At 35.6% G+C, this 288,358-nt stretch overlaps 1 protein-coding gene across 13 annotated transcripts, besides 2 other annotated features; it reads left to right on the top strand.

Annotated features, from left to right (window-relative positions):
* Positions 83,325-83,474: a silencer, noted in NCBI's record as "silent region_20911". NCBI's record gives its function as "represses an Ori minimal core promoter by ATAC-STARR-seq in GM12878 lymphoblastoid cells {active_cell/tissue: GM12878}" and the evidence as "EXISTENCE:reporter gene assay evidence [ECO:0000049][PMID:35858748]".
* Positions 83,498-268,073, top strand: HDX (highly divergent homeobox). Of its 13 annotated transcripts, XR_938392.2 has the most exons (13): positions 83,498-83,609; positions 97,819-97,927; positions 110,554-110,700; positions 116,376-117,479; positions 145,366-145,419; positions 224,339-224,485; positions 241,494-241,701; positions 249,071-249,150; positions 252,109-252,192; positions 259,651-259,773; positions 263,937-264,109; positions 264,910-264,939; positions 266,716-268,073. XR_938392.2 is itself a non-coding variant. In XM_011530864.2 (12 exons), the coding sequence occupies exons 3-11, from the start codon at positions 110,554-110,556 to the stop codon at positions 264,060-264,062; spliced, it is 2,073 nt and encodes a 690-aa protein (XP_011529166.1). In that variant the 5' UTR covers positions 83,498-83,609; positions 97,819-97,927; the 3' UTR covers positions 264,063-264,109; positions 264,910-268,073. The 13 variants fall into 13 exon arrangements, 10 of the variants coding, with proteins under 10 accessions (XP_011529166.1, XP_016884763.1, NP_001170950.1 ...); XR_001755652.2 differs by lacking the exon at positions 97,819-97,927; XM_011530864.2 differs by having other exon boundaries at positions 264,910-268,073.
* Positions 196,054-197,253: an enhancer, noted in NCBI's record as "CDK7 strongly-dependent group 2 enhancer chrX:83643706-83644905 (GRCh37/hg19 assembly coordinates)". NCBI's record gives its function as "activates an origin of replication core promoter dependent on BRD2, BRD4, P300/CBP, MED14 and CDK7 cofactors, with strong dependence on CDK7, by STARR-seq in HCT116 cells {active_cell/tissue: HCT116}" and the evidence as "EXISTENCE:reporter gene assay evidence [ECO:0000049][PMID:35650434]".

Genomic DNA, 288,358 nt, shown 5'->3' with positions numbered 1-288,358 from the left:
TCTCTGATGAAAACCAATCAATCAGCCAATACTAGAGCAAATATTTTCTGAGACCTGGAGAAGTCTCTTTTTTTTAAGGCTATATTAAAAGAATGTTCATATATTCATTCTTTTTTGGTATTAACAATGGTAGTTGTTGTGTGCGGCACTGAACACCTGGTGGCATTTAAAAAAGCAGATTTTCGAATACATTATGGAACTTCTCAATCTGCTTCAAGTTGTTCAGAAAGGCACACAAAACATTCTCTTGCAGTCTTTGCAAAAATAGTCCTTTCTTGTGAGAGGCAACCAATAGCAGATGACCACCCTGCAAACATTCAACCAACCAGCCAAACAAACAAAAAGCTATAGTAAAATAAATAAATTATAAAACATTTCGAGAAAGAAATTTAGTTGTTCTGAGATTGCTGTTGACAGGTATTCTAGAATGAGCAATCTTCCCAAGACAGATTATCCACTGGTGTACGTTTAAGACACTGTTGGAAAAGTAGGGATATATTTGCCTGCAAGAGGTAGACATGACATAAACTTTCACACACAACAGTAGCATACAGGCCTACAATAAAGTTAAACATATTTTTCTTTCTGAGCTATAGTAAAAATATAATTGTGTCAGTTGCTCTTTCTACCATACCATTTCTCTAATACCACCAATAAAATAATTTTGAAAACGAATACATGCCATCTAAATTTGTACATGGTTCATATTTCCATTACATGCATTGTTCCTCTGAGTTCCCATGTCACAGTGTGTCTTATTTTTAGCACTTCTTACATGATACTGTAGTTAGACTCTATGCTCCTGTCTGGTAGGGTTGCTGTGAAAATTAAAGGAAATAAAGTACATACAGTAATTGGCACAAAGTAGGCATTCACCAACCAATATCCCTTATATTGATCAAGTAGGCTTCTGTCTGCCTAGATAATTTAAGAGGTCTCAGTAAAGGCCCCTTATTCTCCAAAATATCTCCCCATGATCCCTTCATTTATGCCCAGAATGCCATCATTAATCTTCTTTCTTATCTTTTCTCTTTCCTTTCCTTCCTTCTTCCTTCCTACCTCCCATTTGTTTTCATGTTCTATCAAAATACCTATTGGGGTAGACATTGCTAGTTTTATATCCCCTTTTTTTCTTACTAACGGAAGCCTGTTTTCATTAATCACAGTAATGCGCCAGCTAAAAATAACTTTATTTCCTAATTTTTGTTTAGTGCTGTTAAATAATTAGGAGTAGCCATGAGACACAGTTCTGACCAATGAGACATACGAGAAAGTCTCTGGGCAGTGTATTTCTTTCTGATCTAAAAGGTGAGATCTTTCTAGAAGAAACTCCTTCACCATTTCGTCCCTTCCTACTCACCTCTTTTTCCTTCCAGAACCTCAGTTTTAAAGCCCAGAAGCTCAATAGTTATCTTACAATCATGAAGCAACAAGCATGAGAGCAAAAGTCTATATTGCAAGAATGGAAAAAGAGGATGTTGAAAGGAATCTAAATCTTTGATGGCATCATTGAGCTACAGTAGTAACAACTAGGCTGCCTGCTCCCAAACTTATATGTTTATGGCTTTATAATAATGTTATCTGTTATTTGCAGCATAGTACATTCTTAATTCACACAACAGTCTTCCTAAGTGAGATAACATATCAGTTACCTCTATTCTATCCAATCATTTGCAATATGAAAGTTCCACAGAGGGTTTTTATAATAGAGAGAAAGGACATACCCAGAACATCTTTTAGGTGAAACAGGTCTGGAAGTATGCTAGGAGACAGTATGAAAGTACTGGGTACCTACCAAAGAAAGGAGATGGTTTATTTCAGGTAAAGGGCATAGGACACGTAGCAATTTGTCTAGGGGCCAAATTGCTATGAAACTATTAAATGTTAGCACATTTTGCTATGAGCCTTAGTCTGATTGCCTTGGTCTAGTAGTTTCCCTAGCATATTTGATGGAGAAAAATGAGTGGGATTTGCAATTTTATACAGTAGCCAAAGGGCTTGTTACACATATCTGTCCGGGATTATTCTCAGTACTGATTTTTGTCTTCCTCCATGGGCCAACATCTCCTTCTTCATTTGTTATAGTAAATACTAAAAGCATTTTCCCCCCAGAATTTATAGATCTCTCAAAGTCAGTCATTAAGTGTTTAAGTAATGTGGCCCCGAACTCACCCCAGACTGTTTTGAGTTTTAAAATGCACAGTCACTAGCCATTTAACAATGTGCCCAGTAGAAAAGATATTTTGAAATGGAATAATTCACTAGAAACAAGAACCATAATTCATTCCTAAAATAAAATAACTTTTCTGTTTAGTCAGAAATTATACTAGAAAGAGATATTCTGCACTGATATCATCAACAAATTGTTTTATTTTGCTTGGTGGATTAATCCACTTTCTACTATTTGTTTCAAACTATTAGTGAACTGTAAGTTTATTGTCAGATTAATTTCAAAAATATATGTGGAAATCTTTGAAAAAGTGAGAAGTCCTATACAAATATGAGTGCCATTATTATTTTTAATTACCTATTGTGCAGTACAGCATATTTTCCAGCAGTGTTACACTAATGAAGAAAAATTTTTACATGCACACTGAAAAAAGTTTGATTTTCATATATTTTCTCATAGAGGGAGGAAATTAGAAAAAAATAAAAATCATTAAGTCTTCAGATTCCTGAAAGACAGTGTGTTGTCTTGGAGCCAAACATACCCAGACTCACTACTTATTAGCCAAATGGCCTTGAACAAGTGGGTTAACCTTATCGAGCCTCCATTCTCTCCTCTGTAAAATGGAAATAATATTTCATGTTAGGATTAAATGATTTTCATAATTTATATAAAATAACAAACACAAGGCCTGACACTTAATAATGCTAATGAGATATTTAAGATGTGTGGGTGTTTTGGGTCAAATTATGCCCTCTCCCTAAAAAAAAAAAAAAAATTAAAGTCCTAACCTCCAGTATCTCAGAATGTGATCTTATTTGAAAAGAGGGTCATTGCAGATGTAATCCTTAAGATAAGGTCATACTGGAGTAGAGTGGGACCCTATTTTATTATGACTGGTATCCTCATAAAAAGATTGCCATATGAGAACACAGAGGCACATAGGAAGCATGACATGTGACAATGAAGGCAGAGATTGGAGTTATGTAGCTGCAAGCCAAAAATACCAATAATTACTGGCAAAACACCAGAAGCTAGAAAGGGGCAAAGAAGGGTTCCCCCACAGGTTTGAGAGGGAGTGTGACCCTGTCAACATGTTGATTTCAGACTTCCAGCATTCACGTTGTGAGATAATAAATGTCTGTTGTTTTAAGACACCCAGTTTGTGGTATTTTGTTACAGAAATCCTAGAAAGTGAATCCTGATTTTCGTTAAAAAAAATTATCATTGCCTATTATTAAAAAGTCAAAAAGTAACAGATGCTGGTGAGACTTTAGGGAAAAGGGAACACTTATAGACTACTGGTGGAAATGTATATGAGTTCAGCCCCCATAGAAAGCACTTTGGAGAATTCTCAAAAACCTGAAAATAGAATTAACATTTGACTCCAAAATCCCAATACTAGGTATATATCCAAAGGAAAATAAGTTTTTCTACCAAAAAGACACATGTACTCATATGTTTATCACACTAATTATAATAGCAAAGATGTAGAACCAGCTCAGGTGCCCATCAATAGTAGGTTGTATAAAGAAAATCTATGCAACCATACAAAAGAATGAAAATCATATCCTTTGCAGCAAGAGTGATGCAAGTGGAAGCCATTATTCTAAGTGAATTAATGTAGTAATAGAAAACCAGATATTGCATATTCTCACTTATAAGTGGGAGCTAAACATTGAGACACACAGACACAAAGATGGGGAAAACGGACACTGGGGACTCCAAAAGGAAAAGTCAGACAGGCAGGCAAGGCTTGAAAAACTACCTATAGGGTACTATGTTCACTATTTGGGTGATGGGCTCAATAAAAGCCCAAACCTCAGCATTGCACAATATACCCACGTAACAAATCTGCACATATACCCCCTGAACCTACAATTTAAAAAACAGAAATGAAAAATAGAATTTAAAAATTGATATAAAAACATGACAGACCCAGAAAAGCCAAAGTGATCTTTAGCAAAAGGAGCAAAACTTGAAACATCACACTTTTTGAGTTATAAATGTATTACAAATTTAAAGTAATTAAAACTGTCTGATAACAGCATAAAGACAGACATACAAACCAATGAAACAGAACAGAAAGCCCCCAAGTAAACCCAAGTGTATACAGTCGATTGATCTTCTATGAGGTTGCCAAGAGTGCACAATTGGGAAAGGATGATCTCTTCAACAAATGGGACATGAACAACTGGTTATTCACAAGCAAAATAATGAAATTGGTCCATTATTGTACATTATGCACAAAAATCAACTCAAAATGGATTAAAAACCTAAATATAGCCCTGAAACTGTAAAACTTCTAGGATAAAATGTAGGGAAAAGTCTTCTCAGCATTGATCTTGGCAACAATTTTTGGTTATGACATTAAAAGCATATGCAACAAAAACAAAAACAGACAAGTGGGATTACATCAAACTAAAAAGCTTTCACAGAGCAAAGGCAACATTCAACAGAGTGAAAAGTTAAGCCACAGAATGTGAAAAATGTTTTAAATCTATGTATCTCATAGGCATTTGTATTAGTCCATTTTCACACTGCTATGAAGAAATACCCGACTGGGTCATTTATAGAGAAAAAGATGTTTAATGGACTCACAGCTCCACCTGGCTGGGGAGGCCTCACAATTATGGTGGAAGGTGAAGGAGTAGCAAAAGCAGGTCTTATATCATGGCAGGCAAGAGAGCTTGTGCAGGGGAACTGCTCTTTATAAAACCATCAGATCTCCTGAGACTTATTCATTTTCACAAGAAGAGCACAGGAAAACCTGACCCCATGATTAAATTACCTCCCACCATGTCACTCCTATTACATGTGGGGATTATGGGAGCTAAAATTCAAGACGTGATTTGGGTGGGGACACAGCCAAACCATATCATTCCACCTCTGGCCTCTCTCAACTCTCATGTCCTCACATTTCAAAACCAATCATGCCTTCCCAACAGTCCCACAAACTCTTAACTCATTTCAGCATTAACTAAAACATCCACAGTTCAAAGTCTCATCTGAGACAAGGCAAGAATCTTCTGCCTATGAGGTGTAAAATCAAAAGCAAGTTAAGTACTTCCTATATACAATGAGGGTACAGGGATTGAGTAAATACACCCATTTCAAGTGGGAGAAATTGGTCAAAATAAAGTGGCTACGGGCCCCATGCAAGTCCAAAACCCAATAGGGCAGTCAAATCTTAAAGCTCCAAAATGATCTCCTTTGACTCCATGTCTCATACCCAGGTCATGCTGATGCAAGCAGTGGGTTCCCATGGTCTTGGGCAGCTCCATTCATGTGGCTTCGCAGGGTACAGTCCCCTTCCTGGCTGTTTTTATGGGCTGGCGTTGAATGTCTGTGGCTTTTCCAGGTGCACAGTGCAAGCTGCCAGTGGATTTACCATTCCAGTGTCTGGAGAACGATGGCCCTCTTCTAATGGCTCCACTAGACAGTGCCCCAGTGAAGACCCTGTGTGGGGGCTCTCACCTCATATTTCCCTTCCACACTGCCCTAGCAGTTCTCCATAGGGCTCTGCCCCTGCAGCACACCTCTGCCTGGACATCCAGGCATTTCTATATGTCCCCAAAATCTAGTTGGAGATTCCCAAATTTCATTTCTTGACTTCTGTGCACCCACAGGCCCAACACCATGCATAAGCTACCAAGGCTTAGGACTTGCAGCCTCTGAAGCAACAACCTTAGCTGTATGTTGGCCCTGTTTGGCCATGGCTAGGACACAGGACACCAAGTCCCAGGACTGCATAAAGCAGCAAGGCCCTGGGCCTGGCCCAGAAAACCAATTTTTCCTCATAGGCCTCCAGGTCTGTGATGGGAGAAGCTGCCGTAAAGACTTCTGACATGATATGCCCTGAAGACATTTTCCCCATTGTCTTGATTAACATTTGGCTCCTTGTTGCTGATGCAAATTTCTGTAGCTGACTTGAATTTTTTCTCATAAAATTGGTTTTCCTTTTCTATTACATAATTAGGCTGCAAATTTTCTGAACTTTTATGCCTACTTCCCTTTTAATCATAAGTTCTAATTCCAAACCATATCCCTGTGAATGAATAAAACTGGCTGCTTTTAACAGCAACCAAGTCACATCTTGAATGCTTTGCTGCTTAAAAATTTCTTCTGTCAGATAACCTAAATTATCTCTCTCAAGTTTAAAGTTCCACAGATCTCTATGGCAGGGGAGATATGCCACCAATCTTTTTCCTAAAACATAGCAAGAGTCACCTTTATTCCACTTCCTAACAAGTTCTTCATCTCCATCTGAGACCACCTTAACCTGGATTTCATTGTCCATACCACTATCAGCATTTTGGTCAACACCATTGAACAAGTCTCTAGGAAGTTTCAAACTTTCCCACATCTTCCTGTCTTCTGAGCCCTCCAAACTGTTCCAACCTCTGCCTGTTACCCAGTTCCAAAGTCACCTCCACATTTTCAGGTACCTTAACAGCAGTACCCCACTCTACCAGTACCAATTTACTGTATGAGACCATTTTCACACTGCTATGAAGAAATACCTGAGACTGGGTAATTTATAAGGAAAAAGAGGTTTAATGAACTCACAATTCCACATTGCTGGGGAGGCCTTACAGTCATGGAGGAAGGTGAAGGAGGAGCAAAGGCACGTCTTACATGGTGGAAGGCAAGAGAATATGTGTAGGGGAACTGCCCTTTATAAAACCATCAGATCTTTGGGACTTATTCACTCTCACCAGAAGAGCATGGGATAACCTGCCCCCATGATTCGATTACCTCCCACCAGGTCCTTCCCATTACACGTGGTGATTATGAGAGCTACAATTCAAGATGAGATTTAGGTGGGGACACAGCCAAGCCGTATCAGCATTAATATCCAAAATATATAAGAAACTCCAAGAATTCAGTGTTTTAAAGACCCGAATAACCCAATTTAAAAATGGACAAAGGACTAGAATAGACATTTTTAAAAATAAGACATACAAATGGCCATCAGATATATTAAAAGTTGCTCAACATCATTAACCATCAAGAAAATGCAAATGAAAACCATAATGAGATATAATCCCTTACCTGTTAGGATGGCCATTACAAAAAAAAAAATTACCTTTTAAGTTTTGGGGAGGATGTTGAGAAATTGGAACACTGTACACTGTTGGTGGAAATGTAAGATGATGCAGCCACTGTAAAAAAAACAGTATGTAGACTCTTCAAAAAAGTAAAAAAATAAAACTATTATCCAGCTAACCCTCACGTTTCAGACAGGCGTGTGTATACATGCATACCTTGGAGATATTGTAGGTTAGGTGTGTAGACCACCACACAAAAGAAAATAGCATGAAATAGCAAGTCACACTAGGTTTTTTATTGCCCAGTGCATATATAAGTTATGTTTACACTATATTGCAGTCTGTTTAGTGTACAATAGAATTATGTGTAAAACACTATGCACATACCTTAATTTAAAAATACTTTATTTCTAAAAAACGCTAACAACATCTGAGCCTTCAGCAAGTCATAATCTTTCTACTGGTAGAGGTTCTTGCTTCAGTGTTGGTGGCTGCTGATTTATCATGGTGGTGGTTGCTGAAGGTTGAGGTGGCTGTGGCAATTTCTTAAAATGAGACAGCAATGAAGTTTACCACATCAGTTTACTCTTTCATTTATAAAAGATTTTTCCATAGCATGTGATAATGCTCGGTAGCATAGTACAAACAGCAAAACGTCTTTCAAAATTTGAGCCACTTGTCTCAAATCCTCCTCTGCTTTATCAACTAAGTGTAAGGAGTATTCTAAATTTGTTGTTCTCATTTCAATAATGTTCACACCATCATCACCAGAAGTAGATTCCACCTCAATAAACCACTTTCTTTGTTCATTCATAATAAGCAACTCCTCTTTTATTCAAGTTTTATTGTAAGATTGCAGCAATTCAGCCACATCTACAGCCTCCACTTCTAATTCTATTTCTTTGTTTCCATCACATCTGCAGTGACTTCCTCCACTGAGTCTTTAATCCCTCAATCTTATCTGTGAAGGATGGGATCAACTTATTCAAATTTCTGTTAATGTTGATATGTTTATCTCCTCCTGTTTTTCATAACTGTTCTTTTATAATTAAACTTTAAGTTCTGAGATACGTGTGCAGAACATGAAGGTTTGTTACATAGGTATACACGTGCCATGGTGGTTTGCTGCACCCATCAACTCATCATCTATATTAGGTATTTCTCCTAATGCTATACCTCCCTTACCCCCAAGCCCCTGACAAACCCCGGTGTGTGATGTTCCCCTCTCTGTGTCCATGTGTTCTCATTGTTCAACTCCCACTTATGAGTGAGAACATGTAGTGTTTGGTTTTCTGTTCCTGCGTTAGTTTGCTGAGAATGATGGTTTCCAGCTTCATCCATGTCCCTGAAAAGGACATGAACTCATCTTTTTTATGGCTGCATAATATTCCATGTTGTGTATGTGCCACATTTTCATTATCCAGTCTATCATTGATGGACATTTGGGTTCGTTCCAAGTCTTTGCTATTGTGAATAGTGCTGCAATAAACATATGTGCATGTGCCTTTAGAGTAGAATGATTTATAATCCTTTGGGTATATACCCAGTAATGGGATTGCTGGGTCAAATGGTATTTCTGGTTCTAGATCCCTGAGGAAGTGCCACACTGTCTTCCACAATGTTTGAATTAATTTACACTCCTACGAACAGTGTAAAAGCATTCCTATTTCTACACATCCTCTCCAGCCTCTGCTGTTTCCTGACTTTTTAATGATTGCCATTCTAATTTGCATGAGATGGTATTGCATGATTTGCATTGTAGTTTTGATTTGCATTTCTCTAATGTCAGTGATAATGAGCTTTTTTTCATATGTTTGTTGGCCACATAAGTGTCTTCTTTTGAGAAGTGTCTGTTCATATCCTTCACCCATTTTTTGATGGGGTTGTTTGTTTTTTTCTTGCAAATTTGTTTAAGTTCTTTGTAGATTCTGGATATTAGTCCTTTGTCAGATGGATAGATTCCAAAAATTTTCTCCCATTCTGTAGGTTGCCTATTCACTCTGATGATAGTTTCTTTTGCTGTGCAGAAGCTCTTTAGTTTAATTAGATCCCATTTGTCAATGTTGGCTTTTGTTGTCATGGCTTTTGGGGTTTTAGTCATGAAGACTTTGCCCTTGCCTATGTCCTGAATGGTATTGCCTAGGTTTTGTTCTAGGATTGTTATGGCTTTAGGTCTTACATTTAAGTCTTTAATCCATCTTGAATTAATTTTTTATAAGGTGTGAGGAAAGGGTCCAGTTTCAGTTTTCTGCATGTTTTCCCAACACCATTTATTAAATAGGGAATCCTTTTCCTATTGCTTGTTTTTGTCAGGTTTGTCAAAGATCAGATGGTTGTAGATGTGTGGTGTTATTTCTGAGGCCTCTGTTCTGTTCCATTGGTCTATATATCTGTTTTGGTACCAGTACCATGCTGTTTTGGTTACTGTAGCCTTATAGTATAGTTTGAAGTCAGGTGGCATGATGCTTCTAGCTTTATCCTTTTTGCTTAGGATTGTCCTGGCTATACCACCTCTTTTTTGGTTCCATATGAAATTTAAAGTAGTTTTCTCTAATTCTATGAAGAAAGTCAATGGTAGCTTGATGGAGATAGCATTGAATCTATCAATTACTTTGGGCAGTATGATCATTTTCATGATATTGATTTTTCCTATCCATGAGCAGAGAATGTTCTTCCGTTTGTTTGTGTCCTCTCTTATTTCCTTGAGCAGTGGTTTGTAGTTCTCCTTGAAGAGGTCCTTCACATCCCTTGTAAATTGTATTCTTAGGTATTTTATTATCTTTGCAGCAATTGTGAATGGGAGTTCACTCATGATTTGCTTCTCTGTTTGTCTGTTATTAATGTATAGGAGTGCTTGTGATTTTTGCTCATTGATTTTATACCCTGAGACTTTGCTGAAATTGCTTATCAGCTTAAGGAGATTTTGGGCTGAGACAGTGGGGTTTTCTACGTACACAACAATCATGTCTTTTGCAAATAGAGACAATTTGACTTCCTCTCTTCCTCTTTGAATATACCCTTTATTTCTTTCTCTTACCTGATTACCCTGGCCAGAACTTCCAATACTATGTTGAATAGGAGTGATGAGAGAGGGCATCCTTGTCTCAAGCCAGTTTTCAAAGAAAATGCTTACAGCTTTGGCCCATTCAGTATGATAATGGCTGTGGTTTTGTCATAAATAACTCTTAATATTTTGAGATACCTTCCATTAATATCTAGTTTATTGAGTTTTTAGCATGAAGGGGTGTTGAATTTTATCAAAGGCCTTTTCTGCATCTGTTGAGATAATTATCTGGTTTTTGTAGTCTGTTCTGTTTATGTGATGGATTACATTTGTTGATTTCTTTAAGTTGAACCAGCATTGCATCCCAGGGATGAAGCTGACTTGATCGTGGTGGATAAGCTTTTTAATGTGCTGCTGGATTCGGTTTGCCAGTATTTTACTGAGGATTTTTGCATTGATGTTCATCAAGCATATTGGCCTGAAATTTTCTTTTTTTTTCCTGTCTCTGCCAGGTTTTGGTATCAGGATGATGCTGGCCTCATACAATGAGTTAGGGAGGATCCACTCTTTTTCAATTGTTTGGAATCATTTCAGAAGGAATGGTATCAGCTGCTCTTTGTACCTCTGGTGGAATTCGGCTGTAATTCTGTCTGGTCCTGGACTTTTTTTGGTTGGTAGGCTATTAATTACTGCATTAATTTCAGAACTTGTTATTGTTCTATTCAGGGATTCGACTTCCTCCTGGTTTAGTCTTGGGAGGGTGTATGTGTCCAGGAATTTATCCATTTCTTCCAGATTTTCTAGTTCATTTGCATAGAGGTGTTTATAGTATTCTCTGATGGTAGTTTGTATTTCTGTGGGATCAGTGGTGATATCCTCTTTATCATTTTTTATTGTGTCTATTCGATTCTTCTCTCTTATGTTATCTATTAGTTTGTCTAGCAGTCATTCTATTTTGTTGATCTTTTCAAAAAAAACATCTCCTCGATTCATTGATTTTTTGAAGGGTTTTTTGTGTCTCTATCTCCGTCAGTTCTGCTCTGATCTTAGTTTTTTCTTGTCTTCTACTAGCTTTTGGATTTGTTTACTCTTGCTTGCCTAGTTCTTTTAATTGTGATTTTAAGGTGTTGATTTTAGATCTTTCCCGCTTTCTCCTGTGGGCATTTAGTGCTATAAATTTCCCTCTAAACAGTGCCTTAGGTGTGTCCCAGAGATTCTGGTACATTGTGTCTTTGTTTTCATTGGTTTTGAAGACCTTCTTTATTTCTGCCTTAATTTCATTATTTACCCAGCAGTCATTCAGGAGCAGGCCTTTCAATTTCCATGTAGTTGTGCAGTTTTTAGTGAGTTTCTTAATCCTGAGTTCTAATTTGATTGCACTGTGGTCTGAGAGACTGTTTGTTACCATTTCTGTTCTTTTACACTTGCTGAGGAGTGTTTTACTTCTAATTAAGTGGTCAATTTTAGAATAAGTGTGATGTGGTGCTGAGAAGAATGTATATTCTGATGATTTGGGTTGGAGAGTTCTGTAGATCCAACTTGGTCCAACTTAGGTCCAACTTAGGTCCACTTGGTCCAGAGCTGAGTTCAAGTTCTGAATATCCTTATTAATTTTCTGTCTTGTTGCTCTGTTTAATATTGACAGTGGGGTGTTAAAGTCTCCCACTATTATTGTGTGGGAGTCTAAGTCCCTTTTTAGGTCTCTAAGAACTTGCTTTATGAATCTGGGTGCTCCCGCATTGAGTGCATATATATTTAGGATAGTTAGTTCTTTTTGTTGCCTTGGTCCCTTTCCCATTATGTAATGCCCTTTTTTGTCTTTTTTGATCTTTGTTGGTTTAAAATCTGTTTTATCAGAGACTAGGATTGCAACTCCTCCTTTTTTCTTTTTCTTTTTTCTTTTTTTGTTTTTGCTTTCCATTTGCTTGGTAAATCTTCCTTCATTCCTTTATTTTGAGCCTATGTGTGTCTTTGCATGTGAGATGCGTCTCCTAAATATAGCACACTAATGGGTCTTGGCTCTTTATCCAATTTGCCAGTCTGTGTCTTTTAATTGGGGCATTTCACCTATTTACATTTAAGGTTAATGTTGTTATGTGTGAATTTGATCCTGTTATTATGATTCTAGCTGGTTATTTTGCCCATTAGTTGATGCAGTTTCTTCGTAGTGTTAATGGTCTTTACAATGTGGTATGTTTTTTCAGTGGCTGGTGCCGGTTTTTTCTTTCCATATTTACTTCTTCCTTCAGGAGCTCTTGTAAGGCAGGCCTGGTGGTGACAAAATCTCTTAGCATTTGCTTGTCTGTAAAGGATTTTATTTATCTTTAGCTTATGAAGCTTCGTTTGGCTGGATATTAAATTCTGGGTTGAAAATTCTTTTATTTAAGTATGTCGTATACTGGCCTCCACTGTCTTCTGGCTTGTAGGGTTTCTGCAAGGAGATTCATTGTTAGTCTGATGGGTTTCCCTTTGTGGGTAACCCAACATTTCTCTCTGGCTGCCCTTAACATTTTTTCCTTCATTTCAACCTTGGTGAATCTGACGATTATATGTCTTGAGGTTGCTCTTCTCGAGGAGTATCTTTGTGGTGTTCTTTGTACTTCCTGAATTTGAATGTTGGCCTGTCTTGCTAGGTTGGGGGAAGTTCTCCTGGAGAATATCCTGAAGAGTGTTTACCAACTTGGTTCCATTCTCCCTGTCACTTTCAGGTACACCAATGAAATGTGGATTTGGTCTTTTCACATAACCTCATATTTCCTGGAAGGTTTGTTCATTCCCTTTCATTCTTTTTTTCTCTAATCTTGTCTTCACGCTTTATTTCACTAAGCTGATCTTCAATCTCTAGTATCCTTTCTTCCCCTTGATCGATTCAGCTATTGATACTTGTGTATGCTTCACAAAGTTCTCGTGCTGTGTTTTTCAGCTACATCAGGTCATATATGTTCTTCTCTTAACTGGTTATTCTCATTAGAAATTCCTCTAACCATTTTTTTTTCTAGGTTCTTAGCTTCCTTTCATTGGGTTAGGAAATGCTCCTTTAGCTGGCAGGAGTTTGTTATTACCCACCTTCTGAAGCCTATTTCTGTCACTTCCTCAAATTCATTCTCAGTCTAGTTTTGTTCCCTTGCTGGCAAGGAGTTGTGATCTTTTGGAGAAGAAAAGGCATTCTGGACTTTGGAATTCTCAGCCTTTTTGTGCTTGCTTTTCCTCATCTTTGTGGATTCATCTGCCTTTGGTCTTTGATGTTGGTGACCTTCAGATAGGGTTTCTGTGTGGATGTTCTTTTTGTTGATGTTGATGCTATTCCTTTCTGTTTGTTAGTTTTCCTTCTAACAGTCAGGCCCCTCTTCTGCAGGTCTGTTGGAATTTGCTGGAGGTCCACTCCAGGTCCTTTTTGCCTGGGTATCACCAGCAGAGGCTGCAGAACAGCAGAGATTGCTGCCTGTTCCTTCCTCTGGAAGCTTTGTCCCAGAATGGCACCTGCTAGATGCCAGCCAAAACTCTTCTGTATGAGGTGTTTGTTGAACCCTGCTGTGAGGTGCCTCCCAGTCAGGAGGCACGGGGGTCAGGGACCACTTGAGGAGGCAATCTGTCCCTTACCAGAGTTTGAGCGCTGTGCTGGGAGATCTGCTGGTCTCTTAGGCAGCAGGCAGGAACGTTTAGGTCTGCTGAAGCTGCACCCACAGCCGCCCCTTCCCCCAGGTGCTCTGTCCCAGGGAGATGGCAGTTTGATCTGTAATCCCCTGACTGGGGATGCTGCATTTCTTTCAGAGATTCCCTTCCCAGAGAGGTGGAATCTAGAGAGGCAGTCTGCCTACAGTGGCTTTGACGAGCTGTGGTGGGGTCCACCCAGTTCGAACTTCCCAGCGGCTTTGTTTACACTGTGAGGGGAAAACCGCCTATTCAAGCCTCAGGAATGGCAGATGCCCCTCCTCCCACCAAGCTTGAGCATCCCAGGTGGACTTCAGACTGCTGTGCTGGCTGTGAGAATTTCAAGCCAGTGGATCTTAGCTTGCTGGGCTCTGTCGGGGGTGGGATCTGCTGAGCTAGACCACTCGGCTCCTTGGCTTCAGCCCCCTTTCCAGGGGAGTGAACGATTCTGTCTCGCTGGCATTCCAGGTGCCACTGGGGTATGAAAAAATCCTCCTTCAACTAGCTTGGTGTCTTACCAAATGGCCGCCCAGTTTTGTGCTTGAAACCCAGGGTCTTGATGGTGTAGGCACCCGAGGGAATCTCCTGGTCTGCAGGTTGCAAAGACCATGGAAAAAGTGTAGTATCTGGGCTGGAATGAACCATTCCTCACAGCACAGTTCCCTCACAGCTTCCCTCGGCTAGGGGAGGGAGATTCCCGACCCCTTGTGCTTCCCAGGTGAAGCGACACCCCACCCTGCTTTGGCTTGCCCTCCATGGGCTGCACCCACTGTCTAACCAGTCCCAGTGAGATGAGCCAGTTACTCAGTTGGAAATGCAGAAATCACCCACCTTCTGCATTAATCTCTCTGGGAGCTGTAGACCAGAGCTGTTCCTATTCGGCCATCTTGCCAGCCACCCTCATAATTGTTCTTAAAGGTATATATAATGGTGAATCTCTTTCAGCAGGTATCAGTGGTCTGATCTTTGCCCAGATCCATCAGAGGAATCACGATCTATGGCAACTATAGTCTTACAAAATGTACTTCTTAAATAATAAGACTTGAAAGCCAAAATTATTCCTTGACTGATGCATGGGCTACAGAATGGATGTTATGTTACCAGGCATTAAGCAACATTAGTCTTTGTACACCTCCGTCACCTCCATCAGAGCTCTTGGTGACCTGGAGCATTATCAGTGAACAGTAATATTTTGATGTGTGTGTGTGTGTGTGTGTGTGTAGTATATACATACCAAAGGATATCTAAAGGATTTTCAGAATGATAAACATTGGCTTCAACTTAAGTATACCAAGCTGCATTATTCCCTAACAAGAGAATCAGCCTGTGCTTTGAAGCCAGGCATTGACGTTTCTCTAGCTATAAAAACCCTAGTTGGCATCTTCTTCCAATAAAAGGCTGTTTCTTCTACATTTAAAATATGTTTTTTAGTGTAGCTATCTGCATCAATTATCTTAGGTATATATTTTGGATAACTTGCTGCCATTTTTACATCAGCTCTTCCTGCTTCATCTTGCACCTTTATGTTATAGAGGAGGATTCTTTTCTTAAACCTTATGAGCCAGCCTCTACTAGCTTTCAACTTTTTTTCTGAAGATTCCTCACCTCTCTTGCCCTTCATAGAATTGAAGAGGGTAAAGGCCTTGCTTTGGATTAGGCTTTGGCAATATTGTAACTAATTTCCTTTTCTATGCAGATTGCTCAAACTTTTTCTATATCAGCAATAAGGCTGTTTTACTTTCTTGTTATTCACGTGCTTACTGAAATAGCACTTTTAATGTCTTACAAGAACTTTTCCTTTGCCTTCACAACTTGGCCAACTGTCTGTCTCCAGAGGCCCAGCTTTCAGCCTATCTTGGCTTTAGACATGCCTTCCACAGTAAGCTTAATAATTTCTAGCTTTTGACTTAAAGTGAGAAGCATGTGATTCTTCCTTTGACTTGAACCTGTAGAGACCATTGTAGGGTTACTAATTTTAATATTATTGTGTCTCAAGGAATGTGGAGGTCTCATGAGGGAGAGATGGAAGAGCAGCCAGTTGGCGGAGCAGTCAGAACGCATACAACATTTATCAATTAAGTTCACTATCTTATAGAGCATGGTACATGGAGCCCTAAAACATTGACAATAGTAACATCACAGATCACTGATTACAGATCACCAAACAGATATAATAACAATGTAAAAGTTTGAAACATTGCAAGAATTACCAAAATGTGACACAGAGACACAAAATGAGCATATACTGCTGGAAAAAATGGTGCCTATAGACTTTCTTGACTCATGGTTGCCACAGGTTTGTAAAAAAATCACAATATCTGTGAAGCACGGTAAAGTTAATGAGAAAGAGAAAGAAACACACAGAGAGAGAGAGAAAGAGAGAGCATAAACCCCATTTTAGAAGCAACAGGAGTGATTAATATTTTAAGAGATCAAGGAGAATAGTAAAACTTTTCATCTTGCCAAGTGCATGTTTCCTCACAAATAATTGCCTTAAGGAGCTAAGTAACACATGTACAACCCAAATTTCTAGACCAAAAATTTGGTTGAATCCTGATTGAATTAGGGGAAGCCAAATATCTGTGAATCTTATATACATATAAGGTTTTTCTGTTTCTTGCACCTATCATTTCTTTGAAAATAATTATTTTTTAGGTTAAGTTTTCTTGTCTCCTTTATAGACACATCAAAAACACCAAGGAACCTCAGAATCCATTTCTTTAAACCACTGCCTTCTGGTATTTTTGGCCTTTACAGATTCTGATACATTGCAAAATCGAGACAAGATTTTAATATCATAAAGAGGAATAAGAATTTCCAGAGACTATTTAAAGGCATTGGTTGATGAAGTTTAGAGAAAGCTGTTATGTCATGGGTCTTATCTCCTTTGACCTGAAATGAAGTAGCTAAATAATTGTAATTGATATTACCATCTACTGAATCTAAAGTATAGCTAAGGTGACATTTTTCTACAACTTGCTTTCTTTGTTTTTTGTTAAAAATTATTTAAATTCTAGGGAGTTGTAATGTGCTTTTCTCCTCACCAGACTGGAAGTATTTTGAGGTTAGAGGCAATTTGTTCGTTTTGTTCTTGAACAATCACTCCCCCACATTCCCTTTTTCCACACACACAATGCCAGTAAATTGCTTAATATATTAAAGGTATTTGATACAATTGTATTAATACAATACCTTCAATTCCACAAGATATACAATACAGAAATAACTGTTCTGAGAATAACAATTTTTAGATGGGTGGATCCACAAGAGCAGAATCAGTTTTTCCAAAATAATATAATGTGGTGGACTAAAGCTGCTATGTAAGCAGTTACATCAGTAGTGTATAGAAGACCTGCTCTAAGCTGGTGGAGAGTAAGAAAGCTGGGACTTCATTATTCAAGGTTTATTCAGTTTAGAAGGGAAAATAATTAGCAAGTCAAAAGGGAAAGGAGGGAGGGCAAATGTGGAATCAAGAAGGAGCCTTGTGAAATGAGAAATGCTTGAGGTGATGGATACCTTATTTACCCTGCTGTGATTATTATGCATTTTATGCATGTATCAAAATAACTCATGTACTCCATAAATATATACACCTACTTTGTACCCATATAAATTAAAAAAATATATTTTTAAAAATGAGCTTTGTCTTAGTAAGGGTCCATTTCTAAACTGATTTCATATGTGTCACTTCAGGTAGAGTTTCCTAGCACCCTAGATACTTTATTTTTCTCTATTGGGTGTATCTAGCTCTGAATTTCTTTCTGACTATAGTGAAGAAAGCACTGATGGTCAAGGCAAATTAAAGGCTGTGAACTAATCGCTCCAATTTGCCAAACACATATGGGTCTTGTCAAGCTATGTCTCACCAAGAGATAAGTCTCGTTTGGAGATGTTGCTACGTGTGTGTGGGAGGGGTGGGGGGTAGTGGGCATGTGCATGCACGTCTATGTGTTTGTGTTTGTGAAAGACAGACACAGAGGAGACAGAAAGATACAGTGAGTGATAGAGGCTCCTTTTTCCCCCAAATAAGTCCAGACAATGCATATGCAAATAGACCCACCCTTACTCTGCCATGGGGTAATCAATCATCTTGAGGGAATATGTAGGAAAGGGAACCAGGCAGTTGGTCTGGGTTTTGGCCTTGGATTTGGCAAGGAATAAATCCATAAAGGGCCTTTGACTGTCTTTGTTAAATTTCAAGGTTTTTAAAAATGTGCTATAGTAACCTTCTTCCTGCCAGAGATTACCATTATACTTTTACACCCATGCCCCATGGCAGGAAGGGAATATTTCTTTGAGATTCCCTCTGCATTGCTTCTTCTTTTGATATGGGAGATGCACTGTTTCTGGCAATGCATAAGCTGTACCATAACAACCGTTGCCATTTTTGTTCTCTGGGTAGATTTAGTTAGGTTGACAATGTTTCAAATTCTACCTATATTCTTTTCCCATGTACATTTATTTCTGGCCTTCTAAATAGGGGGAAAATGTTGACACCCAGGTGGGTCTAGTGTGATGTTACAGGCACATATTTATAAAATCCGGCATCTTTTCTCATGTATTTTATAGCTACAGTCCAGAAGTTCCAATGGAACTTTGGGAGTATTATTTGATTGGTGGAGGAGGGTGTGTCAGGTTAAAACTGAGAATATGGAGACAGAGTACTTCACATTTTATGTATAAGTTTCTCATGGGAATAGTACATTATGATTAGTGTAAACAGCAATTGTGACACCACTTGACTATGCTTATGGGAGAGCACCTGCCAGGTTAACAGATCAGGATTTTTTTCAAGGGCAAAGATTGTGATAATCAAGATGATTGGCCAGAGATAAAATTATGCAATGATGTCAGGGGGCAAGATGGTGTAGCAGAAGAGGACGAAGACTGAGAGTCAGAACTCTGGGTTCTGTTTCAGACTCTGACACTGATTTATTAGATAATGCAGATTTAATTACTTAACTTCTCTGAGCTTCAAATTCTTTATTGGCAAAATGAAATAGCGGGACTGGATAATTACCACGGACCTCTTCAGCTTTGATATTATACAATTATCTGAATACTAATGAAAGTTTTCTCTTCCCATGTTTTTACTATACCACAAACCTGTGAGGTAATGCTATGTAAGAGCTTGCTTTGGGATCTCATAACTAAAAAACAGGTTAGGTGGACAAAGGCTCTTTTGTTGGTCTGACATTTAAAGAGAACAAATGTCTTCTTACTAAACAATTTCCAATATATAGGCTAAAAGCCCAAAAGGGATCAATCCTTAAACATGGCCAGTCAGATCATTATATATCTGAAAAAGCCAAGTACCCTAATTGAAGGCACTGTCCTCTAGTCTAAAATCAAAACTCCATGTCTATTAAGAAAGAATAGGAAAGGATGGAAAATAAACACAACAAAAAGCTTCAGTTTTAAAAAATTTGTCATTGACTATTCCTAAACCTTTATTCAATACATGCTTCACAGTCATCATCATAGTTCAGAACCTAATCTCATTATATTTCCATCATTCCACCAGTCTTCTTGCTATCCTTTATTTTGCTATTTATTCTTTTTTCTCTGTCCTGTGTCACACTACCAAACAAATCTTCCCAAAGCTTTATTTGCATGATTCCACCCGCCACTGGTCAAGGATATCCATTAATTGACTTGTAAATCAAATCAAAATTCCTCCATTCAGTAAATATGACCATTCCTTAACATGTTACCATATTTGCATTAACCTCATCATATTCCTTCTGAACATAACTCTCTGTTCTGGCCAGATTTGCTTCATTATTATATTTTGTTTACTAGTGTCTCCATGTTTTTCTTAACAGAATCTGTGCTTCATTTTTGGAATATTTTCTCTGCTGATCCATTGGAACCACATCTTTCAAAACCTAGCTTCTAACTCTTTATGTTTAAGAAGCGTTTCTTATGTTTTTAATTGACAAATGATAATTGTATATATTTATGGGGTGTATAGTAAGTTTCAATACATACAATGTATAGTGATCAAATCAGGTTAGTTAACATGTTTATCACCTCAATCACTTATCATTGGTTTATGTTGTGAACATTCAAAATCCTCTTTTCTAGCTACTTAAAACATATAATAAATGATTTTTATTATAGTCACCCTACAGTGCTATACAACACTAGAACTTATACCTCCTATCCAGATGTAATTTTGTATCCTTTAACTAATCTTTCCCTATCCCATGTACCCTTCCCAGCCTCTAGTAACCATTATTCTAGTCTCTACTTCTATGAGATGAATATTTTTAGCCTCTGCACATCCATTCACACCCAGATTACTCTACTGATATCTGTTGACTTGCCAGAACTGTCTTAAATTATTTTAATAGTTCTTTTCTTAAGTATTACATATTCACTGAAAACACTACAAGAAATACTGATAAGCAAAAATAAGAAAATTTAAGAGTAGTCCACACTCTACAAGAGGAGTCCTCAAACTATAGAGTGCAGAAGAATCACTGGGGTACTTGTTATAACTTGAGAATCCCAGGCTTCATCCTCAGATTTTTTGATTCAGTAATTTTTTGATGGGACCTAGGAATCCAAATTCAAGTGCCTAGGTGGCTCTGATGTGAGTAATCTCCAGACCATACTATGGGAAACACTGCTTATGTCAGGGGTCTCTATTATACTTCTTCAGAGAATTTATTACTGCTGTAAGTTACATAAAAAAGGGCCATATCGTCTTGTTCACCACTATATATTACAGGGTTTTGTAGGTGCTTGAAAATACCTCATGAAGGTATGAGTGAATTTGTTTTTAATAATATTTTTATTTTATCAAATTGCAACAGTGATTCATGCTTGTGTGAATAAATGAAAAATAAAATGAAAAAAATAGAGCACAAAGTTATAAAAATAAGCAAAACCTGTTATCTATTTTACACCTTTCATTTTCCTCCCTGACACTGAAATAATTAGTGAAAACCTGATTTATATACTAGCCCACATTTTCCTAACCGGATGAATTTGCCAACTTATGGAATAATGGAAGTAATTACACAACTGGAAATAATAACTATTCACATCTTCACATATTTCTTTGAATCCTAGAGTGTTAAATATAGCAAGAAATTCAGAGAACCTAAAAATGACTGCCATTATTTAAATAGATTTTAAAAACTTGAGGTTTATAAAGGAAAAATGGTAACTTTGATGTATATGTGAATGAAGACTCATCAGGATTTAGATTAGATATGTCAGACAAGAGCAATGAGGAAGAGGAATGAAAAATAATTTTAAGGCTGTCAATCTAATATAACAGGTGAATGATGGTGTTGATGGTGTCAATGGTGTTAAAAGTCAGAGTGCTGTCTGGGGGGTAAAGCGAATTTCTCTTTTGACAAGTTAAATTTCAACTGTCAGAAATTCATAAGAAAGGGATTTATTAAGAGTTTTACTGAAGTTGTCTTTGTAAATTGGATAACAGGGAGTGGTTGGGATTACAAATCAAACATTTTCGTTCTATTTCTGCCACTAACTGTCCATGAAGTTCTGGAAAGTTATAGTTTCTCTGACTCTCAAGTTTTCTCATCTGCACATACAGACAATAAATCTACATATCATACAAAGTACTGTGGGAACATAGAAAAATGTATGTGAACACATATGGTGATGTAAAAGTTGCTCATAATTGAATTAAGTGCTCAGTTGAGCCTGAATGTACGTGAAAGCATTTTGAATTTAAAAAAAACTGTTATACGGAAATTTTGATGAGTATTATTTTTACTATTACTTTTGAATACCCATATAGTGTTATACTAATAACCATATGAAATGACCTGAAAAGATAATTGTGGCCTTTTGAGATATTTAATGCTATCACCCAACCCTAACTACCTACATCATTGCCAAGAAATGCCTACATTTAACATCTAGGAAGACTTTGTCAATTCCTATTTGTTTATGTGTGTGTGTGTGAGTGTGTGTGTGTGCATGTGTCTGGAGTCTCCAATAATTCTTCAGGAATAAAAATCCAGTCTTTCTCACTTAGTTTTACTTCAGATAACTTCTTTCCCTGGGCCCTGGGCCCTTTGCAAATGTAAGGATATTCTGTGCTACTTCTTAAACTGCTGTTATAAAAAAGGTTTATGTGTTTGACAAAGTTGGAGAGGTATTATTGTATCATGTTTTAATAAGCCATATTCACCTGGGTTTTTTCTACCTAAACAAATAGTAATTCAACACAATGAATCCTTATTGTTCCATATGACAACTTTCCTTTTTTGGTTTTCTTACCCCTCCCAAAACCATCTTGAATGACTTGAGTCTAAGTGGGGCATTGTAACTCAGAGGTGTGTTCTCAGTTTCACCTTTTTTTCAGACTTCTTTCTCCTCCTCTCTTTTAGCAAACATTCTCACAAATATACCCTCTATCACCAGCAGTGGCATAACTAACAATAAGGAAATGACTTGTACTATTCTATGGGTCTCTATGTTCAGTTCAGTCAGAACTTGCTGAGTAACTACTATGTGCAAGGCCATTTGCTAGGCTGTATAAAGTGACACACAGAAAATAAAGTAGCATTGTTAAACATCTATTATGTGCTAGGCACTCTGCTAGAGGATTTTCCTAAAAACTCTGTGATATAAGTACAGTTAACTTCAGTTTTCTGATGAGAAAACTAAGACTCATGGAAGTCCAAAGTTTCTGCCTCTAAGACATGTCCAAGGTCCGTGACATCAAGACATCAGTTGTGGTTGGACAAAGGTCATAAACATAAACAGTTTACAAATATGAAATAATAATATGAGGAGGTGTAAAATTCTGGTTTTAGGAAATCAGAGACATGGAAAACCCTTTTATGAGCTTTAGTAATTGGGAAAGGCTTAAAGGAGAAATTATAGCTGAGTTGAGCATTGAGAAATGTGTAAAATTTGGACAGTTGTAATAGCAAGAGAAGGTGCCCCAAAAAGGAAGAAAAGAGTGGTGAGAGTTGACGTGTGTTCAATGAGAAAACCAACACAACACGACCGGATCAGATTCATCTTCTTGGAGAGAAATAGAAAGGAACCACATTTTGGAGGACTTTAAAATTCTTCTGACAATCGGGAGAGCAATCAACGTAGGTTTTCAATCAGGTTTGAATAGTAATTTATTCGGTAATTACTTCTTGAGAGCCAACTATGTGTAAGGCACTGTGACATGATGAAAGCAGGGAAGATTAAATCTGATGCAGTATGGTGGATATATAGAGCAAAGAGACAGGTGATTAGGAGATAATTTAGAATTATATTGCCATAATTCAATCATGAATTGATTTAAAAATGTTACCTAGGATATAAGTGTCAAGAAAAAAGGAAAGAATGAATTTCAGGTACATTTTGAAAGAAGAATAGATAGGACTCGGTCACTCTGTATGCTGTAGGAGGGATAGTGGCAGGGAAGGAACAGGTAGTGTTAACAGCATCTCCAAGTTTTCAAGTTTGGGTGATGAGAAGATGTCACAGATAAAAACAGACACCTTGGGAATGTATACTAGTTTAGAAGCATGGTATGGGGAGATTAAAAATGGATTCTAGGAATGTATTTTAAGTGTAAGTGGATCTTCTCAATGGATATATCTGGCAAGTAGATGATGCTGGAGTACTAAAAGAGATAGAGGCACTATGCCTAGCTCAGGCCATGGGCTCTTAAAGATCAGAGTTACCAATGTGATTACCACATACTACTATAATGCTTCCAGGTGAGAATGTTGCCAGTTATTATTGAGCATAGGTCTCTTGCCTCAGTGTTAGTCTAATCAGGATTCAACTGCAAACAACTACAGTATCCTTCTGCAGTTCATATGCATATACCCACAATCCTTCTCTCCCTTTACTTTGTGCTCCAGGTCAAGAATTCAAAAAGTAAGAACATTTAACATGAATCTACCCTTTCATATTTTTAAGAGTACAATACAGTATTGTTAACTATAGGCACAATGTTCTATAGCAGTTCTCTAGAATTTACCCATTTTGCATAGCTAAAATGCTATTCCTATTCAATTACAACTCCTCATATACCCTCCTACCCGTCCCTTGAAACCACCACTCTACATTCTGTTTCTGAGATTGATTATTTCAGACACAATGAATAAGTGAAATCAATGTTTTTACAAAAACAAAACAAAGCAAAACAAAAAAAAAAGAAACAGAGAGAGAGAGAGAATACTATGTCAAGTTTGAAAACTTCTTTGAGTCAACTTAAACTCCCTACTGGCCAGATTAAAGGAATTTGAGCAACACTATGAAAAATAACAAGAAGTGAATAGAAATGCATCAAATACGTTAAAATGCATGACTTCATAAGGATACTTAAACAAAACAAAACAAAATAACAAAAAAGCCCATAATCTCATTACATTGACATCTTATGTTTTCTTTTTTTTCTTTTATTATACATTAAATTCTGGGGTGCATGTGCACAACGTGCAGGTTTGTTACATAGGTATACATGCATCATGTTGCGGTGCTGCACCCACTCACTCATCATTTACATTAGGTATATCTCCTAATGCTATCCCTCCCCACTCCCTTCACCCCACAACAGGCCCTGGTGTGTGATGTTCCCCTTCCTGTGTCCAAGTGTTCTCATTGTTCAATTCCCACCTATGAGTGAGAACCTGCGGTGTTTAGTTTTTTGTCCTTGCAATAGTTTGCTGAGAATGATGGTTTCCAACTTCATCCATGTCCCTACAGAGGACATGAACTCATCCTTTTTATGGCTGCATAGTATTCCATGGTGTATATGTGACACATTTTCTTAATCCAGTCTATCATTGATGGACATTTGGGTTGGTTCCAAGTCTTTGCTACTGTGAATAGTGCCGCAGTACACATACGTGTGCATGTATCTTTATAACAGCATGATTTTTAATCCTTTGGGTATATACCCAGTAATGGGATGGCTGGGACAAATGGTATTTCTAGTTCTAGATCCTTGAAGAATTGTCACACTGACTTCCACAATGGTTGAACTAGTTTACAGTCCCACCAACAGTGTAAAAGTGTTCCTATTTCTCCACATCCTCTCCAGCACCTGTTGTTTCCTGACTTTTTAATGATCCCCATTCTAACTGGTGTGAGATAGTATCTCATCGTGGTTTTGATTTGCATTTATCTGATGGCCAGTGATGATGAGCATTTTTTCATGTGTCTGTTGGATGCATAAATGTCTTCTTTTGAGAAGTTTCTCTTCATATCCTTTGCCCACTTTTTGATGGGGTTGTTGGTTTTGTTCCTGTAAATTTGTTTGAGTTCTTTGTAGATTCTGGATACTAGCCCTTTGCCAGATGAGTAGATTGCAAAAATTTTCTCCCATTCTGTAGGTTGCCTGTTCACTCTGATGGTAGTTTCTTTTGCTGTGCAGAAGCTCTTTGGTTTAATTAAATCCCATTTGTCAATTTTGGCTTTTGTTGGCATTGCTTTTGGTGTTTTAGACATGAAGTCCTTGCCCATGCCTATGTCCTGAATGGTATTGCCTAGGTTTTCTTCTAGGGTTTTTATGGTTTTAGTTCTAACATTTAAGTCTTTAATCCATCTTGAATTAATTTTTGTATAAGTTGTAAGGAAGGGATCCAGTTTCAGCTTTCTACATATGGCTAGCCAGTTTTCCCAGCACGATCTATTCAATAGGGAATCCTTTCCCCATTTCCTGTTTTTGTCAGGTGTGTCAAAGATCAGATGGTTGTAGATGTGTGGTATTATTTCTGAGGGCTCTGCTCTGTTCCGTTGGTCTATATCTCTGTTTTGGTACCAGTACCATGCTGTTTTGGTTACTGTAGCCTTGTAGTATAGTTTGAAGTCAGGTAGCATGATGCCTCCAGCTTTGTTCTTTTGGGTTAGGATTGTCTTGGCAATGCTGGCCCTTTTTGGTTCCATGTGAACTTTAAAGTAGTTTTTTCCAATTCTGTGAAGAAAGTGGATAGTAGCTTGATGGGGATGGCACTGAATACATAAATTACCTTGGGCAGTATGGCCATTTTCATGATATTGATTCTTCCTATCCATGAGCATGGAATGTTCTTCCATTTGTTTCTGTCCTTTTTTATTTCATTGAGCAGTGGTCTGTAGTTCTCCTTGAAGAGGTCCTTCACATCCCTTGTAAGTTGGATTCCTAGGTATTTTATTCTCTTTGTAGCAATTGTGAATGGGAGTTCACTCATGATTTGGCTCTCTGCTTGTCTGTTATTGGTGCATAAGAATGCTTGTGATTTTTGCACATTGATTTTGTATCCTGAGACTGCTGAAGTTGCTTATTAGCTTAAGGAAATTTTGGGCTGAGATGATGGGGTTTTCTAAATATACAATCCTGTCATCTGCAAACAGGGACAATTTCACTTCCTCTTTTCCTAATTGAATAACCTTTATTTCTTTCTCCTGCTTGATTGCCCTGGCCAGAACTTCCAACACTATGTTGAATAGGAGTGGTGAGAGAGGGCATCCCTGTCTTGTGCCAGTTTTCAAAGGGAATGCTTCCAGTTTTTGTCCATTCAGTAAGATATTGGCTGTGGGTTTGTCATAAATAGCTCTTATTATTTTGAGATACGTCCCATCAATACCTAATTTATTGAGTTTTTAGCATGAAGGGCTGTTGAATTTTATCAAAGGCCTTTCCTGCATCTATTGAGATAATCATGTGGTTTTGGTCTTTGGTTCTGTTTATATGCTGGATTATGTTTATTGATTTGCGTATGTTGAATCAGCCTTGCATCCCAGGGATGAAGCCCACTTGATCATGGTAGATAAGCTTTTTGATGTGCTGCTGGATTCGGTTTGCCAGTATTTTATTGAGGATTTTTGCATCAATGTTCATTAAGGATATTGGTCTAAAATTTCTTTTTTGGTTGTGTCTCTGCCAGGCTTTGGTATTAGGATGATGCTGGCCTCATAAAATGAGTTAGGGAGGATTCCCTCTTTTTCTATTGATTGGAATAGTTTCAGAAGGAATGGTACCAGCTCCTCCTTGTACCTCTGATAGAATTCGGCTGTAAATCCATCTGGTCCTGGACTTTTTTTGGTTGGTAGGCTATTAATTATTGCCACAATTTCAGAGCCTGTTATTGGTCTATTCAGGGATTCAACTTCTTCCTGGTTTAGTCTTGGGAGGGTGTATGTGTCCAGGAATTTATCCATTTCTTCTAGATTTTCTAGTTTATTTGCGTAGAGGTGTTTATAGTATTCTCTGATGGTAGTTTGTATTTCTGTGGGATCGGTGGTGATATCCCCTTTATCATTTTTTATTGCGTCTATTTGATTCTTCTCTCTTTTCTTCTTTATTAGTCTTGCTAGCAGTCTGTCAATTTGTTGATCTTTGCAAAAAACCAGCTCCTGGATTCATTGATTTTTTGATTGGTTTTTTGTGTCTCTATCTCCTTCAGTTCTGCTCTGATCTTAGCTATTTCTTGCCTTCTGCTAGCTTTTGAATGTGTTTGCTCTTGCTTCTCTAGTTCTTTTAATTGTGATGTTAGGGTGTCAATTTTGGATCTTTCCTGCTTTCTCTTGTATGCATTTAGTGCTCTAAATTTCCCTCTACACAGTGCTTTAAATGTGTCCCAGAGATTCTGGTGTGTTGTGTCTTTGTTCTCATTGGTTTCAAAGAACATCTTTATTTCTGCCTTCATTTCGTTATGTACCCAGTAGTCATTCAGGAGCAGGTTGTTCAGTTTCCATGTAGTTGAACGGTTTTGAGTGAGTTTCTTAATCCTGAGTTCTAGTTTGATTGCACTGTGGTCTGAGAGACAGTTTGTTATAATTTCTGTTCTTTTACATTTGCTGAGGAGTTCTTTACTTCCAACTATATGGTCAATTTTGGAATAAGTGCGATATGGTGCTGAGAAAAATGTATATTCTGTTGATTTGGGGTGGAGATTTCTGTAGATGTCTATTAGGTCCGCTTGGTGCAGAGCTAAATTCAATTCCTGGATATCCTTGTTAATTTTCTGTCTCGTTAATCTGTCTAATGTTGACAGTGGGGTTTTAAAGTCTCCCATTATTATTGTGTGGGAGTCTAAGTCTCTTTGTAGTTCTCCAAGGACTTGCTTTATGAATCTGGTGCTCCTTTATTGGGTGCATATATATTTAGGATAGTTAGCTCTTCTTGTTGAATTGATCCCTTTACCATTACGTAATGGCCTTCTTTGTCTCTTTTGATCTTTGTTGGTTTCAAGTCTGTTTTATCAGAGACTAGGATTGCAACCCCTTCCTTTTTTGGTTTTCCATTTGCTTGGTAGATCTTCCTCCATGCTTTTATTTTGAGCCTATGTGTGTCTCTGCATGTGAGATGGGTCTCCTGAATACAGCACACTGAAGGGTCTTGACTCTTTATCCAATTTGCCAGTCTGTATCTTTTAATTGGGGCATTTAGCCCATTTACATTTAAGGTTAATATTGTAATGTGTGAATTTTATCCTATCATTATGATGTTAGCTGGTTATTTTGCTCGTTAGTTGATGCAGTTTCATCGTAGCATCAGTGGTCTTTACAATTTGCCATGTTTTTGTAGTGGCTGGTACCGGTTGTTCCTTTCCATGTTTACTGTTTCCTTCAAGGTCTCTTGTAGGGCAGGCCTTGTGGTGACACAATCTCTCAGCATTTGCTTGTCTGTAAAGGATTTTATTTCTCCTTCACTTATGAAGCTTAGTTTGGCTGGATATGAAATTCTGGGTTGAAAATTCTTTTCTTTAAGAATGTTGAATATTGGCCCCCACTCTCTTCTGGCTTGTAGAGTTTCTTCTGAGAGATCCGCTGTTAGTCTGATGGGTTTCCCTTTGTGGGTAACCTGACCTTTCTCTCTGGCTGCCCTTAACATTTTTTCCTTCATTTCAACTTTGGTGAATCTGACAATTATGTGTCTTGGAGTTGCTCTTCTCAAGGAGTATCTTTGTGGCATTCTCTGTATTTCCTGAATTTGAAAGTTGGCCTGCCTTGCTAGGTTGGGGAAGTTCTCCTGGATAATACCCTGAATAGTGTTTTCCAACTTGGTTCCATTCTCCCCGTCACTTTCAGTTACAATGATCAGACACAGATTTGATATTTTCACATAGTCCCATATTTCTTGGAGGCTTTGTTCATTACTTTTTACTCTTTTTTCTCTAAACTTCTCTTCTCGCTTCATTTCATTCATTTGATCTTCAATCACTGATACCTTTTCTTCCAGTTGATCAAATCAGCTACTGAAGCTTGTGCATTCGTCATGTAGTTCTCGTGCCATGGTTTTCAGCTCCATCAGGTCATTTAAGGACTTCTCTACACTGTTTACTCTAGTTAGCCATTTGTCTAATCTTTTTTCAAGGCTTTTAGCTTTTTTGCGATGGGTTTGAACTTCCTGCTTTAGCTCAGAGAAGCTTGATCATCTGAAGCCTTCTTCTCTCAACTCGTCAAAGTCATTCTCCGTCCAGCTTTGTTCCATTGCTGGTGAGGAGCTGTGTTCCTTTGGAGGGGGAGATGTGCTCTGATTTTTAGAATTTTCAGCTTTTCTGCTCTGTTTTTTCCCCATCTTTGTGGTTTTATCTACCTTTGATCTTTGATGATGGTGACGTACAGATGAGGTTTTGGTGTGGATGTCCTTTCTGTTTGTTTGTTTTCCTTCTAACAGTCAGGACCCTCAGCTGCAGATCTGTTGGGGTTTTCTGGAGGTCCACTCCAGACCCCATTTGCCTGGGTATCAACAGTGGAGGCTGCAGAACAGTGAATATTGCTGAACAGCAAATGTTGCTGCCTGATTGTTCCTCTAGAAGCTTCATCTCAGAGGAGTACCCGGCCACGTGAGGTGTCAGTCTGCCCCTACTGGATGGTGCCTCCCAGTTAGGCTACTCAGAGGTCAGGGACCCACCTGAGGAGGCAGTCTGTCCATTCTCAGATCTCAAACTCTGTGCTGGGAGAGCCACTACTCTCTTCAAAGCTGTCAGACAGGGACATTTAAGTCTGCAGAGGTTTCTGTTGCCTTTTGTTTGGCTATGCCCTGCCCCCACAGGTGGAGTCTACAGAGGCAGGCAGGCCTCCTTGAGCTGCGGTGGGCTCCACCCAGTTCGAGCTTCCTGGCTGCTTTGTTTACCTACTCAAGTCTCAGCAATGGTGGGCGCCCCTCCCCCAGCCTCACTGCCACCTTGCAGTTCGATCTCAGACTGCTGTGCTAGCAATGAGCAAGGCTCCATGGGCGTGGGACCCTCCAAACCAGGCATGGGATATAATCTCCTGGTATGCCATTTGCTAAGACCGTTGGAAAAGCACAGTATTAGGGTAGGAGTGACCCGATTTTCCAGGTATCATCTGTCACCGCTTCCCTTGGCTAGGAAAGGGAATTTCCTGACCACTTGCCCTTCCCCGGTGAGGTGATGCCTCACCCTGCTTTGGCTCACACTCTGTGGGCTGCACCCACTGTCCTGCACCCACTCTCCTGCCCCCACTGTCTGACACGCCCCAGTGAGATGAACCCGGTACCTCAGTTGGAAATGCAGAAATCCCCCATCTTCTGTGTTGCTCACGCTGGGAGCTGTAGACTGGAGCTGTTCCTATTCGGCTGTCTTCCTTATGTTTTCTTTTTAAACACATCTACATCATGGCTCAAAGCATAATTGACAATTTAGATTATAGCCTACTGTACCATTTACACATTTTAGTAACTAAAGTACATCATATACTCTATGAGGCAGAATGCCATCTGTTGAGCCATTTTTCTAATAAGAATTGTGCACCCATGCATTTGTTGTCTACAATTAAGAAATTAAATTTTCTAATATTTGCAAAAATAGAGTACTGTGAACTCATCACAAACAGCAATTCTTTATTTCTTAGAGAGGAGACAATATAGTGTAGTAGAAAGAGTACTGATACAGGGTCCAGAAGTCTGAACTCTATGCCTTGGTCTGCTATTTTAATAGTATATTGTTTGGGAGAAGACTTTCTCAGCCAGGGGCAAGTTTTATGATCCTTTCCAGTTCTAACATTTTCCAATCTAATGAAAATTATCTCTGAACAATACTTTCAGTTCACTGCAGTGTGTTTGTCTATTTGAGAAAAAAAGCTTTTGTGGGATACCCACAAGTGTGGATTTTAATAATTTCTATTATGGCTTGTTAATTTTTGTTCATACATACACATATAATGTTCTTAGCTTAATTTTACCAAGTTGATCAACTAATCCAATTACTTATTATTCTATTTAATAAGAAAGAAATAATGTGAGAATAGAGCCCATTGGTTTTTGCATACTTGTCTTCTATTTATATATGGGAGTAAAATGTTATGCAACAGCCAGGCAATCTTTATTGACAAAACATTTTTGGCACTTAGGATTGTTTTTTCTTTGATATTATATACTTCAGCTAATGGACTCAACATGGCCACTTCTAAATTGCCTTGATAAAATGTGTCATTGAGAAAGAAAAGAGAAAAAAAGCATTGATATGTGGCAATTTTGTACCTTTATGAAGCCTCCATAATATGGAAAAATGGATGGTAGTGTGAATGGCAATCTGCTTCCACAGTGCAAATGGAGAGTTTACTGCCAATCTTAACATTTAATTTATATTATATGAACCAAATGAGAATGCGTTCATAGATGATAAAGCATTGGGATAATTTTTTAATATGTTCTAAAATTCCTGGTAATTATCAAGCCCTGATCATTAAAATAATGCTGTCGATCCTAGACAAGTCCAGATATCAAGAGAGTGAAACATATGACTGCCTATTTCTATAGCCTTCTATTTTGTGTATTTATATTTCATTCGATAAATGGTTATTGAATGTCTACTGCTATAGTACTTTTGTTTTTGCTGTGTGAATTGGAAATTCCATTGTAGAACATATGCAGCTGTCTCTAAATTCAAAAGAGGTATCTCAGAGTGGAGAAATCAATGGCAATTGGTAGAAAGAATCAGCCCACAACTCAGTGCTTCACTAGGTAAGTCTTACTGAGACAGAATTCGCAGTAGTTATCTGAGCTCAGTAGGCAAAGTTGGGGAAAAATTTGGTGTCAAGATGTCAGTCAGTGGAATTATGAAGCAGATGAGCCAGAATCAAGGAGTATGGAGATCTTGTGAAAAGTAGGGCAGTAACAGCTGTAGTGTTAGAATAAAATAATATCTGATAAACTTCTTCCACCTATACTCTTTCTGGGTAATCTCATATAGTCTTATGGTTTTAAACATCATTTATACTTTGATGACTACCAGATTAATATACCCAGCCGGTATCTCTCCTCTTGTCGTCAAACTGCTGTACCCAATTGTCCACTTGACATTTCCACTTGCTATCAAATTGATATACAAACTTAACATGGCCAGAGGAAGGAGGTGGAGCAAGATGGTGAAATGGAAAGCTCCGCTGATTGTCCCCTGCTGCAAGGACACCAAGTTAACAACTATCTACATGGAAAAAAACTTCGTAAGAGTCAAAAAAACCAGGTGAACACTCATAGTACTTTGTTTTAACTTCATATCCCTGAAAGAGGCACAGAAGAGATAAAGAAAACAATCTTAAATTGCTGATGCCACACCTCTGCCAGCCCCTGTAGCATCAGAATGGTGCTGAGAGCCTCTCTGGACACTGAGGGAGTGAGAAGACAGCAATTGTGAGGCATTGAACTCAATGCTGTCCTGTTAGAGCACACAGGAAAACCAGACCAAACTCAGCTGATGCACAGCCACAGGGAGACCATTTAAACCACCCCAAGCCAGAGAAGAATCATTCCTAGCTGTCTGAAACTTGAGTGCTCTCAAAACTTTCCACCAAGGGCCAAAGTTGTTTCCGTCTGAAAGTAAACTTAAAAAGGTATCTAGGCCATAAGAACTGCAACTCATAGGTGAGTCCTGTGGTTGAAAAAGTCCCAGAGACAGTAGACTTGGAGAACATGAAACATACAGAGACAGCAGCTGGGACAGCCAAGCGAATGCTGGCATCACCCCTCCCCTAAGCCTAGACCATACAGCTTGAGGCTCCAAAAAAAGCCCCTTCCTTCTGCTTGAGGAGAGGTGAGGAAGAGTGGGGAAGACTTTGTTTTGCATTTTGGATACCAGCTCAGCCACAGCAAGATAGGGCAGTGGTCAGGGTCATGAGGTCCATTTTCCAGACCCTAGCTCCCAGATGACATTCCTAGACACCTTGGGCCAGAAGGGAAGCAGCAGCCTTGAAGGAAATAACCCAGTCCTGCCAGCATTCATCATCTGCCTGCTAACTGAAGAGCCCTTGGGCCCTGAATAGCCAGCAGCAATAACTAGGTACTACACCGAGGGCTTTGGTGAGTGTCTGAGGCTTGCTGGCTTTAAGTGAGACTCAGTACATTACCAGCTGTGGTGGCTACGAGACAAAACTGCTTCAGAAAACCAGAGGGAAAAGTAAAGGGAGCTTTGTCTTGTACCTTAGGTATGAACACTGCCACAGAAGGGTAGAGCACCAAGCAGGCACTTGGGGCACCCAATTCCAGGACTAGACTCTTGAAAGGCATTTTGGGACCTGCTCTGAGCCAGAGGGGAGCCCACTACCCTGAACAGTGCATTCCAGACCAGGTAGCATTCACCACAAGCTGACTTAGGAGCCCTTGGATATTAAGGGAACATTGTCAGTAGTCTGGCAGTACTGCTCATGGCCAAGGGTGGTGGTCACTACAGGATGAGGCTCCTCTGCCTTTGGAAAGGGGAGGGAAGAGTGGGAAGGACTGTATCTTATGGCTTGAGTGTTAGCTCAGCTTCAATACAATAGAATACTATGTAGGCTTTTAAGGTTTTTGACTGTAGTCCCTCACTTCCCAAAACCACCTCTGGACCCACCTGGGGCCTGGGGACCTCACCACCCTGAAAGGAAGGACACAGACCTAGCTGGCTTTGCCATCTGCTGATTATAGAGGACTGAGGCCTTGAACAGCCATTGGCAGTAGCCAGGGAGTGGTTACAGTAGGCCTTGGGAAAGACCCTGTGCTGTGCTGGCTTCAAGTATGACCCAGTGCAGTCAGAGTGGTGGTGGCCACAGGGATGCTTGTGTTTTCCACTCCCAGCTTTAGGTGGCTCATAACAGAGACAGAGACTCTGTGTTTAGGAGAAAGTAAGGGAAAATAATGAGCCTCTGATAATCCAGAGAATTCCCCCAGATCTTAACCAAGAGCTTCAAGGTGGTACCTCTACAAGTCTGCAAGAACCACAGTGATAATTCAAAATAGCTGTATTGAGGAAACTCACAGAAATTCAAGGTAACACCAAGAAGGAATTCAGAATTCTATCAGATAAATTTAACAAAGAAATTGAAATAATTAAAAATAATCAAGCAGTTATTCTGAAGCTGAAAAATGCAACTGGTATACTGAAAAATGGATCAGAGTGAGTCCTTTAATAGTAGAATTGATCAAGCAGAAGAATTAGTGAACTTGAAGACAGGCAATCTGAAAATACACAGAGGAGGAAAAATAAGCAAATAATAAAAAACAATGAACCACATCTACAGGATCTAGAAAATAGCCTCAAAAGGGAAAATCTAAGAGTCACTGGCCTTAAAGAGGAAGTAGAGAAAGAGACAGGGGTAAAAAGTTTATTCAAAGAGATAATAACAGAGAACTTCCCAAACCCAGAGAAAGATATCAATATCTGGCCAGGCACGGTGGCTCACGCCTGTAATCCCAGCACTTTGGGAGGCCGAGGTGGGTGGATCACGAGGTCAAGAGATCAAGACCATCCTGGCCAACATGGTGAAACCCCGTCTCTACTAAAAATGCAAAAATTAGCCATGCATGGTGGCATGCGATTCTAGTCCCAGATGCTCGGGAAACTGAGGCAGGAGAATCGCTTGAACCCAGGAAACAGAGATTGCAGTGAGTCGAGATCATGCCACTGCACTCCAGCCTGGCGACAGAGCAAGACTCCGTCTTAAAAAAAAAAAAAAAAAGATATCAATAACTAAGTGACATGGTTTGGCTGTGTCCCCACTCAAATCTCATGTTGAATTGTATTCCACATAATCCCCACGTGTCGAGAGATGCCCAGTGGGAGGTAATTGGATCAGAGAGCCAGTTTTCCCCATGCTGTTCTTGTGATAGTGATTGAGTTCTCACAAGATCTGATGGTTTTATAAGTGTTTGACAGTTTCCCCTTCACATGCTCATATTCTCTCCTGCCACCTTGTGAAGAAGGTGCCTGCTTCTCCTTCTGCCATGATTATAAGTTTCCTGAGGCCTCCCCAACCTTGCAACACAGTGAGTCAGTTAAACCTCTTTCCTTTATAAATTACCCAGTCTTGGGTATTTCTTTATAGCAGTGTGAGAACGGACTAATATACAAAGTACAAGAAGGGTATAGAACACCAAGGAGATTTAAACCAAAGAAAACTGCCACAAAACATGTAGTAATCAAACTCCCAAAGGTCAAGGTTAAAGAAAGGATCCTAAAAGCAGCAAAAGAAGCAAAAGAAAATAAACGAATAACATGTAATGCAGCTCCAATATATCTGGCAGCAGACTCTTCAGTGGAAACCTTACAGGCCAGGAGAGAGTGGCATGACATATTTAAAGTACTAAAGGAAAAAAAAATTACTCTAGAATAGTATATTCAGTGAAAATACACTTTAAACACAAAGGATAAATAAAGACTTTCCCAGACAAACAAATGTTGAGAAATTTCATCAATACCAGACACATCCTAGGAGAAATGCTGAAAGGAGTACTTCAATCAGAAAGAAAATGACATTAATGAACAATAAATAATTATCTGAAGGGGCCAGGCACAGTGGCTCATGCCTGCAATTCCAGCACTTTGGGAGGCCGACGTGGGTGGATCACGAGGTCAGGAGATCGAGACCATCCTGGCCAACATGGTGAAATCTCGTCCTACTAAAATACAAAAAAATTAGCTGGGAGTGGTGGCACGCACTGGGAGTGGTGGCACACACCTGTAGTCCCAGCTACTTGGGAGGCTGAGGCAGGGGAATTGCTTGAACCCAGGAGGCGGAGGTTGCAGTGAGCTAAGATCGCTCCACTGCACTCCAGCCTGGCAACAGAGCAAGACTCCATCTCAAATAATAATAATAATAATAATAATAATAATAATAATAATAATAACAATTATCTGAAGGTACAAAACGTACTGATAATAGTAAGTACACAGAAAAACACAGAATATTATAACACTTTTACTGTGGTGATTAAACTACTCTTATCCTAAGTAGAAAGACTAAATGATGAACCAATGAAAAATAATAACTACAATAACTTTCCAAGACAGAGTCAGTACAGTTAAATATAAATAGAAACAATAAAAAGTTAAAAAGTGGGGGACAAAGTTAAGGTAAGTTTTTATTAGTTTTATTTTTACTTGTGTGTTTGTTTATGCAAGTAGTGCATAAAAGAAAAAGAAAACAACAAGCCAAAGTCTCTGATGAAAATTGATGAAAAAACGTGCAACAAAATACTAGTAATCACAATTCAACAATACATAGAAGGATTATACATCATGACCTAGTGAGATATATCACTGATATTCAAGGATGATTCAACATACACAATCAATCAATCAAACACATCATATTAACAGAATGAAGGATAAAAACTATATGATCATTTCAATTGATGCTGAAAAGGCGTTTAATAAAATAGCTTTAACAAACTGGGAATAGAAGGAACATACTTCAAAATAATAAAAGCCATATATGACAGGCCCACAGCTAGTATCATACTGAATGGCAAAATCTGAAAGCCTTTCCTTTACAATTTGGAACATGACAAAGATGCCCACTGTTAGCACTGTTATTCAACATAATACTGAAAGTCCTAGCTGGAGAAATCAGACAAAAGAAATACAAAGGCATCCAAATTGAAAAGGAAGATGTAAAATTATCTTTGTTTGCAGATGACATAATTTTGTATCTGGAAAAATCTAAGGACTCAACAAAAAAACCATGGGAACTGATAAACAAATTAATAAACTTGCAGGATACAAAATCTACATCCAAAAATAAGTAGCATTTCTATAAGCCAACAGTGAACAATGTGAAAAAGAAATAAAAAAGGAATCCCATTTAAAATAGCCACAGATAAAATTAAATACCTAGGAATTAACTTAACCAAAGAAGTGAAACATCTCTATAATAAAAACTATAGAACACAGATGAAAGAAATTGGAGAGGATACCAAAAAATGGAACACTTTTCCATGTTCATGGATTGAAAGAATCAATATTCCCCAGAGTGTGATGTTCCCCTTCCTGTGTCCATGTGTTCTCATTGTTCAGTTCCCCTCTATGAGTGAGAATATGCAGTGTTTGGTTTTTTGTTCTTGCAATAGTTTACTGAGAATGATGATTTCCAATTTCATCCATGTCCCTACAAAGGTCATGAACTCATCATTTTTTATGGCTGCAGAGTATTCCATGGTGTATATGTGCCACATTTTCTTAATCCAGTCTGTCATTGTTGGACATTTGGGTTGGTTCCAAGTCTTTGCTATTGTGAATAGTGCCACAATAAACATACGTGTGCATATGTCTTTATAGCAGCATGATTTATAGTCCTTTGGGTATATACCCAGTAATGAGATGGCTGGGTCAAATGGTATTTCTAGTTCTAGATCCCTGAGGAATCGCCACACTGACTTCCACAATGGTTGAACTAGTTTAGAGTCCCACCAACAGTGTAAAAGTGTTCCTATTTCTCCACATCCTCTCCAGCACCTTTTGTTTCCTGACTTTTTAATGATTGCCATTCTAACTGGTGTGAGATGGTATCTCATTGTGGTTTTGATTTGCATTTTTCTGATGCCAGTGATGGTGAGCATTTTTTCATGTGTTTTTTGGCTGCATAAATGTCTTCTTTTTTGAAGTGTCTGTTCATATCCTTTGCCCACTTTTTGATGGGGTTGTTTGTTTTTTTCTTGTAAATTTCTTTGAAATTTGTCTGTTGTGGGGTGGTGGGTGGGGAGGGATAGCTTTAGGAGATATACCTAATGCTAAATGATGAGTTAATGGGTGCAGCACACCAGTATGGCACATGTATACATATGTAACTAACCTGCACATTGTACACATGTACCCTAAAACTTAAAGTGTAATAATAATAAAATAAAAAAAAGAAAAAAAAGAAAGAATCAATATTGTTAAAATGTTTATACTACACAAAGCAGTCTGAAGATTCAATTCAATCCTTCTTAAAACACCAATGACATTCTTCACAAAAATATAAAAAGCTATCCCAAAATTTATATGAAACCACAAAATACCCAGAATAGCTAAAACTATCTTAAGAAAAAGAACAAAACTGGAGGAATTACATTAGCTGACTTAAAACTCTACTACAGAGCTATAGTAACTGAAACAGCATGGTACTGTCATAAAAACAGACACATAGACCAATGGATCAGAATACAGAACCCAGAAACGAATTCACACATCTACAGCAAACTCATTTCCATAAAGGTGCCAAAAACATACACTGGGGAAAAGAGAGTCTCTTCAATAAATGGTGCTGGGAAAACTATATATCCATAAGCAGAAAAATAAAAGTAGGCCCTTGTCTCTCACCATACACAAAAATCAACTCAAAATAAATTAACGCATTAAATCTAGAACCTCAAATCATGAAACTACTACAAGAAAACATTGGGAAATATCTTTAGGACATGGTCTGGGCAGAAATTTCTTGAGCAATATCCCACAAGCTCAGTCAATCAAAGCAAAAATGGACAAATAAGACCACAGCAAGTTAAAAAGTCTGCTCAGCAAAGGATACAATCAACAATGTGAAGAAACAACACACAGAATGGGAGAAAATATTTGCAATCTATCCATCTGACAAGAGATTAATCACCAGGATATATTAGGAGCTCAAACAACTCTATAGAAACAAATCTAATAATCCAATCAATAGATGGGCAAAAGATTTAAATAAATATATCTCAAAAGAAGACATACAAATGGTGAACAGGCATATGAAAAGGTGCTCAAAATCATTGATCATCAGAGAAATGCAAATCAAAACAACAGTGAAATATCATCTCGCCCCAGTTAAAATGGCTTGTATCCAAATTTCAGACAATAACAAACTCTGGCAAAGATGTGGAGAAAAGGAAACCCTTTTACACTGTTGGTGGGAATGTAAATTAGTACAAGCACTATGGGGAACGGTTTGGATCTGCCTCAAAAAAACTAAAAATAGAGCTTCCAATTTTTTTTTTTTTTTTTTTTGAGACGGAGTCTTGCTGTCGCCCAGGCTGGAGTGCAATGGTGCAATCTCGGCACACTGCAGGCTCCGCCCCCCAGGGTTCACACTATTCTCCTGCCTCAGCCTCCCGAGTAGCTGGGACTACAGGCGCCCGCCACCTCGCCCGGCTAATTTTTTGTATTTTTAGTAGAGACGGGGTTTCACCGTGTTAGCCAGGATGGTCTCGATCTCCTGACCTCGTGATCCGCCCACCTCGGCCTCCCAAAGTGCTGGGATTACAGGCGTGACCCACCGCTCCTGGCCCTTTCAAATGTTTTAGCAATACCTCTGATGGGTATATACCCAAAAGAAAGACTATCAATATATGGAAGAGATATCTGCACTGTTATGTATTTTGCAGCAGTGTTTACAATAGCTAAAATTTGGAAGCAAACTAAGTGTGCATCAACAGAATAACGGATAAGGAAAATGTGGTACATATACACAATGTAGTACCATTCAGCCCTCAAAAAATGAGATATAGTCATTTTCAACGACGTGGATGGAACTGGAAATCATGTTAAGTAAAATAATCCTGGCACACAAGGGCAAACATCACATGTTCTCATTTTTTTGTGAGATCTAAAAATCAAAACAATTGAACTAATAGAGGTAGAGGGTAGAAGAAAGATTACCATGGGCTTGGAAAGGTAGTCGGAGGCTTGGGGTAAGGTAGGGATGATAAATGGATACAACAAATAGAAAGAATGAATAAGACCTACTACTTGATGGCACAACATGGTGACTATAGTAAATAATAACTGTACATTTTAAAATAAATTGTCTAATTGGATTATTCACAATTCAGTGGATATATGCTTGAGGGGATGGATACCCCATTCTTCATTATGTACTTATTTTATATTGCATGTCTGTATCAAAACATGTTAAGTACCCCATAAATACATATACCTACTATATACCCACAATAAATAAAAATAAAAAAATTGAAAAATAGAAACTAGCATGGTACTCTGAGACATTACAAATGGGTTATTTGACTCTTGAGAATATTGCCTCATTTCTTCTCAGGCAATATTAGCCACTATTTTCTCTGTGTTCCCCTAACCTTCCCATGATCCTGTAGTATTTGGTACACATATGTTATTATATCATTTATCACATTACATTATAAGAACTTCTTCATGTGGCTGTATCTCTTAAAGAACAGTAAGCTCAGGCTTTGAAGTTAGACAGACATGGATTCAAATCTTGTTTCTTCCATTTGGATGTTATAACCTTGGGCAAATTACTTAACCTCTCTGAACTGCAGATTTCTCACCTGTAAAATGGGAATAATGATAAATTCCTTATAGTGTGGGTAAGAATTAAATCATATTATGTAAAGCAGCTACTGCAGCATTGGGAATAAGCTCTCTTCCTTATTGATCAGAGTCCTTTCACATCAATTTTTATTCCTTAAACAATGCTTAATTCATCGTAGCTTCTCAGTAAGTGCAATTTTTAATTAGATACATGCTGAATAAATTTTCAATACAGAATATCCCCACTTTTAGACAGAAAGTATTTCTGAAGATGTATACTAAAACATTATGTAAAAATTTAGACTGTATATGCAGTGCAATTTTATATTTTGTAGCAGCTAACTAACCCTGTTTCTAACAACACTACAAGATATTGTTGAATTCATAGGAAAAAAATTATTGTAAGGGGCTGATATTTTTTGAGAGCCCCAAATGAGAGGAGTGGAAACATTCAAAAGGGAGAAAGCTGCTGGCTGTATTTATTAATCAACAATTATCCAATTGTGTGCCAGGCAAAAGAAATGTAAGACATAATTTCTGCAGTTTGGAGCTTACAATCTATTTCAGAGGACTGACTCATGAAACAATTATAGCAATTAGGTGCAAAATTGTGTGGTGCTGGTTCTCAATGCAGCAGAAGTCCAGGAAAGGGAGGAATCAATGTGAGCCGCAGAATATCAGGAAAGGCTACTAAGTTAAGGCTTCAAATAAAAATGTGATTTTTCAGACTTAGGAAGAGAAATGCAGAAAATGAGAAATAATTTTAAGACCCTGATTGTGCCACTGTTCTTTGCTTTCCAATTCCATACCTGAAAAATGATATTGACTTATACCACACATACTTAAACTAAAATATTTTTTCTCATAGTTGACACAAAATGCTTCTTCACATGAGGCCTGCTATAAAGCATCACTAATTCATGATGCAAAAATAGAAAATAGTATTTTGCAGAATATATCATAAAATTAACCCTCATATAAGTGATTCATTGTTACATTATATTATGAAGTGTGATATTAATTATAAATTTTAAGACCTTACTTGCAGCCATGTAACTGTTTGATTGATTGTGATAGAGACCAAATTCCAATAATAGAACTATTTCAATTAAAAGGAGTGCACATTAAAAATATTAAATTGAACTACCAAGTTGCAAGTTTTATATTATTTATTATTATTTTTTATTATGCTTTAAGTTCTAGGGTACATGTGTAGAACGTGCAGTTTTGTTACATAGGTATACACGTGCCATGGTGGTTTGCTGCACACATCAACCCATTACCTACACTAGGTATTTCTCCTAATGTTATCCTTCCCCTTGCCTCCCACCCCCTGACAAGCCCCGGTGTGTGATGTTCCCCTCAAGTTTTATTTTAAAGACTAATTTTGACTTCTATTTTAAATCAAAGTCTTATTTTATATTTCTGTCGTCTTTGCACTTTTCTGTTTCTTATAAATTTTCTACTTTTACTGTTGTTAACTGTTTTTCACCAGTATAATTTTATGAAAACAGTAAGCATGGGGTGTTTTAATAATATATACATTTTAGAGAACTAGCATTCTTATTGTATGGTGGGTGTGTATTTATGTGTATAAGATTTAGGCAGGCTTAGATTATCATTGCTTCAAACTTTGATTAAAAACTAGTATAATACTACCTGTAAATGTGCCAGACTATGAATATGCAACATCTTTCCCATGTTATATGTCAATAGTCTGTGTTATAGGGTTGTCAATGATATGAAAAGAACAACCCCAAACCCCCAAAATGTACATTATTCTAGCACAGATAAGAAGATTACTGACTTGAAAAAATTATAGAATATAGAAATAAAGGATTATATTTGGGAAATATTCATTAATTATTCTTGAGAAATAGAATATGAGTCCTCCTGTGGATGGACAGATATTTTAGATGCAACTGATGAGGGCTCCAAATCCTTCATTTTATATAAACTGGGTTAATGGAAGGAAATGGATGACTGGGCAATCTAAAGCAATGAGCAATCCAGTGATCATTCCAATTTATCCTGTATTTTGTATGGGTATTTCTTTAGTGAGTAGATGGGTCCCTTGAAAGTTGAATGTGAATATATGCATATGCAAATGTGACAAACCTCATCTGATATAATTAGAGGATAATAATTTTCAAATGAGCTATTTTATAAACTAAATTTTTATTTAATAAATCAAAAAGAAAAATATATTACACATTTCTATATGAAGAGCAATGTGGTACGTGATGAACAATATATAGTCACTGTACAGTAGGAGTTTATAAGCTAGTGAGAAAGAATGTATACATACAAACTATCACAATAGAAATCAGACTGCAAGTGCAATCGCTGAGAATACAAAAACATTCTTCATATGACTTTCTTATATAGACCCCATAACAAAATACTCAAATGTAGCTCTATAAGGACATCTTTGAGGAAATTAACTACTTTGGTCTGGATAGGTAGCTTTCTGGTGCTCTAAATTACAATAAAAAATCCTAAAGGACTGAATCTTTAGTGTGTCCCTTAGACCGTCTCAAATATCAAAGCCTCAAGTAGGATTTGACAGACCATACACTATAACACAGTTCACTGTGGTGACTGCAAAAGGAACTTCTTAAATTACCAAGCACATTATTAAAGGTACAAAGTGCTATGAGAGCCTAATACGAGAGAAACAATAAGAAGGAACTTAGCTCTAGTGAAGGGTTTGGGTAAGATTTCACAAAGGGTTTAGTATTACTGAATTTTGGTGTGGCGTGTGAATATCACTTGACTGTAAGATGTGTGAGAGATCAGAAAGTATAATATAGCCAGGAGAAACTGAAGATATGCTAGTGTATTAGTCCGTTCTCTTCCTGCTACTACAAAATACTGTCCAAGACTGAGTAATTTATAACGGAAATAGGTTTAATTGACTTACAGTTCCACGTTGCTGGAGAGGCCTCAGGAAGCTTACAATCATGGTGGAAGGAAAAGGAGAAGCAGGCACCTTTTAGACAGAGGGGGAAGATAAAGAGAGTGCTGAGTGAAGAGTGAAGCCCCTTATAAAACCATCAGATCTTGTGAGAACTAACTCACTATCACAAGAACAGTACAGGGGAAACCACCCCCATAATTCGATTACCTCCACCTGTTCCTGCCCTTAACCTATGGGAATTATTGGAACTACAATTCATGATGAGATTTGGGTGGAGACACAGCTAAATCATATCATTCTGCTTCTGGCCCCTCCAAAATCTCATGTCTTCACATTTCAAAATACAATCATGCCTTAGTCTTAGCTCACTCCAGTATTAGCCAAAAATTCCAAGTCCAAAGCCTCATCTGAGACAAGGCAAATCTGTAAAATCAAAAGCATGTTAGTTACTTGCTAGATACAATGGGGATGCAGACATTGGGTAAATACACCTGCTCCAAATGGGAGAACTTGGCCAAGAAAAGGGGCTATAGGCCCCATGTAAGTCCAAAATCCAACAGGGGAGTCATTAAACCTTAAAGTTCCAAAATGAACTCTTTTGACTCCATGTCTCACATCCAGATCACACTGATGCAAGAGGTGGGCTCCCAGGGTCTTGGGCAGCTCCACTCCTGTGGCCTTGCAGGGTACAGTCCCCCTCCTGGCTCCTTTCTTGGGCTGGCATTGAGTGTCTGTAGCTTTTCAAGGTGCAGGGTGCAAACTGTTGGTGGATCTACCATCCTGGGGTCTGAAGAACATTGGCGCTTTTCTCACAGCTTCACTGGCAGTGTCCCAGTGGGAACTCTGTGTGGGGGCTCTGACCCCACATTTTCTTTCTGCACTGCCCTAGCAGAGGTTCTCCATGAGGGCTCTGCCTCTGTGGCCTTGCAGGGTACAGTCCCCCTCCTGGCTCCTTTCTTGGGCTGGCATTGAGTGTCTGTAGCTTTTCAAGGTGCAGGGTGCAAGCTGTTGGTGGATCTACCATCCTGGGGTTTGGAGAACATTGGCGCTTTTCTCACAGCTTCACTGGCAGTGTCCCAGTGGGAACTCTGTGTGGGGGCTCTGACCCCACATTTTCTTTCTGCACTGCCCTAGCAGAGGTTCTCCATGAGGGCTCCGCCTCTGTGGCAAACTTCTGCCTGGACATTCAAGTATTTCCATACATCCTTTGAAATCTAGTCAGAGGTTCCTGAACCTCAATTCTTGACTTCTGTGAACCTGCAGGCTCAACACCAGTTGGAAGCTGCTAAGGCTTGGGGCTTACACCCTCTGCCATGGCCTGAGCTGTACCTTGGCCCCTTTAGCCATGGCTGAAGCTGAAAGCAGCTGGGATGCAGGGCACCAAGCCCTCAGGCTGCACACAGCAGGGGTCCCTGGCCAGGAAATCATTTTTACCTCCTAGGCCTCCAGGCCTGTGTTGAGAGGGGCTGTTGCAAAGGCCTCTGACATGCCCTGGAGACATTTTCCCCATTGTCTAAGTCATTAGCACTGGCTACTCATTACTTATGCAAATGCAAATGTCTGCAGCAGGCTTGAATTTCTCCCCAGAAGATGGGTTTTTCTTTTCCACTGCATCATCAGGCTGTAAATTTTCCAGACTTTTATGCTCTGCTTCCCCTTGAATGCTTTGGCATTTAGAAATTTTTTCCACCAGTACCCGAAATTATCTCTCCCAAGTTGAAAGTTCCACAGATCTCTAGGACAAGGGCAAAATGCCACCAGTCTCTGCTAGCAAGAGTGACCTTTACTCCAGTTTCCAACAAGTTCTTCATCTTCATCTGGGACCACCTTGGCCTGGACTTCATTGTCCATATCACTATCAGCATTTTGGTCAAAGCCATTCAACAAGTCTCTAGGAAGTTCTTACCCTTCCCACATCTTCCTGTCTTCTGAGCCCTTCAATTTTCTAGAAAGTTCCAAACTTTCCCATATTTTCCTGTCTTCTTCTGGGCCCTCCAAACTGTTCCAACCTCTGCCTGTTACCCAGTTCCAAATTTGCTTTTACATTTTCAGGTATCCTTATAGCAGCACCCCACTCTCTGTGGTACCAATTTACTGTATTAGTCTGTTCTCATGCTGCTATAAAGAACTGCCCAAGACTGGGTGATTTATAAAGGAAAGAGGTTTAATTGACTCACTGTTCCTCATTGCTGGGGAGGCCTCAGGAAACTTACAATCAAGGCAGAAGGGGAAGGAGAAGCAGGCACCTTCTTCACAGGACAGGAGGATAAGGTGAGTGCTGAGAGAAAGGGGAAACCGCTTACGAAACCATCAGATCTCATGAGAACTAACTCACTATCATGAGAACAGTATGGGGGAAACCACTTACATGATTCAATTATCTCCACCTGGTTTGGCTCTTGACAGGTGGGGATTATTGGAACCACAATTCAAAAAGAGATTTGGGTGTGGCACAGCCAAACAATATCAGCTAGGAACCAGTTATGGAGGGTCTTCAATACTGCTGTAAGAAGATAGTGCTTTATGCTGTAGGGGATAGTCAAATTTGAGTATTAGGGTAACAAAAGTGGAGCCACATTTTTAGATTTTTGTTTTGTTTTGTTTTGTTTTGTTTTGTTTTTCGGCAGGCAATGTGAATACTGTATTGAAGTGGAAAGAAATTAACTGCATGGAAAACCATTTGGGCATTGTCATAGTCCAGGTGAGAAGTAGTGAGGGCCTGGACTATGTGAGTACACTTTTATAGGAGGGGACACATATAAGGATGATTGCAAAGATAAGACTAAAAGTGCTTGACAAGTATTTAGCTGTAGGGAAGAGAATAAAGACTACATAGTGGCTCTGGATTCCTGTGAAGATGGCAATGTCATTAACAGAGTTGGGGATGCAGGAAGATACATAAATGTGAAGAAAATATTCAATAGTTGATGTAAGATCGCAATACCAACAGGCATTCAGAAAGCATTTGGGAATATATATCTGTGTATAAAAATAGAAAGCACAAGGTGATGAGAGAAGAAAAAAACACCTATGGCTATTATTAGCAGAAATAATGGAAAAACACACTTCCCTCATTGGACAGTTTCTTTAGGATATTTTTAGGAGGCCAAAGGAGGGTAGAGGTAATTTTATTTGGCAACATGTTTGTCTTTCTGCTGCCAAAATAAAGTATGCTATTTCTAGAATATCTGTAGAGTTTTATACTTTTCATCTAAAAAATTGATATTTTAAAAAGAAAAGTATTTGTAAAGCTATAGACAGCTATCTTATTCTAGACTCAATCAGGGGTATTCATCATTGAGGTAGAAGAAATAGTAAGGATATATATTTATACCACAATTAATATCCTTTTGGCACGTGAATACTAAGAAACAACCACCACCATCTGTAACAAGTATTTATCAATAATATTTGAACTAGAAAATGACCACAATTTCTTACTTGAGAGAAAGAAATCTAGTGGCTTTAAAATTTAATTTATCAATAATGAACTAGATATTAGATTAAAAGTTTAAAAGCATATCGTAGGTAATGAAAAGTGGGTATGTACATCTTTTATGGTAGATATTTCTATGATCTAGTGTATTGCATTGCCTTTTACTGATCTCACCTGAACCACAGAATTGACACTTAACTCCAAACTGTTGTTATGTGTAAGTTTACCTTTTACTTAAAAGTGACTTTCCTCTAACTTCTGAATCAATCTTCTAAGACAAATTTGTAGAAGTGCACAGGATTGAAATGTAAACCGTTAGAGCTTACGTTGGCCGGACGCGGTGGCTCACACCTGTAATCCCAGCACTTTGGGAGGCCGAGGCGGGCGGATCACGAGGTCAGGAGATCAAGACCATCCTGGCTAACACGGTGAAACCCCGTCTCTACTAAAAATACAAAAAAATTAGCCTGGCGTGGCGGCAGGCGCCTGTAGTCCCAGCTACTCGGGAGGCTGAGGCAGGAGAATGGCGTGAACCCAGGAGGCGGAGCTTGCAGTGAGCCGAAATCGCGCCACTGCACTCCAGCCCGGACGACAGAGCAAGACTCCATCTCAAAAAAAAAAAAAAAAAAAAAAAAAAAAAAAAAAAAAGAGGTTACATTAAATAAAATTGCTGACAGACATGCTGCTGGTGGTGGGTGTATTATAACACATTTCCTTGGCTTTTGCCAGTGTGATTAGGGGGAGAAAATTAGTAAATGAATGTGTTAGTAACTGAGAAAAAACCTCAGGGTTTTTTACAGAGTAAGTGAAGAATTAAGTCTGGATCTGTTGACTTCATGTATAATTGAAAGCATTAAAAAAGGTATCATGCTGCTATGAGGAGAAGGGGGAATTGGAGGTTGAATTTTCTTTTGCAGACCTTTATTCTGCAATGTCGCTTACAATAAGTCTTATTTTGAGCCAGTCCAGACACATCATTACAGCTATATGATTCTCAGACCCCAGTTCTAGGCATCTTAGGCAAATAACAAGTGTTATTCACTGGAATGAAAATATCTTGTTTGAAGACTCAATTTCTTTTTTGTTTTTTTAATTATACGTTAAGTTCTAGGGTACATGTGCACAACGTGCAGGTTTGTTACATATGTATACCTGTGCCATGTTGGTGTGCTGCACCCATTAACTCGTCATTTACGTTAGGTATATCTCCTAATGCTATCCCTCCCCCTTCCCGCCACCCTACCACAGGCCCCGGTGTGTGATGTACCCCTTCCTGTGTCCAAGTGTTCTCATTGTTCAATTCCCACCTATGAGTGAGAACATGCAGTGTTTGGTTTTTTGTCCTTGCGATAGTTTGCTGAGAATGATGGTTTCCAGCTTCATCCATGTCCCTACAAAGGACATGAACTCATCCTTTTTTATGGCTGCATAGTATTCCATGGTGTATATGTGCCACATTTTCTTAATCCAGTCTATCATTGATAGACATTTGGGCTGGTTCCAAGTCTTTGCTATTGTGAATAGTGCCGCAATAAACGTGTGCTGAAGACGCAATTTCTTATAAACTCTGCTTTAGGTATCAAAATCCAGAAGAACAAAATGGCCGAGAGTAATTTCCAGTGGCATCAGACTGCATAACGTAAAACTAAACAACACTTTTTTCTAGCATCATCTTCTCAAAACCAAAGGACTTTCAAATGTGTATATATGAGATATTGGAAAACATGCCAGTAGATGGCATATCATTTTATTATGGATACAGTAAAATATCACTCCTTGACCAGGGCAAAATTGACAAAAAAATTCTAAAGTCAAAATACCTTTAAAATTGAGAGCGCTATGTTAAGATTTATTGTACACTATAAGTCTTGTTAGTGTACAAATGTTTAATGAGTCCTGTAAATTTGAACTAAATGTTATTTTAGTTATTTAAATCATCAAATTAAAATGTGGAAACTGTCTACACTATAAACCTATAAATGATCTGCAACTTGGCCTACTCCAAATACCTGTTCGAAATATCTAGACCTTTCTGGTAGTGATAAGGCAAAAATAATTTGAATTTGAGTCAAACAACTTGGTTTCCAGCCTGGGCTATGCCACTTAGTAAGTATTTGACTTTAGGCAACTCAACTGACATCTTTGAGACTCATGTTTGTCTTATGTAAAAAAGGAATGTAATACACACTTCACATATTATAAGAACAAAAGAAAACTATGAAACAAAAAACATTCTGAGAAGCCCAACACAAAATAGATTTTGTTTGTTTTATTTTGTTTTCTTTGTGGGGGAGGCAGATATCCCTGGTTGGGCTTGAACGCAGTAGATTTTTAAGGAGTGTTGTTTAAATCATGTATGGGAAAAAGACAGACAAAGTTATTCAAGAAATAGTGTTATGATAACTATTTGGACTTTAACAAAGAACTTTAATTACCATCTCATATCATATGCCAAAATAAACTTTAAGTAAATGTAAGAGCTAAGTCTAAAATTGAAAACTGTAAAATATCAAGGAAAATATAAATAAATAATGATCTGGTCTGTAGCAGTGAAGGTATTTCTAAGTGTTAAAGAAAAAAAATGAGGGAAACAATTAATAGATTCAATAACACCATAAACAAAGGCAAATAATAGACTGGAAAATATTTGCAACATATATTATTGGCAAATAATTAATGTCCATAAGGAAGAATTCTTACAAGCCAATTAAATAAGGAAGAGTTCTTACAAGCCAATTAAATAAATATTGGAATTTTTAGAAATGAGCTAAGGTCATGAACAAGCAATTCACAAAAGAAGTAATTTTTAAAAAGTTACAGTAACCTAAGAAATGCAAGTTAAAATGGGACATTTTTCTCTTACAGGTTCAGCAATTTATAATAATAATATTCAAGATCCGAAAAAGTGAGATGAAAAGGCCTTCTGCTGGTGATATTGTAAATTGGTGAAATCTTTCTGAAGAGAAATTTGGAAATATGTATTCTAAGCCTTAAAAATATGTGTAACATTTGATCAAGCTATTAAAATATAATTTATTTTTCTAAATAATCAAAAGTTTGAACAGACATTATGCATAAAGATATTCATTGAAGAATTAAAATATCACAAAATTTAAGACAACTAGCATTCTCAACAATAGGGGATTGTTTAAATTGTAGTAGGCTACATAACTGAATAATACGCAGTCATTAAAAGCCACTTTTTACTTTTTAATTGACACACCATAACTGTACAGATTTATGAGATACAGAGTAGTATTTCAACACATGTATACAATATGTAATTATCAAATCAGGGTAGTTAGCATATTCATCACCTTGAACATTTATCATTTTTTGTGTTGTGAACATTCAAAATTATTTCTTCTAGCAATTTGGAAATATACAATAAACTATTGTTAATTATAGTCACCATTCAGTGCTATAGGACATTAGATTTTATTTCTCCTAGCTAGCTGTAATTTTGTATATATTAACACACCTCTCCCTATCATCTCCTCCCTCCTACCTTCTTACCCTCTAATAACCACTATTCTACTCTCTACGTCTGTGAGCTTACCTTTTTTAGCTCCCACATATAAATGAGAACATGTGCTATTTACCTTTCTGTTCCTGATTCATTTCACTTAGCATAACATTCTCCAGGCCCATCCGTCTTGCCACAAATGACTAGATATCATTTTTTATGGCTGAATAATATTCCATTCTGTATACATACCAAACTTTCTTTATCTGTTCATCTGTTATTGGACACCTTGGTTGATTTCAAATCTTGGCTATTGTGAATAGTGCTGCAATTAACATAGAGGGTACAGATATCTCTTTAATATACTGATTTCCCTTAGGTTATATACAAATACACTTGTATACACACATTCTTGAAAAGTATACACCAAAAATTTACAAATTTTTGTTTTCTAGTGTTCTTTCTTTTGTAAGTTTTGTAAAATGAGCATGTGTTAATAAAAAATATATGTATTATTTTAAAACCTATAATTCTGTATCAAAATATAAATATTTAAAGGAAAACTAGTAAAATATCCCTTAAATAATCCACATGAAACATTTAGCTAATAGAAAGTGCTATATAAATATTAGTTATGACTTATTACTATTATCATCATCACTGATTTTCAGCAGAAATATTTAAAGTTCCTTTTTTGTACTTGAAACATGCCACTTCCTCAATGATTCATACATTGTTTTTACTGAGAGGATACTTAAAGATATTCTAGTTCAACTCTCTCATTTTATCAGCAAGGTTATACAGTGTTGATTTGGCTTGCTTAAGGGATTACAGTAAATTTATGGAAAAACTGGGGTCAAACCCAAACTTCCTCCTAAGATCCATATACACATTGCTATATTGGGATTACATTGTTTTAAACCTCACTGAAGGAGTCATTAAAACAGCACATGTCCCTGATCCCTTATCACGTTCTGGGACTCTGAAAACCCACCATACACCAATGGTATAAAAGTTTTCCAATTTTAAAATTTGTAGAAACTTGGCCTCAGATGACATAATGAAATGTCAATGTCTCAGCCCCACTAGAGCATCAGAATAATGTAGGATGTATCAGATTTTGGGGGCTAGAATTTTTGTCATAATTCTAAATAATGAAGAATGATTGATGAATTATTCAGCATCAGAGAAATATTGATTCATTTACACAATGAACATTTATTAAGGTGCTACTCTATGGTAAGCATTGTATGAGGTACTGGGGAATTAGTTGTGAAAAAGATGTATATGGTCTCTGTTCCCATGTAGCTTTCAGTCCAGGATGGAAAGATTTTAGTTCAATTTAGAACAAAATTTAGGAAACAAACATCTGGTTCTACTAAGCTTTCAGACAATCTTATACTCTGCTATCTTTACCCAACTGTACTAGGTTTGATATCTCTATATATTTGATTTTTATATTAAAATATTTATTTGACAAATAAAACTGTGTATATTCAAGGTATACAATGTGATGATTTGATATAAACATACATTGTGTGCTGATTACCACATTCTAATTAATTAACATATCCATTATCACCCATAGTTATCATTTGTGTGTGTGTGTGTGTGTATGTATGTGTACTGAGGACACCTAAAATCCACTCTTATCAAATTTCAAGTAAACAATACAGTATTATTAACTATAGCCACTATGCAGTACATTATATCGCTAACATTTATTCATCTTATAACTGAGTTTCTACCATTTGACCAACATCTCCCTATTTCCCCTAATCTCTATACATTTGATTATGACTGGAGTTTCCCTCCTGAATTATGTGCTGGTACTTTTCTATCCCTGCTTCTGATTCTAGTATTAGAGGATGTAGTCCATACTCACTATGGTAGGGCATGTAACTATAGGCATGACCTTCTACCTCAGAACAAAAGAGAGCTTTTTATAGGGGGAGTAGTGTTTGTAAATTTGGCACTCCTAATGCCTGATTTGGTATTCAGGTTCTTGGGCTTGCAAAAGCAAACCTTTGAAAATTTTTCAAACTTATTTTCTGCTTAAATATCAGCATATTTAATGTATTTGAAGATTTGGGTGCCTAAATCATTAAAAAGAATTGGTTGAGACAGGATCTTGCTCTGTTGCCAAGGCTGGAATGCAGTGGTGTAATCAGAGCTCACTGGAACCTTGAACACCTGGGCTCAAGTGATCCTCCCACCTCAGCCTTCTAAGTAGCTAGGATTACAGGTGTGAGTCACTGATCTTGGCTAAAAACATTTTGTTTTTAGTTTGGCAAGCTGTTAATTATAAAAAAGGGGAAATTTTAGAACTTATTTGTCTTGATGGCAATGTTAGAGAACAAAATGCCAGCTCTGAGGTCTCATCTCTTATTGCTGAGGTTGAAACTTCATTGGTTTATAGGTGGAAATGAAAGGTCAAGGGCCAGGACGATATGACCAGAATTCAAGATTCAAGAACCTGGAGAGCTCAAAGTAATGCAGGAGTAATAGTTGCTTTGCTAGAAAGTTGAGAATCAATCACACACACACAAATAGTTATTTGGCTAAAATATTTGCATTTGGATGTGGCAAGTGGTTAGTCCATTAAGACCTGAAGAATCTGTGGACAGCAAGTGTTTGCACACCTAATATCAGGTTTGGTATATTCTTAATGATCCAAGTGCTAGGTATAAACTCTCAGGGAAAGAGAAAATCAGTTACCCTGAAAATTTATTATATGCACTTCCAGGATCCAGAAACTGGTTGCTGGCTTCACTTTTAATGACTGAATTTGCTATGAGACCTGTGAGAGTTGCAGTGTTTTTGGAGAATATGTATCTATTATCTTTCACCTCAGATAATGAAATTGCATCAAGCTTTAAGGCTTCTACACAGCATAGGATACAATCAATAAAGTAAAGAGAAAAAACACAGAATGGGAGAAGATATTTTCAATCTACCCATCTGACAAGGGATCAGTTACCAGAATATATAAGGAGCTCAAACAACTCTATAGGAAAAACAATCTGATAATTTGATCAAAAGATGGGCAAGAAATTTGAATAGGTACTTGTCCAAAAAAAGACATACAAATGGCAACCAGGCCTATGAAAAGGTTCTCAACGTCATTGATCAGAGAAATGCAAATTGAAACTACAATGAGATATCATCTCACCCCAGTTAAAATGGCTTATATCAAAAAGACAGGCAATTACACATGCTGACAAAGATGTGGAGAAAAGGGAACCCTTGTACACTGTTGACGGGAATGTAAATTATTACGAGGACTATGGAGAAAAATTTGGAGGTGTCTCAAAAAACTAGAAACCTAGCTACCATATAGTCCAGCAGCCCACTGTTGGGAATATACCCAAAACAAACACTATCAGTATATCAAAGACATATCTGCACTCTTAATGTTTGTTTCAGGACTGTTTACTATAGCTAAGATTTAGGAACAACCTGTGTCCCTCAATAGTTGAATGGATGAAGAAAATGTGGTTCATATACCATATACACAATGTAGTACTATTCAGCCATATAAAAGAATGATATCCAATCATTTGCAGCAACATGGATGGAATTGGTGATCATTATGTTAAGTGAAATTAGCCAGGCATAGAAAAGCAAGCATCACATGTTCTCACTTATTTGTGAGATCTAAAAATCAAAACAATTGAACTCATGGACATAGAGCGTTACCAGAGGCTGGAAAGAGTAGTGGGAGGGAAGGGGAAGGTGGGAATGGTTAATTCTAACAAAAAATTTAGTTAGAATTAATAAGACTTGCTATTTGATGGCACAACATCTTGACTATAGTCGATAATTTCTTAATTGTGTTTTTTCTAAATAAAAATGCAATTGGATTGTCTGCAACTCAAATGATAAATGCTTGAGGGGATGGATACTGCATTCTCCATGATGTGCTTATTACACATTGCATGGCTATATCAAAACATCTTATGTATCCCACAAATATACACACCTACTATGTACCTACCAAAAGAAAAAAAATAATAAAACATACAGTACCAGTAACGCACCCATTTGATTACTGTACCTTTTCAGCCTGTGAATTTTAGAATCAGGAAGTGTGAAATATCTAATCTTGTTCATCTATTTCAAGATGGTTTTGGCTAGAGTTCCTTGAGAATCCATGTTAATTTTAGGGTGAGTTTTTTTATTTCTGCAAAAAATGCTGTTGAAATTTTCAAAGAAATTGCACTGAATCTGTAGAGCAATTAGGGTTATACAGTCATATTAATATTGGCTTCTAATTTATAAACATGGCGTGTCTTTTCATTTATTTATATTTTCTTTAATTTCTTTCAACAATGTTTTGTAATTTTCAGTGCACAAAAGTCTTTTATCTCCTTGCTTAAATTTATTCCTAAGTATTTTATTCTTTTGTATACTGTTGTAAATGAGATTTCTAAATAAATTTTTTCTTATGGATTGATTAGTGTTAGTGCGTAGAGATTCAACAGATTGTGCATTGATGTTGTATCCTGAAATTTTGCAAAATTCATTTATTAGCTCTAACATTTTTGTTTGGAATCTTTAGGGCTTCCTACACATAATGATTACATACAGATGTTATCTGCAAAACATGCATGTATTATGTCACTTCTCTAGGAAATGCCTCCAAATTCTTACCATAATTTGGAGTAAAAGTTAAACAATTTTCTTGTCTCAAGAAATAGAAAGATATGCCATCCTCAAATAGAAATCTCTTTACTTCTGGCTTTCCAATTTGGATATTTTTTCTTGCCTATTTCTTTGGCTAGAACTTTCAATACTATATTGAATATAAATGGCAAAAGCAGGAATCCTTGCCATCCTTGCCCTGTTTCTATTCTTGTAAGAAAAGTTTTTAGTTTCTCACCTTTGAGTATAATATTAGCTGTGGGTTTCTCATATATGGCCTGTATCGTCTTCAGAGCATTTCCTTGTATTTTTAGTTAATTGGGTGTTTTTAATCAAGAAAGAGTGCTGAATTTTGTCAATTTTTTTCCATCAATTGACATGACCATAATTGTTTATTTCATTTTATTAATGTGGTGCATTACATTGAATTTCATATGGTGGACCGTCATTGCATTCCAGGAATGAATCCCATTGGTCATAGTGTATAGTCTTTTTAATAACCTGCTGAATTCAGTTTGCTAGCATTTTGTTGAAGCATTGTGCATCAGTATTTATAAGAAATATTGGTCTGTAGTTTTATTTTCTTATAGAGTCGTCGTCTGGCTTTGTCTGGTTTTATCAAACGACTTAGAAAGTGTTCCTTCCTCTTCAACTTTTTGGAAGTGTTTGAGAAGAATTGATACTAATTCTTTAAATATCTCATAAATTTCACCAATGATACCATCTGGTCCTGGGCTTTGCTTTCTTGGGAGGTTTTTGATTACTGATTCAATGTCCTTACTAATTCTAGGTTAAATTAGATTTTCTATTTTTTTCATAAGTCAGTTTTAGTAGATTCTATGTTTTTTGGGAATGTGTCTGTTTCATCCAATCATCTAATTTGTTGGCATACAAATGTCCATAGTAGTCTCTTGTAATCCGTTTTTGGTTAAGATCAATAGTAATGTCCTCACCCCCATTTCTGATTTTCACTTCTGATTTCTTTTCTGATGGTAATTTGTGTCTGATAATTTGAGTCTCTCTCTCTCTTGCTTGCTCTCACTCTCAATCTCAGTCAATATAGCTAAAGGTTTGTCTATTTTTTTTTAAATCTTTTCAGTTAGTGTTTCCTCTTGCCTGAAGGTACAAAGTTGGGTGTTGATTGGAGATCTTCTTTTTCACTGTACACCTTTATAGCTATACATTTTCCTGCTGAATCTTATAGGCTTCACATCTTGTTTGAGAAGCTCTTCCTTATCTTGACATCAGGAAGATATCCTTACATTGTCTTTGAGAAACTTTGTACTTTTCCCTTTTATAATTAGATTTTTTTAGTACTATGTGAGGTAGAGTTTGGCTTTTTTTCACATTGATACTTCATATCTCAGGATCATTTATTGAAAAGTCATCAATTCCTAACTAATTCATAATGTCATCTCTGCCATGTATGTGATGATCGCATAGCTATGAAACTGTTTCTGTCCTGTTTTCTGTTCTGCCAGTTTATGTGTCTATACCAGCATCATTACCACACTGTGTCAGTTGCTACAGCTCTAACACAAGTCTTGATTACTGGTACACGAATTCCTTCATTTTTTTTTCTTCAAGAGTATCTTGGCTGTTCCTAGGCATTTTTGTTTTCATGTAAATTTTAGAATCAGCTTTTCAAGTTTCCTAAAAATAGGATTTTGTTACTGTAATTACATTGTATCAATAGATCAATTCAAATCCTTAAACATGATACATCTCCTAATTTTTTTAGGTCTTCTTTAATGTACCTAAGTAAAGTATAAAAAGTTACTCCTGTGGAAGAGTCACATATATCACATTAGATTTATTCCTGAATATATAGATATACACATAGATATGGACATTTTAATATAATTTTTAATGATTTGATGTTGATATAAGAAATAACCATTGGTTTTTATATTCAGCAACATACTAAGCTCATTTATTAATTCCAAAATTTATCTGTCAATTATTTTGACTTTCTACATAAATAATTGTATTATTTGTGAAAAATAACAGAACTTCCAGCAAAATGTTGAATAGCAGTTGTGATACTCATCATCCTTTCTTTGTGTCTTAATATCAAAGGAGATGTTCTCAATGTTTCATCATGACATATAAAATCTTATGCAGCTTTTTTTTTGGTAGATACCCAGAATCAAATTAAGAAAATTTACTCCCATTTTCCTTCACTAAAAATTTTGTATGACTTTAGTCATAAATTAATGTTTAATTTTATCAAACTTTTAAATAATAAATTAATATTTAATTTTATTAAACTTTTGAATCTACCAATTTAATTTTATGAATTTTCCCTCAATTTGTTAAACGGTCATTACATTATGCAGTTTCTTAAAACTAGACAAATTTTAATATCCAGGAATAAGCTCCATTGGTCATGATATATTGTTCTTTCTACACATTGCTTCATTCTGTTTATATTTTGTTTAGGAAATTTCAATCTGTGTTCATGAGTGATACTGCCTTTATCTTTTCTTATATGATCCTTGATAGATTTTGGTAACATAAATAATCTATTCTCATAAAATGAGTAGGGTAATATTCCTTCTTTTTCTTATTCTCTTGTAGAGTTTGTGTAACAATAAAATTATTTTTAAATATTTGGTGTAAATCATCTAAGGTAATTAAGCTTGGGGTTTTCTTTGGAAAAAAATAGTGGGACAGCTTATACAATTTTCTTAATAGTTGTAATACACTCAGGTTTTCTATTTGTTTTTGAGTAGATTTTGAAATATTTTACCCCAAGGAAAATTGTCCATTTCTTTTACATTTTCAAAATTATTGGGATAAAATTATTAATGATGGCCTTTTATATCTGTTATAGTTATTACATTGTGTTCGACATAATCCCGAAAAAACATAATCCCAAATGTTGAAATTGCAAAATATCAAAATTGCCAATGATCAAAATCCCTCAAGTCTAAATAAGTTCCTAACATCTAAAACCCCAAAATCACAATTGCAGAATAGGTGCATCATGTTACATTGTGATAATTCTTTTTTCAATTCCTGATATTACTTATCTGTTCTTCCACCAACCCACATTCATTATTACTCACTCTTCCTACCTCTCTCCTCTCCATTCCCCATCCCCTACTCTCTATCTTAATAAGTATTGTCAAAGAACATGCCCTTGTAATTTCAGTCTTTTGAACTTTGTGGACATAACATCATTTGCCTCCCAAGTAACTGCAAGAAACTATTTTAACAAATGCTTTGCCATATAATGTCATAAATCACTATCTTCCCAAGCTCTAGTATCAGTTTTCTTACCATCCAATAGCAACCTCTTAACCAAAGCCATATATTTTATATACATTTTTATGGTATACTTCCACATCGAGTTATAGATTTCTGCATTAGCTAGAATAAGCTTCAAGGTACAGCTCTGGTATTTTATAAATAAATATGTTATGTGTGCAAGAGTATATATTCTGTAGCTGTTTTAGCTTTGAATTTTATTTGTTGGAAACCTTTTGTCAAGTTTATTGATCACCTTATTCAAATCTTCTATATGTTTACTGATTTATTTCTGCTTATTTTATGAATTAATGGGATTGGCTTTCTGTTTCCTCTTGCATTTCTGTCAATATTTGCTTTATAAATTTGAAGGCTATGCTATTAGATGCATGCATACATGTTCTTTTCACATTATTTCTGGTGAATTGAAACTTTATCACCATTAAGTGGTGGGTTTGGATTATAATCCTGAAAGACATAATCCTGAAAAAACATAATCCCAAATGTTGAAATTGCAAAATATCAAAATTCCTAAAGGTCAAAATCCCTAAAGTCTAAATAAGTCCCTAACATCTAAAACCCCCAAAATCACAACTGCAGAATAGGTGCATCATGTTAGAAGGAACTATTACCTTGCTATTGTCTTTATTTCGAAATTAAGTATGGTTTAAGGAAATGTGTATGGGTACCACGTTGACAAGGTGTGGATTTGTGCACTTAATTTTAGGTGTCAATTTGACTGGATTGAGGAATACCTAGAAACCTAGTACAGCAATTCACTATGCTATGTATTTCATTTTCCCTTATTTCCAATACTGGAGGTATAGATTGTGTAAAGACTTTTAGAGAATTCTAATTTTTTTTTTGCATTTTTTTGCAAACTTGACATCACAAATATGAATTATCACAACATTGACTTTATGTGTAAACATTGTGTGTGTGCATTAAAACGTTGAAACCTTCTCAAATGAAGAAAAGTCTTTGTTATACATCTATATTTGTAAAAGATAAAATTTCTTGAGTCCTTGGCATATGTGACAGTGACTCATCATGGTTTTTCATCAATCTTGTCAAGACTTACATTGTTTCTCACAGTATTTCACATGATCGCAGTTATAAAGCTGGGTGCACACAATTACCAACATAGTGATATGCATTTTTATATTTCCCTTTGTGAGCTATTTTTTATGAATGTGGTTCATCTGCTCATAACTATTACATGCATGTGACTGTCATTAGTATACCCAAGTCTTTATGCTTGCAAAATTATATGTAATTATTGCCTATTTTATTGTGTAAAGTGGCCTATGAAGTATTGTCATGACTTTATACATTTCTCAAAAAAATCCCCTTTTAAAAATGTAAACAAATATCTTTTAAAAATTTATTACTTTTTTAAGAATTATATTTTCTGTATTATGGCATTCAAGCTTGTGTTTTTTTGGGATTATGATTGGCTCCTGAAGTGACTTGTTTCATGAATACTGGTGCTTTCCTACATTAAAGTCTGTCTTGTGTGACATCGTTATACCAGTTTTTTATAAATAAATAAATTATTTTTACAAATGATGATAAAAATAATAAATGAAATAGTTAACTGCTATTTCTGTGTGTATTTCCTTTATGGAATGTATGTATGTATCTTAATTGACAAATATAATTGTATATATTTATAGTTCATAACGTTTGTTTAAAATTTATATACATTATGGAATAGCTAAATCAAGCAAATTGACAAATGCGTAACTTCACATACTTACCATTTTTCTGTGGTGAGAACACTTAAATACACTCCGAGCCATTTTCGAGAATACAGTACATTGTTATTAACTGTAGTCACTACGTTGTACAACAGATCTTAAACTTATTCCTCCTGAATAACCAAAATTTTTTATCCTTTGCCAACACCTCCCAGCCCCCAGACCCTGGTAACCACCATTCTACTCTCTATTAGTTCATATTTTTAAAATACCACATGTAAGTGAGATCATGCAGTGTTTGTCTTGCTATACCTGGCTTATTTCACTTAACAATGTCCTTCAGGTTTATCCATGTTGTTGCAAATGACAGGATTTCCTCCTTTTCAAAGTCTGAATATACTCCATTTTGTACATATAAGTGAACCCAAAATAATCTGAGACAGGTCTTAATTAATTTAGAAAGTTTATTTTCCCAAGGTTAAGGACGTGCCCGTGACACAGCCTCAGGACATCCTGACCTGTGCCCAAGGCGGTCAGGGTACAGCTTGGTTTTATACATTTTAGGGAAACATGAAACGTCAATCAATGTGTGAGATGTACATTGGTTCAGTCCAGAAAGGCGGGACAACTTGAAATGGGGAAGTAGTGGGATGTGGGGTTACGGTGGAGCTTCCAGGTCATAGGGAAATAGGAGACAAACAGTTGTATTCTTTTGAGTCTTTGATCACACATTCACGAAATAAAAAATTTACTTGTGAGAAGGGGGTAGAGGAATAGTTACTTACGCCTTAGTCTGGCTCAGTGAATCTGCATATTTACGTAAACAACAGGACACAGGAAGCAATCAGATATGTATTTGTCTCAGGTAATCAGAGGGATAACTGAGTTCTGTCCGTCCTGTGCCCTACACGTGTGAAGATAAGCTATCATTTTACATTGCCAAGGTGAAATTCAACAGAACTGTTTTAGGGTAAAGATCTTGAGGCCCACAAGGAATTTGCTTGTGGGCAAATTGTGAGGGAACTATGTAGCTTTTAAAAATCTTTGTAGCTATCTTATTTAGGAATAAAATGGGAGGCAGGTTTGCCTGACACAGTTCTCAGCTCGACATTTCCGTTTGGCTTACTGATTTTGCGGTTACGACATTTATTTTCCTTTAAAATACATTACATTTTATTATTCATTCATTTGTGGATGGACACTTACGTTGATTCTGTGTCTTGGCTAATTGTGAATAATGCTGTAATGAACATGGGAGTATTTCTTCAAGATATCTTTTACTAGGGGGATTGCGGGCAGTTCTATTTTTAATTTTTTAAGGAACTTCCATACTGTTTTCCATAATGGCTGTACTAATTGGAATTCCCCCCAACAGTGTGCAAGTATTCCTTTTTCTCCACATCCTCTCCAACATTTATGTTTTGTGTTTTTGGTAATAACCATTCTAACAGGTGTGAAGTGATGTTTCATTTTGGTTTTAATTTGCATTTCCCTGATGATTAATAATATTGAGCATTTTTTCATGTAACTGGCTGTTTGCATGTGTTTTTTTGAGAAAAGTCTATTCAAATCATTTGCCCATTTTTAATTGGGCTGTTTATTTTCTTGTTATTGAGTTGTTTGAGTTCCTTATATATTTTGGATATTAATCCCTTATCAGATATATGGTTTGCAAATATTGTCTCTTCACTCTCTTTATTGCTTCCTTTGTTGTGCCAAATCTTTTCAGTTTGATGTAATCTCATTTGTCTATTTTTGCTATTGTTGCCTGTGCTTTTGTGATCATATCCAAAAAATCACTGCCTAGACTAATGTTAAGAAAAATTTCCCCTATGCTTACTTCTAGTCATTTTACTGCTTCAGGATATGTGTTTAAGTCTTTAATCCATTTAGAGTTGATTTTTGTATATGATGTGAGATAAGGGTCTAATTTCCTTCCTCTGCATGTAAGTATACAGCTTTCCCAACACATTTATTGAAAAGACTGTCCTTTCCACACTGTGTGTTCTTTGTCACAAAGGTGTCATTGTGCACCTTTGTCAAAAATCAACTGACCATAAATTCACAGATTTATTTATGAGCTCTCTATTGTGTTCCATTGGTCTAGGTGTCTGTTTTTATGCCAGTACATGCTGTTTTGATTATTGTAGTTCTGAAGTATATTTTGAAGTCTGGTAGCATGATGCCTCCAGCTTGAGTCTTTTATTTTCAAATTTTTTGGCTATCCTGGATCTTTTGTGATTCCATGAAAATTTTACAATTGATAAACTGCGATTTTTAAATTAATATTTATATGGCACACAATTTTCTATTCTTTACTTCTCATCTTTCCTTAGCCTTAGGTTGCATATGGCCCTGTTTTAAAGCTTACAGTTAGATTTTATCCCACAACCTTATAAACTATCTCTGAACTAGAGTATGAATACATTTACATTTAATGTCATCACTGATACATATAGATTTATATTTCCCATGTTACTTCATGTTTTGTATTAGTCCTGATTGTTCTTTTTCATTTTCTCTTTCTTTTTCACTTTTCAACCATTTTTTTAAATTTCAAGTTTCTTCCTGATAATTGTTTGGAAATCATGGAATGTATTTCTTATCCTTTAGTGTTCCTCCATATAGGACAACATCCACAGTTTGAATATTAAAGTTGTAAGTAAGTGAAATTCTTTAGTCACCTCTCAGACAATACAGTAGGTTTCTAGCACTTTAATTCCATTCAACTGCTTTCAACTTATGTTATTGATGTCATATATTTTAATTCATACCTTCTTAAAAACTTAAATTCCAAGATTCAAAAAATTGAGCTCCAAGGGTAAACCCCAATGTAAACTATGGGTTTTGAGTGATAATGACATGTCAATGTGAGTTCATCAGTTGTAACAAATGTACCACCTGAGCAAAGGATGTTGAAAATAGGGGAGGCTATGTGTATGTCTGGGGTGGGGGACCCAGGGAACATATGGGAAATCTCTGTACCTTCTGCTCAATTTCATTTCATGAACCTAAAACTGCTCTAAAAATGACATTTATTTAAAAATTGAATCCCACAGACATCACTTATTGTTTTATACAGTAAATATTCATTTAGATTTATCCACATATTTACCACTATTTTTATCATTTTCTTCTAAGATTACTTTTTTCTTCCTTGAGAACATTCTTTCAAATTCTTCCTTGTGAAGGTTGTCTTGTGATGACTCTTTCAGTTTATTTTTGTCTGATAATATTTTCATCTTATCTTATCCTTGAAAGATATTTCACTTGATACAGAATTGTAAATTGGCAGATTTTATTTTTTTTTCAGAATAATGAATATATTATTCCACTGTCTTTTGACTGCCATTGTTCCACTGAGATACCAGATGTTTATCTGCTTTCCACTTATTTGGATATTTATATTTTTTAGATTGCCATTAAGTGTTTCTCTCTCTCTCTCTAGTGTTTGGCTGTTTTCTTATGTCTCTAGGTGTGAATTTCTTTTATTTTTAAAATTCATGAAGCTTCTTGAATCTTTGGTGTCTTTGATCATTACTAGAAAATTATAATCAGTATATCTTTAAATATTGCTTCCACTTTGTCTTGTTTCTTTCCTCTTTCTGGGACTATAATTAACCACATTTTAAAATTCTATTTTCTTTGCTTCTTACCTCACTTACTTATATTCAATCTTTTATCTCTCTGTGTTTGCATCATGGATAATATATTCTGATCTATGTTACAGTTTACAAATTCTCTCTTCAGTTATATCTAATTTCCTTTTAAAAGCCCCCATTTATGTGTTTTTTAGGTTTTCTTACTGTGTTTACTAAGTGCTACCAAATATGCTTGTATCAAATCTCCTCTACCATTTTTATAGTTTCTTGTTTTCTTTAAAATTGTTAATACTCTCTTCTAGCTCTCTAAACCGATTAAACATAGTTGCTTTAAAATGTATTTCTGATAATTCTATTATCTGACATCTTCTTTGAGGATCTGCTGTTTTTCCCTCCTGGGACCCGGCTTTCTTATATACTTGATTATTTTTGTGTGTCATTCGTTGTCCTTGAACAAATAACATTGTTCTTGAGGATAATCTGAAAGCTAGAATAAAGGCAACTTCATTCAGAAGGAATTCACAGGTACTTATGGGTGTCACTGCATGTCTGTTACCATATTAAATTAATTTCACAGCTTGATGGTTTCTAGATTATACAGGTGATATATATTTAAATTACAAAAAAATAGTTTACTTCTGGTTTACTTTTATGCTGAGAGTCTATACTTTGAGGACTCAGCTTTCAAAGTTTAAAATTTTCCAGATTGCCATATGTTTTCAGAGCCAAAGGAACTTTTTGTTTTTCTTACCTCTGTGGATTTTCACTCCCCCTTCAATTTTTCCTGATAATTCCTAGCTATTGTATCATTTAGCCATTGCTTCTAAAGAGATCTTTAAAACAAATATTTGGTCTACCATTTTAATTTGTTATTCAAGAAGAGTTGATTAGAATAATGTATCCTCTTATTACAGCAACTGAAATCTTTCCCTTATTTTTTTTCAGGCTTAGCTATGCATTTAAAAGGATGTTGTTATGTTTCCCACATTTCTAGGTGTACCTATAGTGAGAGAGTCTTCATGTTTCTGACCATAAAGCCAGAAATAAAAGTCTCCCAAGTTTATATTTAATGAATTTCTCAAATACATATGCAGAAAGAATATTCCAGTGAGCTGGGCCAAACTGTGCATGGCCTTCATGTCCAATGCCTACATTAAAGAGAAGCCTGAGGTGCCCATTCTGTTCCTCCTTTTACCTGAGTTATCGTCTCACAGCAGAAATTTTTAAGGTGCCCACATTAGCTTTACCCTGGCTTTTACCCTGGCCTAATATTTTCCAGTCCTATATTACCACATCAATCACTTGGGAAAGAAGAGAGATATTGTACTAGTCTAGCATTATTTGTATTCCCTTGACCTAATTTGATAAAAGCTCCACCACATGAAACAATTTGTTTGCCTAATTGTATCTTTGAGGACTCCATTTTGTCTTAATCAGTATCATTGTTTCTGTTTTTGGAGAGTATAATACAAGGGGTGAGTGAGTGGTAGTATGGTGGTGGTGGAAATGTTTATGCATTTAATACCTCTAAGATGGGTGTGTAACCAAAATTTGTCCTGTGTTGTAGCTTGGAGAATTTACATTACTAGGCTTAAGTGCTATTAAAATAGTAGCCAACTTTCATGGTCCTTGGAGGCATTTGTAGTATTTCAGCAGTGGCAAGGCTGACAGAAGTTTATATTTTCCCCCTAGTAGTTCTTTCCTTTTTAGTACTTTCCTGGATCTAAGGTTTACCTTCAGATATGACATCAGATAAATTGTTCTTATTTCTAGAAATTCCTTGACTACATGTTTGAAGTGCCAATAATATTCTTGTCTTTCTTCCTTTGTCAAGGTATGACGTTCCTTTTTATAAAGTTGTACTTTAAGGTAGTTAGTATCGCCATCTGATAGATGACTCAATTCAGATGAAAAATGTCTTCATTTATAGAACATAGGCTTTAAAACTGAATAATTTCCATACTTTGACACTTTAGTCACTCCCTAAATTTGTGTATCTAGTTACTTAAAAAGAAGTATGCTTAATTCTAGTTGCACAAGATTTAATAGTTTTTCCACACTTGTAAGAAATTTCACAATTGTGCTAGTATGCTCACTTCATGCTTCTAAAATAATTAACTCTATCTATTCCCCTTCTAGCTCTTCCAATGTAAAGTAATCTTTCTTAAGGTCTTTATCTATTTTTTGTTAACAGTTTAATTATTTCTGCAAATTTAACATTTCACATAGAGATGAAAAGTGTACAATTTTCAAAATGTCCTAAAGAGTACAGTCACTTAGGTTCTGAAATTCTCATGTCTCAAATTGAGAAGGAGGCAAAATTGGTCTTCACTTCAAATATTTCCCTGTAACATCCATTCCTGTCCGTCTTCTTTTCCTTTCATGGTCTCATCGCCTACCTGGTTTCTTCCTCTACTCCTAATCCAATAAAGAGCCTACTCTGCTACTGGTAAAGTACACTTTAGTGTTAACATTTTCCAGAGTATCAAGTAGTAATGCAAGAAATTGTTTCTTTTTCTTCTTCCTTTCTCTACGGCAAGATGAACAAAGCTGAAAGAAGGTGTCAGAGATGGCCCAGACCCAGCTAACAAATGTACAGCAATGAACACTGGGTAAGAATCTCCATTTTCCTGAGGGGCAAGGGACCTGGGACACTCTTTCCATTGACCACAAGTAATTCTGGGGACTTCAAGCTCTGAAATTCAAAAGCTTATAATGGTCTGACTCATTGCCCTTAGGTGCGTTCCATGAAGAACTCCATACAAGATGAAAATGGTAAGGGATCTTCATTACTCTAATGATTTCTCAGAATGGTGGTGAGGAAGGTATTTTTCAAGTCAGCTATGGAACCCTGATATCTGGACAAATCTGCATCACGATCACCAGGCCACTAGAGAAAGACTACTTCTTTCTAAACTCTCAATTTACCTTTTCCTACTTGATCATATAAAATGAATCTTATGTATTAAAATTTACCCTATCCAGTGCCAGAAATCCACAAATTATTGCAGCTACCCTTTTATTCATTTATTCATTTATTCCACAAATATTTATTAAGTGTTTTATTATGTGACAGGTACTGTTTGAGCTTCTTGGAATATAGCTGTCAACAAAACTAACAAGAGGACGAGATTGCAGCTCCCACTCAGATGGACAGAGCAGTCTGTGGAGACTCGCATCATAAACTTTTGCTCCAGGACTACTGCAGGAATAATTCAGGAAAGCCAAGAGAAACCACAGACCCTCTGAAGGAAGCTGATTGCTCCTGCAGGACCTGGGAGACACCCCAAATACTGTGAGTGCCCAAACTGTGGAAGTGGGAAAGAGAGATCGTCTGCCCCCAAACACAAACCCGTAATGGGGAACCTGAAGATCTAGATCACAGAAGAAGACTCTGACCTTACCTAGAGCTGAGTCAATTTAGAGAGTTGAGTGAAATACAAGGGTAGAGTAAGAAGTGGGGAAAGCCCTATGGGTTCTCTGGGTCCCCCAGGGAGCCATTTCTGACTTGCTTCATAGGGGTCCTTGGGGAGGACTGCCAGAGGTACTTGGAAAAGGCCACAGGGAGAAGAAAACCTCCAGCTGAATTTTGTAACAACTCCAATGAAATGAGAAGTCTCCTGGCCGGAACACAGGGGAGGGCATTAATCCAGTGTGCAGACTCCACAGGTGGGGAAGCTTGAAAGCCCTATTTGCTTTCGCAACTGGAAGGCTGGTAACCTGGGGAAAGTTCTAAGCCCTGCTCATCCACTGCTTGGAAACAGACTCTGTGCTGTTGGGATGAGGGGGCAGGGTGGGAGTGAGACCAGCCTTTTGGGTTGTGTGGGAGCTGGGTGAGGGCCGTGACTGCAGGCTTTCCCTGACTTTCCTGATAACCTGCATGACACAGCAGAGGCAGCCATAATCCTCCTAGGAACATAACTCCATTGACCAGAAAACCACATCCTCATCCCCCACAGCAGCCACAGCAAGACACACCCAAGGAGAGTCTGAGCTCAGACACTCCAAGCCTTGGCCCTTCCAGATGGTCCTTCCCTACCCAAGCTGGTAGTGAAGACAAAGGGCCTATATTCTTGTAAGTTTTGGGCCCCCACCCACTGCCTGATCCTCCCTATACTACCACAACAGAGGCTCTCTCGAAAGTGCCACCTCCTGGCAGAAGACCAACCAGAACAAATATAGTACATTAAACAACCAAAACTAAGGACCCTCACAGAATGCATTTCACCCCCCTGCCACCTCCACCAAAACAGGAGCTGGTATCCATGACTGAGAGACCTACAGACAGTTCATATCACAGGACTCTGTGAAGGCAACCTTCAGTACCAGCCCAAAGCCTGGTAGACCTGCTGGGTGGCTAGGTCCAAAAAAGACATAACAATCACTACAGCTAGGCTATCAGGAAGCCACATCCTTAGGAAAAGGGGGAGAGTACTACATCAAGGGAACACACAGTAGGACAAAACAATTTGAACAATAGTCTTGAGCCCTAGACCTTCCCTCTGACAGAGACTATTCAAATGAGAAGAAACCAGAAAACCAACTCTGGTAATAAGACAAAACAAAGTTATTTAACACCCCCCAAAATCACACTAGCTCACCAGCAATGATCCAAACCAAGAAGAAATCCCTGATTTATCTGAGAAAGAATTCATAAAGTAAGTTATTAAGCTAATCAAGGAAGTACCAGAGAAAGGCAAAGTCAAATTTAAGAAAATTTTTAAAAAGATACAAGAATGAGGAGAGAAATCTTCAGTGAAAAACATAGCATAAATAAAAAACAAAACTTCAGGAAACAATGGACACACTTAAAGAAATGCAAAATGCTCGGGAAATTCTCAGCAATAAAATCAAATGCAGAAGAAAGAATTTCAGAGCTTGAAGATAAAGTTTTTGAATTAACCCAATCCAACAAAGACAAAGTAAAAAGAATAAAAAATATGAGCAAAGCCTCCAAAAAGTCTAGAATTACGTTAAATGACCAAACCCGAAAATAATCAGAGTTACTCAGGAAGAAGAGAAATCTAAAAGTTTGGAAAATATATTTGGGGAAATAATTGAGGAAAACTTCCCTGACCTTGCTAGAGACCTAGACATCCAAATACAAGAAGCTCAAAGAACACCTGGGAAATTTGTCGCAAAAATATTATTCCTTAGGCACATTGTCATCACATTATCTAAAATTAAGATGAAAGAAAGTATCTTTCAGCTGTTAGGCAGAAGCATCAGGTAATCTATAAAAGAAAACCTAACAGATTCACAGGAGATTTCACAGGGAACACTTCTACACTGCTGGTGGGAATGTAAACTAGTACCTATCAGATTCACAACAGATTCACAAGGATTTCATGACCAAGAACCCAAAAGCAAATCCAACAAAACAAAGATAAATTACTGGGTCTTAATTAAACTAAAGAGATTTTACAGGGCAAAAAGAAGAGTCAGTGGAGTAAACAGACAACCCACAGAGTTGGAGAAAATCTTCACAATGTATACATCTGACATAGACTGTTATCCAGAATCTACAATGAAATAAAGCAAATTAGCAAGAAAAAAACAAACAATCCCATTAAAAAGTGGCCTAAGGACATGAATAGGCAATTCTCAAAGAAGATATACAGATGGCAAACAAACATATAAATAAATGCCCAACATCACTAATGATCATGGAAATGCAAATCGAAACCACAATGCAGTACCACCTTACTCCCACAAGAACGGCCATAATAAAAAAAATAATAGATGTTGGCATGGATGCGGTGAAGAGGGAACACTTCTACACTGCTGGTGGGAATGTAAACTAGTACAACCACTGTGGAAAATTGTGTGGAGATTTCTTAAAGAACAAAAAATACATCTACCATTTAATCCAGCAATCCCACTACTGGGTACCTACCCAGAGGAAATGAAGTCATTATACAAAAAAAAAAAAAAAAAAAAGAAAGATATTTGCACATGCATGTTTATAGCAGCACAATTAGTAATTGAAAAATATGGAGCCAACCCAAATGCCCATCAGTCAATGAGTAGATAAAGAAACTGTGATATATGTATAAATATATGATTGAATACTACTCATATATATATATATATACATACATATGTGTATATATATGACGGACTACTACTCAGCCATAAAAAGGAATGAATTGATGACATTTGCAGCAACCTGGATGAGATTGGATACTATTATTCGAAGTGAAGTAACTCAGGAATGGAAAACCAAACATCATATGTTCTCACTCATAAGTGGGAGCTAAACTATGAGGGTGCAAAAGCATAAGAATAACAAAATGGACTTCGGGTACTCAAAGGGAAAGGGTGGGAATGGGGTGAGGGATAAAAGACTACAAATTGGGTGCAGTGTATACTGCTCGGGCGATGGGTGCACCAAAATCTCACAAGCCACCGCTAAAGAACTTACTCATGTAACCAAACACCATCTGTTCCCCAGTAACATACAGAAATAAAAAATTAAAAATTAAAAACACAGACAAGATTCCTTCCCTCATGGAACTTACCATCTATGAAGGAAAGAAGAAGACAATTAACAAATAAACAATATATAATATAATGTCATATCATGAAAATTTGTAGAAGAAAAAAAATTAAGGCTGGGTAAGTGTCTCAGAAGACAGTGTGTCTTTTTTTTTTTTTTTATAGGATGGTCAAGGCATAATGACCATACTGTAACTTCCTGTAGCTATGAATTTCTATTACCTTCAAGGCTTTTTGGTATCCAAGATATAAAGCAGTTTATTCATGGTAGGAAATATGGAATATGAACCAGTTGGTTCTGCTGTGCATGGCCCTTTAGATAGAAGGCACAGTGTGGGTAAGAATATGGAAAACAGTCCTCTTGGCCATTGAGGTAGTGTTGCGGGAAGTCAGGGACCCCAAAGAAAGGGACCGGCTGAAGCCATGGCAGAAGAACGTGGATTGTGAAGATTTTATGGACATTTATTAGTTCCCCAAATTAATACTTTTGTAATTTCTTATGCTTGTCTTTACTGCAATCTCTAAACATAAATTGTAAAGATTTCATGCACACTTGTCACTTTCCCAATCAATACCCTTGTGCTTTCCTATGCCTGTCTTTACTTTAATCTCTTAATCCTGTCAGCTGAGGAGGATGTATGTCGCTTCAGGACCATGTGATAATTGCGTTAACTGCACAAATTGTATAGCATGTGTGTTTGAGCAATATGAAATCTGAGCATCTTGAAAAAAGAACAGGATAACAGCAATTGTTCAGGGAATAAGAGAGATAACCTTAAACTCTGACCGCCAGTGAGCCAGGCAGAACAGAGCCATATTTCTCTTCTTTCAAAAGCAAATGGGAGAAATATCGCTGAATTCTTTTTCTCAGCATGGAACATCCCTGAGAAAGAGAATACGCGCCTGGAGGTATCAGCTTATAAACAGCCTCCCTGGGCGTGGCCTGTCTCTTATGGTCGAAACTGCAGAGACGAAATATACTCCAGTCTCCCATAACACTCCCAGGCTTATTAGGAAGAGGAAATTCCCACCTAATAAATTTTGGTCAGACCGGTTGATCTCAAAACCCTGTCTCCTGATAAGATGTTATCAATGACAGTAGTACCCAAAACTTCATTAGCAATTTTAATTTTGCCTGGGTCCTGTGGTCCTGTGATGTTGCCCTGCCTCCACTTGCCTTGTGATATTCTGTTACCCTGTTAAGTAGTTGATGTCTGTCACCCACACCTATTCGCACACTCCCTCCCCTTTTCAAAATCTCTAATAAAAACTTGCTGGTTTTTGTGGCTTGGGAGGCATCACGGATCCTACCAACGTGTGATGTCTCCCCCGGATGCCCAGCTTTAAGATTTCTCTCTTTTGTACTCTGTCCCTTTATTTCTCAAGTCAGCTGACACTTAGGAAAAATAGAAAAGAACCTATGTGATTATTGGGGCAGGTGCCCCAATGAGGTAGAGCTAAGAAAGAGCAGGTCCTCAGAGGGCTTGCTGGATATTAGGCTCATGACGTCTTTAAAAATAATAGTTATATAAACTTTAAATATACACAAAAGTAAAAAGAGAAAAAAAAGCCCCATACATCCATAACTCAGATTGAAAATTTTCAACATTTTGCCACTTTTGCTCTATCTAAACCCCTTATTTTGTTGACTATTTCAAAGCGAAACCTGGATATCACATTTTTTCATCTGTACATATTTTAGTATGTATCTCTATAAAAATGAACATTTTCTTACACAATCATAATGCTAATATTATACTTACCAAAATGAAAATGATTTCTTGGTACCATCTACTACATAGTCCATAATCAAATTTTCCTGATAAGACCTTTTTTTTTTAGAAAAGAATGTAAATACCACAGAAAGCAGTATAGCAAAGTGCTTAAGAATAACGGGCTTTGAAGTTAAGTACAAATAAGTTTGAATCCTGGTTCTTCCACATACAAGCCTCTGTAAGATCTGCCTCCTCCTCTGAAAAAGGGGATGGTAATCTCTCATAGAGTTGTTGTAGAGCTTAAATGAGAAAATATATGTAAATAATTTATTATAGTATCTGGCATAAAGTTATCATTCAATAAAATGGCAAATATTACTATTACTAGGTGTGGTATGAGAAAAAGGGAACAGAATACACCTTAAATCTGGAAAATGTGGGTTTTCCTTTTCATAGTACTAGCTATGGAAAAATTTCTAAAACATTTGTTTGGTTATACAAAACTCATGCCAATTAAGGTCATTTACATGGAATGTTTATAAATTTCTGCTTTATTGTCATGGTTATTCATATTCAGTATTCTTATCTGTATAACAGAATTTATGCTATCTGGGTTGTGAAGATTAAATGAGATGCCATATATAAATATATCCACTACATTGTTCAATATTATGGAAGCTTAGTAAATGTAGATTAGATCTGAGTTTATAAATTTCTGACTTTGTTTTATTTGATTACAGCATTAAATTATTCATGTATGCTGAGACTTCACAGTTTATTGCTCATGATATACACAGATTAAAAATATTACAGAAGATGTTACTTAGGAACAAGTTTATTTAGAAAGAGGAAAGTTGACTAGATGAATTCTTGTGGTCTCTGGCAGCCCTATAACTCTAAGTTATATTGAATACTTTTTCCCTAAGTTTTAGAATGCCATTGCTGACCTTTGTCCAGATAAAATAGAGGTTGCCTTTAATATTTGAGGCTATTGGCCATTGTTTCCAGGTGAATTTGTTCAGAACATCCAGAGTAATTCACTAAAAGAAGGCACTGATGTAAAAATAGATCTAATCCATGAGTCTTTAAAATGAAGTTCCTATGGTCTGTTGCAATCTTTTCTTCATTTTTTAAATTATATTTTATTTCTATTTTTAATTTTAATGGATGCATAAAAGTTGTAAATATTTATGAGGTACACATGATATTTTGATACAAGCATACAATGGATAAAGATCAAAACAGGGTGATTGGGATATCCATTGCCTCAAACATTTATCATTTCTTTGTGTTGGGAACATTCCAAATCTACTCCTCTAGTGATTTTGAGATATAAAATAAAATTGTTAACTATAGTTACCCTTAATTACAGTTGCCCTATTGTGCTACTGAATACTCGATCTTATTCCTACTATCTAACTGTATTTTTGCACCCATTAACCAAACTCTCTTCTTTCCCCCCTCCCTACTACCCTTTTAAGCCTCTGGTAACCATCGCTATACTCTCTATCTCCATGAGGTCAATTTTTTAGCTTCCATATATGAGTAAGAATATGTGACATTTATCTTTCTGTGCCTGGCTCATTTAATTAAACATAATATCCTCTAGTTCCATCTATGTTGTTGCAAATGACAGAATTTTATTTTTCATGGATGAATAATATGCCATTTTGTATATGTAGCCCCCATTTTCTTTTTTATAATTTAAAATATTTTGTGGGTACATAGTAGGTGTATATATTTATGGCATACATGAGGTATTTTGATACAAGCATGCAATGTGAAATAAACACATCATGTAAAACGGGGTATCCATCCTTTTAAGCTTTACACTTTGAGTTACAAACAATCCAATTACATAATTTATTCTAAAATATACTAATAAGTTCTTATTGACTATAGTCACCCTACTGTCCTATCAAATAGTAGATCTTATTCATTCTTTGTAATTTTGTACTCATTAACCATCCCCACCTCCATCTCAACTTCCCTCTACCCTTCTCAGCCTCTGGTACCATCCTTCTGCTCTCTGTGTCCATGAGTTCAATTGTTTTGATTTTTAGATCCCCCAAATAAGTGAGAACATATGATGTTTTGTCTTTCTGTGCCTGGCTTGTTTCACTTAATATAATGATCTCCAGTTCCATCCATATTGATGCAAATGACTGGAACTCATTCTTTTTGATGGCTGAATAGTGCACCATTGTGTATATGTACCACATTTTCTTCATTCTTCTGTTCATGGACACTTAGGTAGATTCCATATCTTGGCTATTGTGAATATGCTGCAGTAAACATGGGAGTGCAGATACCTCTTCAATATACTGACTTCTGTTGCAGTATTAACGCTCATTTTTGCCAAGCGTTACTTTCAGTTGTGCAATATTTCACACATCATTTCAGCACGCACCTTCTTTTTCTTCAGATCCTGCTTCCATAACTGATCACTGAGTTCCAAGTCTTGCTTAAAAATCTCAGTCAGAACACTAACCTATTTGATGTAGTCCTTACCAAGCCTAGCTTATATTTAAAACTCTCTTCACCAACATCCTCCGCCATTACCTATCAAATAAACTTTCTTAAAAGACACACCTGCTAGCCCCGACATATTATTTAAGGGTACTTTTGATTCTTTTTTATAACGTTAAAGGTAAAACTTAGGATAAGGTGAATTACTATTATCACCAAATTGCTTAGCTATCCAATAACAATATTCCAAGAATGAATTGGATTCAATATATTAGCTAAGTAAATTATTCTATTTTAAATTTTAAAAGTGAATTTTTACTGTGCAAACATAGTGAAATCTTTTCACTCCTTTCAAATGAAAACTCATTTTTTCAGCTAGACCTCATCTTTTAGTAGTAAACAAATTAAAGTTAATCATTCCTTCCTAGTTAATTTCAAAGTACTTCTCTATACTCTGTTCTCATATTCTGCTTTCCTATACCCTCAGTAGTGTGCTAGTAAATGTTTAACAATTGGCTCTCTGGTGAAATGGAAGCCCTAATTTGTACCATTTGTTAATTTTCATGTTGTTACTACCCCACCACGGCAGGCTTCAAGCCACTAGTTTTAGGTCAGTGAATGCGGAGTTGGGAGGAGATCTGCACAGTCAGCTCTCCTGAGCAAGTGCTGACGGGCTCTAGCACACCACTATCAATATTCACCTATTTCTCTTTCCCCCATTTATTCCAAGGAAGACTAATATTTGATGTGCTTGCTTTTAAAATTATCAGATATATTTATATATAATGCTTTTGGCAACAGGAAGAAGGGCTGCAGGTAGGGAAGGATATAAAGACTCTATGCTAATACTAAAAACTTAAAGTAATTAAAATGAAAGGTCAATGTAACTTAAAGTAATTAAAATGGAAGGTCAATGTAACAGATTTTCCAGGTATTAAAGCTGCAAAGAACTGTGCTTTTGGTATTGCTACACAAGATCTTAATACTAAATCCTTGGTTATGAAGGACAAAACCAATGTGGGTTGCCATAAGCATCAACTGTGCATAACTATAGGTGATATTGCCAATTGAATATGTTAAGTGTTAAGAAAATGGCTCTTGTCATACTAATTGCTAAATCCTACTTAGAAATCCATATTGCTAACACTGCCAGTTTATATTTTTAGATTTTTAGAACCTGTAGAAGGCTCTAACATATTACACCAATTGGGAAAAAAATGGGTTATACTACCACACAACGCAAATAAGCTCTTTATATTTCCTTCCTATGCACTGTATCACCAACTAGATTTGTGAGCATGAAATGGAACTCAATTATAGTGGTCAACAAAGGCATGTGAATATAGACAATACAATATGGATCAATACTCTGAAGTTCATTGGGGATTTTTATTAAAGGAAAAGTAATAGAATTAAAATAATTTTTATAGGGCAAGCTTAAAAAATTATGATATAACATTTTCACATATTCTGTGTAATGCAAGTCAGTAGTACAATATGGTATAAAGCTCTGAAAAGGAATCATGGAAATTTTACTACCAAATAATTTTGCTATGTCATTTAGAAAATTTTCTCAACTGGAAACCATGATATTCGTTTAAGTTTGAAAGAAAACTGTTGCCTTAAAAACTCTTAAGGTATTCAAAACACTTCATATTTTCCTCTGGGTTTTGTTGTTGGAATCTGACTGCCAGAAAGTACTATTTTACCCACACAAAATTCATGGCAGGGAGTTGTTCTCAATTACTTGCTCTCACCTCCAGGGCCCAGTCTGGCCACATTAGGTTTATTAAAGCTCAAGTCCAAAGCTGAAGGACTCTCTCATTTATCAAGATCCACCTTGGCATTTCTATCTGTCATTTAACTTACCCATGCTCTGTGCTTTAAGCTTCTGTGACTTCCTTATTTCTTGATTTGCCTTGACTCCTTACTACTCACTTACTTGTTTGATAAATCAAATTGACCTGGCCTGAGTTTATTTTGTTTGGTCCTTGGCTACCTCTTCTTTAACTTGACCTTTGTATTTCCATCTGTCCAACATTTTTGGCCTGCCAATTTAGATCCTAATGTTGTTTTCCCAATATTTTTGGTGATTTCTGATACTTATTCTTTTTAACTGGTTCTTGATTTCTGTTACCCAGTTTGAACACCTCTGAATCTAGAATCTTGCCTTCTCTGACTTTTGCTACATGGCTATGTGTTTACATTTTTTTCCAACTACCAATAATTTGGGCATCACTCTCTAGTTTTGACTATTGGCAGTTCTATATACACCTACTTTGGTCTATTCACATAGTTTCAGATTATTTGTTCCACCTTTACTTAGATCTGGTCCTTGAGCCCCTAACTTGCCTTGTCAAATCTTGGCTCTTCAACTTTCTTCCATTAGCTAGGACTGAAAATGACAGGGCTATTGATAGTTACTTTCAAATGATCATCAACTTTATGTGATCAAAAGTATATCATCTAGTAAATTACTGATCTATGGACCTCAGGTAACTCACTTTGCTTCCTTGTACTTTATTTTTCTTATCCATAAAAAGTGAAGGCAGGCTGGGTGCGGTGGCTCACACCAGTAATCTCAGCACTTAGGGAGGCCGAGCCAGGTGGATCACTTGAGGTCAGGCGTTGGGGACCAGCCTAGCCATCATGGAGAAACCCCGTCTCTACTAAAAATACAAAAATTAGCTGGTCATGGTGGTGCGCACCTGTAATTCCAGCTACTCAGGAGACTGAGGCATGGGAATCACTTGAACATGGGAGGCTGAGGTGGCAGTGAGTTGAGATCTCACCAGTGCCACTGCACTCCAGCCTGGGTAACTGAATGAGACTCTGTCTAAAAAAAAAAATAAAATAAAAAATGAAGGCAAAATGGTTTAAAAATGAGATAGGCTTTTTCCTTGTTCAATTTACTTCAAAGATAGCCTTTTCAATCCTTTCTGTTTTTAATGCAGAATGGTTTTTCAAAAGCTTTGCAAATGACTCTAGATTTTTAGGAGCCAATTTTTCCTTTCCTTCCTCAACCCATCCTACACCCCAAGTCATGGTGGAGCATAATAATTAGCTTTTTTGCTGTCTTTTTAATAACCACATGGATGATAAAGCATGTATCTAGGTGCTTCTTCAGAAATATTTTGCTTATTTGGGCGAAGGTATTCTCAATGTATCTCTCTTGATTTGAACTGAAGACTACTGTTCCTCTCAACTCCTCAGACGTTTTAATTCCCCTAGGGGATAAATGAACTTTCAGTTCATATGAGTGCGTGGTTGATATATTTGTATGTATTAAAGAGGATACTGATTTGAAGCATTTGGGGCTGGCCTACACTTCATAGTGCTAAATGGGTAACTCACCACATTCTAGACAAGTTATCTAGACTAGTAACACTCTTATGACCAAATAATTCACTTTGTACATCATCTTAAATCATTTTTCAGGAGCGCTGTTTACCTAGGATCTATCCACTCCAGCAAGTTAACATATAATCTACAGAAAATCCATGGAATTCACCTCCAGTAATAAATATTATGAAATCTATATGTGTGTATGATTCTGGAGAAAGGGTTCATGGCTTTGTCGTATTATCTAAAGTATCTTCAATCTCCCAAATGATTGAGAACCACTTTAAAATGTCAATACAAACAATTTAAACTTTCCAAAAAGTAAACTTCTCTTTTGATACCAATAGGATTCGAGTTGCTTTCAGAAGTCAATCAATATAAATATATAGGTTCCCTATATATTTGATAGCATGCTACAAATAAATTTCAATATGAAATTAGAGAAACATGAGTAAATTTCACCATTCACTCAAGAGAGAAATACATAAGTGGAATTCTTTCTGGATGTATACAAAATGTTTTTTTTTTTTTTTGAGGGAGGAGAGGTTTGTTATAGCAAAATTGCTAAATTAGAATACTTGATTCCCTGGTCTCTCACTTTATCCTGACATCATTAACATGAATAGGGGGAGAAACATTTGGAGCCATATCAGGGATATAACAGTAGACATGTCAGAAATAAAACTCTACTATGCAAAACCAGTCATTCTTATTCATAGCTCTAATTTTCCTAGATCCACTCAACTCAGATTCCCACCCCACGTTTAAGGACTATCACACTATTTTACATTCTTAAGTCTGTGGCTGTTCTACTAGACTGCATATTTTGAACACCAAAATCATGTTTTCATAAATTCTATGTAGCTTGCACATAATGAAAGCTAAATAAATATTTGTAGAATGAAATTGCCTCTATATCCCCTGCTTCCATAGTTATAACTAAATACAGTTGTTCTCAACCTTTACCATACATCAGTATTTCCTGGACAGCTTGTTAAAACACAAATTTCTTGGCCCTCCATTCACAGTTTTTGAATCTGTAGGTAGGGATCAAGATTTTACATTTCCAAAGAGTTCTCAGGTGATTTTGATGTTGCTGGTCCAGGGAAAACATGTTGAGAACTATTGGCTTAGTTAAAGTAGAAAAATAACCCAGAAATATTAGTAATACATCACTTCTGAAAAACCGTAGTGGCACTCAAGAATTGGTTTTATTTCAAAAATTTTCTAGGTGAACAAGTCATGTATACATTGTCTATAAAATGAGGTATCTTAATAAGTGAAATACAAAATAGAAATTTAGTGTTCTGTAGAGGCTATTTATGGAATAATTAGAGAAGGACAGTGTCTACTAATGATTCAGAAGGGTTTTCTATCATAGGGTTTACTTTTACCTGGCCACAGTAAGAGCAGAAAAGTTCCTTCAAATGGCATCTCCACTAAAACACTAATAACATGGCTGCAATGGATAATTGAAATCCACAGAGAAACCATAACTTTAACATGTAATTTAAAATTTATTTTCTTCTGCTCCAAATCAGAAGTATTTAAAAGGACAACACTTAATTTCAGCTTTCTCATCATTTTTTGGTGGACAACTTTGAATGGAGCTGTCAATAAGCTGTAAAAGGCCTAAAAGGTGGGCAAAATAAAAGTAAAAATCTGCCAGGTGCAATGGCTCAGGCCTGTAATCACAATGAATATTTTAGAAGGGCAAGGTGTAAGGATCACTTGAGTCCATGAGTTTGAGGCTGTAGTGAGCTATGATCGCACCACTGCACTCCAGCCTGAGTGACAGAGCAACACCCTGTCTCTAAAAATTAAAAAAAAAGAGAGAAAAGAAAAATAGAAGTGAATAAAAAAGCCTCAATAACCTACAAACAAAGCATAGAGACTCTGATTAATGAAAATCAGCTCTACTAGAAAAATTAATGTAACTTTAAGTAGATTGAAAGTTAGTTTTTTAAACCTAGCAATCCAATGGTTAGAGCTGTGTTCTGGGCTCATTTAGGCAGGTCTCACATATATCAATAAATGATTGTGTTGGTTAAAATGAACTTAAGAATAAATTCCTTATTAATTGGAAAATTAAGAAAAAAATTAAGTTGGGAGAACTTTCTTTGGTGTATGCAGTTTTATGTTCACCCAAAATGCACTGTGAACATGTTTTTTTCCCCCAATGAAGAATGGGAGAGCAGTAAATTGGTTATCTTTTATTAGTGGTACCCCAACCTAGATTCAGCTCCACCAGACTAAACCAAATCTTAAAATACCAAACTCACTTTTTTCTTTAAGGCATTTTCCTGACTAACTTCCTTCTGACATAATCCAAAAATCGGTAAATTTTGTGTTGAAATCAACTTTAGCAGTCACTCAATATAGATAATCCTTCAACGTTGCTGACTGATGGTCACTGAAACATTCCCAGTGATTGAGGCCTTTTGACTTTACAAAACAGTCTCTATCATTTTTGAACACTTGAATTTTAAGCTGAGACTTTTTTTTCCCATCAGTTATCCATTTTGGCCTTGGTAGTGCCCTCTGGAAAACCACAACATAAGTCACATTTGTCTTTGCTCAGCAGTCTTTCAAATATTTGAAGGTAGTTATATATTCTTGAGATCTTCTCCTCTTTAAGCTAAGCATCCTCAGCTCCTGGAGACTTGCCTCAAATCATGTATTTTTTAGATGCCTCATCATCCTGGTTTTTCTTCTCTAAATGCAGCTATTTGTGAATGTTTATTTTAAAATAAGGATAATCAACAGAAGAGACCAAGTGTGGTCTGACTAGGGTAGAGACTAGTAGAACCCTTAACTCTCTTGATTCAGATAATAACTTTTTATTAATGTAGTTTAAGTATGAATTATCTTGTTTAACAGCTTTGTTATACCAGTTCATATTGAATTTACAGAATTTTTAGATGAACTTCCCAACTTAGGTGTTTATTGCCCTTCCTGTACTTATGCAACTGATTTTTGTAAACCTAGAATCAAGACTTACTGTTTATCCATGTCAAACTTCATTTTATTGCATTTGTTTGTTGAGTCTTTTGAGATCTTTGAAATCTTGGTTAATATCCATGGTTTAATTATTCTACTTAGATACTTTTTACTTACAAGTTCAATAAACATGCTTTTAATTGATATATTGTGAACAGGACAGGTACCGGTATCTTAGGCATGTATTGAAAACATCTCTCATCCCTGAATACCTATTACTGCACTACACAATCTATGCTCTCCCCTATCTATTCATTCAACAAAGACCCATTGAGTGCCTACTTAATGCTAGGTACCACTACAACTCTAGGTACTGGAGATATAACAGTAATAAGAGAGGCAACTTCCTACCCCCTTGAACTTTTCATTCTGTTGGGGAAAGGCAAAATAACTAACCAACAAAACTAATAATGTATTTTTCCATAGTGATATGAGAAAAATTAAGCACAGCAAGAAGATACAGGAGACAGATAATTGTGGTGGTGGTGGGGCAATGCTATTTTAAATTGATTGGTCCATGAAGTCCCATCTGAGAAGGTAACATTTTAGCAGACAGCCTGAATTATGTGAAGTATGCTATGTGAAGATCTGGGGAAAGAGTTTCCCAAGAAATAATAGCAAATGCAAAGTCTCTGAAGAGGAAATAGGCATTCCAGAGAGAAAACAGATAACCAAAAAGACCAGAGTAGCTACAGCATAATGAGCCAGGGCAGGAACAAATGGTGGGAAATACACCATAGAAAGGACTTGGGACTTTATTGTTAATGTAATGAGATGCATTTGGAGGGCTTTAAATCAGGTAGTGATATGGTCTGATTCAAACTTTATAAAGAATATTTTGACTGATGTTAAGAGAAACTTTTGAAGAAGGACAAGAGTGGAAGAAAATAAACGATGTAAGATGCTTTTGCAGTATTTCAAACTAGAAGTTACAGTGACTTTAGTGTAACGGTGATAGAGGAGGTACAGAGTATTCAGATTTGGGGCCTAATTTGAAGGTACAGTCTTCAAACATACTAGTGGCTTAGCTACAGAGTGAGAGGGGAAAAGAGGAAGGAAAAATTGGATTAATTTAATTGCCTCTATTTGTACTGTGATTTCATACAAGTCTTCTTGTGTCTTTGCATTATAAACCCTTCAAGGGTAGGGACTCTGATCCTTTTTCTCATATCACTTCAGTTTCAGGTAATTCATAAACGTAATTTATGAATACGTTAATCAATTATCAATAGGCTTTTTCTGAATCCTCCACTTTACCCATATAATTCCTTCTTTGAAAGTCTCATATTTCATCATTTTTAACACCCTAATCTAGGGGTGTGTCACCTAGAAGCTGGGTTAGCATTACAACTGTCTAACTGGTCTCTCTCACTCCAGCCTATCGCAATGTTACTGAAAATGCAAATTAATGACTTGAAAAATGTGCTTTCAGTCATTCATTCAATACGTACTTACTTATTTGTCTACTTTGTATTTAGAGGCTTTCTAGATTTGAGGGATATAATAATAAACAAAACAGACAAAAATCCCTGCCTTCATAGAGCTTACATTTGCAATAACTAAATATATAAAATACATTTAATAATAATAAATACTATGAAGAAAAATGAAACAGAAAAAAGGGTATAGAGAGTGTTAAGGATATCACAATTTTAAATAGGAAAACCTCTTTAAAGAGGTTGCATTTGAGCAAAGATTTCAATCAAGTGATGGAGTAAGTCATATAAAGATCAGACAGTACAACAGTACAGGGTCACTGCTGTGGACATGAGCTTGACTTGTTTGAGAAATAGAAGATTAATATATTTGTGAATTAGTGGCTGAGTGACAGGAGGTGAGGTCAGAAAGATGGCGGAGGCCAGATCATTTAGGGCTTTGAGGACATGGTAAGAAATCTGCATTTTATTGTATATGTGAAAGGAAACCATTGAACAATCTGAAGTTGAGCATAATCTGGCTTTTGTTTTAAAAAATCACCTAAACTCCTCTGTAGATAATTGACTATAGAGGATTGAGGTCACATGCTTTATGGCTTTTGGTGGCTTTTAATCAAATAAAAGTTATCTGCCTATTTTCAAAGGCTTTTATTATTAGCCAATTCCATCTACCACTAGTCCTCAGCATATGCCCTCTATTTGTCAAGCTGATTTCATCATGGGCTTCCTCACATCATATGAATTTATACGTCTCTACCTTTGCCTATCTTTCCCCTTTAAGACGGTGACTTCCATCTGCTCTTATCCACCATTCAAGAACCATCTCAAGTTTTAATTACATAAAATGCTTCCCTGACTTTTCACCTCACTGATGTCTCCAATAATTAAATAATGTAGCTCTTGTCTGTAGTTAATGACTGAGCACATGATCATGTACTTTATTTTATTGTTGTGAATATTTACTGTGTGCTAATCTTGTCTTCCAAACGATGTTGCAAGTTCTATGATAGCAGAGAATCAATGAATTCTATATCTCTCATGGCATCCAGCAAATCTGGGAAGTATATCAAGTGACTGTTAAATGATGTAACATGTGGCTTGACTTCTTTTCTGGAATGGTATAATGGTGATCACCCAAGAAGCTTCTGCCAGAATAGGAATTGAGGTTGGATGAATAAAAACCATAGTTTCTTTCCTCAGTCATCAGAGCCAACCAGTCACGTATAATAGTACACTTGCTTTTACTGTAAAATTCTAAAGGCTCGATGGACACCTTATTGATTTTAGTAAAACTGAATATTTACCTGTCAATCGAACACTGACCACAAAGGACTGTATTTCCTTATGCTATCATTTGATTTTGGCAGCATGTAACAATTTTGTTAAAACCCAATGTCAAGTTGGAAGGCCAGGCAGCACCTGCTCAAATGGCTGGCATGTAACTACTATAGTCACAGGGATGCTCGGTGTTCACAGCTATTCAGGAAGGTATAGAGAGCCCTGGCCGTAGATGTAGCTGATTTGTGTGAGGAAGAGGCAGTCCAGTTGCAGGCAGCCATCTCTCTTCCCCCCTCCCAACTCTTGGGTTCTGGGCTGAGGCCAGGGACTGTCCTGAGCTGATCGCAGGCTCCCATTGGCCGCTGTCTTTTGTGACGTCACGATCATGATGAGAATTGATGATCGGACACGCTGATTTCATTGTCTGAAGCGGCACTGGAGACCCAGGAAAAATCTCGCTGAATCCGCCTGCCCCAGCAGCGGCCTGATCTGGGTTCCGCTGATTCCTTTCGTAACCGCACCACACCCGAGGTAAGCACTCAACACTAAGTGGGTGAGAAGGGCGAAGGAGGGAGGGCAAAGCACCGGGATAATGCTTTTCCTAGTTTGGGGCGAGGTTGGGGGTGGGGGGGTCCATAGGTTCCGTGGCCTAAACAGGCAGACAAAAAACTGGTGCGGATCCTAGGGAGCCAAGTGCCTCTATCCTCCTAGCGAAGGCTGGCGGCTGAGTGAGATTAGAAACGAGCTGCGGATAGGGATACAATGGGGATTGCCAGAGAGCGAAGGACCTTGCTCGGAGAGAGAGCGATGTTTGGGACGCGCTTCTGGACGGGTAGTAGGAGGAAGTGGCGCCTCTGCCTCCGAAGAAAGGAGGGGATTGAATTCTACCACTTCTAGATTTCACTGGACAGTAGATTTCTCACAGCCCTACTCAAAGGCACTGAGAGCGTAGCGCCTGCGCATTAGCACCTTGGTGGGGGCGGGGTGGGTCACTGTGAGGAGAATAGGCGTGGAGTTTGCACAGGCGCTGTTTCGGTTTCACTGGAAGAGGTGGGGCTGAGCCATTTCTGTGCTGAATTTGGAAAGTAGAGACCCAGGGAACATCCCAGGCCTTGTGATGTTTCAAGCACCAGTTGATGGGGAGAGATCTGCCATTTAGTTTAAACTGGCCTACTGAGTAAATCCAGCTTCAAAATGAGCCTTATAAATTTGAGAAGGCACATTCTAAATTTCCAGATATTAGATGTTGAATAACGGAATGAACTCTAGAAGAATTTGTGAAATAGAAGTTTATCAGATAAGAAACTGTTTGGAAAAATAAACACTAATTATTCAAATGAATCTAACTTTTAATCTTAAAGGAGCTCTGATTTGAGGTGACAATGATTTTGAACCTTAAATTCTTTGGAAAGACTCAGAATGAAGTCCATTGTGGAGGCTCAGAGTAAGAAATTTTCCTTTCTTGCCTTTTTCTCTTCTTGGGACAATCTCTTATAAATATTTAGTCTCCATATCAAGTTTGGTGCTGAGTCCATCTTCTTCCTCTGTGTCTCTGCTAGAATCACTGAAGTCAAATATTATTTTGAGAAGCCCTTTCCCGCACCCCTTCATTGGGAAGGCTGTTATATTACTTATATTAAGGCTTTTATTACTCAGCAGTTGTGGGGAACAATGAAGAACAACCTGCCTGTCTATTATTGATGAATAGATTGTACAGTATTGTTATTAATTGCCCTCCACAGTCTGATCATAGACTCCTGACAATTTTACAGAGGAATCTGGATTTTTCTCTATTTCTCATAGTTAAGGGATTATCAAGTACTGGTAAATTTTCCTTTGAAAGCCTTCTCACACGTTCCTCCTTTACAATCTAAATTCTCATCAGCACCCATGTAGTCACTGTAGGAGCTTCCTAGGCAGTCTTCACCTGTGCCCCAAATCCTTAGTGGTCTGTGAACACTTCTTTCAACAAATCACTTTCTTTAACCAACATATTCTTGGCCCCTTATTTTCTATTGTTTCAAGCCTAATTCCACCCGAATTTTAAAGAACTTCATAATCTGGCCTCATTGTAATGCAGGAGCCTTATTTTCCTTTATTCTTCAGGGCACAACTCTCTTTAATGTTCAGTTAGTGAGAACAATCTACCTTTATATCTTTGCTCCTTATACCATTACTGTCCCCTCCACGTAGGATGTCCTCCTTCTACATAATTCACATCTTACCCACTTTGGAAACTCAACTCAAATTCCACCCCTCCACAAGTGCCTTCCAAATTAATCTAATGCAAGTGTTACTGACCTCACTTTTCCTAGAATTCCCACGTCAATTATTGTCTTTGTTAGTTGCTTGTAGGCTGCTTTGTATTGTCTCCTTTGTTATTGTTGTTGTTGTTGTTGTTGTGTGTGTGTGTGTGTGTGTGTGTGTTAGACTGGAATCCTCAAATGGATTTTAAACCCTTCCTTAAGGGTTGGGACCATGACATCCATTTCTTTATTATCTGCCCATAGCACCTAACTGAATAATCAAAATAGCTGTAGCTATATATGTTCTTTTTTTTTCCCCTAGAAAACAATTTCCTGGGAAATGAAGCAGTATTTTTATAGAGAGAACTGTATACATGTGAAAGCTTATTCATCGTTGGTCAGGCAAGAGACCCTCCAATGACTAAATAAACCTGAATTTAAGTCAGAGGAAAGAAATTACACAGATCTCTATTTACTGGGTGGCCTTCAAATATATCATGTCCTCATAAACAAGATCAAGGGAGGGAACACTATCCCAGAAGAGGTTCTGTCTGTAATCTTCTCAGTTTGAAAAATACTAAATAAAGAGGTATTCCACTGTTCTATACTTCTCTTTGGTGACATTGTATCATGTATCTTTAAAAATACACAAATTACTCACTTTTTATTACATTTTATCTACAATTGCTATCTTATATTGATTATTCCTGATAGTTTTCATGTGTACATCTCTTGAATCAGAGATGACCTTTGTGATGGTTGTTACAATTGCTATTATATATTGGTTGTCACTTTCCTATCCTTCAGGCTTCAAATTGCATTCTTCTGCAGAGCTCGTTTTACTTGAATGACAGTGTGATTATGGTTTCATACAGAGGTTTTTCACATATTTCACTTTGGCTCCTGCCTCACTTTGAGGTACCATCCCAATATCACATAAAAGTTTTTGACTTAGAAACATAGATTAAAAGCAGTCTGAAGGGTGTTTTAACCTGTAAATTAGAACATCATTATTGTAGATAATTGTAAGTGAACCATGAATGTTATTCATTGTAAGGGAAAATCCTTTGACCTTTTCTCTGATTACCTATATTATATGAAACTCCTCAAAGCTGTTTTAGCTTATAGCCAGCTTTCATAGTAATTGAGACTTTCCTAGACATTTACACATAGACCAATAGAGAAAACTGATCAAACTTAAGCAACTCTGGATAGAATGTGGTGCTTAGAAATATGCTGTTAAGTTTAGAGAGCCCAAAATAAAATATGAAAAAAACTGAGTGTGACATGCGTTTTTTAAGGCTTGTTTTACAATTTCTATCTGGGAGGATGACATTGGGTTTTCTCATTTAAGTTGTAGAGTTTAAGTTGGGAGAGATTTTATAGTGATAAGCCAATCCCCTTATTTTACAAGTAAAGAATCTGAAGCCCAAAGAAGTGAGGTACTTTACTAGCATTAATAAACACTAATATTTATTAAGCACTTAGTGCCAGGCATTGTGCTAAAAACTTTATATATCTTATTACATTTAAACATCACAAAATCTATATGAAAGAGTGTATAGTATTATTTCCCATTTTACAAATGAGAAAACATATTTCAAAGCAGTTGATTTTCCCAGGACCACACAGCTACTATACGTCACAGTCAAGACCCAATCACGGGTTTGACTTCTAATCACCAAGTTATGCTTGACTAAGGTCAATATAATGAACTTTTGGCAGAGCTTTAGCTAGGATCTAAATCTCTGGAATCTGAGATGTGTGTGTGTGTGTGTGTGTGTGTGTGTGTGTGTGTGTGTGTGCATACATTCCATAAACACCATATTACTTCTACAAAGTTAGAGATTTGTAAGATTACCCAAATAAATGGTGTATACCTACATTTGTTTTAGATATTTTATTAAAACACACTCTCTCAGTCTTGATTGAAAAAATATAGCATGAAAATTTGCATAAAATACATTTTAAAAACATTTATTTCCTTCTGCTTTTAAAATTGTATCATACTTCCAGAGGGAATTATATTTTTATAGTGTAATCTCCAACAGAATAAATAAAATTTGAATTGTTGATTTTTATTTTATTGTGGAGTCAGTGAGCTAAAACTGAAATTGGTGGTTTCTTAATATACTTGTATTGAGTACACTATATCTAGGTACACTAGTTTGGGAGCAAATATCGATAATTCTAGAGATATATTATGCATAAGAAGGGAGCTTGAGACACTGGCATATTCAGAAGCTATCACTGATATCCTAATACCTTTCCATTCTGCATAAAATTTTAAGGAAATAAGTTGAAACCTGTCTGTCCAAATGAGGTCATTCTTGTGCCAACTAGTGGCAAAATTGCCTGGATTAAACCAGAGATCTAGGTATAAGGCAACTGGATACATGAAATTATACTGTTAGTCAATTAAATGCTTCACCTTACATCTTCCATCTGTAAAGAAATCTAGAACAATATCTGTCTTACCTTTTGTTTCACAAAAGGTGTCCTATTATTTAACAACTAGACATATGTGCATTTGGGTTGATCCTTAGAATCTTTGAGGCTATTATTGTCAGGGTGGCAAAATTTAGCAAACTATCTCCTTAGCTTCTTTTCCCTTGGAGTTAGGGACAGTTTCTTTCAAGCTTCTAAAAACAGTCATGCAAACATGTGGCTTATATACTCCCCTAAGCACTTTTGTTATTAGGCAAATATTAGTGTATGGTGCTCATGCAAGGTCATATACTACTAAGTGGCAAAGCCAGGATTTGAGGGCAGGTGTTATTCTAGACACTGTATGCTCAACTGTTAAGCTACCAGGTATAAGTTAAGGAGCTACAGTGAGGCCTATCTTCATTGTTTTTCAAAAAATTTATGTGTATACACACACACACACACACACGTATATGTAAATTCATACACACACACACACACACACACAGTCATATAACATGTATATTTTCCCCTAGTTTCTTTTCTCCTTCTGAACCTCTAATACCTGTAATATTTTCCTTTTTTTTTCCTTAGTGGAGATGACATTTTTTACATAAATAAAGGCTGAAGTTAAGGGGAAAGGGCTCATTGTGCTGACCTCCAATGGCTTCACTGGCAGAAGGCACATAAACCCATATTCTTTCTTACTGTCAAACCAACCAATGTTGAAAGCACTTCATGAGTGGATTTTATTAAAACATAGATTATATTATTATATAACTTTTCTAATACACTAATTTAATGATTCAATATTTTCTTATTTGGCTAGCTTAATGTACCTATTGTATGTTTTATGGATGGAATAGCTGTGCCATTTAAGAAAGTAATTATCTGAGATGCATTTTCAAAATAGCTTTGCCCTTTCATAGACCGAAAATTTGTTGTGTTGAAATCCCCTTGTACTAATTTGTTTCCACACTGCTATAAAGAACTTCTCGAGACTAGGTAATTTATAAAGAAAAGATATTTAACTGACTCACAGTTCCACATGGCTGGGGAGGCCTCAGGAAATTTACAATCATTGTGGAAGTTGAAAGAAATGCAAGGCACGTCTTACATGGCAGCAGGAGAGAGTAAGAGCGAGGTGGGAACTGCCAAACACTTTTACACCATTTCACTCATGATCATGAGAACAGCATGGGGGAAACCGCCCCCATGATCCAGTCATTTTCCATCAGGTTACTCCCTCCACATGTGGGGATTACAATTCCAGATAAGACTTGGGTGGGGACACAGAGTCAAACCATATCACCTCTCAACAAAGCAACAATTGGAAGAGATCCAGGCATTGTAAAATGTGGAAGAAGAAATATATTCTGTAATAGTGGGAAATATTACATTAGGTATTAGAATGCTCAGTCCTGACTCCTCATTATTCTAAGACAAAAGTATAGCCACATGAATTTATTTTTGAATATCTATGTTAGTTAATAAAGTAATGAGTCAGACACTTTATTTAGGCTCACTTCCATCACTAATAAATGGTTAAAAGATGCTGGAAGTCAGTTTGAGATTATTTTTCTTCTCTCAACTAGTAATACTGAATGCAGAGAGAAACATTTTGAATTCAGTATTGTTTGTGATATGGAGCCTCAGGTAGGGATTGTTGAATCCCTCCCTTGCTATTCAAAGTGTGTTCCATAGAGTGGTAGCATGAACACCACCTGGGAGATGCTTAGAAACTGCAAAATCTCCTGGCCCCACACTAGATATACTGAATCAGAATCCGCATTTTAACAAGACCTCCCAGTTACTTACTAATATGTATATTAATGTCTGAGAAGAACTGAAGTAAAGTGAAATCTTACTTCCTGTACAACAGAGACTTTTAAGAGCTGGTGGTCATAGAAACAAAAACTTGAATTTTCTTTTGTCTGTTTTCGCATTTGTAAAGAAATATGCGATCTAAGCATTCTCCATTATACATTGTATGACAAATACAGATCAGCTTTGTTCCATTCTGAAGTATGCATTGTATCATTAAGAGAAAAAAACTACACCAATGTCATAGGTAAAATCGCTAAGCCTCTGAGTATATCCACTCACATTGGTGACAGCAATGGCTTTACCATTGAAATGATATTTATCCTAATTACTTGACTTTTCAACAGAGTGTTACAGAAGAATATAGTTGTATTGGGTTCACTGTCACCAACATCCTCAAGGGGAATGGTATGTTGTCTCTTTGCTGCCATAATATATCACCACAAAATTATTGCCCTAGAACAACCCAAATTTATTATCTTATGGTTCCAGAAGGCACAAGTCTGAATGGGTCTTTTTGGGTTAAAATAAATATGTCAGCAGTACTTTCCTTTTTGGCACCTCTAGAGAAGGTTTTGTTTCCTTGGCTTTTCCAACTTTTAGAGGCTACCCCCAAAAACAAAAGCAAAATTTTTCCTACACTGACAAAATCTATCTTTGGATCTCTGTTTGAGATATTCTGCCTTAAGTATCTTTTGTTTTTGTTTTATTTTTTTCATTTGAAGAATAAAGGAGGAGTTTTACCTGTGGCTATCAGATTTGGGGTTCTACTCTATGAGACTTTTAAGTCATTATGCAATTTCTTTATTTTTATTTTTTTGACAAGAAGTCTGGAGCATGATTACATTATGCATTTTCTTACTCTTTAAAGTATTTGTGGGGATAATCCTTCATTATTTGATTGGCAAAAATATATATGTTTATAGTGTGTAACATGGTGATTGGATATATGTACACATTGTGGAACAGCTAAATCAAGCTAATAACAAATCAGTTACCTCACATACTTATTTTGTGGTGAAAACATGTAAAATCCACTCTCTTAGCAATTTTCAAGCATCCAATACATTGTTATTAACTGTAGTCACCATGTTATACAATAGATCTCTTGAACTTATTCTTCCTGTCTAACTAAAATTTTGTATTCCTTGATCAACATCTACCCAATCCCTCACTGTTCTCCAGCCTTGATAACTACCATTCTACTCTCTGCTTCTATGAATTTGACTTTTTTTTTTTTTAGATTCCACATATGTGAGATCGCGCAGTATTTGTCTTTCTGTGCCTGGCTTATTTCACTTAATATAAAGTCCTCGAGGTTCCCCTATGTAGTTGCAAATTACAAGATTATTTTTTCTTTGTCAATGCTGAATGGTATTCCATTTTGTATATATGCCACATTTTCTTTATCCATTCATCTGTTGATAGACACTTAGGTTGACTCCGTATCTTGGCTATTGTGAATAATACTGCAGTGAGTGAACATGGGAGTGCAGATATATCTTCAAGATACTGATTTTATTTCCTTTGGCTATATATTGAGAAGTGGGATTGCTGAATCATATGTGGTAGGAGTTCTATTTTTAATTTTTTAGAGACCTCTATACTGTTTTCCATAATGACTGTACTAATTTAAATCCCCACCAAAGTTGTACAAGAGTTTCCTTTTCTCAATGGGGATAAATTTATGCTTTCACATTTTCATTGTCTAAATACATGTGTGTTTGTATGTTGTTTCTACACTATATATGTGTATGTTTATATAATGTTACCTACTTACCACTTGATGGTGTACTTTGAGGGATATCCCCCTAACCTCTAATGTGTGACTAAATCTTTTTCCCCTTAATTTGTGCAGGTTGATGTAAAATCAGGAATGAGAGTTGTAAGATAATTAAATAGTCTATCTCTTTGTGTATGTACTTCCCTCATTAGTAAGTTAAAATACAACCTACATTTTAAAAGTATTAACAAGACTGTGATTTGCAAGATTGTGAAATGTTAGCTTTCAATGGTTGTGGCAGTACAAACACTCTCCAGTGAAACATAGAAGTGATTTACCTGCACATTTTTTAGGGCTAGAAATGTACAAAGAAACACAATTTATTGAAACAAAATTTACTCAACGAATATGAATGAATCAAGGTACTACTTAGCTCATTCGGAGACGCTGTATATCACTGGTCATTAGTGCCATATATCACTGTCATATATTTTGTATGGATGGATGCATGTGGGATTACATAAAAACAGAGCCAAAGGAAATAGTCATTCAGTTGAGTCCCTATTTATGTTTTTGTCATTCAGCTGTTTATCCATTTGAAATTGATCTTTTTACTTTTTTTTAGTATTTTTAATTTTTTTATTCTTAAATTTTGTGGGTACATAGTAGGTGTACACATTTATGGGGTACATGAGATATTTTGATATAAGCATGCAGTGCATAATAATCACATCATGGAAAATGGGCTATCCATTCCCTTAAGCGTTTATCCTTTGTGTTACAAACAATTCAGTTATACTTTTTTAGTTATTTTAAAATATATAATTAAATTATTTTGACTATAGTCACCCTGTTGTGCTATCAAATACTAGGTACTTATTCTTTCTGATATCTGATGGTATGATTAGGTATTTATAGTTTTAGGTGTATATTATTTGAACACATTACCATGTGAATAAAGCAAGTGTCATTAAAGGCTAATACATTTTTATCATTGATTAAACATTCTGAGATCCAGTATATTTACTTGCTAATGCATTTATTTGGTAGAAGCTTTCTTTAGAATTTAGTCATTAGGGATGTAGCTATAGACATATATGTCCCTTTATATTTTCATATATTTATGTGGAGTATGTGTACATAAAATTTTCTTGCAATTTGTGTTCATGTCACTATGAATATGTTTTATGTAGCTGGCAAAACTGAATATTAATTACATAATTTTAAGTGTGTTTTAAAGCGAGGTCAGTGAACAATTTCTTTGTGCCCTGAGAAAATCATATGATAAGTTTTTATTAAAATCTCCTTTTGTTTCTATTTTCACCTAAGCAATATAAGTTAGTTTTATCTCTAAAAAGACAGATAAGAGATGTGTACAATACATTTCAGTAAATTCTAGCTTAATAAACAGATAATATACTCTCATAGTATTAGAATAAACAGATGTCTGTCACTAGACTTTATGCTTTGAAGATGCTGGAATTTATTTTTTACAATATCTAAAAACTTGGTGAGATGATTTTAAAATAAAGTAAATAGAGAGGTGAATCCCCATCTCTACTAAAATACAAAAATTAGCCGGGCATGGTGGCCAGTGCCTGTAATCTTAGCTACTCGGAGGCTGAGGCAGGAGAATTGCTTGAATCCAGGAGGTGGAGGCTGCAGTGAGCCGAAATCGCGCCATTGCACTTCAGCCTGGGCAACAAGAGCGAAGCTCCATCTCAGAAAAAAAAAAAAAAAAGCTTTTTGTAATATTAAATTTGTACTAAAAAATTCTGGAGTGGCTTCCATGCATATGTGGACACGATGCTATTTGTTGGGCTTAACTTTCACATTCTTAAACATTTTGAAAGATTAAACTCTTATTGCATAGACAGGGATCTCAGGATCAGTCTTTTTTTTGCCATCATAATATCATAATGTACATATCCTTCATTTGAGGTTCATATATAAATTGTGTAGGAGTGGATTGATGTACTTTAAAAGAGTTATTCGCAGTACTGATGGCCAGTTGATGATATGTTAACTAGTAACAAAAATAGGCTTGGCGTAGCACATTACAGTTTATTAAGTATTTTAATGAAGATGACACATCATTTGAAGAAGAATAGGACAGGTTTTATAGTCCCATTTTCCAGATGAAGGAACTGAGGTTCCAGAGGTCAATTATCTCTGCTAAAGTCACAAGACTAGCAAGTAATGAAGCTTAAGAGCTTAATAGGATGGAGGTATCCAGACTCCTAAAGCATTCCCACTCCACCACTCCAAAAGGTCACCTGAATTTCTGCTTGTAGCAATGATGAAGTAACAGTAACAGGATTTCCTCTTTTACCTTAAATATCTAAACACAAACAAACAAACAAACAAAAACAGAAAAAAATAGAAAATAATGAATTTTAGACCTTTGACAAAAGGCAGCACAGGACCATGATTCTTGAGAGAAGGGAGACAAGATGAGCCTTATGAATGTCCCAACTTACTGCCTTGGGAAAGTTTCCAGACAATAGCTCAGGTGAAAGGAGCCCAAAAAGGCTAGGAGTCTCTCTGTGTTGAGAAGACATAGTTCAGAGTTCAGAAAGTACAAGGGTGCCTACAATTTGAGGAACAGTGTACTGGAGAGAACATTGCACAGTGAAGGAGAAAACTGCATATGGAGAGAGCTTCAGAAATCTGCTGAGGGACCCTTCAAGTTTCTGAATAATGATCAGCTCAAGTGTGTGATGAAACTGATGAGGACAGAGAAAGAACCACAATAAAGAAACAGGCAAATCAATCCTCAGAACTCACGGAGGACCAGGAATAGTTATGTTCCCACTAGCCAGATTGGAAAACATCATATTTCAAGAGGCATTTAAAAAAGTCCTCACAAGGGTATTGCCTGAGTAATGGAGCAAATTAGATCTAGAATAAAGGCAATTCTAGATTTGCCTGACAAAAGCAAACTTCAAAAGAACCAAACCAATTCCTAGTAACTTAAATATATCCCCAAACAAAGGCAAACATATTCAAATACTACAAAAACAGACAGTACCCAAAAACAAGATTTATAATATCTGATTTTAAACGAAGAATTACCAAGCATGCAAAGAAATAGGAAAATATACAACCCATATTCCTGTGAGAAAGCAATAAGAAAAACAGAATAAAAAAGGGTGTGAAATTAGTAGAGAAGAATTAAAAAACAGCTATTATTTCTGCAATCCATATGTTCAATAAGGTAGAAGAAAGCACAAGCAAGATTAGAACAAAATAGATTTTTTTAAAAGATCCACATTGATTGAAATTCTAGAGACAAAATATAGCATATGAAATGGCAAATGCACTGGATAGTTTTAACAGCAGATTAGCTACTGCAGAAGAAAAAATATAGTGAACTTTAATACATACAAATAAAAAGTATTCAAAATGAAAAGTAGAGAGAAAAATATGAGAAATAAATGAATGGAGCAACAATGAATTGTGAGCCAATGTCATTCAACCTACCATCCATATTTTTTGAGTCACAGAAGGTGGGAAGTAGAAGAAAATTATCTAAAAACGAACAGTTGAAAATTTTACAAATTTGATGAAATCTATGAACCCACATACCCAAGAAGCTCAATATATCCCACAAATAAGAACGATGAAGAAAATGGCACCAAGGTATTTCATACTCTAATAATTGAAATTCATAGAAAAGAGAAAATCTTAAATGCAGCCAGAGAAAATAACTGCACTTTATGTATAGGAGAACAAATATGACAATGGTAGGATATATCTCACGGAAACAATGCAACACAGAAAACAATGGGGCAACATTCTTAATGTGCTGAAAGAAAAAAATAAGTTAACTTAGAATTTTATATATAAAAAAAGCAATATAAAAGTATACATATGTAACAAACCTGCACGTTGTGCACATGTACCCTAAAACTTAAAGTATAATAATAATAAGATTTAAAAAAATTATAAAAAATAAATTTAAAAAAAGTTCATCCACTCATACCAAAGTATAAAATACATCCCTAGCAGATATACATTATCAAAACTGTTAAAGGAAATCATCACACCGAAGAAAAGTAATACCAAATTGAAATTTTAACATACATAATGGAAAGGAGAGTACTGGAAATAGTAAATATGTGGGTACAAATGAAAGATCTTTTAATTTATAAAATCATTTTAAGCAATAACAATTTAATTTTTAAAATAACAACTTATTTGGGATTTAGTAGCATTTGTAAAAGCAAAATGTGTAGCAATAATAGCACAAAGGCCAGTAGAGGAGAAATAAAAGGATAATTTAGTGGATACGTAGAAAACTTGAAATCTATTACTTGAGGGTCACTTTAACAAAATACTAGTAGAAGAGCAAATTAAGCTCAAAACAAGGATAAAGAGGAAATGATAATGCTAAGAGCATAAATAATTGATATAGAAAACAGAAAAGCAATGAACAAATGCAATGAAACCAAATGTTAGATCTTAAGAGAAAAAAAAAGGAGAGAGGACACAAATTGCCAATATCATAATGAGGGAGAATGTACCACAATAGACTGTACAGACATTAAACAGTATACTCACAAAGTTAACCTACATGACTATACATTCCATAACTTAAAGGAAATGGACCAATTTCTTAAAAGTTGGAAATTACTAAAATTAATTGTAAAAGAAAAACAGTAACTTAATATTTTATATTTAATTAGAGAAATTGAATTTTTAATTAAAATCTTCCTTAAAAGAAATCTTCAGACCCAAATTGCTTTACTCATTAATGCTACAAAGCATTTAAGAAATAAATAATATGAAATCTACACAAAAGTTTTTTAGGACACAGAAGTGGAGGTAATACTTTGCAACTCATTTGAGCACTTATTATGTCCAAGGCATTGTTCTAGAAGCTGGTTAATTAAAAAGATGAAAATTTGCTTCCTGTAATACAGAAGCTTATAGTATGTGAGACAGAGAAGGAACTCTCTCCCTCTACCATACACTTAGGTCTGCCTGATTGGTTAAGGCAGAGCAAAGCAGATTATCTTGCATTGTATAGACAGTTGAGTTTAAAACTCTTTCTTTGTAAAATCAGCAGAGGTGAACTTGGCCCACTGATTTCCCTTTGTCTATCACTGGTACACAAAAATTGACAGACTGACCTGGGAGTGGAATACCAATGTTTGTTCTATCCAAGAGTCCCCAACCTCTACAACAACTCTTTCCTTCTCCCAACCAAAACCCCGCTTGCTCTGTGTTGTTAAGAATAATTTAATATTTCATCTAATGTTTTTATTTGCCTTATTTACTAAATATTAAGCAAAAGATGGCAGTTGTTTTGTTTACTAAACAACTATTGCCATAAATTGTACTTCACCACAACCATATGTCCACATGGTAGAGAGGTTGATTTTAATCCAACTTTCCATTCCACTACTGCTCAGTTCATGTGTGAAATAAAATAGCCATTTTAACTACTATAGATCATCACTAGAGTAAAAGGGCACAGTAGTAATCCTTCACATATATCATTCCTCCAGCAAATCCAAGAAAATAAGTGTCACAAAATCTACAAGGTAAGGCCCAAATGATAGAGTCATGAGTAAACCTCTCAGGCCTTTCCTGAAAATTCTGGTCTTTTACCAGATTAGAAAAAACAAACTAATGAAAAACAACAAAACCCGGCAAATTAAGAGTGAGAGGGAATTGCTAAAGGCAAGCCCACTGACAGCATGACAAACGATGACAGACAAGGAGAGTAAAAGAGAAACTATAAAAAGGATATGCAAAAATTTTAATGTGTTTTAATGAAGAGACAGACACCGTATCACAATTATTAGAACACCATTTATTAAATTATGTTTATAATGATGACCCATTCTTATAAAAACACTTTATTTTTCTATTCCCTGTTTAACAACTCAAGAGAGTGAATAAGGTAGTTCAGAAATATTTTCATCTAAGATGAAAACTTATGAAAAATAAAATTTTATTGCTCAAAGGAGTATACACTTTAGCTTTCCAGAATGACTAATTTCCCAAAATATCTTAGAAATGGAAGTATAGTGGCAACTGGGGAATTTTCATATGTCTTCATACCAAATTATGCAGAACAACTAGAGACTATACAATTAAACATGAAGCATTTATTTTTGTGGCCAAGAAAATTAAAATGCCAAGAAAAAATGCCTAGAAGTATATTATTACTAATGTCTTTTATTTGCTTCAAAACATTTCTAATATTTAATTTATTCAAAAGTGTAGTTATTTGTATTTTCATATATAAAAGCTTCTGAGAAAGACGGAAAACTGGTTGTGTGTGTGTGTGTGTGTGTGTGTGTGTGTGTGTGTGTGTTTTAGATTTTAAACCAGTAATATCAGCCCAAAAGTATTGCTCTTCAGCAAGGGTTAAATAAATATAGCTTTGATTTGACTTAAAGTTCCTTAAAGTTTAGTTTGATCTAAATTTTAAAAATGCAGTGCTAGACTTCCGATTCTGACCAACATGAAGTAAGCCCACTATAACCTTCTCTCCTGATTATTACAGCTACAATCTCTGGACAAAATTTTAAGAGAAACTCCCTCAGAACTCCTAAAGGTAAACAAAAGCAGGCAGATTGAGGATGGCAGTCAGAATATGAAGTGACCATATATGGGTGAGTTTCCCAGTTTTCCCCCATTTCTCTTGAGACTTTGACCCAAGGCTGGATCCATCTCATGGAACTATGGAGCGGTACATTACTGGCTAAAACTGCAATAGCAGCTGGCAGTCCCAACAGTGTGAGAGTAAATTCTGAGTCAGTTTCATTCTCTGTCTTTCACTTCCACTTTTTAATCAATGGTGGCTCCAGTTGCAGAGCTATGCTGCAGTGACAATAGAACAACTAAAATAAACTCTAAGGGAAACCCTATATTTCTGTCTAGAGGACCAGGAAAAGTGGCCCTTGCAGGCTGTACAGTGAGTGGAGAATCATGGAGAGGAAAGAGTTGAGGAAGGGGATCTTTTAATACTGGGCATCAACCTGTGGAAAGCTTAAGCTCATCCTTGAGTTGTTCAGGAGTGGGACAGATTCGAAATAGATAGCAGAGGCTTTGGAAATAGAATTGACATTGAAACCACCACCCAAATGGTACTAGTGTGAGGACAGACCCAAAATAACACAGAAAAGGATTTCAAAACTGAGCTGACTTGCTGACAGAAGTTTTTTAAAAAAAGTATTTGCAGTTGAATCTGACATAGTAGATTGCCTGCTAACTGTGTTCTGCCAAATCAACATTCTCAAGAGGATGCCAACAAATAATATTCAAAAGAACCAAAATAGAATTTAAACATACTCAACAGGAGATGCCAACACCAATATGACCCAGATGTTGGAATTCTATCAAAAGGTGTTAAAACAGCTACTATAACTATGCTCCCTTAGATGAAAATAAACACCTTGAAAAAGAGTAAGCTGTGAGAAGTTCTCAGCAGAGTAATAGAGCCTAGAAAATAATACTAAATGGAAATTATAGAGCTGAAAATTCATTATCTGAAATTTTTTTACAGGCACCATCTGTGCTCAGTAAGAGAATGATGAAGACAGTGGAAACAGTCAGTGAACTTTAAGATAAATCAACACAAATTAATCTGATGACCAGAGAGGAAAAAAATATGTAGAAATATGAACAGAAACTCAAGCCCTATGGGATGATATAAAAATAGTATTCATGTCACTGAAATCCCAGGAGGACAGGAGAGAGATTGGTGTAGAAAAAAATATTCGAAGAAATAATATCTGAAAACTTCTCAAATTTTGTAAAAGATGAAAATTTACAGATTCAATATCAAGGAGCTTGAAATAATATAAAATCAAAGAAAATTATGCCTAGACACTTAATAATCAAACTGTTGAAAGCCAAAGGTAAAAAAAAATGTTGAAAATAGCCATAGAAAAACAGCATATACATAGGAAAACAAGGGTATGAATGACTGAATTTTTCTTAAGAGAAACCATGGAGATGTAAAACAGTGGAAAAACATCTTTAAATGAAAAAAAAAAGTCAACCCCGATTCCTATAGTCCATGAAAATATGTATCAGAAATGATGAAATAAAGACATTCTCAGATTTAAAAAACCTAAGAAAAGTTTTTGCAAACAGATCTATTCTTAAAAATGTTAAAGTAAATTCTTCAGGCTGAATGGAAATGATAGCAGGAGAAAATTTGAGTTTCAGGAACAAAAAAAGACCAAATTAAATGGCAAATTCTGGGTAAATATGGGATTCTATTTTTGTCTTCTTAAGTTCTTTAAAATATGTATGACTGTTGAAAGTAAAAATGATAACATTGTCTATCAGGGTTTTTAATACATGGAGATGTACTATGTATGATGACTATAAAACAAAGAGGGGAGGGAAAAGGTACCTAGATAGTTGTCATTGAGGTTGTAAAATATTAAATGTGTAAAAAGAAAAAATAGATATGTACATTGTAATCCTTAAAACAATCACTTAAAAATATGCAAAAAAAAATTAAAACAGAATACCAAAAAGTATTCAGATAATCCAAAAGAAGTTGGAAAAAGGAGATCAATGTCAGAGGGACAAACAGAAAACAACAAATAATATGGTATACCTATATCCAACCATATCAGTAATTACATTAAATGTAAGTGGTGTAAAGAAACTAATTAAAACGTATTGTCATATTGGATTAAATAACCAAACTATATGTTTTATAAAAGAAATCCACTTTATATAAAAGACATAGGGTAAAATACAATATGGAAAGTGATATACTATGGTACAGCAATCAAAACAAAGCTGGAGTGTTTATATTAGTGTCTGGCAAAGTAGAATGCAGAGCAAGGACTAGTACCAGGAATAAAGAGCAGCATTACATAACTAAAGAATAAAGGGTCAATTTACCAAAAAGATATAACAATACTACATGTATATGTGCCTAACAACAGATCTTCAAAATACATAAAGCAAAAAGTTGGCTGGGCCTGGTGGCTAACACCAGTGATCCTAGCACTTTGGGAGGCCAAGGAGGGCAGATCACTTGAGGCCAGGAGTTCAAGACCAGCCTGGCCAACATGGTGAAACCCCGTCTCTACTAAAAATACAAAAATTAGCCAGGCATGGTGATGCATGCCTATAATCCCAGCTACTCAGGAGGCATGAGAATTGCTTGAACCCAGGAAATGGAAGTTGCAGAGAGCCAAGTTTGTGCCACTGCACTCCAGCCTGCGTGATGGAGTGAGACTATGTTACAAACAAACAAACACATAAAGCAAAAACTTCCAGAACTGAAAATAAAAATAGACAAATCCACAGTTATAGATGGAGATTACACCATTCTTCTTTTAGTAATTGATAGAAAAAGTTGTGAGGAAGTCAATAAGGATATAGAAAACCTGAAAAATACTATCAAACAACATGACCTAATTGACATTTTTAGAAATGACCACCCAACAGCAGACTATACATTCCTTTCAAGTGTTCATGGAACAGTCACAAAGAGAAATCATTTTCTGGGACATAAAACACACTTTTAAAAAATTTTAAAGAATTGAAATGATAAAAAGTATGTTCTCTAATCATAATGAAATTACACTAAAAATTAATAACAGAAAGATATCTGGAAATGCCCTAAATATTTTAATTAAACAGTAAACAAGAGAAATTGGAAAATATTTTGAACTGAATGACAATATATACTTTATCAAAATTTTTAGAATGTAACTAAAGCAATACTTAGAACTAAATTTAACATTACTTGCTTGTATTTAGAAAAGAAGAAAGGTCCCAGATCAACAGTATAAGCTTCCATTTCAAGGAACTAGGAAAAGAAAAGTAAATTAAATCCAAACAAAGCCAAATGAAGAGACTAGTAAATATAAGATCAGATCAACTTCACTGATCTTCAGAGAGATACAAATAAAACCACAATGAGATACCATTTCACACCAGTCAAAATGGCTATTTTTAAAAATTCAAAAAATAATAGATGTTGGCGAGAATGTGGAGAAAATGAGACACTTACATGCTATTGGTAGGAATATAAGTAAATTAGTTCAACCTCTGATATAGCTTGGCTGTGTCCCCACCAAAATCTCATCTTGAATTATAGTTCCCATAATCCCCATGTGTTGTGGGCGGGACCTGTGGGAGGTAATTGAATCATGGGGTGGTATCCCTCATGCTATTTTCATGATAGTGAGTAAACTCTCACAAAATCTGGTGGTCTTCTAAGGAGCTTCCCTCTTCACTTGGTTCTCATTCTTTTCTTTCTTGCCATCATGTGAAGAAGGACATGTTTGCTTCCCCTTCTGTCATGACTGTCAGTTTTGAGGCCTCCCCAGCCATGTGGAACTATGAGTCACTTAAAACTCTTTCATTAATAAATTACCCAGTCTCAAGCAATTCTTTATAGCAGCGTGAGAACAGACTAATACAGTAAATTGGTACTGGGAATGGGGCACTGCTATAAGGATACCCCAAAATGTGGAAGCAACTTTGGAACTGAGTAACAGGAAGAGGTTGGAACAGTTTGGATGGCTCAGAAGAAGACAGGCAAATGTGAGAAAATTTGTAACTTCCTAGAGACTTGGAGGGCTCAGAAGACAGAAAGATGTAGGGAAGTTTGGAACTTCTAGAGACTTGTTGAATGGCTTTGACCAAAATGTTGATAGTGATATGGACAATGAAGTCCAGGCTGAGGTGTTCTCAGATGAAGATGAGGAACTTGTTGGAAACTGGAGTATAGGTCACTCTTGCTCTACAGAGACTGGTGGTATTTTGCCCCTTCCCTAAAGATCTGTGAAACTTTGAACTTGAGAGATATGATTTAGGGTATCTGGTGCAAGACACTTCTAAGTGACAAAGCATTCAAGAGGAAGCAGAGCATAAAAGTTTGGAAAATTTACAGCCTGATGATGCAGTGAAAAAGAAAAATTACATTTTCTGGTGAGAAATTCAAGCCAGCTGAAGAAATTTGCATAAGTAGCAAGGAGCCAAATGCTAATCACCAAGACAATGGAGAAAATGTCTCCCGGGCATTTCAGAGGTCTTCACGGAAGCCCATCCCATCAGAGGTGCAGAGGCCTACAAAGAAAAAATGGTTTCATGGGCCAGGCCCAGGGCCTTGCTACTTTGTACAGTTGGGACTTGGTGCTCTGCATTCCAGCCATGGCTAAAAGGGGCCAACATACAGCTCAGGCCATTGCACCAGAGGGTGCAAAGCCACCTAAACCTTGGTGGCTTACACATGGTGTTGGCCCTGCAGGTGCACATAAGTCAAGAATTGAGGTTTGGGAACCTCCACCTAGATTTCAGAGGATGTATGAAAATGTCTGGATGTCCCTGCAGACATTTGCTGCATGGGTGGAGCCCTCATGGAGAACCTCTGCTAGGGCAATGTGGAAGAGACATGTGGGGTTGGAGCCCCAACACAGATAGTGGAGCTGTGAGAAGAGGGCCACTGTCCTCAACACCAGAATGATAGATCCACCGACAGCTTGCACCATGAGCCTGGGAAAGCCACATACACTTAACATCAGTCTGTGAAATCAGCTGAGGGGGGCGCTGTACCCTGCAAAGCCACAAAGTTGGAGCTGCCCAAGCCCTTTGATGCCCACTCCTTGCATCAGCATAACCTGAATGTGGGACATGGAGTCAAAGGAGATCACTTTGGAACTTTAAGTTTTAATGACTGCCCTATTGGATTTTGAACTTGCATGAGGCCTATAGCCCATTTATTTTGGCCAATTTATCCCATTTAGAATGGTGTATTTACCCAATGCCTGCACTCCCATTGTATCTAGGAAGTAACTAACTTGCTTTTGATTTTACAGGCTCATAGGCGGAAGCGACTTGCCTTGTCTCAGATGAGACTTTGGACTTGGACTTTTGGGTTAATCCTGGAATGAATTAAGGCTTTGGAGGATTTTTGGAAGGGTATGATTGTGTTTTGAAATGTGAGGACATGAGATTTGGGAAGGGCCAGAGACGGAATAATATGGTTTGGCTGTGTCCCCACCAAAATCTCAACTTGAAATATATCTCCCAGAATTCCCACATGTTGTGGGAGGGACCCAGTGGGAAATAATTGACTCATGGGGCTAGTTTCTCCCATGCTATTCTTATGATAATGAGTAAGTTCTCATGAGATGTTATGGTTTTATAAGGGGCTTCCACTTTGCTTGGCTATCATTATTCTCCTTCCTGCCATCATGTGAAGATGGACATGTTTGCTTTCCCTTCTGCCATGATTGTAAGTTTCCTGAAGCCTCCCCAGCCATGCAGAACTGTTAGTCAATTAAACCTCTTTCTTCTATAAGTTCCCAGTCTTGGAAAGTTTCTTTATAGCTGTATGAGAATGGACTAATACAATCCCTATGAAAAGCAGTATGGAGATTTCTCAAAGAACTAAAACTAGAACTATTATTTGACCCAGTAATATCACTACTGGGTGAACGAAAAAAAATTGTTTTATCTAAAAGATACCTGGACTCATATATTTATTTCAGCTCTATTCGTAATAACAAAGACATGGAATCGATCTAAGTGTCTATCAATAGTGGATTAGACAAAGAAAATGTGGTACATATACAACATGAAATACTCCATAGCCATAAAGAAGAATGAAATCATATTCTTTGCAACAACATGGATGCAGCTGGAGGCCATTATCCCAAGTGAATTAACATAAAAAAAGAAAGTCAAATAACACACGTTTTCATTTATAAGTGGAAGCTAAACAATGGGTACATATGGACATAAAGATGGAAACAATAGACACTGATTACTCCAAAAGTGGGGAGGGATGGAGGCAGTCAAGATTTGAAAAACTACCTACTGGGTACTATGTTCACTGTTTGGGTGATGGGTTCACTAGAAGCGCAAACCCCAGCATCACCCAATATACCCAAGTAAGAAACCTTCATATATACATCCTGAATCTAAAAGTAAAAAGTAAAGATAAAAAATAAAGTTTGAGATTAAATTTGGTGGTCACTGAAATTTAAGAATTAAAAAAAAATTGTCCAAGCACTTAAAAAGGTGAGAAAAGTCACCTGTAGAGAGGGAAAACAGACCCCAATTTGTTCATAAATTGACAGAAGGCAGAAAACGAGGTTAATAGAGTGCTGTAGGAAAATAAATATGTCCGGTAAATAGAATGGTGAACAAAATCAAACCACATAACCTCTCAGTGATGTGGAATCTGTGGCATCAAAAGACTAACAATGAGCACTGGATCCACCATGTCTCCTGTGATAAATATTGTGTCCCCTGTACATTGTATCTGGCACATTGAAGGCGCTCAATAAATACTTGCTGAACAAAAAATAGAGAGTAGAAATTAATGAAAATGAAGACGGAAAAACAATAGACAAAACTAATGAAACTAAAAGCTAGTTCTTCAATAACAGTGATCTTTTAAAAGATCACTAAATAAATGCTAAATAAAGAAGAACAAACAATTTACCAATATCAAGAAGAAAAAAGGTACATCACCACAGGCCCTACAGACAGTAAAATAATAATAATAAACAATGAACTATTAATAAACAACCTTATACCTTTGAGTTCAACAACTTAGATGAAATGGAGCAATTCCTTGAAAGACACAAACTATCAAAACTCACTCAAGAATAAATAGATTATCTGAATAATACTGAAATGTAATTCGTACTTCAAAACATTCCCACAAAGAAAACTCCATGTTCAGATGGTTTCATTGGTGATTTCTAAGAAAGATTTAAATGAAATTATTAGCAATTCCATGTGATTTCTTCTAGAATACATAAATGAAGGAAATACTTCCTAACTCATTACCCTAGTACTAAAACCAAATACATTGCAAGAAAAGAAAACCACAACAAATATCCCTCACAAAAATAGACTAAAAAATTCTTAACCAAATATTTAAAAATTTAATAAATTATATATAAAAAGAATAATACATCACTACCAAGTGAGGTTTATTCCAGGAATAGAAGGCAGGTTTGGCATTTGAAAATCAATCAGCATAATTTACCATTTAAAGATTAAAGAATAAAAACTATACAATCATTTCAATAGATGCAAGAAAAAGCATTTAACAAAATTCAATATCCATTAGTGGTAACAATAATAATAATAAGAAGAAGAACTCAGTTTAATAAACATAAAAGAGAACTTCTTTAACCTGGTGAGAGGCATGTATGAAAAACCTGTAGCGAACATCATACTTAATGGTGAAAGATTTAACGCTTTCCCTCCAAACTTGAGAATAAGGCAAGAATGTCTACTCTCATAGCTCTTATTAAAACATCATGATTTATGTCCTAGCCAGTCCAGTTAGGGCAAGATAGAAAAATGAAAAGAATGCATATCAGAAAACAAGAAATAAGCTTGTCCCTGTTTGTGGACAACATGATTGTGTAGAAAATACCAATCAACTGAATCCCCTGGAACTAGTAAGTTGGTTTAGTAAAGTTGCAGAATACAACTTCAATGTACCAAGATCAATTGTATGTTAATAAACTAGCAATGAACAATTGGAAATGTTAAAAAATACAATTTACAATAATAACCCCCCTAAAACAGAAAATATATAGGTATTTATTTAACAGAGTATATGCTGGATCTGTTTTCTGAAAACTATAAATCTCTAGTAAAAGAAATCAGGCAAGATATAAATAATTAGCAAAAGATAAGCCACAGGTGGAGAAACATTGGAAATCATATTTCTGATGAAGGGTTTGTATCCAGAATATATAAGGAACCCTCAATACTCAATAATAAGTAAACAACCCAATTAAAAAATATGGCAAATATTTGAGTAAAACACTTCCACAAAGAAGTGGCGGGTAAGTATACAAAAAGATGTTCAACAACATTTGTCACTAGAGAAACACAAAACCACAACAATAATATTCAATTACACAACTAGGAAATGGCTAATTTTTAAAAAATTGACTGTAATAAATGTTGATGAGGAAGTGAAAGAAATGAATCTTTCACTGAATGTTTTTCAGTGCATTCGAGAATGCGAATTTGTACAGCCAATTTTGAAAACAGGTTAACAACTTATTAAATTAAACATACACTTACCATACGACCCAGAAATTTCATTCCTAGGTATTTACTCAAGAGAAATGAAAACTTACCTGCACACAGAAACCTGTGTACAAATGTTCTTAACAGCTTTATTCATAACAGCCAAGAACTTAAAGCAGATTCAATGTCCTTCAGTGGATGAATTAACTGTGGTACATTAATACAATAAAATACGACTTTACAAGAAAAAGGAACAAACTACTGATGACACACAGCAACACAGATTTATCTCAAATGCTCTATGCTAAGTGAAAGAAGCTAGGCTGAAGAGTCTACATGTTGATTCCATTTATAGGGCAGTCTACGGAAGTCAAAATTATAGAAACAGTGGTTGCCAGGAGCTGGGGTGGCTGGATGGCTTGCTAATGAGGCAGCATAAGGGAAATTTTTGGGAGTGATGAAACTATTCTGTCTTGATTTTGGTGATGGTTTGATGACTATATACATTTCTCTTAACTCATAAAACTGTACATGAAAAAGAGTGAATTTTACTGTATGTAAGTTTAGAAGTGAATAATAATAATGGATAAAAAGTACAATATTAATACAGACATGTTGGCCAAAATAAGATATTCAATGTGTTATGTTTAACTTGGCTCAACACTTTGTAAACAAAAACATCAATGGCTTTTCCAAATGCACATTTTTAATATTGGAAAGAATGCGTTATATTTGAATTGATGATGATTTTATGGACTTGTCCCATTTCTATTTATTTGCTTATTTATTTAGAGACAGGGTTTTGTTCTGTCACCCAGGCTGGAGTGCAATGGTGCAGTCATAGCTCACTGTAACCTCGAACTCCTGGGTTCAAGAGACCCTCTCACCTGAAACTCCTGAATAGCTAGGACTACAGGCACATGCCACCATGCCCCACTAATTAAAATTAAAAAAAAATTGTAGAGGTGGGGTCTCACCATGCTGCCCAAGCTGGTTTCAAATTCCTGGTCTCAAAAAATCCTCCTACCTCAGCCTCCAAATGCGTCATCCCATTTAGAATATCTTGTTTTCCAGTAATGAATACTTATAAGTAAATTTTTTGGTACTTTTCAAATGTTTTAATTAGCTGGGGCATTAGTAAGGCATTGAGCTGGTTTTAAGTATGGCATCGAATCTATAAGAACAGTGTTACATCATATAGGAATTTATCTCAAGTGTTTCCATGTGAAAATATGGCCTTTGCTATCTGGAACACCTAAGGAAGCAGACATTCTTAGAAGCTGTATTTTTCAGGTACTTCCAAAGCAACAAATCTAAAAAATTATACTCATTGTTCAGCTTGTTTGAATAGAACATACTAAGCATGATTTAATATTTTCTCAATGTCTCAGAGTCTTCATTAAAATACTGAATCTTAAACCTGAGTGGAACCTGAAAAATTCCATATCTGAATATGATATATAAACTTAAGAGCCTAGTTGTACTAAAAATATAGGTATGTTACAACTACATGCTTTACAACTTAACACAAATGAGTTCATATATCATAACTTACTTGTATCAACCCAGAGTAGTAGACAAGATGACTTGTACAGTCCAGCATTTTACAGACTTGGTAATGGATATTCATGGAAATTAAATGATTTACCAAATTGTCAGCAGTGAAGCTGAGCATAAACCGAGGTTGTCTTATTCCTATGGGTGGGCATGTGCTGAATGGTAGCATAATACAGAATATTGGGGGTAACACTAAATAAATTGTTACTTCAGCACTCAATCCCCTAATTCAGCCACCATCCCCACCACAACCCAACAGACCTCAATTTCCAGGGAACCGACCATTTGTTATTTTATCTTCCACATAAATAAAAACCCAACTTTAAAAGTTATTATTTTAAAAACTCTATTTTTGATTATTTTGTTGCAAATGATTAAGAAACTTGGCAGTGCAGTCATTCAATATCTTGCCACTTCAGAGGCCAAGATTGCTAGGGTGGATGAAGATAATGATAAATTATCTTGCTCAAATGGGGTCATCTAGTTGTTGTAAAGAATTAACTTCCTATAATATAGTAGATCTTTTGAGCAAAGTGGCCTTGCTGCTATTACTGAATTTAAAGGGAAAACTAAAAGGTCCCTGCATTGTCTATTGTCAGAGTTGCAGTATCCAGAAATCTGTTTAATACTCAGTCATCTTTATTTGACTACTGGTATCAATGGGGAAGGACCTGGTGTGTTTTGTAGGTTGATATCACACTTAGATAAATGTAACAGTTGCAGCCAGCTAATGGGAAAACATAGGGCAGATATTATCACACTTGGTGATCACTCACATCTTGTACTTTAGGCTTTTTGCAGTAGGTACAGCCCTGCAGAGGAGGATCAGAGCTCTGATTGTACATTAATGATTTGAAGTATACCATTGTCCTCAGAACCCATTTCAAAGTACCTTGCTTCTAAATCCATACCAGATGAAATATTTCAGGTATTTGACCTCCATCTTCTGGCTCTTCTCCTGACTGCAGCTGAACCATTTAGGAAAAGAAACCCCAAACGGCTCTGAAATCTGGCAGCCATGATAGTAAAAAAAAAATTGCTTTAATGGATATTGTTCCTGCTCACTTGCCCACGCATCCTTGAAAATTTCGTTCGGTTTAGGCTTACACATTAGTGCACTTGAATGAGATCCCCTTCAGAAAGTCAGTAGAAGTCTTTGCTTCAGATGTTTCAGGGAGAAACTTTACTCTCATCTTTCCTGGTGCTCGCCTACATCTGATTTTCTCTCATCAGATCTCTTAACATTAGATAGGAGATAGATGAGATAGATGCTTGTGCGGACAAGAAAGTCAGGTGTACAGATTGCACTGGATGACTGGATGACTGCTTACTTTCCTTAATAGAGAGCTTTATTTTTTAAAGTATTCAGAGAAAGATAAGTTATTTCCGTGTCAATGTACTTGGTTATTTCCATACACAGTATGCTGGAAAAATTTCTGTCTGGTTTGGCTTGAAGAGTTTCGTTGTTGCTCTTTTCTTTTTTCTTTTCTTTTCCCCTTCCTTCCTTCCTTCCTTTCTTTTCTTTCCTCTTTTTTTTTTTTTTTTTTTGAGACAGAGTTTCTTTTTGTCACCCAGGCTGGAGTGCAGTGGTGTGATTTCAGCTCACTGCAACCTCCACGTCTGGGGCTCAAGCAATCCTCCTACCTCAGCCTCCCAAGTAGCAGGGACCACAGGCTCACACCACCATGCCCAACTAATGTGTTGCTGTTTTCTTAATTTTGAGGAGACGCTTTTCTTGGAAAAGATGTGGTATTTTTTTCTGTCAACTTTTGGGATTAACAAGTTTAGTGTGACAGCTTTTAACAAGAACCCAAAATTGACTTAATCTAATCACAAGGATTCTTTATGAAATGCACTACTAGAATTTATCATTTTTAAAGAAGAGTTTGACCTGACTTTTATTCTTTAAATTCACAGAGTTGTATACCCTTAATATTAAACATTTTGTCTACTGGCAGAAAAGATAAAGCATTTTTTTAACTTATCTTGTCAAATTGTGATGGTGTCAATTTAATTAAAAGGTACATAGTTTTAACATGGTTTATTTTGAGTAAAATGTATATAATTTTAAATTTTTATGTATATGCTATGTTTATTAAAATAATTATTTTGTTTAGTATTCCCTAAAGCACAGAAATGTTCACAGTCACTAAACCTTCATGTTTATATTTAAGCTCTAAAGAGGTTTTGTTTTAATATGTAAAAGAATCCCTTTATCCAAGATGAAAAATAAACGCACCCTTTTGTTCCAGAGTACAGCTTCTGGCTATAAGACATATGCCAGATGCCTTGCTTGACAAAGAACAGTGAGTGTCCCTGTTGATAATTGATCACGTATGGCTACCACCATCTCTGACTTTACTAGCCATAAATATTTATTTCAATGAAATTATCTTTTTTCCCATGTATTAACACTAACCAGATAAGGACTTTCCTCTTTTTTATTTCCTGTCTTTTTTTCTTTAAAGTTGGTACATTATCTGAACAAATTCAATAAGTGTTTGCACTATGCATATTTTTCATTGAGAAGCTGTCTCCCTTTAGCACACAAATTATTGCCCACTACTGGGGATTAATTCACTTACAGAAGTTTACAGCTTGGAAGCATTGAAATTGTATTAAAAAAATAGGTGTACAAATTCTGCACATACCAAATTTTTATTCCAATTTTCAGAGTATCTTCTTTTATTTTTAGATGAATCTACGTTCTGTATTTACTGTAGAACAACAAAGGATTTTACAGCGTTATTATGAAAATGGAATGACAAATCAAAGTAAAAATTGCTTTCAGCTCATATTACAGTGTGCACAGGAGACTAAGCTGGACTTCAGTGTAGTCAGGGTAAGTATTGAGGTCTTACACTCAAATTTAAAGCTTCTTATTACAAGTGATATTTGCTTAATATGAGAAAAAATATTCAGGGTATGAAGTCACTAATTTTATAAACAGCTTCACTTCCCTGGTATAACAATACTATTTTAAAAATAAATAGGGCTAATCATTTAGTATGTATTTGTTTCTATAAATACCTTGAACACACAGAAACCCTTGCAGCGTAAACATCTTTTTAAAATCTTAGCTTTTTAAACTAATAAATACATTTAAGATTCATTGTTGATCTTATGCTCTTTAAACCCCAAATTAATGTAGATGTAATCCCCAAAAATAATATCAGTAAAACAGGCATTTACCAAGTGAATACTATATGTGACATATTTTTCATTGTATTTGAACTTTTCATCAGGCATTTGGTCTGCTTTATAAATACTTTCTCTTTCTAAATAAAATGCATGCAGTTTAATGGGTTAGCAAGTAAGGGACAAGGACTCTTAAGAGAATAAATTTTTCTTTATCACAATCATAGTTATTCAGTAGTAAAAATCAGAGCTGCTACATTCTTGAAAGGTAACGAGAAGGTGATTGAGAGGAGGCAAGAGATAAATCTAACAGAACTGGTCACGGATCTTATTGAATGCATAGGACCTTTTATGTCTGTTTGAAAATGTTACAAATCCTCTTAGCGTGAAACCTTAGTGATTGAAAGATTAGCAACTTTCTCCTGCTTGGCATTCATTAGGCTAATTTAGGAAAGAGAAAGGATGTCTGTTCTTAAGTTTAGTTTGCTTTCGATGTACCTTCAAAGACCCTAAAGATAAATATATTTTAATAAGAATAATCATTCAGAATATGTGTTTCTTAAAGACTAAAAGATTTATTCGCCTTCAAATAGGGAATTGTACCACCAATTCTAGACAAAAATATCCAGGATATCTGTTTCTTTTATTTTTTTCTTTTTTTTGAAACGGAGTTTCGCTCTTGTCGCCCAGGCTGAAGTGCAGTGGCCGGATCTCAGCTCACTGCAACCTCCCTCTCCCAGGTTCAAGCGATTCTCCTGCCTCAGCCTCCCGAGTAGCTGGAATTACAGGTGCCTGCCACCACGCCCGGCTAATTCTTTGTATTTTTAGTAAAGACGGGGTTTCGCCATGTTGGACAGGTTGGTCTCGAACTCCTGACCTCAGATGATCTGCCCGCCTCGACCTCCCAAAGTGTTGGGATCACAGGCGTGAGCCACCGCGCCCGGCCCAGGATATCTGTTTCTTATTTGCTGAGACCAATCATCATACTCAGATTTGTTTAAGAACCAGAAATATCTCCTATTAACAGCTCTAAACAGCTTATTTTAAATATCTTTACTAAGCCACAGAGGAAAATGTCTAATTGTATTAGAAAATGTAATATAAAATGGGTTGATGAGATTGCATTTAGTAAGTGCTACTTTTTTTTTTCCTGCAGTAATTTCCTCTGCTTTTTTTTTTCTTTTTTCTTGTCATTACCTTAAAATGAAAACGCTTGCCAGGCAGCTGCATTGTGAAAATCTTTCATATTGTGAAATCTTTCATATTTCCGATGTGTTATTGCAAACTTCTCATAACTTACTTGATTGTGATTGAATATTGAGAGTGTTGAAATACAGAGATTTATATTTATGCTCAAAATGGTGTGAAAATCTAAAACAAACAATGGGAATGAAATATATAATTTCTTAGAATGTAGATTATCAGTAAAATGTTACATGTTACAAGAAAGTGTAAAAAATGGATTCATTCCCTCCATTCCAATGTAAATTGTACAGAAATTCAGTCTTCTTTATCTAAATCCCAACACATATTTGATGGGTTTTCCAGTTAAAGGGCAAAAGGAATTTTTTTGTAGACTCATCACTCTACACCCCACCCCCCTCCCCAGATACTTTGCTAGAGTTATATGTTCTACTTGAAAGAGCTCTTTCTTTATTTTTACTAAGATAGTATTCATTGCATTTTTCTTTTAAAAAATCCTTAAGTCCCACTGTATTAAGAACTTGATCCCAATGTAAAGAAAACTTAAAAAGTTAAAACATCAAGCAAAAATAAATATACTGGTGTAAAAAAAACAAGAAAACAAAGAAGGAGATATAAAAAAAGGGAAAGAAGTTTAGAGACAGTGAATTTCTAAGAAAGAACTGAAACACAAATTTATGGACACTAAGGATTAATGACCCGAATTACTTTTCTTTCTTTTTTTTCCTATGAATATCACTTTATTAGTTCCTAACCCCAAATTCTCATCATATCAATTTCATTTGACCCATCTTATAAGATGTAACGTAAATGAGAATCATTTACATCTTATAAGCTTTGGTATATTTTGATAATAATTGATAATAACTGAACAAATTTTAGTAAAATTTAATTCAGCTTTTGGGAAGCCTCAGGCAATGTGTTTTCTTTATTTTCATTTTAAATGGAAATATTTCTTACATACTTTCCTACTTTCTTCAATTGAGAATGTGGAAAACAATTGAACCCTTACTTTTTGACTCAGGGTTTTCACTATGGAAATCAATTATTATACTGTGCCATAAAATAATAATACTCACAACTTGGTAAGGTATATGGAATTATTTTTTTCCTTAAAGGACCCCAGACTGCTATTTAGTAATTTCTCCCATTGCTTCTGTTTTGTGTGCCTTCTCTTCTCCCTTTAGTGAGCAATGTTTAGTGAACAATTTTAGTTTTGGTACTGTTGGGGTGCCTGCCAACATAAACCTCTATCACTAATATCCCTCCTATTTTGTAATTTCTAATTTGTTGTTGATTAGAGAAAGTGGGTTTTAAGGTTAGGTGTTGCAGTGAAGTACATGGATCTTGTGACATCTATGTTGGTTGTGTTCTGGACAAGGGAGGTTGCTAGGTTGCTATATAGCTATTTCTTATGTAAATGGATATTATTCTACTGCATTTTACTTTTTGATGGGTACACTATATAAATATCTATCAAGCTATATAAGAAACTATATATAATATGCATATGTATGTATAAACTATAAAACTTTATAAGTAAGCCATAAATTTGCAATGCACTAAAATCACTCTTAAACTTCCTGAGTTAAGGTAGACATTGTATGAAGAGAACACAATAGGTTACGTTGTGTGTTTTTTTTTTTAAGTGGCCCAGAGCTGCCCTCCAGATGTCATAGTTCTTGAATTCAAATTTTATAATTTTACTGTGCTTTCCCATTAATTTTTTTTAAATGTAATGCTTATATATTTTTGTAAAGATTACGTACAAATATGTTATGCTTCCCACAGGTTATTTTTACTTAAAAAGCCATAATGTGGCAACTTATTTTGAATATTTGTAAAATTCAACTTTTAACATTTTAGTTTTAAGTATTTCTCTAGTATATAATTTAAAACCTTTTAGTTTTTCTCCCTGTCTCCTGTGACATTTATATTCATACATCTTTCTGCTTGTCATTCTCACTCCTGCTGTTTCATGAAAGTCAGAGTGAGTTTAAAATTCTCACTGCCTCATGTGAAGTAAAGTGGAACACTACAGTTTGTGGAACATTTTCTTTATGGGAGAAACAGTAATTATAAAAATAAAATGGCCAATAGAGATGACTATTTTCAGGAGTTTCTAACCACTACATGTAGGGTAGTGGAAGGTTTAATGTGCTTTCAGGTGAGGTAGAATTGACAGAATCTTTGCTCTCTCACTTGCCCCCAGAATACCCTTCCACAAGCTATTTATTATTTCTGAACCTCAGTTTCTTCATTTACACAATTAGAAAAATAACACCTACCAAAGGAGTTTATATATATATATATAATATATAAAATAATAATACTCTATATCGATAGATCTATTATAGATCCTTTATTATAGATCCTTTATAGATTTATTAGAGATCCTTTATACTTTAGTTTTTTTATTTTTTTCTTTTACCTGTATGTACACCTTGGTTCCAAGACAAATGAAAATCTATCTATCTATCTATCTATCTATCTATCTATCTATCTATTGAGAGAACACATAATGGGGATTCAATACATATTAGCTTTTATTTACAGTAGTACAGCAACACTAATGTATATAATTATAAATTGTATAAGATGTACAGTAAACATTGAAAATTGGACAATTTATGTGGTCTTCAAAAACACATTCATACAAAAGTTAAACAAATATACTCTGAACTATTGTTTGTTCAAGGCTAGTTCATTTAATGTTTTCATTTTTCATTTATTTTAATTCGTTTTTTAGGAAAATATTTGGTGGAGACTGAGTCCCACTATATTGCCCATGCTGGTCTCAAAATGTTGGCCTCAAGCGATCCTCCTGCCTTGGCTTCCCAAAGAGCTGGAGTTACAGGCATGAGCCACTGTGCATGGCCTGTTTAATTCTTAATAGATTAATGTGCTTTGGTGTTTATAATATGGTATGCATTTTGGAATTATTATAAAGTTTAGTAATCACATTATAGAATATATTTCTTATTGTATAATTTAAGAAGATCCATGACTCAGAAAAATAATACTAAGATAATTATAATAAATTACTTACATTAAAATATGTATTTTGTAATTAAATCCTAAACACCAACCACTAGTATTATTTTTATTAATAATCTTAATCTGTTTACAAAATATATATTTATTGTATAAAATTTGGTAAGTTGAGAAAAATGTAAAGAAGACAATAACTACCATAGATTAGTGACAAACTGAAAACAAACAATTGCAGCTTGTAACAAAGAATTATTATTGACTTTAGTAGAAAATTACTCTTGCATACAAATCAATTTAAAAAGGTAAACACCTCAATATAAAAATAGGTAAAGGTAATGGATAGGCAATTCTATGAAAGTAATATTGTAACCATAGAAATTCATGTCAAAGCAGCAATTATACACTTTTTATTAACTCCTGGACTAGTAAAGACTACAAAAAGATAAGGCAAACTCTTGGTGAGGGTGTGAGGAAACCGGAACTCATACATTGGAGAGCACTTTGAAAATATTAGAGCCTAGCAATTTTTCTTTTAGTATTGCATTCTAATAGAGCAGCAGTACAAAGATGCATCTACGATGAGGTATATGGCAATATAACTTATAAGAAAGAATATTTCAAAAAATACTATAAATAATCTGATAGTATGAAATTAAGCAAGTTATGATATATTTATAAAATGGAAGTTGATGAGTCTAAAGATTGCAAATGTGTATTTGTTTAACAATACTATGAGCATTTCTTAATGCCATTAAATAGCCTACCTTTAGTATGTTTTTAATTTTTCAGTATTATAAATAAATATATGATGAACATCATTGCATATAAACTTTATCTACATTTGTAGGTTACTTTTAGGATAAATTACCACAAATGTATTTACTATGTCAAAGTGTATAAACATTTTTAGGTTTCTTGATACATATTAGTTGGATGGGTTATGAGGAGAGAAACAATAATACACTCTGTTTTCAAAGTTTGAAGGTATTTATTAAGTGTGAGTCCCTGATCATCTTTTGCCTTTGTACTTTAGTCAGTTTTTCTGTTATTTTACCTTTTTCTTTTACCTTTATGTACACCTTGGTTCCAAGACAAATGAAAATATAATGTACCACGTAAAATTTGTTTTTTCTTCGTTTGTTTTTAATTTTTTTTTCATAATACCATGTTTTATCCTTCCAGACGTGGGTTGGCAATAAGAGAAGAAAGATGAGTAGTAAGAACTCTGAATCTGGAACAGCAACAACAGGAACCTCTTTGTCAGCTCCAGACATCACAGTCAGAAATGTGGTTAATATTGCTCGACCCTCAAGCCAGCAGTCTTCTTGGACATCTGCCAATAATGATGTCATTGTAACTGGTATATACAGTCCAGCCAGTTCATCAAGTAGGCAAGGAACAAACAAACATACAGACACACAAATTACAGAAGCACATAAAATCCCTATTCAGAAAACAGCCACTAAAAATGATACTGAGTTTCAGTTACACATTCCTGTCCAAAGACAAGTAGCACACTGTAAAAATGCTTCCCTACTCCTAGGTGAAAAAACAATTATTTTGTCAAGACAGACAAGTGTGCTAAATGCTGGAAACTCAGTATTCAATCACGCAAAGAAAAACTATGGAAACTCTTCAGTACAAGCTTCTGAAATGACAGTACCTCAAAAGCCTTCTGTGTGCCACCGACCTTGTAAAATTGAACCAGTTGGGATTCAAAGGTCATATAAGCCTGAACACACAGGCCCAGCATTACATAACTTATGTGGGCAAAAGCCAACTATTAGAGACCCTTACTGTAGAACACAAAACTTGGAAATCCGTGAAGTGTTTTCATTGGCAGTTAGCGATTACCCCCAGAGAATTCTGGGAGGAAATGCCCCACAGAAGCCTAGCTCAGCAGAAGGAAATTGTTTGTCCATTGCAATGGAGACTGGAGATGCTGAGGATGAATATGCCAGAGAGGAAGAGCTGGCATCGATGAGAGCACAGATACCAAGCTATTCGAGATTTTATGAAAGTGGCAGTTCCCTTCGAGCTGAGAACCAAAGTACAACCTTGCCCGGACCAGGAAGAAATATGCCAAATTCACAAATGGTGAATATTAGAGATATGTCAGACAATGTACTGTATCAAAACAGAAACTACCATTTGACACCACGGACCTCATTACATACAGCATCTAGTACAATGTACAGTAATACCAATCCATTACGGAGTAATTTTTCTCCTCATTTTGCATCATCAAACCAATTGAGATTATCACAAAACCAAAACAATTACCAGGTAATGTGTAAATTTATTTTATAAAGGTTTTAAAAACTGTGTGTGTATCCAGTTAGATTTGGGACCTGGATCACTTAACTCATATATTGAAGTAATGTGAGATTTTTGCTTCAAAGTGGTGGTTTGGGGTTAACTCCTTGAAGAATCTTGTTCTTTGTTTCTCATGTTTTTAAATGATGAGGTCTTTTTTTCATGGAATATAGTCATTTTTATAACATGGCAGTCTTTCCCTGCATTTAAAATGATTTTGTTCTGGAAATGAGAGCTTAATGGGTAGCATGGAATTTCCCATTACTAAAATAGGGTTAAATTGGTCGGGCTCATGATCTTGAACATAGATTATTCCTATAATGGTTTTCAGTTGCATTTTGGGGAGCTGTCACTAGATGAGTGGTGGCTTCCCTGGTACATAACCAGGCAAGTCAATAATTTCTTTAGGTGCTGATGGCTGATAAGTCAGAGGCTATGGTAACTCAGCCAACTGCTTTTTAGAAATGTAAATGCTTTATTAAAACATTAAGTGAGAGAGTAGTCAAATAGTCATTTAAAAATGTTTATAGGGAAAAGACATATTCTGAGTAAGAATTATTGCAATTTTAGACCTGTGCTTAAAATAGTTGTTATTTATTTACTGTTTCATATATTCAATTGTTCAGGTATGCTTCAAATAATCACATTAACAGTGAGGTGTAAGCCTACCTCAGAACATCTCTTATCCTATAGATAATTCCCTCTGAAAAATCTGCTTTAGAGAATTTGAATAGCAGAGCTTGGATGGTTGCCATTTTTCCTTACTACTGGCTAGAACTTCTTATCTTTTCTTTTCTTTTCCTTTTTTTTTTTTTTTTGACGGAGTCTTGCTCTGTCACCCAGGCTGGAGTGCAGTGACGTGATCTTGGCTCACTGCAACCTCCGCTCCCTGGTTCAAGCGATTCTCCCGCCTCAGCCTCCCGAGTAGCTGGGACTACAGGCGTGTACCACCACGCCTAGCTAATTTTTGTATTTTTAGTAGAGATGGGGTTTCACCATGTTGACCAGGCTGGTCTTGGACTCCTCACCTCAGATGATCCGCCCACCTCAGCCTCCCAAAGTGCTGGGATTACAGGGGTGAGCCACTGGCCCAGCCTAGCACTTTCTATCCTTTCAACCACAATACTTAAGATTTGTCTGGATTTAAGATGCTTCCAGGCTGTTCTGAACCAGTTTAAGGAACCATCTTCTTTTAGCTCCCTCCATCTTACAGCTCCCTGCTTGAAAATGAAAAGCAATAATACAGTATAGGAAGCATCCCTCTGTCATCTGGCCATAACACAAGAACTCCATCATCATCATTAACAGTCATTCTTTATTGATAATTGACTCATTTTTATGTGTGTGCCCTTTAAAGAAGCATGCTTAGAGTAACATTGAATCATACCATTAAGATCCTCTACACACCCCTCCTTCATTCACCTACTCTTTTGTACTTCTTTACCCCTTCAGTGTTGTTCTTAATAATAGTAGTAACAATAACACTTACCATTTGTTGAGGGCTGACCATATGCTGGGACCTTTGGTCACTTTATATAACCAATCTCATTTAATCTTCATGATGATCTGGACAGATAGGCATTTTATCCATATTTCAATTGCTTGCCTAGGATTACATAGCTAGTAAATGACAGAACCAGAATTCCAACTCAGCAATTTATTATTTATCATATTTTCTGCTTTACCATACAGCATAACTATTTCAACTGTATTTGACTTACTGGGAAACCTGAGAATGCAAGGTTTAATTTAAATATTTTTTAAACCCACCACTCCCTAAAGGATAATTTAACCTGTGATTTTACCTTTACACAGTCTCTATTTTTTTCTGACAGAACTTTTAAAGAAACAATTTTTTAAAATAAAAGAACCTGCTTTTATTTTATTTATTGCAACAAAATTTAGCAACTGTCGTATGAATGATAATCTTCTTAAAAGAAAGGCAACCTGACCTAACAATTTAGAGTATAGGCTTAGAGCATGGACAGACCTGGATTCAAATTCAAGCTCTGCCACTTTCTACTTGTGAACAGATAAGAAGGTATAGCCAGTGGCTTATCCTCTTTGTGTAACAGTCTCTTTATTCGTATAATGTGGGCACTAATTCCTACTTCACAGGAATCTTGTGACAGGAAATGAAAAAAAAATCTATGCAAGGCTCTTTGTACTTTTCCTGGCACATAAACTTCTTATACATATGAACTCATAGTTGGAAAGTTAATGAAACTCTGCTAGTCTATGCCTCATTTATGTTCCAATTTCAAGTAAAATTTTGCACAGACCACAATTATCACAAGTTAACAGAAAGAAAACTTGTAGTACTGGCTAAAGAAGACTGGAAGTAAGTTATCACCTTCATTACAACTATTAAAAGCCCATTGTTATACTATATCAGACCTGTGTAAGCCAACCTGACTTGAGAGAGTATGGTGGAGAAGCCCTGGGGAATCACTTTACCTCAACTTTTCTTTTTAGTTAGTTCATATTTGGAAAATCAAGGCAGCCTGGGGAAGTGGAATCCATGGAGTTTTACCCTCCAAGGTGTTGCTGAAGCTCTATCACCAACACTCTTGGATCAGAGCTTAGAATCTGTGGTCATTTTGTCAACTTTCTATTATTATTATTATACTTTAAGTTCTGGGGTACATGTGCAGAACGTGCAGGTTTGTTACATAGGTATACATCTGCCATAGTAGTTTGCTGCACCCATCAACCCATCATCTACATTAGGTATTTCTCCTAATGCTATCCCTCCCCTAGGCACCCGCCCCCCAACGGGCCCCAGTGTGTGATGTTCCTCTCCCTGTGTCCATGTGTTCTCATTGTACACCTCCCACTTAAGAGTGAGAACATGCAGTGTTTGGTTTTCTGTTCTTGTGTTAGTTTGCTGAGAATGATGGTTTCCAACTTCATCCATGCTCCTGCAAAGGACATAAACTCATCCTTTTTGATGGCTGCATAGTATTCCATGGTGCATATGTGCCACATTTTCTTTATCCAGTTTATCATTGATGGGCATTTGGATTGGTTCCAAGCCTTTGTTATTGTCAATAGTGCTGCAATAAACATATGTGTGCATGTGTCTTTATAGTAGAATGATTTATAATCCTTTGGGTATATACCAGTAATGGGATTGCTAGCTCAAATGGTATATCTGGTTCTAGATCGTTGAGGATTTGCCACACTGTCTTCCACAATGGTTGAACTAATTTACATTCCCACCAACAGTGTAAAAGCATTCTATTTCTCCACTTCCTCTCCAGCATTTGTTGTTTCCTGACTTTTTAATGATTACCATTCTAACTGGCATGAGATGTTATCTCATTGTGGTTTTGATTTGCATTTCTCTAATGACTAGTGATGATGAGCTTTTTTTCATATGTTTGTTGGCTGCATAAATGTCTTCTTTTGACAAGTGCCTGTTCATGTCCTTTGCCCACTTTTTGATGGGGTTGTTTTTTTCTTGTAAATATGTTTAAGTTCTTTGTAGATTCTGGATATTAGCCCTTTGTCAGATGAGTAGATTGCAAAAATTTTCTCCCATTCTGTAGGTTGCCTGTTCACTCTGATGATAGTTTCTTTTGCTGTGCAGAAGCTCTTTAGTTTAATTAGATGCCATTTGTCAATTTTGGCTTTTGTTGCCATTGCTTCTGGTGTTTTAGTCATGAAGTCTTTGCCCATACCTATGTCCTGAATGGTATTGCCTAGGTTTTGTTCTAGGATTTTCATGGTTTTAGGTCTTACGTTTTAGTCTTTAATCATCTTGAGTTAATTTTTGTATAAGGTGTAAGGAAGGGGTTCAGTTTCAATTTTCTACATATGGCTAGCCAGGTTTCCCAACACCATTTATTAAATAGGGAATCCATTCCCCATTTCTTGTTTTTGTCAAGTTTGTCAAAGATTAGATGGTTGTGGATGTGTGGTGTTATTTCTGAGGCCTCTGTTCTGTTCCATTAGTCTATATATCTGTTTTGGTACCAGTACCATGCTGTTTTGGTTACTGTAGCCTTGTAGTGTAGTTTGAAGTCAGGTAGTGTGATGCCTCCAGTCTTGTTCTTTTTGCTTAGGATTGTCTTGGCTATGCAGGCTCTTTTTTGGTTCCATATGAAATTTAAAGTAGTTTTTTCTAATTCTGTGGAGAAAGTGGATAGTTGCTTGATGGGGATAGCATTGAGTCTACATTATTACTTTGGGCACTATGACCATTTTCACGATATTGATTCTTCCTTTCCATGAGCATGGAATGTTTTTTCATTTATTTGTGTCCTCTCTTATTTCCTTGAGCAGTGGTTTGTAGTTCTCCATTTTGTCAACATTCTTGCTATGAAACTGTAAGAAAACAAACAATTCTCTTGAGTTTCTCATGCTGAAACTATATAACAGAGATAGCTGCCTCTTTTCTGTGTTACACCACTTATCTTCAAGCCGTGATACTATTTCTGGAGGATAGTATAGTATCAAACTATCTAGAAAACTGAGTACAAATTGAAAAAATCCTAAAGGATACTAAGAAGTTAAAATCAGCTTTCTTTAGGAGCCTCTTGGGAATATAATATTAAGGGTTGAAGTGGTATTAAGGGAACTGGCAGGATGTTACTATAGCAAGATACTATGAACAATGAAGTTCCATTTCAAAAACTCTCCAGGCTAACCTCACTCATGGAGCCAGATGACAATCATATTGGTCTCCCTCCAAAGTGCCATTCACTTTTCATATTACCTCTATGTCAAACTGCCTGCTTGTCACAAGGGTGCTGTTGTGATTAAAATTTATTAATGATCATCTTTGTGAAGATATTGGGGCACTTTGGAAGAAAGGCGCCATAAATACAACATTTATCATTTCAGTTATTATTGTGGCTTGATAATTAATTGCATTCCCATTTCTCATGGATTTTAGAAGGTCTTTGGAATTAATAGAAGTAAAGCACTTTGGTGAACTTCCTTTAAAAATCTTTATAAGCACAATACATTTCTATTAGTAAAAGTGCCTTGGTAATGTCTTCCAACTTTCTCTATTACTTGTGGACTTTAGTGCTTTTGTTAAAAAGAAACGAAAGTTTAATAACAATAGAAACTTTAAATATCGTGGCATTTAAACCAACTCAAATGTTATTTTACCTGAGGAAAATGAGAGCCAGTAAGATTGAGTGACTTGGTCAAAATGACTCTCAGGAAAATATTCAAGTTTTTAAAAAAGTAATTGTAATCTGTGTTGAGTGGGTAGAGTTAGCAGGGATCACTTTTAAATAATTTGATTAAGACATATATTACATAATATAAAATTCACACATTAAAAGTGTGAATTCAGTGGTTTCTAATATATTCACAAAGTTGTTCAAGCAGCACCACAGTCTAATTTTTGAACATTTAATCACCTCAAAAATGAACCCCATACCCATTAGCACACGGCATCCCCTATCCTGGCACTAAGCAAGCAACCACTAATCTTTCTATCTCTATGGATTTATCTTTTCTGCATTTTAATATAAATGGAGTCATATAATATGGGCCATTTGAGACTGGCTTCTTTCAATTAGTATGATGTTTTTAAGTTTCATTCATGTCATAGCATGCATTAATACTTCATATTATGTTTTCTGATCCATGAATGAGTTATGATTTTTCACTCATTACATCTGTTCAAATTTCTTTCAAGAATGTTATGTACTTTTCAGTAGAGAAAATTTCTATTTCATTAATTTTTTTCTAAGTTTATTACTCTCTTTGATGCCAATTTTTTAAAAAATTCTTAATTTTTTATTAATAGAACAGTATCACTCAGTTATGATGATGAATGTTCTGACTACTTCTTTACTGGGTTTTGTTTTCTTTAGTATCAAAAGAACAGCACAATACTTATTTGCCACATTGGTATTTTGGCTTATTGCACTTTGATTGTAAAAAATACACTACTCTTTCCAGCCTCTGGTAATCATCTCTTTCCTCTTTATCTCCATGAGTTCAATTGTTTTAAATTTTAGCTCCTGCAACTAAGTGAGAATATATGATGTTTGTCTTTCTGTGCCTGGCTTATTCGACTTAACATAATGACCTCCAGTTCCATCTCTGTTGTGTCAAATGACAGGATCTCATTGTTATTTATGAGCGAATAGTTCTCCATTGTGTATACGTACCACATTTTCTTTATCTATTCACCTGTTGATGGACACTTAGGTTGCTTCCAAATCTTGTCTATTGTGAATAGTGCTGCAGTAAACATGGGAGTGCAGATATCTCTTCAATTTACTGTTTTCCTTTATTTTGGATAAATACTGATACCTTTATTGATGGATTTTATGGTAGCTCTATTTTTAGTTTGCTGAGGAACCTCCAACTCTTCTCCATAGTGCGTGTACTAATTTGTATTCCCACCTGCAGTTTATGAGGATTCCCTTTTCTCTACATCTTCACCAGCATTTGTTATTGCCTGTCTTTTGGATAAAAACCATTTTAACTGGGGTGAGATGATATCTCATTTTAGTCTTGATTTGCAATTGTCCAATGATTAATGATGTGGAGAACCTTTTCATATGCCTGTTGGCAATTTGTGTTTCTTCTTTCGAGAAATGTCTGTTCAGATATTTTGCCCATTACTTAATCAGATTGTTAGATTTTTTTCTTATAGAGTTGTTTGAGCTCCTTATGTATTCTGATTATTAATCCCTTATCAGACAGGTAGTTTGTAGGTATTTTTCTCCCATTCTGTGTGTTGTCTCTTCACTTTGTTGATTGTTTCCTTTGCTGTGCAGAAGCTTTTTAACTTGATGTGATCCCATTTGTCCATTTTTGCTTTGGTTTCCTGTGCTTGTGGAGTATTGCTCAAGAAATCTTTGTCAAGTGCAGTGTCCTGGAGATTTTTGCCGAAGTTTTCTTCTAGTAATTTCATAGTTTCTGGTCTTAGATTTGTTTTTAATACTTTTTTTTTTAATTATATAGTGAGAGATGGGGGTCTAGTTTCATTCTTCTCCATATAGATGTCCAGTTTTCCTAGCACCATTTGTTGAAAAGGCTGTCCTTTTCCTAGCGTATGTTCTTGGCAATATTGTCAAGCATGAGTTCACTGTAGATGTATGGATTTGTTTCTGGGTTCTCCATTCTGTTTCATTTGTCTATGTGTATGTTCTTATGCCAGTATCATGCTATTTTGGTTACTACAGCTTTGTAGTATAATTTGAAGTCAGGTAATGTGATTCCTCCAGCTTTGATCTTTTTGCTCTGGATAGCTTTGGATATTCTGGTTCTTTTATGGTTCCAGATAAATTTTAGGATTTTTTTCTGTTTCTGTGAAGAATGTCATTGGTATTTTGACGGGGATTGAATTGAATCTATAGATTGCTTTACATAGTATAGACACCTTAAAAATATTGATTCCTTTAATTCATGAGCTTGGACTATCAGTTCTGTTGTGTCCTCTTCAATTTCTTTTATCAATGTTTTATAGTTTTCATTATAGAGATCTTTCACTTATCTTTTAGTAATTTCCTAGGTATTATATTATTTTTGTAGCTATTGTAAATGGGATTACTTTCCAGAATGTTTGCTGTTAGCATTTAGAAATGCTACAGATTTTTGTATGTTGAATTTATATTCTGCAACTTAACTCAGTTTGTTTATTAGTTCTAATAGTTTTTTGGCAGAGTGTTTAGATTTTTCCAAATACATGATTATATCATCTGCAAACAAAGAAAATATGACTTCCTCTTTCAAACTTATTTATTTCTTTCTCTTGGTTGATTGCTCTAGCTAGTACTTCCAGTACTATTTTGAATAACAGTGGTGAAAGTGGGCATTCTGGTTGTTTTCCACATCTTTGAGGAAAAGGCTTTCATTTTGTCCCCATTCAGTATGATACTAGCTGTGAATCTGTCATATATGGTTTTTAATGTGTTGTGGTATGCTCCTCCTGTACCCAGTTTTTGAGAATCATTTTTCTTTTTATCATGAAGCGATATTGAGTTTTATCAAATCATTTTCAGCATCAATTCAAATGATCATATGGTTTTGTTCCTTCATTTTGTTGGTATGATGTATCACATTGGTTAATTTGCATAAGTTTAACCATCTTTAAGTTTCTGCAATAAATCCAACTTAGCCATAATGAATGATCTTTTTAATCTGTTCTTATGATCGATTTGCTAGTATTTTGTTGAAGTTTTTGTATCAATATTCATCAGGAATATTTGTCTGTAGTTTTTGTTTTATTTTGTTTTGAGACATCTTTGTCTGGTTTTGGTATTAGGGTGATACTGGCCTCATAGAATGAATTTGGAAGTGTGTTCTTATCGTCTATCTTTTGGAATAGTTTGAGTAGCAATGGTATTAGTTCTTAAATGCTTGGTAAAATTTAGCAGTGAAGAGATAAGGTCCCTTGCTTTTCTTTGCTGGGAGACTTTTTGTTATTGCTGCAATCTTGTTACTTATTATTGATCTGTTCAGGTTTTGGATGCTTTAATGGTTCAATTTTGGTAGGTTGTATGTATCTAGAAATTTTTCAGTTCCTTTTAGGTTTTCCAAGTTATTGGCATATAGTTGCTCATTATAGCCTCTAATGATCCTTTGAATTTCTGCACTATCAGTTATAATGTCTCCTTTTATACCTCTGATTTTGTTTATTTGAGTCTTCTCTCTTTTCTCCCCACAGTCTCGCTAAAGGTTTGTCAATTTTCTTATATTTTTTAAAAACCAACTTTTAACTTCATTGATCTTTTGTACTATTTTTTATTTCAATTTCCTTGATTTCTGCTCTGATTTTTATTTTTTTTTTCTAATAACTTTGGGTTTTGTTTGCTCTTTCTTTTCTAGTTCTCTGAAATGCATCTTTAGTTGTCTATCTAAATTTTCTCTACTTTTTGAATGTAGGCACTTACAGCTTTAAACTTTCCTCTTAATACTGCTTTTGCTATATCCCATTGTTTGGGTGTGTTGTTTTATCATTTTCATTTGTTTTGAGAAATTTTTAAATATTCCTTTTCTTTTCTTTTTTTCTTTTTTTTTTTTGAGATCGAGTCTCGCTCTGTCGCCCAGGCTGCAGTGCAGCGACATGATCTCGGCTCACTGCACGCTCTGCCTCCCGGGTTCACGCCATTCTCCTGTCTCAGCCTCCCGAGCAGCTGGGACTACAGGCGCCCGCCACCACGCCCGGCTAATTTTTTGTATTTTTAGTAAAGACGGGGTTTCACTGTGTTAGCCAGGATGGTCTTGATCTCCTGATCTCGTGATCCGCCCTCTTTGGCCTCCCAAAGTGCTGGGATTACAGGCATGAGCCACCACGCCCAGCCTCTTTTTATTTTCTTAATTAGCCTACTGATCGTTCAGGAACATATCGTTTAATTTCCATTTGTTTGTATAGTTTCCAGACTTGCTCTTGTTATTGATTTCTAGTTTTATTCCATTGTGACCAGAGGAGATACTTGATATAATTCCATTTTCTGAATTTTTAAAACACTTTTTTGGTAGGGTGTATACTCCAAAACATTTTTGTAGGTTCTTTAGCTAGTATCTAAAAAGTATGAAATAATCCAACATAAGATTTCTTTCTTTTTTTTTCTGAAAGCACTTATTCATTGCAGTAAAATGAAGTATGACACCAATAGGGAATCTTGAATTCTGACCTTTCATAGTATATTTTGCAATAAACAGTTTATGGTCCATTTTTCTTAAATCTGATGACCTCTTTGAGGCAGGTTTCCGATTTTGCCAGTAGAACAGGAAATATCATGTGTGGGTACATGATAAGCATTAATAATGTGTGGGTGGAAATTTGTTAATAGTCTGAGAGTGAAGTCTGAGTTAAAAGTTGTTTTACCTTGAAATTGACTGGAAGGGCAAAGATTTAAAGCAACAGAAGAATCTCTCAATCTATGAGGAGTAAGTTATGTGATTATGGTATATGTTTTGTGTGCATGAATGGGAATTTGTAAATATTGAAATCTAGGGTCTGACAATCACTATCAACAGAAGATCAAGCTACACATATTTATGTTTTAAAACTTAAATTATAAGTCTAGCTAAATCTTTCAAACAACCGGTTTTAATGTTCATAGGTACATTTCACCTAAGTAACCATTTACATTGTACAGAAAAAGATTCATCTTGAGCACAGATTCAGTTTAGGAATTGGTTTGGAGAAGAGGTTTTTTTGTGGATTTTTTTTTTGATAGTGCAAAAGTAAAACCAGTTGCTTTCTGGGGGATTGAACTAAATTTTAATCTAGCCTTTAAGACCAAAACAAAAATATGAAGGAAATAAAAACCCCTTATTATTAAATTGATCTGCAAAAACATTGTTACTAGAAATTGATTGGGACTTGAGGCCTTCTTCAGAAAATAAGAACTTAATTTTCTGGCCTGTATTAGGTTTTGAACTTTAATACCATGTATTTGTACTTATTAAAAAATGTTTCAATGAAATGTGTATTAGCAGTATGAACTTCTGGTTCAGTTGGAAATTCTTCCATTTGAAAAAGGTGATATTTGCACACAAATGTTCGAATGATTTTATTTTCCAATTTCCCCTCCCCCACACTGGATAGAATTGAAGCTAGAATTTTTTCTTATGATCAAGAAACAAAACGTTAGCATGTTACATTTTGCACGAGTGATGACACAAATTAAAATTGTAGTACACATTATATGTCACTCTATGAATGTTGACAATGGAAGAAACACCTTGCTGTAGTATACTGCCACTTCTGGACTGAAAAGCTGAGAAAGAAACATAATTTATGATTTTTCACACATCAGAAGAAGTTACAGCTAGTATGCCCCATTTTCTTGTTGACCTCATGAGATGAAGAGAGCACATAGTATTAATTCAGACTGAAGAAATTACTCAAATTTTGATTTTAGTATACTTACCATCTACATGCAATATTAAATAAATCAGATATCTTATTACAGTTTCAAATGTGTACATAGGCTCCCTCTCACTCCCTTCCATATCTATTAGTTATTGAAGTTTCTATGCTGGCATTAAGACATTACAACTATGTTTTCAATGTTTTGTTGCACCAGTATTATAAACATATGGAGTACAATATGTGTTATTTTTCCGAGGTGAACTAAAAGTACATTTCTCAAGGTTCTTGAATCTTCTTTAGCAGTATTTTATAGAGAGTCTTTTATACATTAGTAATAGATAAACCACATTGTGATTTTTTAAAAAATCGTAAACCATGTACCAAGTTTGTGGTCCAAATTGTGTAGGAGAAGTTAAATGTTAATGGCATTCCATTAAATACTTTGTGTGTACTTCTGTAAGCATAGTTATGTCAAAATAAACTTTTAAAATAGCCAAAAAAAAAGAAGATTTTGTGGCCTAACATGTGGTCTATTCTTGAGAATGATCCTTGTGCTGAGGGGAAGAATGTGTATTCTGCTGCCACTGGATGAAATGATTTGTAAATAACTATTAGATTTATTTGGTCTATGGTGCAGATTAAGTCTGGTGTTTCTTTGTTGATTTTCTGTATGGATTATCTGTCCAGTGCTGAAAGTAGGTTGTCAAAGTCTCTAGATGTTATGTTGGAGTCTATCTGTCTCTTTACCCGAAATAATATATGTTTTATATATCTATGTGCCCCAGTGTTTGGTGCATATATATTTACAACTGTTATAGCCTCTTGATGTTTTGACCCCTTTTCATTATATAATGACTTTCTTTATCTCTTTTTATACTTTTTGTCTTCAAATCTATTTTGTCTGATATAAGTATGGCTATTCTTGCTTTTCTTTGATTTCCATTAACAAGGAATTTGTTTTTCATGTCTTTATTTTCAGTCTAGGTGTGTCTTTATAGGTGGAGTGTGTTTTTTGTAGGCAACAGATCACTGGGTCTTACTTTTTTATTCATTCAGCCTATGTCTGTTGATTAGAGAGTTTAGTCCATTTACATTTAATATTGTTATTGATAAGTAAGAACTCACTTCTGCCATTTTATTTGTTTTCTGGTTATTTTGTGGTCTTCTCTTTCTTTTCTCCTTTCTCCTTTTCTTCCTTTTATTGAAGGAAATTTTCTCTGGTGCTATGTTTTCATTTCTATTTTGTGTGTATCCATTGTATGCTTTTTAATTTGAGGTTTCCATGATGTTTTCAAATAATATCTTATATCCCATTATTTGAAACTGATGACAACTTAACATTGATTGCATAAACAAGCAAGCAAAGAAAAATCTAATAAAAAATGTTATTTTTTATTGGTTTGTCTTCTAGTCTTTCTACTCAAGATGTGAATATTTTAAATATCACAATAATAGTGTTATAAAATTCTGTGATTTTCTCTGTACTTACAATTAGCAGGGAGATTTGTACCATCAGATGATTTCTTATTGCTCATTAAAATCTTTTTCTTTCAGATTCAAGAACTCCCTTTAGCGTTTCTTGTAGGACAGATAAGGTATTGATGAAATCCTCAGCTTTTGTTTGTCTGGGAAAGTAATTATTTATCCTTCATGTTTGAAGGATATTTTTGCTGGATACACTATTCTAGGACAATTTCTTTTTCTTAAGCAGTTTAAATATGTTATACCACTGTCTCCTGGCAAGTAAGGTTTCCACTGAAAAGGCTTCTGCCAGATGTATTGGAGCTTCATTGTATGTCATTTGTTTCTTTTCTCTTGCTGCTTTTAGGATTCTTTTTTATCCTTGACTTTTGGGAGCTTGATTATTAAATGTCTTGTGGTAGTCTTATTTGGCTTAAGCCTACTTGCTGTTCTATAACTTTCTTATAGTTGAATATTAATATCTTTCCCTAGGTTTGGGAGATTCTGCTATTATCCCTTTGAATAAACTTTATACTCCTATCCCTCTACTTCCTCTTTGAGGCCAAAATCTTTTAGATTTGCCCTTTTGAGGTTATGTTCTTGATGGTGTAGGCATGCTTCATTATTTTGTATTATTTTATATTTTGTCTTCTCTGGCTGTTTATTTTCAAATAGCATGTCTCCAAGCTCGCCAATTCTTTATTCTGCATGATCAATTCTGCTCCCAAGATACTCTGATGCATTCTTCTGTATGTCAGTTGCATTTTTCAATTCCAGAATTTCTGCTTTATTCTCTTTAGTTATTTCAGTCTCTTTGTTAAATCTATCTGATAGGCTGGTGAATGTCTTCTGTGTGTTATCTTGAATTTCTTTCAGGTTTCTCAAAACAACTATTTTGAATTCTTAGTGTGAAAGGTCCCATATTTCTGTCTGTCCACAATTAGTGTCTGGTGCCTAGTTCAGCAAGGTCATGTTTTCCTGGATGGCCTTGATGGTTGTGGATGTTCGTCTGTGCCTGAGCATTGGATATTTAAATAGTGAATGTAGTCTTCACTGTCTGGGCTTGTTTGTACCTGTCCTTTCTGGGAAGGCTTTTCAAGTATTCAAAGGAACTTGGGTGTTGTTCTTGGTCACTGCAGCTATATCTGCATAAGTGGCACCCTAAGCCCAGTAATGCTATATCTCTCACAGACTCATATAGGTACTGCCTCAGTGGTCTTGGATAAGATCCAGAAGAACCATCTGGATTACCAAGCAGAGACTCTTGTTCTCTTCCCTTACTTTTTGTCAAACAAACAAAGTCTCTCTGTGTGCTGAGCCGCCTGGAACTGGGGAAGGGATGACACAAGCATCCCTATGGCCACCACAACTGGGACTGTGCTGGGTGAGACCTGAAACCAGCACAGTACTGGATCTCACCCCAGGTCCATGGAAATTATAGCCTCGTTACTGCCTATGCTTGCTGAAGGTCTTAAGGCTCTACAATTATCAGTGCTACCCAGGCTTGTGTCCTTTTCTTCAGGATGGCAGTTCTCCCTGGCCCCTGGCAGGTCCAAAGATGACATCCAAGAGAGAGGGCCCAGAGTTGGAAAACCTAGGAATCTAGTTGGTGTTCTATTCTACTGTGGCCGAACTGGCCCCCAAGCCACAAGACAAAGTCCTGTCAACTCTTCCCTACTTTTTCCACATGCAGAGGTGTCTCACCTCTTGGCCGCCACCACCTCAGGCCCGTGGCAAAGACTGCCTGGCTACTACCAGTGTTCACTCAAGGTCAATGTACTTTTCAGTTATATTGTGGTGAATATTGCCATACTTGAGACTCTCCCTTCAAGGTAATGGGATCCCCTCTGGCACAGATCACATCTAGAAATTCCATCCAAGAGCCAAGCCCTGGAATCGGGGACCCCAAGAACCTGCTTGGTGCTCTATCTCCACTGTGGCTGAGCTGGTACCAAAGCTGCAAGACAAAGTCTCCTTTACTTTTTCCTCTACTTTTCTCAAGTAGAAGGTGTCTTTCCCCATGCCCACAACAGCTGGGAATGTGCTTGTTCACAACTGAAGCCAGCACATCTGAATCTTACCCAAGTACCATAGCAAGTACTCCCTGGCTGCCACTGCTGACAACTCAGGTTCAAAGGGCACGTCAGTCAGCAGCTGATAAATCCTGCCAGGACTGTGTGCTTCAAGGCAGCAGGTTCCCTTTTGGCCCAGAGTGTGTCTATAAATGTAGTTCAGGAGCTAGGCCCTGGAATAGGAGCCTCAAGACTCTTCCTTGGATACTATCTTATTGTGGCTGAGCTGTTATCAAAGTTGCAAGACAAAGTCTTCTTTACTCTTCTCTCTTCTCTACTCAAGTGAAGGGAAGGTGTCGCTCCCACAGCTGCAATCTGTACTATCTAGGGTTGGGGGACAGCTGGCACAAGCACTCCCTTGGCTGCCCTGGCTGTTGTCTCACTAGGTCATATGCAGCCCATGTGTACTGGCTGTGAGCCCAGCACAGTACCAGGACTTGCCCAGGAACTGCAATCCTTGTCACATAGACTGTCTTTCAAGTTTACTTACTACTGCAAAGCACTTTAGCCCTCAATGGTGAGGCTTGCCAAAACTCAAGTTCCTACTCTTGGGATGAGTGATTCCCCTCTGGCTAGTGCTGGTCTAAATACTCCCTCCATGCATGCCAGATGAATTCTGCCCATTGTTCTCTTCTGCTGACAGGTCAGCATTGATTTTCAATGCAAAGTCCCACAATCACTGTACTCTCCTTCCCCTAAGTGCACAGACTTTTTCTCTGCACCACATGGATCCTGCTGGGGTTGGGGGAGGTATGGTGTCAGCTATTAAAGACTGTCTTTCCAATCCTCTTCATTGCCTCTTTCAGTGATATTAAGTTAAAGCCAAGTACTGTGATTGATAACCTGATTTTTAGTTCTTATGAAGATTTGTGTGTGTGTGTGGATCATTCTTCAGTTTGGTATTCTTGAGCGGAGGACAATTGTTCCTTCTAATTGGCCAGTTTGCACTGCCTTTCTCTAATTAGCCAATTTTTGATGAAATTGTCTTTTAGTTGTTGAGTTGTTTGAGTCTGTCGTGTATGCTGAATGAATAGTCCCTTGTCAGATGAAGAGTTTGCAAATATTTCTTCTCATTCAACAGGTTTTCTATCCACTCTATTGTTTCCATTTCTATGGGGAAGCTGTTTAATTTAGTCCCTTTTATCTATTTTTGTTTTTGTTGCCTTTTCTTTTGAGGTCTTAGCCATAAAATCTTTGTCTACACTAATGGCTTGAAGTATTTCCCCTATGTTTCCTTCCAGTAGTTTTATATTTTTGAGTCTTATGTTTAAGGTTTTATCTTGAGTTGATGTTTGCATATTGTGATATACAGGAGTCTAGTTTCTTCTTCTTCATATGGATATGCAATCTTCCTAGTAGCATTTATTGAAGAGGGCATCATTTCTCTAACACACATTCTTACTGCCTCTGTCCTATTGCCTTATTCCCGTTGTGGATTTATTTCTGGGTTTTCTATTTTGATCCATTGCTCTACATGTCTGTTTATATACCAGTACCATGCTATTTGTCCTTGTCATGTATTTTCAAGTCAGGTAATGAGATGCTTTCAGCTGACTTTTTTTTTTTTTTTGTAATGAGCTTAAGAGATCCTTCTGTTTGTGTCTTCTTCAATTTCTTTCATTAGTGTTTTGTAGTTTTCCTTGTAGAATTCTTTTGCCCTTGTGGTTAAATTTATTCCTAGCTATTTTTTGTAGTTATTGTAAATTGCATTGCCTTATTGATTTTTTTTCCTCAGCTAATTTATTATTGGATTATTGAAATGCTACTTATTATAATATGTTGATTTTCTGTCTCCAATTTTACTGAATTTATCTGATTTAAGAATTATTTTGGTGGATTTTCCGGTTTTTCCTAGAGAGAAGATCAAGTCATCTACAAAGAGGGAAAATTTGACTTATTTTCCAATGTTGCTGCCTTTTATTTTTTCTTTTGCCTGATTACTCTGGATGGGACTTCCATTACTATGTTGACTAGGAGAGGTGAAAATAGGCATGCTTATCTTCTTCCAGTTCCCAGAAAAAGACTTTCAGCCTTTATCATTCAGTATGATGTTAGTTGTTGGTTTTCATATTTGTCCTTTGTTATGTTGAGGTACATTCCTTCTGGGCCCACTATGTTGTTTTTCTCATGAAGGGATCCTGAATTTTATCAAATGCTTTTCTGCATCTATTGAGACAACAAGGCTTTTGTCCTTCATTTTATTGATATGATGTGTCATGTTAATTGATTTGTATGTGTTGAACCATCCTAGCATCCCTGGGAAGAATTCCACTTGATCATTTTGTATTAACTTTTTGATGTACAGTTGAATTCATTCTGCTAGAACTTTCTTGAGGGTTTTTGCATCTGTATTAATCAGGGTAACCGGCTTAAAATATTTGTTTTTTTTTGCATCCTTGTCTAGTGTTGGTATCAGGGTAATGCTGGCCTTATATAATTAGAGAAAATTCCCACCTCTTCAATTTTATTGGAATAGTTTCAGGGGAAATTGTTTTACTTCTTCCTTGTAAGTTTCATAGAATTTGGCAGTGAAGTCATTCAGTCTTGGACTTTTCTTTTCTGGTAGAATTTTTTTTTTTGTTACTGATTCAATCTCAGTAATTTTTATTGGTCTCTTCAGGTTTTCTATTTCTTTTTAAATTCAATCTTAGTAGGTTGTTTGTGTCCAGAAACGTATCCATTTCCTCTAGGTTTTCTAGTTTGCTAGTGTATAGTTGTTCTTTATAGTCTCTGATGATCTTTTGTATTTCTGTAGTATCAGTTGCAATGTCTATTTTTCATTTCTGATTTTATTTATTTATGTCTTCTTTTTTTCTCTTGGTTAGTCTAGCTTGCAGTTTATCAAATTTGTTTATCTTTTAAGAATGCAACTTTTCATTTTGTTGATAGTTTATATATTTTTAGTGTCTATTTTGTTTAGTTCTGCTCTGATATTTATTATTCCTTTATTTCTATTAATTTTGTGTTTGGTTTGTTGGTGTTTTACTCATTTTTGAAGTTAATTCATTTAATACAATTCTGTCTAAATTTTTCATCTAGGCGTTTATTGCTTTAAACTTTTACATTAGCATTGCTTTTGCTGTACCTATATTTGGTATGCTTTGTTTCAATTTTCATTTGTTTTAATACTTTTAAAAAATTTTCTCTTTAATTTCTTCCCTCTTTTTCAGAAGCATGTTGTTTAATATCCATGTATTTGTAAGTTTTCCAAAGTTCCTCCTGTTACTGATTTCTAGTTTAACTCCACTGTGGTCTAAGAAGATACTCTATATAGTTGTAATTTAAAAAAGTGGTTGTTGAGATTTGTTTTGTGTCCTAACACGTGGTCTGTACTGGAGAATGTTCCATATGCTGTTGCGAAGAATGTGTATTCTGTAGCCATTTGATGAAATATTCTGTAAATGTGTTTTAAGTCCAATTGATGTAATTTATGGTTTAAATACAGTATTTCTTTGTTAACTTTCTGTTTAGATGATCTGTCTAATGCTGAAAGTGGGGAGTTGAAATTCCTAACTACGCTTGTGTTGGAGTCTCTTCTTTTTTCCCCAATCTAATAATATTTGCATTGTATATCTTGGTGCACTGGTGTTGGGGGCATATATGCTTAGAATTTTTATATCCTTTTGCTGGATTGATCCCTTTATCATTGTATAATGACTTTCCTTTTCTCTTTTTATTGTTTTTTACTTAAAGTCTGTTTTATCTAAGTATTGCTACTCCTGCTCTTGTTTTGTTTTCATTTGCATGGAATATTTTTTTCCATCCCTTTACTGTCAGTCTATATGTGCCTTTATAGGTGAGATTGCTTTCTTGTAGGCAGTATATAGTGGAGTGATGGTTTTTTTTGTTGTTGTCCATTTAGCCAGTCTATATATTTTAAGTGGAAAGTTTAATTCATTTATATTCAAAATCATAATTGATATGTGAATATTTATTCCTGTCATTTTACTAGTTGATTTCTGGTGGTTTTTAATAATATCCTTTGTTCCTTCCTTTTTTTTTATTATACTTTAAGTTTTAGGGTACATGCGCACAACGTGCAGGTTTGTTACATATGTATACATGTGCCATGTTGGTGTGCTGCACCCATTAGCTCATCATTTAACATTAGGTATATCTCCCAATGCTATCCCTCCCCTTCCCCCCACCCCACAACAGGCCCGGTGTGTGATGATCCCCTTCCTGTGTCCATGTGTTCTCATTGTTCAATTCCCACCTGTGAGTGAGAACATGTGGTGTTTGGTTTTTTGTCCTTGTGATAGTTTGCTGAGGATTGTTCTTTCCTTTTACTTTTATTGTTTACAAATGTAATTGATAGTTTTCTGTAACGGTAACATTGGAGTCTTTTCCCTTTCTCATGTGTGTGTTTGCTCTTCTAGTGGGATTTATCCTTCATGTGTTTTCATGATGCTAGTATTGTCTTTCACTTCAACATGTCAGACTCCCTTAAACAATTTCAGGGTGAGTCTAGTGGTGGTGAATTGCAGCTTTTGTTTGTCTGGGAAATACTTTATTTCGTATTCATTTGTGAAGAATAACTTTACTGAGTATAATATCCTTGGCTTGCAGGGTTGTTTTTCTTTCAGCTCTTTGAAGATACCATTCCACTGTCTCCTGGCCTGTAAAGTTTCTACTGAGAAATCTGGTGTTAGTCTGATGTGGGTTTTATAAAGGTGACTAGATACTTTTCTCTTGCTGTTTTCAGAATCTCTCTTTGCCTTTGACTTTTGACAGTTTTACTGTATTATGCCATAGAGAAGACCTTTTAGCATTGTATCTCTTTGTGGATCTCTGAGTTTCCTGCATTTGGATGCATAAATCTCTTGGTAGACTTTTGAAGTTTTCAGTCATTATTTAACTAAATAGGTTTTTTATTGCTTTGACTTTTTTCTTTTTTTGCCTTCTTGGACACAATAAAATTAAATATTTGGACACTTTATGGTATTCTGTGTGTCATGTAGGCTTTATTCATTCTTTTTTATCTTTTGTTTTTTGTCTGACTGGGTTATTTCAAAAGACCTATCTTCCCATTCTGAAATTCGTTCTTCTGCTTGGTGTGATCTATTGTTGAAGTTTGAATATATTTTTTATTTGATTCCATGAATTTTTTAGATTTTTTATTTGATTCCATGAATTTTTCCAGAATTTCTTTTTTAAATGATATCTATCTTTTTAGTACATTTCTCTTTCATATCCTGAATTGTTTTTCTGATTTCTTTGTATTATTTTTCTGAATTATCTTGTATCTCCCTGAGCTGCTTTATAATCAATATTTTAAATTATTTTTTCTGGTTTTCATTAATTTCTTCTTGAATATAATCTGTTGCTGAATAAATATTGTGATCCTTTAGAGGTATCATATTTCCTTGTCTTTTCATGTTATGTATTTTCATTGACATCTGAGCATCTGGTATAACAGTTGCCTCTTCCAATATTTTTAATTTCCTTTTGTAGGGGAGCACTTTTTCCTGAAGATGTATCTATGGTGTTTGTTGTGTAGGGCACTTTGGCTTTCATTCTCGGTGTGTCCATTAGCATAGTCCTTGCATGATTTCCTCACCTGTAAACAGCATCAGTAGTGTCTGTCATTTTCTCAGTGCTTAGGGTGTGATTTTTAGTGGAGACTATGTTGAAGTTTTGCTGGGAACAGAGACATTCAGATGGGCCTCAGTGGCTGTGGCAAGCTGAGTCTGCTTGTCCTTGGGCCCCAGGGCAGTATACTCTGGCACTGGTATTAACAGATACAGTTGTGGTGATTCTTGGGCCTCCAGCCAGCTTCCTCAGGTGCTGGCCATGTCCTGGATGGGTGGGTGAGTCCTTGGGACCCTGAGCAGCAATGTGGCCTGAGTGATGACAGCAGCCATGGCAGGACAATCCTCTGTCTCCCACACAGTTCATCCTGCTGTTGACAGTGGCTGTGATGGGCTGGGTGGACCTGTCCTCAGGCACTCAAGAGTAGTGCCAAATGTGGTGGATGGGGCGGGGTAACCTACAGGCACTGACAGTGTGCTCAGGCATTGGGATGGATGAAGCTGAGCCAGGAAGGCCTGTCCTCTAGCCCTCAATGGTGTATGCAGGCACTGGCTGTGGTAGGCTGGAGCATGGTGATTGCCAGGCTTTTACAGAATGCTTGGTGGGGATAGCAGTGGCTGTGCTGCAGCTCTGCTACTGGGGAGGGTGAGATTGTTTTCAGTGGCAGCATCCTGAACAGGTGGCTGGGTAGCAGGCATCTCAGTCACAGGTGGGAGTTGTAAGTATGGCAGCCTTTTCTCAAGGTGCTATTAAATGTGAGGCAGCCCTGATACTAGAGGCAGAAGGATTACAGCCAATGGGTTGTGCTTCAGCCCTGGTGGTAGCAGTCAGCATCACTGCCCAGATTCATGTGGATGATGACAATTAGGCTTCAGGGATTCGGAGATGCAGGAGCTGTTGGAGAGGCAGGGCAGGAAGCAATCCGGTAGGGACTGGCCTCTCAAAGTGGCATCTTGGTGTAACTGTTTAGGACTTGGTGTGTGGGGGGGACCTGGTGTGAGCTCCCTCTCTGGAGCAATGCTGTCACCTCATCTTCAAGCAGCTTCCTTTGTTAGTTTCAGGGCCTAAGTGAGTTGAGGCACTTTCCATTGGCTAAGATTGCAGGAATCCATGGTAGAAATGTGTACTACTGGGTGTCACTCGCTTATTCTTTACTTGTATTGGGGAACCTCTCTAGGCTCTTAGCTCCCACTGGCCCAGTAGGCTGCTTTGCTCCCCTCTCCTTCCTTGCCTTAGGTGTTTTGTCACTTCTTTGTTGAATTCCAGCCTTCTCTATTAGGTGATCTATTCAAAGTGTGATTATCTACTTGCTGTTTTGTTTCTTCTTTGTGGAGGAGGTGAATACCAGATGTCTCTAGCCAGCCATCTTGAAGCCCCTGCTCTATGTGGCTACTTTAAAATATCTAGATTTTCTAGTGTCATTCCGGCATCTTCCAGAACCCTTAGCTGCTCTATATATTCCTCAATTAGTAATCTCTTTCCCCAAGGGTCCATGGGTCTTCAGTCTCTCTGAGGTTTTCATGAGCTTTGTTCACTGCTTCTCACCAATTCCACTAGCCTGAGATCTGAGATGTGCCACTATTGGCTGTCTAAACTCCAAATTAGGAGATAAAGAGACAAATTCCTCAGGCAGACCCCAGACAGATTAAAATGTTGCAAATTCAGTCCACCTCACACTCTCTTACTCACAGAAGAGACTGGGGATCAGGCCACCACACTTCCCCCAAACTGTGCCCTGCCATACCAGGAAAGGGTGCAACAAGGCAAATAAAAACACTGTGAAATCTCCTACTATTTTGAATGTGACATTTTCTTGATTGTACACTCAATTGGTTGCTGTGAATATGGTTTCAAGAACTAGTATAAAGTTGTTTCAACTAGTCACTAGTTGTTTATTTAATATTTACATGGGAGGACAAGGATCTATAGCTACCTAGGCCTTCATCTTGCTTACTTCTTTCTGCTGGTTTTTTTTTTAATTACAGAATAAATGTATCAGTCCATACAGTGTTAATGCAACAAACAGACATTGTGTTTGATTTATTTTAAAAACCTATCTTTTGGTTCAACATGTAGTCATATGCAAAGAAAAGATACAGAGTTGTGATTCATGGTAACCATTCTATTCCAGCCCAGTAAATATGGGTAGCCTGACAAAAGCAATAAATCTTTTGTTGTTTGATGAACTGATCTCTGAATGTGCATGTAATACACTGCTTCATTTCAACTATATAAATGTATTTAGAATTTAAAGCTAACATTGACAATTTATATTCTGAAATTAGTAAAGAGCTTTTTTATTTCCCAAATTTCTATTTTTTTACCTGAGTAGAATTAATATAATATTTTATTTACAATATGCTAGAGAACATAATTTTAGGGGCTCTAGATTTGTGATTGTTTATTCTTTAGTGCCTTTGGATAAGAAGATAAACATTCCACATATTAACTTACATTATTTTATTTTTATCTTCCATTATTTTTAACAGGGAATATCTCAAGAATCAGTAGGACGAATTTGGTTTGTAATGTTACATCTGAGTACCTTTTATAATTCTGAAACATCTTAGAATTTTATAATTCTGAAACATCTTAGAATTCTAGTTTCCCTGATTTTAATTTCTTGTAGTTTGTAAAATTTTACTACTATGTATAAAAACAAATTTCAAATAGCATTTTGGTTTTCAATTAGATGAACTTTCCAGGCTAATAGTTTTCTAAGCACCAGATTTCTATCACATAATAGAAGAAAAATTCATATGCTTAAAAATATGTTAGTTGTTTATCCAAAAGTTGTAGCATTGAAACTTTAATTTGTAAAGGCATTCTAATTTCTGAAAACTTTTCTGAAGACTTTGTAGAGAGAAAAGAGGAAAATATTTTATATACACCAAGACATCTTTTTTTCTTTGCTCCAGAACACATTGTTCTCAATCATAAATAATTTACTCCCCTCCTCCACAGCTCCTTACCCCATGCATTAGTCTCATATATATTGTCACTCTTGGCTTTTTGTTAAATTTCAGCAAATTACAGCTAGTGAATAATAAATGCCCAAGTTAATTCAATTAGTCAATCAGTAAATATTTATTGAGTGCTATCATATGCCCAGCAATGTTCTCTGTGCTGTACACCTCATAGTTGAAAAAAAAAATTAGGAAACTCTGCCTATTAAAGCAGAGTGATTGATAGGTTTCTATGCTCAGCTAATACTAAAACAACTGATGGAAAGCTAAAACACTGATTTATGAGTCTCTTACTGCTGAATTCTTTTGAGAGGTCTGGTTATTTCTTGATTGCTTCATTTAATCAAATACCATTTAACAAAATGCTAAGTAATCAAATACTCCATTTTCCTGGCTCACATAAAATGCAGTATATATCAGATAGTAGCTTTTCTAGCCTCATAAGTTGGTCTCAGATTTTTAAAATAGGATGTTCAACATATACATAGAATTGTCTTTACAACATATTTTTGAAATCAAATGAATGTTTTTAACATATAATCTCTGTGTGACTACATAAAATAATTAGAATAAATTTTTAAAACTTGGTATTTTGCTCTTGACAATCTAATAATCTAGCAGAAACATTAAAGCGGATTCATATGTGGGGTCTAAATTGTGTAAAATAAAACAGCAAAAATTCCTTTAAGAATACCTAAATCATCTATAAAACTTAACTATTTGCATGCCTTCTTATGAATGTACAACCATGTACAGTAATGAAGACATATCATATATAATTGATATCTTGATATGTAGAGTCTATTTAAAGTATGATTTTACATGAGACTGGCAAGTGTGTTATAGTTGAATTCACGAACCTTAAGTATACATTTGATGTGACTCCAGTATACATCTAAATAAGTGCATTATTTTCGTTGTGTATCCACTCTTAGCCATGAGATGCAGATTTCCAACAGTAAGTACACTTTCTTTCATTTACTTTTAAAGTTGCAATTCTCCGTTAGCTCCAGCAGACCAGGCACTCTGGGAAGCAGTTAGCCATAACAGGACTATTTCCATTATCTCCAGACTATTTAGTTCTCTTCTATCTTACACATAAGGCCTTTCTTCAGTAGTGTGCCTTATATTTCTCTTCTTAATTCCTACCTCCTTACCCTGGTTCCAAGCCTGAATTACTTCTCTTCCAAACTATTATAATAGTTTTTGTACTTCTTTAATTTACTGTACACACATAGACATCTAAGATTTGTACTGTATAAAAATACATTTCTGATCATACCATACGTCTGTTTGAATGCCCTCAATGGCTACCTATTTTCTACAGAATTAGATATAAATGCACTTTGCCATTCATGATCTCCACACAGGGACCTTAACTCCCCTTTCTAGTTCTAGTTGAACTGACCATTCCCCAAATACATCCTGTCTTTTTATTCCACCGTGCTCATGCCATTCTTTTTTTTCCCCTAAAAGGCTGATGTTTTTTATTTCTGTTAGAGTTCTACACATCTTTTAAGATTAAGCTATCAATTCACAAGTAGATGTAATTTTGTCATATTTTGAGCTCTTGTTGCACTTTATTTATTGTACCTCCCTTGTGACATTTAACAGTTTTCTTTGTAGTAAAGACATTCATGTACCTGTCTTATCTCTTACTCTCAAGCAATAGTTCTTGCTACCCAGGAAATTATCTTTTACTGATCTTTTATTTCCTGTAGCACTCTAAAACAGCACCACATATAGAAGAAATACCTGACTGGAAAGTTATATATACTTATTTCAGTAATGTTCGATTTTGTCAAAAGTTTTTGAAGTTCTTTCACAATTGCTTTAGGAGCTGGCGGAACTTTTTTAAGTGCTTCAGTAGTGACAAATAATTCTCATTTGAGGGAACATTTGATTTTAAAAAATAGCCAGAATTTATTCTAAGCCACGTTTAGTGACTAATATGAATGTTCAATTGGGGCTGTTATATTTTCAGTTAAAATAAAAGGAGTGCAATGAGACAAAATCTCTGGGTGAGGCATGAACTGATAATTCTAAAAGGAAAGTTCCCAGAATGCTTTGAATAATGTCAACATCATTGTAATGAGTTTATAACACTCCAAATTTTCTACTTGGAAATGTACAGCACTCTTTTGGATGTGTATGTTCTAATATATTTGTTAAATCAGTCTCATCTCGTTGAAGATTTATTTCATAGTTTTCCAAACCAGTCTGTTTAAAGTGAGTTTGGAATTGAAATATCATTTAAGTGAGATGTGTATTACCCGTCTAATCTGAATATTGCATTTCATAGCTTTTGGTGAATGAGAAATATACCATCAATATTTCACCAAATAAAGCTTCCCAAATTTGAGGAAAGACATTTATTCAAAAAAGCCTACAAATTCAATTACTCTGACCAGCTGTTCCTGAGTTCTACCAGAAATGTAATGAACTGAACAATGGATTTGAAGTAAACGTGAGAGATTAGTTAAATATAACATTTGAGTATCATGTAACTGCTGACACAGAATTATAAAACAAAAAAGTGAAACTTCTTCCAAAATCAGATGGAATTTATAATATTTGCATACTATGTGCTTATAGGAGTTTTGTATTTTCTTCCTTACACACAATTGACTTAAACAGAAAACCACATTTTATATTTCTCAAATGTATAGTCAGTGTTTATACAAATTCTATTACAATGTTTGTTGTATCATCTTTATCATTTCATATGTAATATTTTAGCAGTTACTGGTTTAAAGTTTTGTTTTGTTTGTAATTCATTTGGTTTATCATATATTTTCTAGAAATTCTATATGGTCAATTTTGAATTATTTTACTAATGGAAAAGAATATGTGAACAGATAATCCAAAACACTTGGTATCTATATTTTTTCTAGATTATATTATATTATTTAAGCGGATGTATTTCCCTCACTGAGGCTAACAATGAATTTTCAAACCCTAACACACATTGGTGGGATAAAAAGAAAAAATACATTTTGAATAATTTTTGAGAATAAATTTCCTATCACCTTCAGCTCATCATTAAAAAATCAATTATTCACACCTTCTCATTAACCCCTAGCATTCCAGTTAATTGCTATTTTACTGTAATAGTATTTTATCTTGAGTAAAAATATTTTTTATTTTTCCTTAAAAGTATTATTTGGAGTTTATATCATGTTTAGCTTATTCCTTGCATTTTGGCATACTTGTAACTCAAAGTAAAATGGCAGGTCTGGTGGCCAGGAATAGTAACAGCTTACCTGAAGTTTGAATAACTGAGAATATTAATTTACTATTCACATTGATCATCACTCCTTGTCAATAGGCATAATACTATTTAGGTCATTACTGCTTATAATTTATGAAAAACATTAAATATTTTATTGAATGCCTTGTTCTCACTTCAATGACCTACTGAGACTGATTTGCCTTGTCAGTCTCTCAGGAGGTATCTGTTTGGAAGGGAAGGAAAGAGCAAGTGAGAAGTACACCCCAATTCTTGTGTGTCCTATGATAAAGCATAGTTAAGTCCAGACTAACCTGAACCACAGGTAACAGACTACTTTGTCTTTGTAAATGCTCCCTAAAATCCCATTAGAGTAGCATCTGTCTACCTGTGTAGCAATGCTGAGGTAATAAGGTGTTACTGGCCATTTGTCTTAGTGGTTTCTACCTAAAAAAGGACTACCATACAGTTGAATAGGATTTGTAGGAAGATTATTTCAATTTTGGGTGTGAGTACTTAGGTAAATGAGAATGTATTGAACTTGAATATATCCATAACTACCACAATACCCTGCCCCATTAGTAAAGGTCAACATATTTCACCATTTCTGGGAAATTATCAGAAAGTATTTGCTCAAGTATAAAATACTTGTATAATATGCAAGAAATATCTCCTCAAGATTGCAACATTGCTAAACTTTACTACCAAAACTAGACACTGGGACATAATTCAAAAAGAACAAATTTTATCAAACACATTTTTATCTAGAGAGGTTTGATGTATATATAATAATGATTAAAGGTTTACTTTTTCTTTTTCAGTCATACATTATTTATGCAAAGAGAATATTTCATTAAACAAATGGGCTTATTAAAATATACAATTCACCATTTTGCAAGAAAGAGTATAGGGCATAGTGAATAGACTTCTATTGAGGCCACTATTTGGAGAAACATTGTTTCAGTCATTTATACTGTAGGTCTAAGATTTGTATTAAGAAAACACATGTAGCAATAAATCCATTAGTCAGTGCTGAGTTTACAAAGTAAATAGAGGTAATGTGTTTAAGTAGTTTATAGTGCACATCATTCATTATGAAGTCATCTCTTGCTTTGTGGTAAAGCCCTATTTAAAATATGACTACAGTAGTCCTCCCTTATCTATGGTTTTCTTTTTCATGGTTACAGTAACTTGCAGTGCAGTACAATAAGATATTTCGAGAAAGGCCACATTCACATAACTTTTATTACAGTACTTTGTCATAACTGTTTTATTTTATTATTATGTTCATTTCTTAACTAATTTATAATTCAACTTTTTCATAAGCATGTATGTATAAGAATAAATGTAGTATATATAGAGTTCAGTACTCTCTGCAGTTTCAGACATCCACTGGGTGTCTCAGAGTATATTATCTGTGGATACGGGGGCCTACTCTATTCTATACTTCTTGTAACTTCTTCACTTCAAAAAGCATTGAATTTTTATTATAACAAATGTATTATCTATAGATTTTAAAACTTGCAACAGAGTCCCAACAATCGTAGGGCCCCCAACAATGCCTTAGAACCTTTCTTTTGAATTCCCAGAAGTCTGCCCCACTTTTCAATTTTTTTCACCAAAAAAGACCCCTTAAAATCTGTTGAGTTCAATAAGGAAACAACATTTTATACGTGGGGAATATGTTCTGAATGCAGATTTATCTTGAAATAGTGTGTGAAATCTTTGGTGTTGATCAACATTCCAAGTACTGTCAATAAATAGCTTACTGAGATTCCATTTATTGTTTTCACAGATTTCAGGAAACCTTACTGTGCCTTGGATTACAGGGTGTTCTAGAAAAAGAGCAGTAAGTAATCTTTCATTTAAAGCAGCAAATGGGTTTCCCCTTGTGCTGTTAGTAAAAATGCCATTGAGAAAATTGCCATATTTGTAAAGCTGGCAAAACTGAACCTTGATAGGACTACATTGTCTCAAAGGACATTTTTCAAGATCATAATATTTACATATACTGCAAATGTAATCTTAATTATAATGTAGTACTCAGCACACCATATAATCCATGGGCAGTTTTCTCAGTTTTAAAAGTGACTCCAAAATAATTCATAAAATATGATTTTTCTACATCTAATCAACCCAATTAATTTGATCAATTGAATTATAATTTATATAAAATATCTCAATCAGTACTGCATAATTTCATTTACTATTTTCTTTTAGTGCAAGTCAGTATTTAGAAATGATGAGTAATTAAGGTTTACCAATCTTATTTTGTGCTCTAGATTTCTGATACAACTGTTGTAATTTTTAAAATGTCAGTATAACAGAACTTCAGTAAAATTGTGCTTCCTCAAAGAATCTCATTCATTTTTGTGTGTAAGACCAATAAATCTGCATTTTGGCAAATATCCCAGGAGATTTTGATGTGACTGGTCCCTATATAGGAAAAGATTAAGAGGCTTTAATCATAAAAGATACATGAATTGACTTTTAGAAAGACAAGTAATCCAAAGCAATCCTAAGCAAAAAGAACAAAACAGGAGATATCACATTCCTGACTTCAAACTATACTATGAGGCTACAGTAACGAACACAGCATGGTACTGATACTAAAACAGACACATAGACCAGTAGAACAGAATAAAGCACCCAGAAACAAAGCTGCACACCTTACAACTGTCTGATCTTTGACAAAATCAACAGAAATAATAAATAAGGAAAGGACTCCTTGTTCGATAAATGACACTGGAATAACTAGCTAGCCATGTGCAGAAGAATGATACTTGAACCCTACCTCTCATATGAAAATTAACTCAAGATGGATTAAATATTTAAATGTAAGACTGAAAACTATAAAAATCCTAGAGGAAAACCTAGGGAATACCCTGCTCAACATTGGCTTTGGCAGAGAATTTATGGCTAACTCACCAAAAACAATCACAACAAAACCAAAAATAGATAAATGGGACCTAATTAAACTCGAGCTTCTGCACAACAAAAAAAAAAAATTATGAACAGCATAAAAAGACAACCTACAGAATGGGAGAGAATATTTGTAAAATATGCATCTGACAAAGGTCTAACAGCCGGAATCTACAAGGAACTTAAACAAATCAACAAGCTAAAAATCAGTCTAAATAAAAATGGGCAAAAGACATGAACAGGCACTTTTCAAAAGAAGGTATACAAGAGGCCAACAAACATGAAAAAAACGTTGAACATCACTAGTCATCAGAGAAATGCAAATCAAAACCACAATGAGATACCATCTCTCACCAGTCAGAATAGCAATAATTAAAAAGGCAAAACAAAAAAACAAAACAAAAGAAAAAACCAGAACTGATTCTCCTCAGTCTATGGAGAAAATAAAATACACTGTTGCTGGGAATGCAAACTAGTTCAGCCACTGTGGAAAGCAGCTTGGAGATTTCTCAAAGAACTTAAAATATAACTACCATTTGACCCAGCAATGCCTCTACTGGGTATATACCCAAAGGAAAATAATTCATTCTATCATAAAGGCACATGCAGCCATATATTCATTACAGTGCTATTCACAATAGCAAGGTCATAAAATCAACCTAAGTGCCCATCAACAGTGAAGTATATGTGGTACATATACACCATGAAATACTATGCAGTCATAAAAATGAATAAAATCATGTCCTTTGCAGCAACATAGATGCAGCTGGAGGCTATTTTCCTAAATGACCTAATGCCAGAACAGAAAACCAAATACCGCATGGTCTCACATTTAAGTGGGAACTAAACATTGAATACACATGATCACAAAGATAAGAACAACAGACACTGGGGCTCACTAGATGTGGGAGGGAGGGAGGGGGTGTGGGCTGAAGAACCACCTGTTGGGTACTATACTTATGGTCTGGATGTGGGATCATTGGGACCTGAAGCCTCACTGTTATGCAATTTACTCATGCACATGTACACTTTAATTTATAATAAGAGTTGAAATTAGAAAAATAAGTAAATAAAAAGAAAGATAACCCAAGTTATTTTATAATGGATAGGATACATAAAAATGAAGCTAGGACTTCAGTATTGGCCAAGATTGTCTAATTCCTTTATCCATTTTCTTCCCCAAAAAGTAGAACTATAAACTGTGAAAATAATGTAAGAGGCCACCAAAGGAGAATTCTGAAAGGATGAAAGAATAAAATGACACATTAGGGACTCCAGGAATTAGAGGAACTACAGGGTGTCTTGGTCCCCCACTTAACATTAAAAGGGGATTCAAGCCAGGAACCTCATGTCTCCCACCTTAGCAATACAAGAAAGCTTTGGTAGGCTCATTCCCCATCCCCCATCTGCCACCAGTTGGAGCAGGAATTTCAAGAACAACATGAAGTGAGCCTGGCAACTCTGACAAAGAAGATTAACTGGAAGTTTTGCTGACAATAAGCAGTCAGGAGAGCTACTCTCTGTTCCTGCTAGACCAGGACGTTCTCTCCCACATCAGAAGACACCAGGCAGTAATATCAAGGAAGATACTGACACAAAGAGTAGCTTAGTCTCTTGACTCCTGGAAGCAAGATAATTACTTCCTCTACCTAGAGATAAAAGTGGCTTATTGGCAACAGGAAGAGGGAACAAGCCACAATGGGCAACTAGTCTAAAAAGTGTGCTATGTATTCCTGAAGGATGGAGATTCCATTTTCCACCGAAGGACACTAGTTTGTTGGGCAACACCAATGGGGGTAGGTATCTCCTCACATGTGCCTGGTCTAGATCAGCTCCTTCTGTCCTCTTAGGTGGCACCAGTAGGGATTACTGGAAGCTCTAGTGGAACTAGGTAAATCAAGCAGATGAAAATAACACCACAGAAGTTATGAAAGTTGAACTATTATTGGAACCATAGCCAATAAAAGTAGGCCAGGACTTGCATGTTAAACATAACCTGGTGACTGCCTGCAAAATGTTTTTAAAAAGCCAAGCATGATTATATGTGCCTGTAGTCCCAGCTACTTGGGAGGCTGAGGTGGGAGGATTGCTTGAGCCCAGTAGTTCAAGTCCAGACTAGGCAACATAGCAAGGTCCTGTCTCTTAAAAAAAAAGTCTCCTAAGGTAGTGACCAAAGTAGACTGGAAACAATTCAAGATTGCTCCTTGAATTAAATTATTACCTTTATTACTATATAATGTTTGCCTTTGTCTCTTTTTACAGCTTTTTACTGAAGTTTGTTTTATCCAATATAGATACAGTTACTCATACTTGCTATTGGTTTCTATTTGCAAGGAATATCATTTTCCATCCTTTAACTTTCATTCTATGCATATCTCTACAGGTGAGGTGAATTTATGTAGACAGCATATAGTTGGATAAATATATATGCATCCAATACTGGAGGACCCACATAGAGCAATTATTACTAGATCCAAAAGGACAGATAGACTGTAATACAATAAATGTTGAGAACTACAATGCCTCACTCTCAGTATTGGACAGATCATCTAGAAAGAAAATTAACAACAACAACAACAAAAACACGCAATGCATTTAAACTGCACCATGGACAAAAAAAAAAAAATCCCAGCAAACATTTACAAAACATTTTCATCCAACGGCTGCAGAATACACATTAATCAGCACATGGTGTATTCACTAGGATTAACTATAGGTTAGGACACAGACAAGTCTCAACACATTTTTAAAAGTTAAAATCGTATCAAATATCTTATCTGACCACAATGGAATAACACTGAGCATCAATAATAGAGAAACATTTGAAGCTATACAAATACATAGAAAATAAACAACATGCTCCTGAATGACTAACGGGTGAAAGGAGAAAATAAGAATACAATTTTAAAATTTCTTGAAGCAAATGAAAATAGAAACACAACATACCAAAACCTATGGGTCACAGCAAAGGCAGTATTAAAGCCAAGTTAATAGCAATAAATGTCTACATCAAAAACTAGAAAAAAAATCAAATAATCAAGTTAAAATGCATTTTTCTTTTTTTTTATTATACTTTAAGTTTTAGGGTACATGTGCCATGCTGGTGCGCTGCACCCATTAACGCGTCATCTAGCATTAGGTATATCTCCCAATGCTATCCCTCCCCCCTCCCCCCACCCCACCACAGTCCCCAGAGTGTGACATTCCCCTTCCTGTGTCCATGTGATCTCATTGTTCAATTCCCACCTATGAGTGAGAATATGCGGTGTTTGGTTTTTTGTTCTTGCGATAGTTTACTGAGAATGATGGTTTCCAATTTCATCCATGTCCCTACAAAGGACATGAACTCATCATTTTTTATGGCTGCATAGTATTCCATGGTGTATATGTGCCACATTTTCTTAATCCAGTCTATCATTGTTGGACATTTGGGTTGGTTCCAAGTCTTTGCTATTGTGAATAGTGCCACAATAAACATACATGTGCATGTGTCTTTATAGCAGCATGATTTATAGTCATTTGGGTATATACCCAGTAATGGGATGGCTGGGTCAAATGGTATTTCTAGTTCTAGATCCCTGAGGAATCGCCACACTGACTTCCACAATGGTTGAACTAGTTTACAGTCCCACCAACAGTGTAAAAGTGTTCCTATTTCTCCACATCCTCTCCAGCACCTGTTGTTTCCTGACTTTTTAATGATCCCTTCCTTACACCTTATACAAAAATCAATTCAAGATGGATTAAAGATTTAAACGTTAGACCTAAAACCATAAAAACCCTAGAAGAAAACCTAGGCATTACCATTCAGGACATAGGCGTGGGCAAGGACTTCATGTCCAAAACACCAAAAGCAATGGCAACAAAAGCCAAAATTGACAAATGGGATCTAATTAAACTAAAGAGCTTCTGCATAGCAAAAGAAACTACCATCAGAGTGAACAGGCAACCTACAACGTGGGAGAAAATTTTCGCAACCTACTCATCTGACAAAGGGCTAATATCCAGAATCTACAATGAACTCCAACAAATTTACAAGAAAAAAACAAACAACCCCATCAAAAAGTGGGCAAAGGACATGAACAGACATTTCTCAAAAGAAGACATTTATGCAGCCAAAAAACACATGAAAAAATGGTCATGATCACTGGCCATCAGAGAAATGCAAATCAAAACCACTATGAGATATCATCTCACACCAGTTAGAATGGCAAGCATTTTTCTTAAGTAAGTAGAAAATCAAGAACAAGCCAGATCCAAAATTAGTAGAAGGAAAGAAATAATAAAGATCAGAGAACTAAATGAAATGGAAACTAAAAAATATATAAAATATCAATGAAACAAAAAGTTTTCTGAAAAGATAAGCAAAATTGACAAATCCTTAACTAGACTAAGAAAGAAATAGAGAAGACCCAAGGAAATAAAATCAGAAATGCAAAAGGAGATGTCATACTGGATACCAAACAAATAAAAAGGATCATTAAAACTACTATGAACAGCAACATGCCTAAAAATTAGAAAACCTGAAAGAAATGAATAAATTTCTGGATACATATGACTTACTAACATTGAACCAAGAAGGTAAAGAAAATCTGAAGGGACAAATAAAAATAATGAGATTCAGTTAATAATAAAAAGTTTTCCAAAAAATAAAAGTCCAGGATTGAATGGCTTCATCACTGAATTCTACCACACCTTTAAAGAAGAATTATTACCAGTTATTCTCAAACTATACCAAAACATCGAAGTGGAGATAACTCTTCCTATCATATTCTATGTGGCCAGCATAACCCTGATACCAAAAGCATAAAATGATACAACCGAAAAAGAAAACAACAGGCCAATATCACTGAAGAACATAGATACAAAAATCCTCAATAAAAAACTAGCAAAATTAATCCAATAATATATCAAAAAATATGCCATGATCAAATGAGATTTATCCCAGGAAAGCAAGAATGGTTTAACATACACAATCAGTAAATATGTTACATCACATGAATAGAATGAAGAAAAAAACATTATCTCAATAGATGCAGAAAAAGCATTTGATAAAATTCAGCATCCATTATTTATTTGAATTCTTGATAAATTAAATATAGAAGAAAATACTTCAACACAACAAAGGTCATATATGAAAAATTCACAGCCTAAATAATACTGAATGGAAAAAGGGTGAAAGCCTTTCTTCTAAGAATTGGAAAAAAACAAAGATTCCCACTTTTATCAATTCTATTCAGCATAGTACTAAAAGTCTTGGCCACGGTGATTAGGTAAGATTAAAAAAAAAGGCATCCAAATTGGAAAGGACAAATTAAAATTATCCTTTTTTAACAGACAATGTAATCTCATACATAGAAAAACTTAAAGACTCAAACACAAAACTCTTAAAACTGGTAAGCAAATTCAGTAAAGTTGCAGGATACAACATCAACATACATATTCAGTAGCATTTTTATGCGTAAACAACAAACAGGATGAGAATTAAATCAAGAAGACAATGCTATTTACAAAAACTGAAAGAAATAAAATGCCTTGAAATAAATTTAACCAAGGAGTTGAAAGAACTGCAATTAAAAAAAACAAAACATTGATGAAAGGAATTGAAGGATACACAAATAAATAGAAACACATTCCAAGCTCATGGACTGGAAGAATTAATATCATTAAAATGACTATACGGCCCACAGGAATCTACAGATTCAATAAAATATTTATCAAAGTACCAATGAAATGTTTTATGGAAATAGAAAAAATAATCCTAAAATTTATATGGAACCAAGGAAGAGCCAGAATAGCCAAAGCAATACTGAGTAAAAAGAACAATGCAGGAGGCATCACACTACCAAACGTCAAAATATGCTACAAAGCTGTAGTCACCACAAAAGTATGGTTTTGATATAAAAACGAACACATAGAACCATAAAACAGAGGAGAGAACATATAAATTAATTCACGTACTTACAGCCAGATGATTTTTGACAAAGGTGCCAAGAGCACTCGCTGGGAGAAGAAAGCCTTCTATAAATGGTGATGGAAAAACTGGATATTCACCAGCAGAAGAATGAAATTAGACCTCCTCTCACACAAAAAATAAAAATCAACTACAAATGGATCAAATACCTAAATGAGAGACCTCAAGCTACAAAGCTACTAGAAAGAAACATAGGTAGTGTGCTTCAGGACATTTTCCCAACAAATAGAACAAACAGCAGGTCAGGAAAACATTTTATCAATAAGACCTCAAAGGCACAGGCAACAAGAGAAAAAATAAATCGGATTGTATCAAACTAAAACGTCTCTGCATAGCAAAGCAAACAACAGAGTTAAAGGTCAACCTAAAGAATGGGAAAAATATCTGTGAACTGCTCACCCAACAGCAGATTAAGATCCAGAATATTTTTAAAAACTGCAACATCTCAACAGAAAAAAAATCAAATTTTTAAAGAAATAAGTAACCTGAAAAGATATTTCTCAAAGAAGACAAAAAAATGGCCAACAGGTATGCTGACATTATACTGATTGGGCAAAAGCTGGAAGCATTCCCCTTGAAACCCAGAGCAACACAAGAATGCCCCCTCCCACCACTCCTATTCAACATAGTGCTGGAAGTCCTGGCCAGAGCAATCAGGAAAGAGAAAGAAATAAAAACCATCCAAGTAGGAAGAGAGAAAGTCAAACTATCTCTGTTTGCAGATGATATGGTTCTATACCTAAAGAACCCCATAGTCTCTGCCCAAAAGCTCCTTTATCTGATAAATAATGTAAGCAGAATACAAGATACAAAAGCAGTGTACAAAAATCAATAACATTTCTATACAAAAACAACATCCAAGCTGAGAGCCAAATCAGGAACACAATCCCATTCACATTAACCACAAAAAAAACCTAAGAATACAGCTAACAAGAGGGGTGAAATATCTCTACAATGAGAATTACAAAACACAGCTGTAGGAAATCAAAGATGACACAAATAAATGGAAAAACATTCTATGTTCATGGATAGGAAGAATCCATATTGTCAAAATGGCCACCTGCCCAAAGCAATCCACAGATTCAATGCTATTCTGATCAAACCTATGACATTCTTCACAGAATTAGAAAAATCTGTTTAAACATTTGTATGGAACCAAAAATGATCCCAAATAGCCAAAGCAATCCTGAGCAAAAATAACTAAGCCAGAGGCATCACATTACTTGACTTGAAACTATACTAGAAGACTACAATAAGCAAACTGTCATGGTATTGGTACAAAAACAGACACATAGACCAATGGAACAGAATAGAGAGCCCGGAAATAATGTTGCATACCTACAACCATCTGATCTTTGACAAAGTTGGCAAAAACAAGCCATGAGAAAAAGATTCCATATTCAATAGATGATGCTAGAATAACTGACTAGTCACATGTAGAAGATTGAAACTGGAATCCTTTCTTATACAATATAAAAAAAATCGACTCAAGATGGATTAAACACTTACATATAAAACCTATAACTATAAAAACCCTGAAAGATAGCATAGGAAATATTCTGTACATAGGACTGAGCAAAGACTTCATGATGAAAATGCCAAAATCAAGAGTAATAAAACCAAAAATTAACAAATGGGACCAAATTAAACTGAAGAGCTTCTGCACAGCAAAAGGAACTTTCAACAGAGTAAACAGACAACCTACAGAATGGGAGAAAATATTTGTAAACTATGTATCCAACAGAGATCTAAATGTCAAGAAACTATAAGGAACTTAAACAAGTTTATAGGCAAAAAACAACCCCATTAAAAAGTGGGCAAAGAACATGAACAGTCACTTTCAAAAGAATATATACAAATAGCTAAAATGCATATGAAAATGCTCATAATCATTAGAGAAATGCAAATCAAAATCACAACAAGATATCTCACACTAGTCAGAATAGCTATTATTTAAAAATCAAAACATAAGAGATGCTGGAGAGGTTGTGTAGAAAAGGGAACACTTATACACTGCTAGTAGGAATGTCTATTAGTGCAGCCATTGTGGAAAGCACTTTGGCGATTTCTAAACGAACTTAAAACAGAATTACCATTTGACTCAGCAATCTCATTATTTAGTATATACCCAAAGGAATGTACATCATTCTACTATAAAGACACATGCATGTGTATGTTCATCACAGCACTATTCACAATAGCAAAGACATGAAATCAACCATAAGTGCCCATCAATGGTTGACTAAATTTAAAAATGTGGTACATATACACCATCAAATGCTACGTGGCCATAAAAAAAAAGGCAATATGGATGGAGCTGGAGGCCATTACCCTAAGCGAACTAACACAGGAACAGAAAACAAAATACCACATGGCCTCACTTACAAGTGAAAACTAAACATCAAGTACATATGGACAAAAAGAAGGGATAACAGACAATAGTACCTACTTGAAGGTGGAAGGTGGGAGGAAGGTGAGGATAAAAAATCTACCTATCATATACTATGCTTATCGCTGAGTGACAAAATAATCTGTACTCTAAACCCCTGTGATATGCAACTTACCTAAATAGCAAATGTGCACACGTATTCTTAACCTAAAATAAAAGTGTAAACTTGTTAAATTTAAAAAAAAGAGAGAAAAAGAGAAGAAAGAAAGAGGGAGAAAGAAAGAAATCATCAACAAGTATATGAAAAAATGTTCAACATTACTAATCATGAGGAAAATACTAATCAAAACCACAATGTATTAACACCTTACTTTATTAGGATGACAATTATCAAAGAGACCAAAAAAAAAATCACAAATACTGGCGAGGATGCAGAGAAAAGATCTCTCTTATAAATTGTTGGTGGGAATTTAAACTAGTACAACCACTATGGAGAACAGCTGGAGGTTACTCAAAGAAATATGAGTAAAACTACTATATGATCCAGCGATTCCACTACTGGGTAGTTATCCAAAGGAAAATAAATCATTTCATAGAAGAGACATCTGCACCAATATGTTTATTGCAGCACTAATTCACAATAGCCAAGATATGGAGTCAACTTAGGTGTACAACAACAGATGAATGGATAAAGAAAATGTGGTATATATACACAATTGAATACTATTCAACCATAAGAAAGAATTAAATTCTGTCATTCATATCAACATTGATGGAACTATAAGACATTATTTTAAATAAAATAAGTCAGGAACAGAAAGTTAAACACCACATGTTCTCACTCATATTTGAAAGCTAAAAAAAGTAATCTCATAGAAGCCAAAGTAGTACAGAAGATATTAGAGGCTGGAAATAGTAAAGCGAAAGGGATGATATGAAGAGATTTGTTAAAGGAGACAAAATTACAGCTAAATAAGACTAAGCTCTAGTGTTCTATACCACTGTAGGATGACTATGGTTAAAAATTAGTTATTAGTATCAAATAGCTAAAAGAAGGATACTGAATGTTCCCAAAACAAATAAGTGATAAATATTTGAGAGGATGGATATGATAATAACACTGATCTGATCACTATACATGAAATGTATCAAAACATAGCTATGTACCCCACAAATATGTGCAATTATTATTTGTCTATTTAAATATACAGCTAGTTTTTTTAAAAAATTGTCCTTTCCATTGCAAAAAAAATGGACCTTTCTCAACTTTGTAGAATGTATGTATAAAAACCATGTACTTAACGTTATACTTAGTGGTGAAAGAGTGAATACCTCCCCACTAAGGTCAAGTAAAAGTCATGGATGTCCCCTTTTACAATTTATATTCAATATTTTACTGGAGGTTCTAGACAATGCAGTAAGGCAAGAAAAATGTAAGGTATCCAATCTAGAAGAGAAGAAATGAATGTGTCTTTATTTCCAGAAGACATGATAATTTATATATAAAATCCCATGGTATTTAATTTAAAAAGCTACTAAGGCTAATAAGTGAGATTAACAAAATTACAGGATACACGTTCAATACACAAAAACCAATTGTGTGTTTATAAACTACCAAAAAATAATCAGAAATTGAATTTTAAAAACATATTTGAAAATAACGTAAAATATGAAATACTGAGGGATAAATCTGACAAAAGCTATGCAAAACCTCTGCCCTGAAAACTATAAAATATTTGTGAAAAAATTTAAAGTGTTTTAATGGAGAGATATGCCTTTTTTCCATGGGACAAAATTTCTAATATGCTAAGATATCATTTTCCCTACAATTATTTATAGATTTAAAACAATTTTAATCAAAATTTCAGGTCACTTTTTTGTAGGAAATTACAAACTGATTTTTAAAACTTATATGGTAATTAAAATTACTTAGAAATAGCCAAAACAACTTTGAAAAAACATATAATTGACAGGATAACACTTCATGTTTTCAAAACTTATTACAATGCTATAGGAATAAAAACAGTGTATTATTGGAGTTAGATGAATAAATCAGTGAAATAGGATATGGAGTTAGGCAACTTATTTTTTAAAAAAGTTGTGAATTCAGTTCAGTGGAAACAGGGTAGTCTTTTCAACAAATGGTTTTAAAATGATTGAATATCCCCATGCAAAAAATGAATTTTGGTCCATAGCGCGCACTATATATAAAAATTAACTCAAAATGGATCGTAGACATAATCATAGGAACTACAGTTATTTTACACACCTAGAATAAAACATAGAGAAAAAATTGCCACTTTTGGCTAGGCAAAGATTACTTAGATTTCACATTAAAAGCATGATTCATAAAATAGCAAATTGATAAATTAGAATGTATCACAATCAAAAACTCCTGCTTCTCTGAAGACACTGTTTCCTTGGAATAGAGTGAAACTTCCTTACCTGTTAAAATACATCTATGGAAAGCTTATTGTCAGTTAACTACTGACACATGTTGCATCATGTATGAACCTCAGAGATATTATGTGATTTCTATTATGTGACAGAAACCAGACACATGACATCACATATTGTATGATTCTATTTATGTAAAATGTCCGCGAAAGACAAATACAAATTCATAGAGACAGAAAGTAGACGAGAGTTTTCTGGGGCTAGGGATGGGAATGTGAAGTAAATGGAAATGAACATGAGAGATATTATTGGGGAAATTAAAATGTTCTAATACTTACATGTGATGTTTGCACAACTCAATAAAGTTATTAAAAATAATTGAATTGTACCCTTGAAATGGGAAAATTGTGTTATATGTCAAATGTACTGCAATGAAGTTATTTTATAGAAAGACAGGGTTATGATAATGAAAAGACAAGCCCAAATAGAGAGAACATAGAAGATCTATCTGATAAAAGGATCTGTTTCTAGAATATACAAAGAATACTCAAAACTCGATAAGGGAACAAACCCGATAAAAAATGGGCTAAAAACTGAAAGACACTTCACCAAAGGAGATATAGAGATGGCAAATAAGCAGATGAAAAGGTGCTTAATACCATTAATCATAAGCGAAATGTAAATTTAAACTACAGTGCGCCCAGTACACACACACTAGAATGGCTAAAATTAAAGACTGATCATACCAAGTGTTGATGAGGATGTGGAAGAATTGGAACCCTGAGACTGCCAGAAATGTTAAAACACTCTTTAAAACAGTTTGACAATTTCTAAAAGAGTTAACCATGCATTCATCCTATCATCCAGCTATTCTACTGATATGTATTTTACCCAAGATAATTTATAGCACATATCCATACAAAGCCTTGTCCATAAATGTTTATATCAGCTTTATTTATAATAACCAAAACCTGGAAACAAACCAACTGTTCACTAACAGGTAAATGAACAAATTGTGCATTTCTATATAGGAAAAAAACTACACAACAATTTAAAAAATGAACTGTTGATATGCCCAACAATGTGAATGAATCTCAACATAATCATGACAAGTGAAGGAAACCAGATTAAAAAGAGAGCACATACTGTATGCCTTGATCTATATAAAACTATTGAAAATGCAAACTAGTAATCATAATCATTCATTGACTGGTGAGACAGAAGAAAAGGAAAGGGAAAGTTGATTAACAGGAGGCATTAGAAAACATTGGGGCGTGATGTTTATGTTCATTGTCTTGATTTGGTGATAGTTTCTTTAGTGCATACAGATATCAAAACATCTAATTGTACAGATTAAATATATGCAATTTATTGTATGTTAATTAAACCTAAATAAAACTCTTAAAAGCGATTCCTAATTCAATTATTGGAGAACCCAGGTATTTGAATCTACTTCTTGAACTGTAAATCTTATGAAATGTAATGTAGATCAAGCTTGTGTGATGAATACTTAGTCTTCAAATTAACAAGTACTGTAGGTGCAAAATACATATTTGATTTCAAAGAACTACTATGATAAAAAATATGTACAATATTCCGTTAATATTTTTTATAAATTCTGGTAAGAACACAACACGAAAGCTACTATCTTAAAAATTATAAGGGGCAAAATACAGTTTTGTTAATTATAGGCATGATGTTGTACAGCAGATTTCCGGAACACACTCACCTTTTCTCAGCTTCTATTTTTAACATTTTTATTTTTAAAATAAAATTGTATATATTTAAGGTGTATAATGTGATGTTTTGATATAGATATACATAATGAAATGATTACTACACTCAAGCAATTAGCATATCTATCTCCTCACATAGTTACTATTTGTTATTTTGGGGAGAGCAACTGAAATCTACTCTGTGAAATCACTTGAAAATATACAGCACAGTTTGATTAAATATTGTCACCATGCTATACATTAGATCTCTATATTTATTTATCCTACATAACTGCAACTTTATGCCTTTTGACCATCTTCCCATTTCCCCCATATCCCCCACCCCTAATAACCATTGTTCTACTTTCTACTTTTATGTGTTTGACTTGGTAAGATTCCAAATATAAGTGAAATCATGCAGTATTTTTCTTTCTGTGTCAGCCCTTATTTTACTTAGCATAATGTACTCCAGATTTACTTCTGTTGTCACAAATGTCAGTGTTTCTTTCTTTTTAAAGGCGGAAAAATATTTCATTATATATACCTTAATTTCTTTATTCATTCATCAGTTGACAGGCAATTATGTTGTTTTCATATCTTGGTTGCAGTGAATGACATGAGAGTGCAGATATCTCTTTGAGGTACTTATTTCATTTCCTTTAAGTATATAACTAGGAATGGGATTATCAAATTATATGGTAGTTCTATTTTTAATTTTCTGAGGAGTCTTCATACTGTTGTTCATAAAATAGCTGTACCAATATACATTCTCACTCCTAGTGTACGAGAGTTCCCTTTTCTCCACATACACGCCACTTGTGATGGTTTGACATTTTTAAAAGTCTGTTTTTCTTAAAATTTTTTAATTTTTAATTTTTGTTGGTGCATAGTAGGTGTATATATATATGGGGTGCATGAGATGTTTTGATACAGGCATGCAATGCTTAATAATCACATCGTATAGAATGGAGTATCCAAACTCTCAATCATTTGTTCTTTGAGTTACAAACAATATAATTATACTCCTTAAGTTATTTCAAAATAAATTACCATTAATTTATTATTGACTACAGTCACCCTGTTGTGCTATCAAATAGTAGGTCTCATTCATTCTATTTTTTTTTCACACATTAACTATCCTTACCCCTCCATCCCCTGTACCTCCCCACTACCCTTCCCAGCCTCTGGTAGCCATTCTTCTACTCTCTATGTTCATGCATTAAATTGTTTTGATTTGTAGATCCCACAAATAAGTGAAAACATGTGATGTTAGCCTTTCTGTGCCTGGCTTATTTCACTTCATGCTCTCTCCAGTTCCATCCATGTTGTTGCAAATGACTGAATCTCATTTTTTTCATTACTGAATAGTATTTCATTTTGTATATTTACCACATTTGCAGGATTCATTCATTTTCTGATGGACAGATGCTTCCAAATCTTAGCCATTGCAAACAGCGCTGCAACATAGGAGTGCAGCTATCTCTTTGATATACTGATTGCCTTCCTTTTGGATATACACACAGCAGTGGGACTGCTGGATCATGTGGTAGCTCAATTTTCAATTTCTTGTGGAACCTCCAAACTGTTCTCCATAGTGGTTGTACTAATTTACATTTCTACCAACATTGTACAAGGGCTCCCTTTTCTCCACATCCTCATCAGCATTTGTTATTGACTGTCATTTGGATATAACCCATTTTAACTGTGGTGAGATGATATCTTATTGTAATTTTGATTTGCATTTCTCTGATGATTAGTAATGTCGAGCACATTTTCATATATCTCTGTCATTTTTATGTCTTCTTTTGAGAAACACTGACTCAAATCTTTTGCCATTTTTTTGTTCAGATTATTAGATTTTTTTTCTATAAAATTGTCTGAGCTCCTTATATATTCTGGTTATTGATATCTTGCCAGATGGGTAGTTTGCAAATATTTCCTCCCATTCTCTGAGTGGTCTCTTCACTGTATTGATTGTTTCCTTTGCTGTGCAGAAGGTTTTTAACTTGATGTGATTCCATTTGTCCATTTTTGCATTGGTTTCCTCCCCTTGTGCGGTATTGCTCCAGAAATTTTTGCCCAGACAAATTTCCTGAAGATTTTTCCCAATTTTTTTTTTGTAGTAGTAGTAGTTTCATAATTTGCAGTCTTAAATTTAAGTATTCAATCCTTGATTTGATTTTTGTCTATGGTGAGAGATAGGGGTCTGGTTTCATTCTTCTGCATATGCATATCCGGTTTTCCCAGCACCATGTATTGAAGATATTGTCTTTTTCCCAGTGTATGTTCCTGGAAGCTTTGTCAAAAATGAGTTCCCTGTAGGTGTGTTGATTTGGATCTGAGTTCTCTATTCTGTTTCATTGATTTATGTGTCTGTTCTTATGCCAGTAACATGCTCTTTTAGTCACTATAGCACTGTAGTATAATTTGAAGTCAGGTAATGTGATTCCTCCATTTTTAATCTCTTTGCTTAGGATAAATTTGGCTGTTCTGGGTCTTTTGTGGTTCCTTGCAAATTTTAGATTTTTTTTTTTAAATTTCTGTGAGGAATGTCATTGGTATTTTGAATGGGATCGCATTGAATCTTTATTGCTTTGGGGATTATGTACACATTAACAATATTGATTCTTTCCATGAACATGGAGTATTTTTTTCATTTTTTGGTGTCCTCTCCATTGTCTTCCATCAGTGTTTTATAGTTGTCATTATTGTAAAGATGTTTCAGTTCTTTGGTTAATTTCTAGGTATTTAAGTGTATTTGTGTCCATTATAAATTGGATCACTTTTATTTCTTTTTCAGATTGTTTACTGTCGGCATTTAGAAATGCTACCGATTTTTGTATGTTGATGTTGTATCCTGTAACTTCACTGAATTTCTTTATTCCTTCTAATATTTTCTTGTGGAGTCTTTACATGATTCCAAATATAAGATCATATCATCTGCACACAAGCATAATTTGACTTCTTCCAATCCAATTCGGATGCCCTTTATATCTTTCTGTTGTCTGATTGCTCTAGCTAGGACTTCCAGGACTATGTTGAATAACAATGGTGATACTAGATATCTTTGTTATATTCAACATGTTAGAGGAAATCTTTCGGTTTTTCCCCATTCTGTATGATATTATCTGTGGGTCTGTTGTGTATGGCTTTTATTATGTTGAGATATGTTCCTATGTTCCTTCTATCACTAATTTTTTAAAGAGTTTTATCCTGAAGGGATGTTGAATTATATCAAATGCTTTCAGCAAGTCAACTGAAACGATCATAAAGGTTTTATACTTCATTCTGTTGATATGATATTTCACTTTGCTTGATTTTGTATGTTGAAACACCCTTGCATCTTAGGGGTAAATCTCACTTGGTCATGATGAATGATCTTTCTACTGTATTATTGAATTTAGTTTGCTAGTGTTTTGCTGAAAATTTTTTGTGTCAATATTCACCAGATATATTGGCCTGCAGTTTTCTCTCTCTCTCTCTTTTTTTTTTTTTTTTTTGATGTTTCTGTCTAGTTTTGGTTATCAGGGTAATACTTCACCCATAGAATGAGTTTGGAAGTATTCCCTTTTTCTGTATTTCTTGGAATAGTTTAAGTAGGATTGGTATTAGTTCTTCTTTAAGTGTTACAATTCAGTGTTGAAGCCATTAGGTCTAGGGCTTTTTGTTGTTGTCTTTTGTTTTTTGTTTTTGTTGTTAGTTAGTTTGTTTGTTTTTTCACTGGAAAGCTTTTTATTATGGCTTTGATCTCATTACTTGTTATTGGTCTGTTCAGGTTTTTAATATCTCCCTGGTTTAATCTTGTTAGATTATATGTTTCTAGGAATTTGATCATTTCTTCTAGATTTTCAGATTAATTTGTCATATAGTTGCTTATAGTAGCCACTGAGGATCCTTTAACTTTCTGCAGTATCAGTTGTAATGTCTTATTTTTAATTTCTGATTTTATTTATTTGTATTTTCTTTTTTTTAAATTTCTTAGCTTGGCTAAAGGTTTGTCAATTTTGTTTAACTTTTCAAAAAAACAACTTTTAACGCCTGTAATCCCAGCACTTTGGGAGGCCGAGGCGGGCGGATCATGAGGTCAGGAGATCGAGACCATCCTGGCTAACACGGTGAAACCCCATCTCTACTAAAAATACAAAAAATTAGCCAGGCATGGTGGCGGGCACCTGTAGTCCCAGCTACTCGGGAGGCTGAGGCAGGAGAATGGCGTGAACCCAGGAGGCGGAGCTTGCAGTGAGCAGAGATCGCACCACTGCACTCCAGCCTGGGTGACAGAGCCAGACTCTGTCTCAAAAAAAAAAAAAAAAAAAAAAACCTTTTATTTCATTGGTCTTTGGTATTGCTTTTTTAATTTCAAAAGCATTTATTTCTACTCCGATCTTTACTATTTATTTTCGTCTACTAATTTTGGGTTTGGTTTGCTCTTCCTTTTCAACTTAATTTTTTCACTTTAATTTAATTAATGTTTATTCAGATCCTTATAATTTCTTATGCTAATTTTGCATTTGATCTCTTCTGCTTTTCTAGTTCTTGGATGCATTTTTAGGTTGTTTGAAGATTTTTTTTCTTGATGTAGGCACTTATAAAATTCCCTCTTAATACTGCTTTTCCTGTATCCCATAGGTTTGGATATGTTGTGTTTCCTTTCTCATTTGTTGCAAGGAATTTTTCACTTTTCTTCTTAATTTCTTCATTGACCAACATGTCATTCAGGAACATATTGTTTAATTTCCATGTATTTGCATAGTTTCCAAAATTTCTTTTGTTATTTATTTCATTGTCAAAGAAGATGCTTGTTACTTTTTCATTTTTTGAATGTTTTAAGACTTGTTCTGTGACTGTTCATATGGCTGTTCTTGAGAATGATCCATGTGCTGAGAAAAAGAGTGTGTATTCTGCAGCTGCTGGATGAAATATTCATCCATTTGGTCTACACTGAAGATTATGTCTTTTTTTTTTTTTGTTGGTTCCTTGTCTCAAAGATCTTTCTAATGTTGACAGTTGTTTGTTAAAGTCTCCAATTATTACTGTATTGGAACCCATCTCTCTCTTTAGCTGTAATATTTGCTTTATATATGTGGGTGCTCCAGTGTTGGGTTCATATATATTTTAATTTCTTATATCCTCTTGCTGAATTATCATTATATAGTGACCTTCTTTGTCTCTTTTTATACTTTTTGTCTTGATATCTATTTTGTCTGATATAAATATAGTGACTCTTGCTCTTTTTTGATTTCCATTGGCATGGAATGTCTTGTTCTATCCCTTTATTTTCAGCCTATGTGTCTTTATAGATGAATGGTGTTTCTCGTAAGCAACAGATCAATGGTTTTTTTTTTTTTAATGCATTCAGCCAGTCTATGTCTTTTGATTGTAGGGTTTAGTCAATTTGCATTCAATGCTGTTATTGACAAATTAGGACTCACTTTGTCCACACTACTACTGTTTTCTGGTTATTTTACAGTTTTCTCTTCCTTCTTTCTTTTTTTCATGTCTTCCTCTACTGAAGGTAATTTTGCCTGGTAATACAATTTAGTTCTTGTATCCAATGTATCTTTTTTAGTTTGAGGTTGCCATGAGGCATTCAAATACTATTTTATAACCCATTATTTTAACCTGATAACAACTTAACCCTGCTTGCATAAACAAATGAGAAACAAGCAAAACGGAAACTAATACTCTATAGTTTATCTTCATCCCCCAACTTACTAACTTTTTTTCTTTTTATTTATATCTTCTCATACTGAATATGTCTTGAGAAGTTGTCATTATTTTTGATTGGTTCATTATTTATTCTTTCTACTTAGGAAAAGAGTAATATACACATGACAGTTACAGTGTTATAATATTCTGTGTTTTTTATGTGTGTACTTACAATTACCAATGAATTATGTACCTTCAGATGATTACTATCTCTTCATCAATATGCCTTTTGTTTTGATTGAAGTACTCTCATCAGCATTTCTTCTAGGACATGTCCAGTGTTGATAAAATCCTTTAGCTTCTGTTTGTCTGAGAAAGTCTTTATTTCTCCCTCATGTTTGAAGGACATTTTAACTAGAGATACTATTCCAGGTTAAAAGTTTTTTGTTGTTGTTGTTTGTTTGTTTTTGTTTTTTCCTTCAGCGCTGTAGGTATTTCATGCCATTCTCTCCTGGCCTGTAAGGTTTCCACTGAAAAGTCTGCTGACAGATGTATTGGAGCTCCATTGTATGTTATTTGTTTCTCTTCTCTTGCCGCTCTTAGAGTCCTTTCTTTATCATTGATCTTTGGGAGTTTGATTCTTAGATGCTTTGAGGTAGTTTTATTTGGGTTAAATATGCTTGGTATTCTATAATCTTTTTGCACTTGGATATTGATATCTTTCTCTAGGTTTTGGAAGTTCTCTGTTATTGTCCCATTGAATAAATTTGCACTCCTATCTCTTTCTCTACTTTCTCTTTAAGACCAGTATTTCTTAGATTTACCCTTTTGAGACTATTTTTTGATCCCATATATGTGCTTTATTGTTTTTCTTTTCTTTTTTCCTTTCACTCCTCCGATTGTGTATTTTCAAATGGCTTGTCTTCATACTCACTAGTTATTTCTTCCGTTTGATCATTTCTACTATTAAAGGACTCAGATGCATTCTTCAGTATGCCCATTGCATTTTTCAGCTCAGTAATTTTTGCTTGATTCTTTTTCATTATTTCAATCATCTGATAGAATTCTGAATTCCTTCAGTGTTATCTTGAATTTCCTTGAATTTAGTTAACACGAGTGTTTTAATTTTTCTGTCTAAAAATTCGCATATCTCTGTTTCTCTAGGATTGGTCCCTGGTGCATTATTTAATTTATTTGTTAAGGTTATGTTTCCTGGGTGGTATTGAAAGATGTTTTTCAGTGTCTGGGAATTGATGAGTTAGGCATTTATTGTAGTCTTCACTCTCTGGGCTTATTTGTAGCTGTCCTTTCCAGATATTTTAAACGACTTGGGTGTTGTGATCTAAGCTGCATCTTCTTTAGGTGGCACCTGAAGCCCTTTAACACTGTGGTTCTTGCAGACTGGTATAGGTACTGCCTTTAAGTCCTGGGCAAGGTCTGGGAGAATCCTCTGGATTACCAGGCAGAGAATTTTGTTCTCTTGCCTTACTTTCTCCCAAGCAAACTGAGTCTCTCTTTCTGTTCTGACCCACCTAAACCTGAGGGTGGGGTGACATCAGCACCCCTGTGGCCACCACCAGTATTACTGTGCTAAGTTCGACCTAAAGCCACCACAGCATTGGGTATCACCTAAGTCCTGCTGTAACCACTTCCTGGCTACTGCCCATGTTTTCTAAAGGCCCCAGGGTTCTACAATCAGCCAGTGGCAATGCCAGTCAGGCCTGTGTCTTTCCCCTTAGAATGGCCAGGTTTCCTGGGTCTCAAGATGCCACAGGGACTAGAGTCCAATATCTTTGAAATATACTCGTGTTTCCTTGTACTGGAGCTGAGATGGCACTCAGACACCAAGATGCAGTTCTTCCCATTCTTCCATTTTCTTTCCAAAGACAAAGAATCCTCGGCCCATAGCCACTGCCACCCCATACCACAAGAAATGCTACCAGACTGCCACTAATGTTCCTTAAGGCCCAAGGGCTCTTAAGTCAGCTTGTGGTGAATGCTGCCTGGCCTGGGGTTCACACTTTAGGACAGTAGGCTCTTCTCTGGCCCAGAAGAGGTCCAGAAATGCTGTCTAAGTGTCCAGTTCTGGAATCATGGACCCCAAGAACCCGCCTGATGCTCAACCTGCCTGTTGCCATGCTGGTACCTGAAGCCAGCAAGTCTCTGACTCTTCCCAAGACATTGACATGGTACCTGGGTATCATTGCTTGTTATTCAGGGCCCAAGGGCTCTTCATTTAGCAGATAATGAATGCTTCCAGGGCTGTGTTCTTTTCTTCAAGGCAACATATTCTTTTCTGGCCTATGTTGTGTCTGGAAATGTCATCTGGAAGCTAGGGCCTGGAACAGGGCCTCATGACTCTGACCACTGCCTTATCCTGTTGTTGCTGAGCTAGTATCCAAGATACAAGATGAAGTCCTCCCCTCTCTTCCCTCTTCTCTCCTTAAGCTAAAGGAAGGGGTCTCTTTTGGAGCCATGAGCTGTGCAGCCTAGGGTCTGGAAAGGAGTGATGCCAGCACTCTGTTAGCTGTGCCAGCTTTTGTTTCAGTATGTCATGTGCCTTCCCCCCCACACCCCCACCAAGGGTCCATTGTGTCTTAGCTTAGTTTTGCCCTAAAACATGCCTAAGAGTTGCAGTCTTTATGACCTAGACTACCTTTCAAGCTTACTGGACTCTTTTTACTATTTTTTTTGTTTTTGAACCTTTGATTGCATAACTTCAAGTGCCTTTAAGTTTGTTGATCCTTTTTTTCTGCCTGATCAAATCTGTTGCCAAATCCCAATAGTGAAATTTTTAGTTCTCTTACTATTGGGTTGGTGCAAAAGTAATTGCCATTTTCACCGTTAAAAGTAATGGCAAAGACCACAGTTACTTTTGTACCCCCCTAATACATACCACAGTTTCAGAATTTCTGTTTGGTTCTTTCTCATTTATATTTTCTTGCAAATATACTTATTTTTTTCACGCATTATTTTCCCAGTTTAATTCAGTTGTCTATCTGTTTTCTTTTGAAACCCATTCATCTGCTTTGAGATTATTTTAAGTTTGTTGTTAAGCAATTCATAGATTTTCATTTCCTTAAGGTAATTTACTGGAGATTTAGTTCGTTCATTTGATTGTGTAACTTTTCTCTGATTCTTCTTGTTTCTTGTATCTTTTCATTGGAGTATGTGCATTTGAAAAAGAACAGGCCTCATTTTCCCCTATGGACTGACTTTGAATGGGAAAGACCTTCACCGGTCAACCTAGCTAGAGATTCAGAATTTTTGTTTCTAACTGACCCATTCAGTAGTTGTTTTTTCTTCAGAAACCCATAATATAGTGTTTTCTCTGTTCTCTAACTACATTAATTCCCTCAGCACTCCACAATGCAAAGGATATAAACCAGCCCCTTGAGGAGTACAGGGAATAGCTGAGGACATTGGAGTAATGCTCCCCTCCTCTCTCGTTAGAGAAAGGGCATCAATTCTGTGTGTTTTCCAAGCCTTGTATATGGTGTTGACCACAGCTGCCCCAAGCATCCAGACTATGCCAGTTTCATCAGTGTTCTGTGTGAGACAAATCAGAATCCAGCTCCTTGGGGAGTGCACTGAAAGGCCAAAAACATAGAAGCCATGTTTCACTCCTCTCTTACTCTTGGAGAACAGACCTCAGTTCTGCACCTTCTCCAAGCCATACAAACCTGTACCAACTCCAGGAAAGTACCTGTCCTCTTTGTTGTGCCAGGAACTTGACTTTACTAGATTTTCCAGCATTCTGTGTGAAACCAGACAGAAGCCATCCCTTCAGGGAGTGCACTGAAAGTCAAGAGATATTGTATATATGCCCATTCTCTTTCCCTCTCCCAGTGAGGAGTCACAGTCTTTCTTGGCACTGAGCTTTGCAGGCATGAAGGAGAGGCTGATGCAGGTAAAGATAAATTGTTCTTCTTACCCATTTCTCTGCTGCTGATCTCAGTTTTGTGTTCATCTAGGGATACCACAACTTCTTATCTGAATTCTGGACAGCTCATAAAGGTATTTTGTTACTTATACATTTTTAAATCTGTGCTTATGTGAGGAAACAAGGACTGGGACTTTCTCTTTCTTTCTTTCTTTCTTTCTTTCTTTCTTTCTCTCTTTTTTTTCTTTCTTCTTTCTTTCTCTCTCTTTCTTTCTTTCATTCTTTCTTTCTTTCTTTCTTTTTGGAGTCTCGCTCTGTCACTCAGGCTGGAGTGCAGTGGTATGAACTCAGCTCACTGCAAATTCTGCCTCTCAGGTTAAAGCAATTCTCCTGCCTCAAGCTCCTTAGTAGCTGGGATACAGGCTCCCACCACCATGCCCGGCTAATTTTTGTATTTTTAGTAAAGATGGGGTTTCACCATGTTAGCCAGGCTGGTCTCGAATTCCTGACCTCAAGTGATCTGTCCGCCTCAGCCTCCCAAAGTGCTGGGATTACAGGTGTGAGCCACCATGCCCGGCCAGGACTGGAACTTTCTATTCTGCCATCTTCCTGACATAGGGCAGGGTCTTATTAATAATTTTTTATATTAATTACATGTTGAAATGATATGACATTTGGATACATGAAGTTAAATAAAATAGGTTATTAAAACTAATTTAACCAACAGCTTTTTACTTTTTAATTGTTGCTGCTAGAAAATTTAAGCCTATATATGTGGTTCATATTATATTTATATTGTATCACACTGGTCCACAACGTGCCACACATTGTCCATGATCCTAGGGATGCAATGGTGAGGAAAATAATAAGATATAATTCCTGCTCTCATGGAACTAATGAACTAGGTCTAGTAGGAAGATAAATATTAATAAAATAATCATATAATAAATTATAAAATGGCAATTGTGACAAATGACCATGTTGGTCACTTTCAAGGTTCTTCTAGAAGCACATTTTACTCAAACAATGAAATATAATCACCATCTCTGAAAATTTTTTCACCTCACATCCAAATAAAATCTTACCAGGATCGATGCCCCTCAGCTACATTCCACCAATAAATCACCAGTAGTTAATCAAGTTTGGCTTATTGCTGATTGCAGCAGAGAAAAACACAAACCATGGGGAAGCATGGCATATCTCGATAAGATGATGTTAGAAATAATCTAGTAGAAAACTTGGGCCTTGGTTGGGTGATTTAGGGGAGGGTACAATGGAGTAGGGATTTATTCCTGATTAGATGCTGTGAGAAAGTGAGGGTAATTCTATTATTATGTTGTGGGTGACCTAATAACCTGTCTGAGCCTAGACAAAATTATGAAGTAGACTTGTTTTGTCATTATCTGAAAGTAATATTGTTTTAAATTGTCATCTGTGAGACTGTTTATGTCCAACAAGAAGACAAAGTAATCTCCCTATGAGTGTCAAGCCATCTGGTAATAATATTGTGGCCTAGTTATGAACATCAAATCAGCTTTGGACAACAGTGGCTTCTTCACTTCATAATGCACACTGTTTTTAACGTTCTATTCATATAAAAGTTACATTCCGCACATTAAGTTATGCTAAACTGTTATCTTTGTGGAAATTGTGGAAAAGCAAGAAAATGCGGAAATTACTTATTATCAAATGGACAGTCTGTATCAGTAAGTGTCCAAGCAAGAAAACAGAAAACACATCAGATGAAATTTAATATAAGAAATTGTTTAGACAGGTTTTAGAAGATTTAAAAGGAAAAACAAAACAAAACAAAACACTGAAGCAACAACAGTATAAATGCAGAAAGCAGCTATTGTCTCTATGGCCAAGGAAACAAGGGGAAGACGTTTTGATTTCCAGAAGCCACATAACAGAGAAGGGAATCTGCTGAGCTGGGACTCAGATCTCTGAGCAGGTTCAGTACTCCCTAATTATGGTACCTCTTGGAGCACAAGGAGGCTGGTTCTGGTAGTGTGGAAAAACAGGAACCAATGCTACCATTACCAACAACAAATGCCAGAATGAAGGGCTGTTCCTGGGGTGATACTGAGAGAAATAGGAAGCAAAACAGGAAAGGGCAAGTGTCTTCTTCCCTTTTGTAACTTTCTGTTCTCCCTCTGGTGTGCACTATTGGCAGGATATCATGCAAAGCCACTTGGCAAGTGGAGAAATGTGGTTTGCAGAGTCCCAACCTTAGCAGTAGAAAAGTGGTATAAAAAAGGTGTGTTTGGGACTCAGAAAATGTAGCTTAATTATCAATACACAAGAAATGAAAGTTTCCATATCTCTTAATTTCTCACATTAACCAAGCAATATGAGTATATGCTGCCACTCTTGAAATGAAAATAAGCTTGTATGAATTAGAAATTTCAATAGAATTTGTTAAATCTGAATTTTGCCTATTTTGTACCACAAGATGGTGGTTGTTCTGATGTTTTTATTATAACAAACTATGTTTCCTTATGATACTCACATAAGACTATGAGTCTTTAGTAATAAAAATAATACTAGCATATTTATTGTACTTTGTAGTTAAAATGTATTTTATTTAGAATAGCTAGTTCTAGTCATTGTAAAAATGTGGAGAGTTAGGTAGGGCAGGCATTTCTACCTCACCTTTACAGATGACAAACACAGAGTCACAATGGTTGAATGACTTGAGTAGAATGATATGTTTAGTAAATGATTGAATGTGGATTAGAACTCAAGTCTTTTCTGGTTTATGATACCCAAATCATGGTATTATACATTGTATTATCATCAGGAAAGGGAAAATGTTATGGTGTGTTTTCGGCAGAAGTCTACAGCCCTTATTTAGTAAGAACACCTTTAAAATTTATTTGGAATCTCGACATACCTGGAACAGGGAAAAGAAAAATGAAAGGATAAAGTTGGTTAAGTATCTATTTTAGTTAGCTCTGGAAATATATGGAAGTATAACCTCTTAAGCAGGTCATTGAAAATAGGTAATAATGGTAACTCTATTCCCCTCTACCCCTGGAATTTGGGAGCAAACCTGGAGAAAGCAGTCAGTAACTTGAAGATCCAGCCAGTCAGTGTAGTGTTTGCCAACCTTGCTTGATCATAGGAATCACTGGAATGCGCATGTTGGGGTAGAGGTGGTGCTTGTGAAAATGTCTGTATTCTACATGAGGCCTACTGAATTAGAATCTCTAGGGGAAGATCTGAAAATTGTACTGTTAATAAATATCTCAGGTGATTATGACAAATCAAGTTTGTAAATCACTATCTTGGTTCTACGAGTTGGGGTACACTGATTGGACTTCACTAGCTGGCAGTAATTGAGTCTTATTATAAAATTTCATGTTACCAAACTTTTTAAGTGATCTTTTTTCCAAAAGGACTACAAGTCTATGAAACTTAATTTCTTTACAGTTTCAGTTACATCCTCTCTAATTTTCTGTCAGTTCTATCTATACCCTAAGCTTTTATTATATTACTTTATCATATTTTTCATCATTTAAATCAGGCAAATAAAAGCAAAAAGGTGAAGCTAAGAAAATTTAAATAATACTTAGTGATCTACTCCCCTAAATGAATTCCATTGTTTTCAGTTCTGCTAATAACAAATTTATGTTATTTCAAGATTTCTAGGAATCTCAGTAAAGGGCTAAGAGCACTGAATTATTTTAAATATGGAATATTATTTAAAACCACAAAAATGCAATGAAGTCTCTTCAGAAAAAGAGGAATAATACGATGTCATATGAAACAATCATTAAATTAAACCTTCAAAAGTCTCATTTTCCTCTCCTAAAAAAAATAGTTAACAAGAGAGCATGGATTCAGCTGCCATTACCCTTACAAAGTGCTTTGCCCATCACCCACGCATTGGAGTGTGAGTGCCAGCAGACCAGGAACACATTGGCTCCTACACGGCAGATTCCTGATCTTGAGGGGCCAGAGAACAGCCAGGGGCTGGGTACTAGGGACCTAGAGTTAGAGCACACAGCACAGGAGTGCTGAGCTGAGCCTTGGCCCCATAATATCTTCCAAAGTGAAAGCCAGTCCACTGAGCCCACCTTATACCATAAACAAACACTCAAGGGAATTAAAGAAGATAAAAGCAAAAAATCCCATTCAAAGGACAGTAACGTCAAAGACTCAAAAAACATCAGCACACACAGATGAGAAAGAACCAACACAAGAAATCTGGCAACTCAAAAAGCCAGAGTGTCTTAGTTCTAAAATGCCTCAATAGTTCTCCAGCAATGGTTCTTAACTAGGCTTAACTGGCTGAAGTGACAGGCATCAAATTCAGAATATGGATAGAAATGAAGATCATCAAGATTCAGGAGAAAATTGAAACCCAATCTGAGGAATTTAAGGGATACTATAAAATGACACTGGAGCAGAAAGACAAAATGACCATTTTAAGAAAGAACCAAACTGACCTGATAGAGCTGAAAAACTCACTTCAAGAATTTCATAATACAATTGCAAGTATTAACGGCAGAATAGACCAAGCTGAGGAAAGAATCTCAGAGCTTGATTACAGGTTCCCCGAATAATCGCAAATAAAATATACAGAATGTACAAAACCTCTGAGAAATATAGTATTATGTAAAGAGACATATTACTCTTTAACATCCTTGCAAAAAAGGGAGAGAAAGCAAGGAACATGCAAAACATATTTGAGGATCCCATCCATGGAAAATTCCCCAACCTCTTTGGAGAGGCCAACATTCAAATTCAGATAATACAGGAAGCCCCTTGGAGATACTATACAAGATGACCATCCCAAAGACACGCAGTCATCAGATTCTCCAAGATTGTAATGAAAGAAAATATTTTAAAGGCAGCTAGACAGAAGGGTCAGTTTACCTACAAAGGGAACTCAACCAGACTAACAGCATACTTTCAGGAAAAATTCTCCAAGTCAGAAGAGATTGGGAGCCTATATTAAGCATTGCACTATTAGAAAAATTAAAAAAAATTCCAACCAAGAATTTCATATCCAGCCAAACTAGGATTCAAAATTGAAGAGGAAATGAGATGATTTTCAGACAAGCAAATGATACAGAATTTTTTTTTAATACCAGACCTGCCTTATAAGAAGTCCTTAAGGGAGAGCTAAACATCAACAGAAAGACCATTACTGGCCATCACAAAAAAACACTTAAGTACATAGACCATTGACACTGTAAAGCAACTACACAATCAAGTCTGTGTGATAGCCTGCTAGCAGCATGACAACAGGATCTAATCTGCACATATCTATATCTTCAATGTAAATGGGCTAAATGTCCCAATTAAAAGGCACAGAGTGGTAAGTTGGACAAAAATGCAAGACTCAACTGTATGCTGTTTTGATAAAATTCATCTCATGTTCAATGACACCCATAGGCTCAAAGAAAAGGGATGGATAAAAATCTACCAAGCAAATGGAAAACAGAAAAAAGTGGGGGCTGATAGTATAATTTCAGACAAAACAAAATTTATACCAAAAATGATAAAAAAATACAAAGGAGAACATTAAATAATGGTAAAGGGTCAATGTAATAAAAAGATCCACCTATCCTAAATGTGAATGTACCCAACACAGGAGGATGCAGATTTGTAAAACAAATTATTAAAGACCTAGGAAGAGATTTAGATAACCACACAATAATAGTGTGGGATGTCAACACACCACTGACAGTATTATACAAATTGTTGAGGCCAAAAACTAATGAAGATATTTGGGACCTGAACTCAACACTTAATCACGTTGATTAATAGAAATCTAGAGAGCTTTCCACCCAAAAACAACAGAAAATACATTCTCCTCATCTGCACATGGCATATACTTTAAAACTGACCACACAGTTAACCATAAAACAATTCCCAGCAAATTCAAAATTATCAAAATCACACTCTAGGATCACACTCTAGGATCACAGTGCAATAAAATTAGAAATCAATACAAAGAATAATGCTCAAAACCATACAATTATACAGAAATTAAGCAACCTGCTCCATAATAAATTTTTGGCAAAGAATAAAATTAAGTCAGAAATCAAGAAATTCTTTGAAACTAATGAGAACAAAGATACATCATACCAGAATTCCTGGGTCACAGCTAAAGCAGTGTAAAGAAGAATGTTTATAGCACAAAAAGCCCACATGAAGAAGTTAGAAAGATCTCAAATTAATGACCTAACATCACACCCAGAAGAGCTAGAGAAACAAGAGCAAATAAATCCCCAAACCAGCAGAAGTCAAGAAATAACCAAAGTCAGAGCTAAGCTGAATGCAACTGAGATGTGAAAAACTATAGAAAATATTAACAAATCTAGTCAATGGAGTTTTGAAAGAATACATAAGATAAACAGACCACTAGCCAGACTTATGAATAAAAAGAAGATCCAAATAAACACAAAGAGAAATGACAAAGGAGACATTACCACTGACTTCACAGAAATACAAAAACCCTCAGAGACTATTATGAACACCTCTATGCATACAAATTAGAAAACCTAGAAAAAATGGATAAATTTCTAGAAACATACAACCCTCCAAGATTTAATCAGAAAGAAAATGAAACCCTAAACAAACCAATAATGAATTCCAAAATTGAATCAGTAATAGAAAGCCTACCTATAAGAAAATGCCCAGGACCAGACTGATTCACAGCTAAATTCTACCAGACATATATGGAAGAGCTGGTATCATTTCTCCTGAAACTACTCCAAAAAAATTGAGGAGGTGGGACTTTTCTCTAACTAATTCTATGTAGCTAGTTTTATCCTCACAACAAAATGTGGCCGAAACACAACAGAAAAATAAAACATCAAGCCAATATCCTTGATGAACATACATGCAAATATCTTCAACACAATAACTTAGCCAACTGAATCCAGAAGCACATCAAAAGCTAATCTTCCCCCATCAAGTAGGTTTTCTTCCTGGGATTCAAGATTTGTTCAACATACTGGAATCAATAAATGTGATTTATTACATAAACGTGCGCACACACACACACATACACACAAATCCATATAACCATTTCAATAGATGAAGAAAAGGATTTCAACAAAATTCCTCATTCTTTCATGTTAAAAATCCTCAACAAACTAGGAATCAAAGAACATACTCAAAATAATAGGAGCCATCTGTAACCAACACACAGCAACATCACACTGAATAGGGAAAAGCTGGACATTCCCCTTGAACAGTGGAACAAGACAAAAATGATCTCTCTCATCTCTCTTATTCACCATAGTCCTGGAAATCTTAGCCAGAGAAATCAGGCAAAAGAAAGAAATAAAGGGCACCCAAATAGGAAAAGAAGAAGTGAAACTGTTTCTCTTTGCAGATGATATGATTCTTTTTTTTTTTTTTTTTTTTAATCTTTTTTGAGACAGAGTCTTGCTCTGTCACCCAGGCTGGAGTGAAATGGTGCAATCTTGGCTCACCGCAACCTCTGCCTCCCAGGTTCAAGCGATTCTCCTGCCTCAGCCTCCTGAGTAGCTGAGACTACAGGCACCCGCCATCACACCTGGCTAATTTTTTTTCTTTTTTTTTAAATTTTATTATTATTATATTTTAAGTTTTAGGGTACATGTGCACAACGTGCAGGTTTGTTACCTATGTATACATGTGCCATGTTGGTGTGCTGCACCCATTAACTCGTCATTTAGCATTAGGTATATCTCCTAATGCTATCCCTCCCCCTCCCCCCACCCCACAACAGTGCCTGGTATGTGATGTTCCCCTTCCTGTGTCCATGTGTTCTCATTGTTCAATTCCCACCTATGAGTGAGAACATGCGGTGTTTGGTTTTTTGTCCTTGCGATAGTTTGCTGAGAATGATGGTTTCCAGTTTCATCCATGTCCCTACAAAGGACATGAACTCATCATTTTTTATGGCTGCATAGTATTCCATGGTGTATATGTGCCACATTTTCTTAATCCAGTCTATCATTGTCAGACATTTGGGTTGGTTCCAAGTCTTTGCTATTGTGAATAGTGCCGCAATTAACATACATGTGCATGTGTCTTTATAGCAGCATGATTTATAATCCTTTGGGTATATACCCAGTAATGGGATGGCTGGGTCAAATGGTATTTCTAGTTCTCGATCCCTGAGGAATCGCCACACTGACTTCCACAATGGTTGAACTAGTTTACAGTCCCACCAGCAGTGTAAAAGTGTCCCTATTTCTCCACATCCTCTCCAACACCTGTTGTTTACTGACTTTTTAATGATCGCCATTCTAACTGGTGTGAGATGGTATCTCACTGTGGTTTTGATTTGCATTTCTCTGATGGCCAGTGATGGTGAGCATTTTTTCATGTGTTTTTTGGCTGCATAAATGTCTTCTTTTGAGAAGTGTCTGTTCATATCCTTCGCTCACTTTTTGATGGGGTTGTTTGTTTCTTTCTTGTAAATTTGTTTGAGTTCATTGTAGATTCTGGATATACATAGAAAACCCCATAGACTCTGTCAGAAGGCTTCTAGCTCTGGTAAATGACTTCAGTAAAGTTTCAGGATACAAAATTGATGTACAAAAATCAGTAGCATTCCTATATACCTATAACATACAAGCAGAGAGCCAAATCAAGAATGCAACTCCATTCACAATATCCAGAAAATGATTAAAATACCTAGGAATACAGCTAACCAAGGAGGTGGAAGATCGCTACACAGAGAAGTACAAAACACTGCTAAAAGATACCAGAGATGACACAAACAAATAGAAAAATCTTCCACTCTCATGGATAGGGAGACCCAATATCATTAAAAGGGGTATGATGTTTAAATAAATTCACAGACTGAATGCTATTCTGATCAAACTACCAATGGCATTCATCACAGAATTAGAAAAACTATTTAAAAATTATATGGAACCAAAATAGAGGCTGAATAACCAAAGGAATTGTAAGCAAAAAAAAAAAAAAAAAAAAAAACAAAGCTGGAGGCATCACTTTATGCAACTTCAAAATATACTACCAGGCTATAGTTACCAAAAACAGCATGCTATTGGTACAAAAATAGACATATAAACAAATAGAACAGAATAAAAATCCCAGAAATAAAGCTGCATACCTACAGCCATCTGATCTTCGACAAAGTCAATAGTCAACAAAAACAAGCAATGGAGAGAGGACTCTCTATTTAATAAATGCTACTGGGAAACCTGGTTAGCCATATGTGGAACACTGAAACTGGACTCCTTCCTTACACCACACAAAAAATCAACTAAAGATACATTAAAGACTGAAATTTAAAACCTAAAACTATAAAAACCCTGGAAGATATCCTATGAAGTGTCATTCTGGATGTAGAGCCAGGTAATGATTTCATGACAAAAAGGCCAAAGCAATAGTAACAAAAACAAAAAATTGATAAATGGGACCTAATTAAACTAAAGAGCTTCTGCACTGCAAAAGTAACTATCAACAGTGTAAACAGGGAGTCTACACAATCGGGGAAGATATTTTCAAACTATGCATCTGACAAACATCTAATGTCCAGATTCTCTAAGGGCTTTAAATTAAGAAGCAAAACACAAAACAATCCCATTAAAAAGTGGGCAAAGGACATGAAACAGACACTTTTCAAAAGAATACAGACACGCGGCCAACAATCATAGGAAAAAAATGCTCAGTATCTCTAATCATTAGAGAAATGCAAATGAAAACCACAGTGAGATACATTCTCCCACCAGTCAGAATGGCTACTATTAAAAAGTCAAAATATAACAGATGCTGGCGAGTTTGCATTATACATTGGTGGGAATGTAAATTAGCTCAGCCATTGTGGAAAGCAATTAGATGATTTCTCAAAGAACTTAAAAGAGAACTACCATTCTACTCAGAAACCTCATTATTGAGTATGAACACAAATGAATATAAATCATTGTACCATAAAGTAATATGCATGTGTATGTTCATTGCAGCACTCTTCACAATAGCAAAGATAAGGAATCATCCTAAATGCCCATCAACAGTAGACTAGATAAAGAAAATGTGGAACATTTACATCATGTAGTATTGTATAGCTATAAAAAAGAACAAGATAATGTCCTTTGCCCCAACATGAATGGAGTTAGAGGCCATTATTCTAAGCACACTCACACACAACAGAAAAACAAATACTGCATGTTCTCAGTTATAAATTGGAGCTTAATACTGAATACACATGGACACATGAAAGGGAACAACACATACCAAGGCCTACTTGAGCGTGGAGAGTAGAAGGAAGATGAGGATTGACAAGTTACCTATCAGGTACTATGCTTATTATCTCTGTGGCGAAATAATCTGTACACCAAAGTCCCTGTGACATGCAATTTCTCTATATAACAAACCTACACAGGTACTCTTGACCTAAAATAAAAGTTTACAAAAAGAATAATGTGGTTAATTCTCTAGCCAACAATTTAGAAATATTTAGTTTTTAAAAATAAATTCAATCAAGTGATAAGTTCTGTTTGGCTGTCTTTCAGCTTCATAATAAAGTGTTTTTTTTTCACCCGCTCAAAAATTAAATAAAAACAATGATATAAATACTTTTGGGAAATTAATAATTAATGACATTTAATTTTTAGTATGAGTTTATGTTCTTACTTAATTTCATATGAAACAAATGTTTAAATTAGTAATTTAACCTGACATATAGTAAGAAAGCCTTCTGAGTCAAGATAATAAATCCAAAGACTAAAATAAAATTGCAGAATTCTCATAAAAGCATAATAGTGCAACAGAATTCCTTAGTGGTCTTTAGTCTACTTTGTTATTAATTTTGACATAATAATCTCATATCTTGAACATTTAAATTGAAGCCATGTTAACTTTTAAAAATACCTGTGTCTGGATATATAATAGTATATTTAGATGATGATGATGATAGATATAGATAGATACATAGAGTGTGTGTGTGTGTGTATGTGTGTGTGTGTGTGTATGTGTGTGTGTGTGTGTGTGTGTGTGTGTGTATGTGAGATTATCCAGGTTTTAGCTCAAATTTCACCTCTTCTGAGGGAGGTTTTTCCTTGCTGTCTTATTTAAACAGCCACTTCTCTAGCCCAAGGCACACTTTATCCTATTACTTCACCTAGTTTTCTTAATAGCGTGTCACATTAGCCAAAATTACCTTATTTATTAGTTTACATGGTTTTTCATTTTCACAGGATTTAAAATTCCATGAAAATATGGACCTTGTCTATGTTGGCATACTATCTATTGCTTAGTAAACATTTATTGATATAGTTATATTTGTTGTTATAAATCATGTGTCATATTCTGGCCTTATGGTGCAGAACAGATAGAGTCTGAAGTTAGTCACTTAGGCAAGGGTTATTTGGACAGTACGTTTAAAAGGGTCTGTTGAGCATGGGATTTACAGATTCACGGACACATATTGTGTTTGGTAAATACTGGCGGCTTCGTAAATTTAAATTCATGCCCCACTGCTAACTATTTGTATAACATTAAGCAAATTATTTAACCGCTCTGAATCTCAGTTTCCAATTCTATAATAATCTAAATAATAATAAATACCAGACAGGCTTATTTTGGTGATTAAATGATATAAATTTGAAAGTGCTCATTAATGTTATATATTGCTGTTGCATAGATCTTTTCGGTTTGCTAATCATGGTTTTGGATTAGCGTCTAGTTTACTAAAAGGATTTATAGTTGATGATTCAAATCATGTTTGCTCCAAGAAGAGAAAAACAGTTTGTTATAACAGATTAGTAGCATTCCGTAATACTTTACACACACACACACACACACACATATATATATATATATATAGCTTGTGAGGCTCTTGATCCACAGTTCCAAATAGAAAAGCAAAAAAAAAAAAAAAAAAGCAGAAAATCCAGTAGTCAATGCTACAGTCATCTAACTGAATCTCAAGAAGTGATATGACAGTATCATTTGCAACAACTAAGCACGAAATACTCTTTAAACATTACAGAATAAAAATATTGTTCACAGATAGTTTTAATTCACTTAATGCTACTTTTGAGAAGCATTTCTTCTTGTCTGCTCCCTTCTGTTTGGGTGGACTTTTAAAATAGTTATTAACTAGTATATACACACATTTAAAATATTAAAACTGTAACAAGTGAAAGTATTGGTCTGGTTTGTAGGAGGTTCCAATATATCTCATGTAGAATATTTAGTTAGGACTTTAGAGAAAATAAGTTGGACTTAGTTATGAATATTTTACAAGTTGTGTGACTAAATTTCATGAGACTGGAACTTCTCTATGAAGGATAGATAGATGATGATAGTGACAATGGTAATTAGATAGATTGATGTTTGAATTAAAACCTTGAAATTCTTAATGTTTTGCAGGGTTTTAAAAATAATATTCACTATACACAAAAATTATCAACTGAATTTGCTTTTTTCCGTTCATATTAATGGAAAATCAGTACTGGTAAAATTTCAACTCAATGAATATTCTTATATTAAAATTTTCATACAATGTATAGGCAAATCTAGATTTCCTTTTTCCAAAAGAAAACCCAGTAGAAAAACTGTGTGCTTCATTCTCTATTTAATTACCCATCTATATTGAGAAAATAAGTGATGGTATGCACTTTGCATAAGGGGAAAATCTCATGATATTGTTTTCCAAGAAGTAATATTTAATTCCCCTTATTCTGTCTACTTCATACACCTCACCTTTCAAATTTCTCAACCATATCCAAGTACTTAAGAAACTGGAAGTATAAATGTAGTTAAAAGTATAAATATTTGTATGACACCCCCTGCTTTCTCCTTTTGACTCGTAGAAATCAATTAACTCTATTTATATCTCACTTCTATAAACCTTCATTTTCTGTTTGTATGTCCTGTGTCCTCAAGAATCTTCTATTCTATCACCTAAAACACTTAATACACTTCTGAACCTTTACCTTTAAACATATTGAATTGAATTGGTACTGTATTATGCTACAGTATTCTTAACCTTAGATCAGATGTTATGAATTAATTCAATTATTGGACAAAAATTCATTTAGTGATTTTTCAAAACCTGCTGGTTATTTCTAAGTTTGTCGAATCATGCCATTGCTGTAATATCCTACAGATGTGACACAGCTATATTAATAATATTAAGAAAACAGTGGGGAATGCATGCAATAGAAGACACAGAAGGTCTAAATGTTTCACAATGTAATAGTTTGCTTTAAAATATATTTGTATATTGTAGATGCTTTTTACACTCTAAAAATCTAAATCAATCAATTCTTGTCAGGAATCAGATGGCTAGAACAGTTCCTTGTCAGTTTAGATCAGCTCTCTTTTTAAAATGTTAATCAAAATTAAAAATTATAAAGTCAATTTAATAATGAGATTACCAGTCTGATTCATTTAAAGATGCTTTAAAGCAGCACATTGTTTTTTCCTCCCTGTCTTTCCCTGTCGGCACCTGCTTAGCCCTTCAAATTATTACAGGGCTATTCCTAGCCATGCACTACTCACCAGATGCCTGACCCGCCTTCTCATCAATCGCCCATATCGCAAAAAGAATTAACATGCTTTTTGTTCTGACTTAGTAAGTGTGTACCTGGTAGAACATGTTTATCTTCTTTTCAGTGGATATCACATAACACTTCTATGAAAGGTTAATATACTATGCTTTTGTGATAAACATTTTGAAATGCGTTTGTCTCTTAATTTTGAGAAAGTCTAAAATAAGTTGAAACAGCTTAGTTTATAGGACATTGTACATAATTTTTGAAGAAGGTTCACTATTTGCCTGAATATTGTAGCACAATGTCACTTAGGCTGGTTAACAAATCTATAATTTGTAGTTTAATTTTGAGCTATTGGCCAACTGAAAATTCTGTATTAAGGTGCTGGGTGCCCAGTCCATTACAATATATTCAAATTAGTAAAATCTAAGATCAGCACTAAATCAGTCCACAGATTTCAGTGTACTTAGAACTTAAAATCTCATTTGGGCACTGATTCCTTGTTGTCATTTGTTAAACTATGAAGTAGAGACATAGATTTTTAACTTTTTGTGATAAGATAGCTCCCAAATGATAATTTTGTAGTATATTAAATTTTAAAGTTTAGGAGTCTTAATTCCATCAAAATAAAATTTAGCTTTGTTTACTATTACATAGAAAAAAATCTAAAAGACATTTCATTTAACCTTTATTTTTATTTATCAGTGTTTCAGAATTTTCTTATTTAGATTTAGAATGTTTAATGCTTCAAAGTCAAGGTTACTGAAAAGTTTGACCAGAATCTAGCATTTTCTATATGTCAATAGTATATACTATATTCTAAGATGATTGATATAAATGAGTTAGTTAACAGTGACTTTTTTTCCCCCAAAGTTGTAAGGGGGTAAATAGCTTCAGTATTTAAAATATATTTCCTAAGCAAGCATAAATTTTAGAGTAAATACATTTTCAAACTAAAAAATATAATTAAAGCTATTAACATTATTCTGAAAATATAACCTGAAAGTTTCGTGCAAGGGTAATCTTCCATAGTGTTCTTAGTATGAAAATTCCATGTGATTTTTATTTTACACGTTTTAGATTAAAAGGCTATCAACCTACTGTAATGGCTAAATCCAAAACACTAAAAATTCCAATTATTGATGAGGAACAATAGTAATTCACATTTATTGCACGTGGGAATATAAAATAGTACAGCCACTTTGGAAGACTGTTGGCAGTTTCTTACAAAGTTAAACAGTCTTACCATATGATTCAGCAATTACATTCTTAGGTAGTTACCCAATTGATTTGAAAATTTACATTCTCACAAATCCTACAAACAAATGATTATAGCAGCTTTACACATAATTATAAAAAAAACAGGAGATGGAAACAACCACGATGTCTTTCAATAGGCAAATGGGCAAGCAAATAGTGGTACATCAGTACAATGGAATACTATACACTGTATGATTCTATTTATATGAAATTCTGAAAAGGGCAAACTATAGAAACGGTAAATAGATCAGTGGTTGCCAGGGATATAGAGGAGGGTTGGTTCAGTAGGTAAAACGTAAGATATTTGTTATGATAGTCAAACTATTCTATATGGTACTATAATATTTAATACATAACACTGTAAGTTTGACAAAGCATAGAATGTTACAGCCAAATGCTGTAAAAATATGCATAAGAGCTACAATGGATTGGACAAAAACTCAACTTTTCAAAACAAAATTGGCAGTAGAGTATTTCTCAGGTTCTACATATTCTTTTTTATTTTACTTTAAGTTCCAGAATACCAGTGCAGAACATGCAGGTTTGTTACATAGGTATACATGTGTCATGGCGGTTTGTTGCACCTATCAACCCATCATCTCGGTTTTAAGCCCCACATGCATTAGCTATTTGTCCTAATGCTCTCTGTCTCCTCAACCCTCACCCTCCGACTGGCCCCAGTGTGTGTTGTTCCCATCCCTGTGTCCATGTGTTCCCATTGTTCAACTCTCACTTAGGAGTGACAACATGCAATGTTTGGTTTTCTGTTCCTGTGTTAGTTGCTCAGGGTGATGGCTTCCAGCTTCATCCATGTTTCTGCAAGGGACATGATTTATGCCTGCATGTATTTCATGGTGTATATGTACCACATTTTATTTTTCCAACCTATCATTGATGGGCATTTGGGTTGGTTCCATGTCTTTGCTCTTGTAAATAGTGCTGCAATAAACATACGTGTGCATGTGTCTTTATACCAGAATAATTTATATTGCTTTGGGTATATACCCAGTAATGGGATTGCTGGGCCTAATGATATTTCTCATTCTAGATCCTTGAGGAATCGCCACACTGTCTCCCACGATGGTTGAACTAATTAGCAAACCCACCAACAGTGTAAAATCTTTCCTATTTCTTCACAGCCTTGCTTGCATCTGTTGTTTCTTGACTTTTGTATAATTGCTATTAGGCTTGTGTGAGATGGTATCTCATTGTGGTTTTGATTTGCATTTCTCTAATGATCAGTGATGCTGAGCTTTTTTTCATGTTTCTTGGCCACATAAATGTCTTCTTTTGAGAAGTGTTTGTTCATATCCTTTGCCCACTTTTTGATGGGGTTATTTTTTAATTTTCTTGTAAATTTGATTAAGTTCCTTGTAGATTATTCTGGATATTTAGACCTTTGTCCGATGGATATATTGGAAAAAAGTTCTCCCATTCTGTAGGTTGCCTGTTCACTCTGATGATAACTTATTTTGCTGTGCAGAAACTCTTTAGTTTAATTAGATCTCATTTGTCAATTTTGGCTTTTGTTGCAATTGCTTTTGGTGTTTTTATCATGAAGGCATTTCCCATGCCTATATCTTGAATGGCATTGACTAGGTTTTCATCTAGAGTTTTTATGGTTTTGGGTTTTACATTAAAGTCTTTAATATATCTTGAGTTAATTTTTGTATAAGGTGTAAGGAAGGGATCCAGTTTCAGTTTTCTGCATATGGCTGGCCAGTTATCCCAGCACCATTTATTAAACAGGGAATCCTTTCCCCATTGCTTGTTTTTGTCAGGTTTGTCGAAGATCAGATGGATGTACATGTGTGGTGTTATTTTTGAGGTCTCTGTTCTGTTCCATTGATCTATATGTCTCTTTTGGTACTAGTACTGTGCTGTTTTGGCTACTGTAGCCTTGTAGTATAGTTTGAAGTCAGGTAGCATGATGACTCCAGCTTTGTTCTTTTTGCTTAGGATTTTCTTGGCTGTACGAGCTCTTTTTTGGGTCCATATGGAATTTAAAGTAGTTTTTCTATTTCTGTGAAGAATGTCAATGGTAGGTTGATGGGAATAGCATTGTATCTATAAATTACTTTGGGTAGAATGGTCATTTTCACAATATTGATTATTCCTATCCATGAGGATAGAATGTTTTCCAATTGGTTTGTGTCCTCTCTTATTTCTTTGAGCTGTGGTCTGTAGTTCTCCTTAAAGAGGTCCTTCACATCCCTTGTTAGACGTATTCCTAGGTATTTTATTCTTTTTTTAGCAATTGTGAATGGGAGTTTGTTACGATTTGCCTCTCTGCTTGACTTTTGTTATTGTATATGAATGCTTGTGAGTTTTGCACATTGATTTTGTATCCTGAGATTTCGCTGATGTTGCTTATCAGCTTAAAAAGTTTTTAGGCTGAGACTATGGAGTTTTCTAAATATAGAATCATATTGTCTGCAAACAGAGACAATTTGACTTCCTTTCTATTTGAATGCCCTTTATTTTTTTCTCTTGCTTGATTGCCCTTGCCACACCTTCCAATACTATGTTGAATAGGAGTGGTGAGAGAGAGCATCCTTGTCCTGTACCGGTTTTCAAAGGTTCCAGCTTTTACCCATTCAATATGATATTGGCTGTGGGTTTGTCATAAAATAGCTCCTAATATTTTGAGATATATTCCATCAATACCTAGTTTATTAAGAGTTTTTAACATGAAGAGATGTTGAATTTTATCAAAGGCCTTTTCTGCATGTATTGATATATTAATGTGGTTTTTGTCATTGATTCTATTTATGTAATGGATAACATGTATTGATTTGTGTATGTTGAACCAGCCTTGCATCCCAGGGATGAAGCTGACTTGATCATGGTGGATAAGCTTTTTGATGTGCTGCTGGATTCAGTTTGCCAGTATTTTATTGAGGATTTTCACATCGGTGATTATCAGGGATAATGGCCTGAAGTTTTTTTGTGTGTGTGTTCCTGCCAGATTTTACTATCACTATGATGCTGGCCTCATAAAATGAGTTAGGGAGTAGTCTCTCCTTTTCAATTCTTTGGAATAGTTTCAGAAAGAATGGTATCAGCTCCTTGTTGTACCTCTGGTAGAATTTGGCTATGAATATGTCTGCTCTTGGGCTTTTTTTTAGTTAGTAGGCTATTAATTACTGCCTTATTTTCAGAACTTGTTATTGGTCTATTCAGGGAATAGATTTCTTCCTGGTTTAGTCTTGGAGGGTGTATGTGTTCAGAAATTTATCCATTTCTTCTAGATTTTAAAGTTTATTTGTGTAGAGGTATTTATAATATTATCTGATGGTAGTTTGTATTTCTGTGGGGTCAGTGGTGATATCCCCTTTATCATGTTTTATTGTTGTCTATTTGATACTTCTCTCTTTTCTTCTTTATTAGTCTAGCTAGTGGACTATTTCGTTAATTTTTTCAAAAAACAGCTCCTGGATTTATTGTTTTTTTGGGGGGGGGTTTGTGTCTCTATCTCCTTCAGTTGTGTTCTGATCTTAGTTATTTCTTGTCTTCTGCTAGCTTTTGGATTTCTTTGCTCTTGCTTCCATAGATCTTTTAATTGTGATCTTAGGGTGTTGATTTGAGATGTTTCCAGCTTTCTGATGTGGGCATTTAGTGCTATAAATTTTCCTCTTAAAACTGCTTTAGCTGTGTTCAAGATATTCTGGTATGTTGTTTCTTTGTTCTTATTCATTTCAAAGAATTTCTTGATGCCTGCCTTAATTTTGTTATTTACCCAGGAGTCATTCAGGAGCAGGTTGTTCAATTTTCATGTTATTGTGTGGTTTTGAGTGAGTTCCTTAATCCTGAGTTCTAGTTTTGTTGTACTGTGGTCTGAGGGACTGTTTTTTATGATTTCAGTTATTTTGCATCTTTTGAGGAGTGTTTTACTTCCAATTACGTGATCGATTTTAGAATAAGTGCCATGTGGCACTGAGAAGAATGCATATTCTGTTGATTTGTGGTGGAGAATTCTGTAGACGTCCATTAGGTCCACTTGATCCAGAACTGAGTTCACGTCCTAAATATCCCTGCTAATTTTGTCTCTCAATCTGTCTAATATTGACAGTAGGGTGATAAAGTCTCCCACTATTATTGTGTGAGAGTCTAAGTCTCTTTGTAGGTCTCTAAGAACTTGTTTTGTGAATCTGGGTGCTCCTGTATTGGGTGCATATATATTTAGGTTAGTTCTTCTTCTTGAATTGATGCCTTTACCATTATGTAATGCCTTTCTTTGCCTTCTTTGATCTTTGTTGGTTTAAAGTCTGTTTTGTCAGAGACTAGGATTGGAATCCCTGCTTTTTTGTTTTCCATTTGCTTGGTAAATTTTCCTCCATCCCTTTATTTTGAGCCTATGTTTGTCTTTGCACTTGACATGGGTCTCCTGAACACAGCACATTGATGGGTCTTGACTCTTTATCCAATTTGCCACTCCATGTCTTTTAATTGGGGCATTTGGCCCATTTACATTTAAGGTTAATATTGTTGTGTGTAAATTTGATCTGTCATCATGATGCTATCTGGTTATTTTGCACACTAGTTGATGCAGTTTCTTCATAGTGTCATTGGCCTATATATATATATGTGTGTGTGTGTATATATATATACATACACACATACTATATATATATGGTGGGCCACCGCACCACACTGCTCTTCCTTTCTCTCTGTGGGTCACACCAGCTACCTAGTCAGTCCCAGGATGAGAGAACCTGGATACCTTGGTTGCCGGTGCAGGATTCTCACGCTGTTATGGTTATTTTCAATGACAGCCTCTGATTGCTGCTGCTTCTAGTCAGCCATCTTTCAGGTTCTACATTTGTCTGCTTCAATCAATAACATTTATCCACATTTTAGATTCAAGTCTTGTTATAGGACAATTCTTCACTTGAATGCCTTATTGTTAAACATATTAAAGATAGCAAAATAGACTGGAGGTACTTCAAGATGGCTTATAGAGACATCTCATACTCACCTTCACCACAAATAAGAAGCTAAATAGCCAGTAGGTAATCACACTTTGAATAGATTATCCAAAAGAGAACACTGTGGTTCAACAGAAAAGTGACAGGAAATACCTAAAGCACAGAAAGAGAGGGAAGAAAGGCAGCCTCCTCAGCTGGGTTCTGCCTGGAGACTGGTGAGACTCCCAAATGTGGGTAAATGGTAAGTGAGGGATCCCCAGCAGTCCACCTTTCTACCGTGGACTCCTGCAATCTTAAACATGGAAGAGCCTCTTGACCCATGCAGACCCTGCAACTAACAGGGAGCTGCCTGAAGACCACATGATGACACTGCCCAAAGAGGGAACTTGTGCTGTATCCGACCTCCTTGCTGCTCCAAGTTCTAGGCAACTATTGCAAGGTGCCATTTTGAGATCCCAGATCCCAAGACTAGATATGGCCATTGGTCTCAACAGTACCTTCATCTCCACATCCCTGGAGCTTCACTGACATCCCCTACCCACAAACACCACACTGGCTGACGGCTATCAGCAGGGCCAAAACATGGGCAACAGGCAGTGACTCCACTGCCTCCAGGAGAGAAGCCACCATGCAGTGGCAGAATTCCTTAAGTGTAGCTTCAGTTGCTGCATGTTGAAGATGAATTTTGAGTGAAGTGTTGACTGACATTGTGGGAGACAAAGTGTGAGCAAAGAGCATGCTCCCCATACACCTGCATATGGCAGCTGCCACTGAAAGCAACCCCACCCTTCCCAGTGACAAGGCTTCAGTGCAGCTGCTGCCTCTCTTTAGCATTCTACTTGTGGCCTAAGGATTACTCTGTCCCTACCTACCACAACCAATGTCAGTATGCACCACTGTGAGGCCCTAGAACATGCCCATTTAGTCCAGCTTCACCCCCTCATGCCAGAGTATGCAGTCCAGGGGTCTAGGGATCACCCAGCCTGTCTCCTTGAGCACTCCTCCCAGGGAACTGAGGTTGAGCACACCCACCCTGCTGATACTGCCACAGCTGACACTTACAGGCACACACTACCTGAGGACCTGGAGACTGGCCTTCCCAACCCATTGGGGATGCCAACAACACTAGCATTTACTGCTCAAAACCCAGAGAGATATACCACCAATGCTACTGCAATTGCCCATGCCACATCTGCTGTATAGCCTGAGAACTTTCCCACCCATCTGGCCACCACAGCCACAACTGAAATCCAAGCAAACAATGTAGAGGCCCAAGAATCAGCTCCCATAGATCCACTAACACAGGTGCCATAATACTCTGCCTTAGGGCCCAAGGATAGGCAGACTCAGACTACCAATGCCACCACTGGGGTCCAGTCTCAGGCAGAACTTCACTACAGCCTCCAGTAATAACTGCACACTAAAACATCAAGGATATCATAGATACCAATAATGCTATTTACAGAAAAAGAAATCATACAGCGAGTATTCTACTGCATGCACCCAGAATCAAAACCAAAGTGGCCTACCCAACCAACACCATAGATGTATCTTCAGGAAAATGTCTTCCCCTATGAAAACAAATTCAAAAAAATTAGAAGCAATTGTTACACTACATGTGCAGATATCAACATAACAACATAGAGAACGTGAAAATGCAAAGAAATATGACACCTACAAAGGAGCACAATAATTCTTCAGAAATAGATCCAAATCAAAAATAAATGTACAAAATCTTGGAAAATAATTTGTAATAATGATTTTTGAAAACTCAGGGAGATACAAAAGAATACCGAAAACCAATATACAGGAATCAGAAAATTCAGGATATGAATGAGAAATTTGCCAGAGATAGACATCATTAAAAAAATTCTGGGACTAAATAATTCATTGAATGAAGTTCAAAATATATTGGAAAGTTTTAATAATTGATTAAATCAAGTAGAATAAAGAATTTCAGAACTTGAAGACAGATCTTTTGAAATAACCCAGTCAGACAAAAATAAAGAGAATTAAAAAAGATGAACAAAGCCTACATTACATATGGAACACCATAAAGGGACCAAATATTCAAATTTGTGGAGTCCCAGGAGGTAAAGAAAAAATGAATGGGTTAGAAAACATAGGTGATGAAATAATAGGTGAAACCTTTCCAAGTCTAGCAAAAGATTTAGGTATCCAAATACAGGAAGCTCAGGAAGCCTTAAGCACTCACAATGCATAAAGGTCTTTTCCATGGCACAATTTAGCGAAACTTTCTAAAGTCAAAGAAAGAGAGAGAATTCTAAAAACATTAAGGAAAAAGCATCTAGACACCTATAAATGAACCCGCATTTCACTAATAGCAAAATTTTCAGCAGAAACCATACAGGCCGTGAGAGAATGGGATGATATAATTAAAGTATTGGGGAAAAAAAAAAAACTTGCCAATAAAGGATACTACTCTCAATGATGTTATTCTTCATAAATGTAGGAAAAGTAAAGTATTTTCCAGACAAATAAAAGCTGATAGAATTTATCACAACTAGACCAGACCAAGAAATACTTAAGGAAGTACAACAGCAACACACAAAAGAATGATATCAATCATCATGAATACATACAAACATATAAAACCACTAGGAGAGCAAACACACAAACAAAAAAGAAAAAAGACTCAACTCTTACCACTACAGAAAACCACCAAGCCACAACGATGATATGAGAGAAAACAACAATTTATATGCAAAACAACCAGAAATCAATTCATAGGATGACAAGAATAAACTCTGATATAGCAATAATAACCTTAATTGTAAATGGATTTATCTATCCACTTAAAAGATGTAGACATGCTGAATAAAAAAAGTGACCCAGTTATATGCTGCCTACACAAAACTATTCTCACTTGTAAAGACACATATAGGCTGAAAATAAAGGGTTGGAAAAAGATATTTCATGCAAATAGAAACCAAAAGCAAGCAGAGGTAGCTATACTTACATCAGATAAAACAGATGTTAAATAAAAAAAAACTGAAAAGAGACAAAGAAGGTCATTGCATTATGATGAAGGGATCAACTCAGCAAGAGAATGTAATAATTCTAAACATATGTGCATCAAGCACTGGAGCACCTAGATATATGAGGCAAATTGTATTACACTTAAATGGAGAGATAGACTCCAATACAATAATAACTGGGGACTTCAACACACCACTCTCAGCATTAAACCAATCATCTATAAGAAAATTAGCAAAGAAACATTGGACTGAAACTGCATTTTAGACCAAGCGGACCTAACATACATTTATAAAAATTTCATCCAAGAACTACAGAACACACATTCTTCTTATCGAAACATAAAACTTTCTCCAGGATACAACATATGATAAGACAAAAAACAAGTCTCAAGAAATTTTTAAAAGTCAAAGTCGTATCAAGTCTTCTATGACTACAGTGGAACAAACCTAGACATTCATAACAAAAAGAAATTTGGAAACTGTACAAATACATAGAAATTAAACAACATATTCTTGAATTTGGACTATTGGATCAATAAAGAAATTAAGGAGGAAATTCAAAAATTTCTTGAGCCAAATGAAAATGAGAATACCTCATACTTAAACATATGGCATATAGGAAAATGCAGTGCTAAGAGGGAAGTTTATAGCAATAAGCACTTTCATCAAAAAGGCAGAAGTATTTCAAATAAATAATCCAATCATGCATCTCAGGGAAAAGCAAGAAAAAAATCAAAATCAAAATTAGGAAAAGGGAATAAAGATAAGAGTACAATTCAATGAAATAGGGACTAAAAAAATACAAAAGATCAACAAAACAAAGGGTTGGTTTTTGAAAAGATGAACAAAATTGATCAACCATTTGCTGAATTAAAAAACAAAGAAGAACCAAATAAACAAAATCAGAGATAAAAAGTGAGATATCACAGTGAATACCACAGGAATACTAGATTATCAGAGACTATCAGGAGTAACTGTACACTAACAAACTGGAAAACCCAGATGAAATGCAAAAAATCCTGGACACATACAACTTAGCAAGATCAAATTAGAAAAAAATGGAAAACCTGAGCAGACCAATAACAAGTAATGAGATCAAAGCAGTAATCAAGAGTCTCCCAATAAAGAAAAGACCACAATTGGATGACTTCAATACAGAATTCTACCAAACTTTCAAGAAAGAAACCAATTCCTCTCAAAATATGCCAAGAAATTGAAGAAGAATGAATTCTCTTTAACTCATTTTATAATGCCAGCATTACTATGATACCAAAACAAGAAAATAACAATAAAAAAGAAAAAACGACACACCAATTTGTCTGATGAACATAGAAACAAAAATCCTCAACAAAATACTAGCAAAGTATATTCAACAACACATCCAGAAAATAATACACCATGATCAAGTGGGATTTAACTAAGTGATGCAAGGATGGTTCAACACATGAAAATGAATAAACGTGATGTTAACACACCACATCAACAGAATGAAGAACAAAAGCCATATGATCATCTCAATAAGTGCAGAAAATGAATTTGATAAACTTCAACATCCCTTTATGCCAAAGCTCTCAACAAACTAGGCACAGAAAGAACGCACCTCAACATAATAAAGGACATATATGACAAATCCACAGGTAACATCATACTGAATGGGGAAAAGCTGAAATTCTTTAAGAACTGGAACAATACAAGGATGCCACATTTGCTAAGCAAAGTTTTAGAATGTTATAAAATATTTATATTGTAATTCAACATAGTACTGGAAGTCTTAGCAAGAACAATCAGGCAAGAGAAATAAATAAACAGCAACCAAATTGGGAAACAAGAAGTCCAACTATCCCTGTTTACAGATTATATGATCTTATATCTAGAAAGCCTATGGACTCAATCAAAAACTTCTTTGATCTGAAAAATAAATTCAGTAAAGTTTCAGGACACAAAATCAGTAGACAAAAAAAAAAATCAGTATATAAAAATCCATAGATACAAAATTAGTGATAAAAAAATCAGTAGCTACAAAAATCAGGATACGAAAGTCAGTAGAATTTCTATTCACTAATAATAAAGTAGCCAAGAAAAAAATAAAGAGGGCAATCCAATTTACCATAGCTAAAAAAGTAAAATACCTAGGAATAAATGTAAGCAAGGAGGTGAAAAAGCTCTACAAGGAAAACTACAAAATAATAATAAAATAAATTGAAGAGGACACAAAAAATGAAAAGACACCCCATGCACACATATTGAAATCATTTAGATCATTAAAATTATTATACTGCCCAAAGCAATCAACAAATTCAATGCAATCCCTACCACGATACCAGAGTCATTTTTCACATAATTAGAAAAAATGAATCCTAAAATTTGCATGGAACAAATGGGGAGCCCAAATAGCGAAAGCAATCCTGGGAAAAAAGAACCAAGCTGGAGGTACCGCACTACCTAACTTCAAAATATATTACAAGGCTGTAGTGACCAAAGAGTATGGTATTGATATAGAAACAGGCGCATAGGACAATGGGACATAAAAGAGGACCCAGAGATCAATATGCATATTTAAAGTCAACTGATTTTCAATATAGGTGCTAAGTACATACATTTGGGAAATGATAGTCTCTTTAATAAATGGTGCTTGGAAAATCAAATATTCGTATGCAAAAGAATGAAAGTGAACCCTTATTTCTCACCATATACAAAGGCTTAAATGTGAGATTCAAATCTATAATACTACTGGAAGGAAACCTAGAGAAAAATCTTCATGACCTTAGTCTAGGCAAAGATTTTATGCTTAAGAACTCAAAGGCACAGACAACAAAACACAAATAGACAAGTGAAATTATACTAAACTAAAAACTTCTGTACAACAAAGGAAGCAATCAAGAGAATGAAGTCACAACCTGTTGAATGGAAGAAAATATTTGCAAACTATTCATTTGATAAGGGACTAATATCCAGAATATACAAGGGACTCTAATAACTCAATAGCTAAAAAACAATCCTATTAAAAATTGGGCAAATAATCTAGGCATTTCTCAAAAAAGACATAAATATGACTGACAGGTATATGAAAAAATGCTCAACATTCCTAACTAACAAAGAAATGCAAAACAAAACCATGATGAGATATCACACCCCAGTTGAAATGGCTTTTATCCAAAAGACAAAAAATAACAAATGTTAGTGAGGATGCAGAGAAATAGGAACTCATATACTTTTGGTGAGAATATAATGCCGTAGAGCCACTATGGAAAACAGTATGGAAATTTGTCAAAAAAAAAACTAATAGCAGCACTCCCACATAATCCAGCAATCCTAATACTGAATATTTATCCAAGAGAAATCACTATATCAAATATAGGAATGCCTGCACTACCATGTTTATCACAGCAGTATTCACAATAGCAAACATATGGAATTAACCAAAGTGTCAGTCAATGGAGAAGTGGATAAAAAATGTGGTATATATACACAATGGTATGTTATTCAATCATAAAAAAGAATGAAATCATTTCATTTGCAGCAACGTGGATGGAAATGGGGACCATTATGTTAAATGAGATAAGCCAGGCACAAAAATACAAAATCACATTCTCATTCATATGTGACAGCTAAAAACGTTTATCTCACAGAATAGAATGACAGATGCCAGAGGCTGGGAATAGTGTGGATGGGAGGGGTGATTAAAAAAGGTTTATTAATGGATACAAATATACAGTTACATACAAGAAATAATTTCCAATGTTTGATAGGAAAGTGGGATGACTATAGTTAGCAACAATGTATTGTATATTTCAGAGGCTGGAAGGTGGGGCTTGAAATGTTCCTAACACAGAGAAGCGATAAATACTCCAGATGCTGGATATCCCAAATTCCCTGACTTGATCATTACACATTCTATGCATGCAACAAATACATGTACCCCATAAGTATGCAAAATATTATGTCCCAATAAGAAAAGATACACATTTGTTTAAATGTGCTTTTTAAGCAAGTTTACTGTACCACAGAATGTGTAAGTAATCATTTTCACTTACTTTGTTTTTTTGCTAACAATTTAAGGGCATGAGTTTGCAAAAGCTGTCACACCTTAAAATCTTTTGACAGCTTGCATATATTCTTCTTTGGTAAGCTGAATAATGACAGCTGAATATTAATACTCATTTATCTTGGATAATTATGAAATTGTCTAGTCTGGACTAGTGAATTGCTGGAGCTATTCTATGAGCCGCTTGTGTTATAATCGTGCTCTTAAATCCATTCTAGGGGTAATACAAAGGTAAGTTAATTGTTCCAATCCCTGCCCACCCTCTAGAAGCTTCTAGCTAAAAGCTAAGCAAATTTTCAGAACGTGATAAAATATTTATACTATAACTGGTTAAGTACAACAGAGGCTATATCACAGTAAGCTACAATATTGAAAACAGAAATTCACTCTTAAAAATTTACTAGTAAAAATAAATTTAGTTATTACACCTATTAATAACAGATTATTTTACAACTTTTAAAACTGTATACTTTAAAACTAGAGGCACATGTCATTAGAGAGTGTGGTTAAATCTAGAGACTGAATGTAATATTAACAAAACAATGATGGGGGAGGGGACAAGATGGTCAACTAGATGCAACCAAGAAGCACTACTCCCATGGAGACAGACCTAATTACGAAGTAAACCACCATAATGTGGGAAGATCTTTGGAGAGAAATATATGAGGGTGGATAGAACGGTTACACTGGGGCCTAGGCTGAAGAGGGAGGAAGCTGGAAACCCTGCGCAAGATACATGAATGCTAGAGCTACTTTCAGACCCTGGAGAGCGCCTGAAAAGAGGGTAAGTGAAAGAATGAAAGGACAGCTCACTCTTGCCATTGACCTATGGGATCCTAGATACAGGGGACCACGCATTCCCGACAGACATGTGAGCTGGTCTGGGGAATCTTCCCATGGAACAAGTAGAGATATGCCTTTAAACGGCTTAAAGGCCAGGAGTTTTTGTGCACTGGGCAGCTCCGGTGGAGAGCAGTAATAGATGGCCATCTCCCAGCACTCCCCATTTTTCTCTGGGAGGCACAGGCCTTAGCTGACCTCTGAGCCAGAAGAGAGTGAAACCTGCTTCTCCATGGGACTGACGCATGTCTATTCTGCACAGCGCAGCCTCTGCAGCCCAGCCTCAGTGCATTGCTCCACCTGAGTATTTTCCTGGTGACCTGGGAAAACATTGGATCCCTCAGTGCGGCCAGAACCCAACTCCAAGCCTTGGGACATCCTAGTGCCTCAGGGCTGTGGCATGCAGCTCTGGAGTAGGTAGCCAAGATCTAAGGCCAGCACTCAAGCAGGGAAGGAGCCCCCAACCTGAGAGCACTGAGAAGGGCAAGATGGGTGAGTCCCTGAGTCAGGGCAGGAGTAGGGTGTGCCTTCCTCTGCCAGGCTGGTCCAGAAAGGGTGTGGCCACTGTGTCTGCCTGAGGTGGCCCTTTGGCCCACAATATCTAACAAAAGAAAGCCAGGCGTGGCAGTGGTGATTGAAGGGAGCTCTGAGAAAGCCGAAGAGCAAATCTGGTGAGGGTGCCGTCTCTCCACTCCCAAAGCAGAGCATGCCTGCAAATGACAAAAAGTACAAAGGAGTCATGTGGCTATTAGCCTAACTACTGGCCATCACTCCCTAGCTTCAGCTACTGGATAAAAGTCAAAACTACAACGCCAAATATTCTGCCAATATATACACCTGTGAAACCGAGCACAATAATTCACCCATACATAAGGATCCTGTACAGAGCCCTGGCCCTCTGAGTGTCAAGAATGAAAGCCAACTGACTATACTCAACTTACACCACAGTTAAAGGAATACCAAGCTTCTCAGATGAGAAATAAGCACAAAAGTCTGGCAATTAAAAAAGCCAGAGTGTCCCTTACCTTCAAAAGCCACAGTGTCCCTTACCCACTAGCTCCCCAGCAATGGTTCTTAACCAGTCTGAAGTGACTGAAATGACAGACATAGAATTCAGCATCTTGATGGCAAGGAAGTGTACTGAGATTCAGGAGAAAGTTGAAACCCTATCCAAGGAATCCAAGAAATCTAGTAAAATGATCCAAGAGCTGAAGGATAAAATAGACATTTTAAGAAAGACGTAAACCAAACTTCGAAAGCTAAAAAAACCACAAGAATTTCACATTACAATCTGAAGCATTAACAGCAGAATAGGCTAAGCTGAGGAAAGAATTTCAGAGCTCAAAGACAAGTTCCTTAAATCAATTCAGTCAGACAAAAAATAAAGAGAAAAAGAATTAAGAAAAATGAACAAAACCTCTTAGAAATATGGGATTATGTAGAAAAAACAAATCTACAGTTCATCAGCATTCCTGAGAGGAGACAGCATAAGCGACTTAAAAATATATTGGAGGACATCATCCATGAAAATTTCCCTAATCTCTCTGAGGATGTTGACATGCAATCCAAGAAATACATAAAACCATGTCTAGATACTATAAAAGATGACCATTCCTAAAACACACAGTCATCAGAGTCACCAAGGTCAATGCAAAATTAAAAAAAAAACTTAAAGGCAGCTAGAAAAAAGGGTCAAGTCACATATAGAAGGAACACCATCAAGCTAAAAGTAGACCTTTCAGTAGAAACCTTATAAGCCACAAGATATTGAGGGCCTATTTTTAGCATCCTTAAAGGAAAGAAATTATAACCAAGTATTTCATATTTCACCAAACTAAACTTCATAAACAGAAAAGAAACAAAATCCTTCTCAGACAAGCAAATGATAGTGGCGTTCATTTCAACTAGACAAGTCTTATTAGAGGTTGTTAAGTTAGTGCTAAACAGGGAATCAAAACAACACCTGCTAACACAAAACACACATAAGTACACAGCACACAGGTTCTATAAAGCAACTATGCAATCAAGTCTACATAACAACCATCACAAAATCAAAATCTCACATGTCAATATCAACCCTGAATGTAAATGGGCCACATTCCCCCACTTAAAAGATACAGAGTTGCACGCTGGATAAAAGAGAAGATTCAACCATCTATTGTCTTCAAGAGATCCATCTCACATGTAACAGCACACCCAGGCTCAAAATAATGTGTTGGATAAAGATATGCCATGAAAACAGAAAAAAAATGAGCAGGAGATGCTATTTTTATATCAGATAAAACAGACTTTAAACCAACAAAAATTAAGAAAGACAATGATGGGCATAACATATTGATAAAGGGCACAATCCAACAAGAAGACTTTACTAAATATATGTAGATCAAACATTGGAGTACTCACATATATAAAACAAGGTCTTCTCGGCCTACAAAAAGACTTAGACAATCACACAATAATACTAGGCGGTTTCAACACCCCACTGACATTGTTAGACAGATCATTGAGGCAGAAAACTAACAAAGAAACTTGACACTTGACCAGTTGGACCTAAGAGACATTACAAGTCACTCCGTCCAGCAACCACAGAATATACATTCTTCTCACCTGCACACAGAACATATTCAAAGGTTGACCACATGCTCAGACATAAAGCAAGTCTTAATAAATTTTTTAAGAAAAATTGAAATCACACAAAGCACACTCTCAGTCCGTAGTGCAATACAAACAAATGAATATCAAGATCTCTCGAAACTACACAAATATATGGAAATTAGACAAAGTGTTTCTTAATAATTCCTGGGTTAACATCAAACTTAAGTCAAAAATTTAAAAAATCCTTGAAATTAATGAAAATAGGAACACAACTTACCAAAATCTCTGGAGTGAAGCTAAACCAGTGTTAAGAGGAAAGTTTATGGCCCTAAATCCCTTCAAGAAGTTAGATCTCAAATTAATAACCTAACTTTGCAACTAAAGGAACTAGGGAAAAAAAAGAAACAAATCAACCCCAAAGCTAGCAGAAGAAAATAAATAACTAAAATTAGAAAAGAATTAAATAAAATTGAGCTGAAAATATCCATATAAAAGATTGTGAAATGAAGGGACTGTTTCTTTGCAAAGACAAATAAGATTGGAAAGCCATTATCTAGATTAACACAGAAAAAATCCAAATAATTTCAATCAGAAATGACAATAGTGACATTACAACTGATCCCACAGAAATATAAGATGCTCCAAGATTCCTAGGAATGACTCCATGCACACAAATTAGAAAATCTAGAGGAAATAGATAAATTCCTGTAAACACACAGTCTTCTATGATTGAATCAGGAAGACATTGAAACCCAGAATACACCAATATCAAACTCTGAAGTTTTATCAGTAATAACAAACCTGTCAACCAAAAAAAGTTCTGCATCAGATGGATCCACTGCTGAATTCTACCAGAGGTAGAAAGAAGAACTGGTACCAATTATCATGAAACTATTGCAAAAAATGAAGGAGTAGGGTTTCCTCCGTAACTCAGCCTGTGAAACGAGCATTACCCTAATACAAAAATCTGACAGAGACACAATGAAGAAAAAAAATAGGGCCACTAATTCTCATGAAGATAGATGCAAAAGTTCACAGGAAAATACTAGTAAATCTAATCCAGCAGCACATCCAAAAGTTAATTTACCACAATACAAGTAGGCTTCATTCCTGAGATGCAAGTTTGACTCAACATACATAAATCAATGAATGTGATAAAACATGTGAAGAGAATTAAAATAAAAAACATATAATCATCTCAATATACACATAAAAAGTTTTCCATAAAATCTAACATTCTTCATGATAAAAACCTTCAACAAACCAGGTATTGAAGGAATATCCCTCAAAATAATAAGAGCCATCTGTGACAAACCCACAGCCAACAAAATATTGAAAGGGCAAAAGCTAGAACCATTCCCCTTGAGAACTGGAACAAGACAAGGATGCCCACAACCACCACTCCTATTTAACATAATACTGGAAGTGCTAGCAAGAGCCACCAGGCGAAAAAAAAAAAAAAAAAACCATTCAAGTAGGAAAAGAACAAGTCAAATTATCTCTCTGTTGACGATATGATTTTATACTTAGAAAACCTTAAAGACTGTAAAAAAAAGGCAACTAGAATTGATAAACAATTTTAGTAAGGTTTCAGGATACAAAATCCATGTACAAAATTTAGTAGCATTTCTATACACCAATAACATGCAGACTGAGAATCGAATCAAGAACACAATCCCATTTACAAATCCCAGAAAGAAAGTAAAATACCTAGGAATGCAGCTCACCAAGAAGGTGAAAGATGTCTGTAAGGAGAACTACAAAAAAACTGCTGCAAGAAATCAGAGATGAGGCCGGGCGCGGTGGCTCACGCCTGTAGTCCCAGCACTTTGGGAGGCCGAGGCGGGCGGATCACGAGGTCAGGAGATTGAGACCATCCTGGCTAAAACGGTGAAACCCCGTCTCTACTAAAAATACAAAAAATTAGCCGGGCGTAGTGGCGGGCGCCTGTAGTCCCAGCTACTTGGGAGGCTGAGGCAGGAGAATGGCGTGAACCCGGGAGGCGGAGCTTGCAGTGAGCCGAGATCCCGCCACTGCACTCCAGCCTGGGCGACAGAGCGAGACTCCGTCTCAAAAAAAAAAAAAAAAAAAAAAAAAAAAAAAAAAAGAAATCAGAGATGACACAAATATATGGAAAAAATTCCATGCTCATGAATTGGAAAAATCAATATCATTAAAATGGCCACATCACCCAAAGCAATTAACAGTCAGTGCTATTCCTGTGAAACTCTGAACATCATTCTTCAAAGAATGAGAAAAAAAAATTCTAACTTTCACATGGAACCAAAACAAGCCTAAATAGCCAAGGGCAAATCTAAGAAAAAGAACAAAGCTGGAGACATTATACTACGTGACTTCAGACAATACTGTAAGGCTACAGGAACCAAAACAACAAAGTACTGGTACAAAAACAGACACACAGACCAATGAAATAGAATAGAAAACTCAGAAATAAAGCCACACACTTATAAGCACTTGATCTTTAACAAGACCAAGAAAAACAGAAAATAGGAAAAGTACTCCCTATTCAATAAATGGTGTTGAGGTAACTGGCTAGTCATTTGCAAAATAATGAAATTAGACCCTTATCTTTCACCATATATAAAAATTAACTCAAGATGTATTAAAGATTTAAATATAAGACTGAAAACTACAAAAATCTTACAGGAAAACTTAGGAAATACCCTTCTCCACATTAGCTTTGGTGAGGAATTTTTGGCTAAGTTCCCAAAAGCAATTACAGAAAAAAAAAAAAAAACTTGACAAGTGGGACCTAATTAAACTAAATAGATTCTACACAGTGAAGTTAACTATCAACAGAATAAACAGACAACCCACAGAATGGGAAAAAAATATTCACAAACTGTGCATACTACAAAGGCCTGATATCTAGAATCTAAAAAACTTAAACAAATCAACAAAAAACAACCCCAATACAAAATGGGCAAAGACACGAAAAGGAGGCATATAAGCAGCCAACAAAAACATGAAAAAATGCTCATCAATAATCATCAGAGAAATGCAAATCAAAACCACAATGAGATATGATCTCACATAGCTCAGAACGGCTGTTATTAAAAAGTCAAAAATAACAAATACTGGCAAGGTTGCACAGAAAAGAGAATGCTTATACACTGTTGGTGGAAATGTAAACTGGTTCAGCCACTGTAGAAAGCCCTTTGGAGAGTTCTCAAAGAACTAAGAGTTGAACTACCATTTGACCCAGCAGTTACATTATGGGTTATATACCCAAAGGAAAATAAATTGCTCTACCGAGAAGACATATGCTTCCATGTTTATCGCAGCAATATTCACAATCGTAAAGACGTAGAATCCACCTAAATGTCTATCAACAGTGGACTAGATAAAGAAAATGTCATACATATACACCATGGAATACTATGGAGGCATAAAAGGGAACAAAATCATGTCCTTTGCAGTAACATGAATGAAGCTGGAGGCCATAATCTTAAGTTAATTAATGTAGAAACATAAAACCAAATACCGCATGCTCTTACTTATAAGTGGGAGCTGAACTTTGAGCATGCATGGACATAAACATGGGAACAATAGACACTTTGAGCAACTAGAGTGGGGAGAGAGGGGGTCAAAGATTGAAAAACTGCATATTGAGTATTGTGCTTACTAACTTGGTGCAATATACCCATGTAACAAACCTGTGCATGTACATCCTGTATCTAAAATGAAAGCTGAAATTTAACAGAAATGACAGCAACTACAAGTAAATGTAGCCAGACATATGATCTTGATGACTTTTAACATTTTTAGTACTTATTACTGAATATAACCGTGGAAATTCCATGAAATGCGCATTAATATAAAATGACAATATACTTAAGCTTAGTTTTTTCAGTTTTACTTACAGAATAAACTATACATACTACACATTATTTTGGAAATTGTTTATAAAGTTCTGTACTAGGTAAATATTTTTCTAGTTTCTATTTCAATTACCAATTATGAAATAACATTTCAAAATTTATGTGAAGTATTACAAAATTACCTAGGAATAGTCTTTTCTCTCTTTGGGTGAGAGAGAGTAATCATTCTTAAATATTCTTGTTGATTCTAAACATTTGCTAGGGTGTGTCTGCCTTCCCAAAAGTTTTTCACCCCGTATTGGTGGTGGCATTATTATAAAGGTAGATTAGGAAGGCCAGGATTAAGAAGAATGCTACCTTTTTATTTTATATATACTACACGTTAATTTTATATATTGTTCAAGTTTTCACAATGATCACAAATTAATTTCATTTTTAAAACTCAAGAATTTTTTTTATATTTAATTTTTGAGGGTACATAGTAGGTATATATATTATGCGGCGCATGAGATGTTTTGATACAGGCATGCAACGTGAAATAAGCACATCATGGAGAATGGGATATCCCATCTCCTCGAGCATTTATCCTTTCTATTACAAACAGTCCAATTACACTCTTTTAGTTATTTTAAAAAATACAATTAATATATTATGGACTACAGTCATCCTGTTGTGCTATCAAGTAGTATGTCTTGTTCATTATTTCTGACTCTTTTTGTAGCCATTAACTATCCTTACCTCCCCTTATGCCCTCCACTACACTTCCCAGCCTCTGGTAACCATCCTTCTACTCTCTAGGTCCATGAGTTCAATTGTTTTGGTTTTTAGATCCCACAAATAACTGAGAACATGTGATATTTGTCTTTCTGTGTCTGGCTTATTTCACTTGACATAATGAACTCCAGTTCTATTCATGTTCTTGCAAATGACTGAATCTTATACTTTTTATAGCTGACTAGTACTTCATTGTGTGTACGTACTATATTTTCTTTATCCATTCATCTGTTGATGGACACTTAGGTTGCTTCCAAATTTTGGCTATTGTAAACTGCTGAAACAAACATGGGAGTGCAGATATCTTTTAGATATACTGATTTCCCTTCTTTTGAGTATATTCCCAGCAGTGGGATTGCTGGATCATATGGTACTTATATTTTTAGTTTTCTAACAGTCCTCCAAACTGTTCTCCATAGTGTTTGTACTAATTTACATTTCCACCAACAGTGTGCAATGGTTCCCCTTTTTCCACATCCTCGCCAGAATTTGTTATTACCTATCTTTTGGATACAAGCCACTTTAGCTGAGGTAAGATAATGCCTCATTGTAGTTTTGATTTGCATTTCTCTGAGGATCAGTGATGTTGAGCACCTTTTCATATGTCTGTTTGCCATTTGTATGTCTTCTGAAAAATATCTATTCAAATCTTTTGCCCATTTTTAATTGGATTATTAGATTTTTTTCTATAAAGTTGCTTGAGCTCCTTATATGTTCTGGTTATTAATCCCTTGTCAGATGGGCAATTTGCAAATATTTGCTCCTTCTATGGGTTGTCTTTTCATTTTGTTGTTTTCTTTGTCGTGCAGAAGATTTTTAGCTTGACATGATCCCAGTTGTTCATTTTTTTGCTTTGATTGTCTGTGCTCGTGTGGTATTATGCAAGAAATTTTTGCCCAGCCCAATGTCCTAAAGGTTGTTTCCAGTGTTTTCCTGTAGTAGTTTAATAGTCTGAGGTTATAGACTAAATGTTTAAGGCCATTTTGTTTTGATTTTTGTATATGGCAAAAGATAGGAGTCTAGTTTTATTCTTCTGCATATGAATATCCAGTTTTCCCAGCACCATTTATTGAAGAAACTGTCTTTTTCCCCAGTGTATGTTTTTGGCACCTTTATGGGAATGAGTTTACTGCAGGTGTGTGGATTGGATTTGTTTCTGGGTTATCTATTTTATTCCATTGCTCTACATGTCTATTTCTTATGCCAGATCATGCTGTTTTGGTTACTATAGCTCTGTAGTATAATTTGAAGGCAGATGATGTAATTCCTCCAGTTTTGTTATTTTTGCCTAGAATAGCTTTGGCTATTCTGGGTCTTTGTGGGTCTGTATAAATGTTATGATAGTTATTTTCTCTGTGGAGAATGTCCCTGGTATTTAGATAGTGATTGTACTGAATCTGTAGATTGCTTTGGTGACTATGGAAATTTTAACATTATTGATTATTTCCGTCGATGAACATGGAATGCTTCTCCATTTTGTGGTGCCCTTTTCAATTTCTTTCATCAGTGTTTTGTAGTTTTCATTATGGAGATCTTTAACTTCTTTGGTTAATTCCTACGTATTTATTGTGGCTATTGTAAATGGGATTCCTGTTTAATTTCTTATTCAGATTGTTCACTGTTGACATATAGAAATGCCACTGATTTTTGTATGTTGATTTTGTATCTTGTAACTTCACTGAATTTATCGGTTCTAAATGTTTTGTGTGTAGTCTTTAAATTTTTCCAAATATAAGATCATATCATTTGCAAAGAAGGATAATTTGACGTCTTCCTTTCCTATATTCATGCCCTTTATTTTTTCTCTTTTCTCATTGCTCTTCCTAGAACTTCCAGTAGTATATTGAATAACTGGTGAAAGTGGGCCTCCTTGTTGTTTTCAATATCTCTGAGAAAGGGCTGTCATTTCTTCCCGTTCAATATGATACTGAGTGTCATATATGCCTTTTATTATGTTGAGGTATGTTTCTTCTATCCCTGGTTTTGTGATGGCTGTTGTTTTATCATGAAGCAATGTTGAATTTTATCAAGTGCTTTTTTAGCATTAATTGGCATAATCATAAAGTCTTTACCTTTCATTCTGTTGGTGTGATGTATCACATTGACTGATTTTCATATGTTGAACCATGCTCGCATACCAGAAATAAATCTCACGTGGTCAGGATGAACGATATTTCTAATATTTGGTTGAATTCTCTTTGCTAGTGTTTTGTTGAGGATGTTTACATCGATATTTATCAGAGATATTGACTTACAGTTTTCTTTTTTTTTTTGAGGTGTCTTTATCTGGTTTTGATATCAGCATAATACTGACTTCATAAAATGAGTTTGGAAGTATTTTCTCTTCCTCTATTTATTGGAATAGTTTAAGTAGGATTGGTACTAGGTCTTTATTAAATGTTTGCCAAAATTGAGCAGTGAAACCACTGGGTCCTGGTTTTTTTTTTTATTGGGAGGCTTTCTTATTACAGCTTTGATCCCGTTACTTGTTATTGGTCTGTTTGGGTTTTGGATATCTTTGTGGTTCAATCTTTGTAGGTTGTATGTGTGTAAGAATTTGTACATTTCTGCTATATTTTTCAATTTATTGGCATATAGTTGTTCATTGTAGCCACTAGTGATCTTTTGAATTTCTGCAGTATGAGTTGTACTGTCTTCTTTTTCACTTCTGATTTATTTATTTGTATCTTCTCTTTTTGTTTTTGTTAGTGTCGCTAAAGGTTTGTCAATGTTGCTTAAGTTTTCAAAAAATAAAAACAACTCTTTGTTTCATTGATGTATTGTTTTCTTCATTTCAATTTCATTTTTGGTTTCATCTTTATTATTTATTTTCTTCTACTAATTTGGAGTCTGGATTTTTCTTGCTTTTCTAGTTCTTTGAGATGCATTATTAGATTGTGTATTTGATGATTTTTCCCTTTTTTGAGATAGGCAATTATAGCCATAAACTCTTAGTACTGCTTTTCTGTATCCCATAGGTTTTGGTATGTTTTGTTTCTATTATTTGTTTCAAAAAAATTTTAAAGTTTCTTCTTAATTTCTTTATTTACCCACTGGTTATTCAGAAGCATATTGTTTATTTTCTTTGTATTTGCATAATTTACAAAATTCCTCTTGCTATTGATTTCTAGTTTTATTCATTTGTGGTCAGAGATGATGCTTGATATTATTTCATTTTTTTGAATGTTTTAAGGTGTCTTTTGTGATTACACATATGGTCTATCCTTGAAAATGATCCATGTGCTGAGGAAAAGAATATATTCTTCAGCTCTTGGATGAAATGTTCTGTAAATATCTATTAGACCCATTTGGTGTATAGTGCAGATCAAGTCTAATGTTTCTTTGTTGATTTGCTGTCTGAAAGACCTGTCCAATGATGAAAGTGGGGTGTTGAAGTCTCTAGCTATTATTGTATTGGGACCTATCTCTCTCTTTAGCTCTAATAATATTTCAGATCTATATGGGTGTTCCAGGTTTGATTATATATATATAAAATCAAATTTGATCATATATATAATTTGATTATATATATAAAATCAAATTTGATCATATGTATAATTTGATTATATATATAATTGTTACATCCTCTTGCTAAATTGACACCTTTATTATTATATAGTGACCTTCTTTGTTTCTTCTTACAGTTTTTTCTTGAAATCTACTTTGTCTGATATAAGTATAGCAACTCCTAATCTTTTTTGGTTTCCATTGGTATGAAACATCTTTTTCCATCTCTTTATTTTCAGTCTATATGTGTCTTTATAGGTGAAGTGTGTTTCTTGTAGACAACAGATTAATGAAATGCATCTTGATTTTTCATCCATTCAGTCATCTATGTGTTTTTGTTGGAGAGTTTAGTCCATTTACATTCAGTGTTATTATCAATAAGTAAGGACTTACTCCTGCCATTGTTATTTGTTTTCTGTTTGTTTTGTGGTCTTCTCTTCCTTTCTTCCTTTCATTCCTTTCTTCCTCTAGAGAAAGTGATTTTGTCTGGTAAGATGATTTAGTTTCTTGCTTTTTATTTTTTGTGTATCTGTTGTATGCTTTTCTGTTTGAGGTTATCATGAGGCTTGCAAGTACTATCTTGTAACCCATTATTTTAACCTTATAACAATGTAACACTATTTGCATAAACAAACAAAAGAAAACTAATATATATTCTACACCTTAAGTTTGTTCTCTTGCTTTTTAACTTTTTGTTTCTAATTGTACTTTATTGTACTGTCTATGTCTTAAAAAGGTTTTGTAGTTATTATTTTTGATCGGTTTATCATATAGTCTTTCTACTTAGGATAAGGGTAGTTTATACTCCACAGTTATGGTGTTATAATATTCTGTGTTTTTCTGTGTACTTACTATTACCTGTGAGTGATTAAAGTGATTACTTATTGCTCATTTACATTATTTTCTTTCTGATTGAAGTACTCCCTTTAACATTTCTTACAGAACAGGTCTCGCGTTAATGAAACCCTCAGATTTTGTTCATCTGGGAATGTCTTTATTTCTTTATGTTTGGAGGGAATTTTCGCTGGATATGCTATGCTAGGTCAAAAGTGATTTTTTTCTTCAGCACTTTAAATGTGTCATGCCACTATCTCCTGGCCTGTAAGGTTTCCACTGAAAAGTCTGCTGCCAGATGTATTGGAGCTTCATTGTTGTTTTTTGTTTCTTTTCTCTTGCTGCTCTTAGGATATTTTCTTTATCATCTATGTTTGGGAGTTTGATTAGTAAATGCCTTGAGGTAGTCTTCTTTGGGTTATATCTAGTTGATGATTTATAAACCTTTTGTACTTGGATATTGATATCATTCTCTAGGTTCAGGAAGTATTCTGATATTATCCCTTTGAATAACCTTTATATCTCTATGTCTTTATCTACCCTGTCTTTAAGGCCAATAACTCTTAGATTTGCCCTTTTGAGTCTATTTTCTAGATCCTCTATTTGTGCTTCATTGTTTCTTATTTTTTTTTCCTTTTGTCCCTCTGACTGTGTATTATTAAATAACATGTCTTCAAGCTCACTAATTCTTTGTTCTGCTTGATTCATTCTGTTGTTAGAGATCTCTGATGCATTCTTTGGTATATCAATTGCATTTTGAGCTCTGGAATTTCTGCTTGATTCGTTTTAATTATTTCAGTATCTTTGTTAAATTTATCTGATAGGATTCTGAATTTCTTCTCTGTATGAGCTTGAATTTCTTTTTCCTCAACATAGCTACTTTCCATTCTCTGTCTGAAAGGTAACATATCTCTGCTTCTCCAGGATTAGTCCCTTGTGTCTTATTTTCTTCATTTGGTGAGTTCATGTTTTCCTGGATTGTGTTCATGCTAGTACATATTCTTTGGTATCTGCACATTGAAGAGTTAGGTATTTATTACAGTCTTCACTGTCTGTTCTTAGTTGTGTCAATCCTTTTTGGGAAGGAGTTCCAGATATTTGAAAGGACTTGGGTGTTGTAATCTAAGCTCTATCTGCTTTGGGCACACCTCAAGACCAATAACGCTGTGATTCTTGCAGATCCAGAGTTGTACTGCCTTCATGGTCTTGACAATGTCTGGGATAATTCTCTGAATTACCAGACAGAGACTTATTATCTTCCCTTACATTTTCCCAAACAAACGAGGTCAGTCTTTCTCTTTCTGAGTACCTAAATCTGGGAGTGTAGTGACACAAACACTGCTGTGGCCACCATCACTATGACTTCATTGGGTCAGACCTGAAGCTAGCACAACATGTGGTCTCTCCCAAGGTCTGCTGTAACCACTCCCTGGCTACTGTCTATGTTCGCACTAGGCCCTGGGGCTCTACAATCAGCTGGTGGCAAAACAAGCCAACCCGGGGTCCTTCCCTTCAGGGCAGGGAGGTTCTCCAGGCCCCAGGTGGGTCCAGAGGTGCCATCCAGGAATCTGGGACTAGAGTCAATAACTTTAGTCAATAAATTTACCTGTTGTTCTATTGTACTGTGGCAATAGTGCAAAAGAAATACAAGATGCAGTCCTTCCCACTTTTCCCTACCCTTGCCAAAGGCAAAAGAGCCTCATCCTCTCATCCTGTAGCCCCCAACACCACAGACCATGGAAGTACTGCCAGACTACTGCCAACATTCCCTTAGGACCCAAGCGCTGTTAAGTCAGTTTATGGTGAATGCTGCCTGGTCTGAGACTCAACTTTCAGGGAAGTGCACTCCCCTCTGGCTCAGGGAAAGTCCAGAAATTTCATAGAAGAGTCAAGTCCTAGAATCAGAGACCTCAAGGGCCCTCTTTGTGCTCTACCCAGTTGTGGCCATGCTGGTACCTAAGATGCTAGACAAATTTCCCTTTATTTTTTCCTCTGCTTTTCTCAAGCAGAAGGAGCTTCACCTTGTAGTCCCCACGGCTAGTCATGTGCTGAGTCTCACCTGAAGCCAGAAAGTCTCAGAGGCTCACCCAAGACCCTTGGCGTAGTACCTGGATATTGCTGCTAGCTATTCGCGGCCTAAGGGCTCTTCAGTTAGTAGGTCATGGATGCTTCTAGCACTAGGTCCTTTTCTGCAAGGCAACAGTTCCCTTCTGGCACAGGCCATGTATACAAATGTCTGGGAGCTAGGGCCTAGCAGGTGATCTCCAGTTGTTAAATCATAATCTCCAGTTGTTAAATTAGTGTCCTTTTAGGGGGATGATCAGTCGAGCCTTCTATTCTGCCATCTTGTTCTGTCTTCTAAGCCAAAAATTGTTTTTCTTCTTTAAGAAAAAGTTTGAAGTGATTCAAATACACTTTTCACTTTTCAATTTGTATTTTTTATTTTATTATTATTATACTTTAAGTTTTAGGGTACATGTGCACAATGTGCAGGTTAGCTACATATGTATACATGTGCCATGCTGGTGTGCTGCACCCATTAACTCGTCATTTAGCATTAGGTATATCTCCTAATGCTATCCCTCCCCACTCCCCCCACCCCACAACAGTCCCCAGAGTTTGATGTTCCCCTTCCTGTGTCCATGTGATATCATTGTTCAATTCCCATCTATGAGTGAGAAAATGCGGTGTTTGGTTTTTTGTCCTTGTGATAGTTTGCTGAGAATGATGATTTCCAATTTCATCCACGTCCCTACAAAGGACATGAACTCATCATGTTTCATGGCTGCATAGTATTCCATGGTGTATATGTGCCACATTTTCTTAATCCAGTCTATCGTTTTGGACATTTGGGTTGGTTCCAAGCCTTTGCTATTGTGAATAATGCCGCAATAAACATACATGTGCATGTGTCTTTATAGCAGCATGATTTATAATCCTTTGGGTATATACCCAGTAATGGGATGGCTGGGTCAAATGGTATTTCTAGTTCTAGATCCCTGAGGAATCGCCACACTGACTTCCACTATGGTTGAACTAGTTTACAGTCCCACCAGCAGTGTAAAAGTGTCCCTATTTCTCCACATCCTCTACAGCACCTGTTGTTTCCTGACTTTTTAATGATTGCCATTCTAACTGGTGTGAGATGGTATCTCATTGTGATTTTGATTTGCATTTCTCTGATGGCCAGTGATGGTGAGCATTTTTTCATGTGTCTTTTGGCTGCATAAATGTCTTCTTTTGAGAAGTGTCTGTTCATATCCTTTGCCCACTTTTTGATGGGGTTGTTTGTTTTTTTCTTGTAAATTTGTTTGAGTTCATTGTAGATTCTGGATATTAGCCCTTTGTCAGATGAGTAGGTTGTGAAAATTTTCTCCCATTTTGTAGGTTGCCTGCTCACTCTGATGGTAGTTTCTTTTGCTGTGCAGAAGCTCTTTAGTTTAATTAGATCCCATTTGTCAATTTTGGCTTTTGTTGCCATTGCTTTTGGTGTTTTAGACATGAAGTCCTTGCCCATGCCTATGTCCTGAATGGTAATGCCTAGGTTTTCTTCTAGGGTTTTTATGGTTTTAGGTCTAACGTTTAAGTCTTTAATCCATCTTGAATTAGTTTTTGTATAAGGTGTAATGAAGGGATCCAGTTTCAGCTTTCTACATATGGCTAGCCAGTTTTCCCAGCACCATTTATTAAATAGGGAATCCTTTCCCCATTGCTTGTTTTTCTCAGGTTAGTCAAAGATCAGATAGTTGTAGATATGTGGCGTTATTTCCAAGGGCTCTGTTCTGTTCTGTTTTGGTACCAGTCCCATGCTGTTTTGGTTACTGTAGACTTGTAGTATAGTTTGAAGTCAGGTAGCATGATGCCTATAGCTTTGTTCTTTTGGCTTAGGATTGTCTTGGCTATGCAGGCTCTTTTTTGGTTCCATATGAACTTTAAAGTAGTTTTTTCCAATTCTGTGAAGAAGATCATTGGTAGCTTGATGGGGATGGCATTGAATCTATAAATTACCTTGGGCAGTATGGCCATTTTCACGATATTTATTCTTCCTACCCATGAGCATGGAATGTTCTTCCATTTGTTTGTATCCTCCTTTATTTCATTGAGCAATGGTTTGTAGTTCTCCTTGAAGAGGTCCTTCACATCCCTTGTAAGTTTGATTCCTAAGTATTTTATTCTCTTTTAAGCAATTGTGAATGGGAGTTCACTCATGATTTGGCTCTCTGTTTGTCTATTATTGGTGTATAAGAATGCTTGTGATTTTTGTACATTGATTTTGTATCCTGAGACTTTGCTGAAGTTGCTTATCAGCTTAAGGAGATTTTGGGCTGAGACAATGGGGTTTTCTAGATATACAATCATGTCGTCTGCAAACAGGGACAATTTGACTTCCTCTTTTCCTAATTGAATACCCTTTATTTCCTTCTTCTGCCTAATTGCCCTGGCCAGAACTTCCAACACTATGTTGAATAGGAGTGGTGAGAGAGGGCATCCCTGTCTTGTGCCAGTTTTCAAAGGGAATGCTTCCAGTTTTTGCACAATCAGTATGATATTGGCTGTGGGTTTGTCATAAATAGCTCTTATTATTTTGAGATAAGTCCCATTAATACCTAATTTATTGAGAGTTTTTAGCATGAAGAGTTGTTGAATTTTGTCAAAGGCCTTTTCTGCATCTATTGAGATAATCATGTGGTTTTTGTCTTTGGTTCTGTTTATATGCTGGATTACATTTGTTGATTTGCGTATATTAAACCAGCCTTCATCCCAGGGATGAAGCCCTCTTGATCATGGTGGATAAGCTTTTTGATGAGCTGCTGGATTCGGTTTGCCAGTATTTTATTGAGGATTTTTGCATCAATATTCATCAAGGATATTGGTCTAAAATTCTCTTTTTTGGTTGTGTCTCTGCCAGGCTTTGGTATCAGGATGATGCTGGCCTCATAAAATGAGTTAGGGAGGATTCCCTCTTTTTTTTAAATACCTGAATTCTTTTACCACAATTTTCAATGTGCCAAGACTCTGAACCAAATGTCTGCCTACCCACATTCCCTAACAGATTCTTGTGTTTCCATACATGGATAGAAGCCGATTTGGGGCAACATTTCCTATCAAAAGTGCTCCTCGTCAAAATAGCTCTGTTTTTCATTCTTTCAAACATGAGTAAGTTAGGCACATCCTGTTTGCTATGTCATGGCTTTTCCTTAAACTAGGTCTTATTCTTTGGAAAATACCTATGTGTTTTGTTGTTTTGTTTTAATCTATTCTGAAAACATCAGCTTTTATGAATTAACCCACAAGTTATTAAAAATGACATATTTTAATGCAAATAAAATATTTCTATATTTAGACAATTTAATCACATGGATTATCTTAACACTATCAGTTTAAAACTATGAGTATTTTATATACATTTTCAAAGTAATTATAATTTCTTAGCACCTGAGGAGATTTAGGGGTAGAGATGGAGATGGCAGGATAATTTTCTGCTATATAAACATTTTATTAATTTAAACTGCCTTGTCTCTCACCTACTGTAAATCAAGTTCTGAATTTTTGTGATAATAATTGTTCTGTAGACATTGCAGAAGCTTTCCCATTCACAGATAAGAACACAGCTAAGTCATATCTATGATAAACCTTTGGGAGTTTACATTTTACAAGAACAATTCTCGCTTTTAGTTATTTGTTGTGCTTTAGATCTGTAAGATTAAAATATTTTTTAAAACTGTAAGAACAAAAAAGAACTTACACAATGCAATGAGATTAAATGAAAAAAATTAAAATGCAAAACTCTAGCAGGTTTCAAACTTATATTACAGAATCCTTGGTCAAACATCAGTTTTAGTGAAAGCAAATGTAAACTTGCTGTGTGCTTATGTACCACATGCCTAGTAGATACTCAATAATGTGAAGTGGCCAGCTGACAAAATGATCCTGTATAGTGAAAGGTTTACCACTGATTTTTCTTTTTAATTAAGGCTATGCAAAAAGTTATTTTAATCATGTCTTAAAGTTGCATATAAAATATATATATGGGTAACCTGATGACTGTACATGATGCCAAAAAAATACTTAATATTTTAAAATGTAACAGCACTTTCTGATGTTGGCTTAAGATTGTGAGAGCTATGCAAGGAAAATTATGCAAGTTTTCCTTAGTGCTGAACTACCTAGTTTATTACTATGACTACCCTCTTTTTCTATAATTCTTTGACTCCCACTTCTTTCTGTCTCAACAGCTGCTGTTCTGTCTTATTATATCTGGCCATTCGAAGACATCTACAGATTTATTTTATTGTATCAACAATAGAATTCTTTCAAATTACATTTTCTTGTAAATTTCCTATTTTGATTTATTTTTTAACCAAACTCTCCACAATTTTCTCATCACTAAACAATGGAGACATATAACTGGTGCCTAATCACTGTAGGAAGTTAACAGTAGATATGGTGAAAGTGGGCAGCCAACCAGATGCCATATTGCAGGAGCTTGCCGCAGATTGCTGTTCAATTCTAGAACTTCGCAGCAGGGTACTAGGCCCCCACATTTAATTTCATTAACGAATAATTCTCCTCAGAGAGCACATAAAAATAGGCAATAAGCATCAAATGTGAACCTGAGATACTTTGAATGGTGATATGATGATACCAGCAAGGCAGGAAATCAGACCTTTTCCACATGCTAGCTGTCATGTGAGTGACATCTGTGTTCCATGGGGGCTGTGACACCCTGCTTTAAATATACAGAAATGTATAATATCTAAAAGAACAAAACAATAGCCAGCACGAGATGCCCTTCACAAAGAAGCTGGAGCAAAATCCAAGCATGCTCAGCTATTGCTGCTCTTTCTAAAAAAGCAGTTTATTCTCTCAGGTACCTGTGATTCTCCTGTTAAGTTAGTCTCCCCTCATAGCACCTGTATTTTTCTTCCCATTTAGGATACAGGTGTGTGTATGTGGGGTAGGTTTCAGAAGAAGGCTCATGTTTACTAGGTTGCTATGAATATGAACCTGATTTATTTTACATGTGTTTTCTCATTTAATCTTTTTTAGCAATCCTCTGAGGTGGGTAGAATTATGCCCATTTTAACATAATGAAAATAAGCTTCAGAGAGAGATTAAGTCACTTTTTCACAACTAGGAAGAGACAGAACTGAGATTCAAATACAGGATTTTCTGGATTCCCACTGTTTTGCACTGAGGAGAAAATTTTCAGCTTCTATTTGTTACCAGTTGTAAGCCCTTACGATGTGCTCCACATAATAAAAACCTATGCTATTTCTGGCTTTAAATGTTTGTTGCTGGAGAATAGAAGTGTTGTACATATATGTTGAAATGATGGACCTTACATGTGATATTTTGTTTTGTTTTGTTTTTGACAAGTTTGCAATTATATACAGAGGCTTACCAACAATTCTTCTATTTCATATTAAAGATACTTCCTGCTAGGTTTAGAATAAAAATAACTTATTCAATTCTGTCCAAAGAGGATTAGTTAATTTTTCAAGGGAATTCCTTAAGAAGTGTAGCTATCTTCATTCAATGCTTTTAAGCTTAGCTATGATAATAGGGGGTCTTGTTCCACTTCTGCTTATCAGTAGAAATTTTCTATTTGTATGACATTTCCCTAGCAGAGCATTGTGATTGACACTGCTTGTAAGACAAGTAAAATGTTAGCCGAGCAATGTCAGTTGAAACTCTAGAATTCACTGTTGATCTTTTTAAAATAAATAAACTGACAATGACAGCACTTTCTCACATATGGTATATTTGGAAAGGAGTGGGTCAGGGATTTGGATGCCAGAACTCCAGAGACTGAAAGCCAAAAGGTAACTCTTGCCCAGACCCCTATTCTGTAAGATTGAACGAAGTTCTTTTCAAGAATAAATTTCAAGTAGTTTTGTGATGGTAAGTGGTTTATATTAGGCAGCGATCTCCAGAGAAACAGAACTCATAGATTGGATGGAGATAAAGAATTGTCTCCCACTATTGTGAAAGCAGAGGTCTCACAATCCTCAGTCTGCAAGCTGGGGACCAAGGAAAGATGATATGTAGTATTGGTCTCAGTCCAAAGGCCTGCGAACGAGGAAAGCCAAGTCCAGTAAATTCCAGTCCCAAATCCAGCAGCTTCAAGATCCAAGAAGAACCGATGCTTCAGTCTGAGTCCAAAGGATAGAAAACACGAGTGTCCCACCTCAACAATCAGGCAAGAGGAATTCTTTCATACTCAGGCTTTTTGTTCAGTTCCAGTCTTCAATTAAATAGATGAGGCCCATTCACATTAGGAAGGGCAATCTACTTAACTCAGTCTACTGATTTATATGTTAATCTAATTCAGAAACATCTTCACAACACACCCAGAATAATGTTTGACCAAATGCTTGGGCACCCCTTAGCCCAGTCAAATTGACACATTAAATTAACTACCACAAAGATACATTTCAGAAAGTCAAGGATCAGAAACTATTAGAATGTAAAAGATAACTTTCTTATTGAAGGATGTTAATATCAGGAATATATTTTTACAACTCCTACAACTCAATACCAAAAACAAATAACCCATTTAAACAATGGGCAAAGGACTTGAATGGGAACTTCTCCAAAAAAGATGTACAAGTAGCCAACAAGCGTATAGAAAGATGCTCAACATCACTAATCAACAGGGAAATGCAAATCAAAGACTCAATGAGATTTCACCTCACACCAATTAGGATATCTACTGTAAAAACACACAGAGGTGCAAAAACACGCACACATGTTCAGAAAATGGCAAGGGTTAGTGAGGAGATAGAGAAATTAAAACCTCTATGCACTGTTAGTGGGAATGTGAGATGGTATATCTGCTGGGGAAAACAGTATGGAGGTTTCTCAAAAAATGAAAAATAGAATTACCCTATGATCCAACAATTCCACTTCTGGGTATATATTCCAAGGAATTAAAAACAGGGTTTTGAAAAGATATTTGTATGCCTATATGCATACCATTATTCACAACAGCCAAAACATGGAAACAATCTAAATATCCATCAATGAATGAATGTATGAACAAAAATTTGGTACATGCATACAATGAAATATTATTCATTCTTACAAAGGAAGGAAATTCTGACACATGCTGTGACATAGATAAACTTTGAGGACATTATGCTAAGTGAAATTAGCCAGTTACATAAACACAAATATTTCATTATTTTATTTATATGAGCTATCTAGAGTAGTTAAGCTAAGGAAGGTTTAATAGAATGGTCATTGCGTGGGGTTTGGGGAGGGGAAATGGGTAGTTTATTGCAAGGGTTCCCACTCCATGAGCCATGGACTGGTACGAGTCCACACAGCAGGAGGTGAGCAGCAGGCAAATGAGCATTAATGCCTGAGCTCTGCCTCCTGACAGATCAGTGGCGGCACTCAATTATCATAGGAGCAGGAACCCTATTGTGAACTGTGCATGCAAGGGGTCTAGGTTGTGCACTCCTTATGAGAATCTAATTAATGCCTGCTGATGTGAGGTAAAACAGTTTCATCCTGAAACCCTCCTCCCCGGTAACCCCACCCTCATCCGTGGAAAAAATTGTCTTCCATGAAACTGGTCCCTGGTGCCAAAAATGTTGGGGACTGCTGGTTTAATGGATATGAAAAAGTTCTAGAGATGGGTGGCACAACAGTGTAACTATACTTAACACTACTGAACTGTAGATTGAAAAGGGTTTATAATGGCAAATGTTACGTTGAAAAGCATTTATAATGGCAAATGTTATGTATATTTTACCACAATTTGAAAAATACATCAGTCAAATTAATTTTTTCCCAGAAAAAGTCACATAAGAGGCTTACTTTTGAGAACCTGATATTGCACCTCATATAGTTAACAAGCCATTTTCACTGGAGATAGAAACTGTGTTAATAAATAAATTGAATGAAACAATATATGGAGCATAAAATTTTGTAAAAGTCACATACACAATTTAAAGTTGTAAAAGTTTGCTAATAATAAAAATGTATGCAATGTGATTAAAATATCATTGTGTAAAAAAGACAACACTTTAACACATGTTTAGTACAGTTCCGGTAACTAGGAGTATAGAAATTTTAAAAATAAAGAAGAAAGAAAACCATGATTCTTTAAATGAGCATTTAACATAAAAATAAATGCATATGTTCAATAAGCATATAAAATGATTAATCCTCCTTATGCTTCAAGAAAACAAAATAAGAAGCTATGTTTTCACTAAATTGGCAGAAATTACACAGTAGAATAAAACCCAATATTTAAAAAGATAGAGGAAAAAAGGGACCATCATGCATTTCTGCCTTCATTCAAAGGCAGCTTAACAATATTTATTTAATGTTTAAATTATACTTTAAGTTCTGGGATACATGTGCAGAACGTGCAGATTTGTTACATAGGTATACACATGCCATGGTGGTTTGCTGCACCCATCAACCCGTCATCTACATTAGGTATTTTTCCTAATGCTATCCCTCCCTTACCCCCACACCCCAACAGGCCTCAGTGGTGTGATGTTCCCTTCCCTGTGTCCATGTGTTCTCATTGTTCAACTCCCATTTATGAGTGAGAACATGCGGTGTTTGGTTTTCTGTTCCTGCGTTAGTTTGCAGAGAATGATGGTTTCCAGCTTCATCCATGCTCCTGCAAAGGACATGAACTCATCCTTTTTTATGGCTGCCTTGTATTCCATGGTATATATGTGCCACATTTTCTTAATCCAGTCTATCCTTGATGGACATTTGGGTTGGTTGCAAGTCTTTGCTACTGTGAACAGTGCTGCAGTAAACACAAGTGTGCATGTGTCTTTACAGTAGAATGATTTAAAATTCTTTGGGTATATACCCAGTAATGGGATTGCTGGGTCAAATGGTATTTCTGGTTCTAGATCCTTGAGTAATTGCCACACTGTCTTCCACAATGGTTGAACTAATTTACACTCCCACCACCAGTGTAAAAGCGTTCCTATTTCTTCACATCCTCTCCAGCATCTGCTGTTTCCTGAATTTTTAATGATTGCCATTCTAACTGGTGTGAGATGGTATCTTATTGTGGTTTTGATTTGCATTTCTCTAATGACCAGTGATGATGAGCTTTTTTTAAATATGTTTGTTGGCCTCATAAATGTCTTTCTTTGAGAAGTGTTTATTTATATCCTTCACCCACTTTTTGATGGAGTTGTTTGATTTTTTCTTGTAAATTTGTTGAAGTTCTTTGTAGATTCTGGATATTAGCCCTTTGTCAGCTGGGCAGATTGCAAAAATGTTCTCCCATTCTGTAGGTTGCCTGTTCACTCTGAGGATAGTTTCTTTTGCTGTGCAGAAGCTCTTTAGTTTAATTAGATCCCATTTGTCAATTTTGGCTTTTGTTTCCATTGCTTTTGGTGTTTTAGTCATGAAGTCTTTGCCCATGCCTATGTCCTGAATGGTATTGCCTAGGTTTTCTTCTGTAGTTTTTATGGTTTCAGGTCTTACATTTAAGTCTTTAATCCATCTTGAGTTAATTTCTGTATAAGGTGTAAGGAAGGGATCCAGTTTCAGTTTTCTGCATATGGCTAGCAAGTTTTCCCAACACCATTTATTAAATAGGGTGTTGCTTGTTTAATGGGGTTGCTCCCCATTGCTTGTTTTTGTCAAGTTTGTCAAAGATCAGTTGGTTGTAGATGTGTGGTGTTATTTCTGAGGCCCCTGTTCTGTTCCATTGGTCTATTTGTCTGTTTTGGTACCAGTACCATGCTGTTTTGCTTACTGTAGCTTTGTAGTATAGTTTAAAGTCAGGTAGCGTGATGCCCCCAGTTTTGTTCTTTTTGCTTAGGATTGTCTTGGCTACATGCGCTCTTTTTTGCTTCCATATGCAATTTAAAGTAGTTTTTTCTAATTTTGTGAAGAAAGTCAATGGTAGCTTGATGGGAATAGCATTGAGTCTATAAATTACTTTGGGCACTATGGCCATTTTCACGATATTGATTCTTCCAACCCATGAGCATGGAACGTTTTTCATTTGTTTGTGTCCTCTCTTGTTTCCTTGAGCAGTGGTTTGTAGTTCTCCTTGAAGAGGTCCTTCACATCCCTTGTAAGTTGTATTCCTATGTATTTTATTCTCTTTGTAGCAATTGTGAATCGGAGTTCACTCATGATTTGGGTCTCTGTTTGTCTATTATTGGTGTATAGGAGTGCTTGAGATTTTTGCACATTGATTTTGTATCCTGAGACTTTGCTGAAGTTGCTTATCAGCTTAAGGAGATTTTGGGCTGAGACAATGGGGTTTTCTAAATATACAATCATGTCATCAGCAAAAAGAGACAATTTGACTTCCTCTCTTCCTATTTGAATTCCTTTATTTCTTTCTCTTGCCTGATTGCCCTGGCCAGAACTTCCAATACTATGTTGAATTGGAGTGGTGAGAGAGGGCATCCTTGCTTTGTGCCAGTTTTCAAAGGGAATGCTTCCAGCTTTTGCCCATTCACTATGATATTGACTGTGAGTTTGTCATAAATAGCTCTTATTATTTTGAGATACATTCCATCAATACCTAGTTTATTAATTTAAACGCACGTACTCTTTGGCTCACTAATGACACTTTGTGGTCTAAGGCCTAAAATTAAGGCCTCATATTCTGCACATATTGGCATCCAGGGAAAACTGGGAGACCCTCGAATGGGCCTCCCCATTGTGTTCCAGCAGATAAAATATGCTATTAAAATAGCTCTTTATATCATGGGCACCAAACACAATGCCTATTTATTTCTGAGTCCCTCAGTTCCCTGCTAGTCCACAGAATGATTCAAACAAGCCAATCACATCCTCCTTTGGGAACCAGGAGTTACACCACCTTCTTGTTACTACAAAGCTTGCCTCCCACAGACCCTGCTTGTTTACTCTGTTCCTAAGTGTAGCCCCATATGGCTCTGCATGGCATAAAATGTCCTCAGCCTGTGAGTATATGTGACTAATACACTACTGTTGATCTCATCTATCTAGTGTTGGGTGTCATGGTTTTGGCCATCCCTATGACTTTAGGTCAAAAATCCCTTTCTCACCAGTGGGAAGCAGAGGAGGTGATCAAAACACACTGCTAGGAATTTCACATCAAATATAATGTCCATCAATAGATAACTGTAACTAAAGTGTGGAGTGCCCAGATGATGGAGCACAATTTGGCAGTTAAAAACACTGAGGTACACAAAAAATTAAAAATAGAATTACCATATTATCCACCAATCTCACATCTGGTATTGAAAAAAAAAGAAATCAGGATATCAAGAAGATATCTGCCCTCCAATGTTTACTGCAGCATTATTCACAATAGCCAAAATATGGAACAACCTAAATGTCCATAGAGGGATAAAAAAACAGAGAAAATGTTTCATATATGTACAATGGAATTTTATTTAACCTTAAAAAGGAAGGAAATCCTGCCATACAGGACAACATGGATGAACCCGGAAGTCATTTTGTTAAGTGAAGTAAGCTAGGCACGGAAAGAGTGATACTCCTTGATCCCACTTATATGAGGAATCTAAAATAGTCAAACTCATAGAACCAGAGAGCAGAAAAGTGGTTTCTAGGAGCTAGTGGGAGAGGGAAATGGGGAGTTTGCTGTTCCACGGGTATAAAATTTCAGTTATAAAAGGTGAATAACCGGTGAAACCCCATCCTTACTAAAAATACAAAAAATTAGCTGGGCGTGGAGGCGGGCGCCTGTAGTCCTGGCTACTCGGGAGGCTAAGGCAGGAGAATCAGCTTGAATCCGGCAGGCAGAGGTTGCAGTGAGCCAAGATTGTACCACTGCACTCCAGCCTGGGCGACAGAGCGAGACTCCATCTCAAAAAAAAAAAAAAAAAAAAAAAAAAAAGGTGAATAACTTCTAGAGATCTGCTGTACGACGTTGTGCCTATAAATAACAATACTGAATTGTACATTGAAAATTTTGTTAGGAAGGTTGATGTCACATTGTGTTCTTGTCACTAAAAAAAGACTGAGGCATATCTGTTTTTGATTATTTAGAAAAATCTCTAACACACACTATTAAGTGGAAAAGTTTAGATTTGTAGTATCATGCCAATTGTTTGGCACTAATTCAACACTGCACTCAAAAGGGCAGTGTTGAATTAGAGATTTTTAATAGTCATTTCAAAGGAGTTTCATTTAAGTACAAATATATAACTCAGCTCCTCATTTAACCAAGATACATACTTAAAACAGGAAACTCTGCATCCCTATATCGGTGTTGTCATTTAATGTTATTTTAAAAAGAAAAGCAAAGAACCAAACTCTTAGAAGTGTCCTTGAGGCTGAGAAAATAACAGAAGATTTCTATTATTATACATTGCAATATAAGCCAAGTGAAGTCACTTGTTAAGTACAGTTATCTGGTTACCTGGCTAAAGTTTCAGCTTTCACCTAGATTGCCTGGGTTATTGGAATACTACTCTTTTCACTAAATCAACAAGATAATTGCCTCCCTCCTTCACCTCAGCCACAGGTTTAGGTTTCATGATGCCTTGCAAAGTGAAAGTGGCTTGAGAGTCCAATAGAAAAACAAAACTGACTTCAACTTCAAGCTTCCCTGGGAAAAAATTCATCTTTTCTTTTAAATGTTCACTTTTTTTTCCTTCTCTAAATGTGTATTCACAGTTTTACTGCGAATTGACTTGTATTACCTTATTTATTTTCTTAGTAAAAATATGCTCTTAGGAACTTTAAAAATAACTGCTCTTCCCCTATATGCTTCTTAACAGGCATTGTCATAATAGGTTGCCTTTAGCATTGCTAGTGCTAAGACCCCAGCACACTTCCAGCAAATCAAATCAGGTTTTATTTAGGTCAGTTTAAAGAATGAATCATGTTTGGATGTCCTCTAAATGAATTACAAATTAATTAGCTGAGTGTGATCAGCGTTGTATTCATTATCACTTCCATTATGATAGCTATGTATGTTAGCTTGCACTGGAGAATATGATGTAAAGGAAAATAATGGGAATATTTATGCTGGCTGTGATGATGAATTATTTGAATCTACATAGAATCTTACTATAATTTATCTTGCTCTCTGTTTTATTCTAAGAATTTTAGCTCTGCAACTATTGTGCAATCAATGTTGGCTGAACACCTAATGTTACTTTTCCGTTGTAAATAACTAGAGGATTAGTCTTCTTAATTTAAAAAAACTTAGATGGCATGTTTTGATTCATTTATTGGAAACGTAATTTAGTATTAGTACTTACAATAACTGTTACTCATCAGGGATTTTTTAAGTAGGAGAGAAAAGATTTAGGTGATAATGAAATTTATTCGCACACACACACAAAATATGATATATCTTATGAAGAAGCATGCTTTAAATATTCAATCTAACTTCACTTTCTTGGTAGTAAACCAAGAATTCATATATTTATTTTCCTTTCGGTGGCTGAATTTACTATTCAAAAGCTTGTAACTTTAAAAGAAACATGCTTGCAACTGTTGTTTAGTATTACATCAGTTTTAGCTATGGTAACCCTTTTTATTAAGTCATGTTTTATATGTTGTGTATATTATTTTCCACTGTTTCCTGAATCTAACTTAGGAGGTTTCATTTTAAATTTCAGTTAGAAAGGAAATGTTGAAAACATTGTATGTCTAAGGAGTATTTGAGGACTAGCCTCTGTGTGGGACTTGATCATATCATCTTAGGCAGAAGAACGCAACAGAACCCCATACCTCAAGCCAGGAATTGCAACAGTTGTCCCAGATTCACTCTCACAGTCTCTCTCTCTCTCTGTCTCTCTCATTTTTTTCTCTCCCTATTTCATCAGAAGCACACACACAGGGCTTTGCAGGATATATATATTTTAATTAAAGCCTGTGTTTAGATTTTTCCACCACCTCTGAAAATAATTTGAGGCATCACTGGAAAAAAAAACAACTAGAAAAACTCAGATATTTCTATTTATAGCTCTGCCATGGACTCTCTGTGCCCTGTTGAATGAGTCCTTTGACCTAGCTTTTCCTGATGCCTTATCAGCAAAGTAGAGGTCATTATTCTATCATGTTTCTAACTTACTTCCTAGGGATACTGAGGATTCATTGAAATAAAACAACATGTAAATCCGATAGTTTATTGGATAAAGAAAACCTAAGAACAAAAAGGGTAGGCTTATTATGAAACTTGACGAGGCCATAAATATGATTTTAGGGCTACGTGATCTCCTTACTTTTCTCTTATTTACCTTTTTAATTCATTATAATATCAATAGGAAACTAATATCTAGATTTGTATGGCAAATCTAGATTAACTTATCAAAAGGCAACACACTAATATAAGCCTGTCTTTGCTTTTTCTGTGTTTGGTATGTGAATGTAAATATCTGTACTATAGAAAAAAGTTTAAAAGAGTATACATTAAAATGTTAACAAGCATTATTTCTAATATGTAAGTGATTTAAATTATCTTATTTTTTACCTGTATTTTATACAATGAACATGTATTATTTTAAAACTATTTTAAATCAACATTGCTTAATTGCTATCAGTTCAAAAATTCTATGCATTTCCTCCTAACACACTGTATTGTTATGGAAATTTAAAAAATAAAAATGCTTATTTTCAGAACGGGAGGACTGAATAAGAATTGTGAAATAAATTTTGCTAGTATCGTAGCACATCTCACCCTGATGCTTCTCTTTATAATATTATTTCCTTTGATTATTCTAAACTTTAAAATTCAAAACAATTTAAAAATGTGTTTTTCAGCTACAGGACCGCACTCAGTTCAGTGACCGAGACTTAGCCACCCTTAAGAAGTATTGGGACAATGGCATGACCAGCCTGGGCTCTGTTTGTAGAGAGAAAATTGAAGCTGTGGCAACTGAATTAAATGTTGACTGTGAAATAGTTCGGGTAAGACATTTTCTATAATTTTCATGCTATAGTTGCTGAATGGCATAAATGAAAGCTTTAAAATCTTACATGAGGTGCTCCAAGCAATGCTAGCAATAAAGTGAAAAGATAACCCACAGGATAGGAGATATTTTGAAATCATATATCTGATAAGGAATATGTATCAAAGGATGTAAAGAACACTTACAAGTCAATAATAAAATTGCAAATAACCCAATTTTAAAAATAGGCAAAGGAAATGAATAGATATTTGTTTTAAAAAGATATACATATTGCCAATATTTACCTGAAATTATGTTCAACATCATTAGTCATTATGGAAATGAAAATAAAAACCACAAGTTGCCATTTATCCACTGTAACAATATTAACATAAAAGGTATATAATAATGAGTTTTGGCCAGGATATGGAGAAATTGTAGCCCTGATACGTTGCTGGTAAGAATGTAAAATATTTTAGCAACTTTGACAACAGTCCTCAAAAAGTTTAACACAGAGTTATCATATGACCAAAAATTCCACTGCTGGAATGGATTTCAATCTACTCAAAAGAATAAAAAATGTATATCCAACTCAAAAAGTTGCACACTGATATTCATAACAGAGTTTTCCATAATATCCAAATGGAAACAACCCAAACATCCACCAAGTGAATGTATAGACAACATCTGGATATATGCATATAATGGACTATTATAGAGCCATATAAAGGAATGAAATATTCATATGTGCTATAAAACGGATGAACCTTAAAAACATTATGCTAAATGAAAGAAACCCATTGCAAAAGACCACATATTATATTATTTCATTTATATGAAGTGTCCTCATTAGGCACACTCTAGAGACAGAAAATAGGTTAGTGGTGCCAAGAGCTGAGGGAGGGGAGGGATGGGACCTGACTGTTAATATGCATGGGATTTATTTTTGGCATGATGAAAATGTTCTAGATTAGTTAGTGGTGACTGGTGCACAGCACTGTGAATATGTTGAAAACATTTTAATTGTACATATTAAATAAATGAATTGTGTGGTGTTTTAAATATATCTCAATAACATTGTTTAAAAATTACATGAGGTGAATTGAAATATATCTCATATAATGAATGATAGATAAAAATTTATTTTACATTCCCACCTACAGTGTAAAAGTGTTCCTATTTCTCCACAGCCTTGCCAGCATCTGTTGTTTCTTGACTTTTTAATAATTGCCATTCTGATTGGCGTGAGATGGTATTTCATTGTGGTTTTAATTTGCATTTCTCTAAAGATTAGTGATGTTGAGCTTTTTCTCATGTTTGTTGGCTGCATAAATTTCTTCTTTTGAGAACTCTCTGTTCATGTCCTTTGCCCACTTTTTAATGGGGTTGTTTGTTTTTTACTTGTAAAATTGTTTAAGTTCCTCGTAGACTGTGTATATTAGACCTTAGTCAGATGGGTATATTGTAAAAAATTTCTCTTTCTGTAAGTTTTCTATTCACTCTGATTATAGTTTCTTTTGCTGTGCAGAAACTCTTTTGTTTAATTAGATCCCATTTGTCAATTTTTGCTTTTGTTGCAATTACTTTTGATGTTTTTGTCATAAAATCTTTTGCCCATGCCTATGTCCTGAATGGTATTGCCTTGATTTTCTTCTAAGGTTTTTATAGTTTTGGGTTTTACATTTAAGTCTTTAATCCAACCATTGTGAAAAACAGTGTGGTGATTCCTCAAAGACTTAAAACCGGAAATACCGTTTGACCCAGCAATCCCATTACTGGGCATGTACCCAAAGGATTATAAATCATCCTATTATAAAGATACATGCACACGTATGTTCATTGCAGCAGTATTCACAATAGCAAGGACATGGAAGCAACCCACATGTCCATCAGTGATAGACTGGATAAAGAAAATGTGATACATATACAACATGGAATACTATGCAGCTATAAAAAGGAATGAGATCATGTCCTTTGCAGGGCCATGGATGAAGTTGGAAGCCATTATCCTCAGCAAACTAACATAGGAACAGAAAACCAAACCCCACATGTTCTCACTTATAAGTAGGAGCTGAACAATGAGAACACATGGACACAAGGAGGGGAACAACACACACTGGGGCCTGTTGGGGGGTGGGGGAAGGGAGAGCAACAGGAAAAAAGCTAATGTATACAAGGCTTAATATCTAGTTCATGGGTTGATAAGTGCAGCAAACCCCTTCCACGGCACACATTTACCTTTGTAACAAACCTGCAGGTCCTGCACATGTATCCTAGAACTTAAAATAAAATAAAATAAAATAAAATTTTAAAAATTATACTGATCAATCATTGGAACAGTAGTTTATGTTCCATTTAAAAGATAAAATTTTGAAAGTGGTAGTGCTGGTAAGTACTTAGCAATCAATTCTTTAAGGAAAAAAAAAGCCTTAATTAATAGTATTTGCTGATTTCCGTGGTGTAAAGATTCCTACCACAGCTGATTCCATGTCTCACTCAACACAGAGTTGGGAAGAGATGCTAACAGTTGACGCTTGTGAGCAAGTGTAGGTTGACACCAGTACACACACTGGAGGATCATCTCAGTAGATCAAGAGGGAAGTATATTAAAGAAGTGACAAAGAGCCAGGCTTGGTAGTACATACCTGTAGTCCCAGCCACTCAGAAGGCTGAGGTGGAAGGATCACTTGAGCCCAAGAGTTCAAGTGCAGCCAGGACAACCTAATGAGACTCCAGCTCTTATCTCATATATATATGAAGAAAAGAGCAATATAGAGAGAATTTTTGAGTAGAGATTTCTGAAAATAAATACTATTCTCAAAATAAGTACTGCCCTGTTCAGAGTCTTGCTTTTTCTTGTTAGAATCCAGATGGAAAATCAAATTCAATACTGTGTTTGTTGAGCATGCTGCTATGTGTTAAAGTATACTAACAAGGAGAGAGAAGTGCATTAGACATTATTTCTATTTTAAGGAGCTCAGAGTCTAGCAAGAGGGATGACACAAGAAAAAAAATGACTGAAGAGGAATTGGAGTAGAGTCATAGTATGAGGAGCTTAAGCAACAGCCAAAAATAGGGAAATGTAGAGCATGTGTTCTTGTTGTCATTGTCATTTTTATTTTTTTTAAATCAAAGTTATATACGTATATAGCTTAGGAAGTCAAGTTCTGTAGAATTTGCTACAACACCAACATTCCTCACTCCTTCCTTCCTACCATTTTGCAATAGCCCGAGTTGAACCACTTTCCACTTTTAGTTATTTCCTTCAGTATTTACTTTCATCTATGAATGATGTGTTGTATTAATTAGAATTAGGTTTAGCTGTAAGTATTAAAAAGACCCAAAAGTAACAATGGCTTAGACAAGATATTTCAATTCCATGTATAAGTCCATGTATATGCAATTTACAGCTAGCATGGCAGTTTGGCTCTACAATATCCACAAAAACCCTGATGCCTTCCAGTTTCCATTCCGCTGTCCCTGTGATGTGGCCCTTTTTATCAAGGCCCAAAATGATAGCATACATACTCAAGGCAGCATGACAGAGAGGGAGAAGAATAAGGGGCAAAGGCTGTTCACCAGCTGTCTTTTAACAAGGATTTCTGGAAACTGCCATGAGATCTGTTCACTTATATCCCATTGGCTAAAGATTAGTCACATGGTCATACCAAACTACAAGAGAAGCTGCAAATGTAATTTTACTGTGAGCAACCATGTGCCCAGCTAAATCTTCTATTATTCTGGAAGGTGAGGACAAATATGGGGAATAGACAGCAGTCTCTCTTATATGTTTACATTGCAACTTCCTGATTTGTTCAATGTTGGGCATAGTCTATTGATTTTTCACTGTGAAATGCAAAGCTTAAAAAAAAATCTCTTTAAGATTTCCTCATTGATCTGTTCACTTACATGCATAATTCCTCTCTCCTTATCCTCCTATAACTTTGGTCAGCTTGGTATTCATTATTATGACTATGTAAATGCTTTACACATTTGAATTATGTAGTGAAATATCATTTTTTCCTTTTCTGCATAACTTAGCATTGTTTTATTTCCCTGTAGTTCATAATTTACTTAATTTATGCTTTTGATATTCATATGTTTGCTTGAGTTATTTTCTAGGTACTCACTACTAATTTATCTTTAAACCCTTTCCCAGTTGCCTAAGTCTCCTTTCAACACATTCATACTCATTGGTAATATAATAATTCCATCATCTTAGAGAAATAGCTCCTGGCATTTTTCTGATCTGCTCCAACTGAATTGGTTATTTTATGCACCTGGACTCTAAGATTTCCACTTCCAATCTGTTTTTCCTTTTGCTCTACTTTCAGCAAGATATCCCTTAATTTATTCTCCAATTTCTCTACTGAGTTTTTCATTTTTTAAAAAACTTCATCATGCCTCTGGTACTAATAAGTACCTTGTGCCATGACAACAGTGTTCAGGTTCTATGGACAGCCATAGAGCCTCCTTGAGACAGCCATACTGCAAGAGAGGAGACACGGACAGAATCTCTTTAAAAACATACACTCCCAAAATAAAGATAAGATATCCACAGGAGGGCCGGGCGCGGTGGCTCACGCCTGTAATCCCAGCACTTTGGGAGGCCGAGGTGGGCGGATCACAGGTCAGGAGATCGAGACCATCCTAGCTAACATGGTGAAACCCCGTCTCTACTAAAAATACAAAAAATTAGCCAGGCGTGGTGGCGGGCGCCTATAGTCCCAGCTACTCGGGAAGCTGAGGCAGGAGAATGGCGTGAACCTGGGAGGCGGAGCTTGCAGTGAGGCGAGATCGCGCCACTGCACTCCAGCCTGGGCGACAGAGCAAGACTCCATCTCAAAAAAAAAAAAAAAAAAAAAAAAAAGATATCCACAGGATTCCTGGCTAGTGTTCTCTCTGATATCAAGAGATTTTAGGCACACTTACTGTGAAAAATGGCCAAAACTATTAACATCAGTTCCCCCTTTGGCATTACTATATACAGAGTTTCTTATTCCTACACAAAGATCGTAATCTGTGAAAAAGGAGGAAGAATTTTACCATTTTCTTCTTGCTTAATATTTGTTCAGACTCATATTAGATGAAAGAATAAGGAACTGTTTACTATCCTTTTGTTTCTCATGATTTTCCAACATACTAGAATGCTCATGGCAGAGAGAAAATTTGGAGGTGATATGTTTTAAGAGGACCTCTTCTGTAACATATGGTAAATTACTCTAAGGGAGAATATGTTTGCAACATAAATATATTCTTGAGATTTCAGGAAAAACTATTTATATGTTTTTAAGTCTAATATACATTCTAATTACTAATCACCAAAATGAACTTCACCTTAGGATGTCTAGTTAACCATTACTTACGGTATAATTTGAAAGTTTCAGATTTTTTTTTAATGTCTTGTACTTCTAAGAAGTATAGGAAGCAAACTTGGTATACTTTTTCTTTGACCTTGTCAATGATTGTTAATTATGTGCATGTTTTTCTTCATCTTGAAATGCCATTTACAGGTTAGTGCCTATTTACCGACTTACTCATTTAGCAAAGGTAAACTGGACACCTATTAGGTGCCAGAACTTTTTTTTTTTTTGTCCTGCTACATTCCTTTAGTATTATTATTTTTATTATACTTTAAGTTCTAGGGTACCTGTGCACAATGTGCAGGTTTGTTACGTGCGTATACTTGTGCCATGTTGGTGTGCTGCACTCATTAACTCGTCATTTACATTAGGTATATCTCCTAATGCTATCCCTCCCCCCTCCTCCCACCCCACGACAGGCCCTGGTGTGTGATATTCCCCTTCCTGTGTCCAAGTCTTCTCATTGTTCAATTCCCACCTATGAGTGAGAACATGCGGTGTTTGGTTTTTTGTCCCTGCGATAGTTTGCTGAGAATGATGGTTTCCAGCTTCATCCATGTCCCTATAAAGGACCTGAACTCATCATTTTTTATGTATGTGCCAGAACTTTTCTAAGTGCCATTGGAAAAATGCAACTCTCTCAAGGAACTTGAAATTTAGTGTGATCAATTATTCCTAAATGAGGATAATACATTGGAGAAATATTTTGAGATATTACATGTGGACAATAAGTTGGAAGCACTGTTAAGTCCTCGAGGACAATTAGTTCCCCACTGCTCCATCTTGCTACAATTCAGTTTAATGCCTGTCCTTTCCATCTGTGTTATGGTTATAGTGGACATACATTAAAGTGTACCCTTGCATGGTCAAATATTGATAGAATCAACATATTTTATGATTGAGATACATTTTGCGGGACTTAAATAAAGTTCATAGAAAACAACTTTATGTTTTTATATTTTAGATTATATTTATTTTCAAAGGAGCATGGCTAGATTTGAAATGCCTTGAAATGGAACAATGTTTATACAGTATATGGCAAACTCCCTATTATCTATTACACACATTGATTTAGAGCTGGGGGGGCACCTTGGGGTTGAGTTCAATGCCTATATATGTGTGTGTGTGTGCGTGTGTGTATGTATGTGTATATATATATATATATATATATATATATATATATATATATATGTGTGTGTGTGTATATATATATATGTCTCTTTATTCCCAATCTAACATTATTCCCAGTTCCACCTTACTAGTGTATGCCTTACCATAAGAAATAACTTGGATACTTCTTAAAAATATAGATCACCCTATTCTAGACCTACCGAAACAGAATTTGCAAGAAAGGCCCAGAGAATCTTTATGTTTCCCTTCCCCAAATTATTCTTAAGATCAGGTAAATTTGGAAAAAACTTTACAACACTATGTGATGATTGCAGCTAAATATTCTAGCGTGTTCTTTTTATCCATAACACTTGGTCAAATTTTATAATTTATATTTGTTTTTCTATTTGCTTATCACCTGTACATATGCATTTCTGTTGTTTATCATCTATATTTATACATTTAAGTTCCCTGAGGAAAAGACTATACCTATTATATTCACCTATTATATTCACCATCCCAAGCACCAGAAACAGTGTTTGGTACATAGTAAATTTTCAGTAATATATGTGGAATGAATGAATGAATATCTAACAGAAAAGTGTACCCTCTATATATAGCATACATGAACTAACAAATACTACATTTAAATAACTACATTTAAAATAAAAGTTTGGAATATAGCTTCATATTGTTTAATAGAAAGATACTTAGAAATGTACAGGGCTTTAGAGTACTCATTTTTAATAGCCATTATGTTTGTGGTGTTAATACATAGGTGTTCTGGTTGAAAAGATTCACTACTATTTTTAGATTTGTGACCATTCTGGTGGGAAATTTATTATTCAGGAAAGTAAAGAATTTGGAAATTATTTTCCTAATTTTGCACATAAATAATCTGAGGCTTAGAGTGATAAAATAACTTGTCCATTGATCATATAAAATGGTTGAAAAACCTAAATATTTTAAAGTAGGGGTTTCTAATCTGAAACAGTGAAAAAAATACCATTCACATAATTGATAGCTGGAATGTAGAAGGGAGAGTTCAGGGTGAAGAAGATCTGAAGCAAAGAACTGGAAACAATACCTCAATGAAATAAAACCATAGATATTGGTTCAGTTTAAGGAAGAGCATTATGAAAACACTTACAAAACCAACTGGGAACCTTTCAGAGTGGTATGTTTTATATCCCTGATATTTTCATGCAAAAAGAGGATGGAAACTTCAGACGCTCAACAGATTGTATGATACCCACTCACATTAGTAAAAGTGATCTTCTTAACAGTCTATATACTCAAATTCTAATCTCTGCCAGTAACAATCTCAGGGACACACCTAGAAATAATGTTTTGCCAGCTATCTGGGAAACATTTAGCTCAGTTATATTGACACATAAAATTAACTATCACAGCCTGCTATAATACAATATTATAGATTGGTTGTCTTATAAACAACAGAAATTTATTCTTAATTGTTCTGGAGGCTGAGGAATCAAAGACCAAGGTGCTGGAAGGTCAGAAGTATGGAAAGCCCACTTCCTAGACAGCTATCTTTTTGCTGTAACCTCTCATGGCAGAAGGGGCAAGGAGTCTCCCTGGGGTCTCCTTTATAAAAGCACTACATTTATGAGAGACCCATTCTCATTACCTATTTACCTCCAAAAGGTCCCACCTTTTAACACTAGTACCTTGGGGGTTAGGATTTTAACACGTTAATTTGGAGTAGGGGAGACAAATATTCAGGCCAGAGCAGACTCCAGGATTAACTCAGTTATCCATGATTCTGTAAAAATGTACTAAACCCATTAGCATTGTATTTATACATTGAATCATTTTTCTAGTGCCTTCTAGTTTTGAGGAATATCCAAAGAGGAAATATTTTAGCTTTAATTTACAATAAAATATCACATACTTCCAATATTCACATAACATATTGTTTTACCTTTATCATTGTACATTTTATAATCACTCATTTCTCTCAAAAAGGGTGCAAAAGAAGTGGAAGATAAATAGAAACTTCGTTTCTGCTTTTTTTTTCTTCACTCTTCCCCAGCTTTTATGACCCAAATGGAGCAAAAATCATCCTAGGGAGACTGGTCTTTTCCTCCTTCTGCTCATACCATCATTTTCACAACTATTGGTGGCTAAGATTATTGTAAAAGAAAAGCTTCTGCATTTACAATTTGTTGTGTTCATGAGTAGAAAATAGAGAGATTACATGACAATTTTAAGAAGCTTTAGTAAGAAATTGCCATTCTTTATCTTTTCTGAATTATAGCAATCCATTTTCAACGTTATGATGGATGTAATGAGAAATTGGGTGCTAGAGTCAATAATAATTTAATTGTACATTATAAAATCACTAAAAGTATAATTGGACTGTTTGTAACACAAAGGATAAATGCTTGAGGGGATGAATACCCAGTGTTCCATGATGTGATTATTATGCTTTGCATGCCTGTACCAAAATGTCTCATGTGCCTCGTAAATATATACACCTAATATATACCTACAAAAATTAAAAATAAAAAAGTGTTAAAAGGAAAAAATAAATGGAATTCTCCTTTTTAAACTAGTATTTCTCCTATGAAAGAAATTATCAAAGCTAAGAAAATTAGTATCCATACAGATTTTTATTTCATACTAGGCAATTTTCTCTTTGGTGTGTACAAAGTAATTCATGTGTTTCAAACTTCACATTTAGTGTCAATGCTAAACACATCCAAGGAACTACATTTCATAAACTTGAAGGGAAAATTCCCCCCATCAAATATAAAGAAGAATTCGTCTTTTTGGACTAACTAAATAGTTCTTCTGTTTTGCCCTGCATATTTTTTGAAATCTAACCAAGTATAAAATTTAACTTCATTCATGTTTTTTATTTACACAAAGAGTATCTAAGGTGGCTTTGTATTTATGTAGCCCTATTGTATAGAAGAAATTCTAGTTGGTATAAAAGGCATCATAATCAAATTTACAGCTGAAAGTCTAAACTGTTATTTAGTGGTTTTCTACACTACTTTAGGTTTTAAGAATCCTTCTTGACATGGCAAAACTAGAAAGGTTACAAATTCGAGTCATATAAAGTGGTCTTTCTGAAAATTGCGTAAGAAACGTGGGAATAAAACTGGTTTCAGACTGTTGCTTCTGAGAAAATGGAGTGGACATAATTTTCCCTATTCTTCTCATTAAGTAGAACTAATATCCCTGGACATTATATAAATAGCAAACATAAGAAGACTCTGAAGGGTGGAAAGAAGTCACATCTGCTAGGGACCATGGGACCCCATGAATGACACTCACACAATGGTGAGTTTCCTGGGTTTTCTTTTGCTTCATATACCCCAGAATAGATACTGGAAAAGCCAACAATCAAGAAACACCAATAGGTGCAAACAAATGGAAAAAGGAAAGAAAAAGAAAAGCCTGGCCTCTCTCAGCCAAGAACCAGGAAAAGGGCAGTCTAACATGACAGAAAATGTTTAGATAATGACTTCTTTACTCCAGCCAAATACCACGGGGAAAAACTGCAGCCACACCCACCCCTACAAGAAAAGGCCAAATGGAGGACCAAGACTTCTGCCTCACCAGGCTGTGGAACAGCTAGATGCCCCCACCTCCGCAAAGCAAAACAAAACAAAACAAACCAACAAACAAAAAACACTCACTGATGGGATGGTGTCAGATAAGAAAGAGTGGAGAGCTGGAATAAAAATCCTTCCTCCACCATTCCCTTGCAATGTCACTAGAAGACTTTTATCCCCTCCTGCACTTAGAGGTGATGATGAGCCCTTCCTCCTCCTCATTGGGGTGGTATCAGAAGATGCCTACTGGAGCTCCTGGGCTCCCAACTCCACCCAGGAGTAAAAGAAGTCTCTTTCCCCACTGGATGTCAATGGAAGTCCAGTGGACAACCTGGAATTTACCCTCTTGTGACTGTCATAAGATAGATAGATGATAGATAGATAGATAGATAGATAGATAGATAGATAGATAGATAGCCTGGATCAATCACTAAAAAGTCATACAAAGGGATACAGAAAAGTTCTATACATAAATATAAATGGAATTCTAAATATTTAAAAATACCCCACAGGAATGCAGGGGAAAAATACAACAAAATACACTAAAAGAAATGAAGGCAGAAAATGAAATGACATATTGACGCTTTAACATAGAAATAATTGCATTAAATTTAAATGGTCTAAATTCACAAACTAAAATACAGAAATTTGCAAATTGGATTTTTAAAAATGACCTAACTTGATGTTGTCTACAATAAATTAAAATATCATGATATGTGTAGTTTGAAAGTAAAAAGATAGAAAACATATAGAATGCAAACATGAATCAAAATAAAGCAGGAGTTGATACAATAATATCGGATAAAGTAAACTTCAGAGCAAAGGAAATTACAGGGGACAAAGTGGGACACTGTATAATAATAACAGGGTAAATTTTATCAAGGAGACATTGCAATTCTGAATGTGTATACATCAGATATCACAGAACTACAAAATATGTGAAGCAACAACTAAAAATTCTCAAAAGAAGAATAAGCAAATCCAAAATTATATTTGGAGATTTCATCAGCCTTCTCTCAACAGCTGCTACAGTTATTACATAGAAGAATATTAGTAATATAGAACCCCAAAACACCCTCAATCCATAGGGTGTAATTGACTAGTAGAATGCACAACCCAACAAAAATAAAATACACACTTTTCAAGTGCTCATGGAATACACAAAAAGAGTAAATCCTGGACCACAAGACAAACCTCAATAAATTTTAAAAATCTAAATCATACAGAATATGTTCCTGACCACTATTGCATCAAAGTAGAAATCAATAACAGAAAGATATCAGAAAAATTTCCATACACTTAGAGGTTATGCAAGACATTTCTAAATAATCCGTGGGTCAAAGAGGGAGTCTTTTTTCAGTTTTTATAGGTTTTGGGGTATAAGTGCAGTTTTGTTACACACATATATTGTGTGGTGGTGAAGTCTGGGCTTTGAGTGTACCTGTCACTCGAATAGTGAACATTGTACCCAACAGGTGATTTTTCAACCCTCACCCCTCTTCTACCCTCCCATGTTTTAGAGTTTTCATTGTCTATTATTCCACTCTCTATTGCCATGAATACCCACTGTTTAGCACCCACTTACAAGTGATATCATGTGTTATTTGACTTTCTGTTTGAGTTATTTCACTTAGAATAATGGCCTGTAGTTCCATTTATGTTACTACAAAAGACATGATTTTATTCTTTTTTTAAGACTGAGTAGTATTCTATGGTGTGTGTGCACACACACACACACACACACACAGGGCTAGGGTTAAGGTCAAGGGTTAAGGGGGTTAGGGGTTAGGGTTGTTTATATATATATATATATATATACACACACACATAAACATATAGATGTACATATATACACATATATATACATCTATATGCTTATGTATGTGTGTATATATATATATACACACACACATTTATACATATATGTAACAACCCTAACCCTAGCTCCTAACTCCCTTAATGCCTAACCCTAACCATACACACACACACACACACACACACACACACACACACACACACACACATATATATATATAATTTTTAAATAAGTCATAAGGGAATAAAATGAAATTGGACTTCTAGTTTCTGGTCTGGCATGTGAGGAGCCTAGAAGTTGTCAGTTCATCTTAACAAATAAAACGTTGAACAAACTGAAAATCAACAATTCTTCTTAGATATGACAGATAAGTGAAGGTACAGGGCAAACCACTGACCCCAAAATTGGTGAGACAAATAGGCAGATACAGAGAATCACAACTTACTGGAGCAGAATTCCATGAGCAGAAACCTCCATGGGAACCATTACCAAGGCAGGAAAACCTAAACTGTAACTGATGAATTGCTGGAGGCTCAGTGTAGACAAGTCTGAAAGTTAGGAATTCCAGGGTGTACAATCATGGAGGGGGTGACACTTTTGTGAGTTTTACTCCCAGAGGCTGTATCAGATTCTCACTGTGAATATTGGAGAAAAACTCCCTCATGCTCTTGACAGGAAGAATGGAAAAGTAACAATTTTTAAGAAACATTAGAACGTTCTGTTAAGAAAGCCTGCTTTTAAGAGCAAATATTTTACCAGAGCCTAACCTATTGGGATTTTATCATGACCTAACTATCCTAGGGCAAAAGTAAACAACAATAATAACCAAATACAGCCCCCTTTAGCCATCTTGTCCCACCTAAGGTAGAGGAAAAACTGATAAGCACTTCAAAAGTTCACAGGCCACGGCAAAGATTCACTAAAAGACTGAGATCTCATCATAGGACTATAGGATGCTTTAACTTCCTCCTAACCTGAACACTACATCGCCAAATGCCTAGTTCTTTTAGTTCTTTTAACCCAGTACATCACGTTCAACTTTTAATAAAAATGACAAGGCATAACAAAAGGCAAAAAACAAACAAACAAAAGCAAAACAACAAAACAAAGAAAGAATTTGAAGAGACAGAGCAAGCATCAGAACTACATTCATACATGACAGGGATGTTAGAATCGTCAGACGAGGAATTGGGAAGAACTATGATTAACATGCTAAGGGCACTAATGGAAAAAGTAGACAACATACAAGAACAGAATGGTAATGTAAGCAGAGGCATGAACATTCTAAGAAAGGATAAAAAACAAATGCTAGAGACCAAAAACAGTAACTGAAATGAAGAAAGCTTTTGATGGTCTCATTAGCAGACTGGACATGGCTGTGGAAATAATTTCTGAACTTGATGATATATCAATAGAAACTTCCAAAACTGGAGAGCATAAAACAAAAATATTGATTAAAAATGGAACATAATATACAACAACTGTGGGACAAATATAACAGGTGTAACATATGTCTAATGGGAATACCACCAGAAAGAGAAAAAAAGGGAAAATAGAACAGAAGAAATATTCAAAACCATAATAACTGAGAATTTTCCCTAAATTAATGTAACATATCAAACCACAGATCCACAATGCTTGGCGTACACCAAGCAGGATAAATGCAAAACAAACAATAAAAAAAACTACACCTAGGCATATCATACTCAAACTGTAAAAATCATTGATAAAGAAAAAGACTTGAAAGAAGCCAGAGGGGGAAAACAAATACCTTAATTACAGAGGAGCAAAAATAAGAATTAAATCTGACTTTTCCTCAGAAACTATGCAAGCAAGAAGGCAGTAGAATGAAATATTTAAAGTGTTGAGAGGAAAAAACAAACAATACCAACCCAGAATTCTGTACTCAGTGAAATTATCCTTCAAATGTGAAGGAGAAATAGACTTTTTCAGACAAAAATTGAAGGAATTTGTTGCCAGTAGAACTGCCTTTCAAGAAATGTTGAAAAGTCCTTCAGATACAAGGGAAATCATATAGGTCAGAAATGCAGAGCTACATAAAGGAAGAGCATTAGAGAAATAATATTGAAGGTAAAAGTACATTGAACAGTACAAAAGGAACAAAATACCAAATTTGTGGGATGCAGATAAGTAGTGCTGAGAGCAAAATTTATCCTAATGTATACATTAGAAAACAGGAAGCTCTCAAATAAATAATCTAAACTCCCACCTTAAGAAACTAGACAAAAGCTGGACATGGTGGCTGGTGAGCACTTTTAGTTCTAGCTACTCAGGAGGCTGAGGTGGGAGAATTGCTTGAGCCCAGGAGTTCAAGGCTACAGTGAACTATGATCACATTACTGTGACAGAGTGAGATCCTGTCTCTAAAAAAAGAAGATAGTGAAAAAAATAGAAACTAGAAAAAGACGACAAAATAAACACAAAGCAAATAGAAGGAAGGAAATAACTAAGGTATGAGCAAAAATCAATGAAACAGAAAAAAAAACATTTACTTTAGCTTCCCCAAAATTAAACACTTAGGTATAAATTTAGTGAAATAGGCACAAGGTCTGCATGAAGAAAACTACAAAACTCTGATAAAAGAAATCAAAGATCTAAATAAATGGAGAGATATTCCATGGAGATGGATAGAACAACTCAATTATATCAAGATTTCAGTTCTTTCCAATTGATCTATAGATTCAATTCAATTCCAATCAAAACCCAGAAGTTACTTTTCTTCTATGGATTGTGCTTTTTATTACCATTTCTAAGAATTCTTCACTAATCCTGAAGCCCCAAAGATTCTCCTCTATGCCTTCTTCTAAAAGTTTTAAAGTTTTATTTTTTATATTTAAATCTATGATGCATTTTGAGTTCATTTTTGTATAAGGTGTGAGATTTAGAACAAGGTCCATTTTTGTTTTCCTATGAATATCCAATTGCTCCAGCATTGTTTCTTGAAAAAACTGCACTTCCCCTATTAAATTCTTTTTGCACCTTTGTCAAAAGTCAGCTAAGCTGGTCATACTTGTGTAAGACCATTTCTGGGTTCTCTATTCTGTTTCAGTGATCTGTGGCTAGCCCTCTGCCAATACCACACACTCTTGATTACAGTAAGTATATAAAAAGTCTTGAAATTAGGTAGATACATTCTTTCCACCTTATTCTTTTTTATTCGATACTGTTTTAGCCATACTCACTCATTTTCTTTCCATGTGAATTTTAGAATTATCTCATATGTATCTACAAAAATCTTGCTGGAATTTGATAAAAATTATGTTAAACAATGTTTAATGTAATGTGATCATAGCTCACTGCAGCCTTGAACTCCTGGGTTCAAGAAATCCTCCCACCTCAGCCTCCCGAATATATGCAACTACAGGTGCTCACTAGCCACCAGGGCCATGTTAAACTGTGTTTAACAATTAGATGTTTGTCAAGTTTACCAATCTTTTCAGTGAACCCATTTTTTATTATTTTAAATTAATATCCTTTTTTTGAGCAGTGTTAAGTTTGTGCTGCAAAAGACTAATAGGATAAAAATTCAAGCTACAGACTGGGAGAAAATATTTGCAAACCACATATATTACATAGAATTCATATTTAGAATATATAAAGAACTTCTCAAAACTCAACATGAAAATGAAACAAGAACTTCAATTAGAAAATGAAGAGACATTTCATTGAAAAGGATGGCAAATATAGGGATGATAAATAAGCACATGGAAAGATGGCCAACATTAAGAACTTGTTGAGCTGTTACTACACACACCTATGAGAACAGCTAAAAGTTTTTAGAAAATACTGACAATACTAAATGCTAGCAAGAATGCTAAGAAACTGGATCTCTCATGCATTGCTGATAAGAATGTAAAATGGCCCAGTTTCTCTGGAAAACAATTTGACAGATTCTTATAAAACTTAACATATAACCATATGATCCATAATTTGCATCCTTGTGCATTTATCCTAGAAAAATAGAAACTATGTCTACACAAAACCTGTAAATTACTGTTCACAATGGCTTTATATGTAATAAGCAAAACATCTGAAACAATGCAAGTGTCCTTCAGCAGGTAAATGGTTAAACGAACATGGGTAAATATATATCATGGAATACTGCTTAGCAATAAAAACGAATGGGCTCGATACACACAACTTGAATGAATCTCCAGGGAATGATGCTGAATTGAAAAAGTTGATTTCAAAAGGTCACATGCTGCATGATTCCATTTATATAATATTCTTGAAAAAGCACAGTTATGGAGACAGAAAACAGATTAGGGATAGTGGGAAGGAGAGGAAGAGGAATGGTGTGATAAAGGGACATAGAACTATACACACATATTGTACAGTATCAATTTCCTGTTTTTGATATTTTGCTATAATTATGTAAGATGGAAGTTGGAGAAGACGGAGTGAAGAATAAACAAGACTTATCTTTGAAACTTCCCATTACTCTAAAATGATTTCATTACAAAATGTCTTGAAAATTGGTTGTAAATTCAGTAAAATGAAATTTTACAGTGCTTGAAATGCCAAGGTAATAATATGGAGCCAAACAAAATTAACAGAGGGCACATTTTTGCATAGGAAGAGCAAGATTGGAAATAGGATATGAATTAGAGTTATAGCTATATGATGGTTCTGTTTGAAAAAGAACCAGTTTATTTTTCTTTTAAAAGATTTGGTGAATCGTTTTCTCGAGAAACAAAACAAAAACAGAAAAAAGTCATCCTCAGTAGACTACATGTTGCTAAAAAGTCTGAATATTTATATAAATACCTTCTTTCTGCTAATAAATATTTTAAAGTTAAAGCCATAACTATTAACATTTTGAGGTGATTGACATGCTAACCATCATGATTCGATCATTATAAAATCTGTACATGTATTGAAACCTCACACTGTCAAACTGTACCCCATAACCAGGTACAATTATTATTTGTCAGTTATAAATAAAATAAGTTATAAAAATATAAAACACAATTATTTTTATTTTAGCGTATTGACATAAAAGTTTTTACCTTTCTGTGTACCCATTTATTCCTTTAAATCATATTTTATGCAGCATTCATTCATTATTTTACTGGCTAGAACTGCTAAGTTTTCTATGTTTACAAAAATTCCTCCTATATTTCTCTTATAAAGACTTGGATTGGGAATCGAAGAAGGAAATATCGTTTAATGGGGATTGAAGTTCCACCTCCAAGAGGAGGCCCTGCTGATTTCTCTGAGCAGCCTGAGTCTGGTTCTTTATCTGCACTCACACCAGGAGAGGAAGCTGGGCCTGAAGTAGGAGAGGATAATGACAGAAATGATGAAGTATCCATCTGTTTGTCTGAAGGAAGCTCTCAAGGTACTTTATATGCTGAATCTTCTAATAATAGCCTTTGTAAATTTGATGCATTTTGTACTTGATTTTCAGTTTACTGCATTTCAAGTCTAGAGTCTTCAAAACATTTGGCCAAGTATTTGAAACAATAGATTTATTTTTAATGCCTCCACCTAAACAGTCTCCTGCATCATCATCACAAGGAAAATTCATCAACAACAATAATAATCTCCTACATTTATAAATGTTGATTATTACAATTCATGCATTATAATTAAGTAAATGATTTTTATTTTATTGGAATTCTAGTCAATTTAGGTCAGAGCAGTATAAACACACTGTAATGAAAGAGTATGGCATAATGCGACAAATACCAGGCTAGTACTCAGGAAATGTGGATGCAACTCCTAGCTTTTCATGCGACTTCTCATGAGACTTTCATGCAAAGTATTTAATTGGGCTTTAGTTTCCTCATCTGCTAAAGAGAATTAGTCTGGATTATCTTTATGATATCTCTTAATTTTTCTCTAAAAAATAATTAAAATAATATTATGTAATGATACTATCTGTCCATGAGAAGTATGTTTCATTTGTCCTCAAGCATAGATAGGATTCTCTTTTGACATATTTTTATTAACACTTTTATTGAGATTTAATTTACACGTCATAAAATTCATCCATTGTAAGGCCAGGTGAGGTGACTAATGCCTCTAATCTCAGCACTTTGGGAGACTGTTGTGAAATGATTGCTTGAACTCAGGAGTTCGAAATCAGCCAGGGCAACATAATGAGACCTCATCTCTACAAAAAGTGTTTTTTGTTTGCTTGTTTGTTTTGTTGTTGTTGATTTGTTGTTGTTGTTGCTGTTTTAGTTAGCTACAGTCCCATCTACTCAGGAGTCTAAGGTGAGAGGATCACTTGAGCCCTGGAGTTTGAGGCTGCAGTGAGCTCAAGTAATTGTGTCACTGTACTCCAACCTAGGTGACAGAGTGACACCCTGTCTCAAAATAAAATCATTCATTTTAAATATAGAATTCAATGATTTTTAGTAAATTTTATGCAGTTGTACAACCATCACCATCACTGAAATCTGAATTTATATCAGTTTCATCTCTCCAATAAGTCCCTTGAGCCCATTTGCAGTCACTCCCTCTTCCCACTCTCAACTTCAGGAAGCCACTGATCTGCTTTATGACGATATAAATTTGTCTTTTCTGGGCATTTTCTATAAATTGAATCGTGCAATATATAGGCTTTTTGTATCTGTGATTAAGAAACAAAGAGGGTCATGCCTTTTCTCATTTTGCTTTTGTTTTCATTGAACTCTGTTTAGAATACTTACAATATATTTTCCAGTGTATTGTTTGCCTTTTAATTTTGCTTATGATGTTTTCTGATGTCAGATTTTCTTTTGTAATTTTTAAGTTTTCAAATCTACCCGTACTTTCCTTTATGGTTTCTGACCTTGGGTCATGATTACAGTCTTTCCTTATACTACAATTATGTAAATATACCCCCACATTTGCCTCTAGTATCCTTATAGTTTAATTTGTACAACTTGATATTTATTTCACCTAGAATTAATTTTGCTTTAAGATGTATGAATACATCCAATTTTATTTTTCCAAATGGTTAACTAATTGTCCCTACACCATTTGTTGAATAACTCATCTTTTACCAGTGAGTTGGAATGTAGCTTTTTATTAAATACACACACACACTCTCTCTCTCTCTCACACACACACACACACACATGCACACACATATACACACATGCAGACGTACACATATACACATGTGGGTCAAATCTGAGACTGCTTATTGTTACACTGATTTGACAGTTTACAACTTTGGCTTTATAAAATGTCTTAATAGCTGGTAGGGCCCTCATTCTTCTTTGCTTTGTAGTATATTGATTCTTGAATTGTTTAGTCATACAATTTGAACTGTTTAAGCATACCTTTTCCAAATCTCCTTCCCCAACATCCATTCAAGATTTTTCTTGGCATTGTATTAAATTTATAGAATACTGTAGGAAGATGAATTCAGCTTTGCACGTATTGAATTTTAGATAGTGGTTGGACATCCATGTAGAGCTGTCCAAGCAGGCCTTTGGATGATATGAGTCTGAAACTCAGATGAGTGCTTAAGACATAAAAAGAAATATGGAAGTCACCCACATTGAGGCAAAAAATATCTAGCCATGAAGATTGAAGATTTAGTTAAGTGAGAAAATGAAAAACAAGAAAGGACAATGGACAAAGACTGTGTATTGATAAATATCCAGATTTGGGCATTGGAGGAGAAAAGGGAGCCCTTGAAAGAACATTCAGAAACAGAAGAAGCAGGACAGTATGCTTTTCCTAAAATCAAGGAAAGAGTCGGGTGCAGTGGCATGCCTGTAGTCTCAGCTACTTGGAAAGCTGAGGCGAAAAGGATCCCTTGAAGTTGGGAGTTTGAAGCTTCAGTGTGTTCTGATTGCACCTGTGAATAGCCACTGTACTCCAGCCTCAGCAACGTAGTGACTTCTGTCTCTAAAATTAAGAAAAAAAAAAAAACAAATAAGGAGATTTCAGAAGGAAGAGGCGTCATTATTTCAGTAGTCTCGTGGTCTCATAGAAGTTAAGTAGAAAAAGGGATGAGAAAGCCATTGAATTTGGTGTTTTAGAAATTCTTTAAAAAAGCAATTAACTGCATGGGGAGAGGAGAGGCAAGCAGATTGCAGTAGGTTGAGTAATGAAAGGGAAAGCAAAGCTACTAGTATTAAGAGGGCCATGCATGTTAAGATCAGGTATTTGAAATGTTATCTATGTGAATATTCAAGTTTCTCTCTCTCTCTCTTTCTTAACATTTGTTATTCATATTGAAGATGATAACAGAGAATTAAGTGTACAGGGAAATAGTGAGGCAGATTTTAAAATTATCAAGAAAAAAAGAAATATTGCACCATTTCCAAGCCCTTTATTTCTAATATAGTTGGTCCTTTAAACCATTTCTGTCATTGGTTAGTGTTTACTAAATTGCATATGCCTGGAGATACTTGGATATTCCCAGTGACTCATGACTGGTGTTTTAGAGCCTGCTGAGTGGTGACTAGCTGAAGGAGAGTGGGGAAGTAGGGATTTGTGTGTTTCTGTGGTTGAGTGGGTGAGCTGAGAGAAAATATTCAGAGAAAGTACAGAAGACCCTAAGTGAAGTTTCGTTTCCCAACTCCCACTTCTCCACCTAAAAGATAATTTTAGAAAATAAGTAGTTGAAGGAAAAAAAGTGAAAGTTAATTTTAAAGACCACTTAATGGTCCACTCTTAATGGACCACTGCTCCTACACTGACATTCTTTGTCATGGTGTGTTCTTTAAATAGCTGGCATAGTAATCAAGACACAATGAGAAAAAGAAGAAAGAGAATTTAATGCATGAATCAAAAAACACTTGATCAGAAGTGTGATTGCCTAGAATTTTTTATCGGTGGCTTATCTTTCCACAGCTGCATGGTAACCTTTTCATTCTCACAGAAATTGCAACAGAAAAGCATAAAATCATTTTCAAATACTGAAAACAGCCCTTTTTGGTACAGTTTCCTACTAGTTATGTCCTATTCTCTTCCTCATTTTGCTAGTGGAGAATACTAATACGATTCGTTTGATTAAGTGAATCATATCATCTGGCCTAAATTAATATCATGCCTTTAAAATATGCTAACCATTTTCCTTCCAGTTTATGAAAATGTATTTAAATATATTTCTACTTTGAAATTTCCATTAATTACATCTAAGAAATATAAAGAAAAAATAATCTTTAGATTATTCTAAAATTAGCTGCCCATAGTATTTCAAAAACCTAACAACTGAAATTCAGACTGCTTATAATAGGGCTACTGATTCAGTAGCATTATCTAAGAAGGGAAAGATATCTTTAAGTTAGGGTTACATATTACATATTAAAAATCAATTGAAAATCACATTAAAATATTCTAGAAAAATCTGTATAAGCAAAAATTAAGATTTTTTTAAAATTCAGTAAAAGGCAGCTTTAGTAAGAGTCAAAAAAAGTGCTGCTGGTCTTTTAGCAGTTTCAGTTCCACTCATTTGTTTCTGAGAGGGTAGATACTTCCCTAATACAGAACTTCTGACTTACCTCTAACTTCCACCTTCCACCTCCCACCTTCCCTTTCCCATTTCCTTTCCCTTTCCCTGTGTGGTGATGAAGAGAAAAGAAGTGTGGTTAGGAAAGATAAAAAACAAAAACAAAAACAAATAAACCTACCTGAGCTCACCCCTCCCACAACTGCAAACTGTAGCAAAAGTAATAGCTAGATGGCTGAGCTCCTTAATTTCTGTATCTACAATTAATATACAGTGAAAAATAAATTTATGTTTGAACAACTTTAAAGATTTTTACTATCCTGAGAACCAAAATTTTTAAAGATGAGAACAATTAACATCTATGTCATTAAATTTTACATCACAGCCTCTTTTTTCAGCTGTATCTATTATATGGGTATGCACGTGAAAGATAATTATACAGTTACTTAGTGGGAGTACATACAGCCACCACATAGGGCGCCCTCTAGAGTTTTTACTGGGTAATTATTCCACTTTATTATCCAATTAGCAGAGCTGCTTTTCTTGGGGAATTACCAGGCACGTAGATAGTGTTTAGATTTCAAACATTCACAAATATTGAAGCTTCTGTAAGCGAAAGAAAACATTCCTTATTCAACTGTATCACTTCACATCCTTTTATTTTAGAAATCCTCAATATAGTTTTAATTTTAATCTTCCAAAATAATCAAACCATGTACAAAATATGTTGCCAGTAAAGGAGAACTGTGTACAAAGTTATGAGAAAAGGAGAATAGGAATATAAGGCAAACCTTTAAAGAATGTTACCTTGTTGATAAGCAATATAAACTCTCTTCTGAGGCCACTAGTGCTAATACTGGCTGATGACACTTTTTCCCTTCCTTCATTACATTTTGTTGCTGATTACATAGGAATTGAAATGTCTGTGATTTGAAATGTCTAAATAATGAGTAGGTAAAGGCTCCTCTGTCTATGAACCGTTCTTTAAAAAAATTAAATTGACCTGTTTTTAAGATTCCACATATAAGTGAGATCATGCAATATTTTCCTTTCTGTGTTCAGTTATTTCACTCAGCATAATGTCCTGCAGGTCTGCTTCAGTTTGTTCCAGCACTGCTATAAGGAAATACCTGAGACTGGGTAATTTATAAAGAAAAGAGATTTAATTGGCTCACAGTTCTGCAGGCTGTAAAGGAAGCATGTTGCTGGCTTCTTCTCAGGGAGGCCTCAGGAATTTACAATAATGGCAGAAGGTGAAAGGGAAGCAGGCAGGTCTTACATGGCTGGAACAGGAAGAAGAGGGATGGGGTGCTACACACTTTCAACACCAGATCTCTTGAGAACTCACTCACTCTTACAAGAACAGCATCAAAAGGGAAATCTACCCCCATGATCCAATCACCTCCCACCAGGCTCCAACTGCAACATTGGGGATTGCAATTTGACATGAGTTTTGGGAGGGGACACAGACATAAACCATATCAGGGTCTATCCATGTTGTGGCAAATGGCAGGGGAGAAAAACAGTCAAATATAAACAGATAGAGAAAAAAAAGAGGTTACCAGGATCAGAGTAGGAGGGAGAGGAAATAGGGAAATGCAGGTCAAATGATAAAAAGTAGCAAATATGTAGTATGAACAAGTCAAAAGATCTAATATGCAACATGAGGATTACTATTAATAAGTGTACTCTATTCAGGATTTTTGCTAAAGGAGTATATTATAGCTGCTCGTGGGTGGGGATGGATAACTATGTGAGATAATGGATATGTTAATTTGTTTCATTATAGAAACAATTTATATATGTGTGTGTGTGTATAACATTATGTTGTATATCTCAAATATACCCCCCAAAATTTAATTTTTAAAAAATATAGCAGAGGAGACAAAAACATTTAAATTGTGTTTATAGTGGACTTTGCATCAAAATTCTGGTAAGATTTTCCTGAATATCTTAAACTTGAATTCTCTATATGGTCATATGTGAGTTCCTGGATCGACCACATTTTCCTCTTAATAATTCCCCCATGCTCATACGAGGCACCCCTATATTTCTTTCCATGAAAAGGAATAGACTTCGAAAAATTCGTGAGGGCTGATAAATATTTTTGTTCTGCTTCCTAAGGTGAAGTAAAATGTCAGTTACCATGAGATCGCGAAATTCTACTAGTATTTATTCAAATAATCTCCATGATATGGCTGTGCCAAAAGAAGAGATAAAGAGAGAGAGAGGAACATTGCTACCTTGTTTTTTTAAGGGGCTGGTGGAGGGTAATCTAAAACAGAAGGGATTATACATGCAGACACCCTGTGCCTTGAACCGACCAGTTCCCCTAGCTCAGCCTGGAGAGTTTTTTAGTAGTCTGGTTTCTCTGAATTAATTTATTTCTTTCACTTATTTTCTCGTTTTTAGAATATTGAATTTTGATCAGAAAAGGGATACATGTTCATTTTAGAAAGTACTGGGAAATACAATAAAAATAGAAACAATCCTATTCCTCAGTGATAACCCTTCTGAAAATAAGGATAAGAGGATATTTTTGCCACCATTTTCTCTTAGCATATATACAGGAGTGTGTCTGTGTGTGTTTGTACACACATACATTCACAAAACTGGAAATACTCTGGATTTATGGTTTTATATCATAGATTTGAAAATTATTTTATGACTTTTTTCTTATTTGAATGAGAAACAAATGTTCATTGTAGAAAAATATTTAAACACAAATAAGCAAAAAGAAAACAGAAAAATTAAAAATCACTCATAATTCCATCTAGAAATACTAATGACAATGTCTTTGTGGAAACAGTCCTAGTGTGTCTCCATGAAAATTTACATATTTGCATAATAAATTTATTTAAATTTTATAGTGAAGTTTATATATTTTAAAATAAAATTAATGTTATATGTATCCACACAATAGATTTTGTTACCTTCATTTTTTCACTTGCCAGTAAACCATGAATATTTCCTTATAACTACTGTTCTTCTATTTCAATTTTAGCGGCTTCATAATATTTATTATAGAGATAGATTCTAAATTTCTCTATTCCTCCATTGTTAAGGATACAGTTTTTGTCCGTTTTTTCAGTTACAAATAGGACAACGGTGACCATCCTTGTATTTGCCCCCATCCCTACTTATTTCCTTTGAATGCATTGTTTGAAGTAGAATTGCTCATCAAACGTGTGAAATGAATTTGCCATTTGTGTCTTTTTATAATAGAGAAATTATTTAAATGACCTTGAAAATAGTATTCTCAAGAAAGTTTTGCGAAATGAAAATGAAATTATGGCATTTTTTTCTGTAGAAGAGCCCAATGAAGTTGTTCCGAATGATGCAAGGGCTCATAAGGAAGAGGACCACCATGCAGTAACCACAGATAATGTGGTATGTACAGTTTGAAATTCTTTTCTCATTACATGGTTGATTTCAAGCCCAAGTATCCAGTTGGTGAAAATATTCTCATTTTCAGAATAAAGTCTTGCTCCACTTCACAAACCAAAACAGACCTCTTTCCAATGAAATTACATATCTTTGATGGCTTAGTAAGTAAAATTTAAAATGTTGTCATTTGTATCACTAATTTTTTGATTGAGGAGATGTGCAAATATAAAAACCCAATACTTGGTATGTATATGATATTTTACATATAACAAGCTATTTTTCTTCAACACAGTTAGCAAAGAGCAGATTTCTACCTATTTGATGGATGGCAGAATTAAAACAGAGTTTAGCATGAGATCGTGAAGGAAAACTTTGTTAGTTGTGGCACATGTATGCAAGAATTTCCGACTCTGAGTTCTCTATTCAGAACATACCTATTGATGGTGTGTTTGGAACTTTTTTCCTCCTATTAATAGTTAAATTGTACTCTGGTTACTCATCTTAAAAATCACAATATAGAAAGAAAGACAGTATTAAATGTTTGAATAGCAAATAGAAGCAGGTTGTGTGTGGAGTAAACTGGGTTTTGTGAAAATGTAAACATATAGTGATGCTCCCTATGCAGCTGTTTTAGCAACATCTGTTTATATTCTGCCCTATCAAGTAACCCTATAATCAAGATGGTATTAAGAGTCAGATATAAAGGGGAATGTCATTGTCCTTTTGTTTTTGCTTTTGAATCAACGTTCTGTGTTTGATTGCAGCCACTAAAAAATAGCCTCTTAATTGATTTTTTTGTTGTTGTTACAAAAGGGCTGTGACTTTAGGGTTTCCCTTGACTTTCATTAGAAGCATTACTTATTTCACACTGTAGTCCTGCCACATGTCTTTAATAAAAGTTGAGCGCATAAAATAGTTTTGCTATTTTTTTGTTAAATAACAGTAATATATAACAGTGTTTTCTACAAGCAGAATATAGTTTAGGATTGTATTTTACTGATTTGAGTCCTGGTTGAAGTCAATGCTTGACCCTTCTAACACTAAGTTTAACAAGCATACAGGAAAACAGCTTTGATTGTGAGGCAAAGTCGTGTTTTTGTTAGATAGCTACTAGTAATTGTTTTCGATGGTTATGAATTGTGCTCATCTTAAATTCCACCAACTAATAATCTGCTACAGATTTGAGTTTTAGTGTGCAAGTTATGTACAATTTACAAATTGAAACATCTTTCCCTTTAAAGACATGCTCATTTGTAGCCTGAATTTCTCTGCGTTGAATCTCCTTTGCAGCAGATATTTGGAGATAATGAATGAAGCCATGGCATGGGATGACTCACAGTCATTTAGGCACCTAATTTTTCAAAAAGCAATTGATTTTTTAGAAACAAAATGCCACACTTTCAAAGGCTAATCTCCTCTGCCTGTAACTTTTGAGTGCTCCCAATTATTCATGGATAACAAATCAAACAGACATATAAGACCTATTTAAATGCACACATCTCTACGGTGGCCTTTGGTGCATCCCTCCCTGAATTGCCTAGCTCCTTTTTGCCAGAGCCAATCCAAATATGTAGAGAATCTGAAAAACATCAAAAAATATCAAATCTGAGGTCTTGGAAGAGCTGGCATGATGAAGCCCCAATTTTATAGAGATTAGAATAGAAAACAAAATATTGGATTCATCTCCAGGCAGCAGTAGAAAGTAATTTCACTGCAGCTGTTTTCCTGACTCAAAAGCCTGCAGGTCACAAACCCTGTAATAGTATCATATCCTCATACGCAATATATTAAATATAATCATTCCAAGTTAATTTGTGACTTTTAATCACCATATGTAAATATGTATGTATGTGTGTTCATATATGTATATACGTGTGTGTATACACACACACACACACACACATACAGAGTAGGAAGCCTGATTTCAAATTCTGCCTACAACATGTTGCTATTTATGTGCTTGTTCTTAAAAGACCGTCTAGTGACTGAATATAGCTTAGTTTTTCCTCTTTAAAAATTTTCTTTGGGTTGGCAGGGTTTAAATATTTAAAGGAGTTTTTTCTTGACTGTGTTTTTTACATGTGAAAGAAAAATTAGAGCTGATTTTACTTATACCTTTTTTTTTTTTTTTGCTTTTTTTTTAAAAAAATCACATGATTAGAGAACTTGCCCCCTCATGGTTGGAGCTAATTGGTCATTTTTTTTTCATCAACGCTGAACTGTTTTGTTCATTCTTTCTACAGATATTTAATTAGTGTTAGTACCTACTGTGGACAAGATATTGTACAAGCTATGCTATGCCTTTTTTTAAAAGCTAAAGATAATTTAATCTGTCTCTCTCCTTTCTCTTTCTCCCTTTTCCTCTCTCTCCACCTCCTCATCCTGGCTGTTACTCTTCAGTGAAGGAAACAAATCATCATGCTATTTTTATCATTACATCATAGATGCCTGCTTTTAATTAGTTGTCAAGCTAAAGTTGTGCAGTGTGCAGTAAATATTGGAATTTTTAAAAATTGTGTTTGATTTTGGAATATGTCATATGCTGACATTTTACATTAGAAGTCACAAAGAGGCATGTGGAAACTTAAAAAAGAAAGCTATTCCTATCAATTGTATGTTTACTCGCATTAAAATAGACCACCATTACAGGAAGTAAATTTCCTGTCCCTGGAGGGTGCTGTTTAAGCAGTTCGCCTGCTTTGTTAGGGATATTGTAGAAAGACATTTTCTATTTTAAATAGTATTAATTTTTTTATTTAACAAGCAGTCATCAGTTAAAGGTAGAGGGAGGTGGCTCAGACACACACTATATGTAACACTGAGGAGCCAGTCAGTTATCAGAATTTATTCCAGATAACCTAGACTAGATAACCTAAACATTGAATGCATATTTTCTATGCATTGCTGAGTGTAGTAAGAATGATGTGATATATATTTGTAACTTCTCTACTTGTGTTACAGAAAATAGAAATTATTGATGATGAAGAAAGTGACATGATAAGTAATTCTGAAGTAGAACAAGTAAACTCTTTCTTGGATTATAAGGTAGGTAATTTTAAATTATGAATTTATTAAGAGAAGGTATTAAATGAGGCAGAATTTTACAATACCTATATTACTCCTATTTAATAAGTTAAGCATTCTAAGGCTCTGCATTAATTCTTTCTGGCTACTTGAATATCAGTCAGAGTGCTGGTTATTTTAATTATTGCTGTCGGGTTTAGGGGTTATGATCTTAGGCAAAGAGTTTGCTGAGTGGAGTAAGTATTGATGGTATATGGCAGGATGGAGGCAGTACTTGGTCATGGCCAACATGAAATGTATGACAAAGCTTTTATAAAGCCAATGTTCATTTTTAAATGATAGTAAAAGGGATTTCTTTTTCCAGTGGACTTTGCTAATTTTATCCTAAATTTTTACTTCTTCTGTGGACAATTTTTAAAAATATGATAATACAGCTGTTATAGGAGAAGTTTGCAAACAATTTCCAAAGCAAATACAGAATGAATATGAATACAGATGACCTTTTCTTAATGTCATTTATTACTAAATTGAAAAGCTGCCTTTGACAGGGTGCTATACATATTATTTTATTAAATATGTATATAAGATATCAGTCTGTATGTCAATATGTTTTCTGCATAGATTTATAAAAGCTGTCCCTTTGATAATCATTATCCTATCTTACTAGGTAACTTTGGGAACTTCTGAAATTTTGGCCACACAGTCCTTTTCATACACAAAAGTTCTTGTTATGGAATGTCATTAGTGTTCAAAGCAGAGATTAGTAATGTTAAAATGTTAACAGAAAATAACATTTAATCAGAAAATATAACAGCTGTCATTTCCTCAAAAATCTTTTCAGTTTTACCATAATTGAAATGTATGCCATCCAACAGATTCTGTTTTCCAAATATTCATAACATGTCAAGCTTTAAAATATTGAATATTGTAAACACAGAAGGAAAATATCTTTTGAAACGTATTTCCTAGATGGTCAAAGAACATGATGAAATCCTATATTTTGACTGTATTTTCAACTAACAGAATTATAAGTTTGTTGGTTCTGAAATACAAGAGATTACGATAATCTCTCCTACATGGTCATATAATATTTCTAAATGCCCAGTTCAGGATTTCAATGTCTCTGCATGCCACAGCTTGGCACAGGTTGTGGAAACTACAGACGAAAGGACTAGATTGCACAGCTGTTAAGAGTGCTCCTCTTAGCACTCTCAAATATGTCAAAGAGGGTTGGGCCCAGGACTCAGAGGATTCTTTCCAAGACCTCTCCCCTCTTGGGTGGCAGTCTCCTTGAAAAGGTTTGGCGCTAAAAACCAGAGGAGGGCAGGGCAGAGTGTCTAGTCCAGAAATGTTTGTTAATATTTTCACCGAACTCTCAAGAGCATTGTATTAATCCAGTGTTTTCCATTGTAATAAATTCTGTGGAAACAAAGGGGTCATTCACTACCCCATTAGGGATTTTTTAAATATGTTTTATGTAAGTGTCTCAGGCTTGGCAGTTCCATAAAGTTCTTTTTTTAATCCTCAAAATTCAGCACTTATATAGAAAATATATCTTTTTGTAATCATGATTTTAAAATTTTTCAACTCACCTCACATGAACTTTGTTACTTCTAAGGGAAAGGTAAGCAAAACCTCATATAGCAGTTCTTGTTACTGATTTCAGGATGTTGGTTTTAAAAAGCTCTACCAGTTTAGTAATTTATCTGTCTTCAGAGAAAATGTTGTACCCTAGTTATATACACATACTAGTGTTTCTTGTTTGGGGATGAAAACCACATTGTTGATATCTTAAGTACCATTATGCATCACTTAATGATGGGGATAAATTCTGAGAAATGCATTGTTAGGCAATTTTGTCATTGTGCAAAACATCATAGAGTGTACTTACACAAACCTAGATGTATATAGCCTACTACATACCTAGGGTATATGGTATAGCCTATTGCTTCTAGGCTACAAACCTGTACAGCATGTCACTGTATTGAATACTGTAGGCAATTGGAACACAAATAAGTATTGTGTATCTATCCATAGAAAAGTTAATGCATTGTACTATGATGTTATGATGGCTACAACATCACTAGGTGATAGAAATTTTTCAGCTCCATTATAATTTTATGGGATGACTGTCATTATATGTGGCACATTGTTGACTGAAACGTTGTTATACAACACATGATGATATATTCATCCTAAACCTCCTGTGAGAAGAGACTTATTTTATTCACCTATGTGTTACCTGGTTGAGAGCCTGTCATATAATTGTTCAACTGTAACTATAGTTACAGTAGTTGCTGAGTGAGTGAACAAATGACTTAATTTATCTTTGGAAATAATTTTAAAACTATTATGCAAGTACTCATTTATATAAAATCAGGAGCTGGATCATTGTATTTTTCCCCTACACTGAATTATACAGTCTCTCATTCTTGAGATTTCATGTGGCAAACTGAAAGAATGTTTCCAATGGTGCATTTGATAATTATTACTATGCAACCATCCATACTCATTTTGGTCATAGTGGAGTTTTTGACTGAGATACATCACTAGAAATCCATGTTCTTAGGAATTCTAAATAACACAAAATGTTTATGAGACACTTTGATGGGCTCAGTACCTGAGGCAAGAGTAACTGCATCATAAAATAGCACCTCAGACTTGGCAGTCATTAATAGCTTGCTCAGAGATCAAAGCTCTGGTCAATGTGGAAACTGGAGTTCTCCTTACTATCATCTTGACGAAGAACTAACAAAGTTTACTCAAAATGTAGGTAGGGTTTTAACAACAATAAAAATAAGATAGATCTTGTTTTATGATATTCAGTAACTGATGTTATGATACTAGTTCCTCTCACAAGCATTGATTTACTTAGAAAATCTTGAAAGTATACATAAATTACTGCCTGTTATCTAGGAAGTATTTAATAGGCTTGCAAAGCAGCTCTGTGAAGAAAATGTCTGCAATATTAAATTATCTTAAAGCTGTTTATATTTTTCAAACATTGCATAAATACTGAGGAGGAGAAATATTTGCATGAAGAATTAGAAGTCTGCATACCAAAAGATGCTTCATGACTTTTGCAAATGTGAATCAATGTTTCCTAATACACTTGAATGCAGCTAAGAAGGACTGTGCATTCAAACCAGATACTACTATAATGATAACGTATATCTCTTGTATTAGAAACGACTTCCTGGTCAGCACTTTACTAATACTACTGCTCCAACAATGAATACTAATAAAGCAAAGGCCTAAATTTAGTAAAATATATTATGACAGGAGCATGTTCAGGTAAAAAAAGTTTTTAACTAAGCTGATAAAATAAATGATATAGTAAACATGTTAATAGATTGAATATGATAAATACTACACCATCCTCTCAATTGAAACAACAAAAATATCCATGTAACCAATTAATTTTAATATACTTTAATTTGGTTTTTTGAACAAATGCTCTTAAAAGTCCTGCTATGATTTTGAGACCAGTTTGCCAGATGCAAAGAATAGTCATAGGCTACTTCCATGTTTTTTGAAATGGTAACTGGCTGATTATTTTTTTAGAATAATTTTTACTTTTTAATGGTAAACTGACAAGTAAGAGTTGTGTATATTTATAGGGTACAAAATGCTGTTATGATTTATGAATACCAAGTGGATTAATTAAATCAAACGACATAACATATCCACCACCACAGATACCATATTTTGTGGTGAAAACATTTCAAATTTTCTCATAGTGATTTTGAAATGTACAATATATTATTATTATTTACCATATTCACCATTCATACAATTCAGCATATAAAAATACTTTGTTGTTTGAAAAAACATGGAGAGAATTGGAGAACATTATGCTAAATGAAATAAGCCATTAACAAAAAGACTCCCATCACGTTCTCACTTAATGTGCGCAATCAAAAACAATCAAATTCAAACAAGCAGAGAGTAGAATGGTGGTTACCAAGGGCTTGTGGGAGGCTGGGAAATAAGGGAATGATGGTCAGAGGATACAAAGTGTCAGTTAGACAGAAGGAAGAGGTTTTATTTCCCCCCTTTGGGATAGACTTTATTTTTAATCAGGTTACTTGATGCATAATTTTCATACAATAAAATTCATCTTCTTAAGTATACAGTTAAATGAGTTTTGACAGGTGGACATAGTTGTGTAAACACCACCATAATTTGTTTATTCACCTGCTAATGAAGTCTTGAACGCCTTCTGGTTTGGGACTATTATAAATAAACCTGCTATGAATATTGATGTATAAGTCTTTTAATGACATGTGTTTTCATTTATCTTGGGTAAATACCTCAAGTAGGATTGCTGAGTCTTACGTTAAGAAAGATTATGTTGAATTTCATAAGAAACTGCCAAAATATTTTCCAAAGTAGCTGTACCATTTTACACTTTCACCAATAATGTATGTATTAATAAACCAAAAATAAAATTGTAAGACCCTCAACCATCTGAATGAACCCCCCCTCTTGGCCAAAGGCATTTCAAAGTTAACCTGAAAAATTAGTTCAGGCCATGATGGGAAGGGCGAGCTGGCCATGCCTCATTATATCTTCCTCCCGTTTGGAATCACTGATAAAACAGATTCTTTAAGTCTGATAAGAAACACTTACAATCTATTCTCTCTGAAGCCTACTACCTGGAGCCTTCATCTGCAAGATAAAACCTTGGTCTCCACAACCCCTAATCATAACTCAGACATTCCTTTCTGTTGATAACTCTTTCATGCAATTTACAATGAGAAAATCTTTGAATCTGTGTTTGACCTGGAAGCCTCTGCTTCCAGTTGTCCCCCCTTTCTGAACCAAACCAATGTACAATTTACAAATATAGATTTATGCCTTGTGTCTTTCTAAAATGTATAAAATCAAGTGGTGGCCCAACCACCTTGGGCACATTTCTCAAGATCTCCTGAGGGTTGTGTTACAGGCCATTGGTCACTCATATTTGGCTCAGAATCAATCTCTTCAAGGATTTTATAGAGGTTGACACGTTTTGTCAACATGTATGAGACTTCTAATTGCTCCACATTCTTGTCAGCACTTGGTACTGTCAATCTCTTTAACTATTGTAATATGTCAGTAGTAGTATCTCTTTGGGGTTTTAATCTGTATTTCTTTAAGAACAAATGATATTAAGCATATTTTGACGTGCTTATTGGTCATTCAGATACCTTATTTGATGAAGAGTGTGTTCAAATATTTTGCTTTTTACTTTGTTGCTCATCTCATAATTGAGTTGTAACAGTTCTTCATGTATTCTGAATCCAAGTCCTTTGTCAGATGTATGGTTTGAAAATATTTTCTCCCAATATGTGGTTTTATTTTTATTTTCTTTACAATATATTTTAAAGAGCAAAGTTGTTTTTTGTATCATTTTGTTTTGTTTGTTGACATAGGGTCTCACTGTCACCCAAGCTGAAGTGCAGTGGTATGATCATGGCTCACCACAACCTCAAACTCTTGGGCTCAAGCAGTCCTCTTGCTTCAGCCTCCTGAATAGCTGGGACTATAGCTGCATGCCACCACACCATACCATGTCAGGCTATATATATATATTTTTTTGGTAGAGACAGGGTTTTGCTATGTTGCCCAGGCTGGTTTAAAACTCCTGACCTCATTTTATAAAATAGGTCTTTCTTGAGGCTAGGCACAATAATGCATCCCCGTAATACCAACACTTTGGGAGACTGATGTGGGAGGATCGCTTGAGACCAGGAGTTCAAGACTAGCCTGGGCAAAATAAGGAGACCCCATTTCTACAAAAAAGTTAAAAAATAATTAGCCATGGATGGTGGTGCATACCTGTAGTCTAGCTACTGAGGTGAGAGGATCCCTTGAGCACAGTAGTTCAAGGTGGCAGTGAGCTATGATTGTACCACTGCACTCCAGTATGGGCAACAGAGCAAGTCCCTGTCTCTAAATAAAAAATAAATAAATAAAATTGATTTAACTAAATAAATTAAAATAAAAGTTTTCTTTTTTTTAAAGTTCCATAATTTTTGTGTTCTATTTAAGAAACTTTTTGCCTAACCCAAGGTAACGAAGATTTTCTCCTCTGTTTTCCTCTAAAAGTTTCAGTTTTATTATGCATTTTAGTTTTAGGTCTATGATCCATGTCTTGTTACACTTTGTCTATGATGTGAGGTAAGGGCCGATAACTTTTTTTTTGCATGTGGATTTACATTTGTTTAACCACTGTTTATTGAAAGACAATACTTTTTTTATCTATTGGGTGACCTCAGCACCTTTGTTGAAAATCAATCGACCATTTTTGTGGGGATTTATTTCTGGTCTCTCTATTTTTTTCCATTGGTTGATATGTCTATCCTTATGCAATACCATCCTTTCTTGATTACTGTGGCTTTCATAGTAAATCTATTCAGAGCACTTTCATGGCCATTATCTTATTTGAGTGTTATAGCCCTCAAAGCTAGAACTGTCAGGGATTACCAGTATAATAACCATTTTACTGATGAGTAAAGAGAGTCTCCCACCTAAGTTTACAGTTATCAGTAGACCTGGCACTAGAATACTCCCAAATATTAGTCCAGTTGTTTTACCTATACGACTAGCAAAAATAGTAAAGAGTAACTGATTCTTACACCAATAGTACACAGTGGTACATTTTCAGATTTCTTGGAATAACAGACTCCTACTTAATCTGTGGAGGCTCAGCAAAAAACTTAAGACAATCTTAGTAATTTCAGGCTCTTCTTGGTGCAAATTCACCATTTAAGTTCTGAGTAGTTGGCTTTCTGAATGGCAAATTCAACATTACTGTGTCTGCTATTGCTCTTTGGGTTAATTGGACTCTATCTATTCCTAATCTTTTTTTTTTTTTTTTGAGACAGTCTCACTCTTGTTGCCCAGGCTGCAGTGCAGCAGTGCGATCTCTGCTCACTGCAACCTCTGCCCACCTCCAAGGTTCAAGTGATTCTTCTGCCTCAGCCTCCCAAGTAGCTTGGACTACAGGCACACACCACCATGCCCTACTAATTTTTGTATTTTTAGTAGAGACGGGGTTTCACCATGTTGGCCAGGCTGGTCTCAAACTTCTGACCTAAGGTGATCCACCCGCCTCGGCCTCCCAAAGTGCTGGGGTTACAGGTGTGAGCCACGCACCCAACCTTTATTCTTAATCTTAATCTGAATGCCAATTAGGCTTGATATAGGAGGGGTCTTTCCAAGAAGGGAGCTGTTTTTTGGTTTTTCTCTTACTGGAACTTATTGGATTGGTTTTTGACTTTATAAATTGTTTTCTATTAGTGATTTGCTTAAAAGGCATCCTGTGACTAACAGGATCATTTTCTTCCATGCTTTGTATTCCTTTATGTTAACATTTTGTTTTCTTTATTGTCCTTCTAATTTGATGGTTTTTTAGAATTTTATTGTGCATCAAACATGTATAGTCCTGGGTTTACATAAGGTAATTGTATCATTTGGTATTTTCTCTTTCAGAATGAAGAAGTCAAATTCATTGAAAATGAGCTCGAGATTCAAAAGCAAAAATACTTTAAACTTCAGACTTTTGTTAGAAGCTTGATATTAGCAATGAAAGCTGATGATAAGGAACAACAGCAGGTAGGTCCCAGGAAAGACTAGTAAGCTGCAATGTATCAAGTCAAAAAATGGTATGTCACACTTGGGTTCTTCATATGTTTTCATTTTAATACTTCATTTCTGCTTGGCATGGAGGAAATATTTGTTATTTCATGACCTTTGCAAACAGTTTTCTTGAGAATAGATGCTCAGATTTTGTGTGCTCCTTCAGTGGAAAATCAAAATAATTGATTAACATGCTTTTAATGTCAGGTTAGTCTTTAGGTGAGGAAAATAACTTTAAAATTAATTTCAAAGAAATTTCTGAAAATGTTGATAGAAACTAGGCTACCCTAACTAGAGAGGCACATATTTTGGGACCTTTTGTGAATGAAAGAGTTAAAGCATTTCTTTGCATCTCTTCTGGATCTTAATTTCCTGCCAACCTCCACTACAGTTCACAGATGTTTGGACATCTTCTATTCTGTAATGTGTTGCTCATCACTAAGAAAATATGAAATTACTTTGTGAAACTCTTTGTTTCCACAGTGCATCACTTACTTTTCCCAATTTAAGTATTTGAGTATTTGAATTTTTGACTCCAAAGATGAAATGTATTGTCTTTTGCATGTTGATGTGGGTTTTTGTTTACCAGTTCCTCCCAAATTATATTTTGTGTCTCATACATTCATGTGAGATCTATATAATAATTTGTTAAGCCTGCTAAAAACTATAGAATTATAATAAATGTACCATGTAATATTAAATTATACCAAATTTTCATTTGAGCTATATGACATTATGCTGATTCCTTGTCACAGTTCTATAGGAGTAGTGTGAGACATATGTAACCCTTGTTTAGGAAACAGTCTCAGAGGTTTTTATTCATCAAGGAATGTCAGGAGTACAAATATTCATCTCTTATATCAAAGAAAGACAGCATGTATATAGCCCATCTCAGACATCCCTAAGGAAAAAGATTAAAGCCATAACATTCCATAAGCCTCCCTTTTTTTCCCAAGAAATAGCCTTTATATATTTTACTGAAGTGCTGAACCACAAAATTGAAACTAATGAATTTACTCATGAGGCTCAAACCAGCATGTATATTATGTGTCAAGTTTCACGAATTTTACTCCCCATACACCCTGTCACACACACAGACATCTCAAGACAGTAGCTTTCATTTACCTTTGCCAGCTTAATTTAAGCATATTGGTTTATTATGTGAGTTATGTATATTCCACGACATACTGAAAATGTGTTTATTTTTTAGAAACCTAAAATGCAGATTTTAAATGAATAGGGGAGGTAGTTTTGAACATGGTCCCAAGAGTACTGTAAGTTTTAAATAACTGTGAATAAACAAAATTAGGTACAAGCAGAGGAATAACTTAAAGTGTGGCTCTTGTTTTGAAAGTCATAGCATGGTTGTGAATTGAGAGTTATATGGCCAAGTAACTAGCAAGTTTCTGTGCCTCTTGACATCTAGGAATAGTACACAGACCCCATTTTATTTTCTAATTCTAACTTCATTCCTGGTTTGGTTCTTTTCCCAAGACCAATAACAAATGTAATTAATGTGCATTTTTATTTTTCTCTTCCTCTTCTTTCCCTCTGATTAAAGACTAATAAATTAGTATATGGACAAAAGTTGGTTGAAAGAGAACATGATTCAAAAATTGTAGTGAACTTCATAGCCAGTATAATCAGCACCAAATAGAAACTACTAATTTGTATAATTAAGAATGAGTATAATGAATCTTAGAATATGGTCACAAAATATAGAAGACACGAATAGTAGTCCAAAAAAGTTATCTAGGTAATCGCTTAAACTACTGATCTTTACATCATGAAATATTTATAGGTTTATTTCTGGAAGGAGTTAATTTTTATTCTACCTAATAAAAGACAACCACATGTCACTGGTTTTTAATTTTAAAAAAGATCTTCAGTTTTCTTCCATTAATCTTGATTTGTGTAAGTTGAGTCAGATGTGTGGTCCACAGAATATTTTGGACCATTGAAGTAGTCCAGGGTTTACAAAATGTGATACTCTCTGACTGAAACACTAGATTACCCAAAGATTTTGTTGTTGTTGTTATTTAAATCAATAGCCACTTTAAAATCAAAGTAATATTTTCAGCATTATACTTAGTCATTTGCTATGGTCTTGCTTCCCCTGATAATTCACTGCGTGTTCCTAGCCAGATCAATTGCGTTTCTTGAACTTCAATTTCTCCACTTTGCAAGTGGGATAAGAATGATTAATACTACAGAACTTGATATTCATACCATAGGGTCTAGAATAAGTGTTATAGATCTGAGCATATGGAAAATGCTTTAATCTCTTGGGAAAAATGACCGTAGGTCAGACCCTGAGGATAGTTGTCATTTATGAAACATTTGTAATAAAGAAAGTTAATCGTATTCACGTTAGTATCTGTGAAAAAGGCAGTTCCAACAATTGTTATAATCCAAAGATTTTTTTCAGTTGCAAATCTAGTAAGATATTGAAAGAAGAATTTTAAAGTGGACCACATGTATTAGTTGTGCCCTATGCTGCCTCAGATATTAAAATTTTTATATTTTTTACTGCACTCATTTTACTCAACTACTTATAATGCAGTAACAAAGAAATAAATAATAATGCTTCTTTGATTTGTAATCTCCCCACTAGAAATTAGAAATTAGAATATCATGAAATCTTATTCTCTTGACTTTCTGACTCTAAGAACATGTTCAGTCAATGTTAATTTGAACACTTTCTCCTCTTTAATATGGCATCTTCAGAATTGCAAAGCGAGTTAAATCCAGTGATGTATGTCATATAGACTGATCAGCCAATGTCAGAAAAGACCCCATTGCACTGGGACTGGGTTAGTGGTAAAACACTTTTCTAGGAGAAAATGGCTCCGTGTCCTATTACTGCAATCTAGCCACTTAGAAAGCAGGCATTACCTTTAAGTTAGTTTACTGTGTATATACTCTCAGTTCCAGCAATAAATTAATGAGAAATTCAATTTTATAAAATAAATAATAACAGCTAGTCTGCCAGATAGGGGTTAGTCTTCCCTTACATAGCCTGATAAAAATGAGAATGTTTTGATCTTGCCCCTGTGCTACAAGGCAGGAAGTATAGGATTTGCAGCTGCCACTTATTTTAATAAAGAGAATGAGTGCATACTGTCTTATTTCAACAGTGGATTTCATATATTCTCCAACATGCCCTTTCTGTTCCTTAATTGGCTAGTGACAAGCTTTCATTTCTTCCTGTTCCCTTGGTCTTTATTTACCACTGCACCCAAAGCCCACATTACAAGTAATACTGTCTAAAAATTGCCAGATATGCTACATTATTCTTAGTATTGGAAGCAGCAAATCAATCATTAAGTTCAAAGTTCCTCATGGTCAAGTGAACATTAGCATTGTCAGCTGCGTAAAACTTGATTAATCATTTATTTCTTTAGAATGGGTGCATGTTCTACAACTTCAGATAAAACAATTAGACCATGACAAAGCTTATTTCATCATTATTGGATTATCCTTATTACTCAAGCAGAGAAATGAGTAGCCCTCCAGATACATCATTACTACAGATAGATCCACTGATTCAGCTGTGCCCTGGTGGGTGCTTGGCCATCTGTAGGTATGAACATAGCCTTAGGAAAGAAAAAATAAAATTACTTGGTCTTTTCAAGTTGTTAAAATTTAGTCTAAAGTAAAATAGCTGGAGGTTTTTCCTAACTACTAAGTTCTTTCTCCCACTGAAGAACAAAATAGTCTTTTGTTAAATGCAGTCTTCTACAAAGGACAGCATAACTGGCATGAATATTTTAACAAAGAACGCAATTTTAAATCCCTTAAACAGTGATCAATGCACACTCAAAACTAGTATGAAAATCACTAACCTCAAACACTTCAAAGCACTTGGTTCAGAAGAGTTGCTCATTTCCCTCCTAATATCCCCTTTGTACAGGTTCTACTCTACAGAATTCACACTTTCAACATCTAGAATTTTGTTACCTTCTGAATAATGTATGAAGAATTTTTCTTTTAGGTAAGGCATTGTCTAAGATCCTGAAATATAAATTATTCTTTAAATCCATAAGGATAATTCACCATGGGAGGACTACAACTATTAATATAAATTGGAAAACAATCTATCCACATACTAATCCAAAAATATTATTTTTTTTATTCAGGCACTGCTGTCAGATTTACCTCCTGAATTAGAGGAAATGGATTTCAATCATGCCTCACTGGAGCCTGATGATACCTCATTCAGTGTATCTTCTTTGTCAGAGAAAAATGTCTCAGAAAGTTTGTGATTTCAGTTGGAGGGAATATATGATACAGTCTTTTGGCTTCGTAACAGGTGTGCATTTCAAGATAACTGCATTCTGTTGCCCTGGTATTCTTTAGTTGGGAAAACACATTGTTGAAACGGACGTATTCTGTGAAGAATGTACAAGATATAATGGCTACAGTGCAACAAAAATGTAGGTGAAATTTAAAAGCATTGTTTGAGAGAGTATTTTTTTAACTGATGGAACTCTGGAAAAAAATTATATTTAAGTTTCAGCAGTTTAACCCTGAAATTCATTATGTCTAATTTCTAACCAGAGACAAAATAACTAAAGACATTTCAGCATTGCTTATCAAGTTGCTACAGCTTGATTAGTCTTGTTTTTGTAGCCATTACATCTTCTTTCTTCTTCTCTCCTTTTCCTATCATCCACTTACACTTTTTCTCAGGAAAGTGGACTGAACATTTAAAACAAAACTTTAAAAAATTATTTAACTCATTATTTAATGAGTTCTCTGATTTAGTTTTTAACCCCTATGAAAATTTGACTTAAACTAATGACTGAAAATTAAATGATTACAGGTATGTAATTGTAAATTGCTGGTGTTCTTCTATTATCTAACCCAAATATTTGTGTGGGGGTGGGGAAGCACAATGGAAAGGTAATTTAACCAACATAACGTCAAATAAATTACGAAGTGTACAGAAACAAAATGTTGTCAAAATTAGTCTTGATGGGGATTCTTCATTACTACAAATGACAAGTATTGATACGATTGACATTCCAGTAGTAAATTTGTATACCTGGGTTAGATGAAGTGTTACACAAATATTTTAAATTTATCACCATCTTTATAATTCTTTTTTAGTTCTTACATGTTATGAAACAGGAAGTCAAGGTAAGCTGCTGAGATTTTTTAAAAATTTAGTCATTCAGCTTTGCCACAAAATTTACCTCATTTCCATATGAGGCCTGTACAGAGCCATCAGCCAAGGATAGTATTCAAAAAGAGTTATACTACTTTGGTTGTAAATCACAGTCTTCTGAATTCCATGAATACTATTCTATGAGTACACACCTAAAATGGGCAAGCTACCCAGTTTTCTATTATTAGTAGGTACCAGATGGCAACACACTGTAGACTGTTCTTTGTAGTTCTTCCTTTCTGGAGTACCAGATGGTATTACCAAGACCCATAGAAGAAAAAATGTCAGTTTCTCCCTAAGCCCACAGTGTCATATATTTGTGACTTGGCAGTGTGCAATTGTGTTGCATGGTTAAATTACTATCTATACCTAAAAGATTAATGAAGTAGCTGGATGGCTGTTTCAGCCATCAAGTTTCTGTTTCCAATTTGTTTTTAATTTTTGTTGGTACCTAGTAGGTATTCAGATATTTTTAAAAATTTGTAATTAGAGCCAAATTTGATCTTGAAATTTACTAGTACTAACTTATGAACACAGAAAGGCAGTCATAAATGTCTTTACCCTTGAAGTGTCCCATCCTCCCACACACACAAATAGGTAAGCTCCCACTGATAGTCTTTCATTTTGTCACTTATTTGTTTATATTGCTGCCATACTACTGATATGGTCCCTTTGTTAGTAGGAATATTTCAGTGTTCAGATATGCTTCCTTGAGCCATATGGAGTTTTGCAAACAATAGTTAGTTTTTCTTGCTGACAAGTCAAATTCCATTCAGAGAAAGCAGCAGAGAGTAACAGAGCCTCAGATATTACGATTAAATGTACCAGTCACACCAACTCCTCCATGAGATGAAGAGTCGCCCCCATATACAACGAAGTTAGAAACCACTTATTAAGTAGCATGAACAAATTCCAGGCCTTCAAGTCTCTCCTAGGGTCTGCTTCATAGTCATTGAGTTTATCTTTCAAATATAATTACTTCTGCTTCAATTTAAGCCCCTTCTTATTTGGTTCTCATTGCAAATTAACTATAGGTATATTCTCTCCTACAGCTTTTAACACTATAGATTTTATTTGTCACGCATCAGCCATTAGTCACTAAATCGAAAAATACTTGTTGAGCTCCTGCTATAGAGAAGACACTGTGCTGGACATTGGATTTCTCAGCAAGCTGTAAACATCACAAATAATTATTTCTTTTTAACATCTTCTATGATATTAATAAACCATATTTAAGTAGAATTTTTAATAGATTTAAGGTTCTGCTAGGTGTGATTCTTAGAAGGATTCCTAGTCCACAATTTTGAGAGAAAGCATAGATGATCTTTTTGTCTCTGTTTAACATTTCATCAAAATAGAAACTATATAAATCATAACAATACATTTAGAACTCCTTTTGTCTTGAAATTTGTGTTTCAGCACCAGAATATTTTTCTTCACCATCATTGGAATTAAAACACTTCTAAAATGAAATGTGGCTATTCTGTAGCAGGAACTGAAGGAAATACCTCTATCTATAGAAAAAGAATCATAATTGCCAGATTGAAATTATTCATGGTAGACTTTGAAAAAGATGTCAAGGTCAAGCTTTGAAAAGTTGTTATGAAGAAAGTATATTTTTTACATATGTAGATAGGAGTTGGTTTTGAGATATGTTAGAGCAGGAAAAATTATCAGCTTATAATTACTCTTGTGGACATCTTCATGGCTGGGGATAAAAATTAACTAACTAGTGTTTCTTTCTTTAGGGCTTTGAGATTATTAAAACAGACCTTACTATCTGAAGGCTCTCTCAGGGAGACAGAAGCCAATGTGGAAAAAAACAAAAAACAAAAAACAACAACAAGAAAAAACTTCTTTTTTTCTTTCAACTACATTTCTATGTCTGCTTTAAGCTTAGAACAGCCAAGCAGTTTTTAAGCCAGAAATGTGTATGTAAGAGCACTTACCTTCCAAAATGTGTACATATGAAAAAAAAAGGAAGGTATTTTCTTCTTTTCAGCCAAGCTAAACTTATTCACAAGAAAATGAGAATTGCAATTGCTCTGGAGAATAGGAAAATTAGCACATGCAAAGAAAACCTTAAAAGAAAATTGGCCTCTTCATGGAAACTGGGGATGTTTTGTCCTAAGGTCAGTTATCAACAGCAGGATTTTTGTATTGCCATTGCAAGCATGTGATAGAAATGTTTGTTATTGTTGGAGAAGAAAAGGCTGAGACCCAATTATACCCTGTACTCTTTATTCGACCAAGACCTCAAAAGATGTCAAAGAAGCCATTTCTCCAAAGACAGCAACATCTATTGTGAGGCACTTTCATATTCAGCAGTCTGTAAGTTTGTAGGAGAAAACATAAGTGGTTAATTTAAAATAATTTTGGGCTCTAAAATGGACTTTGTTGCCTTTTTTGGTGGGGGTGGTGGGAATCGGATTCAGCCCATTTCCAAGGGATAGTTTCTTCATCTCAGACAACTATTTTGTGATCCTTTTTAAAAGACATTCTGAAAACTTTAACTCCTGCCCTTCTTCCGTATTACAGTTGTGTTATTCCAGAAATATTGTCTACTTTTTTAATATATTAGATTTTCATTCAGATCTTAAACATGCAAACATGTGATAGGTTAGCTTTTTAAGGGAGTTATCAGTACCACTGTATCTAAATGTTAGGTAAATGGGTAGATTTCTCTTTGAAGTTGGTATTTTCCTTGGCAGACAGCACTGTATCATGCTCTTCACCAAGCTATGCTCTGTAATGCTATAATCAAGGAGGCTACTAACTTGTGAACCTACAGTCAACACACCATTGCTGAAAACAAACTTTGATTAAGAACAGATTTGCTAGGGGGAAAAAAGAGTAAAGTGATATTTTCAAGCAAATATAATTAAAATTGTTTCATTAAAATATATACTGAGTGTATATTGCTCCACACTGAAATTTTATTTTGCATTAACTTGTTAAGTAATTCATTTTAGCAATCCTGCATCCCATTTTACTAGTACTACCTCTGAAATATACTGTCACCTTAAAACCACATCAGACTGTAATGTGAATTTTTGTAGAGTTTTTATTTAAACTTTTATAGAGGCAATAAATGATTTCCAACTAATAGACATCTATTTCTTTATTTTAATATTTATTTTTATAAGCCTTTGTGTTGTAAGCACTTTCCTCTTTTAAAGTGGATTATTTTCTCCCCAAAATACGGTTCTGATAAAATGAAAAATGAAGAGAATAATAAGGTGTTGGGTGTCAAAGAAGGGAGAAAATGGAGTGCTCATGTGAAAACTGAGTTGATTTCCAAGCTGACATGTGTACCGCCCTTAACTGACTTTACTTAACTCCAGTACCAATGGAATAAAGTGAATATTTTGTAATAGACAACAAATATGTCTAGGATATTATATTTAAATGGTAACATCAGCAAGTAAATTGCACAGTATAACAAAGTGTTATTTTTACAAGAGGTTTTTTTGTTTGTTTGTTTTAAATGTGGCGATGTTGCATCTAACTTTTCCTGGTTCTCTTCAAAACTACTTAAGCATGCTTTCAATTTGTGTGAAATATGTCCATGCCTTGTCAAAGCCTTTTACCAATTAAAACTCTTCATGTTACCTAACTAGTGGGGAAGGAATAAGAAAGGGCAAGTGGTATGTTTTAAATAGCATAACAGCAGTTTTTCTTCCCAGTTGGTAAATTTTCAAGAACATTGCAAGGAGTGAATCACATACAAATGTGCATCTCAAATGACTGAAGTCTTTCTCAGATCTGCAAAATTATTGACTTAAGATGGTGAAATCATTTTATTTTAGATAAGTGAATGAGTATCATTGCAAATCTATTTAAAAGACAAGTCAATGGATGAGTATGTCCATAAGATCGAGTGATATTTTTCACATCAAATGAAACTAAAGAAGTTTCACGTTTGTTTATATTTCTTTATAAAAGTAATAAATGTTCATTGCAGAGATTTTAGAAAATGTAGAAAATATATTAAAAAACAGAACCACTTGTAATCCCATCACCCAGTAAGAATCATTATTACATTTTAGAATATTTCATTCCAGTCATTTCTTCCACATATTATGTTCTCAAATATATATTTACAAAACTGGAATTGTGCTGAATATGCAGATGTGTGTCCTGCTTTTTCTCTTAAAAATGTATTGAGATCATTTTCGCATGTGAATTTGGCACAAGATATTTCTCCCCCAATTACATTTGGACTCAGAGGGGGAAAGCATTTTTTGTTTTTGTTTTGGTTTTTCTTTGTTTGCTTGTTTTTAAGCATTTTATTCATCTGAGTTTATTTTTCGCATTTTTTTATTTTTTGAATTATTTTTGGTACACAGTAGGTGTGTATATTTAAGGGATACAGGACATGTTATGATACAGGCTTGCAGTGTGAAATAAACACATCATGGAAAATGAGATATCTATCCCCTCAAGCATTTATCCTTTGAGTTACAAACAATCCAATTACACTATTCATGTTATTTTAAAATATACAATTAAGATATTATTAACTATGTCACCCTATTGTGCTATCAAATAGTGGGACTTATTTATTATATCTAATTATTTATTTTTTGTACTGGTTAACCATTCCCACCTACCACACCCCGCCCCCCACCCACCACTACCCTTCCCAGCTTCTGGTAATTATCCTACTCTCTATGTCCATGAGTCCAATTGTTTTGATTTTTAGATCCCACAAATAAGTGAGAACATGTGATGTTTGTCTTTTTGTGCCTGGCTTATTTCACTTAACATTATGATCTCCAGTTCCATCCATGTTGTTGCAAATGGCTGTATCTCATTCTTTTTGATGGCTGCATAGTACTCCATTATGTATATGTACCACACTTTTTTATCCATTCATCTGTTGATGGACCCTAAGGTTGCTTCCAAATCTTAGCTATTGTAAACAATGTTGTAACAAAGATAGGAGTGCAGATATTTCTTTGATGTACTTATTTCCTTTCTTTTGGGTATATACCTAGCAGTGGGAATGCTGGATCATACAAGTAGCTCATTTTAAAAATTTTTGAGGACTCTCCAAACTGTTCTCCATAGAGGTTGTGCTAATTTACATTTCCATCAACAGTGTACAAGGGTTCCTTTTTATCCACAGTCTCACCAGCATTTGTTAGTACCTGTCTTTTGGATACAAGCCATTTTAACTAGGGTGAGATGATATCTCATTTCAGCTTTGATTTGCATTTCTCTGATGATCAATGATATTGAGCATCTTTTCATATGCTTGTTTTTCACTTGTATGTCTTCCTTTGAGAAATGTCTATTAAAATCTTTTGCCCATTTTTAATCAGATTATTAGATTTTTTCTATAGAGTTGTTTGAGCTCCTTATATTTTCTGGTGATTAATCTCTTCTCAGATGGGTACTTTGCAAATATCTTCTCCCATTCTGAGGGTGTTCTCTTCATTTTGTTGATTTTATCCTTTGCTGCGCAGAAGCTTTTTAACTTGATGTGATCCCATTTGTCCAGTTTTGCTTTGGTTGCCTCTGTGTTTGGGGTCTCATTCAATAAATCTTTGCTCAGACAAATTTCCTGAAGATTTTCCCCATTGTTTTCTTAGAGTAGTTTCATGTCTTAGATTTAAGTCTTTAGTCCACTTTTCTTTACTTTTTGTATATGGCAAGAGATAGGGGCCTAGTTTCATTCTTCTGCATATGGATATCCAGTTTTCCTAGCTAGCACCATTTATTGAAGAGACTGTCCTCTCCCCAGCATATGCTCTCGGCACCTTTGTCAAAAATGAGTTCACTGCAGGTATGCGGATTTGCTTCTGGGTTCTGTTCTATTCTGTTACACTGGTCTATGGGTCTGTTTTTATGCCAGTACCATACTGTTTCGTTAACTATTGCTCTGTAGTATAATTTGAAGTCAGATAATGTGATTTCTCCAGTTTTGCTCTTTCTGCTTAGGATAGCTTTGGCTAGTCTAGGTCTTTTGTGGTAGTATATACATTTTAGAATTGTTTTTCATATTTCTGTGAAGAATGCCATTGGTATTTTGATAGGAATTGCATTCAATCTGTAGGTTGCTTTGGGGAGTATGGACATTTTAACAATCTTGATTTTTCCAATACAGGAACATGGAATAATATTCCATTTTGGAGGGTCCTCTTAGATTTCTTTTATCAGTGTTTTATAGTTTTCATTATAGAGGTCTTTCACTTCTTTGCTTAATTCCTAGGTATTTATTGTGTGGTTATTGTAAATGGAGCAACTTTTTATGTTTTTTTTCATACTGTACACTGTTGGCATTTAGCAATGGTACTAATTTTTGTATGTTGATTTTTAATCCTGCAATTTTCCTGAATTTGTTAATCAGTTTTAATCATTTTTTGGTGGAGTCTTTCGATTTTTCCAAATGTAAGATCATATCATCAGCCATCAGTATAATTTGACTTCTTTGTTTCCAATTTGCATATGCTTTATATCCTTCTCTTGGCTGACTGCTCTAGCTAAGGCTTCCAGTACTATTTTGAAGAACAGTGGTTAGAGTGGGCATCCTTGTCTTGCCCCAGATCTCAGAGAAAAGGCTTCCAGCTTTTTCTCATTCAATATGATATTAACTGTGGGTCTGTCATATATGGCTTTTATTTTGTTGAGGTATGTTCTTTCTATACCCAATTTTTTCAGGGTTTTTATTAGGAAAATATGTTGAATTTTAACAAATGATTTTTCAGCATCAATTAAAATGCTCATATGGTTTTTATCCTTCATTATGTTGATATGATGTTGATTTGTGCATATTGAAACATCCTTGCATCCCAGGGATCAATCCAAATTTGTCATGATAAATAATCTTTCTAACGTATCATTAAATTCTCTTGGCTTGTATTTTATTGTGGATTTTTGTATCAATATTCATCAGAAATATTGGCCTGCAGTTTTCTTTTTTCTTTTCTTTTATGTTTTGTTTTTTGTTGTTGTGGTGGTGGTGCCTTTGTCTGCTTTTGGTATCATGGTAATACTTGCCTTGTAGAATGACTTTGGAAGTATTCCTTCCTCCTCTCTTTTGTGTAATAGTTTGAGCAGGACTGGTATTGATTCTTCTTTAAATGTTTGGTAGAATTCAGCAATGAAATCAGCAGGTCCTGAGCTTTTCTTCAGTGGGAGACATTTACTATGGCTTTGACTTTGTTACTTATTTGTCTGTTCACATTTTGGATTTTCCTGGGTCAATCATAGTAGGTTGTAGGTATTTCTTCTAGGTTTTCTAATTTATTGGCATATAGTTGCTCATAGTAGCCACTAATGATCCTTTGAATTTCTTCAGTATCAGTTGTAAAGTCTGCTTTTCCATTTCTGATTTATTTATATGTTCTCTCTTTCTTTCTTAGTTGTCTGGCTAACGTTTTGTCAATTTTGTTTAACTTCTCAAATAAAAATTTTTGCTTCATTGATCTTTGGTATTGTTTTATTATTTCAATTTTATTTATTTCTGCTCTGATTTTCATTATTTATTGTTCTTATTTTGGGTTTGGTTTGCTCTTGCTTTTCTAGTTTTTCAAGATGCAAATTGTTCATTTGAAGTTTTCCTTTTTTTTTTTTTTTTTGGTGTAGTCGCTTGTAGCTATAAATTTCCCTCATAGTACTGCTTTTCTGCATACCATAGGTTTTGGTATGTTGTGTTTCCATTACTATTTGTTTCAAAAAATTTAAAGTTCCTTCATAATTTCTTTATTTACCCACTGGTCATTCAGGGGCATATTGGCTTATTTTCCATGTATTTGTATAGCTTCCAAAATTCCTCTTTTTATTGATATCTAGTTTTATTCCTTTGTAGTCAGATAAGATGCTTGATATTATTTCAATCTTTTAAATCTTTTAAGACTTGTTTTGTGACTTAACATATGGTCTATTTTTTTAAATAATCCATGTGCTGAGTAAAAGAATGTGTATTATTCAGCTCTTGAGTGAAATGTTATATAAATGTCTGTTAGATTCATTTTGTCTATAGTGCAGATTAAGTCTGATGTTTCTTTGTTGATTTTCTGTCTGGAAGATCTGTCCAGTGATGAACGTGGGGTGTTAAAATCTCCATCTATTATTGTATTGGAGCCTATCTTTCTCTTTAGGTCTAATAATATTAATTTTATATATCTGGGTGCTCCAGTGTTTGGTGCATATGTATTTAAAATTGTTATATCCTATTTCTAAATCGACCCCTTTATCATTATATAGTGACCTTCTTTATCTGTTTTTATAGTTTTTGTTTGGAAAGCTCTTTTGCTTGATATAAGTATAGCAACTCTTACTCTTTCTTGGTTTCCATTGGCATGGAAGATCTTTTTCCAACCCTTTATTTTCAGTCTATGTGGGTCTTTATAGGTGAAGTGTGTTTCTTGTAGGGAATAGATCAATGAGTCTTGTTTTTCATCCACTGAGGGAGTCCGCATCTTTTGATTGATAAGTGAGGACTTACTCCTGCCATTTTGTTATTTGTTTTCTGGTTGTTTTATGGTCTTCTCTTCCTTCTTTCTTACCTTCCTGTCTTCCTCTTGTGAGGGTGATTTTCTCTGGAGATATGATTTAGCTTTTTGCTTTTTATTTTTTTGCATATCCATTGTATGTTTCTTGGTTTGAAGTTACCATGAAGCTTGCCAATACTATCTTATAACCCATTATTTTAACTTAATAACTGCTTAACACTATTTGCATGAACAAACAAACAAGCAAAAAATTAACTACTAAAAACTGTATGCCTTAACTTCCTCTTACCACTTTTTAACTTTTTGTTGCTTCAATTTATTAATATATCTGATTGTACTGTCTATGTCTTGAAAAGTTGTAGTTATTTTTGATTGGTTCATCGTTCAGTCTTTCTACTCAGAATAAGAGTAGTTTACACACTACAGTTACAGTGTTATAATATTCTGTGTTTTTCTGTGTATTTACTATTACCAGTGAGTTTTGTACCTTCGGGTGATTATTTATTGCTCATTAATGTCCTTTCCTTTCTGATTGAAGTACCTCCTTTAGTATTTCTTCTAGGACAGGTCTGGCGTTTATGAAATCATTCAGCATTTGTTTGTCTCAGAAAATTTTTATTTTTCCTTCATATCTGAAGGATATTTTCACTGGATGTACTATTCTGGGTTAAGTTATTTTCCTTCAGCATGTTAAATATGTTATGCCATTCTCTCCTGGCCTGTAAGGTTTCCATTGAAAAGTCTGCTGCCAGGTATATTGGCTCTCCATTGTATGTTATTTACTCATTTTCTCTTGCTGCTTTTAGGATCCTTTCTTTATCCTTGACCTTTGGGAGTTTGATTATTAAATGTCTTGAGGTAGTCTTCTTTGGGTTAAATCTGCTTGGTATCAAATAACCTTCTTGTACTTGGATATTGATATCTTTCTCTAGGTTTGGGAAGTTCTCTGTTATTATCCCTTTGAATAAATTTTCTACCCCTATCTTATTATCTACCTCCTCTTTAAGGCCAATAATCCTTATTTAACAGATTTGCTCTTTTGAGACTATTTTCTAGATTCTGTAGGCATGCTTCATTGGTTTTCTTTTGTCTCCTCTGCCTGTTCATTTCCAAATAGCCTGTCTTCAAGCTCACTAATTCTTTCATATTCCTGATCAATTCTGCAATTGAAGGACTCCAATGCATTCTTCAGTAAGCCAATTGCATTTTTCAGCTACAGAATTTCCGCTTGATTCTTTTTAATTATTTCAATCTATTTGTTAAATTTATCTGATACAATTCTGCATTCCTTCTCTGTGTTATCTTGAATTTTTAATAGTTTCCTCAACACAGCTATTTTGTATTCTCTGTCTGGAAGGTCACGTATCTCTATTTTTCCAGAACTGCTTCCTCATGCCTTATTTAGTTCATTTGGTGAGGTCATGTATTCCTGGATGGTGTTGATGCAAGTAGATGGTCTTCAGTGTCTGAACTTTGAGGAGTTAGCTATTTATTGTAGTCTTCACTGTCTGAGCTTATTTGCAGCTGTCCTTCTTGAGGAGGCCTTCCAGATATTTAAAAGGAATTAGGTGTTGTGATCTAAGCTGTATCTGCTTTAGGAAGCAACCCAAGCTCAGTAATGCTCTAGTTATTACAGACTGATAGAAGTATTGCTTTGATGGCCTTGGACTGATCCGGGAGTATTCTCTGGATTATCAGGCAGACTCTTTTTTCCTTGTTCTACTTTCTCCCAACATACAGTCTCTCTTTCTGTTCTGAGCCACCTAGAGCTGGTGGTGGTGTGACACAAGCATCACCACTACTATGACTGCACTGGCTCAGACCTGAAGCCAGCATAGCACTGGGTCTCACCCAATACCTGCTGTAACCACTCCGTGGCTACTGCCTATGGTCACTCAAGGCCCTAGGGTCTATAATCAGTAGGTGGCAAAGCCAGCAAGGTGTGCTTCCTTCCTTTATGTTGATGAGGTCCCCCGGGCCCTGGGTGGCTTCAAAAGTGCCATCTGAGGGTCAGGGACTAGAGTCAAAAACCTTAGAAGTGTACCTGGTGTTCCATTGTATTGTGGCTGAGCTGGCACAGAAACCCCAAGACAAAATCCTTACCCACTCTTCTCTCCTCTTTCCAAATGCAGAGGAGCCTCACCCTGTAGCTACCACCACCCCAGGCCATGAGGAGTACTGCCAGACTACCTCCCATGTTTCCTCAAGGCCCAAGGTCTCTTAAGTAATGTTGCTGTGAATGCTTCCTGGTCCAGGACTCACCATCCAGGGAAGTGGACACACCTTTGGCCCAGGGCAAGTCCAGAAATGCTGTGCAAGAGTCAAGTCCTATAATCAGGGATGACAAGAGCCTGCTTGGTCTCTACAACCTGTGGCTGTGCTGGTACCTAAGGTGCAAGACAGTCACCTTTACTTTTCCCTCTGCTTTTCTTAAGCAGATGGAGTTTTGCCCCATAACCACCACATCGGGTTATATGCTGAGTCTCACCTGAAGCCAGCAAGTCTCAGAGGCTCACCAAGGCACTCGATATAGTATATAGGTATTGCTGGAGGGTATTCAAGGCTGAAGTGCTCTTCAGTTAGCAGGAGATAAATGCCGCCAGGACTGGGTTCTTTCCTACAAGACAACAGGTTCAATTCTGGCCCAGGGTGTGTCTAGAAATGTGGTCTGGTGGTTAGAGCCAGAAACAGGAGCCTCACAACTCTGAATGGTGTCCTATCCTGCTGTGGCTGAGCTTGCATCCAAGATACAAGACAAAGTCCTCCCAGCTCTTCCCTCTCTTCTTCTCAAGTGAAAGGAAGGAGTCTCTTTTGGAACCAGGAGCTGTGCAGCCTGGGGTAAGGGAAGGGGTGATGCCAGCACTCCCGGGGCTGCCCCTGATGGTGTCTATGTCACATGCCCCCCATCCCCACCTCCAGCCCACTCTCTCTGGACCTAGTTTAGCACTAGGATTCGCCTAAGCATTGCAGTCTTTGTGGCCTAGACTGATTTTTTTTTTTTTGACAGAGTCTCACTCTGTTGCCCAGGCTGGTGTACAGTGGCACAATTTCTCAGCTCACCGTAACCTCTGCTGCCCCCATTCAAGCAATTCTCGTGCCTCAGCCTCTGGAGTAACTGGGACTACAGGTGCCCGCCACCACACCCCTGGGACTACAGGTGACTGCCACCACACCTGGCCATTTTTTTTTTCTGTATTTTTAGCAGAGCCAGGGTTTCACTATGTTGGCCAGGCTGGTCTCGAACTCCTTACCTCAAGTGATCCGCCCACCTCGGCCTCCCAAACTACTGGAATTACAGGCATGAGCCACCTCATCCATTCTAAAACTAGAGAGTGATAAATACAGAACCTCTAGAAGTCTTGAGGGAATTATCACAATTGAGTCCACTAAGTGGCTGATGGGCAGGAGAGAGGAAATTCTAAATTCTAAAATCTAGAAGGAAAGGTGTGTATACTAGTATAATGATGGAGCTAGGATCAATGTTTTAAGAGTTAATTTGTGGGGGCAATTCTCAAGTTTTAACACCTAGTGGCAGTGTGGTCTTAGGACAAGTTATTTGACCTCTGTGTATTTCAGTTTCTTTGCAAGATGTGAATAATGACAGATAGTAACTATCTCATAGGGTTGTTGTGCTTAGTGTAGTGCCTAGTACACAGTAAGTGCTCAGTACATGTTAGCTAATACTGTTATTATTACTTCTAGAAAAGGATATTGAAGGAAGTCAAAGACAACTTCGACCTAGCAATTTTGCCCTGGGCATAGATGGCTCAAGGCAAACATTTAGGAGAATCAAAACAGCACTCAAAACAATTTCACCTAAATAGAGTATATGACCAGCACAGTTTTCACATTCAAAGGGCAGCACAATTTTATTGTTCACGCCCTCAGTGGTCTTCTCACTGCCTTAGAGAGTTAATAGGCCTACCAATCGAAGAGCTGCTATGGGAACTGGGCACATCTGGTACACTATCTTTCATTTAATAAAATATCGATGCCATACAACATTTTAAAGAAATAGCTATTTCTTTAAAAATTCATTTAACTTTATATATCAAATGTTGATCTCTGGCTCAATGTGTGTATGCATGCAGATGAATATCTGACACAGATCTTTGAAATCACTTGCAGAAAGTTTAGTTTACTTACTTTGTTTTTGCTTGTCATTAGTTTCCAATCAAGTGAATTTTAGCCACTTATTACTGGTTCTAGAGTAGATAAACTAACTATTTTTATCAAGCATATTTTATTTATCATGTGAATCTCTATCATTTTTTTCTAACTGCACATTACATATTTAAATGTAGCTTTCCTTCCAGTCTATTCATGGACACACATTTTGCTTTCTTTTTTTTTTTTTTTAAATTAGCTTTTATTTTAGTTTCAGAGGATACATGTGTAGGTTTCTTACATGGGTATATTGTTTAGAAAAATTAAGGCAGGAAGAGAAGACCAAATGCCACATGTTTTCACTTTCAAGTGGGAGCTAAACAGCGAGTACACATGGACACCAAAGATGGGAACAATAGATACTGGGGTCCACTAAAGAAAGGAGGGAGGAAGCAGAAGAAGGTTTGAAAAACTACTCGAGTAATGGGATCATTTAGACACGTTTTGCTTTCTAAGGGTTATCTTTCTAATCATATGCCATTTTAAAATGCCTAGTTTACCCTTGCATTAAGGATTTCACAACCTGTGTCTCCGCTGGCACACTGGGTCAGAGGAAAGGGTGACTTACCTTTGTCAAATCTGTTTATTGCACATAAGGCTATTTTTCTAAATCTGCTAATATAGGTCTTGGGAAAATTAAATGAATATTTCAATTGATTAATTTTCTCTTTTTTTTTTTTTTTTTTTTTTTGAGACGGAGTCTTGCTCTGTCGCCCAGGCTGGAGTCCAGTGGCGCGATCTCGGCTCACTGCAAGCTCCGCCTCCCAGTTCACGCCATTCTCCTGCGTCAGCCTCCCGAGTAGCTGGGACTATAGGCGCCCGCCACTACGCCCGGCTAATTTTTTGTATTTTTAGTAGAGACGGGGTTTCACCGTGTTAGCCAGGATGGTCTCGATCTCCTGACCTCGTGATCCGCCCGCCTCGGCCTCCCAAAGTGTGGCGCTGATTAATTTTCTTATATAGCCTCATAAATTATTGTATTCACTTTTCACTTTTAAAGCATTCATCAATATGTTAACTTGAAAAAAACAACGACAATAACAAAAGATTAAGACATAAGAAGCAAGAGACCTTGGGTTCACTTGATAACAAATATTGATCCATTTGGATACAAATGTTTGCGGAAATCAGGAAGATAAAAAAGAATTCGGGTACAGAAATTTAGAAAACTCTAGAATGAAGACAATATCAAGTTCAAAATGCAATGAAACTACTATTCAATAATTAATATTTCTCCTTATCCTAATTAGAAACTCATAAAGTCCTAGGCATTAGTCTTTAATTTTTTTTTGTTGGCTTTCTCTAGTACAAACATTTTTTATTAGAAGGGGCTGAAATTTTTAAGACAGAAAGTTGTTGGATTCTAAAATGTATGTCCTTGCCTCTCCTTTCAACAATAAGATACAGTGTATTGTGGTATAGCAGAAAGAACACTGACATGTGTTATTGTTCACCATATAAATTCCTTAAGCCTCAGTTTCTTCATCTATGAAATAGGAATAATAATTCCTTATCTGACTGCCTCTTACAGTGATTGTGAAAATCAAATGAACTACTTTTAAGAACTCTTTGCAATTTGTGAAGCACTGCAGAAATGTAAAAGTTTAACACCTATTAATCAAGTATTTACTGGTTGCCTAGGTATTCAAGTCTATATGGACACTGCTGGATATACGGAAAGGGCTATGATTTTTGGCTCCCAGGAGCTTGATGTACTGTGAAAAATTAGGCTTAAACAGATGAAATGTAACTTGAAAGATCACACAAGTGTTAAATGTCATGGTATGATTGCTAGGGGATTGGTGGGGAGTTACTGTGAGGAGACCTCAATGAGGTGTAGCTGTCAAATGAAACTTTGTGTAAAAGGATAATTATGAATGGAATCAGATCCAATTAAGATCTATTCAGCCAAGTATTCATCCCAGATGGCCACCAAGATATGATATAAATAAAATATATGATTGTTCTCACAGGTTTAAAGAGAGCTTCCAAATATTTTATTAGCTTTCCTCAAAGCACTGTCCATTACATATTGATCAACTGAGAATGTATTTCAGTCCTGCTTGAACTTGTTTGTTTATATTTTGTGTCTGCACTCATATAATTAATATGTATTTAATTGGTATTATGTGTCAGACATTGTACTGGGTGCTAGATACTCTGACCTCATAAAACAAGTTCATTGATTTAATATTCTCTGTGTAGATTCATAGAATATTAAGGCTGAAGAAGATGTAAGAGTTTCTCTGGATCAAATCTTTCAGAAAAGTACAGAAAAGGAAAATTGTGCTGAAAGAGATGACATCATTAACTCAAGATCTCACAGAAAACAAAACGTAAAACCAGAACTACACTCTAGGTCTCTTGCTGGCCAGGGCAGTGTATTTTCCATCAAAAAAGATTATACAATAGTACCTTATTTGAGTTAATCTACCCCTACTTCCTTAAGGCAATTGTTCTCAAACTTAAAAATTCATAAGAATCATGGAGTTAGGTGATTTGTTTAAAATGCAAAGACTTGGGCCTTATACCTAGAGATTCTGAAACAATTGGATTCCAAAATATCATTATTTTTACATTTTTTTATTTTCAATGTTTATATTTTATTTATTTATTTATTGTTATGTTTCAGGGTACATAGTAGGTGTATATATTTATGAGGTACATGAGATGTTTTGATAGTATCCATCCCCTCAAGCATTTATCCTTTCAGTTGTGAACAATCTACACTCGTAAATTTACATTATTTTAAAATGTACAACTAAGTTATTATTGACTATCTAATCCTATTGTGCTATCAAATAGTAGTTCTTATTCATTATTTCCATCTTTTTGTGTACCCGTTAACCATTCCCACCTCCCCCTGCCAACCTGCAATACCCATCCCAGCGTCTGCTAACTATCCTTCTACTCTCTATGTTCATGAGTTCATTGTTTTGATTTTTAGATCCCACAAAAGAGTGAGAACATGTGAGGTTTGTCTTTCCATGCCTGGCTTATTTCACTTAACACAATGATCTCCAGTTCCATTCACGTTGTTGCAAATGACTGGATACCATTTTGTTTCATGGCTGAATAGTACTCCATTGTGTATAAGTACCACATTTTCTTTATCCATTCATCTGTTGATGGACACTTAGGTTGCTTCCAAATCTTAGCTATTGCAAACACTGCTGTAGGAGTGCAAATATCTCTTCCATATACTGATTATACTGATTTCCTTTCTTTTGAGTGTATACCCAACAGTGGGATTGCTGGATCATATGGTAGCTCAATTTTTAGATTTTTGAAGAAACTTCAAACTGTTCTCCATAGTGATTGTACTAATTTACATTCCCACCAACAGTGTACAAGGGTTCCCTTTCCTACAGGTCCTCACCAGCATTTGTTATTGCCTCTCTTTTTAATATAAGCCATTTTAACTAGGGTGAGATGATATCTCATTTTAGTTTTGATTTGCATTTCTCCGATAATCAATGATGTTGAGCATTTTTTCATATGGCCTGTCTGCCATTTGTACATCTTTTTTTTTTTAGAAATGTCTATTCAAATCTTACCCATTTTTTGATCAGATTATTAGATTTTTTTCCTATAGAGTTCTTTGAACACCTTATATATTCTGGTTATTAATTCATTGTCAGATGGGTAGTCTGCAGATATTTTCTCCCATTCTGTGGGTTTTTGCTTCACTTTGTTGATTGTATCCTTTGCTGTGGAGAAGAATTTTAACTTGATGTGATCCCATTTGTCCATTTTTGCTTTGGTCACCTGTGCTTGTGGAATAGTGCTCAAGAAATTTTTGCTCAGACCAAGGTCTTGGAGAGTTTTCCCAATGTTTTCTTGTAGTAGTTTCATAGTTTGAGGTCTTAGATTTTAGTTGTTAATTCATTTTGGTTTGATTTTTGGATATGATGAGAGATAGGGTTCTAGTTATATTCTTCTGCATATGGATATCTAGCTTTCCCAGCATCATTTATTGAAGAAATTTCTTTTCCCAGTTTATATTATTGGCACTTTTGACAAAAATGAGTTCACTGTAGGTGTGCAGATTTGTTTCTGGGTTCTGTGTTCCATTACATTGGTCTGTCTGTTTTTATGTCAGTACCATGCAGTTTTGCTAACTATATCTCTGTAATTTGAAGTCAAGTAATGTGATTCCTCCTTTTGATCTTTTTGCTTAAGGTAGCTTTAGCTATTTTGGGTCTTTTGTGGTTCAATAAAAATTTTAGAATTTTTTTTCTATTTCTGTATATAATATCATTGGTGTTTTGGCAGGGATTGCATTGAATCTGTAGATTTCTTTGGATAGTATGGACATTTTAACAAAATTGATTCTTCTAATCCATGAACATACTATATCTTTCCATTTTTTCGTGCCTTCTTCAATGAGTTTCATCAATGTTTAGTAGTTTTCATTATAGAGATATTTCACTTCATTGGTTAATTCCTAGGTGTTTAATTTTATTTGTGGCTATTACAAATGGAGTTACATTTTTTATTTATTTTTTGGATTTTTCACTATTGGCATATAGAAATGCTAGTGATTTTTGTATGCTGATTTTGTATGCTGCAACTTTACCTAATTTGTTCATCAGTGCTAATAGTTTTTTGTGGAGTCGTCAAACTTTTCCAAATATAGGATCATATCACCTGCAAGCAAGGATAATTTGAATTCTTCCTTTCAGATTTAGATGCCCTTTCTATCTTTCTCAAGTCTGATTGCTCTAGGTACGACTTCAGGTACCATGTTAAATAACAGGAGTAAAAGCAGATATCCTTGCTGTATTCCAGATCTTAGAGAAAAGGATGTTATTTTTTCAGTATTTAGTATGATACTAGCTTGGGTTTTAAGTATATGGCTTTTATTGTGTTGAGGTATGTTCCTTCCATACCCAGTTTTCTGAGGGTTTTTATCATGAGGAGATGTTGGATTTTATCAAATGTGTTTTCAGCCACAATTGAAATGATCATATAGTTTTTGCTATACATTCTGTTTGTATGATGTATCACATTGATTTGCACATGTTGAACCATCTTTACATTTCAGGGATAAATTCCATTTGGTCATGCTGAATTATCTTTTAATTGTATTGTTGAATTTTGTTTGTTATAGTAGTAATTTGTTGACAAATTTTGCATCAATATTCGTCAGAGTTATTGGTCTGCAGGGTTTTTTTGTTTTGGGTTTGTTTGTTTATGTGTCTTTGTCTTGTTTTGGTATCTGGGTAATGCCAGCCTCATAGAATGAGTTTGGAAGTATTACCTCCTCTCTTTTTTGGAATAGTTGAGGTATGACTGATACTATCTCTTCTATAAATGATTGGTAAAATAAAGCAGTAAAATCATAGGGTCTCAGGCTTTGATCAGTTTGGTCTATAGTGCAGATTAAGTCTGATGTTTATTTGTTGGATTTCTATCTGGAAGATCTGTCTAACACTGAAAGTCTGGTGCTGAAGTCTCCAGTTATTACTGTATTGAAGTCTATCCCTTTATATCTCTAATAACATTTGCTTTATATAAAGTATAGCGACTCCTGCTCCTTTTAGGTTTCCATTGGCATGGAAATTTTTTTCCGTCCCTTTACTTTCAGTCTATGTGTGTCTTTACAGGTGAAATGCATTTCTTATAGGCAATAGATCAATCAACCTCATTTCTTTATCCATGCAGTCACTCTATGTCTTTTGATTGGAGAGTTTAGTTTTACATTCTATTTTGTTATTGATAAGTAAAGACTTACTCTTTCAATTTTGTTATTTTTTTTCTGGTGAGTATGTGGTCTTTTCCTTCTTTCCTTCCTGTCTTCATTTTTGTGAAGGTGATTTTCTCTGGTGATAGGATATAGTCTTTTTGCTTTATATGTGTATCTGTTGCATGTTTTTTTTGGTTGGATGTTACCATGAGGCACACAAATACTGTCTTGTAACCTATTATTTTATACTAATAGCACTGTTTGCATAACCAAACAAGTGAAAAAATAACTAATAAAGATTATATGCCTTAACTGTGTACCCCTACCTTTAAATATTTAATTGTTGCTACTTATGTCTTTTTGTACTGTCTATATCTTGAAAATGTGTTGTCATTATTTTTTATTGGCTTATTGTTTCATCTTTCTACTTAAGAGTAGTTTACACCCTGCAGTTACAGTGTTATAATATTCTGTGTTTTTCTGTGTACTATTACTAGTTAGTGTTGTACCTTCAGATAATTTCTCATTGCTGATTAAAGTCATTTTCTTTCTGATTTAAGCAGTCCCTTTCACATTTCTTGTAGGACAAGTCTGGTGTTGATGAAATCACTCAGTTTTTGTTTGTCTAGGAAAGTCTTTCTTTCTCCTTCATGTCTGAAGGATGATTTTGCCAGATATGCCATTCTGAGGTGAAAGTTCTTTTCCTTCAGCACTTTGAATATATCATGCTACTCTCTCCTGGCCTGTAAGGTTTCCACTGAAAAGTCTGCTGCTGGACCTATTGGAGCTCCATTGTATGTTATTTCTTTTTGGCTGCTGTTTTTAGGATCCTTTCTTTGTCTTTGACCTTTGTGAGTTCGATTATTAAATACCTTGAGGTAGTCTACTTTGGGTTAAATCTGCTTGGTGGTTTATCACCTTCTTGAACTTCAATATTGATATCTTTCTCTAAGTTTGGGAAGTTCTGTGTCATTATCCTTTTGAATAAACTTTCTATCCCTAACTCATTCTCTACTTTCTCTTTAAGGCCAATAACTTTTAGATTCGCCCTATTGAGACTATTTATTACATCCTGTAGGTGTACTTCATTTTTTTTCTTTTGTCTCTACTAACTGCATATTTTCAAATAGCCTGTCTTCAAGCTCACTATTTTTTTCTTCTGCTTCATCGATTCTGCTATTAAAAGACTCTCATGCATTCTTCAGTATGCCAATTGCATTTTTCAACTCTAGAATTTCTACTTGATTCTTTTTAGTAATTTCAATCTCTTTATTAAATTTTAAATATCTTTGTTAAATTCTGAAAGAATTCTGAGTTCTTTCTCTGTGTCATCTTGAATTTGTCGGAGTTTCCTCAACACAGCTATTTTGAATTCTCTGGCAGAAAAATACACATATCTGTTTCTCTATGATTGGTCCCTGGTGCCTTATTTAGTTCATTTGGCAAGGTCATATTTTCCTGAATGATCTTGATGCTTGTAGATATTCATCTGTCTCTAGGCATTGAAGATTTAGGTATTAATTGTAGTGTTCACAGTCTAGGCTTGTTTTTACCTGTCCTTGGGAGGGCTATCCAGATATTTGAGAGGACTTCGGTGTTGTGATCTCAGCTGTATCTGCTTTAGAAAGGATGCCAAGGCCACTAATGCTGTGGTTCTTGCACACTCTTAAGGTACCACCCTGATGGTCTTGGACAAAATCCAGAAGAATTATATGGATTACCAGGCACAGACTCTTGTTCTCTTTCCTTACTTTCTTCTAAACAAACGGGGTCTCTCTCTCTGTTCTGAGCTACCTGGAACTGAGGATAGAGTGACACAAGCACCCTTGTGGCCAACACCCCCAGGTCTTCTGTGAGTCAGACCTGAAGCCAGCACAGCACTTAGTCTTGTCCAAGGCCTTCTGTAACCACTCCCTGGCTACTGCCTATGTTCCCTCAGAGCCCTGGGGCTCTACAGTCAGCAGGTGGCAATGCCAGCCAGGACTGTGTCCTTCCCTTCAGGGCAACAAGGTACCCCAGGCCTCAGGCAGGTCTAATGGTGCCATCCAGGAGCCAGGTCCTAGAGTCAAAAGCCTTACAATTCTACGTGGTGTTCTACTGTACTGTAACTGATCTGGCACTCAAACCACAAGATGCAGTCCTTCCCCATGCTTCCCTCCCCTTTCCAAAGGCACAGGAGCCTCACCCCATGGCCACGGCCACCTCAGGCCCGCAGAGATTACCGCCAGACTTCTGCCAATGTTTCCCTAAGGCCCTAGGGCAGTTCCTTCGGCTTGTGTAAAAGTCACCTGGCCTTGGACTCACCTTTCAGGGCAGTGGGCACTCGTCTTGCCCACGGCAGGTCCAGAAATGCCTTCAAAGAGTTGAGTCCTTGAATCGGGAACCCCAAGAGGCCTTTTTGTGCTCTTTTCCCCTGTGGCTAAGCTGTTGCCTAAGTTGCAAGACAAGAGCCCTTTACTTTTACTTTCTCATTTCTGAAGCAGAAGGAGTCGCACCCTGTAGACACCGCAGCCACTTGAGGATATGCTGAGTCTCACCTGAAGCTAGCAACTCTCAGGGTCTCATCAAAAACCCTCAACTTCATACCTGGGTATCACTGATGGCTATTCAGGTCCCAAGGGGCCTCAGCTGGTGATGAAACCTGCCAGGACTGGGTCCTTCCTTTCAAGTCAGTGGGTTCTCTTCTGGTCCACAAAATCAGGTAAGCACTCACAGTACCTGGTTTTAACTTCATATTGCTTAAAGAGGCACTGAAGAGGTAGAAAAAAACTCTCTCAAATCACTGACGTATTTAGACATGTCTGTGAGCTAGGGCATCATGACTCTAACCAGTGCTGTATCTTGCTGTGGCTGAGCTGGTATCCAAGATACAAGACAAAGTCCTCCCCAATCTTCCCTCTCCTCTTCTCAAGTAGAAGGATCTATGAGCTGTGCAGCCTGGGGTTAGGGGAAGGATGATGCCAGCACTCCCACAGCCATCCCAGTTGGTGTCTCAATAGGCCACATGCTGCCTCCCCAAGTCCATTGGCTCTGGGCCAAATTCAGTACAAGTACTTGCTTGGGTGTTGCAGTCTTCGTGGCCTAGACTGCTTTTTAAGTTTATTTGGAGCCCCAGAGCGCTTTAACCTGTGGTGACTAGGCTTGCAGGAACTCAAGCTCTGACTGCTCAGATCCATAATTCCATTCTTAGTAGGGCTGGTTTAAATGCTCCCTCTATGTGTGGGTGTCAGCTGAATTTGGTCTGGTTTTCCTTTCTGCTATAAGAAGAGAAGCACTGAGTTTCATGCTCTACAATTGCTGGTTCTCCCTCTCTGCAGGGCACAGAAACACTCTCCACACCATGCTACCACAGCTGGGGGTGGGGGAGGGGTAATGTCAGTGATTTGAGATTGTTTTTTTCTACCACTTCAGTGCCTCTTTCAATGATATGAAGTAAAACCATTTACTGTGAGTGTTTACCTGATTTTTTGGTTCTTACAAAGTTTCTTTTTTTGTGCATAGATAGTTGTTAAATAGGGGTGTCCGTGAAGGGGTGGGAGGGAAACCATTGTTGACCTTCTTTTCTGCCATCTTGTTTTAATCCTTCCAAAGCACCATTCTTAGCAGAAAGAAAAGATTATTCTAACATTCATATGGAACAAAAAAAGATGCTGAATAGCCAATGCAATCTTGAGAGAAAAGGTGCTAGAGGCATCACACTACTTGAGTTCAAAATGTACTACAAAGTTATAGTATTCAAAACAGCATAGTATTTGCCTAACAGTAGGCACATAGACCAACAGAACAGAATAGAGAATCCAGAAATAATTTCACACACTTATAGGCAACTGATTTTTTACAAAGGCACCAAGAGTATACATTGAGGAAAGGACAGTCTCTTCAATAAATCATGGTGGATAATCTGGATTTCTACATGCAGAAGAATAAAACTAAATCCCTGTCTCTCATCATATACAAAAGTCAACTCAAAATGGATTAAAGAATAAATGTAATACCTGAAACTATGAAACTATTAGAAGAAAACATAGGGGAAACACTTTATTACATTGATCTTGGCAATGATTTAACAAAAAACCTCAAGAGCATAGGCAAAGAAAGCAAAAATAGACAAATAAAATTTCAGCAGACTAAAAAGCTTCTGCTCATCAAAGGAGACAATCAAAAGAGGAAAGAGACAATCTGTAGAATAGAAGTAAATATCTGCAATTATGTATTTCTCAACAGGGTAATGTTCGGACTATATAAGGAAATCCATAGCAAAAAATAAATAATCAGATTTTTTTAAATGGTCAATCAGAAGGCTGAGATGGCAGAATCATGGGAGCCCAGCAGTTTGAGGCTGCAGTGAGCTTTGATTGCTCCACTGCACTCCAGTATGGGTGACAGACAAGACTTTGCCAAAAAAAAAAAAAAGCCTTTGTAGATTCTGAATAGTAGACCTCTGTCAGATGGATAGATAGCTAAAATTTTCTCATGTTCTGTAAGTTGTCTGTTCACTCTGATAACAGTCTCTCTCTCTTTTTTTTTTCAGTTGCAAGATTTATAGAGTGAAAACAGAGCTCTGATACAATGGAGGGGTGGAGGGACCCAAAGGGGTTGCCTATCCGGCTCAAATGCCTGGGTTTATATTCCGACGATTGTCCCTCCCCGTGCTCTCAGGTGATAGATGATTTGACTATTTCTTTACCTCCTGCTTTTAGCCTAATTGATATTTTAGCGAGCCCTCTTTACTACCTGATTGGTCGGGTGTGAGCTGAGTTACAAGCCCTGTGTTTAAAGGTGGGTGCAGTCACCTTCCCCAGCTAGGCTTAGGAATTCTTAGTCGGCTTAGGAAATCCAGCTAGTCCTTTCTCCACTCTGATAATAGTTTCTTTTGCTGTGCAGAAGCTCTTTAGTTTTCTAGTTTAATTAGATCCCATTTGTCAATTTTTGTTTTTGTTGCAATTGCTTTTGGTGTTGTCATGAAATCTTTGCTTATGCCTATATTCTGAATGACATTATCTATATTTTCTTTTGCGGTTTTTATAGTTTTGTGTTTTACATTAAAGTTCTTTTTTTTTTTTTTTTTTTGAG

This window comes from Homo sapiens, chromosome X, assembly GCF_000001405.40.
Source record: "Homo sapiens chromosome X, GRCh38.p14 Primary Assembly".
NCBI lineage: Eukaryota > Metazoa > Chordata > Mammalia > Primates > Hominidae > Homo > Homo sapiens.
Note: the sequence above shows the minus strand (reverse complement) of the source record. Positions and strands in the feature narration are given on the sequence as shown.

Excerpts from the sequence above, each read along its gene's own strand:
- HDX (XM_017029274.2), top strand. The coding sequence starts at position 110,554 with ATGAATCTACGTTCTGTATTTACTGTAGAACAACAAAGGATTTTACAG. Across the intron at positions 224,486-241,493 it reads TTGACTGTGAAATAGTTCGG|ACTTGGATTGGGAATCGAAG; the intron begins GTAAGACATTTT and ends TCTCTTATAAAG. Across the intron at positions 241,702-249,070 it reads GTCTGAAGGAAGCTCTCAAG|AAGAGCCCAATGAAGTTGTT; the intron begins GTACTTTATATG and ends TTTTTTCTGTAG.